This window comes from Natator depressus, chromosome 7, assembly GCF_965152275.1.
Source record: "Natator depressus isolate rNatDep1 chromosome 7, rNatDep2.hap1, whole genome shotgun sequence".
NCBI lineage: Eukaryota > Metazoa > Chordata > Testudines > Cheloniidae > Natator > Natator depressus.
In genome coordinates, this window is record NC_134240.1 from 23,830,440 (window position 1) to 24,109,895 (window position 279,456).

At 49.9% G+C, this 279,456-nt stretch overlaps 4 protein-coding genes and 1 long non-coding RNA gene across 13 annotated transcripts; 2 read left to right on the forward strand and 3 right to left on the reverse strand.

Annotated features, from left to right (window-relative positions):
* Positions 1–634: 634 nt before the first annotated feature.
* SLC26A6 (solute carrier family 26 member 6) lies at positions 635–28,255 on the reverse strand. 6 transcript variants are annotated; one of them, XM_074957678.1, is made up of 22 exons: positions 28,174–28,236; positions 24,937–25,026; positions 24,070–24,253; positions 23,137–23,276; positions 22,536–22,646; positions 21,624–21,784; positions 20,329–20,493; positions 18,834–18,986; positions 17,445–17,527; positions 17,117–17,264; positions 16,768–16,881; positions 16,109–16,186; positions 14,268–14,363; positions 13,348–13,454; positions 12,841–12,910; positions 11,547–11,639; positions 10,841–10,945; positions 4,781–4,867; positions 4,088–4,303; positions 3,420–3,474; positions 2,597–2,733; positions 635–1,983 (listed from the first exon to the last, which is right to left on the reverse strand). In XM_074957678.1, exons 3-22 carry the CDS (start codon positions 24,207–24,209, stop codon positions 1,960–1,962), a joined length of 2,283 nt encoding a protein of 760 aa, XP_074813779.1. In that variant the 5' UTR covers positions 24,210–24,253; positions 24,937–25,026; positions 28,174–28,236; the 3' UTR covers positions 635–1,959. The 6 variants fall into 6 exon arrangements, with proteins under 6 accessions (XP_074813779.1, XP_074813780.1, XP_074813776.1 ...); XM_074957679.1 differs by having other exon boundaries at positions 16,768–16,833; positions 21,609–21,784; XM_074957675.1 differs by having other exon boundaries at positions 21,609–21,784.
* Positions 28,256–41,583: 13,328 nt separating this feature from the next.
* On the reverse strand, positions 41,584–108,110 carry CELSR3 (cadherin EGF LAG seven-pass G-type receptor 3). Of its 3 annotated transcripts, XM_074957674.1 has the most exons (37): positions 104,264–108,110; positions 86,525–87,157; positions 78,036–78,258; positions 76,985–77,100; positions 74,636–74,724; positions 73,988–74,145; positions 73,357–73,520; positions 72,499–72,624; positions 71,832–72,001; positions 71,274–71,459; positions 70,864–70,974; positions 70,190–70,358; positions 69,586–69,727; positions 68,717–68,837; positions 67,831–68,014; positions 67,499–67,600; positions 66,453–66,467; positions 62,890–62,984; positions 60,792–61,001; positions 60,032–60,215; positions 58,718–58,867; positions 57,797–57,965; positions 57,163–57,330; positions 56,511–56,637; positions 55,932–56,138; positions 54,706–54,880; positions 53,437–53,549; positions 52,914–52,993; positions 51,871–51,997; positions 49,001–49,114; positions 46,933–47,069; positions 46,329–46,435; positions 45,681–45,854; positions 45,025–45,225; positions 43,576–43,932; positions 42,774–42,905; positions 41,584–42,055 (listed from the first exon to the last, which is right to left on the reverse strand). In XM_074957674.1, exons 1-37 carry the CDS (start codon positions 107,712–107,714, stop codon positions 42,051–42,053), a joined length of 9,192 nt encoding a protein of 3,063 aa, XP_074813775.1. In that variant the 5' UTR covers positions 107,715–108,110; the 3' UTR covers positions 41,584–42,050. The 3 variants fall into 3 exon arrangements, with proteins under 3 accessions (XP_074813775.1, XP_074813774.1, XP_074813773.1); XM_074957673.1 differs by having other exon boundaries at positions 42,774–43,932; positions 57,797–57,962; positions 104,264–108,099; XM_074957672.1 differs by having other exon boundaries at positions 42,774–43,932; positions 104,264–108,098.
* Positions 108,111–109,910: 1,800 nt separating this feature from the next.
* LOC141990475 (uncharacterized) lies at positions 109,911–139,053 on the forward strand. Of its 2 annotated transcripts, none has more exons than XR_012640181.1 (5): positions 109,911–110,043; positions 110,483–110,683; positions 110,819–110,951; positions 111,721–111,791; positions 138,857–139,053. It is a non-coding gene; the product is annotated as an uncharacterized LOC141990475 (long non-coding RNA). The 2 variants fall into 2 exon arrangements; XR_012640183.1 differs by having other exon boundaries at positions 111,724–111,791.
* NCKIPSD (NCK interacting protein with SH3 domain) lies at positions 129,161–230,213 on the reverse strand. Its single transcript, XM_074957681.1, has 13 exons — positions 229,963–230,213; positions 192,997–193,109; positions 190,726–190,927; positions 175,798–175,885; positions 172,686–173,314; positions 153,882–154,052; positions 152,032–152,118; positions 150,117–150,255; positions 137,738–137,818; positions 136,646–136,774; positions 134,320–134,412; positions 131,828–132,000; positions 129,161–130,885 (listed from the first exon to the last, which is right to left on the reverse strand). The coding sequence occupies exons 1-13, from the start codon at positions 230,131–230,133 to the stop codon at positions 130,682–130,684; spliced, it is 2,280 nt and encodes a 759-aa protein (XP_074813782.1). The 5' UTR covers positions 230,134–230,213; the 3' UTR covers positions 129,161–130,681.
* LOC141990474 (uncharacterized) lies at positions 177,282–179,056 on the forward strand. Its single transcript, XM_074957682.1, has 2 exons — positions 177,282–177,942; positions 178,522–179,056. The coding sequence occupies exons 1-2, from the start codon at positions 177,363–177,365 to the stop codon at positions 179,040–179,042; spliced, it is 1,101 nt and encodes a 366-aa protein (XP_074813783.1). The 5' UTR covers positions 177,282–177,362; the 3' UTR covers positions 179,043–179,056.
* Positions 230,214–279,456: the final 49,243 nt, after the last annotated feature.

Below are 279,456 nucleotides of genomic sequence, written 5' to 3' on the forward strand. Positions count from 1 at the left end.
CTTGTTTTTTCCTACCCCCCCCCCCCAACATTTTGGTTAAACTTGAATTTATGCTGGAAATGGCCCACCTTGATTGTCATGCACATTGTGGGGAGAGTGGTCAGTTTGGATGAGCTATTGCCAGCAGGAGAGTGAGTTTGTGTGTGTGTTGGGGGTGGGGGGGGGGTGAGAAAACCTGGATTTGTGCTGGAAATGGCCCACCTTGATTTTCATACACATTGTAGGGAGAGTGGTCACTTTGGATAAGCTATTACCAGCAGGAGAGTGAGTTTGTGTGTGTGTGTTTTGGGGGGGGGTGAGGGGGTGAGAGAACCTGGATTTGTGCTGGAAATGGCCCACCTTGATTATCATACACATTGTAAAGAGAGTGGTCACTTTGGATGGGCTATTACCAGCAGGAGAGCGAGTTTGTGTGGCGGGGGGGCGGAGGGTCAGAAAACCTGGATTTGTGCTGGAAATGGCCCAACTTGATTATCATACACATTGTAAGGAGAGTGATCACTTTAGATAAGCTATTACCAGCAGGAGAGTGGGGTGGGAGGAGGTATTGTTTCATGGTCTCTGTGTATATAATGTCTTCTGCAGTTTCCACAGTATGCATCCGATGAAGTGAGCTGTAGCTCACGAAAGCTCATGCTCAAATAAATTGGTTAGTCTCTAAGGTGCCACAAGTACTCCTTTTCTTTTTGCGAATACAGACTAACACGGCTGTTACTCTGAATCCAGTTAAAGTAGCAACTGTTGTACATTTACCTCGTACAGGGACAACAGACTAATATCTGGACTGTCCAGGAAACGGCTGTATGGTGCCGAACACACATTCTTTGGGGAAAATCCAGGACTGGGAGTGAGTTGGAATCACCCTGCAAGTGGTAACCAATTCTGGTGGAAGCCAGGGTGTGGCTAGAGCGTGCTGGCAGGCTGCAGCTATACACAGACACTCAGGCTGTGACCTGCGTGCTGTTTGTGAGGGGCCCAGATTGGGAGTTTCAGCAAAGCATTGTGAGGCACCCAAGGTTGCAGGGCAGGTGATGACAGCCCCTTACTGGTCTGGATTGCACGACAGAGAGTGATACTCTGATTTTACTGTTCTCTCTCTATAATAAAATCTGTGCATAGTCACAGCTTGCCCCATGTGGCAAGGTCGGATTTTGCTCTTGGTTATTTTACCCACAAAGTTGGAAATGGGATGCAGGGAGGGGACAAAATCTTAGATAGCCTCCAGATTGCGGGCTGGTTCAGTATTGCTCTTTGCAGGAAGTTTTGCACTGTCAATAGAACTGTTTGTCTGTTTCTATTGAAAAGCATCATCTAATTAAACAGTCAAGTGGAAAACTCTCAAGTGCAGCTTCTCTCCAGTGATATTTCATAAGAATGGCCACACTGGGTCAGACCAAAGGTCCATCTAGCCCAGTATCCTGTCTTCTGCGAGTGGCCAATGCCATGTGCCTCAGAGGGAATGAACAGAACAGGTAATCACCAAGTGATCCATCCCGTCAGTCATTCCCAGCTTCTGGCAAACAGAGACTAGGGACACCATCACTCAAGGGAAAGAGCCGCACACGCACACAGACACAATCAGAGGTGGTTCCTGGGTCTGAGGGGATTCACAGGGGCAGAAAATCTTGTGTGTGAAGTGGATTCATAAGCCCATGAGATCCCAGATCTCCTGTGTCTGGAGAAGATTCCCAGCAGAAGGAGATTTCATCTTTGAGATAGATTCCCAGTTTGTCCAGTAGCTAAGTGGGGTCCCAAGGGCAGATGATCTCAGGTCTCCAGTGCCTTAGCAGATCCTTAGCAGTAGGAGATCTTGTGTCTGCTAGATTCCCAGTGGCAGGGAATCCCATGTCACCTGCCCTTGTAAAAATCAGCCAGCTCAAAGAGTCCTCTGGAAAGGTGCCTTGGTAGCTCCCTCTCACCTGTTCAGCTCCTGGGGACAGTAGATGCTGTTTCTGGTGGCTACAGTTTAGTGCTGGAATAAGTCTAAAAAGTCAAATAATAAGAAGAGATTGGTTTGGTTTCCCCAACTCCCTGGAATAACTCCACATTCCCGTGGCTTCCCCACCACCACCCGAAGGCTCTGCATTGTGATGAAAGTGGGGTACAGCTCATTAACATTGTTCTGTTCATCAGCCAGCAGGAGGGGACCAAGACCAATATGATGTGCTCCCAGCTCTGACTGGCCTGAAGAATGGGTCTCTCTCTCCCGCAGGAGCTGGGTTTTTTCCCTCGGCAGGTCTCCTAGTCCCTGCTGACTCAAGGGTTTCGGGGCATGCACTTGGTTTCCTTACGTGGCTGCATGTGCAGTAGCCCAGAAGGCCACCTGAATGGGGTAGTGTTAATGAAGGAGTCTGCTCAGAGGTCTGCATAACTGAGAAGCAATTGAGAAAAAGGACAGCAGATATAGTGGTGGTGGTGGAGAGAGAGCACATTGGGTAGGCAAGGGTGGGTAGAGGAGGCACACACGCTGGCACGGCTGGTGGAGAGAAGCATGCCAGCCAGCAACTGGCAACAAATGCTGCTTTCACATCTGTAAACCTGGTGGACTACAAGGGAGACTGTTTTTCCCTAAGGGAAGCAGAAAGACTGTGCTTACTGTGACCGGCTGTGGCATGTTCTGTCCCTTCCCCCTGGTGACATAGGTAATAGCATCGTGCACGGAGGCAAAGAGGTGGTGCTTGGTGATGGTTTGGCTGAAGAAGTTGCCCTTTTCCAGCTGGTCAATGACAGAAGCTGAGGGGGAAAGAAGGTGGCACAATAACACCAGGACATCCTAGAGTGAAAGCATGAGGACTGGCTGACGTGCCAGCCTTGACCCCCACCCTCCACACACAGAACCACCTCTCTTTTTCTTCGCTCTTTACTGTTTGCCTTGGGGATTCTTCGCTTTGGGAAGTGCTGGCAAAATCAACCAAGCTGGAATTCAGGGAAACAGGAATGCTCCCCTGGATGTGGTCTCTGTTCTGGGGTATAAACAGACTCTGGCATTGCACCTTGGGAATTATGCCTACATGTAAGGGTTTGGGCTGATCTCCTAAATGGGGCTTCGGAAAGATTCCCCATGCACACACGCCGGCTCAAATTCAGCTATGGCAGAAGCTGATGTGACTCGTGTTGACCTCAGAGGGATTTACACCAGGGTTGAATTTGGTCCCTGACATGGGATCTGAACTATTAGTCACACTGGGTTTGAAACCAGTTCTGTGAGCAGTTTCCAGCTGGGTAACATCTGAGGCTGGTATGGTGTGGAGAGGAGAGGCGACAAGGGAAGGTGAAACCAGAAGCAAGAACCTGAATCTGCCCCAAGGGAGGGCAGATGGGGATTTCAGTGCAACAAGATACATCCTCCTGAAGGGAGGACTTGCTATCAAATGGAGGGTCTACGGCTTTGCTGCACCCGAGCTTTGAGGCCTCCTTACCATGGCAGCCAACAAGAAACACATCCACTTCTATCTCCCGGAAATCTCTGAATATCTGCAATGGACACAAGCACAAAGAGATGAGTCGAGTCCCTCCACAGACTCCTGTCCCTGGGGGCCGTGCCCCATGCCCAGCAGCAGCAGCACACGCAGAATGGAATGGGGTACGAGGTTACTAGCCAGCTGCCCCAAAGCAGCCCCAGATGTCCCCTTGGCCCCCTTTGTGCCTGCTGCTCGTTGATACCACTGACCTGGAGCCAATCTCCTGTGGGCTAGCGGGCTGCCTGGAAGACAAGTTAGGGATGTGAAACATACTCTACATCTTGTTGCCCAATTTACAGTTGACAGGCCTGGGCAAACAAGGTGACGCAGAAGATGTTAAAATGCCAACGTGAGGGAGTGGGTGTGTATGTTGGAGAGAACAGCTCCTCTGTCACACACAGCAATGGCTCAGAGGTAGGGGTGGTGGATGACGGGATCAGGGAGAGGATGGGGACAGGTTGGAGCCAGTGTCTGGTGAGATTTCACCTTAGCTGGTAGCAGAAGAACAGCGCTGAGGCACTCAAGTTCCCAGCACTGGGTGTCTGAATGCTCCCACTTTGCAGAGCTCTGTAGGAGAGTCCCCGGGGCAGCTGTGCCTGGGACATTTTCCCTGCCTTTCCCCTTACGTTCTTTAGGATCTTTATGCAGACAGTATCCACAAAGTTGACGGGGGTGAAGTCCAGTATGAGGGAGTGGAGGTCGGGCTTTTTGAGACCTAAAGACTCCAGGGTGGGTTCATTGAAGGCTTTTTGGGTGCTGCTGGCTTGGAGCTCCAACTCTATCTCGCTTCCATTGGAGTCAACCACTGCAGGACCAGATCCATTGCAGTGACTCCCCAGCTCCTGTGGGGAAGAAAACAGTCCCCCCCCCGCATCAAATGAGATGATGGCATTCCTCAGGGAGCACCTCAGCCAATAGCAGATGAGCGTCAGCTGACTGACTGCACCGTATCAGCGCAGGTGGCAGCGAGAAAGAGGTCTGGAAAATATCTATTTCCACTGTTGAAAAACAAGGCTTTGAAATGAGACATTAAACGGAGGCCCTGACCCCTACTGACACCAATCACCCCAGCACATGTCAGAGCAGAGTGGGAGATGGCCCAAGCCCTAGATTAGTGACATATCTTATTCCCCAGGTGTCTGGGGAGGAGGAAGGGCTGAGGGCTGGGAGGGTTTTGTTGCTTGCTAATGGAGGGTTTGTGTTAATTGTAGAGAAGACCATTGTGGTTGAGATTTTACCATGACATTCAACTATGTCAGGCACTGTGGGTATGGGTTGAGTGAGGACTTGGGTTTTTAAAGATCAACATAGATAAATACCTGCGTATTGGTCTCCATGTCAATATCTACAAAGCCAAAGTCATTGCTGCTGGGGTCAGATGCCTCTGAGAGCTTGAGGGTAGTTTTCTGTTACCAAAACCAGATGGGGACAGAGAACGTTAAAGAGGGGTTGGTGTAGCTGCACAGCCCACATCACCCCACAGGAGGCTTGTCAACCCCAGCGAGGAGGTTAGGAACAATATAGGTTACAACATAAAAGCAGAACCTGGTTTAGTCCAGTGAGCCACCTAGTCCAGTCTCTGACCATGGGCAGGTCAACAGAAGGTACAAAGCTGCCAGAGTGGACATTTCTGGAATAACTTGCCCATGGGGGAGGTTTCTTCCCTAGCCCAATGTGACGAAGTGGGACTGTTCTTAATGTTTCCTCTGAATAGTGTGGGGGTGCCTCAGTTTCCCCTGTGCAGTTCTTAAGTATCTAGGTGGTGGGGTAAGGGTGTATGATCATTGCAGAGTCCTAGAGGGCAGGTGTGTTCAAGGGTCTGGACACAGAGAATGGCCGACACCCTGTTTCCTGGCAACTGATGGCCTGGGCCCTTCCCCCCCTGCAAGGTGAGAGCTAAAGGGTTGGAGAACAAAGGAATCAGGTGACCTCCTGGCCCGGGAAAGGGACAAAGCCCAGAGGAGGAGGGGCTGGAGGGAGTTTCAGTTTGGGGCTGGCTGGGACATGGAGTGAAGTGCAGATGTGGTTGTCTGGCTCACTGCCCCCCCAAAATGGACCCAGCTGAGGGGTCCTGGTCTCTGCACCTACAAGCTCTGTTTTAGACCATGTTCCTGTCATCTAATAAACCTTCTGTTTTACTGGCTGGCTGAGAGTCACGTCTGACTGCGAAGTTGGGGTGCAGGACCCTCTGGCTTCCCCAGGAGCCCCGCCTGAGCGGACTCGCTGTGGGAAGCGCACGGAGGGGCAGAGGATGCTGAATGCTCCGAGGTCAGACCCAGGAAGGTGGAAGCTGTGTGAGCTTTGTGTCCTGAAGACAGGCTGCTCACAGGAAGGCGACTGCCCCAGAGTCCTGACTGGCTTGATGGGGAGCAGTTTCAGAGCATCGCCCAGGGACTCTGTGACAACTGGTGGCAGCGGCGGGATCTACTGCACCCCGTGGATGGCGCTTCCTGCAGTAAGTGACTGGGGAGCAGTAAAACGAAGGGGGATTGACGGGGACCAGGCGTGCTGAAGATTCAGAGAGAGACGGTTTCAGGGGGCGGTTAACCCCTGGGAGTGTGTGACCAGAGAAAAGGACTTTTGCAGTAACAGGGTTCCCCTGGGGATTGCAGCGAGTGGCCCCAGGGGCGGAGGAGTCTGCAGCTCGACCCTGGCAAAGAGGTGGTGACCTCGAGAAGGGCTGGCACACTAGGGGTTCTCCCTGGAAACCGTGGGGAGCTGAGAGCACACAGGCCTGTGAGTCCACAACAACTTGGGAAGAGCCGAGTGATGGCCTGTCACCGTCTCCTTAAGAAGGACATTGTAACCCTGTGCAGAAAGAGAGGGTTGAGCATTGGAAAGTTTACCAAAGCAGAGTTAATCGAGCAGCTGGAGTAGTAGCCAGGCATCCCCAAGACTCCTGTCCCCAACCAGACGAGGGTCTTCACGATCGGGTTCCCCATCGGGGGATCTGAGATGCATGGGATTTGAGCTAAGTCCAAGAGAGCAAGAGGACTGTGAGAGGCAGCGAGAGCCCGAGAAAGAGCTGCAGAAGCAGCAGCAGCATGAACTGGCGGTGGTGGAGCGGAGAGGCATAGGGGACCTCCCAGGGGTGACTGGGGATAGACCCGGGGGGGGCCAGTTCCGCAGGGAACCTTGAGACTAAATTGCTGCCCCTGGTTAAGGGGGGGTGGGGGGGGATGTGGATGCCCACCTCACTGCCTTTGAGCAGGCTGGAGATTTGAACCAGGGGGACCCTGCGGAAAAGCCCCGGTGTCTAGCTCCCTTGCTGGGTCCCAAGGCCATAGACTCCGTCAGCCAGATGGGTGGGGTGGTGGACAGGCTCCCACTCCTGATCCCAACCTGTATGTCTGTGTGGAGTTTCCTGGGGTCAGGCCCCTCGGACCCCCAGGGGGATCGGAAGGTGATGGTCAATGGGGAGACATTCCTGGGGTGGCGAGATCCTGGGACAGAGAGAACTGTTGTCAGGCCCTGGGTGTTGCAGCCTCAGATGCTGAGAGGCTGTGTGAGCTGCGTGAGGGTCCCGGGGCGAAGCCCCTCGCCCTGCCTATGGCCCAGATCCCTGTGCAGACACAGGAGGGGTCGGGTTGGCTGGTTGTTGGGGTTCTCCAGGACACCAGCTGCGAGACCCTGTTGTGGGATGACTGTGTCTCTTTGGGACAGGATCCAGGCCTTGCTCCTGTAATTCCCAAGGGTTTGAATTTGAATCCAGGGAACCAATTGGTGGAGAGGGGAATGGTCAGTGAAAATGCAGATGACCTGGCTGGCAGCAGGGAGCAGCCGCTAGGCTCAGGCTACCTGCCTGCCTGTAACCAGACCCCTGGGGCTCCCCGCCCCCTTGCACACCGGAGAGGGGGCTCACGCTGGCTCTGATGCAGTGAGGAAAGCAGTGAGCTCGCTGCCTACCCCCACTGGGACAGCAAGGGCAGCGCTGAGCACAGTGGGAGCTGAGACCCCAGTTGAGTGGGGGGAGACACAGGCAGGGCAGGGTATCTGTTGGGAGTGGCAAGGTGCTTGGTAAGGAAAGTTTGGATGAGCCTAGGCAGCCTTGTGAGCTGATGGCTTTGTCTAGTCAGCAGGGTGGGAAGGCAAGGAGAGTGGAAGATGAGTGTCCCTGGACCTTACCTGTTAGCTGGGTGGAGAATTGTGACAGTGAAGGAAACGTGCCTGTGTCTGTCAGGGGTATTGACTTGCCTATGGAGGGAGCTACCCTGATCTCCAAGCAGTTGTCTGTGACCAGCCTTGTGTGCTGGGACAAGGGGAATGAGATCCCAAGCTGTGTGTCTGGGAAAGGAGAAAGTGTGTCCAGCTCTTCTTTGTCTGTGGAGCAGACAGAAGGGGCCTTTCAGCCTGTGATGGTTGAGGGTAGTGCAGTTGTCTCAAGTTTGTACTGGATTCAACTAAAGCCCAGGAAGGGAATGGCCCTAAGTTTGTGTCTGCTCGGGAGAATGGCCCTGTAACTAGGTCGCATCCAGTTAGTGTCTATGTAAAATCCCAGAGACCAGACAATTCTGGTGCTTGTATTTTGCCTCTTGCTAGTGTGTGGCTGGGAAAGGGTGTAGCAACTCTGTCTGATCAGGGTGAGATCCTTGCCAGGGCACAAGGAGAGCATGAAGGTGATGAGATTGTGTTACCTACTGAGGGTCTGGAAACCTGTAGCAAGAAGGAAAAGATTCCTGAACTTGTGTGTGGCAAAGGGAAGGAGAATGCTTCTGACCTTTTATCTAGGACGTCTGTAAGTTTGCCTGAAAGGGGATTGTGTAGGAATCCGCTGGATGGGCCGGAGGTAATTCTGGATGTAAGGGAGACCCAGAAAGCATCTGCTGTTGCTCAGGAAAGTGTTCCTCTAGAGCAAGCCCTAGGTGAAGAGGGTAAGAGCAGAATTTCTGCGAGGGGTGAATTGTTGCATAGAAAAGCCCTAGGGAAAGGAATCCTCATGGAGTCTTTGCAAGCAGTTTACTGCAACTGAAGCGTGTGAAAGTGATTTAATCAAGAAAGTTTCAGTTCCTAACAGCCAGAAATTTTCTGTTGTGAATGGATCCACTGACTTTCCTGTTGAAAGATCCAGTGTGGATAGCTCTGAGAAGGTCTCAGATGAAGTGAAAGCTGTTAAGAAAGTTAAACAGTCCGAAAACCAAGTGGCTGTGTTTGGCCAGCTTGTTGGGGAGAAGACCCAATCCCAGTTTGACCCCCTGGGGTTTTGGGGTGGCCAAAGGGCACGGGCCGCATAAACCTTCCCACATGTGGCCTGCGAGTGCTATCGACCACCCCCGACCTAAGGTAGGGCATGAAACTGGAAGGGCCTGGTGTAACTGCTACCAAGGAATAGGAGAGATGCTGGGGCATCCATGGGAACGTTGGTGGCTTCGAACTTCCCCAGGTCACCGGCTAAAGTGACCCTGCTCAGTTCGATCTCGAAGTGGGGAGAGATGTGACGAAGTGGGACTGTTCTTAATGTTTCCTCTGAATAGTGTGGAGGTGCCTCAGTTTCCCCTGTGCAGTTCTTAAGTATCTAGGTGGTGGGGTAAGGGTGTATGATCATTGCAGAGCCCTAGAGGGCAGGTGTGTTCAGGGGTCTGGACACAGAGAATGGCTGACACCCTGTTTCCTGGCAACTGATGGCCTGGGCCCTTCCCCCCTGCAAGGTGAGAGCTAAAGGGTTGGAGAACAAAGGAATCAGGTGACCTCCTGGCCCGGGAAAGGGACAAAGCCCAGAGGAGGAGGGGCTGGAGGGAGTTTCAGTTTGGGGCTGGCTGGGACATGGAGTGAAGTGCAGATGTGGTTGTCTGGCTCACTGCCCCCCAAAATGGACCCAGCTGAGGGGTCCCGTTCTCTGCACCTGCAAGCTCTGTTTTAGACCATGTTCCTGTCATCTAATACACCTCTGTTTTACTGACTGGCTGAGAGTCACGTCTGACTGCGAAGTTGGGGTGCAGGACCCTCTGGCTTCCCCAGGAGCCCCGCCTGAGCGGACTCGCTGTGGGAAGCGCACGGAGGGGCAGAGGATGCTGAATGCTCCGAGGTCAGACCCAGGAAGGTGGAAGCTGTGTGAGCTTTGTGTCCTGAAGACAGGCTGCTCACAGGAAGGCGACTGCCCCAGAGTTCTGACTGGCTTGATGGGGAGCAGTTTCAGAGCATCGCCCGGGGACTCCGTGACACCCAGTATACAGTGGTTGGCTTTATCCATCCTAAGATTTCGTTTGCTGTTAGAACTGCCCTTGTGCAATGAGAGGAGGTTTTCGCTGAGCTGTCTGCAATGGCAGCTAGCTGCCTACACCCACCCCACATTCTCTCCCCTTACGAATATTACCATTAGTAAATATATTCTACACCAGGCCTAGAGTGGAAGCTTCTGGGGCACCCCACTGCTAACATTTGCAACATGGAAAATTGACCATTTATTCAGGAGAAGCGGTGGAGAGAGGACTGGACCTGGGTTCTATTCCTGGTTCTGCCACTTGCCTGCTGGGTGACCTGAGGCAAGTCACAGCTATGTGCCTCAGTTTCCCCATGCATAAAATGGGAGTAACGATCTGACCTCTTCTGTGAAGTGCTTTGAGATCTTCAGCTAGTTTTGATCAATGACAGAACTTTAGCTCACCCTATGACAGCTTAGGGTCCCTAATGGCCTCTTCTGAGAGAATTTGCCTTTTGAAAGTCCAAATAACTTTTGCCAACTGAGTCTCCTTTATTTGCTCTTTACTTGACACACTCAAAGGATTCTAGTAAATTAGAGAGGCATGGTTTTCTCTACAGATGGTGTGCTGGTCTGTTCCCATCATATCATGTCCATGTAGGGGGCGTATAAGTCCCTCTTTAATTATTTGTCCTGGCACTGAGTTAGGTTCATTAGTTTGGAATTCTCAAGATCACACCTTGCGCTTGTTTCTAATAGCCGACCACTCACCAAATGTGAGTGAATCAGTGAATCACTGGCTCCTTAATTATTAACACCAGCAGTCTCCTCCCCAACCTTGGTCACAACTCCAGTGTCAGGTGGTTCCCTAGGGTTTCTCTTCCATGCCTGATGGCTCCAATCAGAGTACAAATGCTTGTCAGGCTCAGGAACATTCCCCAGGGGCCAAGGCCTACCCTTGGGTTCCCCAGTAGGGAAAGATGAGCCATTTCCAGTGTGGGTCCATCTTTGATTCTGAAGAGTAGGGACAGCCAGTTATCGAGAGAGGGATTAGGGAAAGAGAGGGAGAAGTGGGGGCAGGGAGGAATGGAGACCTCGGAAGAGGGAGTGAGAAGAGAGAAAGAGGAAGGAGGAGACCAAGAGAGAGATGTACAGAGAGAGGAGGATGAGGATATGGTTGAAGGGAAGGAGAAAGAGACAGACTGGAGGGAACCCCAGAAGGAAGCATTTGGCAGAGATGAACCTTTTTCTTCTTTGCCTCTTCCTTCTTGTCCTTCTCCTGCTGCTTCTTCTGTTTCTTGAGGGCTTTCTTCTTCTTCCCAATGAGGTAATCGACATTAATGCCACTCTGCAAAAGATACAGCTCCCTGGGATATGGAAGCCACTGACCTGCTCTCTCCCAACCCACTTCACAGTGCATGGTGCAGGGAGTCCCTGCAGCTGTTCCTGCACAGAATGGAGCTCTCTCCTTCCACAGTCTTTTCTTGGCTTCTGGGAACAGGAGAGCTTGGAGCACTGATTAACTGCGGGAGCAGAGCCCAGGAGCAGGAGAGGAAGGGTTGGCTTGCAGTCTATGCAATGGACTGGGACTCAGGAGAGCGGGGTTCAATTCCTCCCTTGGGCCTGTGCCTCAGTTCCCCGCCTACCTCAGAGGGGTGCTGTGAGGAGAACATTGCTGGTGTGTGAGATGTTCCAACACTATGAGGATAGAGGCCATATTAGCCCCTCGCTAGATCCACTACATACTGGGGAAGGGAGAACCCGTGCACTGTAGCATGAGAGCAGAGAGAATCAGGACTGTGCAGCTGTGCTGCTCTCCCAGCTAGACTGGAGAATGGCACCCCAGGCCTGAGATGGCCTCCTGGCCAAGGTACTGGAGACCAGGCTGTAGAGAGGTCAGGCCTTGCCCCAGAGTGTGCTACGTGAGCCCATCTCTGCCCCTGCCTCACCTTCTCCTTCAGGGCCTCTGCATACAGCTCAGCATTGGCAAAATACACTGTGGCAGAAGAACGGAAAATCTTCACACCTGGAATTTCCTCAGTCTGGAAACAAAGGCATGGAGGAAGTTGTGGGAGGGACACTGCCTCAAAGAGGTGGGGGCTGTTCTGGGTCATGGGGGTTGGGGGGGGATCAGTAATAGGGAGAGCTTGAGACATCACAGAAAAGCAAAGCCATGCCCCACAGTATCTCTGTGCTCCCCTCCTCCTCAGCTCCCTCCTGAGGGCTCCCCGTTCTGCTGCTGCTCCGCCTCAGGTACTTGGAACTGCTTCCCTCACAGCAACCCTTAGAGCAGTGATTCTCAACCAGGGGTACGCATAGCACTGGGGGTATACAGAGGTCTTCCAAGGAGTATATCAACTCATCTAGATATTTGCCTCGTTTTACAACAGGCTACATAAAAAGCACTAGTGAAGTCAGTACTAACTAAAATTTCATACAATGACTTGTTTATACTGCTCTATATATTATACACTGAAAATGTAAGTACAATATTTATATTCCAATCACTTTATTTTATAATTATATGATAAAAATGAGAAAGTAAGCCATTTTTCAGTGATAGTGTGCTGTGACATTTTTGTATTTTTATGTTTGATTTTGTAAGTAGTTTTTAAGGGAGGTAAAACTTGGGGCAGGCAAGACAAATCAGATTTCCGAAAGGGGTACAGTAGTCTCGAAAGGTTGAGAACCACTGCTTTAGAGCCCCCAAAGTCCCTACAGGGTCCCACCACTAGCAATGCCTGCAGCTTACACAGCTGAACTGGAAGGGGACCTGGCTTTCTAGGGGTTTGTAAAGTGCCAGGCACACTGGCAGTGCTCTGGAAAGGAGGAGCTCCCCCTCCCCAGCGGGAAGGGAAAGTGGCATCCAGTCCCTGAAGGCCAGTACTCACAGGCACAGATAGACAGGGAATCCCCAGCTCCTTCTGGGAAGGACAATGCCTGACAAGGACTTTAACCCTTTTACTACTGGATGTGCCCCATCTCAGCTCCCCTGGCTGCTCATGGCAGATTTGGCCCCAGTATCCTGATTTGCCTAATACATTCAGCAGCAGCAGCAAAGGAGCTGGTTTGTCTTCCTTCATGGATCCCCTCTGGCCACTCCCTCAACTATCTCACCACCTGCTTGTACCTTTCAGAGTAACAGCCGTGTTAGAAGCGAGCTGTAGCTCACGAAAGCTTATGCTCAAATAAATTGGTTAGTCTCTAAGGTGCCACAAGTCCTCCTTTTCTTTTTGCTTGTACCTTGTTATATTCCACCATGTCTCTGTAGATGTCTGTGTGGGAAACCTGCCCCAGGATGGAGTAGCGGGGCCTGAGGGGAGACAGAGAAAGAGAGCAGGGTTAGCAAAGGTACTGTCTATCCCTCGGGGAGTGATGCTGTGCCTTACACTCAAAGTATCGCCCCAGGGACCTGGTGGTGATATAAGACTGACAGAGCCATGCTGTGAGAGGGCATAGTAGTGCTAAACCAGGCTAAAGCCTTGTGTGTGCCCATGAGCTGCAATTAGTTATGGCTTTGATTCATCCCTGGGTGGTGAAGGTGGGCAGGGGTACAGAATTAACAGCAACTTTTCAGCAAATGGGCTTCTCAGACTGTGCTGATGTCATCAGTGGTTCATATGTGCCCATTAGCAGCCCCCTGTGGTGTACACACGAGTATACAGACAGGGCTGGGTACTACCAGTCGCTCAGTAGCACTTACTGGAGCACAGAGGGAGGTGCATGGTATATGGGGACAGTGCTACTCACAGCTGGGTCCGAAAGATGACTGTGAGCAGGGCAAACGCCACAGAGACCCCCAGCCCCATGTCTAGGTTCAGCAGGAGGGTGGCCACGAAGGTCACGAGCCAGATGAGCTGTAGCAGACAAAGGCAGGGTAAGTGCTGGGGAAGAGGAACAGGTTTGTGGTAGACACTGGCTATTTCGGTGTGACGTTCACTAGTGCACTGGCCATCACTGCCAATGCTGATGCTGCCATGCAGTCCCAGGGAGAGCTGTACTGTGGGAGGGACCTTCCTTCCGAGGAGATGTTAAAACAAGGCCCTGCCGGCCTGTCTCTAGTGGGAATCCAGGGTGGAAGTTAGAGATCCCAGGACGCCCTATGAAAAGGGTTATGGAGGGGAACGCCAGAGTCCTGGCTGACGTCCCCGTCTTGTTTGATGTACAAAGAGGGATAAGCTCATGCTGAGTGCAGATTGGCAATTGCATTTGCCTGCAGAGTCTCTGTGCTGCTGGGATCCAGTTCCCTGCTCTGAATCCCGTGGGGATCCGAAGCCCCCAGGGATGCAGCAAGGCGAGAGCAGAGATGGGCTTGAGCCATGGAGGTTAGATTTGGATCCAGAGAGCATGAGTTCTAGTTCAGGCCCATTGCAGAAAGAGGCCTGCACTGTGAGGTCCAGAATCTGGTCCCTGTGGTTTGGGGTTCAGAGTCAGAGTCCTGGTTCTGACAAATTTCTATGGCCCAAATTCTATACTCAGTTAGTTCAAGCCTGGCAAGTTTCCTGGGGGAACTGCCACCTCCCTTAGTAAGGGGCTGCCAGGAGCCAGATCAGGGCAGCACTGAGGACTTGCCCTTTTTGTGCCCTCCAAAGGCAGAGCCCTATGGGGCTTGTGTCAGGGGAATCAGGCCCCATGGTCCAAGGCCCATGAAGGCCAGTTGTGTTCCTTACCAGATCTATGCGATTGGACCTCCATAGCATGCGGAGGTCTGTGAACTGCTTGAACATGCCCTTCAGGTTCACAATGACGATGGCAGCTAAGATGGCCTGGAAGAGAAATCCCCAAAGCTGTAAGGACTCAGTGGGCACCGCGGGGCCATCCCAGGACCCCACAGCCTGATGACTCCAGGGGCCTGCGTTTCCCACAAGCACCTGCCTGAACAGAAAAGGGTAGCCCTTCCCCACTATTACTCTGTCCCTCCACATGGGACCTGACCTGACGGGGGCAGAGCAAACACTGAGTGAGGAAGCTCAGGCTTTGACCCCCAGTTCAGTGATTCAGCTAAAGTGAGGGAGGGATGGAAGGGAAATGCTGCCAAGGAAACAATGACCTGCCAGCGGAAGGTGAGACCTAGGGCACTCCCTTTTGCAGAGACCATTGAGTCAAACAACACAGCTGGATTTTTAAAGGCAGAAATGGAGCGATGGTAATTAACAACCCCCCCTGTAATTAAGGGAGCTGTGGTAATGCAAAGGGGACTCTAGCCTCATGCAGCAGAGTACTTGTCAAAACCATAAGGGTAGCCTAAAATTCCTCCTTACCTGTAAGGGGTTAAGAAGCTCAAATAACCTAGTTGGCACCTGACCAAAGGAACCAATGGGGACAAAAGATACTTTCAAATCTGGGTGGGGGAGAGAGGGTTTGTTTTGGGTTCTTTATTTCTGTGGCCGTTCTCTCTTGGGACTGAGAGAGGCCAGACACAAATCCATCTTCTCCAACCCATCCTAATCCAAGTCTCCAATATTGCAACCAGTATAGGTAAGCCAGGCAGGGCAGATTAGTTTATCTTTTGTTTTGCTTGTGAATTTTCCCTGTGCTAAGAGGGAGGTTTATTCCTGTTTTCTGTACCTTGAATTTTCCCTGTGCTAAGAGGGAGGTTTATTCCTGTTTTCTGTAACTTTAAGGTTTTGCCCAGAGGGGAATCCTCTGTGTTTTGAATCTGAATACCCTGTAAAGTATTTTCCATCCTGATTTTACAGAGATGATTTTTACCTTTCTTTTTTTTCTTTTTAATAAAATCTTTCCTTTAAGAACCTGACTGATTTTTCCATTGTTCCAAGACCCAGGGGTTTGGGTCTTTGATCACTGTGTAACCAATTGGTTAAGATATTATTCTCAAGCCTCCCTAGGAAAGGGGGTGTAAAGGCTTGGGGGGATTGCTGGGGGAAGAGGAACTCCAAGTGGTCCTTTTCCCTGGTTCTTTGTTAAATCACTTGGTGGTGGCAGCATACCTCAGACGAAGGACAAATAGAGATTTGTGCCTTGGGGAAGTTTTTAACCTAAGCTGGTAGAAATAAGCTTAGGGGGTCTTTCATGTGGGTCCCCACGTCTGTACCCTAGAGTTCAGAGTGGGGAGGGAACCGTGACAGTGCTAGCTGGACTCCTGCATTTCTCTGTGTGTCACTGCATCACACAACTGGATAGAAGGGTTATGGATGATTTATCTGTCATCCTGTGATGCCTCAAATGCCGGATAGTGCTAGAGGAGGGACACTGTAATAGATGTACCAATGATCTGATCCAGTGCGGCGGAGGAGGATACTAGAGAGGATGCATGGACCAATGATCTGATCCAGTGTGGCAGAGGAGGATACTTGGGAGGATGGACCAACTATGGGAACTCACTTGTCCCTATATTTTTATAGGACTTGTGGCCCATTTTTGTCCTTCATGGGCTGATCTATGAATGGTGCCAGTAGCTGTAATGGGCCTGGAGACTCAGGGTAACTGTACAGACGGGCGAAGAGGCAGGAAGGCAGGCAGAGGCAGGCAGGGCTAGGACAATACATACTTTGGGTAAGTCTTGGAAGAGCTGCCCAATCTTCAAAATGGTCACCAAGATGAGAAGTGAGGCGATAACCCCGGCCACCTGGAGAAGAGAGAGGAGAGATCAGTGAGAGAAGGGACAGGTGTGCATGGACATTTCCAGCTCCCATGCAGAGACACCACCTGTATGTTGTGTCTGAGGTAATGGGCACCATGCTGGCCCCGGAGAGAGCATGCTGGGCGAAAAGGGGATGCAGGCAAGCTCATGTAGGAAGGTGTCTGGCCGGTGATCCAGCATGTCCCCCTTAGGCCCTCTCTCATGTTCCCATCTGCGAGTGCCAGAGCAAATGACAGGCAGCCCTTGCCCTGTGGATGGGAGTTATTTATGAGAATTGCCCCACTGGCCCCAGCTCTCTGCTCCCAGTGGAGCATCAAAAACAATTAACCCTTTAACTACTCATTTGGTCTGGCAGATGATCCAGCCCATGAATGGTGGGTAATTACCGCCCATCCACCGCCCACTGTCACCATTGGTTAACACCCTACCTGGTTTTCCACAGCACCTTCCTGGGGTTTTCCCAGTCAGGCCAGAGATGATAGGGGAAGCTTCCTTGCCTCATGCTGGAATCCTCCAGGACTCCTCAGGGCTGAAATTAACGGGAATACCAGCCTTATGGGACTTACCTGACTGTTTCCTCCAGTGGCCTCCTGCACCAGGGTCCGGGACATGGAGCAGCTGATGCTGAAGCACTGGAAAAAGCCGCCCACAAAATTACAAATCCCCAAGGCGAACAGCTCCTGCAAGGGGCAAAGCAGTGCGAGGGGTCAGGAACTGCAAGGAGGCTCCAGCCGTTGCTGGGCAAAGCGGAGCAGGCCCCCGCCTGGTGTCATGAGAGACCCCGAAGAGAGGGATGGGCACTGCTCAGACTCAGATTCCTGGGGAGTGCAGGTGTCGATGACAAAAACAAAGAATAAAAAAAAAAAAGGGAAGAGAGGCTGGAAGGGAGAGCCCAGAGCGTAGTGGGGTCCTCACCTGGTTACTGTTCACCTTGTAGCCGTGTTTCAGGGCAAAGATCTTGCCCATGGAGATGGAGATGGCATAGCCCACCACGGCGATGGCAAAGGCATTGCCCGCCACCTGCCCAAAGTAGCTGACATTGGGAGCCACTGGTGGTTTCATCCTGCAGCCAAGAAAAGGAAACCTGGCTGGAAAAGGGCATTCCCTCAGGGATGACAGCCTGCTCCCCCAGCACAGCCCCGCCGTGCCATCCCCATGTCACAGAGGCTGTAGCAGAAAAACGTGCCATTCTCTGCCCATAATGAAGTGCCTGCTAAAGAGCCCAGGCTGCACCCACACTCACCCACTGGGGATGTTGCCCACAACAGCAATCCCAAACTTGGTCTTCAGGCCGGCTCCATAGGAGATCCCCGTGGAGACGACGATCTGAAAAGAAGGCACTGTGTGAGGCAGTGTGTCCCTGCTTTGCAACCCCCATGAGCCTGATAGAGAACAGCAGATGTGTGCAGGGGTCTGTGCAGGGCCCTCCTTGGAGGGGGTCAATGAAAGGGGCCAGCCTAGCTGAAAACCCCAGACTGGTGGGTAGATCCCACCAGCAGCTAAGTGCATCCCCCCAACCAAGGGAAGAGCCCCAGGTCCAAGAATCAGACAAAAAAGAAACAAACCAGACCCGGAGCACTTTGAAATGAACCAGACCAGGTGAAGGGTTTCAGGAGGGGATGGGATGGGGACAGTGAGCAGAGAACCCCAGACAGTGCCCACGGCCCCATGGAGTAGCCAAGGGCAGCTGAGTCTCCATGACCCATTTCACCCAGAGACAAGCAGGGGCCACTCAGGCCTGGTTGTGGGTTTGGGCTGGGGAGGGGCTGGCTGTCCAATAGGAACTGAACTCATTATGCACTGCCAACAGGCACAGCTAGCCTGGGCCGGATTTAACCCGGGGACCTGCAGATGGAAGGCGATAGGGCTGCCCTTCTGGGCTATGAATGCAATTGTCACCCCTGGGGCCAGTGGATTTTCTGGCTGAGAGACCTGGCTCTGGGTGCTCCCAGCTGCGCCTCTCCTGGCAGCTGATGTAAGAGGAGCCCATCAGCAGCCCTGACCCTGGCACAGCCCCTGCTAGCGAAAACTGCTCTCCTTGGACCAGTGGTTTTCAAACTTTTTGTATTGTGACCCCTTTCACACAGCAAGCCTCTGAGTGTGACCCCCCCCTTATACGTTGAAAACAGAGGGGAGAGGGATTCATTTAATTTAATGGAGGCTCGGGGCTGTCAGCCCCATAGAGCTGACAGCTCGCAATCCCCACGTCACCACCTTGCAACCTCAAGGGCTCATGACCCCCAGTTTGAGAACCCATGCCTTAGACAATCCCAGGGAAATCTCAGCCAGAGACAGCCCACGCCCTGGCCGGCCCCAGCACACACCCGCTGGGGGAAGCATTCTAGGAAAACCGGGGCTTGCATCTGAAACACCAGCAGTGAAACTAAGCCAAAACCTAGCCATCTTCGGGCCACGCTGCCTAACCTACCCAAGTGCCAAAGCCTCCCGGCCTCACCAGAGGAGATGAAACACTAGCACGAGGGAGGAAGGGGCAGCCACTAAACAACAACCAGTACAGGCACCCAGCAGAGAGCCGAGACCCTGTTCTGTGGGGTGACAGCCTGCCCTGTGCGGAGCCCCATGGGGCTGGGGGCTCTGGATGCCATGCAGTTCGTGACACGCCCCTCCTTACCATGATGAATTCTATGGGGATGGGCATGGGGAGCTTGGAGGCGAACTTGGCACTGAGCATCTTGACAGGGAGGATGGTGACCATGGCGATCAGGTTAGTGACCAGGGCGCCCATGTTGGTCTGTGGCAGCTTGGTGCAGATCTCAATGAAGGCCTACAGGGAGAGGAGGAGGGGAGACCATGACACCGAATCCGTTCAGGAGACAGAGCCCCGGTGCAGAGGGGCCACCCACTGGCTACGTCCTGTGGAACCAGAGAACGTCAGTACGTGCCCATGTTCACATCTCAGCACTGGCTGTGCTATCCCCCGGGCAGGGGTCCTGTTATCCCCTGTGTACATTTGGCAGCTCGCACAGAGTGGGCCTGTGGCGGCTGGGGTCGCCAAGCACTAGTGCGATACAGTAAGTAATACAGACTGCATACCCATAGGGTGCTGCACTGGCCACATCCCAAGGAAAACCAGCCCGAGAAAGCCCAGTCACTGCCTGACCCCAGTGAACACCCAGGGAGCACTACTCGCCTGGGAGTTCTAGGGGAATCCCAGCTGCTGAAGAGACCCCCCATCCCATATAGCCCCAATGCAGACCCCATCAGCCCTGGTCTGGCCCCAGCACAGGTCCCTGTTATCAAACACTGCTCCCCTTGGAAATCCCAGCCCAGTCTGACCCCAGCAAACCCCATTAGCAAACGTTGCTCCTCTGGGAAAGTGGCAGGACTGGATTCTTCCATGGTTAAGAGATTTATCAGAAAACGTTAGTGGCAGCATCCAAAATCCTGGGGGCAGCAGATCCCCTGCTGGTGTATGTGGTCATAGCTCCACTGAAGCCAATGGACCCCACTGAAGTCCAGGCAGCTATGACCATTGACATCAGCTGAGGAACTGGTTATATAAAATATGAGGAGCTTGGTCCCTTTCCATGTGACTAAGATCTGGCACATGACACCTATTTACCAATCAGCTGCCAGCTTTCATAGAATCATAGAGTTGAAAGGGACCTCAGGAGATCATCTTGTCCAACCCCCTGCTCAAAGCAGGACCAATCCTCAATTTTTGCCCCAGATCCGTAAATGGCCCCCTCAAGGATTGAACTCACACCCCTGGGTTTAGCAGGCCAATGCTCAAACCACTGAGCTATCCCTCCAGTAAATACAAAATTTTGTCCCTATCAGATGTTCCTTCATTTTATGGATGGAACAAGTGGACCATATCCTGAGCTCCTGATTCAGGCAAATTCCCATGAAAGTCAACAAGAGTAAAACTGAGGGAGGGAGGGGATGAGGGTTTGGCCCTTAAGAATGTCTGCACTCATCAGTCTGTTTTGTCACTGGGGATCCCCAGGGGTTCTCCAAACTGTGTGCAGCCCCAGAGAATGTGTTTGTGCACCCACACCTCTTGTCTGAAAGTGTTCTGTAACAGGAGATGTAGGATCAGCGCTGGGGAACTGTTAAATCCCCCCATCCCCACCTGCCACCTGCCCTAGCTGGGCTCTACTTACAGCGAACATGGAAAATGGCCCTGACTGCTCAGCCACCTCCACCCCAAAGACGTACTTCAGCTGGGAGACCAGCACATGGACGGCAGCGGCTGTGGTGTAGCCCCGCACCAAGGGCTCGGACAAGTAGGTGACCACAAATCCGAACTGCAGCATCCCCAGGGCTATCTGGAAAGAGACCCAGCAATCGTCGGCAACCAACTTCCTCTCGTAGGGTTCCCACCCTGACGCCAGCCTCGTCTGGGAATGGTGGGGCATAGCTAAACATAAGGGTCGCCTTGGGCAGAGCTACAAGGCTTGGGGGACAGAACAACAACTACAAGGCTGCCACCTCTTTCAGTTTTCCTGAGGAACAAATAGAACACTTGTATTTTTGCCCCAACAGCCCTGGGCTGGGATGCCCAGCACCTCCTCTGCTTGCCCTGCAAGCTCAGTGGGACAGAACTTGGAAGGGTCTGTGCTGGGAGGGCCAGCCCAGGGGGCACCCAAGCTGCACAACCGTGGTTTGTGCTCAGGGCAGTCTATGCAGCAGAGTACACAGGGAGGCTCAATGACATCTCTAGCACTTGACCAGGTGGCTGTTTGGGGTAGCAACCTTTGGAAAGGATGGGGGACAACACAGAAGTCTGGTGTGCTGGGCAGAACCTGGGACCCCTGGTTCCCAGGCTGGTGGGACTGAGAGTGGGGATCTCACTTCACACACCATGCTGATTGGCCTAGCCACAAGCGAAGCAGGAATCAGCCTCAGGGAGGGACAGTGTCCCCAATCCTGCACTGGGAGGGGCTCACAAACATCACCAGGGGGCTGCAGTGAGCCCAGCCTCTGGACTGGTGCCAGGATGGACCCTTCAGGAATCAGCTGCGTGGCTTCTCCCCGAGGACCAGCTTGAGGTCTCCAAGGGTAAGTGCAGCTTGTGCCCTTCCAGTAGGGCCCAGCCACTGAGAGACGTGATGTGAGCAGCAGGGCTGGTCTTGGTGCTGGGGGGTGGAGGAGGAATGCCCCCTGCCCACGCTGTTCACCTGCCCTGGGGGGGAAATGGGAGCAGCTGAGGCCCAAAGGAGGAAAACAGAGCAGGGAGCATGAGCCCAGCAGCACAGAGAGGTCAGGCCTGGTCAGGGAGTTGGACAGCATGGCCCTCTCTGACTTGGATTTGTCAATGTCCCAGGGTGTACTGACCACCTCCACCCCTTGAACACTGGCTTTGCCCATCCACCAGCCTTCGGAAACAACCCAGCCGGGATCCTGGCCCAGTCTCCTGCCTCCCCCGGAGCACCCTGCTCACCTGGAAGATACCCACCAGCATGGTGAGTGTAGCCACTAGTTCCACCCTGGCGCTGTCTCTCCTTGCCTCGTTGAGGACTGTCTCATTCGTGCCATTGACCGGATCCATGAAGTTGCTGTTGGGCATTAGCGAGCCTGTCACGCTGCCGATCATGACGGAGATGACAGCGAAGGGACCTGCGTGGAGGCACATGGTGAGGTCATGGGAGTCGCCAACTCAGGCCTGTGCCCTGGCAGATGATGCATAGCCGAGACCTGCCCACCCTGCATCCTCTTGGGAGCGGGGTCACACCCAGGGTGTCTCTGCTTAACACCAGTGGAGGGGCTCCCTCGTGTAGCCAGCACAGCTACCCAGCTGCTCACTCATCTGGATCTGGCTCACGGCGTCACTCTGAGCGCTCAGCTAGGGATGTGCAAGAATCGCCCACAGGGGGGCGCATGGCTGCTGGCACAGCAACTGCTGAATGATTTTTGTGTGGGCAGAGAGAGGGCTGTGCGCACACTCCTCCAGTCCTGGGGGGGGAGGGGGGGACGCGAACCTGGCCAGTTCCCTGGCAGTGGTGAATGTGTGGGCCTGAGTCTGAGCTGTGAGCATAGGCCAGGGGAAGGTTCCTGCTTTTCATGCTCTACGCTCCTGGCTCTGGCCACTTTTGTTTCCTTGCCGATGCAGGAGTGCAAGGTTCCCACAGGCCCCTGCCCTGGGCACCCCCAGCTCACCCACAAGCCCCCCATCCTGGGCATCTCTAGTTCACCCACGAGCCCCGCCATCCTAGGCACCCCCGGCTCACCCACAGCCCCCTGCTCCCCCTCACCCACAGACCCCCATCCTGGGCACCCCCGGTTCATCCACAGCCCCCTGCCCCCCCTCACCCACAGACCCCCATCCTGGGCACCCTGGCTCACCCCAATTGCCCAACTGCCTGCTCACCCACTGAAATGTGCCTAGATGTCCCAAACAGGAAGTACAGGACGACAGGATATAAGGATGTATAGAGGCCGGTGACGGGAGGCACCCCTGCCAGGAGTGCATAGGCCAAACCTAGACACAGAAATGCAGGCAGGAGAGTTACTAGAGGCTCCCCACATCCCCTACACCCCCACCCCAGCTCCTCACCCTCCCCCATCCCATGCACAGCCCACTCCAGCTCCCCACCCTCCCCGTCCCATGCACACCCCACCCCAGCTCCCTGCCCTCCCCATCCTGCCCCACCCCTTACACACCCTGCCTTCCCCCATGCCATCCCACCCTTCCCCCGTCCCATACACACCCCACCCCAACTCCCTGCCCCTCTCCACACACACTAACACCAGACCCACCGCACTCTTCACCCACCCCTGCGCCCGCCCATACACATGAACCCCTAAAGATATACTCCTCCCCCATGCCTACAGCATGTACCGCAGGGCTACAGCCTTTGGCCCACAGGCGAAAGGGATGAGAGACGCCTGGCTGCGCCCCAGAGCGATCACCCCCAGAGGAATGTGTTTGCAGGCACTCCCATGGCAGGGGTGGGGGCTGTGGTACTTACCCTGGGGGAGGTGCATGATTCCCACACTGAACCCCGAGGCAATATCACCGAGGACCCAGTCCCTGACTGGGTACCGGGGCAGCCAGCTCAGGACCGGCAGGAACCGGAAGAGAAGGGACTTGGCAGCGCCACATGAGCACCTGGGGGAGGGTGGGGAAGCCACGACTGAGGAGAAAGCTCTAGGCTGCACTAGGGCCCTACAGAGTCAGGCAGGCTGGAGCAAGGGGATCCGTGCCCTGGCAGAGTCCTCCCCTGCCTGGGCTGGGGTCTAGCCCCGCAGTAAATGCATTGAGAGCACTCTGATATCCGCTAAAGTCCATCCCAAACACCCCCTGTGGGACTCCTGGACTCCCTCCCAATGCCTCCCTCTGAGGGGCCCCTTCAGCAGGGACTGGAGAACCAAACTGCAGCTTTAGAAACACCTTGCCAAGTCCGCGTGCAGTGGTGGCAAAGGCATGCAGAATACTGGCCCAGGGCCTCCCTGGCCTTCCTGCCCCTTCGGCCCTGGGACTGGCCAGGGGCCCAGCATGCGCTGGGGGGATGCCTGGCGCACAGCACTCTCCACCTGGCTGGCACTCGGCTGTGTGTGGAGTCAAGGAATAACAGCTCCCGCGCACCAGAGGGCATGGGCCAAAGGGCAAGCATGGCATAGGTGCATCCCAGGCCCAGGGGCTGGTGCCTTTACACCCCTTCCCCCTTCTCTGGCTCCAGCTTTGGGGCCTGGTGCTGGGCAGTCCCAAACACAGTGCTCTCTCCTGGGGACAAGAGCCATTTCGGCCCTGGGCCCCTGCATATGGATGGGGCAGGAGACAGTGGGAGCCTGGCTAGGCAAAGGCAAAGCACCCTGCCAGGGTCGTAAAACCCCTATCAGCGACCCACTTGTGCCACTTCCCCCTGTCCAGTGACTGGGAAGGCGTGTGAAGCGCCCCCTACCTTATGTCCCAGACCCTGCTGCAGAGAGAGGGCCGCGGAGCCTGGGTTCTCGGTGCCATCTCCTCGAGCTCAGCCTCGCTCAGAACCTCGCGGTCCGCCTGGGACGCCCAGGGGCGGCACCGCAGCTCGCTCTGCTCCATCGCCACAGCACCAACCCCAACTGCACTCCTGCGCGACCTTCAGGCTGAGACGAGAAGGGGAGATGGGCTGAGTGCTGGCAGTGCTACTGTCCCATGGGGGACGCCTGTCCCTGCCCATGCTCTGCTGCCACTGCTTGGAGGCCAGCTCAGCCCTGTGTGCGGGAGAGTCCCTCTGGCACAGCACCCAGGCCACTGGTGCCCCTCAGGGAGCTGTTTCCCCTCAGGCTGAGGAACTGTGCCGTCTCCACCGCCCCATCGCCAGCTAAAGCCAGAGTCTAAAGCTGCTGAGGGATCCAGTGGGTTGGTGTGACCTGGCACACACCCACAGTTAGACTCTGACCCCAGGAGCCAAGGAGAGGCCCAGCCTTTGGGAGCTCCCAGAAGCCATGGGGGGCCAGGAGAAAGCCAGGGTTCAGTGGGGGTGCAGGGAGCTCAGCAGTGCTGGGGGCAGCGCAGCATGGAGCCCGCTGTCTGGGGAGGACACCGGTAGGCACGCTCACTTTGGGGGCACTGGGGCAGGGCATTCAGGAGCAGAACTACTCCCTTGGAGCAGCCCTAGGCCACTAGCAGTGTAGATGGATCTAGGCCCTGCCCCTTCAGGCTGCTGGTGCTGTGACTCCCCTGCACCTTATGATTAGGGGGCACAAGGCACCAGGATTTGGCAGGGGGAGCTCCCTGCCTCTCTCCCACTCCTGTTCCTGCACCAGAATCTGGGCCCAAATCTCACCCCCTGGAACACTTCAGCCCAGGCGCCACGTCACTGCAGGGCTCCAGGATGGAGTCGGTGCCAAGCCCAGCCTGCTCCCTCAGTCTGATCCTGCAAGGAAGTTGCAGCCGGATGCTCATTACCTCACAGCTGGCTGCTTTGGAAATGATTCTGCTGTCCCAGGTCCTGGTGGCTGAGGAGGAGCAGCAGCTGGGCTGAGAGGAGTGCGAGGGGTGGTCCTTGGGCAAATCCAGAGTGATTCTGGGCTGCATCCTGGCTACAGTGTGGGCCCTACACTCACTGCCCTCTTTGCAGTCCCTGGCATATGGGCAGGCCCAGGGGCTGGAGGGTGCATGGTCAGTGTGCTATGTATTCCAGCTATTCTGGACTAGGGGATGGTCCGTTGGGGATCACTGCATCCCGAGTGCAAGTGCAAACACCCAAGTGGGTGGCTGCTCTGTCTAGCGTATGCCAGCAGTCACTGTTTGTCCTTAAGAGGCCAGGAACAGGCTCCCTGCAGCCAGTCCAGCTCCACAGGACAGTCCCGTGCTAAGCCTGCACCTTCAGACTTTGCACTTTTCACATGACGGGTTTTTGTTCTCAGCAAAAGTAACTGACTTTCTCAGCAGCCATTGGTGGGTTACCCATCCCCTCCCCTCAGACACACACGTACAGCTGTGTACCTATACCCTCCATCCCCTCCCCTCAGACACATACAGCTGTGTACCTATAGCCTCTACCCCCTATCCTCAGACACACATGTACAGCTGTGTTCCCATACCCTCCATCCCCATCCCCCAGACACACATGTATAGCTGTGTACCTATTCCCTCATCTGCCCCCCCATATACACACATGTACAGCTGTGTACCTACACCCTCTGCCACCACCAGCCATACACAGGTACAGCTGTTATACCTCCACACCTGCCTCTCAGACACATACATGTACAGCTGTGTATCCATATCCACTGCTTCCCTTCCCTCAGATGCATACAGATACAGCTGTGATCCTATACCCTCCACCCTTGGCTCTAAGTCTCACAGATGCACAGCTGCATACTTATACCCACCCTCAACATATACATACAGCTGTGTACCTATATCCACACCCCCCAGACACTCACATGTCCAGCTGTGTACCTATACCCTCCCCCCTGCCTCCCCCCGGGCATGTTCAGATATACAAGTGGACGCACATATGCATGCACACACCCCTCTCCAGTCAGAATTAGCAAGGATTTTAGTTGCCAGGTGAGTTCAGTGCTGGTGAAAGGGGCCAGAGCAGCAACCCTGGAGTCTCCATTTCTGCAGACAGAGCCTGGCTTCCCTGGAGGAGTCATGGGAGGAACAGGCACAGCCAGCCGTTGGCATCTGTTGCCATTGTTAAGCCCTGGCTGCAGGGTGGTGGGAGGTGCAGCAGGCCCTGCTCCCAAGAGCGACTGTTTGTCTCTTGGCCCTGGGCTCAGTCCGCTGCTCCATTTCACACAGGCCAGACCTCGGGTAGGTGGGAGCCGCCCAGCCAGAGGGCAGGGCTCAGGTACATAGTGCACAGTGGCAGGCCCCAGAGGAATGAGGCAGAGCCCATTTGGTTGTGGGAGTGGCAAGGCCTGGCCAATCTCCTCTCCTTGCTCTGAGCCCCTCATGAGACCCCCTGCCCACACACACACAGCAGCAAACGAGCTCAGCCCTTCGCCCAAGGCGTGATCCCTGCTCGAGGTTTAGAGCTACAGCCACCAAGGAGAGCTTGGCCTGCACAGCTCCCCAGGGGCCTCGCAGGGCTACAATAGCAGTGCAGCCATTCCTGCTCAGGCTGGTGCCTGGGCTCTGAAACCCAGCCAGCATGGGGAGGGGAGATGGAAGGGTTCTCAGAGCCTGAGTGGGAACAGCTATGCTATTTTTAGCACAATTGTGCGAGCCCAGGGTAACCACCCATCCTTTATGTAAGGGGCATCCCTGCACAGCAAGCACAGCGCAGGTTGGGGTTAGGGTCCACAGCTGCCTGTGGGGCACAGCACAGCCCCAAATAGCTGGGCATGATGTACTGTGTCTGCCCGCAGGCAGCCCCCCAGCGTGCCCTCCGCTGGGGACCTGGAGGAGGGCAGTGTCGCCAGCTTGGACGTTCCCCAGGGACCCCCTTCGTACAGCAGTCAGGCCCCTTGCTTTCACACCAGCATCCCAGTGAAGGCAGTCGCAGCAGGGCACGGTGGGGATACTTCCCTGTGGTGCCCCAGCTCCTCGCAGCAACAGGGCTGATCAAGGAAGTGGGCTATTTCCTTCCCAGCCAGCCTAGCTCAGGGAGAACCTAACCCATCCGTCCCGTGGGGCTGGGCAGAGCCAGCTCTCCGTGCTCAGGGTCTGATAGCACATCTACACTGCACACACACCCCCATCCTGGCGGCGAGACGCAGAGGCCAGGTCTATGGACTGGGACTCCTGGGGCTTTGTGTGTGTGTGTGTGTGTGGGGGGGGGGGATAGAAATAAAGGGAAACCACATGAGGGACAAGGGTTTATTTTATGGGCGGTTTTAGGGAAACACCATTTCCCTCAGCACATTGTGTATTTTTTCCTCGTGTACATTCCTACTGCCCTCCACTACACCATACAAGTGTCACAAGCTTCAATTTAATGTTAAAATGGTGCAGGAGGTCCCTTAAAATAAAGGATGGATGGTTACCCTAGGCTCGCACTACGGTGCTAAAAATAGCAGCGTAGCTGTCCCCACTCGGGCTCGGAGAGCCTTTCCTGGCCGGATTTCAGAGCCCAGGCACCAGCCCAAGGGGGAATGGCAGCACGGCTACTTTAGGCTGGGGTCTCCTGCCTAGGAGCCTTGCTCCAGTGGGCCGTGTGCCAAACGTCACTACTGCCTGATTGCTCTGGCAGAGGCCAGGGGCCAAAGTGGGACACGGCACAACAGCTGCATGACAACCCCCTGACAACCCCTCCGCACACAAATCCACCATCTGCATCTAGGGCTCTCATACCCCATGGAGACGGGAGCATAGCCCCCATGACTGCTAACGGGGTGTCCCACCTCCCATGATTTGGGGCACAGCCCTAGGGACAGGTAATGGAGGTGCTCTGTGCACCCTCAGCTCAGATACAGTGAAGCTGAGACCCGGATGAGCTGCTCCTGGTGCTATGCTGAGATGGCTGGAGCAATTCTCCTGCTGGGTGAGGTGCCCCTCTGCCCGGTGGCTAGTTGCAGCTCTCCCCCTCACTGGAAGAAGACTCTCTCCCACGATTGCTGGTGCTTACCTGATGTGGGGTGCGAGCTGCTGTGCCTGACAGCCCTCCAGTGAAGTGTACACTCTCCTTCCCACTATTAATACTTGACTGTGATCTTTGAGACACCACTCCCCCCACCACCCTCCTTTGCCTGCCAAGAGGGCACCATAGCCTCATGTGTCAATAGGTTTAAAGGGGCAAACCCTGAAAGTGCAGTTGCCAGGCTGGGGGCCCCTAGGTGGGCAATCAGGCCTCAAGGAGACTAGCACAGAGGTCTGTGGGTCATCTACAGGGGGATGCCTCCCTGAAATCCCTTCCCTCACTGCACACCCTCCCATGCCTCTGTCATGGCCTCACAGCACAGCTGCCTCAGGAGAGCTGGGTGGAGAACCTTGAAGCCTACCAATGTGGCACCTCAATCAGCCACCGGGTGGCGCTGCCGAGCACAGCCCTGTGCTTCCATGATAGGGTAACCAGACGTTTGGATATTAGGGGCTTTGTCTTATCTGTGTGTAAAGGGGACTGTTGCCCCTTACTAACATTCAGTGGGGGTGTTTTAGTTGCTAGCTCCCACTACTAAAAGGGGGAAGGGTCGATGGGGAATCAGGACCCTGAGACTGACAGTGCCTCCGAACAATGGGGAGAGGCCAATGCTCCAGGTTAGCCTGAATGACAGGACGGGCAGGCGAATCAGGAGGCCCCGTCCTCTGTGTGAGCTGGAACTGGAGAGGAGCCCAGGGAGCTGGAGCCCAGGGGGCTGGAGGCAGAGCAGCAGCTGGGGCTGAGGCAGTCCACAGCCAGGTGTCGTGAGCAGCTGGGGAGAGCCAGGGGGGACCCTGGGCAGCAGGCCCAACACAGGGAGACGCCTCAGCCAGGAGGCTCTGCAGGCCAGACTCGAAGGAGGATTGGTAACGCCGACAGGGCAGGGGCAACGCTGGGAAGAAGGGCCCTGCCACCTAGAGCCTGTGGCCACCACCAGAGCAAGTGTGCAACCCACAGTATCCCCGCAGCACAGCCAGGGCCTGAGAAGGCCTGGGACACACAAGGAACAGACTGTGAACTGCCCGGACATTCCAGAGACACTGTTTGTGATGTTCCCTGCCACAGAGCGGGTTGATGTGTTTCCTTAACCTTTCCCATTTTCCCTTATTCTTTTTAAAATAAATTGTTGATTAAATAACTTGCATTTGCTTCAAATTGTATGTAATGATCAGTAGGTCAGAGAAGTGCCCAGTGCAGAGAGAGTACCCCAGAGTGGGGACACCCTAGCCCCTGTCCTAGGTGACTACAGCAGGGTTGGGGGTCGAGCCCCCCAGGAATCCTGGGCTCAGCCTTGTTGGGGTTACGAGGACTCTGCCAGACAGGAGAGTGGAAGGGGAGTCCTCAAGGGCAGGGAGGCCACTGAGTAAAGGAAGTGGGAGCAAGGACTCAGATCCTTTCTCTAGCCCACTTCACCAGGGTAGTGCAGAAGCCAGGAAAGTTCCCCACAATAGCGGGACTATTCCCCCACTTACATATGTAACTGTATCCCCTCCCCCCGAAAAAAAGTGTTTTGATTTTTTCACAATTGCTAGCTGGTCACCCTACCCCAGGCTGGCTGGGCGAGACCTCAGGGTGAAATGTTCCTTCCAGCCTGTCCAACTCTTCAGTCCTTGCCAGTCGCTGACCCTGGGGATGGCCCTCTACCCCTTCCAGAGACCCTGGCTGAGAACCCTTCCCCCGGAGTGTGAGGTGGGCACTATTCATCCACACTGGGAGGACCAGAGGCTAGTAGCAGCTCCAGGAGCTGCCTGCAGAGGGCGCCCTCAGGGGCAACTTGTATGTTTTCTACCCAGGTGCAAGTAGCCTCAGTCTAGGGCTGTTCCCCACTCAGAGCCATGGGAAACTTGCTCCCAGTGGGTGGGAGCCTTGGGCATTGTCAGACCATGCTGGGGCATGTGTTGGAGTCTAGGGTCTCTCACAAAGAGAGCCCAGCACCAGGCCTTCCCATCCCTCAGGCTGCCAGATCCCAAACCATACAGGGCTTTGTAGGTCACAGCCAACACCCATAACCAGAGGGGGATGCTGCTCCACTCTGTACCAGCAACAGTTTGGCTTCAAACTGCCCCCTGACCTTGCAGGCCTTGGCCCTGCTGCCAGACAGCTCATCCTGCATGCCCCAAACTTCCCTCCTCTCACATTCCCCACTCTGCCAGCTCCACTCCCTATCACATCCCCAAGCAGCTGTGCACCTTTTCCCATGCTACCCCCAGGTGTAGATCCTTCCTGGAACCTCCAGCCATGCCCCTCCCTCTGCTCCTTCAAACCCTGCCCCAGATCTACTCCTCACAGGCAGCCCTGTCCCATTACCAAGGTGCCAATCCAGCCTTTTCCTGGGCACTGCCCCCGAACGCACCACCAAGAAACACCTCTCAGGCTCTTTCACTGCCAGACCCCTTGATCTCCCAGCACTCCCTCATGTCTCATCCAGAGTGCCAGATCCTCAGTGCCACAGACATCTCTGGCTCAGCAGGAGTAACCTTGGATGGTCCTATAATGCCCTTGCCTACAGCCTTGGTGCTCCCATAGGCCACTGAGTTCCTAGGGCAATGCCCACTGGCAAAGGTGGGTGCTTACCAGGGTGTTCTACAAGGACAGCTGTACCCAGTGGCCTATTCTATGTGCACTCACTGGGTACATGAGCTCATAGCAAGGAGTTCCCTTATCTCATTCCAAAGTTTCCTGTGAGGCTCCCTGAGTTCAACTCAGCCTTTCACATCTTCCAGCTCCCTGGGGTGGGAAGGGATTGGATAAGGTTTCAGTCTAGCATTGCCGAGTCATAGCTGGCCCTCCACCTGCGTTACTCACCCAGCATTACTAGAGTGCTTTTTGAGCTCCCATTAGGCGCTGGGCCACTCACAGACACAGGTCCCCAGACCGTCTCTGCCCCCAAGGGCATGCAGCCTACCCGTGACTGGACGCAGCAAGTGAATCGACATGCGACACTGACCGAAAGTACCCCAGTGCTCATGGATGGGGCTCAGAGCTGCCTGGTCTCAGCAGGAACCCATCATCAGGTGAAACGACCTGTGATTAGAAAACCAGTGCAACCAGTTCCCATGGTGCAGACACTTGCATGGTTATCCTGCTTTCTTCCTCTCACCATTTCTGCTAGAGGGCAGCATGACCACGTATCCACCCAAGCTAGGGTGGGTTCTAGATCCTGCAGCATCTCAGGCCAAAAAAAAACACCTCACCTCCAATCCAGAGCATGTGCACTCCTCATACCTTCTCTGGTGGCATAGCAGCTGCTGGAGACCATCTCCTTCTGCCAAGAGAGATGCTCATGGTCGCAAGACCCAATCTTTCTCCATGCACTATCAGAAGTGGCACACTGCACGGGGTAGCTCTGCCTCTGTTTGGCCTCTACACCTAGGTGCTGAATGGCAGCAAGGCTTTAGCTTTCGTCTTCGTGCTTCAGCCCATTTCTCTAAAGAACAGGCACCTCCTCACTCAGTGTCCACTGACTGTTTTCTCCAGCTGGCCCAAACCTCTCCTACCAGAATGTTTATTGTCTGACACCCAGGGCTACCTACAGCTTCTTCTCCAACCCGTTCCCTCTTAGAGCAGCATTTGGGATACTTGTCTTTCAAATATCAGCCACAGGATCAGGTTAGTGCATTTTCTGAGCTGGCTGTCAGCGATCAGCTGATGCATCCCTTAGCACCAGGAGCCTAGGAATACCACCCGCCTAGCAATGCTAGCGCCCACAGCATCTCTGACTGCACTGTGCCCATCAGCGTGGTGTTTGGGTAGAGCCGGGTCAACGTTTCTAACAGCTATCCAAGAGCATTTGATCAAATCAAGCCAGCAAGCTCCCTTGCTGGTATCTCAGCCCTTCCAGTCACTCTCAGGTGAACACTTGCCCCAGCAAGAGTTGATTTGCAAGGATGTTCACAGGAGGTAAGAGTGCCACAGATGCTTGTGCACTTCCTGGGTGTGTGCACAGAGGAAGTGTCAGGCACACACAGGGTGTGTTTTCTCTAGGGAGTTTTAATGCTTACTTGGCAGTGGGGGCTAAGAGACAGACCTTTGTACAGCACCCAGCACAATGGGGCCCATTCTCTCCATGGGCTTTGTGCAGCACCATCATAACAATGTTTACTGCTAACTCATACCAGCATGTTTGTGAGTACTCCCCATGCACGAGGTACCCAGTCCCATGGGCAGCCCAGGGCAGTCGCAGCAATGGGCAATGCTTTGCCAGGAAGATGAAGCTGAAACATTTGCACACAACACCCAGTAGGAATTCTGCTGGGGAAGCAAGGTGTAAAGCCCAGGTCCATCAGTGGCTGGTCTATGGGGTGGGGCTGACGGGGCAGTGTGTTCCAGCATCCTGCGCTCTGCGGAGTCCACCCCTCTCTGTCCGGGGCCCACGGGCCTCTCTCAAACATGCATGTCCCAAAGACCATGCAACTCCTTGTCTTCCAGAGGCCCCATCAGCTGGTGCAGACTGTCCCAACCAACCAGGTGCTCACTGCTATAGACTTGCCCTCCACCAGCCTCTATACCAGGTGGATGTGTCCCTGGGGCAGCTGGTCTCTGGAAGCACCTTCCCCAGAAGGGTTCCACCTGGCTGTCTGGACATGCTGGGATGGCCCCTATGCCCTATTGCTGAAGCTCCTCCCACTGAGCAGCACTGCACATTCCTTCCCTTATCAGGGACTGTGTGTACCTGAGCTGTTCCAGCCCCCATAAAGCTATAAGAGCACTGCTACAGGTAGCAGCTCAGGGCCCTTTACAGCCTTTTTATTGCCCTTTCCTGTCTCACTTTCCTCATTGTGTCTCATAGCCCCACTAGTACCCCCTCCTTCATCACTATCCCCATCTCTCCCCTGTCTCCGATCACTGAACTTCCAGCCAGCTGGGCTCCCACCTTCCTCCCCACAAGTGGCTTACAGTTACACTGGGCCTGGATCCACTGGTAAGAGGAGTTTCCCTCAACACTGTGCCCCCAACTCTTCCTCCCTGCAGTCCTTCCACACCCTCTTGTGGAGAGCTCTTCCTCCCTGCCCCCACTGCCACATGGACACTGGCGGGGCCTTTGCCTGCCAGCTTCCAGGATGGTCACTTGGTTTCTCATGCCTCCATCCTAGCTCCAGAGAAGGAAGAACATGCTCCTCACACTGCATCGGTCTTTGTCCCCTGCATCCCTGGGAGCCACACTCAGCATCCAGGAGCAAGCAACCTGGACCCCACACTCACAGCCCAGGATTGACCTACAGTAGAAAAGCCACCTGTTGATGCATCCCAGTGGGAGACAGTGCTGGAGGCAGCACAAGGCTCCCCTTGGGAGGAAGATGCTCAGAGGGAGAAGTTCCCTGATTCTTCACAGACCAGGTTTTCAGGAGAAGGGAAGCAAAGGACTGCAGTAGGGCAGGGCTGCAGGCCAAGATGGAGGCACACCAGCAGAGCTTTGAGGGCAGGGTAGGAGAGGGAGTTTAGGCCTGGCTTAGCAGGGGGCTGCAGGCCAGGATTGAGGGGCAATGGCAGAGCTGTGCGTAGGGGCCCAGGACTGAAGCAGCAGCGGCCGCAGCTCACGCTGCAGGTACACTAGTAAAGCTGGGTGTAGGTGTCTGAACAATTCCCTCCTGGCCCTTCTGGGCCCTCTTACAGCTGAGCACCCTCATGCAGCTGTTACCACCCCACTTCTTTGGGGCCCCTAAGGATGCCATGCCAGGCTCCCTTGCCTCACAAATCCCCCTCCTCAGGGTCAGTGTATTACTAACCCTAGTGCAAATCTCCCATTCAGGAGTAGGGTGGCCAACTTTTTACTCACACAAAACCAAACACCCTTGCCCTGCCTGTCCTCCAAGGCCCTGCCCCCATTCACACCATCCCCCCTCCCTCTGTTGCTCACTCTCCCCACCCTCACTCACTTTCCCTGGAGATGTGGGCTCTGGGGTGGGACCAGAAATGAAGAGTTCAGAGTGCAGGAGGGGGCTCCAGGCTGAGGCAGTGGGTTGGGATGCAAGAGGGGGTGAGGGATCTGGGGTGGGGCCAGGGATGAGGGATTTGGGGTACAGGAGGGGGCAATGGGCTGGGACCAAGGGGCTTGGAGCATGGGAGGGGGCTCTGGGCTGAGACTGCGGGGTTTGGACAGCGGGGGGGGGGGGAGATCAGGGCTGGGGGGGAGTGACAGCTCTGGCTGGGGGTGCAGGCTCTGGGGTAAGGAACCTTTTTTCTGTCACATGCCACTGACCCACAGAAAAACAAAAAAACAAACAAAAAAATCATTCATGGGCCACTCACCCACCCAGGGCAGGGAATGGAGGCTCACGGCTTCCCCCCGCAGCAGGACAAGCTGGCACTTGCAGCTCCAGCTCTGCAGGATTGGGGGGGGGGGGGGCAGAGACTCAGGACTTCCCCCTGCAATGGGGTGAGTTGGCACTTGTGGCTCCAGGGGGGCCACAAGACTCAGGGTTTCTGCTCCCTGCAACAGGGGCGCTCATGGCTCCAGCCCCATGGAGGGGCAGGGGGCACTACAGGCCAGATAAAATTAACCTGGGGGCCAGATCTGGTCCACAGGCCATAGATTCCCCACCCCATCCTAGCTGTAGGAGAGCAGGGGGGGGCAGGGGAAGGGGGGAAACAAACATACCGGCTGCTTCCCGGGATCCACGCAGAGCGGAGGCTAGCAAAGAGCCTGCCAGCCCCACTGCACGGCGCTGCCAGCCAGACTGTCGACTGCCTGTTCAGCAGTGCTGACCGGAGCCACTGGCATCCCTTTGTGGCCGGGTGTTCTGGACACCTGGTTACCCTGTCCAGGAGTTACAGGACATAGTCCAGGTCTCACCCCCAGGGTATACAGCCCTTAAGAGGCCCCTGTCAGCGAGCAAAACATGGACCACGTTCAGGCACTTCCACCACATCTGGGCTGCTCTTCTGTCCTCTCCTGCTTGGACAGGACAGCCACCCCAGCCCTTCCAGCTGGGAGTTCATCCTCACCAGGGGAGCATCCAGCACTGCCCATGTTCCATTAACCTCCCACCACAGGCAGGCTAGAAACTAGGCCTGGCCTGGCTCTGCCCTCAGCAGGCTGCTAGCTCACCACAGAAACCCCCTTCCTCCCCCTCTGCTACTCCCATCTTTAGCTCTGGCTCAGCAGACCCTGTACTGCCTTCAGCCCTCTCTCGTCCTGGCTCTCCAGCTTGGGGAGATCACAGCCAACCCCTCTACTCATCACCTGCCTTCAGCCTTCCCCCAGGAACTACCTCACTTGCTGAGCCTCCCTAACCCTTGATAGGCCCAGGTGCTGCTCTGCCATCTTTATTGGCCCAACTGGGAGCACCTGTTCTGACAGAGGAGAGCTGGGCCTGCCTCTTTTAAAGGGGACAGCCACCCTTGCCAGGGCCTAACCAGGGGGCTGCAGGGCTGGATTGAAATACATGAGGAGGCATTGGGGGAGGGGAGCTCAAAACCCGGGTAACTTAGTAAGGAATTTAGAGATCACAGCTCTTAGAAATTGTTTAAACTGACCCAGTGGGCCTAATTCTTCTCCCCACTACACAGATTGTACCTGGAGTAACTCTGCTGGCTTCACCGGGGTTACTCCGGACGCTGCAACGCAGCATGGAGAGGAGACTCAAACCCCAGCTAGCCAAACCTGGCAAAGGGTGCTCTGGGAAAGGCCCTTTTTTCGGTAATAAAGGAGAGGCAGGTGTCTAATCTAGTGGTGGTTTACAGTACCCTTTGCACTCGATTTCATGGCTTTTTCCTGGCCCCACTCTTACTCCTGTTCCTTGGAGAACAGGATCTTGTGTAGGAGTGCTGGCAGGAGAGGGAGGGGCTGTTGGTCAGACAGGGCTCAGGCATGATCTCTAGCTTGTAAACACTTATTGATCTCCTGCTGTCAGTGGACTGTGGCTTAGTAACGGTGCTGCTCCCCTGGCACAGAGCTGACCCCTTGGTTCTTGAGAAGCTGCCGCTTTGAACCATCTGATATTATTTGTACCCACTTGTCACTACAAATGTGTTCAACTCCTGAGGCTCCCTCGGGCTGATTGCTGCTGGAGTTGCTCACATCCGGGCCCCGTGAGTGCAAAATGCTGCCCGCTCAGAAAAGCATTTTACACCCCTTGGCTCTGGGGGATGCGGTGGCACAAAGAGCCAGGTGGGGGAATTGGCCCACAATCACACACTGAGCCTCCCTTACTGGTATGGGCCCCTCAGCCCAGAGCAGACCCTCGCAGTGCCAGGAGGCTCTGGGCTGCAGGTCAGACTAAAGGGGCCTGGGCAGGGCTGCGTGGAGGGCCCAGGACTGGAGTAGCAGAGGGCTGCAGGTGAGGCGCCTGGGGCAGTGGCTGAGCTGGATGGGGGTGGGGGAAGCACAGTAGGGCTGAGGTGCCGTGCAGAGCCTGCCCAGGCTGTCGTGGCCTGGCCAGTGCTCTCGGCCCTCACTTTCACATGCACTAGAACAGGGGTCCCCAACGCGGTGCCCACGGGCGCAATGGCGCCTGCCGGGGCAGTTGTGTGCGCCCGCAGGACAAATGCCGCCACTGAGCACGGCCGCCAAAGAGCCGCCCGCCGAAAAGCGTTGCTGCATTTCGGCGGCAGGGTGTCTGGTGCCCGCCACAGTCTTCTGGGACTAGGAATATGCTATTCCCACAGAAAGGTTGGGGACCACTGCCCTAGAACAACAAATGAGGAGACCTAGAAAAGAGAAACCTGAAGGGAGGCTCCTCTGGGTCTCTGTGGCCACCTGTCTTTGTGCAGGGAGAAGCTATTCTCCAACTACAGGCTGGCGGTGCAGGAATCACAGAGCTCCGACATGGCTGTGCGGGGCTGGTCGTTACAAGGAGCCTGCGCTTGCCGGAGGGATAAAAGCATATTGTCCCACATCTCATGCACCCACCCAGCTCGAATGCCCCTTGAAAAGGGGGAAATTGACCCTCAGCTTTCTGGGAACACGTCCTGCCTGCAGGATCCCTGCTCAGCCAAGGACAGTTCTGCTGACTTAAGGCTTCCAGGTCGTGATTCATGGGCTGTGCCCCTTGGCACAAGGGAGCTGAGTGGGGGAGTTTTGTGGAGTGCCTGCCCTGCTCCTGCAGTTGAATTCATCTCACAAGGGAGCTGGGCTGCCTACCAACTTTAGCTTGGGCATGGAGTCTGTCCTCTGCTGCGGTGCTGGGGTGTTTGGCTGTGGGGTCTGGATGGGCCCAGCTGGACTGTAGGTGTTTATATGGCCCTAGCACTGCAGGAGGCTGCAGTGTCAGCTTTCTAATTAACTGCTGGGCTCTTAGCTATTACTCCAAACATCTCCTACTCCCAGTGCCCCCCATTTTTCCCTTCTCACACCCCAGTGCCTGCACATCCCCCATCTGTGTCATCCCCTCCCACTCACAGGCAGACTCAGAAGCTCTCTCGCTTCCATCCACCCACCCTTCTTTTGCATAGTGCCCTTTTAAGTGGGGCAGCTGAAGTGGTGGGAGGGCCCAGACTCTGTGCCAGCTGATCAGAGTGGCAGCTCAGCCCTCCTGGCTAACCCAGGGAGATTAACTGATGTCCATGCACTGTATGGTACATGGGTCTTTTGGGTCAGACTTTCAACCCCATGTGCCCGTCTCCTCTGCACAGTTATTAAAGATCCTGGGGTATTTCTCCAGAATTGGGCTTTCCCACCTGCATCCTTGCTTAAATTTTCCCCTTCCCCCACTCCAGTGTGCAGCATGCTGTGTTCCTGCTGGTCTCTTCCCTCCATGCCCGATGTGGCTGGTCACAGCGGTGCTGTTTGCGGACAGGCTGTGGAGTGCGCTGGGCTCCTGTGCTGTAGATGGTTATAGCGACGGAACGAACTGAACTCCGGAGCAGAGAGAGACGCAGGAGGGAGCCCAGGACTGATTTATAGAATTTTATTTTCAAATCTGGGGCTTTCATGGTACAATTTTACACAGCCAGGGACAGAGCCCATGGGCCTCTCCGCTCCCTGCCAACAAACCGGGCAAAGGCGAGGAGACAAGCAACCCACCAGAGGATGCACTCCACAGCCGAACAATCTGCAGAGTCACTAGCTAAGCACAGCTTCCAAAGATGGGGGGGGGGTCTCCCCTCCCCAGAACATTCTGAGCTGCAAGGCAGCAGGTTGGAGTGGCACAGGAAAGGCCAGCAAGGCCTGGCACAAGGCTAACATCGTTGCTGCTCTCTCTTTTTTGGCACATGTCACTAGCTCACCATTAGGCAGTTGTGTGAATTCCTGTCATCTACAAAGAGTCAGAGGGAGGCACCTGCGGGCCTGAGCAGGATCCTGCCCTTCTCCCCAAAGTCGCAAGCTGGCTAGTGTTGGACAGGGCTGAAGAGGGGGGCTGTGTTCACTCAGCAGTGCAGCCAGCGTGGAAAGCTCTGAATGGATGTTTCCTGGGGAGCTTTCGGAGGTGCCGATATAGCCCTCCACCAGCGTTCACCTGGGTGGCAGGCTGGAAAGCAGCAGCGTTCTAAGGGTTAATGGCTATGGTCTCAGAATCAACCTGCCCTGCCCATGTCAGCTAGCTTCAGCCCAGAGCTATATTGGCACCTGCCTCTCCTGAACACAGGGTTGTGATCTCCCACAGCCATCCCTCACTGAACTAATGCCCCTGGAGTGTAAACAAATCATTCATCCAACCAACCCCTCCAGAAAAACAATTCCACAGAAAATCGGTTCCATTCAAAACCCAGTTCCAAGCCAACCCACCCAGCTTTTTGGTGATAACAAGTGGCACAGATCCCCATGGACTCACAACAGGATGGACGGTACAAACAGCATTTGAAGAAAGATGCAGTTGTAGAAATCAGTGTAACAAACAGAGCTCTAGGTCCTGGTTATATACAGCCTGAAGAAACAGTGTAAACAAGATCTTTCCTGAAAGGAACATGGCACTGAGAAGGCGCCAGAGGGTGACCAGCACAGATGGGGAGTCTGCATTCCCCAGTGTTGTCAGAACCTGCTATTTCAAGACAGAAGGCCAATATCGTGGCCTGAGCTTTCTGCTCCACTGCACGTTAGAGCTTCCTTTCTGTAAACAAGTAGGTGTGTGTAGCCCTCTTGCCCATCTGCCCATCTTGGGGGGCAGGGGTGCAGCATGCTGCCCTAGTCTCCACAGCCAGTCGAGGAGAGTGAATGTGTGAGCTGCAATGCTGCGGTGGGCAATGCAACCAGGGCAGGTGCAGGGAGTTTCCTCCACTCCTAAAGGGCCTTGCTCACGTCAGACGTGGGCCATGAGGCAGCTCTGACCAATCGCTTCCAAGGCAGAGGTTCTCCTCCTTCTGCGCACACTTTGCTCAGGCCGCAGGCTGGAAGGTCACCAGGCCCTTTGCACCAGCTGCCAACTGTGGAGTGTATTTGCGAATACAGTTTTCAATCACCATTAACATTTCCAAGGCTCCTGCTGGTGGTGGCATCGGCAGCACCAGGGTGGCCAGGTCTCAGAGGATGCAAACCACCTTCCATCCTGTTTGCTCAATCAATGGAAAAACTCTCCTTGTGTAAACATTACATAATTTGAGTCAACATTACGCTACAGTGTTCTATGGTAATAAGGCAGTAAATAGGGTGTCATTACTCTCTAAGTGGGTGATAACCAGAGCAAGACACTCGAGGCCACTGAGGGCTGCAGCCTGGAGAGAGACAGATAGCACCCCATGCTCACTTTAGTAAACACATTGCTTTTGACAATCAAAATGGACGGCATTGGTGGTTGAGAGAGTACAGCCAGGCACAGACTGTTGCCCACAGCAGGGGGAGGTAATGCCTGTGCCTCTGGGGAACCCAGCAGCAATACACCAGTCAAAGAGGGCTGGGGGGGCTGGGGGGGGCATTGGCAAGCTTTCTTTTACTTCCATTTTCATGTCGGGTTCAATTAGCACAAATCCAGCATATAAAATAGCAGGGAGCACGAGGGAGTCCTTGGGATAATCGAAGGCCTCATCCCCTTTGGTGTGGGGAGGAAGGATAAGCCGTCAGGGTAGCTTAAATGTCAAACTACAGTGTGTTGAAAACAGCTGCCCTCTCCCTCTCAACATTCAGGCCATTCTGAGCTGTGGGCCTTTGCAGCAGACGGGGCAGCTACCACTGCTGCCAGGGGAGCATTGGGACGGCGGGGAGGGGTGCACATGCGTGGACATGCACATGGAGCCGCCGGGGGATAGGCTTACTATGAGCCTATTACGGGAATCTGTGCCCGACAAAAGTGCAGCCTGCAGTACAGGCCAAGGGAGACGCTGGCTCCTGTGTGCTAGGGACTGGAGTATAAAATGGAGATAAGAGGCTGCTCCTCTATTGCAATAATGCTGCCCTGGCCAGCGCCCTCCAGCCATGCTCCCTGGCTGGCTGGGCCCATCTCCAATCTCCTCCCCTGTGGGCCACTTGGTGCTAACCTGGGGCTTGGGGAATTGCCCACTCTGGGAGACTGCACAGGGGAAATTTCCCCACTATTCTGCAGTAGCTCCCATGGAGAGTGGTGTCCATCCTCTCCCTGTGAGCCAGTCTGTAACGCAGAGGCTCCTGGGGATGTGAGGATGGAAGGGGTTTGCTCCAGTCAATATTAGGAAAAAAGAGGACACTGCACATGTGATGGTGGCTAACAGAAATCAGTGTTCTCCCCCATCCTCCCTGCTGAGAGGGGCCTGCTGGGGCCTTGGGCCTTTGGAGATGGACACTCGGGGAGAGGCGCAGAGTGGAGGCTCCTTTGGAAGGCTTCTCAGAGGCTTGTTTCATTCGGCAGGAGCTCTCACAGATCGACTTTGCCTTCCTGCATTCTAACCCTATGAACTCAGCAGGCGTTCCCACTCTGCCCCTGTTTCGAGCAATGGCTGTGTGACACAACACAGCTCTAACACAAACATGGGCTTCTACCCAGCACAAAACTCAGTCCAGCTGGACGCAACTGGTAGCCTCTCCTCAGCACTCAGACAGTAGGAGACTTCTCCTGAGAGCTGAAATGCATTGATGAGCTACAGTATATGCAGGACTAGAAAATCCAGGATGCTGGGAGAGAGTGGGACTGGCCCTGGGAGCAGCATGACAGGGGTGTTGGCAGGAAGAGCAGGGAGTACTGCAGGTCAGGATGTGTAGTGCTCACCCAGGGCTACCCCTTCTGTCCCATATGTCTGCTAGTGTGATCACTAGTGTGAGCCAGACATGGGATGGGAGGGGACAGGACACAACACAAAGGAAAGCCTGGAGAAAGCCGCTCACTGGGATCTGGGCTTCCACACGCACAGCCCCACTGTGGAAAGCCCAGCAGCAGCCCCTCTAGTCACAGCTGGGAGTCGCTGTCAAGACAAACACTGTCAGCATCACAGCAACAGGAACAGAACATTCCGTAAAAATAACCATAGAAATTCTCTTCTCTCTGATTACAAAGATACAAAATGTATAAAACCCTCCCCTGCCCCATCTTCTGTGGCCAACCCCACCCCGCCCTCTCTCTCTCTCTCTCTCCCTTTCTCTCTCTCTCTTTCTCTTACACACACACACACAGAGTGTAGAAATGGTTCAGAAAGGAAGATTTCTGTCTGTTTGCTTTTGATATGTAACCAGCGGCACCAGCCTGGGTTTGCTCATGGTGTTGTACTTCTCCCCGCCTCTGGGAGTGCCCTGTTGAGCAGGCGATAGGTCAGTGCAGCTCCATTCTGGTGCAGAGGTACCTGAGACCGCTTCCTCCCAGAGATGGTTTGCCTGACTCTCCCCCCACGAGTTCTCCAGAACCGATGGGTGGGAAGGGCGGGGTGAATTTGGGCCTCTGACCACCATCATCAGTTCTTTCCTTGTAGGTGCCTGGCACCCAGAGACTCCAAACCTCTGCTGAAAGTGTCTGGCCAGGCAATCATCCCTGCTTCTTCCTTCGCTCTCGCAGCAGCTCGGGCCCCTCAGGAATGACCTTCACTTCTTGTTATTCTTCTCGGGGAAAAGGAAACAAAATTAACAAATGTAGCCTCTGGTACCTTACTCCCCAGGCCCAAGTGACACTCCCTGTGCTCTCCCTGCTTGGCCAGGGGCTTGGGAAAGCATCATGCTCACCTCCTGGTGCAATAAATAGCGCTAAGGAGGAGGGCAGGGTCTGGCTGTGGCTCCCAGAACAATGACCAGGCCAGGCACATATAAGAAACAGAATACAGATCTTTTCCCTTGGCCATACCCATTCACCCAAGTGCCTGTGCCATGTACAGCTGAAGGCAACAGACAGATCTGTACCCTGCCATGCATTCTAAAACGCATAGCTCAGAGCCACTTCCCCTCTCTCAGTACCCAGAAGGTGTGCCAGGATGGATGCTAAGCCCCAGCATCTTCAGGTGCCAGAGGAGCATAGGGGCGCCCCATGGGACAGCTGCCCCTTTAGAGACGTTAGCACTTCCACCCATTGAAACGGTGCGACGGGTCCTACAGAGCATCACAACCAGTAGGTACTTTTAGGACCTAGTTTCATCCTACGGGGGTTGATCCCGTTTCACCAGGAAGCTTTGTGCTTTCAGATCAGGTGGTAATACTCAGTTACCACACAAACCAGGGGCGAAAGAGCAACCAAGTGGTTAGAAGATACAAACTATCCTCTGGCTAACTCACAGCATGGACTGGACTGACCCAAAAGCTGCCCTGGAGAAGTGGAAATACTTACTCTGAATCTGGCGACAGCTCAGAGATACTGTGGGATGTAGCAGAGAGAGGTGGTGACAGGCACAGCACAGAAGGCGTTGAGGAAGTCTGCACAGCAGAAGGAGTTGCTGTGGTCTGTGGGCCAGAGGGAGTACTGGAGGATTGCACAGAGGACAGGACAGAAGAATTAAAAGAAGCAAGGATGGAAGAAAGGATATCTAATTGCTCAGTGGAAGGATGTCGGCTAGGGATTGCTTCCAGATTTTCCCTAGAAGGCTGTCTCCTAGACAGAGGTTCTAGATTTTCTCTAGAAGGAAGCCTTCTAGAAAGTGGTTCTAGATTTTCTCTGGATGGCTGTCTTCTAGAAAAAAACGCCAGATTTTCCCGTGATGGATGCCTACTAGGCACTGTATCCAGATGCTCTCTGGAATTAGATCTTCTGGATAAAAAGTCCAACTGCTCTCTTGAAGTTTGTCTAGCTAACGCTAGCTGGTCCCTTGAAGGCTGTCTTCCTGAAAGCAGATCTAATTGTTCTCGAGAAATGTCTCGACTTAGTAAAGTGTCCATTCGATCTCTAGATACTTGCCTGTTAGGCAAAGTGTTGAGCCACTCTCTAGAGACCTCTCTTACTGGCCCACAGTCTAGTAGTTCTCTTGAGCCAAATTGACTGGCTAAAGTATCTAGATGGTCTCTAGAACCCTGCTTCCTAGGTAGTGTATTCCCATGATCTTTCTGATCAGGCCTGGAAGCTAATGTATCTAAGTCTTCTCTAGACCCATGCCTGCTGGGTATATTTTCCAGATGTTCTCTAGACCCATGCCTACTAGGGATAGTGTCCAGTTGCTCCCTTGATCCAGGCCTGTTGAGAATGATGTCTAGTTCCTCCCTGGACCCATGCCTGCTGCGTACAGCTTCCAAGTATTCCCCAGCGTCATTCCTGCTCAGCTGTTCTCTGGACATCTGCCTTCTCATCAGCAGGTCGAGTTGCTCCCGGGAAGAGTACCGGCTAGCTGGCTGAGAGAGGCTGCCTGCACCAGAGTAGATTCTGCCATAAGAGGCAGCAGGAACAGCCCTGTGACCCAGAGTGGATGTTTTGTACCATGAAAGCTCGTTGGTCATTCTGCCAACGGATGGTAAGCCTTGCAGAGCTGGAGGGTACTGGAGGCGATTCTTCAAAATCCCTGTACAGAAACAAAGCAGAAAGTGAAGAGAATCTCTGTGACAGTGCAAACAACCCTCCTCACTATCTGCAAGAAAGCAAGGACAAAGAACTCGGCTTGGCAGCCTCGGCGGCCCTGCTGCTCCCCGAGATCACCCCAGGATGGAGGAAACTGCCACCTGTGTTTGCATGTTGCAAAGCTTTCAAGATCACAACACCATGTGGCCCAGCACCACCTCACCTCCACAATGGACGCATGTCCCGGTCTACTAGACATGAGGAGAAGCCACTCCTGTGTGTGGCTTGCCTCTAAGAGTGCGGCACTCTTGGCTTAAAACAGCAGAGGAGACATTACCAAGACTACCTCCCATTCTGTCCCTTGGCAACACGTAGGGGAAGTTATAGCTCCAGTTCAGCCAAGGGAAATTTCCCCCTTGTCTCCATTCCTTACACGTTCGCTCTCTCTGAGCCTCTCAGGCCCTCTCCCCTCTTTCTGACTACGGGTGGATGGCCAGCCCAGCACTGGTCTGCACCTCTGCTGCCTGCAGCCTGTTGTTTCTCAGTGCAGTCACTTATGGCCTTGGCCCAAAGGGCAGCTATTCTTCAGCTGTCGATTGACTGCCAAGCCCACCGTTACATTCCCTCTTTGCTTTGGGAACTGTCCCAGCCACTGGGGCTAGAGCTTGTAGCTGAAGAAAAGATTTAGAAGAGAAGAACCAAGCGTCTCCATAATAGCTCCTGTGTTACCTCTGCTGAGAGCCGCAGGAGCCTGCTGTTCCCTGTGGGCAATGAACAGACTGTCCGGGACAAGGACAGGACAGTTCTAATGCGGCCTGCCAACCTGTCAGCAACAGTCACCTGGATGCCGTCTCCCATGACATCCGAGTGCTCGGGGGAGCGACGTGGCTCTAAAGCGTCAGGCAAAGGATTCACTGCCTGCTCTGCTCAACACCATGAGTCTGCCGAGCCCAGCACTGCCAGGCAGATGCTGGGCGTGCCAGGTAGGGGCCATGGGGAGACTCTGGGAGTGCAGCCAGTGGGACACTGGGCTGGCTGGCAGCTGGATATGTGCCCACCCAGGGAGCACTAGGCTGACTGCTCTGAGTCTAGTTACCTTTTCTCTGGCGCTGGGTCTGGGTGAGGGAGTTCTCATCCCCACTGGTCAGGGCCAGGTCTGGCTGGTTGTTGTTGGCAGCATCCTTGTTGATGTCAAAGCCCAGCTTCCGCTCAGACCCCCATTTCTGCAGAGAGCAGGGGTGAACCTCACATTCACCCAGCGCTGGCCAATAGGACATCAGGTCATTGCCATCCACATCTGGAGAAGAACAGTGCAACATACCGGGGGGGGGGGGGCATCAGAGTTATCCCGAGTTGTAAACAGAGCAGGGCCTGCTACGATACTCACTGGGATACAGTCCCAAGGGCTGCTTAACCACCAGTAACGTGCTGTGCGGCTTGCAGGAGCAGAACCAGCAGATGGGAGGGATGAGGCGATTTCCCTGCCTCTGCTGGAGTCACCGCATCTCCAGGTGGTACTAACCCCTCCCTGCCAATGGGGACTGCTCCCAGGACCCCACAAGCAGTGCTTTGCCTTTGGGAGACCTTGCATCGCATCAGACAGCAGCTACATTGGAAACACGCTCTGTGGGAGACCTTCAGCTTGGTCCCCCCATGCTCCCTCCCTCCCTCCCAAGCTGCTTAGACCCAGGTGGCCATGGTGGCTCCCAGGCGGGCCCCTAGTCCGTGGCAGGGCTCTTGCATGGTCCTTGCCTTTGGGAGTGGTGCTGGTGGGGTTGGTGAGGAGCCGCTCGCTGTGTGCTGCCCGTTTGAACTGGCGCTGGAACCGGCCCCGGAGGCGCACGTTCTCCTCGCTCTCCGACGATGGGATGGAAAGGCTGCGCTCCTCATCCAGGGAAAGGTCACTGTCTGAGTCGGAGTCTTGGTCTGCCGGGGCACATGCAGGATGGAAGCAGTGGGGATGGGGGCAATCGGATGGCTTTTGAGCAGGGCAGGGAAGGAAGGAAGCTTGGTTTTGGGGTTTTGCCTGCTGGTGTCCCGGGGTTATATCCCCCCAATCTAGCACTCCACTGGCACAAAACACAGACCCTGTGTTTGGACATTGCCTAGCTGAAGCCAGGGCCCCAGCATCCTGGGAGGCCTGTGCTGTTGTTTTCACCCTCGGAAACTAATTGGCCCAAGGGGGGCTCTGTTCAGTGACCCTGGACACTCCCTCCTCCCCACAGGCTGAGCGTACTCAGGAGTTGGAGTGAAGCTGCTGGGAGTGGCAGGTGCTCAGTGTGCAAAGGCTGCTCACTAATGTGGGAAATGCCACTTGCTAGGGCAGCTTCTGGGCAGCAGGGAGCCTTCTCACATGCACAGGCAGGTCCCAGGGGCGAGCCGGCTGGGTCTCAGCCTTACCTCCCCCTGCATCACGGTGAAACATGGCCACATCGAGGTCCGTGGGGCCGGTGTGACCAAGCAGGCTATGATCCAAGGCTGAGCCCTGACGCGCCATCACATTCTCTCTGAAACACACATGGCAAAAACGCTCAGACCCCAATTCCTCACCTGGCAGCACCTGTCCCTGTCCTGGGGTAAAGGAGTGCTCTCCTCTCATCTCCCATACTCATATCTGTGCCTGGCAGAGAGGTCAACAGCCCTGAAGGGGGGAGGGGGTTTGAGGGACTGGAACAGCAAGGAATGCTGCAGGGCAGGAGTGGGGGGCACTGGCAGAGCTGTGGAGAGCTCAGGACTGGAGTAACTGGGGTCTGTAGTGGGTCAGGAGTGATGTAAGTCAGCAGAGCTGTGTGGGGAGTCTCAGGATTGAAGGTCATAGCAGAGGAGGCATCGGTAGCAATGGTCCAGAAGGGCCAGGAGGTGACACCTGCATTTCCAGAAGACGGCAATGCCCTCTCCATTCCATGGTGGGCCCCACTCCCATCCCCCTCCATGTCTGTAGGTTCTCAGCTGTGGCTGTGAGCCAGTGGCCAGCCAGATGCCTCTTCCTCTGACTGCTTCCTACCTGAGGTAGCCCCTCTGGCTGGAATGGGTGCGGGCTGAGCGCACGCTGCTGACTGAGGAGATGGTGGAGGCCCCCAGGGTGATGCGAATGAGGCCGCTCTCCTCAAACAGGGCAGTGTTATTATAGGCATTGGGGCCCTGGCAAGGAAGAGACATGGAGAATTTGTTAGGAAGACTGCAGCAGCTGGGTCTCGAGATTCTCTCCCTGCCCAGCACTGCAAAGGGTGGGGGTGGCCTGTGTCCGTCCAGGAGTCTCCAGTCTCAGGCACCGTGAAGGGGTTCTCTTCCTTCATTGGCGAGGGTCCCACCAGCCTCTTCGGGAGGCACAGGGCTCCCAGGGACATGACAGTACATGAATTCAGACATGGACTGAGGGGCAGGACCTGGCTATGGGGTGGCTGTCTGGCTGAGGTCTTTCCCACTGACCTCCTGGAGCAGGCAATTACAGACCGGTAAGTCTAACGTCAGTACCGGGCAAATTAGCTGAAACAATAGTAAAGAATAAAATTGTCAGACACAGAGAACATCATAAATTGTTGGGCAAAAGACAACATGGTTTCTGTAAAGGGAAATCATATCTTACTAATCTATTAGAGTTCTCTGAAGGGGTCAACAAACATGTGGACAAGGGGATCCAGTAGACATAATGTACATAGATTTCCAGAAAGCCTTTGACAAGGTCCCTCACCAAAGGCTCCTATGTAAATTAAGTTGTCATGGGATAGGGAAGATCCTTTAATGGATTGACAACTGGTTAAAAGACAGGGAACAAAGGGTAGGAAAAATGGTAAATTTTCAGAATGGAGAGGGGTAACCAGTGATGTTCCGCAAGGGTCAGTCCTAGGACCAATCCTATTCAAGTTATTCATAAATGATCTGGAGAAAGGGGTAAACAGAGAGATGGCAAAGTTTGCAGACGATACTAAACTGCTCAAGATAGTTAAGACCAAAGCAGACTGTGAAGAACTTCAAAAAGATCTCACAAAACTAAGTGATTGGGCAACAAAATGGCAAATGAAATTTAATGTGGATAAATGTAAAGTAATGCACATTGGAAAAATTAACCCCAACTATACGTACAATATGATGGGGGCTAATTTAGCTACAACTAATCAGGAGAAAGATCTTGGAGTCATCGTGGATAGTTCTCTGAAGATGTCCATGCAGTGTGCAGTGGCAGTCAAAAAAGCAAACAGCGTGTTAGGAATCATTAAAAAAGAGATAGAGACTAAGACGGAGAATATCTTATTGCCCTTATATAAATCCATGGTACGCCCACATCTTGAATGCTGCACACAGATGTGGTCCCCTCATCTCAAAAAAGATGTATTGGCATAAGAAAAGGTTCAGAAAAGGGCAACTAAAATGATTAGGGGTTTGGAACGGGTCCCATATGAGGAGAGATTAAAGAGGCTAGGACTTTTCAGCTTGGAAAAGAGGAGACGAAGGGGGGATATGATAGAGGTATATAAAATCATGAGTGATGTGGAGAAAGTGAATAAGGAAAAGTTTATTTATTTGTTCCCATAATATAAGAACTAGGGGCCACCAAATGAAATTAATGGGCTGCAGGTTTAAAACAAATAAAAGGAAGTTCTTCTTCACACAGCGCACAGTCAACCTGTGGAACTCCTTGCCTGAGGAGGTTGTGAAGGCGAGGACTATAACAGGGTTTAAAAGAGAACTGGATAAATTCATGGAGGTAAAGTCCATTAATGGCTGTTAGCCATGATGGGTAAGGAAAGGTGTCCCTAGCCTCTGTTTGTCAGAGGGTGGAGATAGATGGCAGGAGAGAGATCACTTGATCATTACCTGTTAAGTTCACTCCCTCTGGGGCACCTGGCATTGGCCACTGTTGGTAGACAGGATACTGGGCTGGATGGACCTTTGGTCTGACCCAGTATGGCCATTCTTATGTTCTTAGGATAGAAAGGACTAGTTAACCTGCATGCTTGGTGGGGAGGGTTGCCACAGGGAGGGATTCCCTCTCAGGCAGAGTGCAGGCTCAGGTGCGGAGAAGGCCCTTGCCTTTGGGCTCGCTTGCTGAGGCAGTGCTCTTCTACACCCACCTGCACAGATCTAGCTGCCTCCTCGCCCTGACTCTTCTTGCCAAGGCAGGCCAGTTTCCAGGCCTCCTGCACCTCTTCATTCAGGACACAGAACAGAACCAACACGGCCAGGCCCTGTGAGGGAGGGGAAGAGAGGCTGTGAGCCTGAGTGAGGAAGGAAGGGAAGCACTCAGCACAGCCGGGAGCCCACACTTCCACTCTTCCTTGCAATGGGGCAGTGCTGAAGGCTGACTTTGGCCATTCGGGAGTGTGCTAACAGAGTCAGTCAGCTCTCCTCGATCGCACTGCCTGACACTGCATCCAGCTATTTGTGTTTCAGTCAGTCACGTCTACACTGCACCCAGGCCTCCAGCATAGTGCAGAGTGCTGCATCTAGACCCCTGATAGGGCAACAGGGCCACAGAGTGGAGGCATTTCTGTGCTGACCAGACTCATGACTCATTAGCCTGTAACAGAGGAAGGGACAAGCGGCTCCCCCTTGGAGAGTGCTTCCTGCTGGCCAAATTCACTGTGGGTCTCTGGGGGAGGGGAACAGGTGCCTGCCATGCTATCCCACCTGCTGCATGAGGCCCAGCAGTGGTTGAACCAGTTTCTTCCCCCAGGAACCAGCGTGTCTGCTCTGGGGTAGAATTGCTAGCGACTGACAGAGCTGTGGGCTACAGACATGAATACGCTCCAGCCAGCACAATGACTCAGTGCTAGGAGCTTGGTCTCACAAGGTTGACCTAGCTGCTTTCTGGGCCACCAGAGTCTTACAAGAAGGGCCTGCTTGCTGCAAGCTCCTGGGCCCAGTGGCATGGATGGGGAGAGAGGAGAGTGGCTGCCAAGGGTGATGGGGTAAGTGGAAGAGGAAAACTGAAACTGGGGTTGGCTAGGCAGCTCTGATTCTGTGCTGTGTGTGCAGTGACTAGGGAGCAGTCTGAGGGCACACAGCAGAGGTTCCAGGCCCACTGCTGCTAGCAGGGGGTCACAGTGCCAGCAAGGAGCCTTAGCAGGCCTTGGCTTTGGAGGTGATGGGGGATAATTGGCTATACAGAGAAAGCTCGGGATGGTAGCTCAAACAGTGGGTGCTGGTGGCTGTTAGCTCTCCCCTGCATGCAGTTCCCAGCAGCCCTTGTGCATCCACTTCAAATATAGGCCCAACTCTTTGCTGATCCATTTTATGAAAACTCCTCTGAAGATGGTCATTATTGTCCCATTATGTTGCAGAGCAGGGCTGGCTCGGAAGGGGCATCATTAAATCATAAGGACCAACTCATTTGGGCTTACAACTGAAGTCTCTTCTTGGTGCAGCAGGTCTCTGCTCCTCTACAGCAGCGGTTTTAGCCTATGTCTAAGGGGTCCACAAAAGGTTACCATAGAACATAGAAAGGTTACCATAGAACAGTGGTTTTCAACCTGTGGTCTGCAGACCCCTGGGGGTTCTGAGATTTCCAAAGGGGTCCTCACCTTCATTCAAAATTTTGTAGGGGTCCACAAATAAAAAAAGGTTGAAAACAGCTGAGCTAGGCTACAGAATGAGAAGGTGAACATGGACAATGACCACTAGAGGGGGCAGTCAGTTCATGAGTGAGCGGAGCAGCAGGAGGGTCCCTGAAATCAGGAGCTCCAGGGCAGCACAGGCCTTTAGCTAAAGGAAGCCAGAATGTCCCGTGGATTAGTGAGCAGAGAAGGAGAGTGATGACAGAACAGAGGGGCACAGTCACTGCTGGAGGGCAGCTGCTCTAAGGGAACCCCTCTGTCTGTGTAATGCTCCTAATGAAGGGGGATGGCTCTTGAGGGCCAAACCCACAGGGTGACTGGCCGGGGGAAGCTCGAGGCGCTGCGGGGTTAATGTCTGCAATGTGTCTGAAGTGTGCACCAACCTCAGCTTGTCTCTGTGACATGCATACCAGAGAGGCATGACCAGCCATTGGGTGTGCATGCACATGACAGAAAGCAAGCCCAACAGCAGGTATGTCAGTGTTTGCGTGCGTGCATGCACATGTGTGTGAATGGCAGAGTCTATCAGCAGGTGTAGTCAGTGTGTGCGTGTGCACATGCGTGTGAGTGACAGAGCCCATCAGCAGGTGGGGATTTGAGATGTTTGGAAGAATCTGTTTTGTGTTGCTTTCCTAAAATAAACCTTCTTGCTGAGTAAAAGCTCAGTGTACAGCAGTGCTTGAAGTAGAAAGAATAAAACATGGGAGCTGCTGTAATACTGCAAGGCAGGTCTGAGCTGGGGAGGAGCTGGAGAGCAGGGGAGCTCCAGGGAGGCTCCAGGGCCGGGCTGGGCCATGGAGCAGAGCACAGGGGAGCTGGAGAGCAGGGGAGCTCCAGGAAGGCTCCAGGGTCAGGCTGGGCCATAGAGCCGAGCAAAGGGGAGCTGGAGAGCAGGAGAGCTCCAGGAAGGCTCCAGGGCCGGACTGGGCCATAGAGCCGAGCACAGGGGAGCTGGAGAGCAGGGGAGCTCCAGGGCCAGGCTGGGCAATGGAGCAGAGCACAGGGGAGCTCCAGGAAGGTTCCAGGGCTGGTCTGGGCCATGGAGTTGAGCACAGGGGAGCTGGAGAGCAGGGGAGCTCCAGGACTGGGCTGGGCCATGGAGCCGAGCACAGGGGAGCTCCAGGAAGGCTGCAGGGCCAGGCTGGGGACGGTAGCATAGAAAAGCTGGAGGAAGCTCAGGTGAACTCTGCAGAGTGGGTGCCATCAGACTCCAGCTTACTGCTTTCCATCTTTCCTCTTGTCTGTTTGGTTTCCCTTTAACCTGCCTTTCCGTTGTTTAAATTTTCCCATCACTGTTCCTTGTCCAAAGGCACCAGTGAGAGATGCTCCCCTGAGGGGAGGGGCAGAGCTGCTGCTTGGCCTCCGGGGCAGGCTGGATGGAGAGTTACCTGGAGACTGCAGAGGACAGTGTGGAGGTAGTGGAAAGCCAGGACACTGTTGTTGACAGCCAAGAGGCCAAAGAGCCAGGTAGTGCTAATAACTAGAAGCAGAACAAAGGAGCTTCGCAGCGTCATGCTGGAGAGAGAGAGAGAGAGAGAGACAGGCAGACAGATACACACAGACAGACAGAGACAGGGACGCAAAGGTTAGAATCTCTTGTTAATCTACAGTCTATCACTCAGAGACAGAGACAAAGGGGAAGTACACTCCTGTCCTGAGCCACCAGCTCCCCACACCACGCGCCAGCACCACAGCGGGACAATACACTCCCTGCAGTACGTCTCCACCTTGTGGACCCACACCCAGTCGGGACAGATCACTACTAGCTGAGCACTGACAAAGCACGTAGGAAGACACGGCCCTGGCTCCAAGGAGCTTCTCTTCTGGATGAGACAGACAGGACAGTTCAGACCCCAGGGTGACCATTTGGGCTCAGGGGAGGCTTAAGGGGTGGCTTGGAAGAACGCAGTGAAGGCACGCATGGAGAAGATGCAGAAGGGGTATTTAGGAGGGCTGGGAAGAGTGTAGGCAGCAAGAGGGGGAGAACGAGAGACAAGCACTGAGATGGAGGCTGGATCGGAGCCCTGGATACAAGGACAGGAAGCGGAAATGGCAGGTGATGGGGAATCAGTGATAGGGTTTGAGCAGGGGACTTACATGGACAGAGCAGTGGGAGAGGAATCACCTTTCAGCAGAGGGCAGATAGACAGACTGGAGAGGAATAACGTGAGATGTGGGAGCCTGTCAGGAAGGGGCTGTGGGAGCAGGGATAAGAGGAAAGGACGGATGTTAGAGAAGCGACTGATATTGGCAACAGAAGCAGTAATGGAAGGCGACTTCTAGGCTGAATCCGGGTAACAGGGAGGCCAGGCAGATTTTGACAGTGATGAAGCAGGGGATGGCTTGTGGGGAAGGGAGAGAAGTTCAGATATTTGTGCGAGGGATCAGAGCAGCAGACCCTCCACTGAGATCCTGGCCAATCAATACTCACAGAACTGATTTCTTCTTGGTCTCCTTCTGGCCTGGGGAACATGACATCTTGGCCACTAGCAGGAACATCACCCCGTTCATCTGAAAGCACAGAGAGTGTTAGATGCTGCTCTGCTGCTCCTACACTGAGGCTTTCACTCTCTCCAGTCCTGGTGTTTCGATCATGAGCCTCCACAAGCTCCTGTACCTGGGAAGCTGAACTCTGTGCAGACCTGGGCTCATCCACCTCCTCCTCTGCCTGCTCTACACAAGCCCCACTTCTCTGGGCTACATACTGCTGCCTGGGCTTGGGGATGTGTGAAAAGAAAGGAAGCCCCGTGGGAAGAAGAGAGCACAGGAGAAAGGAACAAAGCTTCAGGGATAGAGGAAATATAAATAGAGGAGGGACAGCAATGAGAAGAGGAAGAGGCAGCAGAGACCAGGGGAAGGTAAGCGGAAGGCAAGGCAGCAGACACATGGAGTGCAAAGAAGGGGAGGACATGTGGGGTGGGCCGGGACACGGTATAAACACGGGAGGAGTTTACCACAATGACGACAGTAATGGGGCCTGCAAAGCTCCAGACCAGCTTATCGTGGATAGAAATCCAGCAGAAATCTGGGTTCCCATAGCCCTCTGGGTCCAAGCCAACGGCCAGTCCTGGGGGGGGAGAAAAGGGAAAGGTCAATTCCATGATACAGCCACCTAGGAGACATTGGGATCACTTTGCACTTCCACTATGGCCTCTTCCACCAGAGGATCTCAAAGCAGAGACCAAACATTGGTCAATGCAGCCTCAAAACGCTCCTTGGAGAGCAGTATCATTGTTCTCATTTACAGATGGGGAAGACTGCAGTACAGAGGAGAAATGACTTGCCCAAGGCCACAACAGAGAGCTGGGGCAGAACCAGGGACAGAACCCATGTCTCCTTACTCCCCGTCTAGTGCTCCTCCTTCCCCTCGGTTCCTGCCAGTGCCTCTGGCCAAGTTGCCATAGCAATAGAAATATCTAGCAATGGCTAAGCTGTCTCTCCTGCTTTGTGAGGTCTGTGGACTATGCCTCACTGTCTCAAGATGTCCACCTCAGCAGAGCCCCACAACAGGGCATTTACTGCCAGGAACACATGACCCCAGTGGTGATGAACCTTGGGAAATGGATCGAGATGATTAGCCAAAGAACATTTGCATCTCATGCTGTGAATCCTAGAAGGGCAGGAGCTTCATGGCCATCAGGCCAGAAAGGATGAGAAGCCTTGTAGGTTCTTCTGAAGGAGTGAGACCCCGGCTTCTAAACCCCATGGACATTTCACACCAGAAAACTACAGCGCACCCTCTGCTGTAGCACCTACCACGTCAAACACTAGGAGTGGTATAAATGCATAGTGTCTTCATCGCTGCCTTGACCCAGATAACTCCTGTACATATTGTAGCTCACTGACTGTATCTCCATGGTCTAGAATCTGTCTGCAGTGTTGCTCCTGGCTAGACCCATACAGCACAAACACACACACAGTGGCAAATATGGATGCCCACAGACATGCACATACATCCCCTCCACACACGTTCCCCCACCAGACACTCAGGCTGGCCAGTGCCCACGGAATCAGAAAGGAGACAAGTTCTTAGGCCCATGCCCATGCCTATGCCTGAGGCCCATGCCTCTTTGACCAAATGGGGTTTCTGAGGCCAATGCCTTTGGCATCGCCCAAGGCCAAGGAGTTTCCATGCTGTAGCAAGCTTTATCCATTTCCTCCCCCCATCCCTCAGAGAGGGAACCTGTCTTCCCAAGCATCTTTGCCCAGCGTGCGGTACCTACCGGTGATGATGGCAGGCACCCCCCAGCCAATGGCATAATAGAACCTCATGGCTCCGAAGTTGATGTTGCGGGCTTCGGTCTGCATGCGGTAGATGTGGAGGCCCTGCACGAAGAGCCAGGCGAAGGTGGAGAGGAAGAAGTAGTGCAGCAGGATGGCAATCACAGTGCAGAGGAACTGAAAGGAGCAAATCACCACTCAAAGAGTGGACAGCCCATCCAGCTGGGGAAGGGGAAAGGCCCTCCCTTGCCTGGCAATCTCCCTTACTGCAGCAGAGTCACCCCCAGAGCATTTCTGACATCCCCATTCTGCTCTACACCCAGCAGGGAGCTGGCTTGTGGGACTCCTGTATCTCTGTTGCATGCCCCTGACCTAAGCTGCTGATTCCCAACCTCCTAGAAAGGGGCTAGATCCACAGTCTGGATCCACAGTCAGTAACAAACCCTGGAACAACCCACCCCAAAGAGCCCACATCCAAACCAAGCAGCCTCATAACCCTGCTCGTGTCCCTCTCCGACACACATGTTGATATCCACTGGGTAGGTGGTTTGAGTGATGCCTTCTGTTCTTCAGGGATGTGGGGAACACTCTGTCACTTCTGGGGCTTGAACCAAAGACCTAGCTCAGATCCAGGAGCTCCTCCATTGGTGCTACAGGAGAATCTCCTGTAGTCACCTCACTTCTGAGCTGGGTGCACTACAGCCTCCAGGAGAGAGAGCTCATCATCCCGTCAGATATGGGCCTCTTTTGATTAGCAACAGCCTGTCCTAAGTTGCAACCAACTGCCCTGTGCCTGAGAGTTGGCACCACGACCCAACGCTATGGCTGGTGCCAGGGCCCTAAAAGGGGCTGGGATTCCATGGTGAGGAGTGTGGTATGAAACCTAGAAAGAAAAGATTGGATTACATCGAAAAGAGGATTTAGGGGGAAGACTCCTCCCTGGGGGAATCTCCCACTCTTCCCCCAGGCATCCCAATGAACCCAGGAGGGTGCATCCTGCAGGATGATTCCAGCGCTCAGGTTGATTTAGGCAAGACTCCCAGGGGCACCATTCAAACTAGGTCAAAATATGAAACACTGGAGACTGAACTAGCAAAGCATTTATACTCCTGCTGCATTCACCCAACAGTTCTGTTCTCCCAGGCCTCCTTCCTACCCTCTAGGTCTCCCCGGTCTGACGACGCCATCCCACCCAGCTGCACTCAGGACTGTTTCCTCCTCCCCTTACCTGATTTTGAGTGCGGTTGATACCCAAGAGGAAGAGCAGCTCGGAGAAAAAGAGGGTGACAGATATGTTGGAGTGGATGCCCCTGGTGTTGGACTTGAGGCCTTTCAGACATGTCAGGAAGGAAAAGGTCAGCAGCAAGGCCACAAGAGAAAGAGACACCAAGGAATAGGTGACAATGGCCAGGGTCTCCAGGTCACCCTCCAGCTGCTGCAGATGGAAGCCAAAAGACAGAGTCAGGCAAGAAAGCATGAGCATGTGTCGGCTTCAACGGTCTCTCCCTCCGGCTGGGAATTGGATGGGAGAAGCAGCCTGGGATTTTCTGCTACATTTCTGCAGTGGGCACTGTCTAACACTGTGTAACCCAGAGTTCTACCCTGAATGTTCTGGTGCGTTTAGATCGTGGTCCCCACCGCATTAGGGCCTGCTCCATTCTGCTCCTTGTCCATGGTGTGTCCAGCACAACCTCATGGAAATACATCCTCTTGTTCTGGTTTTCACCACTGCGTATTCCCCGCCACCCACCCCCAGCCTTCCCACTCCTTCCTCCCCTCCCTCCCGCCTCTGCAGAGGTCGCGTTACCTCCCGGTGGGAGCTATCCATCAGCACCCCAAAGGTGCCAAACTGGGAACACTGGCAGCGCACATGCGTGGTGTTTCTGAACACGAGATCACAGTCCCTTGCTGTCCAGAAGCCGGAAGGGTCAGTCCTGCAGCCGCAAGAGAACACAGAGAAATCTCAAAGGAACAGGTCTTCAAAATCACATCTCCTGTCAGGCCCTGGGGGGTCTGGGGGTGCATAGGTGAGGAGCAGCCTGCAGAGCATCAGCCTGCTCAGAGGTTCTTTGGCTGCCTGGACAGGTTCTCTACTCTTCCTAAGGTGGCAGGATGTAACAGGATGTTTCCATGTTTGGATGTTGAAGCATCTACTCAATGCTGCCTGAAGTTGGTGACCTCTGCCCTCAGCAGTAGGGACAGTGCAATGTGCCAGAAGGCAGCACCTTGGTGGGCCAGTTCCACCGCCCTGGTGATCCCCCACTTCTGTCCTAGCAAGGGGGCTATGTGACAGAGCTCTGCCCCAGCACACAGAAGCAAGGATGGTTCAGGAGAGTCAGGGAACTAGTTAACTTCTCCAGTTTCTTTTACTAAACCTCTCGAAAGCTGCAGCAGTGAATGGCCCCGGGGCTAGTGAGAATCTTGGCCTGAAGCATGACGCAAACAGGCTGGGCACTTACTGGCTGGAATGATTCCACTGGACACAGAGGGGCTTGCTCCGGTTGGCCGTCTCCAGCAGGCGGAACTCCAGCACCAGGGGCGTGTCCAAAGTGCCCTGGACGAAGGTGTGGTTGCTGAACACGGACACGCTCACTATGGGGGAGTTCATGACGGGGTTCTTGGGCAGTCTGCAAGAGACGACAAGGGCCTCGTCACTGAGCCCATCGGCCCATCAGCCGCCCAGACCTGCCTGGCATTTCAGAGAATGCCAGGGGGCTGACAAGGGCTGGACTGACAGCCTGAAACCCATCCGCCGCTACAGGACAGGCTGCATGCTGCCCACCCAGCCTCAGCCCTGCCTTAGGCTGTGGGGAGAGGGCAGTTCATCCTCTGTGGCCCATCCAGTCCTTGTCCTCTTTTAGAAGGCTGCCAACACGGGGGGCCAAGCAGGACCAGTTGTGCTAGTGGTTTCAGTGTTGCAGACACCAGCTCTGGACAGAGCCCCCAGCCTCCAGACAGGCCACTGCGCACAGTCAGATGAGCCAGGCTGGAACCCTGAAAAGTCCCGCACCCCAGACCTGCATAACTGGCAGTACCCAGTTGCTTGCTGCCTTCTCTGTAGAGAGTGCATGTCCTGGCAGGGTGACAAAGTACCTGAGACTGCGGCGATCCACCTGATAGCGGGCTGGCAGCAGCCCCCCCAAGGTGCGGTAGATAATGAGGATGATGATGGTGACGGCAGGCTCGGGCTCCGGGAGGGTCAGCTTTGGGGAAGAGCTCTCCACTGTGTCGTTCACTTCCCTGCTCATGGGCATGGCGGCTGCTGTGGGCAGAGCTTGGGTCAGAAAAGGCACCTGTAACAACGGTCTGAGGCAGAGTGTAGGGCCAAGGGGAAGGAAATGCCTGGTGCCACTGGCCATCTCCGTGGCCATGGCTCATGAGCCACGTACCAGGGCTGGGCACTACATAAGGGACGCAGCGGTGTCTCTTGGGAAGGAAGTTGTACAAAGCCCCATCCATCTTTGCCGGGGCTGCAGCGAGGAGTCCAGAGAAGTCCATGGCCATAGCAGTTCTCCCATTGTGGGAGGCATCTAAGACATGGATACCATCTGCAGGGTCCCTGCATCATGGCAACCTCCCCACCGAGGCCAGAGAGGGTCTCCCGAGGCCAGCACTCGGTGCTATTCCCAGAGATCGCCAGGAAGCAATTCTAGACACTCCCTGCAAGGGCGCAGCAGGCTCCCAGCTTCTGCGGGCCCGGAGGCCAGAGCACCAATGGGATGCTACCTCCCAGCCCAGGAAGTGAGGAGCTCTCTCCTCTAGGCCAGGAAAAGGTGCCAGCAGCCTTTGGGGTAAGTCATACAGGTGGTCTCTGACAGACCCAGGAGACAGCCCAGGCTGGGGATCTGGCAGTTGCATGTCCCCCCACCAGCTACCCTGCATGCAGTGCTTGTCCCTTGGGCAGACGGTACTGAATACAGTGTAGGGCATGAAGAGAGGCCCAACAGAGCCTGCTGGGGAGGCAGCCAGTACACCAGGGCCATTCCCTGGGGCTCAGGGCGGCCATTCACTTACCTTCCACTTTGGGGGGTGTAAGCACTGAGAGCGGGAGCACCACGTGGGTGTGTGGGTCCCACATGGCCTGCCCCCGGAAAAGGCTGCTGTGGTAGCGGGGGTAGCGTCGCCGGACGTGGGTGTGGTTCTCCATGCGGTCAATGCTGAGCACTGTGTGGGGAAGAGACAGAGGAATCAGGGGCCTGGGAGAGCTCAGGGAGCCAGGGTCGTTACTCTGGCTGGACAGCGTTGCAATGGGATGGGCTCAGCGTGCCAGGATTAACACGTTTGCGTCTATCTTTGGAGTAACCAATTCAAATGCGGCTGAGGTCACAAGTGCAGTGTGATGGGCTCAGACCAGTCACTTGTGGATCCCCAGTCATGTCTGTACTTGCAAAGCGGAGGGAGGGAGCAGTGCTGTGGGGAGCGAGAAGGATGTCCAGCTCCCATCTGCACTCGCTAGCTCTATCTGTGCTCGCTTTCAGGAGCAACGCACTCACTGAGTTTGCTGGGCCTGGACGTGGGGACTATAAAAGGCACATGTGCCCTCCCGTACATACAGTCCCTAATGGGACCACGTGAGAGACCCAGCTCCATGTGAGACAACCACCTATGGATGCACATCCCAAATCCACATGTGAGTTTGGGGAGAGTGGAACCAGTCAGCCTTCTAGTCATCAGAACCCCATGGCAAACCCTCAGCAAGCTAACAGCAGGTAGCCAAGGGTATGCTGGCCCCTTCTGCGGGGGTATGCACTTAGGAGGAGTTGTAGAAGGTTGTGGTCAGTGGATCCTTTCCTAAAGGATTTATGGAAGACTGGGAATAACACAGAGGCAGCAGCTTTACCATGGTAGAATCACCATCCCAAACCCAGCTCTGGCTTGCAGCTCTCTTGGGGAAGTGTTCAGGGCAGCAAGGAATAACTTCTTTAGCTGATACTGCTGGGGGAATAAACTGGAATGGAATTGCTACCACTGCGATTTGGCCAGGACAGAGGGGGTAACACCGCGACTCTCACAAAGAGCAACGGGAGCTTTCATGACCCAAGGGGTGGGGGCCATGAGTTTAGCTTTAGATCTCCTCCAGCAGCACAGCACCCCAAGTCTCTGCTGACTCAGAGGAAAGACCACCACTTTCTGCAGCACTTCAGGCTTTCCTGGGGGCCTCCCATTCAACAGCTGACCAGCTGCACCCTCCTCAGCTGACAGTCACAGCTGGAGCGTGGCCTCAGATTGGCATTTGTGCCCGTTTTAACTCTTTGAAGTGTGGTGTCAGAGCTGCATGCCTTGCACCACTGCCCTCCTGGCAATGCTTCCAGCCTGCTGCCTACTCACTGATGTTGGGGGTCACCACGCCAAGGGGGTTCAGGTAGGTGAGTTTCATGTTGCTGGCGAGTGTGCCCGTGTACTCTCTCAGCTGCTCCATCAGCCCCATGCTCCCATGGTCGCTCTGCAGCAGCACGTCCCAGTGCTCCTGGTTCTCCAGGGCCAGCACCGCACTGCCTGCCCTCAGCAGGTTCTGCAAACAGAGGGAGAGTCTTCAGCAGGCTTGAAGGGAAAAGACCTTTCTTTGAAATCTTCTACGCCTCCTCTCTCCGTCACCTCCCCTGCCTGCTGCAGGCGAGCCAGAAAAGAAGGGGGATGGGGTGTGCTCGGAGCTGAGCGTCGCACCACTGGGAGACGATCCCAGGCTCTCACCCTTTGCAGGAATGGGAAGGGTTTCCTCACTCAATTCACACTGGCCCTTGCTCGGTTGCACCCCCTTGGCTCTCCCCTGCCCCCCATGGGCTTCACACCCTTTAGCTACTCAGAGTAACGAAGGGACGGAGCAATGAGATGGGGCAGGCACCACCCCTGATGGCTCACAAGCTGGGACAAAGGCTGCAGCCATCCTACCTGGAGGTAAGGGTCCCTGCTCCGCAGGGCTCAGAGCCACAGTCCCAGGCTGGTGGGGCTGATGAGGCTGAGAAGGCAGCACCCTTAAGTCCCAGAGAAGCTGTGCTGTGGCTGACCAAGGGGCAGCGCCGATGAGCTCTGCCTTGCTCAGCAGGGAAGGGTAAGGAGGAGGGCTCCTCCCAACCGGAAGGGCGCTCACCTCGTTGAAGTGGGCATCCTGGGTGGCGGTCAGGCCGAAGCCATGCTGCCTGCTCTCAAACTCCATCAGGCGGGACAGCAGGCGGTAGGTGATGTGAACGTCGTTGCCGAAGTAGCGCTCCATCTGGTCCGTCACTGCGCGCAGCCGGTGCGCCAGCTTCTTCGCCTCAATGGTGTTCAGCTCCGTCTCGTTCCTCTCCAGGCCCTCCAGCTGCCAACAGAGAGAATGGAGACGGGATGAAACAGTGCGATGTGGAGCTAAAATCTGGTCCCTCCCTCCCCAGCTTTAAGCCAGGGGTAACAGGGAGAAATGCTGATGCACTACAGACCCAGTGGCTGGGTTTCGGGATCAGATTGCCCTTGGACTGTGCTGGCCATCTCTGCAAGCCTGTCAATGGAAGGATTATCTCTAGGGACAGTCACAAGGCCAACAGCAGGTGCTGGGACCAAACAGTCGCTCGAGTGGGCAGCAAACTGTGCCTCAGGAATCTGCTCCCCTGGGGGAGAAGAAACCCCTGAGGATAGGTGTGTGTCATTTAACTCCATGAAAACAGGTCTGATAGTTATAGAGACCCCCCTTCAGCCTGAAATCTAGTCAACTTCAAAAAGACATTTCAAAGTGGTTTCAGGTTCCACATCTGCACAGGTGCCCAGCCGACATTTGTTGTGGTGTTACCATCACATTTTCCTGTTTTAAAATAGACACTCTTTTCTTCTCCGCTGTTGTGTGAAAATCCACACAAACCACCGGGTGAAACTGACTATACTAGGGAAAGCGCTGTGCACAAAACGAACAAACTGCGGGAAAAGAGCAGCTAATACAATGTTTTCTCTCCCATCTCATTTAATTACAAGAATCTTCAGTGTTAGTCATAACTGAGGTGGACTAAACAATATTCAGAGAGAATTTTGATTCTGACAGTTGAGAGCTTCCCTTTAACTCTCCCCTGCTGCATCTACAGGCTGCTTAGACTTTGAGCAGCGGAGCTCGGTATTATTGAACCCCAGGCAAACAGCAGCTACTGATATGTTGTTATCCATTTGTGTGACAGAACAGTGAATTAAAACAAAAAAGTAACTTCAGAGGAAGGTCCCCAGCAGGACGAAGGAATTTCAAAGACAGGCTAAGAGTTGAAATTAGCAATCCAGCAGTAATGACTTGTCCCAATGCCTGGAAACTCAATTGTTAGAGGAACCTAAAGATTTATCATTTAATCTTACTGATCAGCCAATAACTAAGGCGATGTCTACACTAGACAGCTTACAGCAGTGCAGTTGTATTGATGCAGCTTTGCTGCTGGAAGCTCTCCCCTGTAGTCACCCTATGCGGACGGGAGAGAGCTCTCCCGTTGACATCATTAATTCACCTCCAACGAGTGAGCGATGGTAGCTCTGCTGGCAGGGGAAGCTCTCCCACCGACGTAGCACTGTCCACGTCGGCACTTCTGTCAGTGTAACTTATGTCGCTCAGGGGTGGCTTTTTCACACCCCGAGGGATGTAAGTAGTCGTGTAGATGTGGCTTAAAAATGAACACGCTAAGGGTGGTGAGAGAGCGGCTGCATGACCATTTATTGCTGTCGAAACGGAGGATGCTGAATCATCTGATCCTGTGGCCCTCTTGGGATTATTGATGCTTTCTCTTCGAATACTGGGCTGGGATTAATGCACTTATCCATCAGGGGCAGTTTGTGCTTGTGATAGTCTGACAAATTAGGCTAAAATTAAATCCCTATTTCAAGGAAGGGCAGGTCTGGAGGATCCAAGTATTGAGAGGGGCTCCTGATGGAAACAGGGTCATGTTCTGGTCCCCTCTAGGGCTGGATTTTCAAGAGCTCAGCACCCATAATTGGGACCAGATTTTCAAAAGAGCTCTGATGTTGGGTGCATGGTGGGTGCTGAGCATTGTGGAAAGCCCAGCCACGAGTCTCACCAGGGTAGCTGCTGAGCACTATGGAAAGTCCAGCCCTTATTTAGGGGCCTAAATGGGAACTGAGCTCTTTTGAAAATCTAACCATGAGCTCTTTTGAAAATGTAGCTTCCAAGAGCTACCTCCTCCCAGTGAGCTGCAGCCTGGGGAAGGAGTAAAGAGGGCAGTTACCAGTGTCGAGAGCTCCTTGAAGGCAGGCGATGTGCAGTTGAAGAGATCGGGTTCCAGCCAACCCCTCTCTCCATCGCAGTGGCGAACTGCTGCACCTGAAAGAAGAGGCGTTGCCGATTCAAAACTCAGAGATGCAGGACACAGTTTCCCAGCTGGTTAGGACAGTGCCATTCCCAAAGCTAACCCACCATGCTGTCAGTATCACTCAGAACAGCACCGGGAAGTAACATCAAAGCCCTGGATTGCTAAGGGGACCAGCTGAACTACCCATTCTGAATTCAACTCGCATTCATCCGGGAGCTGTCACTGGCAAGTCTCTCTGTGAACAGTTCCAGTTTCCATAACAATTCACCCAATAACTGGGAAAAATCATGATCAGACTTTGGGTTGTTTAGAAGCCGCTCCCTTCAGTTATTTCCTATTTGTGGCATGTGATTGGTTACCCCTGTTTCACAGTGTAGCTGACTGGATGAGACTTTTAGAGAGGGGAATAATGAATAGCAAACAACAAGCAATGTAATTCACGAGGTTATCGGGGCTCCATTCTATGCACCTTTGCACATTGACAGACAAGTATGTACCTCCCCCAGTGCTCACCGGACCCCCACAGCTGACGAAAGACATGACTGACAAATCCCAGTCCACCTGGCCTGGTGCTTGCATTCACTGAAATCCCTGCTGGGACGTTGCATCTCTCTCTCACAGCCTTTGTCTGCTTAGAACTTTGAGACACGAGGAAGTTTACTGGCATAACTACACTGGTGTAATTATACGGTTTTAGTTAGACCAGTATATCTCCCCGGGTGGCCACACACATTCTGGAATGAGTGTCCACACAGGGAGTTACACCTGTATAGCTAAAGCAGTATAATTATGCCAGTGTAGTTATGCTGGTAGCTTTCTCTGTGTAGAAAGTCCTTAAATGATAAGCTCTTTGGGCAGCCACCATCTCTCACTCTGTGTCTGGACAGTGCCTAGCACAGTAGGGCCCTGATCCTGGCTGAAGCCTCGGCGCTCCTAGAATATAAATAATAATATATGTGCTATCAACCAGTTCTGTTTAAAAACCACCCACACAATCAATATCCTCATTAACAGCCCCCCAGCAGGGTCCACGTTATCCATCCCAAAAGCAGCACAATGATCATCAGCAGCAGCAAGTGCATCATTAATGCCAGTGAGTAACACACCCCATTGACCTAGCTGTCATATGAAGCTCACCATGCACAATTGCCATGAGTGGCTCCAGTACTGCCCACGTCAATGTCTCGAACGGGGGCAGCGCCAGCAGAATAACAACTCAGCACTTAGGGGGCTAGACACACAGTGACTAATGCGCCTCCCACCCTCAGCAGGGTCAATGGCATTATCTCACTTTTACTGATGGGGAAACTGAGGCTCAGAGCGAGGAAGCAACTTGCCCAAGGTCAGATGAGTTGGTGGGGAAGCCAGGATGAGAGGTCAGGAGTTCCTGGCCCAATGGAGCTCCCATGTTCAGCCTTCCAGCCCTTTCATCATCATCATCATCCCTATCTTCCCCTACAGGCTTCTCCTCCTCCTCCTCTTCCATATTATCAACCCAGCCAACCAGGCCAGAGACAGAAGGGGCTCAGTGGTGGAAGCAACCAGCAAAGGGGGACCCATTCTCCCTGTTCTCTGCTTCTTGCCCTCCCTTCAGCAGAAGAATGAGCCTCAATCCCCGTAACAATCCCAGTGGCCTCACTGAGTTGCCATATTTTGGGTAGGATCCTGCAGAACATTCTTGGTCATTGGGCTCCTTTATCATGGCTCCCTCTACGATGGGCTAACTAGAGAATGGCCCTTCCCACCCAGAAGGGTGAACTGACGACATGGCATGTGAGATAGGTAGGGTTGCCAACTTTCTAATGGCACAAAACCAAACACCCCTGCCCCGGCTCTTCCCCAAGTCTCTGCCCCTGCCGTGCCCCTTCTCTGAGGCCCCTCCTCTTCTTGCTCCATCCCCCCTCCCTCCGTCGCTCACTCTCCCCCACCCTCTCTCACTTTCACCGGGCTGGGGCAGGGGGTTGGGGTATGGGAAAGTGAGGAATCTGGCTGGGAGTGTGGGCTCTGGGGTGGGGCGGGGGATGAGGGGTTTGGGGTGAAGGAGGGGGATCCAGGCTGGGGCAGAAGGTTGGGGTGTGTGTGTGGGGGTGAGGGCTCCAGCTGGGGTGGGTGTGGGCTCCAGCCTGGGGCAGGAGGGGGCAATGCAAGGTGCGGACTCCGGCAGAGAGTTTGGGTGTGGGAGGGGACTCCGGACTGGGGCAGGGGGTTGGGGCGCGGGAGAGGGTTCAGGGTCCTGGCGGCGCTTACCATGGCTCCCAGGAAGCGGCCGCCTGGTCCCTCCTGCCTCTGGGCGCATGGGTGGCCAGGGAGGCTCCGTGCGCTGCCCTCGTGCCCACAGGCGTCGCCCCACAGCTCCCATTGGTTGCGGTTCTCAGGCAATGGGAGCTACAGAGCCGGCACTTGGGGCAGGGGCAGCGCGTGGAGCCTCCCTGGTCACCCAGGTGTGAAGAGGCCACAAGGACCTGGCAGCCGCTTCCTGGGCCTGCGCGGAGCTAGGGCCAGTAGGGAGCCTGCCTTCGTCCCGCTGCGCCACCAACCAGACTTTTAACGGCCCCGTCAGCGGTGCCAACTGGAGCGGCCAGTGTCCCTTTTCAGCCAGGCATTCCGATCGAAAACCAGACAACTGGCAACCCTAGAGGTAGGGTTGGGGCCACTCTACTTCAAGAACATGGGCCATGAAGAAGCTAGGTCATGGGTTGCAGTGATTCCCAGTTGCTCTGGCCCCAGGCCCATAAGCCAGCCTGCTAGGCACAGAGAGCTCCTCTGTGACAGCTGTGCCTTTGTTTCTGCTCTTTATGTACCCCAAAAGATCCTCTGCCTCGGCCACATGTGGCCCCACCTTGATCAGGCCAAATGTCCTCCTACTGCCACTTCTTTCCATGGACTCTCTAATGGCCCTTCATCTGCCTTCCCCGATAGATGGCAGCTCCTTTCCTCTGGTCTGAAGGGAAGTGCCCATTAGCCTTTGATGCCCGTAGTACCCTGCGAACCAACCAGCAGCAGGTGCTAGCAGAGCAGACAGCACTTACTCTCCTCTTCCTCCAGTTACTAGCCCTTCCCCCTCAAAGCCTAAACAAGTGAGCTCCTCAGTAGCCCACGGCCGAGGCTGACTGCAAACTGGCACACATCTCACAGGGACAGGAGCACTGCGAGATCCCCGCACCGCAGCCTATTGGGCCACCCAGAGCAAACGATACACTGTAAAGGCAGCAAGACATAAAGGGGTGGGAGAGAGAGGGGAGCAGTGTCTGGCTGCAGTCGAATCTCTGCAAGTTAGTTTGCTCGGGGATAGGAAAGGCAATCGAGGGCGGACATGGGTATAAGGAAGCCAATGCGAGGTGCAGCGTTAGTAACACAGTCAGCAGCCCTGGAAGCATGGGGTCTGCGGGTGTCTCAGGCAGTGAGAGGGGAAGGGAAAGCCACGCAGAGCAGACCTTGCAACACATAGTGAGGGAAACGGGACAACACCGGCTCCTTACCTGAACCCCGCAAACCTGATCAGGAGGGAGTGAAAACGGGGAAGAGAAGCGACATGGTTAGGAGCTGAAACCCGGAGTAGGAGAAGAACGCACGTCCCTGGGGAAATGTCTGGAGGAGGGGAGGGGCTGAACTGCCCTGGATTCCCAGAAGCCAGTGATTCCCATCTCCCACCGGCCTGGAGGTCGCTGTCCTTCCTTTCTGATGTGGCACTCTCCAAAGTCAGCCATGGCTGAATCGCTACAACGCGCTCTAGCTGGGGCTGCCTTTGAAGCCCGCTCGGGGACAGGGCCACATCAGATCCCCACTCTGCACTGACTCATCTTTGCTTCAAGGTGCTGAATGTCATCTCAATGGCCTGGGCTGCTGCTCTCTTCCTCCGCCCCACGGTGGCAGTTACAACTGACTGGGACTCTGGCTCTCTGCACTAGGGTTGAACTCGAGGAGGAGGAGTGAGCAGCAGGGCATTGTGGGTGCAGAACCTTCCTCTGCGTCCCAGGGTGCCGTGCCAGCAGCATCTGCTCAGTCAGCAGTGGATGCCATGATAGGTGGGGCCGGAGGGAAGGGATGTTCCTGGGTTTTTTGTATGAGTGATGTTTCTGGGCCTACATCTAGGCTGCTCACAGAAGCGCCCCTACACTCCTGGCTGTGTTGAGAAGACCTACAGAGAAGCTCTGGTCGGGGAGCTTGGATCTCATTGTGAGGTTGCAGCCCCACCTCTCTGTCTGGACCAGGGTCTGTGAAGATCTCCTCTGCTCTCACAGCTCCTCCTGCTCTCTGTTTTCCAGTCCATTTCCCCTCAGACAACAATTCTCCGCCCCTCAAAGCCCTGAGACACAGGCCTCCACGGCTCCACTGACAATCACAGCAGCTCCTCCTGACTGCCCGGGGCAGGGCTAGCAGCAGGAGCTGGCCATCGGGGGTTTAGAACCTTGTTGTGGGCTGAGGGGGGTTCCATCTTTCTGAGGCTGAGGGACGTGGCAGGATGTTCCCTCTAGGGGTCCAGCCACATGTCCCTCTCTGCAGCCTTCTCATGAGGATCACTTACCCAAGGAGCCTTTGGGACAAGGCACTGCAGCTGGGAGCCCAAACTTGGTCTGAGGCCACCAGACACCAGCTCTCAGGGTTTTAGGGCAGCCGTCATAGAGCACTGCAAATGGAAATGAAGGAGCCGGAGTTAAGCGGGAGCAGAGGGGAGGGGTTCTGTCCCAGGAGAGTGTCCCGCAGGAGGGGATCAAGGGCAGTGCCCCAGGAGACTGTCCAGGGAGTTTTGGCTGGCACCGTCCCTAAGCTTCTAGTGCCTGAGCTCAGAGTCAGGCCATGCCGCTCTGGCCGCAGGTTGCTGTCCCATGCAGAACATACATGTCTCCCCAAACTCACCCTCACAGCCACTTGGCGTCACCTCTGCAAAAGGGCTGTCACAGCTGTTGCACTGTCGACCTATCACTCCGGGCCTGCAGAGGCACTGGCCCATTTCCTGGTCACATGAGCGCGAGGAGGAGCCAATGGGGTAGCAGTCGCAGGGCAGACAGGTGTCACTCCCTTTGGGACGGTAATGGAATTCCTGGCGGAGAGGGGCAGGGAAGGTGGTGAGACAGATGAATCATGGGAAGTGGAGCAGCAGGGTGGCCAGAGGAAGGGCTCGAGGGGAAGAGTGAGGGGCCTGGTAAGACAGGGGAAGGACACAGTGGGGAGGGGAGGGGGACCAGCCAGACAGCAAGAGAGACAGGCACCTAAATGTCAGCTTCTTAGCACTGCGCTGGCTGGCACAGTCCCAGCTTGGGGATCAGGGCCAGCCCCAGGTCGGTGTGACAGCATCCTATGCAAAGCAGCACATGCTGGGACTCTTCCAGCTTCCTCCCAACTTACAGACAGGTCCCCCAAGTTCTGTGCGCACGTACGCCCCACTTCCCACCTGCCTGCCGCTTCCCTCTCCCCTCCGCTCCTTGTGAGGCTCCCCAGCAGCAGGGGGACTGAAACACAGCTTTCCATGGGAGAGCAAGGACGGCCCTCCGGGAGTTCACACTCTGTCCCAGCTGGCCGGTCACGGAGTCGTGCAGGGCCAGGGCCAGCGGACTACGAATGGTGCTGGCAGGTTGGACGTGTGCAAGGGGTGCGGGCCATCGAAGAACAGGGGAGATAGTGGTTGCCTAGAGTACTACAGGACGGAGGAGGCCACTGACAAAGGCAGACGGGAAGAGGGCCACAGCTCAGGTGCTCGAGGGTGGGTGAGATGAGGGGTATGTCTGCACAGCTGCCCCCTCACCTTACAGTGGCACAGCCCGTTGGTTTTATTACAGTCTGGGTCAAAGCCCTTGTTCACGTCGCAGTTACAGGGCCCACAGGTCGGGTTCCCCCACCAGCCCTTCGGACATTGCTGATCCACCCTGAGGAAAGAAACCCACAGTCACCTGACAGCCTTCTCTCACACACCGTGCCCTGACACCCCTTCCAGGAGCATGGCCACCTTGTGAGTGCTCATGAGCTCCTGGGAGCAGAGTTTGGCTCCCAGGCTTGGCCCCCGGCCCTGGCAGGCAGCAGGCTTCCCCGCTGGGGTTGGAAGGAAGGACTTGCATTGGATTTGAGCAGCCCCACTTGGACAATATTCAGAGCAGCACTGATGGGTGCCAATGAGAGATGGATTCAAACTTCCCTCAGCCACAGAGAAAGAAAAAGCCACATGGGGTCTCTGAAGAGGAGCAGAGTGGGGTACAGGGAGGGGAGATCCCAGAGGAGCCCCCATCTCTCCTTTAAAGCCAGCCCGTCTGTCATTGCACTTGCACCAATGAGTGCACTCTCGTGACTGGCCAGAGGGGGAGCGCCGCCTCCCAGGAGAGCCGGGGAGGGAACACACAGAACAGGACCAATCGCCGAGTGCTAGAGCACATCTGCTGCAGCAGCCTATTCTTCACCCAGCGTCACCACCCTCCTTCACGGCTGCTTCCCCACTAGCCATCGGTAATGCTACAAAGGAAGGAGTCTGACCTCAGCAGGGCAGTAACAAGCAGTGGCCGATCCCAAACCCTGACTTAAACACCAACATCCTCCGAGCACCAGGATCCCTGCGAGGGGCCTGGAGACTGTTGCTGGGAAGAGAGCCATGTCCTGCCGAGGCAGAGCTGCCCTTGGGCTCACCTGTGCTCGCAGTACTGCCCAAAGTGGTTTCCTCCACACTCACACACGTAGCCAAGGGGAGAGCCTGGCTTCCGTCGACACACTGACTTATTCTTGCAGGGGTTCAGGTGGCACACGTCCACGCAGTCCCCACCGTAGTATCCTGAGGGGGCAGACACAGACCTTCAAAACAGGGAGCGAACCCCCATGGCTTCCTAAGAAAACACTGTGAAAATCCAGTCGTGCTGGGGTAGAGGCCAAAGGGGGATGGCGTTTATTCAGGTGGATCCCAGGGCATTTTGCTCTCTACTGAGCCAGACCAACCAAACTTCTGCCTGCCGCTTTCTAAAGGGATTTCCAGCCTCTGGCCAGGACTGGGTTTTAGCCTCACAAAGGTGAGCAAGCTACTGCGTGAGCCATTGCTCGTAGTGCTATGGCCCAAGGGAGCATTGCTGTGTGTAGAAATAGCCCTGAAGAGTGGTGGCAGAAGAAGAGAGAAGAGACAAGCCAGGCAAAGGGGAGAAGTAACGAATGGAAGAGAAACAGAATGGAGAGAGAACAGAAAAGGGGAACAGGGAGTGAAAGGAAGACAGAGCTGCCTGCCGCTCTGTTGGATGGGCCCTACCTGGCTGGCACACGCAGGAGTAGCTCTGCCACTCATCCCTGCAGATACCGTTGGCAGGGCAAGGGCTGGAGTCACAGGGGTTGGGCATGCTGCATCCTGCCTCCATGTTCAAAGCTCTGTTGGGCTTGGGTAATGCCATCCCAAAGGGCGTGTCACCTAGGCGCACCCCCTGAAAACCAAGTCAGAAATACATGGTAAAGCCAGGTTCATTCGGGAATGGGGCTCAGGGCTTCAGTGACAGGAGCCTGGCCAGGGTGACCCAGCTCGGCTCTAAGGGAGGGACCCTGCTCCACCCTTATGGCTGCAGGAGGCTGACTCCTGCAGATCTGAGAGGTGCTGCCTTAGAACCGAGCTCCCCAAGGGCTCTGAAGAGTCACCCAGCAAACATTGCCAGGCTATTCCCATCAATTCTCCTTCCCTCCTGCTCACATCCTGCTGCTCTGCCCAGTGGTCACCTTCTGTTCTTCCAGGGCCCCCCATGCAGAGTGCTCAAGTCTGAAGCATGTCCACAGGGCCTCTGGGTGCAGCCCCTGGGAGCAGAGGGCCCTGGACTGGATTTCTGTGCGCATCTGGAACGGGCTCTGGGAGTAGCCTCTGCAGCTAGGTCTGGGGACTCTAATTTCCCATCTCTGAACACTGCCCAGTGTGGGAGGCTGCTGGAGCTGAGCACTCACCTGTATGCAGCCCTTCAGACCACTCTGCACCTCGCCAGACCCTGGGATCCCCCCAATGTGAAGATGCTTCATCTTCAGCCCATGCAGTTCATTTCCAACAACCACTGTGTCCTGCAAAAGAGGCCAAGAAACAGGATCTTCACACGCCATTCCCAGACCCCAAACCTGGGTCTGCAGGTCACCAGACTCCCTTCCTGCTCCACACAACCCTACTGTGCAGAGATCTAGTCAGATACATGGAGATGTACATGCCCAGCTACCCCCGAGGCCAGTGAGAAGCATAGTAGCAGCACCTAGACAGATAGATGGAGTCAGAGATTACAGATCTCACAGCCAGGACACCAGCCCTCATACTCTGCTCCCCAGCCCCCCTGAGTGATCCCCATGGCTGGGGGTGTGAGGCTACAGACCTGGTAGAGCCCAAAGTCCAGGCTGACAGTGATGATATAGCGCACGTCGCGCCCACTGCGAACATCCCGCAGCTCCAGCTGGAGGTCGTGCCACTTCCCATCGCTCAGGTGCATCTGGTCCAGGAGGAGCTTGATGGTATGCCCAGAGCCTCTACTCACCGTGAAGGAGAGCATGCCAGAGTCCAGCTGAGGAGAAGGGGAGCCAGCAACAGAAGTGATGATCAAGGCCCAAGCCAGCTCAGGTTACTCCCCTTCCTCCCCATTACTCCTCACATGTGCTTTGTACATGGGGATGGGTCCCCAGCTCAGCCAGGAGCCCGCCTGAAAGACTTCCCAGCTCTGCACCAGCCAGGAATCTGCTGTGACACATAACGTGTCAGCCCTACTGCTGCAACCCTGACAAACCCAAGCTGCAGTAGCTGCTTCTGGCCCCATGCATGGAGCTACCAAGTGTCAGGCTCCCTCTGTATTCAGTGAGCAGGCTTTCCTTGCAGAGCCAGGAGGAGAGCATGGGAGGCCCTGCTGTCCATGCTGTGTTTGTGGCTGCAGTGGCAGTACCTGGCAGAGGATGGTGGTGTACTGGCCGGCATGAGCTTGAAGCAGTGCCCCGTCCAGCTGGCGTGTCCGGAACGCCAGCCCCACGTACCATGGTATGGAGATCTTCACCTCATTCCTGAAGTCCCAGGAAAGGATGCTGTTGCCATGGAAATAGTGAGCATGGTGCATGGCTGGAAGGGAAAGCAGGAGCATGAGGCCTGTGGAGGTTTGGAGCAATGTGAGGAGCACTGATTCCTGCCCAGGGCCTTCACTCACACTTCATTTGGCAAGGGAGACTAGATGGCTCAGTCTTTGCAGGGCCCGAGCAGGCCAGAGCCCAGCTGTGCCTCTTGCCAAAGAGGGGCAGGAAGCTCCATGTACTGCCGTTCCCGGGAGGCGCCAGCCTCTCAGTGGAGTTATGTATTTATTTCTCCAATCTCTACTGCACCTGTTGCCAGGGCAACTGGCCACTTCCCTTCTGGGAAATAAAGCACGAATGCTGGTGACACCACACACTGCAGGGCCCCGGTGGGGAACCCCTGTGGAAGGGAATCCCACTGATGCATGGACAAGTCCATGCAGGGCCTTCAGCCCCCCCGGCTCCTTCTCACCAGAATGTTCAGGGCCAGTTTCAGGCCAACATGTCGATGGTGTGCCCCCAGCCTGCCTCTCTGCAGGGCTCACTCACCATGCCTGCAGTCCTTGCCCCCGAAGCCCACGGGACACTCGCAGGAGAAGGTTCCCCAGCCCACTGAGCAGGTGCCACCGTTCTTGCAGGGGTTGGACTCGCAGAAGGTGTGCTTGGCGTGGCATCCTGGGGACATGGCAGACACGCGGCCAAGGCAGAGACAGAGGAGGGGACTGTTACTTGCAATGGCTCAGCCCTGACCTTCCCCTCCCAGCACCTTGAACACTGAGATGGGGGCGAAATCTCAGCAGCTCCTCAGAGCGACCAAAGGTGGACGCAGCGGCTGAGTTCTCTAAGCCCGTCAGTACACAGCCACCGTACTCTGCCCTCCTGTCCAGGAACAAGGGCCCCTTATTGTGTGAAAAGGCAGCTCAGAGCTAGAGTGACTTTTGCCAGGGAATCACCCAGGCCCCCGAGGGACAGGCTGACTTTGCAGTCCCCACATGTGCTACCAGATGTAAAGCTCCTGAATGGTGCAGCATGGCAAAGCACTATTTGGGGTGAGAACAGGAGCTATTCGTGAGATCAGGAGTCTTTCACCGCTAGGATCCTGGCTGGAATCTGGCCCAGGTCTGGACTATCCAATGAGGTGCGAAATAAGCTCCTGTCTGTTCAGGTCCTTGTGCAGAGCAGAGGCATCTACTTCACAAAGAACATCAGCACAACTGCATGGGGTCTGGAGACCCAGTTTCTCTCTTTTTCCTGGAAAGGGTCGGGGTCCTGTAGGGAAGCTGGTGCTATCTGCTACCTGTGCTGTTGTTATGAGAGCCTGGGCAGCCCTGTCTATGGACAGAGGATTCTGTGTCCTGGGCTGCCAGCCTTGGTACAGAGCAGAGGCACCACACACTCGTCTGTTACCTGCAGAGGTCCCATTGTTTGCAATGTAGGTAGCCAGGTCGATCCGTTTGTTGTCGATGTACAGGTCTCTCATGCACCCCACAAAGTCCCTGTGGGCCACTGGGAAGTTCTCAGGCAGATTGGGGACCCCTCCGAGGAGCAGGGGCCCTGTGAGGTCGAGGGACCTGTGAGAAGAGGCCTGTAAGAGGCATTTGTGCAGAGATCCAGGCCCCACACAGCACTACACTGGTCAGTTCCCCTCAGTGCAGCAGCAGGCTGTTATAACCTGCTGGGGATAGGAACAATAATTGAGGCCCCATCCTGGGTCCCATAGCCAGGGGAAAGAGGTGGAAGCTCCATGCTCAGGCTCTGTGGCAATGTCATCATGCATTAATGCCAGACCTTTGACACTGTCCTGCCAGCCAGGCATGCAGGATGTGGGACAAACCAGAGACAACCAGGGCTGTAGGGGACTTCTGGCTCCATGGCAGCCCAGCTTTCCCAGGTCAAGTGGAGTATACACTGAGTGGGAGCAGTGTAGGCTCTTTCCTGCCAGGACTTGGGGAGCACAGAGCTCCCTTTTAGTCTGGTTATCTCTGTTCCTGAGTCCCTCACCCCCCCGCCGTGAGCAGCAGGCCCTCAGGACACTCACTTCTTGGAGCTGGACTGCGTGCCCTCTGCTGCGCAGGAGTAGTTGCCAATCTCACTGCCGAACTGCAGCGCCACTGATGCATCGCATTCATCCACGATCAGGATGGCCACCTTGTCTTTGGAAGGCCCCTGCACCACCCCCAGGGAGCCAATCTTGGGCTGAAACCAAAAAACCAAGGAGTTAGTAGGGGGGTTCCCTCAGCGCCAGCTCCTTCAGCACAAGGGGACACACCATGTGCATGGCACAAACATGCCTCAGATCTGCAGGTCTCTCTGGGTGGCCCCCTTGCCTGCATTCCTTCTACTTTCACAAAGATAGAAAAATTAGACCCAACTCCCATCGGCGACGAGGCCTATCAGTAGGACAAAGAAGGCGAGAAGACAGGTCTCCTGGCTAGGAGAATCTCAGAACCGGAAAGCTGAATCAAGGCTTGGAAGGCAGGACAGCAGGGACCTCCCTAACGAACTGAGGGCCTCCTGTCCCGAACATCCAGCCTGGACATCCCCAGCCCCTCAGCACTGCTCAACTCCCCCACAATGTGCCTGCTGGGGAAGCCTGGTCAGTGTTTGCAGCTCACCAATTCCAGACTTGCAGCCAGTGGGACAAACAGGATAATCCCAGGGAGAGAAAACAAGAGGGGGCACGTACCTTGTTGTAGTAGCGGAGCTGCACTGTATGCCATTGCCCATCACTCACACCCCCCGGCAGGTACGGGGTCACCAGGGTGCTCGACTCACCTGCAAAGCACGACACTGTTACATACTGTAAAACAGACGCGGTCAGGCAGGAGGGAGCAGTGCAGCGACGAGGGTGTGAGTTATGCATCCACAGGGCCACATTCATTCCCTGCAAACAGTCCCCCATGCACCCAAACACCCCCCTCACACACCATGTCATTTTCACACACACGCACACACCCCAGTGTAAACACCCACCCGGACCTCTAGGAACAACAGAGAATCATAGATTTTCAGGCCAGAAGGGACCCATCTAATCTGATCTCCTGCATGCCATAGGCCACAGGACTTCCATGAATTAATTCCTGCTTCATGTCCAATAGCTGTGGTTGAACTAGAAAAGATCTTCCAGAAAAACATCCCATCTTGATTTAAACATTTCCAGTGATGGGGAATCCACCTCAACCCTTAGTAAGTTGTTCCAATGATTCATTCCCCTCACTGTTAAAAACTTTGCCTTATTTCTAGTCTGAACTTGTCTAGCTTCAGGTTCCAGCCATTGGAGTTTGTTATACCTTGTCTGCTCGATCAAAGAGCCCACTGTTATCACATTTCTGTTCGCCACATAGGTACTGTTAGACTGTGATCAAGTCACCCTTTAACCTTCTCTTTGTTTAGCGAAATAGATGAATCTCCTCGAGTCTATCACTATAAGGCAGGTTTTCAATCCTTTAATCATTCTCATGGCTCTTCCCTGAACCTTCGCCAATTGGTCAACAAAAGAGGTTACGTTCACTAACCCCAAGTTGTTGGCTAAATGTTTTCAACGTCTCCTCCTAGAAGATGGATTAGAGACACAAATGTCACCCTGCATGTATCAGTACATAACAGGCTGGGTCACTGCCTCCCTGGTCACAGTGTTGAGTGTTGCTCTTTGATTCACCTGAATTGCAAATGTGTTTGCTTTGGTATTTCTCTGGCAGGAGCCCGAGCAAAGAAACCAGCCTTCACATTAATGTTCTTCCCAACTTTCTCACTGTTGGCCTTCTTCCCACTAAGCGGCCGTCAGGAAAAGAGCTGATGCACAGACAGGTCACTCGGAGGCAGTGACATTACGATGAACTCTCTGTTATTTTTAAGAGAGGAAGGAAGCCCCTGCTACCTAACGGTGTGAGCTACAGTGAGAGGCTGGCTGGATACCGAAATGAGGAAGGAATGAGCTTGCTCTGCACTCTCAGGCAGCTAAGCCACAGAGCTAAGGACTCGGCCATTTCGGGAGAGCACTAGTGAGCAGATGAACAGCATCAGGGGAGCTGTGCCTGAGAGGATAGATAATGACACCGCAGGAAGGGGCTGGTGATGCCTGCCCAGACCCCCGCAGGATGCAAGCAGGTAGAAAAGATATGTCTGAACAGACCTGAAGCACAGTCACCCAGAGCAGAGGCAAAAGAGGAGCCTAGCAGCCCAGCTGACCTCCCATCCCCTGTTCGTACAGACCCGTCTGCACACGACTGACACTCGCAGCCCATCATACATCTAACCCCATCAAGCTTCTCTGGCATTTTTCTACCACTAAGACCTAAGCAGCACTAGAGCTGCTGCACTTGCATTTCCACTGGGAGAGCGGCCTGCCTGCAGCTGAGGTCACCATCCGGAGACTATTACAGCCACACAGGTGAGAGCTGTTTCCTTTGGTAATTGTACATTAGCTGACTTGCAGCTGATTGGCTTTGCTGAGCTTGAATTGCTTGTGAAGTGTTTTACTGCCCCTGCTGAAACCCATGAAAGGGAATGTGGTTGGGTATCTTGGCATGCAGGGTGCTGAGCTGGCTTTAAACCACTGCTCAGAAATTAGGGCTTCTGGGCCGTATGTTATTTTGTCTATGTTAGGCATCAATTTTAATGTAGAGCACGTTTTCCTTCTCATGGAGCTGAGCCCTTTATCCGGAGAGCACAGCAGCAAAAATGGGCTTTCACGGGCCTTCAGGTTTCATCTGATTGGAACGTAAGTGATCTTTAGCTCTCTAAACATTTATGTGTGCACACACGCACAAACACCCCCCTCCACTGTCTTCAATGGCGATAACACACACACACACCCACTCCTATGCAGGCATACACATTCACATCCCCAATGTATGCTCCTACACACACACAATCCTACGCAAACACACACACCTCTGCGCTCACACCTCTGATGGATGCCACACAGACACACAAACGGGTGTGTGCTCCCACTCTCATAGCCAGACCCCTGTGCACACACCCCCTCTCTTCCACGCTCACACACACACACTGAGAGGCTCTTGTGCACACGCACCTGTGGAGTATTTCAGCTGGACCTGCCCATCAATGATTTCCATGGCCAGGAAGTCGTGCTTCTCATTCAGGCGCCCATTGTAGAGCAAGAGGCCGCTGCGCTCCAGGGTGGCGAACCTGACATGGAGAGCAGAGCACAGATCCTGGGTGTTGGCTCACGGGAGTGCGGAGGGAACAGTGCCCCTTAGAGAGTCACAAGGAATTAACTGATCCAGCCGTTCCACCCCCTTTCAGCGGGAACCAGGGACAATACTTTCCAGAGTGTATTTACCCACAGCAATGTGCATTTACTCCGCAGCGGTCAGTGATTTGCAGGAAGACCTGGACACCAGTACAAAAGCACATTCTGGCCGGTGGTTCCAAGTGGTGAATGAACTCCCTGCTAGAAGAGCTCTATACTCACACCAGAACACACACCTGAGGAGGAGGTGTAAGCACAGCATCTTTTCCCTGGGGCACCCTCCAGAGGAAGAGCAGGCTGGGGACAACAGTAGACGGTATTCCAGGGGGAAATGCCCCCTCGAGCAGAATGGGAAATCACAGCAACAGCTGGCACATCTGTTACTCCAGTTAAACTCCTTGATGAAGAGCACTGAGAGGCCCTCTGGTGAGAGAGAGCCTGCCAGGGCCCCATGCAGCTCTACCAGCAGGGCTCCAAAGAGGAGCGGGCGTGTGTGTGTGGGGGGGTGCTGAGTGCAATATCTGGAGAGAACGTTTCCCTGCAAATCCCAGGAGTGAAGGGTTTACAGAGGGCAATGGAAGTATTTCATAGGCCCCGCGGCTGGGCAGGACCAAGGCATTTCAGTGGGGAGGGCTCTGGGCACTTCAGCAATTCACTGGACAGGTGGGCCCAGGGGCCAGCCCATAGTTGGTGGGCCCTAGGCACTTCACAGGGGCCTCTGGATAAATTGACACCCACCCCACCCCGGGGCCCGGTGCTTCGGCAGGGCCCTGCGCTGGAGGGGTCCCAGGTGCTTTGGCAGAGCCCTGGGCACCCATGCCAACCCTCTTGAGGGGAAGTACACTCACGTAGAAGGAAGAGCAGGACTTACGAGAGGGAGAGGGTGAGATGGAACCTCTGGCGCAACCCCCGGAACATGACGAAGGACTTGGGGGGGAAGGAGCGTGTGGAGACTTCACAGTAGGGCTTCTCAAAGCCCCCGGAGGGGCACTGGCATTGGAAGCCGCCATCCGCAGAGTTGGTGCAGGTGCCGCCGTTCCTGCACACGCCAGGGAGGCAGCGCCCCGAGCGGCTGTCCACCTCGCAGTTGTCACCTGTTGGGGAAGAGAATGGAACAAGGGGCTCAGGACACAACCTGGAGCAGAGCTGGGGGGGCTCCCAGCATTGCCCATCCAGACTGTGGCTCCCAGCAGTACGGGATGGAAGTCACTGCCCCCAAGTTGTCTGGACAGGAACCAGCCAGGCTGGAGGCCAGCTGAACAGGTCTCCCTTCCCCATAGCTGCACAAGCATGTGACAGCAGCCCATTGCCACCCCAGTTCCATTCCCCAAGCACCAGGCCCCAGGGTGGGCCTGGGCTGGGGCAGTTTGCCCTTCCCAGGTCCTGTAAAGAATCCCCCTAGCATGAGAGCTGGCCAAATATCCTCCCTGACTGTGAGTCACACGACATTGGGCCCAACAGCCTTGGTGCCAGTTCCCTGCTCCCCAGTGTTGGCCAGTCCTGCCCTGACGCACTGAGAGACCGTGTGTGTGAGACACGCTGCCTGTGGCTCCAGGACAGACATGGCCCAAGGACGGCCAGGGCACTCTGGGTGGGCAGGATTTACCTACCCCTTAGGGTTGTAACTCTGCCCCCTGCGGGAATATGACGGACTTGCAGCTCTGTCTGTTCTCGCTCCTTAGTGGAGGGGCATAATTCACATACCAGGGCGAAACCTAAAGGTCGCCACATGTCCAGGAGGCACCATCTCAGTGGTACCCAGCTCCATCACCTTGAGGCTAAGTGTTTCCCATTGCTAGGCCTGAGGCAGCTGGGCACAGCTGTGGGTGCAAGGTGCACAGACGGAGCTCTGCAGGAGGATTCCCGCCGAGCTAAGAGAGCTCCCTCCAGATCTCAGCAGAGGCACAAGGCAGGTCTTTGCTCCTCACCCTGGCCTCAGAGCTCAGCTGTCACCCAAAGCCTCGTCCCTAAGGAAGAGATGTTTCCCAGCCCTGCCTGCTGCCTCCAGTCCCCGGAGGGGCTTTCCTGCCCCAGATCCAGCAGGCAGCTGCTCCCCAGTTGCACAAGGCTGTCCCTCACCCTTCCTAATCGCCACAGGGGTGAGCCTCTCACTTCCCACAGCTCTGGAATTTGGAGCACTGGCTCTCCAGCCCAATGGGATCACGGAGGTTGCAGGGGGGCCGCTTTGGGGTTTCAGTCCTTCCACCCCTGAGCTGAAATACATCTGCCTTCTGGGCTGCCAATACTGCTGCCAGTGCTAGTTGTAACCCCATAGGCTAGGAGAGGGGAACAGCCTGGAGTGGGATGTGTACTGCTCACCAACAACCCACCTCCCAGCAGCCCTGACAGATGAATCTCCAGACAGTGCCTCCCAGCTCCTGCTTGCATCTGGCCCCCTCGCCCTCAACTGCAGAGGGCCTCTCATAAATCCTCCCTTCTTCCTCTTGTGGGACGGACCTGGTGCCTGGCTGAGACAGGTCAGAGGGTTCCTCCTATGATGAGCCCAGACCCAAGTCATAACCCCCTAACGCAGAGAGTCTCAGGGACTGACACAGCGAACTGGGCCCCATACGTGCCTCACTCCACAGAGTTCATTCAGTGCAAGCACTTCCCTTTGGAGCACGAGTGCAGGGAGTTGACCCGATCCCTGCAGGCACCTGACCCCACTGCACACCTGGCCAGGCTTCGCTGGTGGTTGGACCCAGCAGATCTGATCTTACCCCCTAGTTGGAAGCCACTAGAGATCCTCTCTGCTCCAGGTGAGATGGGCACTTACGGCCTGGAGATTCCCAAAGCTTTCCCCACATCAAAGCCCCTGCTACCACAGGGTCCTACATCCTGGCACTAAGCACTAACAGGTTAGTCTATTGCATAGCAAAGAGGTCCAAGCAGATGGAAATGCTTTGTAAAAGCCAGTAAAACACTGCAAAGGCCTTTCACTCTGCTGCAGCACTCCTCCAGAGCCCAGAGCTCACAGCTATAAGTGAAATGAGTGTGCTGTCCTCAGCCTAGTCCTTAAAGGAGGTTTGTCCACAACCCAGAAGCTACCAGGGGTCTCTGCTCGGAGAGGAGTGGGCCTGGATAAAAGGGAGGTTGCAGGTCAGAAGTGAGGGACATCGGCAGGGCTAGGTCGAGTCCCAAGAATGTAATGAGGGGGAGGCTGCAGGTCTGGGCTGCGATACATGAGTAGAGCTTTGCTGGGACCAGAATTAGAGTATCAGGGATGTCGCAGGTGTGGACTGAGCTTCACTGGCTGCACAGTGTGCGGGCCCACAACTGGAGCAGAAGGGGGTAGTTCAGGCCAGAACTGAGGCGTTGCGAGGAAAGACAGGAATAGCAGGGAAACAAATTGACACAGTCAGATTTTGCTGGCACTGACTGAAGCCATCCCATTTCCTTATTTCAATCTGTTGCTTTGACTGTGGTGTGAGGAGTAAAGGGCACACATTACTGCTCCCATGAAGGGACTAGCAAGGAGATGAAATGGGGTTAGGGCCCCGGAGTAACAGAACCTGGGTTATCCACAGGGAACCCAATCCACAGCCAGGAAACCAGGTAACAGGACCTGGCTTTAGTCCATTAGCCTAATGGACTGGGGTATTCATTATAAGCCACCAATGTAAATGCCATCAGACTAACTTTTTGACAGCAGGCCCAGTAGAAAGGCCAGGGACTGCATACACTCTGGAGAGTGAACTCCTCTCTGTCTTTAGAGGGAACCTCCTTTGGCTTGGAACACTGGATTGGGGCAGCAATCCTGCACTGGTTGGGGAGAAAGGTTGCATGACCTAAAGGGTCTTTTCCCCTGCTTCCTGTGCTGTATGTCGAGGTCTGTCATGCATACGCTGTTAGAGAAGCAAGGTGGGTAAGGTAATGTATTTTATTGGACCAACTTGTGTTGCTGAGAGAGACAAGCTTTTGCACTTACACAAAGCTCGAGAGCTTGTCTCTCTCACCAACAGAAGTCAGACCAATAAAAGATATTACCTCACCTACCTTATCTCCAATATCCACAGGTACAACAGCGAATGCACTGTCGTCATTTGCCTGCATGGCCACAGGGTGGCGCTGCCTGCCACTCAAGGCCATGGCTGGCACTTTAGCAGGGCCCTAAGGTCATACTTGCACCATCATTCAGCAAGCTGAACTCTTTGCCAGGGTCACTGAGGCAGGAAATGTCAGTTCCACTAGGGTTTCTCTCTGTTACCCGTGGCTGCGGAGAGGGAATGGAGAACCATAGGATTCCAGGGTTAGAAGGGACGAGTCCCTCTCTATTTCAATACTCATTAGCTACCGGAGCATACGGGCTTTATGGCATGGCTGAGAACACCTTCAAACTCGTAATTACTGAGGCTCTTACTGCACATGTAGCCCTGTAGACCGGAGTTCACAAGCTTGCTCAGGTCACCAATGCAAAGAGTCCTGCTCTCTCAGCCTCACTGCATACGAAAACCAGCTCACAATTCTGACAGAACTGGAAGTCTCTGCCCAAGGGAGGCTGGAAGGGGCCCCTGCTGCATGAGGGGGCTGGATCTGTGGGTCAGTACTGTGAGGCATCAGCAGAGCCATATGGGGAGAGCCAAGGGCTGGACTAGTAGGGGATGAGGTGCATCAGCCGAGCAGTAGTGGGATGCTTCAGTAGCTCCTGCCCACCCTTTCCTGACAGTACTCAGCGCTCCAGTCCCTCGGTTTCACATGCATTCATTTCATCAGTTCCACTAAGAAGAAACCCTCATGGCTGTGCCCTGCAGCATTGCTAGTGGAGCATCTCACCGGCACGCACGCAGTATAACATAGCTAATGGAGGAAGCTGGGTCTCCTTTCTTCAACAGGAAACTTCTTTCATAGAATATCAGGATTGGAAGGGACCTCAGGAGGTCATCTAGTCCAACCCCCTGCTCAAAGCAGGACCAATCCCCAATTTTTGCCCCAAATGGCCCCCTCAAGGATTGAACTCACAACCCTGGGTTTAGCAGGCCAATGCTCAAACCACTGAGCTATCGCTCCGGACCCTGGGATGGTGAAGGTTGACAGGCTCCCTTTGTCCATAGGGAAAACACCCTGTAATCCCCAGAGTGCTGCCCTAGGACAGCTCCAGCGAAGGTCTCTGAATACGTTGGCCCACACCTCCAAAGATATTTAGGCTCTTCACTTCCACTGACGTCAGTGGGAGTTCGGACCCTAACCGCGTGGGAGGAGCTGTGCCTGTGACCCTACTGGTGCAGGGTGCCAGGTTGGAGAGCACCAGCTTTATCTACCCACCGAGTGGGCATAGGCCAGGCAGTGGTAGGGCAGGCTTCCCTCCCATGCTGCCCTGCCTGTGTGCCTCAGCCCTGCCCTGGAGGGACTCTGTCCCCAAGAGGTGAGGAGTTTACTCTCCATGGCCTCTCTGGTATGAGCTTCCCCACAGGGGGTGATTAGCACTGACCTGTGTGATCCTGTAGGAACCAGACTGGCACCGCACACTCAATTCACATAGGCCGTGGCCACAATTACAGCTACGGCTGGCCTGGAACCTGATGGAGCTGGTAGCCTGCAGGTGAAGGGCCCTGTCTCTTTCCTCCAGCCCCTGGAACAGCCAGGCCCAAAGACCTGAGCCCCCCCTTGGAAGGGGAGCACTGGACGCGGAAGGTGCTATGTCTAGTTCCCCGCCCCCAAGCCAGCCACCGCCCCTTTCAGCCGGGTTATATTTGTAATGACGCCACACCACACGGTATCTGGAAACGTCTGTCCCTGCACTGTGCCTCTGCTCAGGACGAACCTCCCAGCCTTTCCAGAGGGGTGGAGCCAGACACCACATGCCCCTTGGGAATCCCCACATCCTGGTATCTGCAGTCTAAGCCCCCACAGCTGCAAACTGCAAACCGGGTCGGAGCCCTCTTCGCCACCCTGCTGCGAGGACGGGGGATTCCCACACACACCTGCCCTGCCTGCTATAGGTTTGCAGCATCAGCCCCCTGTTCTCTCTTCCCCCGCCCTGTGTTTCCCTTTTACCACAGATCAAGGCTGATCCATGCAGCTATCAAAGGGGGAGTTCCTGTCACTTTAAATCTGGGAACAGGCAGCCATGCACCCAAGGGAACCAGAGACATTTTTCATTGTCTCTGAAATGAAAGCACCCTCCCTCCCTTTGATGGGATCAGTAATGTATTCCTCTGAGCCGGCACTGTGGGAGGAGGGGGGTTGGAAGGAAGGAAGCAGCAGCAGCCATGTTTTATTCATCCCAACTGGAGGGCTGGGAACTCCTCACCCTCCTCCCCTCTTCCTCAAGTGGTCACAGGCTCCAGAGCTCCTCAGAGCCCAGGGCTTGCAGTCCTGGACTCTCTACTCTCCCCTCTTGGTCTGTCTCTCCTCTGTGGTATCTACTACACTGGCCCTTCCCCCACACAACAGCAAGTGTCCCCCACACCCACCCAGGGCTGCCTCTGGAGTACCGCCCCATACCTGTCTCATCTCCAGGGAACTCAGGTGCAACAGCGATTCACTTCCCTCCCAACACTAGCCCACCCTCTTTGTGCTGAAGGAGCACAACCAGGGCCATCCCCAGAATGCGTTTCTGGGTGCTGACGTTCAGCCTAGGATTAGCCTGGGCCCATCGCACAGGCCTCCCCTGGTGACACATATTGGCACAAATCAAACAGCCCTCGAATGGGATAGGGCTACATCATATTGGCGACATGCTGTGGGGCAAGCAGCCTGATTCTAGTGAGCACAGAAACCCAGGGCCACCCCAGCATCCTTCCCAGTGCACAGCGATCCAGGAGAGTCCCCAACTCATTACTCCGAGGGAATCAGCATGCAGGGAGCCCTCAGCCCGCCAGGCCCCAGTGTCTCCACACAGCCCAGCTCTAGGTAAGGCCTGGCCTGGACTCTGTGCTGTTACCCCACGACGCGTTAGAGGCTGCTGTTGCTAGGTCATTGGGGCCATTAAAGCTCACAGGGTCAGGACAAAAGCAAACCAATGTGGGGAGCACAGAACCCAGTGGAAGGCCGAGGTCCTGGAAAGACCTGGAGGGACTCCTATCCAGATGGGTGTGTAACCAGGCTGGAGACACGCTCCTGGGAAGGAAAGGGAGAGAGCAATGGGCCACGGACAGCCCATGAGAACCCTGTGCATGAGGGAGAAGGAACAGAGCTAGGAGTAGGAGAGGGCGAGTCCTGGGCACTGGCCTGGCCCTGCTCACATCCAAAGGCCCAATCTGCAACAGTTTCTGGCTGCTGCACACACCCTGGCAGGGCAATGCACCCTGTGTGCACACAGGTGCTGGCTGGCCCAGGCTACCGGCCAGGCCCTCCCAGCAGGCTGACACTCCCTCTCCCTACTCGCCGGCTGAGCTATGCTTGCCCATGGCGATCAGCCCTGACAAGGCTTTGACCAGCCCAGGGGATGATGCTCAGAGCTGGGCTCAGGAGACAGAGCAGGCGATAGGGGTTGGGAAATGAGGTGATGAGGGCCATGGAAGCACTTAGACAAGCAGACGGACAGAGAGAACCTGGGACGGGGGTGAGGGGGAAGCTGCCTCTTCCCATTTTGTCTCCTTGGGGCTTCCGGAGCCAAGCAGGGAACCACCCGGCACTAGGTCCTGTTACCTGCCCGGCTGCTTGTGGGGGATGGGGAGATGGCGGGAAGTGACAGAGAAACGAGCTCATTAACCCCTCTGCTAATGTCTGTTCACACTTTAAATGCTGGGGGTTAATTACTATTGACTTTGCTTATCTCACCAGTAACCACAATGCAGGAGCTGCTCACAACCCTGCCATCTGCTACCCCCCATCCCCCACAGCAATTCTTCCCAGCTGAGGGGAGCCACAGGCCTGGGAGCCAGCCAATGAGATCCTCACTCCACCAGCAGCCACAGGCTCCCTTTCCACTTCTCCATGCAGCAAGCACAGGGCTAGTTTAGGAGGCCAACACCTCTGCTAGTCCAGTCCTTGCACCTCTTCCCATGTCCCTCAGTCCTGACCAAGAGCACCCCTGTCTACTGCAGTCCTAGTATCCCCATACAGCTCTGCAAGGCCCCTCACTCCTGACCTGCAGCACCTCGACTCTTCCAGACCTGGCCCAGCTCACCACAGCTCTGCCAGTGCTCCCCAGTCCCGGTCACACTCCTGCAGTGCGAACTGTTCCTCATGCTCCTGGGGGCTGGCACTGGGGTACAGATTCACATTTCAGCCCAGCAGCCTCTACACCCTTATTAGAATCTCCTTCCCTGATGGACAGCACGACTCAACCTCTCCATTCCTTCCCAAGCAGCTGGGGTGCTGGCAATTCTGGAGTGATGCTCGGTCTCCACATTTCCCCCTGTGGAATATGCCATGAACCAGCCAGCCTTACTTCCCCTCCTAAGAATGACTCCCTCCCTGCCCTCCCACCTGCTGGGGGAAGGGACCTAAATGCACTGAGTGGCTCTGCCAGATGCCGATAAACTGACTGGCTGGGGGGGATGCGCCGGAAGCTGAGCGATAGATCTGGGCATCTCTGCCAGCAGCACTGTGTGACCATCACAGGCTGGAGCCCCCATCACAAGTGTCCCGACTGCTGTCTCAGTGCACCCTGCAGCAATGGCTCAGAGGAGCAGGCTCCTTATCAGTTTGATTTCCGCAAGTGAAATGAAACTTTCTGACTTGTCAGGGACAAGAGGCTGCTGAGGAAGGAAAGCTCCAGCCACTGCAGAGCTGAGGGTGGATTCCACGTGTGGGAGGCACCTGAGTGTCATGTCTGCCAGCCTGGAACATCTGTGGCATTGCAGCCATGAGCAACTGGGAGGATGAGCAGAAACAGCTGCCTCTTTCCTCCCTATCCCATGGACATTCCCCAGCCCCTGGGAAAGCGATTGAGAGAAGAGGAGAGAGTCCCCTCTCCGTGGGGTAACCCTGAAATCCCCACTTCCCGACATACCAGGCTAGGACAAGGCATTTTGCTTTAGTCAAAGGGTTTCAGCCTTGTTACAAACAGCTCCATAGAGCTGGGAGCTCCCTTGGCATTGATTCCCTTGTCAGGGCTGGTGCCTGGCATAGGGCCACGGCATTTTGTACCTGGTGCCTCCCGTCCTGGTTAAACCAGCAAAACACAAGCCAGGAGACATTTACAGACTCAAAGCAGCAGAATCCACTAAGTCTGCAGCACTAGCCGCTGATTGCTCAGGAGCGAGGGGGATGGGAAGGACCCAGGAGACTGCTTTACAGAGCGAAGAACCAGGATTACTGCTGCTGGAAAGGTGTGTGGCAAAGACAGGTAAGAAAGCAGGTCTCTTTATCCTGGGATAGCAGAGACCCTCTTCCCCACTGATGGCCAGGCCTGGCAGAGCCGTGCCCACAACACAGCGTGCCCCTCCCCCTCAGCAGGGATCAGGCACTTACCTGTGAAGTGCTGGTGGCAGATGCAGGTGTAGCCACCCTCCCTGCGGGTGCAGATGCCCCCATTATGGCAGGGGTTGGAGTAGCACAGGTTGATCTCGGTTTCACAGTAGTCCCCAGTGAAGCCCTGGGGGCAGCGGCAGCGCAAGCCTGTGATGGGGTGGATGGGCCGGAAGAGGGTGGATGGGGAGGCGATGAAGGGGGCCGAGCTGTCGAACTTGAGCACGGAGATGCACTTCATGTAGTTCTGGCATGGCTCCCGCAGGCAGACGTTGTCATCGAAGGGCAGCACCTCCAGCATGGAGACAGAGGTCAGAGTCATGCGCTTCATGTACAACTGCTCCTGAAGCTCCTCTGAGCTGAAGAAGTGGCCGCCCCGGGGAGCCAGCGCTGAGAAGCTGACGTTCAGCACCGAGCCACCCACATCCGTGTCGTTCTGGATGTTGAAGATGAAGACATCCTCCTTGGGTGTGGCCAACACAGTGGCCACGCCCTCCAGGAAGCTGGTGAGCAGCGGCGAGAGGAAGCGTTCCTGCCACATGTTCTCCAGCCGCACTGTGATGCTGTTGGCCAGCATGTCCTCTGTGATGACGATGACACGCAGGACGCACTGGGCTGTCACGCTGTGGATCCCATCTGCAGAAGAGACGAGGGAAACATTAGAGCACGGCAGCAGTTTGACTGGGAGATGAGGGCATGAGTGGGATAGAGCTCTGAGTAGGGTCCTACCAAATTCATAGTCATGAAAAACATGTCATGGACTGTGAAATCTGGACTCCCCCATGAAATCTGGTCTTTTGTGTGCTTTTACCCTATACTATACAGATTTCATAGGGGGAGACCAGTGTTTCTCAAATTGGGGGTCCTGACCTAAAAGGGAGTCGCAGGGGGATCACAAAGTTATTTTAGGGGGGTTGCAGTATTGCTACCCTTACTTCTGCACTGCCCTCAGAGCTGGGCAGCCAGAGGGCGGCAACTGTTGGCCGGGTGCACAGCTCTGAAGGCAGCAGCGCAGAAGTAAGGGTGGCAATACCATACCACAAAAGTGGCAAAGAGTCTTGTGGCACCTTATAGACTAACAGATGTTTTGGTGCATAAGCTTTCGTGAGTGAATGCCCACTTCATCGGATGACATGCATCCGACAAAGTGGGCATTCACCCATGAAAGCTTATGCTCCAATACATCTGTTAGTCTATAAGGTGCCACAGGACTCTTTGCCGCTTTTACAGATCCAGACTAACACAGCTACCCCTCTGACACTAAATACCATACCATGTCACCCTTACTTCTGCACTGCTGCTGGTGGTGGCTCTGTCTTCAGAGCTGGGCTCCCGGCCAGCAGCTGCCGTTCTCCAGCTGCCCAGCTCTCAAGGCAGAGCCACCAGCAGCAGCAGCAGCAGCGCAGAAGTAAGGATAGCAGGACTGCAACCCCCCTCCCACCCCCAGCTCCTTTTTGGGTCAGGACCCCTACAATTATAACACCGTGAAATTTCAGATTTAAGTAGCTGAAATCATGAAATTTGTGATTTTTAAAATCCTATGACCGTGACATTGACCGAAATGGACCAAGAATTTGGTAGGGCCCTATCCATGAGTACCCGGAGCTCCACAGATCCCACTCCAAGCTTGGCCTAAACCCCATGGCCAGGCCTAATTTCTGTGGCTACTCCAGCACCCAGAGAGAAGTCTCTGCAACAACTTTTGATACATTGAATAGTGGAGGGTGTCACTGTGTTCAGTGTGAACAACCCACTTAGCACAGCCCTTCCCACACTGGTATTTAACTGGATATTGATTATCCTGTTTGTTACACTACCTCTGCATGTACAATTCTCAGTGTGCCACCGACCGGTGTATTAACAACACACCACAACCACCACAGAAGCTGTCAGAGGGAAGCTGAGTCTCTGGCAGTTGAGTAGGGCAGCGTGGGTTGCGGCCTCAGGATGTTACTTTTGAAATGATTGACAGTAAAATAGTCAGCAATGGTGCCATTTAAACTGTCATCATTAAGTTTGAGAATTAACTCTCCACTGAGAGTCAGAGGGCACTTCCACTACAGAGTTACTGTTTCAGGCACTCTGCAGACTCAGGCAGACATTCCTGCACTGATTACGTTCAGGTCACATTTGGAAAGCTTCCCTTGCTACCATGAGGCTAGATTTTTTTCTTTTTTAAATGATAGCTGAGATTCTGGAGCATGATTCTGTGCCACCACTTAATACATGGAATCAAAGAATACATGAGGCCCATATATATATGTCACAGAGTCCCTGGGCGATGCTGTGGAACTGCTCCCCATGAAGCCAGTCAGGACTCTGGGGCAGTCTCCTTTCTGTGAGCAGCCTATCTTCAGGACACACAGCTCACACAGCTTCCACCTTCCTGGGTCTGACTTCGGAGCATTCAGCATCCTCTGCCCCTCCGTGTGCTTCCCACAGCGAGTGCACCCAGGCGGGCTCCTGGGGAAGCCAGAGGGTCCTGCACCCCAACTTCGCAGTCAGACGTGACTCTCAGCCAGCAGTAAAACAGAAGTTTATTAGACGACAGGAACATGGTCTAAAACAGAGCTTGCAGGTGCAGAGAACAGGACCCCTCAGCTGGGTCCATTTTGGGGAGCAGTGAGCCAGACAACCACATCTGCACTTCACTCCATGTCCCAGCCAGCCTCAAACTGAAAACTCCCTCCAGCCCCTCCTCCCCTGGGCTTTGTTCCTTTCCCGGGCCAGGAGGTCACCTGATTCCTTTGTTCTCCAGCCCTTTAGCTCTCACCTTGCAGGGGGGAAGGGCCCAGGCCATCAGTTGCCAGGAAGCAGGGTGTCGGCCATTCTCTGTGTCCAGACTCCTGCACACACCTTCCCTCTAGGGCTCTGCAGTGATCATACACCCTTACCCCACCACCTAGATACTTAAGAACTGCCTAGGGGAAACTGAGGCACCCCCACACTATTCAGAGGAAACATTAAGAACAGTCCCGCTTCGTCACAATATAAACAACGTATGCACCAGAGGCAACCTGAATGCATGCCTGCTGTGCTCAGCACACACTGGACCTGGGCAGAGTCTGCCACTAAGCTTCTGTTTGATTTGGATGTTTGCACACTTGGGAGCAAATTGGGTGCTCAGAAAAGTGAGCAAGCAATAGTGCTGGCTAGCCATGGGCACAGCTGGGGGAGGGTCTGAGGAGTAAGCAAGCACTGGGGTGGCAGGAGCTAAGAGCAGATAACAGGGTTTCAATGTGTTTTGGCTACTAGTATTCTGACAATTAATTCTGTCTGCTTTTCCCTCCCCCCTTCCCTCCCCATCCCCTTCCTCTCTTCTGGGTCTCAAAGGCTCTATGCCTGTCTCACTGCTTCCTTCCTCCTCCTCCTCTGCTCCCCATCTCACTCTGCTCTTCCTTCCTTCCCCAACTTGAATTGTTTTATTCTCTTTTATCTTTATCTTTCTTGCAAACAAACTCCAGCCCCTGGGATCCTGTTCCATGCACAGTTCTGTGCACATCCATGGAGCATGCTGAGCTGGCTGCCCCTTCCCCCTGGGGTCCAGGCTACTAGCAGCTAACACTCAGCATCCCCATGACTTCAGATTCAGAGCCATCAGCTCACCAAATGCTCAGGGGCTAGCCTGCCTCCTCTGGAATGACAGTAGAGAGGGACCCTTCCTCTAAGCCGCAGATCTCAGTGAGCTACATGCAATCAAGGCAATGGGCTGCGTGGGACTCCCTTCAAAGGCCAGCAGGGATGGCGCGGAGTCTCCCTGGCAGTGAGAGACTGTCCCCCTCTACCCCCAGGGCCTACCTGCATGGCAATGCAGACAGGAGAACATAAGGCCACAAGGCAGGCTCTTACTGTTACTACTAATACTGTTCCTACTCCATTGTTATTAACTGGTTTCTACAGGGCATTTCAAAGCTTCAACTATTTCACAGAATTCAATTCATGTGGGGATCACTTTCCACACAGTGTGCATTCTGAGCTGGCTGCCTCTTCCCCCTGGTGCCCAGGCTGCTGCTGGCAGCCGACACAGAGCTTCCCTCGACTTTAGACTCGGCATCACTCCACTTTCCCTACCACTAAAACGCATCTAGCTTTGGGTGGAATGCAGCAGCACTTCCCAGCAACACCACACAAGAGTTTAGCACAGGAAGGGCTTAGAACTTAGGTACTATGGTGATGAGCAGGAAGGTAGGTAGATAGGGCCAAGTTAGGGTTTAGCCATAGAATGGAAGAATATAATTACCCAGTTGGGGTTTTGTCAGGACAATGAGACTAACACCCTGAATCTTGCAAAAATGCCATGGGTTCTTTATTCATCAGGAGCGCCCTGGGCTATAGTTTTCCATCCTGCTAACTACCCTACCCTGTATTAAGCCTGCTGGTCCCTGGTATGGCTGTTTTTAACCTTTCCTGATCTAACTAGGGAAAAGTAGGTTTCTGTTATGTCTACACTAGCACTTTTGTCAGTACAATTGCTATTGCTCAGGGGTGTGAAAAAACACCCCTCTGAGTGACATAAGTGCCACCAACAGAAATGCTCTCCCCTCCGACATAGCTACCGCCGCTCGTTGGGGGTGGTTTAATGATGTCGATTAGTGGCTTTGTCAGGAAATATTCCAATGCCCCATTTGATCACAAGTCCAGCCCACTCACACCCCACACCCACCGAGGGGCCCATCCCTTTCCTCCTTCAAATCTTTTCCTGGAAGATGCTTCTTCCCACAACCCCTGCTCCCTTCAGGCCCCGCTCATTAGTGATGTCAGCTGAGTTACACTGTGGATGAATCTGACCCTTCTTCTCTTCATGAGTAACCCCCACATCTTCCTGCCCCTTGTGCATTTTTCTCTTCTTGAGCCCAGAAGCTCTTCAGGCAGGGCATGTGCTCTGCTGATGCTCAGCGAGGCAGTGAGGAAATTTACAATGCTATAGGAATGTTTTATAATAATCATAGGAAAACTTGCAATTCACCATCTCATGGAACAATCCGTCTTCAGACTTACTAGACAGCGGCGCTGGTGCCATTTGGCACTTACGCTACACACGTACAAGGTGCTATTCCTCACTTGCCTCCTCCCTGGGCGGCTGTGGTTTGACCTTCTCCTCTGGGCAGCGACAAGCTGCATGCGGGTATCAGATTCAGCACCATATGCAACACAGATTCTGGGAAACTCCGGATTTAAAAACAAACCTTCTTCAGCAACAAGACTGGCCCATGTGAGCCAATATTCACACCAGCGTCAGTGTTTAGAACGGCTGCAGCAACTCATGCCAAAGCAGCACCTCGCTGGACCAGGGGAGGTGACTTGCACCTGAAACCAAGCTCAGCCACCCTGCCTCCGACCCCAATATCCCTTAAAAGTGCTAACACATGAAGGGGGCTGGGAAACGGATGGAGCTGGTCCCCTGTAGCCACACAAAAGGCCTGAAGGCTTCAGAACCAGTGTCCTTCCCTCTGATCTCCTCCCTTTCCGCTTCCTGAGCCAGTGTGATCATCTCTGCAAAGCACCACTTGAAAGAGCCTTGATCAGTTTCCTGAAAGGGGCATTACTCTTCCCCTGTCTGCTGCAGAAAGATTGGGCCTGGCGTCTGACAGGAAAATGGATCCCCCAGGAATGGCCTCGCACATTCCCTTTCACAGGAACACAGGGCATCTTTAATCCACACTATTGTTAACATTTTTGTGCCAAGTTCAAGGAATATCTTGAGGCTCGGGACTCAGCACACACAAGGGAGGGGAGCTCTGATTTATGACATAGCTTAGGGTTCAAAGGGAACATTTATCTCAGCAGGAAAAGGGAAGACATGCGAGTGGATTTATGGGGGCTGTGCCACTGTGACTAGGACAACTTACATGGTCTGGGAGGGAACCCCACCTTCTGCAACTGCTTCCCCTCCTCCCACTCACCCTTCTGTGGACCACCAGGAAGCTCTTGCAGCACTGGGGAGCCCCACGCACTGTCAGACCCTTTTCTTAACCTTCCTTCCATGCCCTGGAGAGCCCCTACAGCAACTGGGGGAGCACGTTCTGATAGTGCCTTTGGACCTTTCAGAGGAGCTAAATCAGCAATGGGCACCTGCAGGCCAATATCCTAAACTCGAGAAGCTGCAGGTCCCTCAGGACACTCCTCTGAAGGTCCCTCTTCCAAGAGTTACCATTTGTGGAGGGTGTTAGTATATCAGTGCCTAGCAAATGCTAGAGCCCAGATAGAGGGGGACACAGAACCATCCCAGAACTGATGCAAACGGACTCAGGGCTCTGGGAGGTCTCTGGGTGGTCCTGCTGGAATGCACCCCCCCCCAAGCAATGACATCCTTATCAATCCCCCAGCTGTGCTAAGAAGTCATGGACTATGCATCAGTGACTGACCTCTCCTTGGAGGTTTCAGTGTTGCTGGCACGATGATCTGTCTGAGCTCACACAAACAGCAGCCTCCTAGACCTGCCCATCAACCCAATTCTGCCAGGCCTCACGGCCCTGTCTTCTACAGTGCACTGATGCATTCAAGCTGAACTCACAGCAGCCTGTTCCCCAGACTGGTGCAGCCACCCGCCCTGCTTTTTCCCAGATACTCCCGATTCCCAGGGGATGCTACTGTTTGCAGCATCATTAGTTTGTGCCCCCAAAGGATTGTGGCCCAGCCCAACAACCTCAGCTCCCCTCACCACACACAATCACACAGCTGAGATGCAGGGACTTTCTCCTGCATAGCCAACCTGCTAGAGACACAGGACTCAGTTTCTCTGCACACAGCTTCCTGCTGTGTCACTACCCCTAGAGCTGTGGCAGGGCCTGGAGGAGAGGGGAGCTCTACCTTTTCCCTGAGGGCTCCTTCCTAGCCTTTCCCTCTTCTGTGTCCCATGCACAATAGTAGGGCCTGTGATAGCAGCAGTCCCAGGACAACGTGATTGTGATGGAATGGTTCTCTCCAGCAAAAGAGCTTCCGGAGAATAAGAAGTCAAGTCATTACGCTCTGGCCCATACATCTCCGCCCTCTTTGTGCTTTTATTTATACACCTTTCATATTTTATCCTGCAGCTGAAAACTGAAAGATGAGTTCGCAGCTACTCTGCCTATCTATAACCCATGCTGCCTGCTCCTCTCGGCTATAACAGAGCACCTCTGGATCCTCAGCCAGTGTAACTGCTCCATTTGCAGGACACCACACCAAAGGCGAGATGTGGCCCGCATGCAACAGTCAGAATGGCTCCTACCATTTCCAAGGGGGGAACTGCCTTAATTACTAGTGTAAGTGCACAGAGCTTTTTAACTCACATTAATAATCTCTTTTCCACCCTCCAAATGCTCCTGCTCAGCGAAGCATCATTGTGTTCTCAGTGGAAGGTTTGGGGGGGACCCAAAAGGCCTTCTGGTCTCCCCCACATTGTTCATGTCATGGCCTTGTGAAAGGGAGAGCCAGGGTCACGGGCAGTTCTTGGTGCAGACAGAGCCATTGTATCCTAGGGACAGCACAGCAGGAAGATATTATCAGCACCTCGCTCCGTGTCTGTGCTGCCAGCCCTGGCGAATGGGAGATAATTGCATTTGCTATCTCCTGCAGCACTGACATAACCTGGGCTTCCATGCATTACATACAACCAATGGGCATTGTTGCTGGGATGCGCAAGAGGGCTGACACTCCATTAGACAGCTGCAGTCAGATCTTACTGCACTCACAAGTGAAATGAGTTTGGGGGACTCAGTCCAATCCCTGTTAAAGGCTCCAAATCACAGAGCCCAGCACAATCTGTCACAAACGGCCACATCGGAGGTTGTGATTGTAGGTTTGTCGGCAGCACTGGGAGCTGCAAACCCTCCTGAGCTCTAACTGGAAGCTCAGTCTCAGGAGATGAAGGGCCAACGTATCTAAGTACCAAGCTCCCCATTTCACTGCAACACTCCTCCAGCCCCCTCCAGGCCCACTCTGCCTCTGAGCTGCCTGTGCAACTTGTCTGTATTGTTTCGCTCTCTCCAGGGCTGCTGCGCCGAGACGCCAGCTCTTTGATTTCCTCAGCCCCGTTTGAAGTTCAGCGCTTGGGAGGATTTAAAGATTGAAATTTCTCCCTTTTCTCTCTCTCACTCTCAAAGGTGACTGCTTTTCTGCAACCCTGAAAATTCCGGTGGAAGCCTCCCTCACAGACTGGAGCTCTGGAGATAAGATTCAAACAGGGCTGAGAAAGACGGGGGGTAATGGGGTGGTGGTGGGGGGAGAAGCACCATAGCAATCACCTAGGAGCTAATCTCCTGGTGCATGGCTTGGGGGCTTGCTTTTCATTTTAAATCCAACTCGTTACATTTCATGTGGAATTGAGGCAGAAAATCTCCCCTGAGTTCTCCTTGTGAAGCCCCCACTGCTGACTCCATCTGACACAGAGGAGGTGGCGGTGGGGATAATGGAGGGAACCATCGCCATCTGCCCAGTATGAATAGAGGTTAACACAGGCTGGCATAGGCCAGAAAACAACTCGGGCTCCAACCACTACCAATAGGATGCTTTTTACCTGCTTAGGTCTCAGGGAGAGAGGCAACGTGATCTAACCAAGAGCCCTCCATTTGGGTGTCCTGAATGTGTGCTCTCCTCCTGCTTGTTGGGTGGACTTGGAATCCCAGACAAGAATGCGCTGACAAGAAGTTGTCAGAATTGGATGACTGTTTGGTGGCCCCTGGGTGAAATGGATTTGGGGACTGGTGGACAGGTATCTGAGTCACAAAGGCCACATCTGTCAGAGAAATCAAAGACTGGCTAGGCCTTGGAGCATAAACTCTGCTTTGATCATTACAGGGCGTCTTTCTGTTGGCAGAAGGTGGTGGGTGGGAAGCCTCCCCCACCGCTGCTTTGCTCTGTAGGAGAGAGGCCTTCAGTCCACAGGACCATCAGTCTAGCTTGGAAATCTAGACCTCAGAAGTTAGAGGAATGGTCAAGGGCTGTGAAACACCCAAATGCCAGCTCTTCCTCTCCTTTGGGGTAAACTGAGCACCACCCACTCTACAGTGAGTGAGTCTTTTCATACCAGACCCTAAAAGCTGAGCTCCCCTTTGTCCTGTACGGACAAGACAGATCCCTGGGAACTTTTAGAAGAACTGAAATTTGCCCCATATCTCTTCCCTGCAGGTGCTGGATGTTGACTGCTTCCTCCCCACCCCAAACGTGGTGGTTGTGCCATTTCAGGGGTACTTAGGGTAGTGAGGTGGTGAGGCACTCTAGCAGGCTGCCTTCTCTACCCTTTGGACCACCACAAACAGGCTGCATGCTTTTGAGTTTATAGACACCAGTGCTTTTCATTAGGTCCCCTCCACCAGTACAGCCCTGTGCAACAACATACAATTAGAAGTACACGTCCTCTCAGTCCACCCTGGGGAGAGGGAGGGCAAGATCATACCCTGCTGTATTTCCTTACCCATCCTTCCTGTGCTTTAACTGTTCCCAGCTGACAGGCTGATTGCTCTCATTAGCTCATCAGCCTGCTGCCTAATTAAGTCATTGAGCACCCAGCCTCCCCAATTAAATCCATTCCCTGAGGGAAGTAGCTAGTATGTTGGCTTAGGGGACATCTACGCTGAAAAAAAATACCGTGCAGCCGTGAGTCTCAGAGCCCGGGGCAACTAACTCAGGCTCCTAGGGCTCATGGTCTAGCAGGGTAGGCATTCATGCTCATGCTGGAGCCTGGGCTCTGGAACCTGGCGAGGGGGAGGGTCTCAGAGCCTGGGTTCCAGCCTGAGTGGGAATGTCTACGCTGCTGCTTTTAGCCCTGTAGCACGAGCCCAAGTCAGTTGACCTGGGCTCCGAGACTTGCTGCTGCAGGGTTATTTTGCAGTGTAGCCATACCCTGGGTTCTAGGCTCCTAGCACTCTGTCACAGGCACGTGGGGATGCATGGTGCCAGGCAGAGGGGAAATGTTAAATGGGATTTTTTACAAGCCCTAGATATGAAGGTCTCCAAATAAACAGCAGCCCTTTGGCCCTTTCTGCTCAGCTTCGTCAATGAGCTTTTCAGGGAGGTTGCTGCTCTAGCACTGATTTTGAAATCCCCTATAGTACCCTTATCAGAATCAGGAGGGGCTGGGGTCCCAGCATGGCAGCCTCTTTGTCCACGTGAGAGGGAGGTTGTTAGGACCTTGCATTGCAGCCCACTGTCTGGAGGAAGGGAGGGGATTTGAGACTGTGCACTGCAGGCCCGTTGCCTCCTCTTTCCTTGTCCATTTTCTTTTCCAGTAATTGCAAGTACAATGTGTGTGTTTGGTTGGTTCCGTCCCAGTTGGCTCCCACCCATAGACAGAGGAGCACCCTTCACTATGCTCACACGGTGTTCGGTGCCAATCAATAGGCAGGGGGCGTGTACCTGATTTATAGCTGTTAGAGCTTAGCTGACGTGGGTCTGAGTTCTGGGTCAGACAGGAGAATGACTGGCAGCAGAACCTCTGAGCAGTGAGAAGGTGACATGCTGGACTGGAGGCAGGGGGCTGGGTGTCTTGGCTTTGGCCTTGGCCTTGTCTGCCCTGAGGCTGGGAAGCACAATTAGCACCTGTCTAGAGAAGCCTTTGGATGAAGGAAACAAGCTCTCCATCCCCATTCAGATGCTGCTGGCTAGACTTGGGATATGCCCCTCATCCCCACTGCCCTGTATTTGAGCCCTGAACTGCTGCCTTCAGGCTATGGTGAGTAGGAGGCAGAGAGACATGGGAAGGGAGAGGCAACAAAAGTCACTGTAGCTGCATCAGCACTCCCAGGCAGAAAGAGCCTAAGGAGGGAGAAACAAGGGGCTTCTGCCCACCCCCCAAGTATGCTGCTTGGGCCCCCTTCCATCACTCTACACCTGATGCCCACAGATCTCTGCACCCCCCTCAAGCCTTCACTGCCTCTTAAATAATGCTCATGTGCTCAGGGAGCAGTGAGCTCTCTCCCAGTGGCTCTCCCAGTGGCTGATGTGTGCCTGGGGAGAAAGGGATGACGCGTCTATCCAGCATTAGACAGCAGGACTGTCAACACCTCAGATTGATCGACCCAGTGGGTCCCAGAAGCTGTGATGAAACAGGGAATTCCCCACGTGGTGCAGCGGCTGCCCAGCAGCTGCTCCTATGTTTCTGCTTAGCATATCTGACCTGGTGTGAAGTGCCCTGCATGTGTCCCGTGCTACAGAAATGATAACTGAGCTAGTGGGGCAGCCAGCGTTGGACTCATCTCAGGACTTCCCTCGTCTCTGGAGACCTGGGAGATGAAAAAGCAGCCCTGATGTCTCCTGAGGGGAACTCAGACGCAATGAAAGGGGATCCCGGTAATGTGACAGTTTGGACTGTGTAGAATCAGCCCTTCTCACCCAAGTGCTGAGATGGTCATTCCGAGGGGCACTTCCCCACAAATGGAATGTGCCTGAGACCAGATTTCTGGAGGATCCCCTATTTCCCCCTGTCCTCACAGAATGGCCTTGTGCCATATTAGTGCAGCAGACTAGGGATGACACTGAGACTGGCAAACTCATTTCACGTCTGACGACAAGCGATACCAGAATCCAGACCATAGATGGTGCTTCTGAAGCACAAAGCTGTGATAGAGACTCCACCAGGCCTTGACAATGCATTCCCGGCTTGCGCCAGCCTGAAGATCTGTTCATTGTAACATACCACCCAGCCCCTGCTTTACACAAGGGGGCGGGGGGGCTAGTCCAAGTGACCCCATGTGGGCTGTTCAGTATTCACTGTCTGCAAAACACAACGCATCCCACTGACAGTGCTGCCTGTGGTGGAGCTCAGGCCTTTGCCTGGCCTCCCTGTCCCTGCCACATTAAGGGGACGCAGATGGCTCAGGGAATGACCCTCCAAAAAAACAAAGAAACCCCAAAGCTGACTGGAGGCACTAACACCCCTGGGAACCATTTAATCACAGACTCCTCAGCCATTCTGATTAACTCCGGCCCTGGTGAATGGATGGAGAGCCAGATATTGGCGGCTATTCATGTCCTACAAAGAGGTGTGTCCTGGAAACTTGCCCACAGGGAAGGTAGCAAGGAGAGGCGGGAAAGAGAGTTTCCAGCCTCAGGGCACACCCAGGTTCAGCAGCAGGGAGGAGGGATTGCTACTTTTGCATTGAATTGAGGTTTACAATAACCACGTACAAAGCTGGAGAGGTATAGAGCTATAGAGACTGAGGGAGCAGATCAAAGTGCTCCACCCCCTCAGGATAAGCCCAACTATCCTGAGAGAACAGGGGCCCTGGATAGGCCTGCATGCCTGAATGTCCCAGGTGTTTGCAGTTTTGTTGTAGATGGGTTGGTCCCAGGATATTAGAGAGACGAGGCGGGGTGAGGTAATATTTTTCATTGGAACAACTTCTGTTGGTGAAAGAGACAAGCTTTCCAAGAGGAGCTCCGTGTAGCTTGAACACGTGTCTCTCTCACCAACAGAAGTTGGTCCAATAAAAGATATTACCTCACCCTCCTTGTCTCTCTCACTTACCCAAGGGAGAGCCAGCTATACAGCTGGAAAGCTGCTCAGCCACCCACTCCACCCACCTACTCCCAGAGGAGATATCTATCTATATGGCCTGAGAGGAATCAGTTGTCAGCTCCTCACTTCCCATTCTTCTTCCAAGCTGCACCACCTCCTATCCCTGTCCCACACCTACACCGCTCTTTCTCCTTTCAGACAGGTTGAGATGATTAGATCTCATTTGATGGGGGTCAGGGAGGGTTCTTCTCCATTCATTTACCAGCCTGGCCTTGTTTCAGTCCATGAGGTACTCAGTGCTGCATTATGATGGACCATCCCAGGCTAACTTTGCAAGTGAAGAGAGGCTGTGAGGTCTCAGAGGCTGCTCTTGAGTTAATGGCCTGAGAACGGAAGATAAAATTGCAGTCACATTCTGTAAAACACCCTCTGAAGAGGAGAGGGAAGAAAGGAGCAGAGCAGCATGGCCAGACTTGCTAAAGCAGCCTAGCATCTTTATCTCCTCTTCAGTCACACTGGGGCCTCTTCATTTCTCAAAGCCTTGGGGCTCCCTCGGTTTCTCCCCCCCCCCACATATACACACTTTGCTGTGTCATTCAGCACCCTGGAGCAGAGAGCATTAGTGTGTGAGAGCTGTGCAGAGGCTTTGTGTCCCTCTCCGCCAGAGAACACCTCCATAACAGTAGGTTTGGGTCCATCCATGGTGGAAGCTGTAGGCACTATACTGTTAAAGATACTGGGTAAGTGAAAGCCAGCGGACCTAGCAGAAAGCCAACCACCAATCACATTCAAACCTCTGACCCCAGAGTGAACATCAGTAGATGCTACATTATGACACAATTACATCTGCTCATGACAAATGCTGCCTGACGAAGCAGCCATCAGAGACTAGTGCTGCACACTTGAAGCCCATCTCCAAAGTACAGGGAACAAGTTCAATTCAGGATATCCCAGTTTATGGTTAATACTCAAGCCTGAATGTCTCAGTAGTCCCTTTCCCCCAATGATAGCTTAATGTCTCTTTTTCTGGTGCCCAATGCCACGCCAAGCAGAAACAGCGAGGGATGCAGAATATACAATCTTACTGTTGTTTTTCCTAACACTTCAATCACCAGGCCCCATAAACCAAAGATACAGAGGAATCAATGCCTCATAGAAAACATTTTATTCAGAAACAATTCTCCCTGAACACCAGCTTTTCTGTATGTCCTCTGGGACCTTTGTCTTTTAGGAGCTCAGCAGCCTCTGATGTTTCTTTCCCCATCTCATGTCATAATCCTGTTTGTAGCCTCACAATCAGTTGCCTAAGAGATGATGATGCCATCACAAATAAAGATTCACAACATTCACATTTGGGAATAAGGAGCAAGAGAGATGCCTGTGTTGGAAAGATCTTGGTGTTTTTTATGAAAATGTCTTTAGGAGTAAGGCATGAAAGGAAAGATAAACTAAGAGAGAATTTTTTCTGAGGTAAATGTTCCTCTCTGTTTTCCAGGAGGCATCAGCAGCTCTTTCAAGTTCATGATATATATAATTTGGGGGAATTGTGAGATCTTGTGAATCTGGTCAAATTTAACTTGCAGAGTGTATTATCACTAAATTAATTACAGGGCCTCTTGCCTTGGCAGCTTTAAATATGGAGATTAAAACATAACATCCAAGGACACCGCCAAACTGTTACTTAACACCTAACCTAAATAAGTGTGTGTTGCGCCATGCCCTAAAGGTTACTAATAATGGACCTGCAAGGGGAGCAAGTTCCAAAAGTAGGGCCTCTCCAGAGAAAAACTTGGCAACAAACAATGGAGGGCAAATTCAGCCCTATGGTAACTTCATTGACTTCAATAGAGGGATTTGACTCAGTGTTTAAACTAAGGATCTGACAACAAATGCACCCCATTTGATCTTAAATGCCATGGTGAAGTATAAGGTAAGAGGCACCTTAGATAATTGGTTCCCAGACCTTTCCGAGCTTTAAAGAGCATCACCACCACCTTGAATGGCACCGAGAAGCAAACAGGAGTCTAATTCAGAGATGTGAACGAACAATGTTATGTACTCATTGTGAGCCACCCAGGCCCTGCATACTGAACCAGCTAGCATTTCAGGGTGGACTTCAGAGGTAGCCCTAAATAGAGCATATTACAATTGTGCAGTCTGGAGTAACAGAGGCACGGATGACAGCTGCAAGTTCTCAGGCTCCTGGCCACTTGGTAAAGACTAGTCACCAGAGCTGTCTGGGAGGGGCAACAACTGCTACAGTCGGACTCCAAAGTGCAACCCATTTTGGTTTGAGTTGGGCATGCACTCTCACCACCTGCCAGGATGTGGAAGGTTTTGTGCATTGATACCCACTGTGAAAGATTTCAAGCACTGATGAGACAAAGTTTCATGCAAAAAGCTAGCTGCCATGAACTAGTTAGCTATTGTGCATGGTGGGTTTGATCTTGTCACTTCTGAGGAAAAGGCTCACGCAGTGATGCCTGCCATAGGACTTGCCATACCAGGTCAGACCAATGGCTCATCTAATCCAGTATCCTGGCTCAACAGTGGCAGATGCTTAAAATGAAGATGCAATAACCCCAAAGTGGGTTTTATGCACAGAGGACACTAATGATGATTGGCTCCATTGGGAGCTGCATCCAGCCTTCTTTGGACAGAGTGTAGGTCTGACATTGGTTCTTTCAGAGGGATTATAGGGGGATCCATCCAATCACCCTCAGGAAACTCCTGTACGTTTCCCTTTGAGACCTGCCACTCCAACTCAAACACTTTATGCCTCTGAGCCAAAGAAGTCTATTGTTTTTGCTGCCTATCAGTGGTTTTGTTATTTCAGTCCCTGTGGAATAATATTGTTTTAGTACTATCACAGTCTTCCCTTCCTCCTCACGCCATATTAACCCTACCAATGACATGATCCTAGTAGATAACAAATACAGCTGGCAGCCAAACAGAGATGGAGACTGAACAGGCACTTGGTATATTCTGTTTCATATATTCATATATTCAGTGTAGTGGTAATCTATTCTTTAGTGTAGTGCTACATTCGAGCCTTCCTTCCAGGCTGTAGCCCTCTAGCATTTTACGAAAGAGACCAAAAACCCACGCAGAGCAATGAAAGCTTCTCCCACACTGGGAATGTTCTTGGTCTGTTATATGATAATAGCTCTGGGTATCTTACCAATGTGCTTTTATTGCTGTGGATCTTCAGAAATGAATGCACTTGGGTTACAGAAGGAAGTTCATTTTGATACAGTAGCTTTAAGACTGCACTGTATAGAAATGAACAGTGTAATCAAATCTTAATTTAAGTTCATTTTAATCTGCAAAATGCCCCTAGCCCTTTCTTTAGATGTCACTATAATTTTGTGTTGATTCTGACTGTGAGCTTTGGGCCTTCCATCACTATATGTTTATAAAGTGTATGGATGGTGCTCAGTAAATAACAAAATAATAAAAAATGCCAGGGCTACAGGAAGGTGATATTCTTACAAGCAGGGTCCAAACCTAAACACCCCTAGTGCCCACCGAAACCAACAAAAGGCACATTTTCCATTCTGCTCCCCTCCTGCATGACTGGGCTTCCTTTCTTATCCTTCTCGCCACTGTGAGCTTAGCTTTTTCTAGCCTCACTTCCACTGGAAAATAATTACATGGTAATTTCAAAAGCCTTGTTGTTCTAAGGTAGTTTAGTGCAAGGCCTTGAAATGTGATTTCCCCCTGCCTTTGTGCAGGGTTAAGTGTGTTAGGAGGCAGAGCCTGCATAAACATACTCTGGCAGAAGCAAGAAAGGTCAGCATGGCTCCCCCCATCTCTAGTAATCAGCCTGTGCATGTGTGTGTCTGAATATGATATTACCCTGCCCTGCAGTTACAATTAACCCCTAAAGAACCTCAATCTAGTGAGGCGCTGGAGCTGAGTACGCTGGGCTGGACTGAACATATCACCATTTAAAGCCCATACTCCATCTTTTGAAAGGAACAAGGGCCTTATTTTCCAAGCTCACTCACTAAATGAGCTGGTAGGGTGGGGGAAGGAGGAGGAAGGGTTAGATGGAAGGTGAGGATCTGTGGAAAGTCATGAATAATGTAAGCCTCCCTAGACACAGCTACATAACTTAGCCTGTGTCACTGATACCCTCCAAATGGACACCTCCCCCACCTCCTTCTACAAGTCACACGTAGGTTATTTGGTATTTCAAGAAACAGCCTCTACAAGGCAGGAAGGATGGTCTTGTGGTAAAGGCAAAGGACTGGGACTCACAAGATCTACATTCAAATTTGGTTCTGCCATCAGTTTCCTGTGTGACCTCGGGCAAGTCACTTAATCCATCTGTGCCTCTGATCCACATCTGTAAAGTGGGGATAACAGTAACTCTCTATGTCACAGGGGAGGTGAGTATGGATACACACATTAATATAGGGGATACACATCACACAAGGGCCTACACTGACAATTTAGGGGATACATTTTAAACCTCTCTTCTAAAACTGTGTGTGCGATCTTTTACACCCAATTTCTGTGCAAGCAATAACTTGGACTCCAAAAAATGAATTCAAAATTGTAGAAGCTGCTTTTGAAACGTAGCCCTAAATATTTGTAGTATTAATATTCCCAAACCAGAATTTTGAAACATGAACTATTTTTGGAAGGGTGGGGAGAACAAAAAGGGAGTTGAAGACAAAAAGGGGAATGGTAACAGCAAACATTTGAAAAAGATTTTTTAAGGGGCTGAGTTTGAGACCCAAGCTTGGTCCCTCACTCCCTGAATCAGCAAAGGCTGAGAGCACAGTGGCAAGAGCATGCTCAGGCCCTGAAGGATGGGAATGGCTCACTCTCTGAGTTAGGAGGGGCTCAAAGCAAAACAGAGATGGCACATTCAGCCCCTGGGTCAGCAGCCTCTAGGAACCAGCAGGAGCAGTCTGTTCAGGCACCAGGAAAAGCAGTGTGCTTCCCAAGCCAGCATCCTATGCAGTGTATCACAAATACCAGCATTTACTAGAGAGAGCACCTCATGCTTAAAGCTATAACGAACTGATCTTCTAGCTAAATAACAACACTTTGCTGTTATACAGCATTGTCATCCTAACATTTCAAACGCTTTTCAGGATGCTCCAGTAGTATGGATACTATCATACCCACATTGATTTTATTTGATTTTTTCAGATTTTAAGTAAAATAATGGCCCAAATGCTGAAAACTCAGCACCACAAGATACATGTTGGAGTCTCCAGCCTGGAACCACCTGAACATCTCTAGGAAATGTTTACACTATCACAGTCATCCAAAGAGTTTAAATATCTTACCTGTGACCGTCACCAGCATGGAGGCCACCAGGGGACGATTGTTGTCCAGCTTACGGCTCAGCCTCAGCTCACCACTTGACTGATTTACAATCAACAAGTGCAGCTCATTGCCCCGTTCAAAAGTGTAGAAGAGCCTGTCGGACACATCTGGGTCATAAGCCGGGATCTTCCCTATGACCCCCGAAGGGAAGGTGTTGGACCTGTTGGAAATGTAGTTGTTGAAGAGGATCTGGAAGTTCCTGAGGACAGGGCTATTGTCATTCTGGTCAATGAGTTTGATGTGGACTGTGGCTCTGCTGACCAGGGGGGCAGACGTTGCCTGGACCACAATTACATACTCAGGCTTTGTCTCATAATCCAGGTCAATCAAGGCAGTGAGCTCCCCAGAAAATATGTCCATCTGGAAGATCTCAGGGATGTTGCCTTCCACAATCTGATACATGATCTGGGCATTAGGTCCCTCATCTGGGTCAATGGCTGTGATCTGGGCCACCACAGAGCCCACAATGCTGTTCTCCTTCACCAAAACCTCAAACTCTTCAGCTGGGAAAACAGGGGCATTGTCATTCACATCTTGAACAGTGACTTGAATGTTGACTGGGGTTCTTTGCGCGGGGACCCCCCTGTCCACAGCATAGGCAGTCAGCTCATAGACTGGGACACTCTCTCGGTCCAGCCTGCGGACAGTACGGATAATCCCAGAGGTGGGCTCTATGGTGAAATCCCCATCCCCATCCTCCCCATTCTGGAAGGTGTATTGTACCCGCCCATTGGTGTGGGCATCGCGGTCGGTGGCAGAGATCTGGAGCACACTGGTGAATGGAGGGGCATCCTCCGATATAATGCCTTGATAGTGAGCACTGACAAACTGAGGGGCGTTGTCATTTACATCATTCACCATGATTTCTACATAGGTGGTGTCGGCTTTCTGAGGGATCCCATTATCTTTGGCAGTGATGGCCAAGGTGTAGGTGACCTGGTCTTCATAGTCCAGCTCCGCCTGCAATGTGATGGCACCAGAGTCCGCATCAATACGAAACTGAGGAATATTGTCCTCTAGGTAATAAGTGATCCTGGCATTTTCCCCCACATCATCATCGGTGGCACTGATGACCACCACAGTGCTGCCCACAGGACGGTCCTCATTGACACTCACTGAATAGTGGGCACTCTGGAACACAGGCCGATGGGTGTTGGCATCAGTGATGTTGATATGAATGTGACAGTTGTCATGCAGTGTCCGGTCAGAGGCAGTCACTGTTAGCACATAACGCCTCTCTTGCTTGTAGTCCAAGGGTAGAGAGAGAGTGATCAGCCCCACTCCTCCCTGAGTACTGATAGAGAAGCGGTTCCGGGTGTTCCCCCCAGTTATCTGGTAGCTTATGGCACTGTTCACATCCCTGTCGATTGCCGTGACACTGAGAACACTGGTCCCCACAGCAGCATCCTCATTTAGCCGGATGAAATACTCCTTTTGGGTGAATTCAGGTCGATTGTCATTCACATCCATGACAGTGATGGTGACACTAGCGGAGGCAGATAAGGATGGAGAGCCATGGTCCCGAGCCTCTACCCCAAAGAAATAGTGCTCCACTGACTCACGGTCCAAGGGGCCACTCACTGTGATCCACCCAGTGGCGCTGTTCACCACAAAAGGGGTGTCAGCTGAGACCCCAGTTAGTTTATATTCCAGACGAGAGTTCTCTCCGTAATCTGCATCCACTGCCTGGATGTGGATCACTGAATGGCCAAGGGGGGCGTTTTCCAGGACAGAGATTTGAAAGGGGGTGCTGACAAAGATTGGGGCATGATCATTAATGTCCACTACTTGGATGCTGGCCATGCCAGTGTTGTTAGACAAAGGAGGGCGCCCTGCATCCTGAGCACGTATCCTCAGGGCATATTCACGTTCAACTTCAAAATCCAAAGGTGCCACCACCTGTATTTCCCCAGTCACACTGTCAATGGAGAACTGGCCTCTGCTGTTCCCACTGATGATGTTATAATGGACTAAAGCATTATTGTCTTTGTCCACGTCAGTGGCAGTAACTCGCAAGATTTCTGTATGGGGTCTTATATCCTCTCTCACCTGGACGATGTAGCGTTTTTCACTGAACTGAGGGGAATTGTCATTCTCATCCAGAACTGTGATATAGACTTTAACTGTGGCAGATCTGGGCCCAGGCTCCTTAGCCTGGTCGTTTGCCTCCACCACCAAAGAATATTTCTCCATTTTCTCTCTGTCCACTTGCCCGCTGGTGGTGATCAGACCTGACCTGGGATCTATCTCAAAGACAGAGTGGGCTGCTTGCTCATTCACAAATCGATACCTGATGTTTGCATTGTGTGGGGAGTCCACATCCGTGGCCCTCAGCTGTAAGATAGGGTAGCCTTCTTCTACATTTTCCCTAATAGTCTCTCTGTACTCACTCTGCTCAAAAACTGGATCATGATCATTTCGGTCAGCAACAGTTACAGCAATCATGGTGGTAGCAGAAAGACGGGGGACCCCATGATCCACAGCAGTAACCCGGAAATAGTGCAGGTCCATAGTCTCTCTATCCAAAGCTTTGGTGGTGGTGATGAGACCATTCTTGGGGTCAATGCTAAACAGCTCCATGGACCTGCTGTTCATCAGGGCATCCATGGAGTAGACTAGCTTCCCAGCCTCCCCTGAATCGGGGTCTTGTGCTGCCATAGTTATCACAGGAGTCCCTGGAGGCTGGTTTTCAGCCACCTGAACCTGGTAATTATACTGAGGGAAGTGGGGGTGGCGGTTGGCTGCCCTGCTAGTCCTTAATAATGGTAGGAATGCACTCTCTCGCCTCCTCCTTTGCTTGACAGGCGGATAATGTGGTAGATCAAGCTGCATAGCTGGACTAGGCTTTACTGGCAGGCGAGCAAAGAGCTCCAGGGCTGACTGGCTCCCAAAGTCCACGACAAAGCAAAGAGTTTGTAAACAGCCTTTGGTGGAATCAAACAGGTGAAAAAACAGACAGGGATCCTGCTTTCTGTGCAGCGTGGGCGGAGCGCGGGCTGGATCGAGTCCTCGGGTCGCTCTGGGAGCTGTCCCGGGTGCAGGTGGTGCTGAAACGGCCTCTTCCAACTCACCGGCCTGCGCCTGCCCTTCCGTATCCTTCTCCAACCGTACAGTATGGTCCGGGCTGGCTCCCCAGCGCTCGCCTGCGCGCCGGCCGGGCGGCTGTCTCCCTGCACACCGCTGAAGACACGTCACTAGGGTCAGCCACTCACTGAGGTGCGAGCGGCCGCGGCGGCAGGGTGGCGGCCTCAGCTGCATCTTTGCACACCAGGAGCGGCTCTCCGAGGCCGGCGGGTACCTCTCCGGGTGCCGGGGCCTCGCCCCCGGGGCCAGGGACTCCCAGATTTCCAGCTGCCAGGGATCCGTGCAGTTGTACGCGCCGGGACTGGGCTGGTGCCTGGACACTTGCATTACGCACAGCCGCTCGCCGTGCAGGGAGTGCCCTGCGCCCGCCGCGCTCAGCCAGCCCCCGGGGGAGCTCGGGGCCCCTGGGGTAGGGCGCAGGGGGCTCTGGCTCGCACAGCCGCAGCAGGCTATGTCCCTCTGGCCGCCCGCACTGTCCAGGGAGCCAGCCGCATTGTCCCGGCCCCGCTGCTGTCCGCTCGCCTCCTCCCCGGGGCTCCGGGTCCCGCTGCAGTCGGTCCCGAGGGAGACGAAGGTGCCTGGGCTCTCCGGACCCGCCCCGCTCCCTGGCTGCTCGGCCGGCTCCCTGCCTTGGTGCCACGGCGGCTCGGTGCAGCCTTTCCCGCTAGTCCTGCGGCCGTGGCTCGGCGCTGCTGCCCAGCAGCCGGGGCTCTGGGTGCGGGGCTGCCCAGCGCCCTCCCGGGCCAGGCCCGGCGGCTCCGGGGCCAGCGCCGGGGCGTTTATAATCCACAAGCAGGGGGAGCCGCCGGCCCGCTCCCCCTGGGCAGCTGCCGGGCGCGGAGTCCTCTTCGTGCCCCACAGCAGGGGCCCCGAGCCAGCTCGGGGGTCCCCCCTGCCCCGCCGCGGCTTCCCGGGCAGGGCTCCCCTCCGACCCCCCGCCCGCGGGAGGGGGCAGCCGCAGCGAAACCCCCTGCCCACGGCCGAGGCCCCGGCGGCCGAGCCGGCTCCGCGCAGCCCACCCAGGAGGACTAAGCCCCGCCAGCGGCCCCCCGCGCACGCCAGCCCCCTGCTCGGCCCCTCCTGCTCCCGGCTCTCCCCGGGTCCCCGCTCCCCGCGCCGGGCGCAGCCCCCGGGCCCCTCGGCTCCCCGCTCCCCCCGGCCGAGGGGGAACAAAGGGAGCAGGAGAAGCAGCAGCAGCAGCAGCCGCCCCCGGCGGCTCGGTCCCGGCAGCGGCGACAGCGGCTCAGCCATGTTCCCCCCGGCCCCCTCCCCGCCCGCGGGCGCCCGGCCCTAGCGCTCCCTCGGCTCCGCTCCGCCTCTGGCTCTGCCCCCCGCCGCCCCGCCACCATCTACAGGCGGCGGCTGCCTCCTGCGCGGGCCGGGCTGCTCCGCGGCGGCGGCATCGCCTCCTCCCGCAGCCCCAACATGGCTCCCGGCTGCCCCGATGGTCCGCTCCGCCCTCCCGCTCCCCTCCCGCCGCCCCGCAGTGGTAGCGCCCGCCCGGCGCAGGCGGCAGCCGCCGCCATCTTCACTGTGGGCTGGTGGGGGGGGGGGGGAGGGGGCGGGAGAGACGCGGGCGGAGCTGGCCAGGGTGCTGCATGGCGCGTTTCACTGGGGAGGGGGCTGCGCGCAGCTGGCAGGGCGGAAGGGGAGGGCTGTGGGGAACGGGGGGGGGGTGTTGTGGGTGTGGGGGAAGGGCTGTGGGGAATGGGTCGGGGTGCCAGGGGGGAGGGGCTGTGGGGAAGGGGTCGGGGTGCCGGGGGGGAAGGCTGTGGGGAAGAGGTCGGGGTGCCGGGGGGGGAGGGGCTGTGGGGAAGGGGTTGGGATGCCGGTGGGGGAGGGGAAAGGGCTGTGAGGAACGGGGGAGTGTTGTAAGTGTGGGGGGAAGGGATAGGGGGAAGGGGTCGGGGTGCCGGTGGGGAGAAGGGCTGTGGGGAAGGGGTCGAGGTGCCGGGGGGGAAGGGATGGGGGAAGGGGTCGGGGTGCCGGTGGGGAGAAGGGCTGTGGGGAAGGGGTCGAGGTGCCGGGGGGGAAGGGATAGGGGGAAGGGGTCGGGGTGCCGGTGGGGAGAAGGGCTGTGGGGAAGGGGTCGGGGTGCCAGGGGGGGAAGGGATGGGGGAAGGGGTCGGGGTGCCGGTGGGGAGAAGGGCTGTGGGGAAGGGGTCGGGGTGCCTGAGGGGAAGGGCTGTGGGGAAGGGGTTGGGGTGCCGGTGGGGGAGGGGCTGTGGGGAATGGGTCGGGGTGCTGGTGGGTGTGGGGGAAGGGCTGTGAGGAACGGGGGAGTGTTGTAAGTGTGGGGGGAGGGGCTGCGGGGAAGGGGCTGGGGTGCCGGTAGGTGAGGGGAGCTGATATGGGAGGCGGGGGCTGGAAGGAGCTGGTCAGAGGAGTGGGGGGCGTATTTGGGTGCTGGGAGCAGGGCAGTGTGCTATGGCTGTGGTAGGGGAATGGTGCATGAATGACTATAAGGGGTTAAGCCCCCGGCCCGTTTCTGCTTCTTGCCTACTCTCCCTTTGTCTCACGTGTGTCTCCCTTCTCTCCCCCTTGCTCCCTTCCCTTCCTCCTCCCCCTTCCCTGCCTCTCCAGCAGTAGCTGATATAAGACAAGGGCCAAGTAGTCCACAGGGTGCTGCCTCCCCTCCCACAACAGACCGGAGCAGGTAGGATGGCCAGGCAACTGGACATACTAATCCACGTAAAGCCTCTGCCTCTGCTCCTATGCAGTATAGCACATCTTCCCCAACTTGCACGTTTCATGTATCAGACAAATTAACTCCCACTCCAGCATCTCCCTTTTTGAACTAAAATGCACAAACAGGAAATAGCTGTTGCAGGACATGTTCACACCGTCTCGCGGTTGCATTTCTCATCACCCCTTATTTTCTCCTTGCTTCGTGCCTGTTCTGTCTGTCCAGCTCTTTTGCCCCTTCCCCGGAAGCAGCAGCAGAGGTAGGCTGGCCATAGTGTGTACTTCACAGAGCGTTGATACTGCCATAAAATTTGCTCGGTGAATTTCACAGCCAGGGGGTAGATGGAAATGAGAAGAGGTGGTGTACACAAGCTCTGACCGGCATCTTTGCCTTTTTTGATTAAATTTAGCATTCTAAATCCTGGAGAAAACATGAGAAAATTGATAATTGGAACGCTGCTTCCTTGGCCCTTGGGAGAGGAACTGGATGATGTAACAGGGCTGACCAGTTCTGGCTTTTATGAGTCTGAGATTACTCCATCAATTGCAGCCTAAAGACTCGGACCCAACAGTACACAGAAGATGAGTGATCAGAGAGCGCATCTCTACAGGCAAGTTGCATTCAGTGCTGGTGCTAATAAACTAGTTTTTAAATCTGGATTCAATTCTATACTCTCAGTTAACAAACATGGTTCCTCCCATGCCCATATGGTTGTCTTGAAATTCTTCCTTCCTTTGATCATTAGATGGCAATGTGCTTCCTGCAGGAATGAGAGGAAAACCAGAAACTAGGGGACATGTGGCTGAGAGAAGAGGGACCAAGAACATTGGGAAGAAAGCAAATGACCAGAATTCCATTTAAATTAATGGATGATGCAGGTCAGGCTAGCATTACATTATCTTTCACCCACTTCCTCACCCCTGCCCATGAGTCACTCTCAGTTAATCACCAGATCCAATAACGCTTTTATGAGAAGGCTAATTTATGTATTACAGCAAGCTCTGGGATCAGTTTCACCAGATACTTCCTGAAAACAGCCTGTCAGACAAATTACAGAGCACAGCCTTCTTTCACTTTCAATTCTAATATAGAATTTCATTGCTCTTTTGTAGCGTGTTCTTTCTGCTAACATTATATTTATAGTTGTACCACACAAGAAACATTAAGAACAAATTGTATAAAAGGAGGTTATCCCTCATGGCAAGCCCCCACCCTAGCTCTGTGCCCATGTAAATAGAGGAATCACCTTGGAAATTAGACATCAGAAGTTACATGGAGAGAAAGTTAGATTAGACCTCCTGTGGGCCATTTCCCTCAGTTTTCTCTCACACCCTTCCTGTGATTTCAGAGCTCCTAGACATATTGATTGCCACGCCATATGAGATATCTGGCTCTAACAATAGCCAATCGAAGATTCTTCACTGTAAGGTGCAAGAAGCCTCACAATGGACAATTTTGTAAATTTCCCCTGTGGGCACCTGCTTATTTCCAATCCCAAGCAGTTAGTGGATGGTTTATGCTTTGAAGCATGAGGGTCTCTAACTCTTACATTGTTTAAAAAAAATTCTAGCAACAGTAACTGGGGATGTTCCTATTATTTATCTAAAGACCCTTTTTAGACTCTAACATGTGAATTTAAATTCCAAGCAGAGGACTGAGAGCCAGAAGCTCCAAAGCTCCTATCCAGACAGTGACAGCAATCTCCTCCTTGGAACTGAGTAAGTAACAATTTACTTGCTTAAGTTTCCCCAGCTGCAAAATGGGGATAACAGCATTGATTTAACTCGCACACGGGGCAATGTGGGGTATCCTTAGGATGACCAGATGTCCCAGTATTAGGGGCTTTGTCTTAGATATGCAACTATACCCACTGCCCGCCTCCCCCAAAAAGTGCCTTGATTTTTCACACTTGCTATCTGGTCACCCTAGGCATAACCCTAGTGAGTATTTGTAAAGAGCTGAGCACTGCTATTACAGAGACTTGTTTTTTAACTCAAACCTTCCTAAGAGTTTTAAAACTTTTCAAATGTTCTCCTCCCCGGCACATCTGTGCCACTGGAGCAGAGGAGATGTCCACTATTATCCTTTTAAAGATCTGACCATGGGCTAGGGCATCCCAAGGGTTAATACTCCATTGCCAGTTCCAATGGTACAGCCCTGACCACCCCTAGCCCTGGCATGTGGATGGCACAGGCCAATGCTCCACTGGCTAATGGGAGGCTGCTGCAGAGATTTAACAGAAGCTGGGCTAGGAAGAGAATTCAAATCAGAGCCTCATTGTCCCTATTATCACAAAGGAGAGAAACCACCCCCTTCACTCACACCAATGCCTAGGACTGGCCATTGAGTCAGCTGGCTTTTGTTTTGAGGTTCAGATTTGGAGCTTACGCTTCCCCTCTCATTGTGTAGAGTCAGAAAAAGCAGATACTCTAGGGCCTTGCATTTCAAATCAGGCTTCCCCGCTCTCTGTGCTATAGTCACTGCCCACTTGCAAAAGAAGAGACAGGATTAATGTTTAAATATCTGACAGGTTACAACAATAACTATTGATACAAGGCCCAGAGGCCCAGAATATAGAAGAGGATCTAACCAATAATTATTTACTCAAGTTAGATAACATTTAATGGGTTCAGGCCTATTTAATCTAAAGTGTAGCCATAACTCTTTATTTAAGTTTCTGTATTTAAATAAGGGAGTCATTTTGCCTACTTGCAAAATCCAATTATACGACACAGATAGAGATCACCTTGCACAGCCCAGCCAATTACTGCTGTGAAAACTTTAGCATCTGCTTAAACAGAGGAGCACAGAGGAGAAGCAAGGGGCTGGTGCAGCTCACCTCATTTGAAAGGGTACTTCAGCTCTCCCAGCTGAAAAGGAATTTTATGCAGTAGGAATAGTTCTTCTTTAGCATGTGAATAGAATTCACTTTGAAATCCCAGTAACATGTACAGAACATACTTTTTAAAGTAACGTTATTGCTGTCCCCTTATAGTCATTATAACATCAGCAACCAATGAGAATATAGATGAGCTGGACTTTACTCACTGGACACCCTCCACAGCAGATTGAATTTTGTTTACTTTCTGCAAGTAAAAGAAATGAACAAGCAGGAGGACAAGAAGAGCTCTGATCTGGCCTTACAAGTTGTTGGAGCTGGTTAAATATAGAGCTTGCACAAGTTTTTCTAGAGTACTATATACATTTTTTTCTGAGATGGGATTTTGAAGATGACTAGCTCCTAATAATATTTAGTATCAGTAAAGCACTGCACAAGCTACATACATACAGCAGTAGCTGCAGGTAGCAGGGTGTTTGATCTCTCTTATTAAAATCTTTAATGTCTCATCATAAACCTAAGGCACCGATAGCACAGTGATGGGCAGCAAATACTGGATCAACACATGAGCGAGAGACCAGCTGACAGCACAATAATAGGGAGTGAGTAGGGAACATTTTGGAGAAGGGCCACTGGAGCAAACCAACACAACGGTAGTGAAAAAGGTAATGTGATTGGGTGGCAAGAGCAGGGAATGTAGATTCTACTCCAGCCCATTCCACTGACCTGCTGGAGAAATCATTTAGCTACTTTCAGCTTCAGTGTCCCCATCTGTACTATGGAGATGGGCACTTTGTGAGGCACTTTGAAATGCTTTGTGTTATGTTTGTACAATGCCTAGTGCAACAGGGCCCTGATTAGAGCCGCTCGGTGCTACTAAACTCGAAACACCAGCCAATAATGTCATCCATTATACAGTCTGATGTCATCCAGTCTGTCTCCTCTGGTGGCCAGTTCAGATTGCCCCTTCAGTACACTTGTGAGTGCCACATTCAAGGCCTCCATGACCTATCCCCACCCTACCTATCATCTCTCATTCATTATTGAAAGGTCAGCTCCTGCCTCCAATCAGCCCATGATGCCAGATGCTATCGCCAACTCTTTACATTTTCAAACAAGCACCTTTGTTTTCTGCCCTGTTGCCCCTCACACCTGAGAAAAGCTTCCCCTAAACATCTGCAGAACTAACTCATTATCCTCCCTCTAAAATCTCTTTAAGCCTTCACTCTGGCATGAAGTCTATAAAAAACATGAAAATCTTTAGGCTGCTGGTGTGCTGAGACCACTGCCTATTATGCTGACCAACACTGACTCATTGTTTCCCTGTACTCCCCTGTTGACCTGTCTGTATCCATCTATTGTTTGGTGACTCTGTGACAGGGCCAGCTGCCTCCTGAGCACCCTTGCATAGCCAGAGGTCATTCTGAAGTGCTCTGCTACCAATTTCTCCCCTTCTCAGGGCCTCATTTATTGACTCCTTATGTACTGGCCCTCCAGGCCCCAACCCCAGTTCAGTCACTCTGTCCCTTTAGGTAGAGAGTCCCCAGCCTTTCTCCCCAGGACTAGATCCCAATACAAAGTTTCTCAGGCTTTACCTGGCTGGAGTTCAGCCTTCTTCACCCCTCTGGCTGTCAGGCTCCCAAGCACTTCTCTCAGTCAGGGTCTGTAGTGGGAGCTGGATCCAATACTCCCAGGTTTTACCTGGCCGGAGCTCAGCCTCTCTCAGCTCTCTGGTTCTGGCTTCCAGTCTAAAACCCTTCTCTAAGTCAGGGTCCCTAGCAGGAGCCTCCTACTCACTCCTGTCACAGCTCTCTTAGTCAGAGTCTTCCCTGCCGAAGCCTTTCACAGTCTGTCTACCATTCCCTGAACTCCCCCATTCCCCTTCCTTGCAGCCTCCTGCTGCTCTTTGCAGGGCAGTCATCCTGATCTTTTCCAGATGTGACTCATTCTGTGAGCAGGGTTGGCTAACCACAGCCCTTTGATGGGTGAGCCACCCGGTTACAGTCTCTGTAAGCTCTTTGGGGGCAGGGACAGTCCTTTTACTGTGTTTGTATAGTGCCTAGCACAATGGGGTCCTGGCCCATGACTGGGGCTCCTAGGCACTATGATAAATATGATTTAAATAAGAAATAATCATTTGTCCATTTCCAGGGTTGAGTGTTCCAAGTCTTCTCAGGACTAGGTGTGCTAGAGTTCTTGACTTACCAATTCCAATGTCCACCTCCCTGTTCTCTGACATTATCCAAAGAAAAAGTTGGAAGATGAACATACCCAATCCAGCCAGCGTCCTTGCTCACAAAGAACGGCATGCAGCAGCGAGTTCTTTGTGCACTTCCAAATGAGCTACATGGACCAGCTAGGGGAAGGGGAGAAATCTCACCGTATGGGTGACTTGGCTGGTTTGAAGCAATAACAATAAAATCCTCCACATTCATCAGGCCCAAGAGTTTAATTTTTAAAGTACCAAAGTACCCACTGGGAAATGGTCCAGGCATCTAGTGAAAGCACGGACTGTGCCATGCAGAGAGCAGGCTTCAGATCTGTCTTTAACCCAGCTGGCAAAGAAGGGGAGTGATGCAGAAATGGAGGCGGGGAGGCTCATGTAATAGGGGAGGGAAGCCCTCCTGATAGCCCAGCAGTGCTGTGATGAGAGCTGAACTCAGAAGGGGGAAATGGGGAATATCTTGCAAGACAACTCCGACCTGAACAGTTCAGGAGGCTTCACAAACAGTGGCGTAATGCTGAAGCCGCAGGCTCTCTATAATAATACTTTGTGAATGTTTAAAGCCCTTTACAAACAGTAACCAAGTGATTGGTAGCTGAAATGCAGGCAGAGGTGGCGGGGAAAACACGTTAGTGCCGAGTCACTGTTGCCTCGCTCCAGGGCTTCCTTCTGGTGCTATTTAAAGAGCTTCCAGCCAATATGGCACACACACAAAATGGTAGGCACAAGTGAACCTGTTGGGAACGGTCTCTTCTGCTGGCTCCTGTGCCTGCCCCCAGCTGCGTGACACGGCTGTTTTTCGGGGCAGGCTAAGGGTCTCCCTCTGAAGTGTTAGCACCCAGGATGTGCAAGCTAGTGGGATTGAAGAGCCATTCTTGTAATTAGTGCAGCTCTACTCTGGGGAGCCATTTGGGTCTTAGAAAAACAAAGCAATACTAGAAAGACCCACTCACTCGGTGCCATCTGCAACAGTAGGCAGGAATGGATGGTCTGGCAGGCTGCTAGTGGTTAGAGCCCTATCACAGCAGCAGTATTCCGCATTGCTATAGGGCTTAGGAAGGCCATTAGGAGTCAGGTAAAAACATTACACCAGTAACAAATCATTGTGCCAAAAGACGCATCTGCTTCAGAATTTCATGGCTTCCAGAATGTCTGTGATCTAATCTGGATCTTAGTGGCAAGGCATCGCCAGTGACTCTGAATGTAGATTTTGCAGCAGAGCTGATTTTATCGCATTCACAAAGAATGGGCTTTTGTTTCTCAGGCAGACAGCTTCCCTTTTTTCCATGCAAAAAGGAGTTGAGCAGAGGTGGATATTAGCTGGGCAGAGATTCTCCAGGACCCTGCTAATAGGATGCCAGGTTATCTGGAATATAACAGCTGCAGCCATTTGGCTTCTTCTCTGTGAACAAGTCTGCATGTGCGTATAGCACTGATTTAGCTAATCTGCTCTTGCTCCCTGAAAGGACAATCTAACCTTTCACATTTGAGAAGAACAAGACTAGAGGGAAAGTTGCATTGCCAATTGAGAAAAAGACGCCCCAACTTTTACGTTTGGGGCTGCTCTCTTGTCAGTTTTGGTTTATTACTTTGTCAGTCTCATGACTTAGTTGTTAGTTTTATCTCACTCAACTAATATCGCAGCCTAATCCACCGAAGCCTGTAATAGGCTTAGGAATAACAGGGGTTTACATCCTCATTAGTGTTCAGCACGAGATGTCAGAAGAAAGTAACATCAGCAGAGTCCCTCCTAAGAAAGCAGAATCCAAAGAGAGCTGGCTAGGTAGTGGGGGAGGGGGGATGTTGGGGAATGGAAAAAAATCTAAAATTCACCTTGAGGAGTGGAAAGGGGGGACAAACACGGGTGAGGGGTAACTAAAAGGGAGCAGGGATGAGCAGGAGAAGTACAAGGAAGGGGAAAGTTATGAAGAGCCTGAGCCTGCGAACAGTTACTATGAACTTAGTCCCACTGAAGTCAATAGTAGCAAGTATTTGCTCGGTGACTTTAATGCAGGGACTGCCTCCACCTCTGTGCTGTTTACAGCATGGAGCTCACTGAGAGCACTCCACGAATGTCTACACTATGCAGTATATTGATGTCCTTGTAATGCACATACAGTGAAGGTAGAATTGCACATTGGTGTTGTGAGTACAGTATTCAGGCTCTGTGCATGGAGCCTGCTTGCTGGCGATTCAGCCACCTTACACAGAGTGTGACAAATTCACACGCCTGAGCTCTGTAGCTCTGCTGATCGAACCCCCAGCGTAGACACAGCTAGATGGATGGAAGCATTCTTCCATTGCTTGAAGAGGTGGAGTTTCTACAGGGACGGAAGAACCCCTTGTCGCTGTAGGAAGCATCTACTTCTATGGCGGTACAATGGTATAGTTATGGTGCTGTAATTGTGCCACTGTAGGGCGCATCGTGTAAACATGGCCTTAGGGACCTGATTTTCAGAAATGAGGAGGACCCAGCACTTCCCATTGAAAGTGGGAGCTAGTGGGTCCTCAACACTTCTGAAGATTACACCACTTATTTAGGAGCTTATCTGTTAGCGCCCACTTCTGAATATCTTAGCCAAGACTCCTGCATTCTTTCCCAGCTATGCCAGTGCCACACTCTAATTAAGGAGAAGAAGTGCTTTAACCTCCCCATATTGTAGCTTGTCTCTGTGTTTGATAGATCATGAATTCAATCATAAATTCTTGAGGTCAGAAGGGATCACTCTGATCATCTAGGTTATATCTACACTAGCGACTGTATAGTGGCACAGCTGTACCGCTGTAAGATCGCTTGTGTAGCCGCTCTGTGCCGATGGGAGAGAACTCTCCCGTTGACATAATTAAACCACCCCCAATAAGTGGTGGTAGCTATGTTGGCAGGAGACGCTCTCCCACCGACATAGCGCTGTGCACACTACCATTTATGCTGGCAAAAGTTGTGTCACTCGGGTGTGTTTTTTCACATCCCTGAGCGACACATTTTGCCAATGTAAGTGGCAGTGTAGACATGGCCCTCGTCTGACCAATGTGCCAGATTATTTTGGGGTCTTGTGCACTATGGAAATTGGGAGTCCCCCACCTTAACTCAATTTTGCCTGGTTGCTCCCCTCATGTCAGAGGTCTGGCCGAGTCAAATGTGAGCAGCACTATAGCCCTGTGTGCCAGGTCACAACGCTACTCATTCAGATTTGTCTAGCTGCTCCTTCGGCATGAAGAGGGACACTCAGGCCAAACCGGAGTGACATTGAGCCAGGTTGCAACGCCACCCACCCAGATCTGGTGCTTGGGGGGTCCTCCTGATCTGGGGGCCCAATAGAAGTGCACTGAATGCACACTGGGTAATTTGGGCTATCAGAAATCTTCTCATAGAGCTATTCAAACTGTGATCAAGATACCTCACAACTTTCTCTTTGATAAATTAAATAGATCAAGCCTTTTCAGTCTCTCACTCAGCAAAGCTGGTTTTCTAAATTTTGAGTCGAATAGCTGGTGGACCTGTCCCTCTTATTTTTACTGAGAGTAGAGCTCAAATATTTATATCATTTTATCAAAAACAAAACAAAACATGTATTGGAATTAAAAAGTACAAAGAAGAGCAACAAAAAAAGATTAGGGGTTTGGAACTGCTTCCATATAAGGAGAGATTATAAAGTCTGGGATTGTTTAGGTTGGAAAAGAGACAACTGAGAGGTCTATAAAATCATGAATGGTATGGAGAAAGTGACTAAGGAAATATTATTTACCCCTTCACATAACATGAAGCAGGGGTCACCTAATGAAATTGATAGGCAGTTGGTTTAAAACAAACAGAAGGAAGTATTTCTTCACACAACACACAGTCAATCTCTGGATCTCGTTGCCAGGGGATTTTGTGAAGGCCAAAAGTATAAGTTCAAAGAAGAATTAGGTAAATTCATGGAGGATAAGTCCATTGATGGCTATTAGTCAAGATGGTCAGGGATGCAACCCCATTACAGGGGAGTCCCTAAGCCTCTGACTGCTAGCTTCTGGGTCTGGAGGAGAGGGGATGCATCATTAAATAAATTGCCCTCTTCTGTTCACTCCCTCTGAAGAATCTGGCACTGGCCCCTGTTGGAATACAAGATACTGGACAAGATGGACCATTGGTCTGACCCATTATGGCCATTCTTATGTCTTAGGTTAGATCTGTTCTTGCTTGTGGGGCATTTTATTGTATTTTGTATGACACCCTTAGAAGCCCAAATATACTTGCAATGCATTTGGCAAATACCAATTCACAACCACCCCATTTCCACCTTTGTCCAACCAGCCATGGCCCCAGATTCCTTACTTCTTTGTACTCATACCAAGGATGGCTGCAGAAATATGCATGGCTGCATTGATGCATTATATTCGTTCTGGTGGGAGGATGTGGACTGGGGAGCTGAAGATCACACCACTGCAGTTTAGGCTAGAGCTGATGAAGCATCTGTGTTTCATTTTACTGTAGTACTGTATTTCATTTAATATCTTGAGACCAAAGCTGTAAATTCCAGACCATTTGAAAACCAGGGGCCAGTCCCTTCCCTACTCAGAAACATCGAACAGTAGGTCCCTTATGCATTCCCACAAGTTTCCCCTGGCCTGTGCAATGTGCCCCTGACTAACTTACCAAGCTACTACTCTCCTCATTCACGTCTCTGCCCCAGACTCCTTTGGTGCTGCCCACTGAGTATTTTTAAGCATTTTAATGTATTTTATTTTCATATTTTAAACCCCTGGTTTACACAGAATAACCACATGCTCTTTAGTCTGTTCCCCCCATCCCTCCCCCAAGGTTACACCCTCAGTTCACTGTATTTTGTGTACACCGCACATGTAAACATCTTATGTCCTCTGAGAAGGGCCTCGCTTGCCATCTTGGGTGCTATAAAAATAAATCACCAAGAGCCTTTATTGCTTTTGATTTGGGAGATTTTTCATTTCTGAAATGCAAATGTGGAACAACAGGCACAGAGCTGATGCGACCATGGGGAGAGGAGACGTTACGGTGCCATGGACTTTTCCAGATAACATCCTAGTTCACACATATAGAATCATTTTACCTGCATTCACTAAGAGACTTTAATAGGGCATTTCAGACAACACATTTATTTGTAGAAGGGTTCAGTTTCTGCTTTTCAGCAAAACAATATACATGCATAGCTCTGTCTGGTCACGAACACCGACACCCCATGGCAATAGAGGGAGTGGGAAACAAGGGGGAAATTTCAGCTTACTTCACCAGCAACTAAAATCTAAGCAAGAACACTCACAGCACAGGGTAACTCCTAGGGATTAAAGATGGGCTGGGAAAAGGTGATGGCCCATGGAACCCCAGGGGTGATTAAGCCCAAGAAGAGAGTGTTGTCACTGCTGAAATAAGGTGCAAATAAAACTAATAAGGCCTGTGGTTTTTTTTTTTTATGGTAAAAAAAATGGCTGTTTCAAGTGGTCTTGCTAGCAAAGCTACAAGTGGCACAACTGGCACTGCAGGTTCTTGAATGCTCTCCCCGTTCTAGCCTCCTTACAATCCCCAGCACGGCCACTCTCTCAGCTAGCTATTCCTAAACTTGGGCCTGTGGAACTGACGGAAACAGGCCTCTCTTAGCACAGCTTTGCCTCTTTTGTAAACCGTATTCTCCTTATGGTTATTCCACCCCAAGGCCTTTGACTCTCCCTCTCAGCAAGGCCCAGATCACAACATGCAGTTTGTACAGGCACAAAGCCATCTTCTGTATTAGGAGAACAAAAACAACCTTTAAGGAGAGAGGGCAGCTTGCCCTGGGGAAGGAAAGTGACCTCCCTCATGGCAATACAAAAGGCAGGGAACCTGCACAGAGTTGTCAAGCTTTGCTTTAGCCTAAGATCACATTTAACCCCTGTCCATCCAGAAGCCCCCAGCATGTTTAAATACGCGTCAGTCTCATCTTGCTCTCCTTAATTGGACAGCAGGCTGCTGGTATCACATTGCAGAGCGCCTTGTGGGACAGCAGGGATTAGGCAGATGCGCAGCCAAGACAGACACACACGAGTCAAAACTGACAGCTCACTGGGAACCGCTTAAACACACACAGTATTTCATTTTCTGTGCAGAGGTCAGTCTGTGCAGCTGCAGTCTGGCGTTATTAGATGCTGGGATTGAGCAAGGCAATTAGTGAGCATGCATATTACAAGGCAGGGATAGTCTCCCAGGGCAAAGGCACCAAAGGGGTCATAGAGCGCTTCATACCGTCTCTCAGGGGCAAGCGGGAGTAGCTTGCTGCCAGGAGAGGGAATGGGGGGTGGGGGGGGGAGCACTGAAGCAAATGATCTCACTTTGGAGAGCTCAGCAAGAGAAGAAATAACATTCTAGGGAAACAGCTGGACATGGGAAAGGACAATGGGCCCTGGAACTGGGCAGCTCACTTCACCCCGGAAGACTGGTCACATTTATACCCTGCTAATCTGGGATGGGTTAGCTCACTTCTGCCAGAGCCATCGCAAGAACGTAATGAGTGTTAGGAAAGAGGAACAGAACCACTCACAGAAGCTGCCTCTGCTAGTTTTGGCATCTTTTTGTTGTTGGTCACATGGCACCAGAAAGAACTTCTCTCCCTTTTGTTTTAATAGCAGGTGAGAAGCATGTTCCCCTCCAGTATATTACAATGAGCTTGGCAGTGGTTACTAGGGAGCCATTTTGAAGATGCTTCCTGTGAGCAAGTGGTTTCCCCACCCTTCTCCAAACACCATCTCCTCAAGCTCGAGTAAGTCAGAGCTTACCCACTTCCTGGGGTGGGGCTTTAGTCACAAAAGGAACTCAAAACAAAGTAAAGTCCAACTCAGGCCTTCTCAGCCCACACCCAAAGTCTTCTCTATTTAGAGAGCCACTCCCATCTCCCTTCTGTCTAGCTAGGGTAGCTGCAGGCCATTGGACTGGAGATGAGGGAGGTGTATATTGAACCCATGTCTTCACAGTGTTGTGTTACGGCTCCTGGCTGAGCTCTGTGTCGACTTTTCACAGTAGCACTTGCCCTGTGTTCATGCAAGCCTTTTAGCATGTGAAAGTAGAAGGCTTGAAGCTTTGTCTTACTTTCTGAGTTAAGATTATAGATTTTTTTTTTTAAAGGAGTAAAATGCAAATGGTTGCCAGAGATGATATGTCATATTCCCTCTGGGTTTGTTCCAACCCCATAGACTCAGACTTTACGGCCAGAAGGGAACAGCGGGATCACCTAGTCTGACCTCCTGCACATTGCAGGCTACAGAACCTACCCACCCACTCCTGTAATAGACCCCTAACCTCTACATGAGTTACTGAAGTCCTCAAATCATGATTTAAAGACTGCAAGTTACAGAGACTCCACCATTTACCCTAGTTCAAGCCAGCAAGTGATCCATGCCCCATGCTGCAGAAGGCAGAGAAACACCTCTCTCCCCCCCAAGCCCTTGGGTCTCTGCCCATCTGACCTGGGGGAAAATTCCTTCGCAACCCAAAATATGGTGATCAGATAGACCCTGAGCATGTGGCCAAAACTCACCAACCAGACACCTGGGAAAGAATTCTCTGGAGTAACTCAGAGTCCTCCCCATCTAGTGTCCCATCTCTGGCTGCTGGGGATATTTGCTACTAGCAGTTGCAGATCGACTGCATGTGATTGTAGACAGTTTCATCAGACCATCCCCTCCATAAACTTATCAAGCTCAGTCTTGAAACCAGTTAGGTTTTTCCTCCCCCTGCTCCCCGTGGAAGGCTGTTCCAGTAGTGGTGCAGGGACTGAAATGGGTTTCCCTGCTGCGACTCACCCATGCTACTCAGGGGTGCTGTGGCACCAACAGTACGTAGAGAAGAGAGTCTTCAAGCTCTCAGTGCTCCAGCTGCTGATGCCAAGCCAGGGTGGAGGTCAGAGGCCTGGCTAGGAGCCCCACTCTCCTCTGCGCTCTCTCAGTTTCCTTGAGGGAGACGGGAACTCACTGGTCATTTTCAGGTTAGGTCCAGTCACTCTTTCCATAACTGGACAAGCTCTATGCACAGAAACAAGCTCCTCCCTCTCATGAAGACACATCAAAGGAAAGCTACAATAGTTTTATGTACGCCCATATTTTATTAGAACCTAAGTATTGTCTCCAGCACATGGCAAAGTTTCCGTTAACTGGAGTATTTGACTTTGCAGCCTGAGTAATGTTCTTTTAACAAGAAATGTCATTGTCAAAAGAGCCTACGGTATTCCGGCATCCACATGCCATTGAAATTCAATGGGAGTTGGGTACTTAACTCTTAGGCTCCTTGGACAATGACAACTGTAGTTTTTTGTAAGTAATATTAGCCATGGGGGTTGGGAGGAGCTACGTTGCCCTATAGCTTTTTAAAAAAAATGTCTTAATTAGTAACCTTTGGATTCCCTCGTTTATGAAAACACAAACACTGGAAGACTTATCTTAATGTTGTCTTTGTATCCTCAGCAGCCCGTGTGCTCTCCATGCAAGGCAGACATAAATCTTTCCCCCCTATCACAGATACATTAAAAGTTAAATCCTCAGTACCTTGCCTGCTCAGTCAAGGACTCACATGTGGTAGAAACTGGGAGAGACTTCAGGAGTTCCTAGCTCCTAGCCCTGTACTGATTTCTTCTCAAGTGGCACCTTCATCCCTTCCTCCTTTGGGGAGCATAGGAAATTCTCTATGGGCTGGATACAAGTCTCTCAAACTTACAGAAGTACCATGCACGCCTTAGGAGTTGCGTATGGCTCTTCTTTTCCCATCTGATGGGCGTGGATTTCCAAGCTCCTAAAGCAGCTGAGATGTGAATTTATAAGCCCTGTAGAGTGCCCAAATATAAACAAACAATCTGCTTTTAATAACTCCATAATCACCCCTGAAACTTCCCCAACCTTCCCAAAGGCACCAGTCCTCACCAGGATCACATTAAAACAGACTGTGGAATATCTGGACCTAGCATTTTGGAGTTGTGATGAGCCATAAAATATTCAGAAAGTTTTCCCTGCAGTTGAACTACTTCATTTTTTGAACCCTCCTCTTTACAGTGTCCTGCCCAAATAATCTCAAACGTTGCATAAAACCCCTATGCTGGCCTGTGAAATTCTAGGTCAATGGGTTTTTTTATTTTTTGGTGGTGTCAAAAATCAAACTTACCAGGTATGACTACAATGCACACTAAGCCCATGTTTCATTTGGGGTGCCCTTAGCATGGCAGGTCATGTGTGGAGAGGTTCTCACTGATGGCTTTGTGAGAATCAGAGGGCCTGCCCCATAAATCCGAACAGTGGAAGACTCCCTGCTTAGTCTATAGGCAAACCCATCACTTTGATTAAAAGATGGAGCACAGCTCAAGCCAGCATTTAAGCAAGTTCCACAGTATTATCTACAGCTATTGTGCAGAGCACCATTTACAATTCTGTCCCCAGAGATCGGATGAAATCACTAACAGTGATGATGCTGGTCCATCAACGCGACAGCCATGCTGGAGTCTAAGAACACCCAGGGAAATGGCGAATACCAGACTGTCACAATGGAAACAAAACATCTGTGAAGAAGGTTCACTTTGAAGCGTCTAACAAGGCAAGGAACCAAGAGAACGTAAACCTTTCAAGATGGCTTAAAGGGGGGCTCAGAGCTCCCTCAGCATCCTGCTGGTCAGCAAAAGCCCATTTTGAATGAGGAAGGAGATAATTGATGCAAGCACATGGAAAGATATAGAGCTCCTCTCTCAATGGCTTCTTCGGTTACAGACATCACTATAAGGCTGCATCTGATGGACAATAGCTAATGCACTATAGTCTAACTCCATTCCAGTGTCTCTGGTTAACTACATCACAACATACAGGCGACTCTACAAAACTGTGCTTACTGAAATACAAGCAAGGCTATACAAAAGCTGTCCACCTTTTTCATACAGTACCCTGAAAACCACTTATCAAACCCCGCTCTGTACGATTAGTGGTTTCTCTATAGACACTGCCGTATTTCACTGTTAGGAGGAGCAGAGTGACACAGATTAGCAGACAAGCAGCTTTGCTGAAATGTATAAGGGCAGATTATCAACAGCCAGCACCAGAAGCTGCTTTGTTGAAATTTAAGTCCCAGGTTTCAGGCTGGTGTTTGACCCTGGCCTGGCAAACAAATAAATGGAGTTTTCCTAACCAGTCACTAATAAGTTAAACCCCACTTCATAATCCCCCCCAAGTAGACTACAGTCATGGGGCTCATCTCCCCCAAAAGTGTCACACATGTCCTGGCAGCCAGTGCACCAGTGCCTGCCACACAGGTGGACAGGGTAAAAAATAAAGTAACAATCCTGACTGAGAAAGGAGGGAAGAGAAACTGGAGCTACACAAGTCAGAAATGGATGGACATGCTTGAGAAATCTCCAGAGGTCTTACTAAAGGAGGGGGAAGTGTAAATGTAAGCACATAACAGACACATGCCCAACTAATGAGAGCCTCAGCCATCAAACTGATTGCACATCACATCACCTTAAACACAGGATTTGTGTCAAGAAATCCAATTGGAGGAGAAGTGATGCTTTAAAAAAAATGGAGGGTTTCCAAGTTTATTTGTTCTAATTACCCAGCTCATGTCACTTGGGGGGGGGGGGGGGGAGAGACTTGGAATTCATCAGGGCAGTGGCATGGCACAACTGTTGTAATTGAATCATTCCAGACAGTAAGACAAACGCAAAGGGTCATAGACCACAGATAGCTTCCCCTATGCTAGCCCCCAGTGCCATTCACCGGTGAGACACAATGAAAACACACTAATCTGAAGAGATACTGGTCTAATAATGGCCCATTAAATATAATGAAAACTCAAGTGTGTTATCTGTGCCTGTCGCCTGCATTCAGCCTTGGCACGGCTAAACAGGCTCCAGGATAATGAGTTTACAGAGGAAAAGCTAGTTTGATTCTCTCTGATTTGCAAAGACCTTTCCTCTCACTGCAGTTACACGGATTACCTGACAGGATTCCCATTCACACAGAAACTCACTAGCTCAGGGAAACCGCACAGCCACTCACCCTCCTGGCTGAGGGCAGAGAGCCTCTCACTATGGCATCAGAGCTGAAATGAACCCCCCCCCCCCCGCAATATGTTCTGCTCCTTCACTTCAGTGATCTCCTGTTGTATAGAAGGGTCAGACTTTCCCATCCCATCACTGTTCCCTTCCATTTCCTCCCATGTGTGCAAGTGGATCCTGTTTCATGATGTTTATTATCAGCTGGTCATATTGCCCAATCCCTCCCCATCTGCCATCCCGCCCGCTCCACCCCGCCCGCTGAGATCCAAGGAATGCCCAGCAGAAAAGTTTTGGGCATCAAAAGAATCCTTCAGCTCACATCAATCCAAACAGCAGCCTCCATCACCCTGATCCTCAGGCTGTCCCCAAGCAGGTGGCTGGAGTTCCCTCCGCAACGTGGGGACCTGGTGCACTCTAATGCTCCAGGAAGCACCAACGCTGTCTTGGCTGGAGTCCTTGGCACAAGGGGGGGGGGCAGTGTTGAGAAGAGCTTCCTGCACCAGAAGCATCAACTCTCTGTGCAGGAGTGTCTGCCTCAGCTCAAGTGCTCCAGCTGGGCAGAGGTCAACAGCTCCTAACACAGGGTGAGAGGAGAGCCTTGAAGCCAGTACTGTGGGTGTCACAGCAGCCTGGCAGGGGACCAGGAGCCAATGGGTGAAGTGGCAACACAATGTACTAATACCTAGACATTCTCCCCTGTGCTTAGAGCAGGCGGGTAGGGAGGAAATACAGTGGCCTTGATAGAGAACATGGGGCCAGGGGCTTTGACAGGAGGTTCGTTAGGGAGCTGCTGGCCCCCTTACTGTCTTCTGTATCAGCTTCTATCTTATATAATGAAGCCAGAGCTCAGTAGCACGCAGCCCACAAGTGCATTGGGAAACCGACACTTGGGGGAACCCTCTATTGTGCTGGCAACAACGCAGGGTATTTCACTGGTGACGCTGCCCCACTGGGCTGAGCAGAGTCTGTTCCAGTGTGGGCAACATTAGCACCAAGTCCGGCACTCAGCCAGCTTGGCTGACTCAGGCTGTAGCTTTGAGGGTTTACCTGTCAGAGCACCCCAGGCTAGCCTTGAGGCAGACTGACAGTGGTCTCTCTGGGGTTCCTCAAGAATGGCTTGAGGGTAACTGCTCACATTTGATCAGTGCTGAGGGAGGCACCTGCAGATTTGTCCAACATCCCCCCCGACCCCATCTCTGGCTTCAGTTTGGTAGCTCCAGCCCTGAGAGAGTTCAAACAGTGAAGAGAGGGAGCATTTTCCTGTGACTTTGTTTTATTTCCTTCATTCAGCTCCCAAGTCCACAGGACGAGCTTCCTTGCATGTAGCATTTCCAAGGTGCAATAGGGCCATTAATCAATCTTTTATATTGCCATGTTCCTTGATGGCCCATCTAATTTTGATAGCGTCTGGATGGGCAGGGGGACTATTCCCATGCCTGGGTTCACAAGTTCAGAGCAAACACTCTCAGTTATAAGGCAAAACTTGTGTATTTTCTTTAGTATTTTCTTTCAACATTACAAGTGAGATTAATGCATGCAGCAATTTACAAGCATTTCAGAGTCTAAACACCAAAGACATTCTAAGACTAATACCTATTTTGATCAAAACAAACATACAGGTGAGCTGGTCTGGTCTCCAGCTAGGAGTTTGTCCGTTCTTAGCTAATGCCTGCAGCCTGGGCACGAGCTGGCATCTGGCCTCCCAGCATCCCGGAGACTCGCAGGCACCAGCGGCCAGAACGCTGGCTCCGCTCCAGGGACTGCACCTGTCCTATTGCAGCGTTGCCTCCTCGCTCCTCACAGCTCCATATTTTCTGCCCCTCTTGCTGACTTTCTCCAGACACAGGAGCCACTGCCCACCTCCTGTGGAGCAGGGCCCCGATCTAGCAGCCACCGCTGCCTCCAGCTGCGGAGGGGGAGCGGGTCTCTTCATGACTCGCTCTGATGCCCAGACCTGCCAGCCCAAGCACGTGGAATGAATCACAGGAGGGCAACCGTCCCCCTACTGACATAGCTCCCCTGGAGGGTACCGTTCGAGAAGGGGGGCTTGCAGGTGAGCCCCAGGATCTGGTAAGTTTTGCCCCAACTCAGAGGGGCTGAAACTGAAAGGAATTACCATGATGCAAGCCTAGAACAGCCTTCAGGACCCCAATGTTCAGAGTACCAGCCAAACGAGGCCTACCTCCAAGGCAACTGTGGAAGACTTCACCATAGCAGAGTCAACACATACGCTTTCTATCAGACAGTATTCTAATGAGCACCTCATAATGAGGCTAGAGCAACCCCTCCTCCCCACCTCATTCTTACCTACCCCCTGGGAAGAGTTGAGGGTTTGGTAACAGGTATACAGCTAGCTTCAACAGCAGAAGCTTGATTCCTTAGTGCTTAATAAAGACAGTTCAAAATCCTGTGACGCATGATGCCAAGTGAAACGGAAGCTCTGCTGGAAGAAGACTGAAGTTGTGTGTGTTGTAGGATGTGAATTCCAACTCTAAGCAAATCCTTAATCTATCGGAGAGATATTTTGCAGGCTATTGATTGCAATGTGGCTTGCACCAAAGGTGACAGAGACAGGATGGCTTGTTGCTGCTCTCCATTCCATGGCTTTATCTGGTCCAGGCTGGGCAGAGTCCTTTCATTGGAACCTCCTCCCCAACACTGTCCCTCAGATGTTTACTCCTTCTGACTCCCATCAGAAACGCCCAGAGGCCAGAACAGTTAGCTCTCCCCATTTCTGCCTATCATTTCATTGAGATGGGGTAGGGGAGTTGGGTTTATGTATTTCCCTGCCTGAGACTCTGGTGTCTGAAAATCAACTCTTGAATTACAGTAACTCCCATTTAAAAAGATTAGCAACCGTATACTTTGCACTAACATTTAGTTAATACAAAACCAAGGACGGGGTTCACACCATTTTGTACTGGCCTTTCCTCAGTCCCCACAATAAGGATATAACACAGTCTCAGACAGTAACCAAATGCAGTAGGCAACAGAAGTGTTCTCAGGAGCCCAGCGTTTAAGACGTTTTTATTCCGTTGTGTGTTACATTTACGTTAGTTATTACCAAAATACAGCTCCCTTTTGACATTCAGACATTTTGATAGGGAAAATAGATTTCTAACAGGGCTGTTTGTTAGCCTTGAATGCTCCAATGCTGATTTCATGATCCACTCATCCTCTTTAGGCTGCAGGGCCTTCCTGGGCTTCACACACACATCGCACTTAGGGCCCAAGCCCTCACCACACAGACTTCAAGTTTCGCTCATTCATCTGCTAATTACCAGTTGCCTAAGTATTCCCAGTTTCATTTCTAATGGCTTCTACACAAAACACTGCAAAGCTCCAGCAAAGGAGAGCAATCACTTATGCAGTGCTTGTGCATAGCAACAGATATTACAGACCCATGTTAGCTTGTGACCACATCCGTAAGATATAAATAAGAAACAGATTAATCCATTGTTAGAGACCTAGAGAAAATATAGCGGGTTCTCCACACCTGTGCATACTCACAAGCAGAACTACTGGACACCAGGCTCAAGCAACCTTCAGGCCACAGGCACACGGAGAGGAGGTACAGCTAGGCAGAACCAATCGCTACTAAGCTCAAGGCAAGAAATCCGCAGGTTTTAAGAACAGAGCACCATGCTCCTAGCTACGAATACACACCTCTGTGTGGCACACCAGAGGCTGGGAAGACACTAGGAGACAAGCTGCAGGTTTCAGTTAGCATGACACACCTTAGCACTGTGTCTAGGCCAGAGGCCTCTGAAAAGAATAACGATGCCTGGACAACTGTCACTGTTCTGCTGGCACAGTGTGAGAGAATCTCTGATTTAATCATCACTATGTAAAGACGACTGGAAAAAGCAGCTGCTTGACTCGGCCGTTAGGACCCCAGTTGGTGGGCTGTAACCCAGAGAGCAAGCCAGGGGTCAGGAGGAAGCAAAAGGCTCACCAGACACAGTAGTGGAGATGCAGTTAGCTATCCCCTTTGCCAGGACTGCAGCATATTTGCACTAGGAGCAGAAAACAAAACAGATGTTACGAAAGCTTCTTCCAAACACTGGCCTACTCCACTTGGTAACTGCAGGGAGAGATGTGTATAGGGACAAGGGATACTCTATGGCAAAGGCTTTTTAATTCGGGACCTCAGACCCCAGAACAGCTAAACATCCAAAGCTATCCAGCATCCAGGTTGGTAAGTCCCTCACAAGCTCTGTGTCCCCTCCCGTTAACAATACCCACACAGCTGACGAATGCCTTCCTGTCCCAGTCAGAGCATGACCCTTGTGCAAACTGTCCTCTTCCATTCAAGGTAACAACTCTCATAAAGGGCCAGACCTCAGGAGTGCCCTTAAAATGCATTCTGCTGGGGTGTTCTACTGCTGACACTTCGACAGGGCCTGTCTGAACCCTAGGCCTCACCCGGAGGAATAATAAGTATAAGCAGCACTGGAAGGGGATGTGGAGAAGTGTCAACATGAGACATTTTTGTTCCAAGTGGCTCTCTCAGTCCAATCCGATGGTCAGTTAGCTGGTTCCTGGAGACATTTCTGGGAACTCCTTATACATTTCCCAGATGATCATTTTGTCCATCTGGCACTGCTGCCCCTCTTCTTCCTCAGCCAAAATGCGCTGCAAGGTACCTTGCAGGTCAGAAAGACGATGCTGATGCTGCAGGTAGGATGTGGAACGCATGATCGCATGCATTAGAGACAGATACTCCATCCTCAGCTGCAGTGGGGGGAGACAGAGCACAATGCAGTATTTAAATGAGATAAACAAGTGTTCCAGATTCCAAAAAGCATTAACACTGGAACAGCTGCTGCTGTGTTACCATCAGGAGTGAGATTCCATCGTAAGCACCGGCTTTTCTGTGGGACTCATTAATATCTATGGAATCTTGATGCTCTTCCCAGAGCAACAGTTACATCAACAGACCCCACTCATCTACTTTTAGTGAGGGGGATAAAGCAAGAAACTCCTTTTCCCTTGGAAGTCCCCAGAGGGAAGGGACAGCAGCCAGTTACCCAGGCTGGGGAGTGAACCCACCAACTGAAACTTTGAGAAACGTTTCTCATAGGTAAGCTCTTCCTACATCTTTCTGTGAGTGGATGGAGGATGGATGGGGCAAATTTTCATGCCTTTCCCTATTCACAGCTGATCCTAGCACCCTGATCACTGTAGTGGTCCCAAGGGCTGGAACACCTGATCTGACAGCAATGTGGGGGCTCTGTGAGGTACAGAGAATTGGCAACAACTCCCTAAAAGGAGCCTTCAGTCAAGTACCTGGACTGTGTCATTCCTCCAGCTGCTACAAGGGCAGACTGGGCTTGCCCCACTCTCTGGTCCTGTTGCTGAGGAGTGCAAGCTGGCCTATAGTTGCTGAGTTAACAATGGGCCGTGGGACTCCAAGGAGTCCCTGTGTGTTGCTTGGTCTAAGGCCAGCTCTGCCAAGCAGGCTGAGGACAGGAAAGAAAAGGGATCCAGAAATCACTGATTACTCTATTCCAGAGCACCCATTACTCACCTGGGCCATTTTGCTTCACTGCTAGAACCTGCCTCCTCCCCTCCCCACCACGGCTTGGGTAGCAAGAAGCCTTCTCTTCCATTGCACTGGAAAGCTCCCTTCCTCCCCAGGTCCCAGTCCCAGTCCCAGCCCCTCTGGCTCAGCACCTTGTCTCCAGGGGAGAGATCTGCAATCTGCCGCACCGTTATGTCGATCATCACCATCATGTCCGTGTGGTAGAAGATGTTTGCGGTATCTTTGCTGGCAAAGATGTCCTGAAGGAACTTCAGCACCGAATGTGGCGGCTGAGGCTGGTGTTTGAAGATACAAACCGGATCATCTGGGGGCCAAGCCAGGGAAGGGATGAAGGCAGGTTGTCACAGAAAAAAGGTCTGTGTTAAAATCTACAGTCAACATTTGTTCAAGTTCTCTATCCACCTTCTTTGGGGTGAATCTCTGCACCAGGACTTGAGCTCCACGTGCCTTACTGAGGATGTTTTCCCTGACCTAAGACAGCTACTCCAAAGCACTAGTTCAGAGCACTACACCATGCCTGGTAGCTGTGAATACTGGGAGAGCACTGGTGAGCACACAGTGCCTAATTCGGGGCAGCATAATTGGGATGACAACTCTGCAGGGCACTGAGCTGAGACCAAACTCATATTAGTCTAAGTATTAATCATTATTTGTGTTTCACTAATACATCACAGGGAAAGCTCATTACTTCAGCACCACCCAGCGCCCCTCAGAACTTGCTGGCCTCCCTGAGCAGCTACACTCATTTTCTTCTCCCTGGTTTATTATTTTGGTGCAAAACCCCCTCAACAGCCCCCAGTCCAGCCGAGCTTGTATCTGAAATGAGCTTTCACCATGGAGACCAGCCTAATAACCTACGTGGAAGCAAGAAAATAATAAACGCCTCCAGGTGTAAATAGGCCAACAGCATCTCCGCTCTCTTCAGAGCAAAATATTCATACACATCCCAGAGAGGCTTCTGAAGTGCACTGGCCCCACTCCTCTGCCTTAGGGGAAGGGGAAGGAGGAAGCTGGAGTCTCCCCCAAAAGATTATTGCTACCAAAGGGTCTCAACTCCTGCTGTTTTTCTGCAGCCACTCAGGGTGAGGTGGTAGCATTAGGTAATCAGGCAGTGAAAGAGTTAAGTAAAGGCTTTGGAAGGAAGTCAGGTGGACAGCATGGAGGCTATATGCAAGTCTGACTGATGTTGTACAAAGACCATGATTTACAACCTTGAAAAGAACTGAAGCCAGAGAAAAGAACCAAGTATCACAGACACAGGAGAGGTTATTTAACAGCACGTCAACAAAACGAAGCGAAGGCAGCAGGGCCCCAGTGCTCCAGAAGGTATTAAAAAGCACAATGCCGTGGCAGATAAACAGGTAGAAATACTTGACATTGTGCTGACTGAGAGCTGAGCTTTATGGGTTTCCAATGATCTGCTTTACAAATACAGTGGATTTAACGCTATACTGGATCTGGCAAATCAGGTGGGTGATTTGAAAAGGGAAAGAGTACCTGTAAGCAATGTTCTTTGAGAACAGTGCTCCCTCCAGACCCACCATCTGGGGCACCTGCTCCCCAGCATGGGCCATCAGAGGAGTGGTTCAGAGCTCGACAGACGAGAAAGGCAGGCAGATCCTGGCACATGGGGTACAGAATACCATTTCAGGAGGCCACGAAGACAAGGGGAAAGCTGGATTCCATTCTCAGGAGGAGAGAACACTGCTGTGCCATAAGTAGGCTCAGCAGAGTTCAATTGTTAGAGTTTTCTAATCGTGAAGAATTTTTATTGATTCTTATTTAAGATTTTTTCCTTTTTTAAACTATATTTATTTCCATGGTAGTTGGGGGTAGGGCTGGGGTTAGGACAGTGTTGACAGCTGGGCTCCAGGGGGCTCCCTGTGTGGCTGGGAGGCTCAGGACACCAGGGTACAAGGTGCAGGGGAGGCTGTGGTCATCCTGACTCAGCAGAGGGCTCCCTGCTTGGCCACTGGGCTGGTGACACCCAGTCCCTGCAGCCACAAGGTGTGGGGAAGGCTGGGGTTCTGGGCCAGTGGAGCCGGGGCTCCTAGCCAGGACTGCAAGGAGAAGGATGAGCCCTTGGCTTCCGGGGAGGCAATCCCACTGCTGAACGGCTCCTGCCGGCAGATGGTCCTGCAGTCCTGGCTGGTGAGTGAGTGGGGATGGGCACCCTGATCTCTGCAGCACGCCCACATGTAAGCAACTGATTCTTTTAGTCAATTTCAGCATTGGCTGAAATGGACTTTTACCTACAGTTCTCAGTTAAAACCGAATCCTGCCAAGCCTAGCCTAGCCATTCCCACAAAAGGCTGCACTAATCTCAGCTCATGGGGATCGGCTTGCAAGAGAACATCAGTCCACCTGCCGTTATTAGTTACTTAGCAGATGTCATCAGCAGGGCTTTATTTCAGACAGTTTCTTCCTCAGGAATGCAGCCCTGTCCACCTCACACTGAGAGTTGTATGAGCACAGCAAATCTTAGCGAAGCCATGAGCTCATCTGCCAGCCACCCCCTCTAACTCTCTGACCTCTGAATGATATCAGCCTCAGCTCTCCAGCTCTGTGCTGCCATTAACCTTTCCCACCTGCTGGGATGTAATAAAGTTGCAGAAACACTCACCTCCCCTGTTCAGTAGCAACAGCACCTTCTCTGTGAAGGTCTTGACATTGGAGTGCTTGCTCACTGTAGTCATGATCACATTGTGTTCTGGCACTAAGAGATGAAACAGGCTCATTTGCAATGACAGATCTCTTTGCAACACATTTCAGGTTGGCTTAAGTGAGCAGCAAAGGAAAAGAAACAAAATGCTAAGCCTGTCTTCACACCACTTACGTGGGAATCTTTGGGGTGTCACAACCATTGCTGTGCTCAGAATGAGAATGTCAGAGGGTTGGACAGAAAATCGCCTCCAAATTTAATACATAAACACTGGAATTTACACTTTCTATTTGCACCTGGTGAGCTGGCTTGCTGCTGGCTCCCATCCAGGGGATCAGAGCAGCCTTTGGAATACTCTGCAAGGCTTTACACTCAAACATTACCTCCATTCTGTTTTAGATCCAACACTTGAAGCCAGAGGCCCCACCCACCCCACTATAGGATCTCCTTCACGTTGTCAGGTCAGCAATACCTTGGTGGGCTGTCACCTTTTCAGACCTCAAAAGTAAATAAGGGCTGGGCATGTAGTTGTATAACACTGCCCAATAGAAAACCCAGGTGCTGATGAAGTGCACTGCACTACATGACCCCAAAGCCTAAGCACAGTGCAAAAGGGGTTCTGTGAGGCAGAAAGTGTCATATTTTGTATGAGATGGCAAACCGATTAGAGGAAGATCTAAATTTTTGCAAGAATAGATGGGTTAATCCTAGCGTCCTAGCCAAATTCTTACTTGAGTTATATTGCCTCCCTAAGGTTTTGTTCAAATACAGATTTATTCATCTCTTCCTGCTCTGAACTGTTGGGTGGAACATTGCCAAAGCGTTTCTGTGGTGGGGATAGGAATCCCGGTCTATACTGTTTAGTTTGTAAAGTACTTCAGGATCCTTCAGGTTGAAAGGAGTTAATCTATTAAGAGATCCTAAGAAAGCTTTAACTACCTCTGCACCAGTGAAGTGCTAATATTCTGATAGACTCTGAAGGCTTGGGAATAAAAATTCAACCTACTAATAAGAAGCCTGAACATCATTTAGCAAGTTCTCAGAATACGAGAACACGTCGCTCTGCTCTCAGCTTCTCGCTGCACTCCAGGTGGGGAATAATCCCCCAGAAATGCACTGCCCATCAAGTGTTATTGCCTAATTACAGAAGCCAGCAAATGCACCGGGTAACAGTAAGAAAGGATAATGAATGAAAGCAACCGAGACAGCATACTTAATCAATCCCTGTGCGATAAACTCCTATGAAATTAGAAACAAAATCACTACCACCTGAATGTTAACGAAACGGAACATAAAACAACGGGTAAGCTATTGGACATGTCCTTGCTGCTTTAGCCTTCCCTCTCCATGAAGCCGAGGATAAAGGCATTGAACAGAACAGCAGCAAGGAAACAAGACGACAATTACAACATAGCAACAGGAGATCTTGCATATTCAAGATTAACAAGCAGAATCCAAGACTAGGCCCTAATATTACACTTCCATCTTCTAATGCTTACGGACTCCAAAACTCTTGGAAACAGCAGCAGCTGGGAGAGGTTAAGCTTCTTTCCACAAGACTAGATCTTTTGCCTATTAGTAAGGAGCTCACCACGGTAGGCATGATGAGGGATCAAGAAATCCAGGAGAAAGTGATGCCTAGCAGAATATGTTTATGAGACTGACCCTAATGTATCTACGTTTAATGGGATTCAGGAGGCACAGCCAGGGATAAGTAGCAGCTCTGCCAATCACCTGAAGAAGAGAGAAGATTAGTAGCTTTGCAATTATACTGATACGTGCCCATTACAGTAGTTAGATGTTCCTGTGAAGTTAACCCACACAAGTGCACAGCACCATATAAAACCCCACCAAAATAACTAACTGAAAGAGTGGAGGGAATCATGTGGGCCCAGATGGCTTGGCCTGCCCCAAGGGGTTAATTGGTTTTGACAAGCTTTCACTCACTTAAAATGGTATTTTCACTTGGAATCCCAGGTGGGGTTGTATTCGCCAACTCAGTCCTGGCCAGAGAATGGAGGAGTCAGGGACTGTGTTTGCTCACTCACTCTCACACACCTGGAGACATTTTCCTTAGTGGGCAATTAAAATCATCCCCTACCCCCAAAAGGCATTCTTTCTCTAGGTCCTTGCTCAGTGCCTACAATGGAAGGCTTGGAGAACTAGAAGAGGGAATAAATAAGAGAAGGGAGCTTGGCAAGTTAGCACAGTGCAGCCTGGAAGTCAAGAAACCCCTCCCGTAGACCACCAGAATCCTGTGAAAGTGAGGAAAAGTAGTGTCACTGACCTGGAATGTGGAGATTAAAGGCCAGAAGGACATTAACAAACAGGTCAGGCAGTTGCTCTGTGGTATCTGAGGGCAGCCCATCTTCGATCACATCCAACAGGAACTGGACAAACTGTGAGTTGAGGTGCTCTGTACATGAGGAGAAAAGGGCTTTCGGTATCCGGTGCTGATCAAACACACTGCCCTCGCTGATGCAAGACATTGCCTGCTTCTTTTACACTTACGAGCATAAATCAGCTGCAATTTCAGCCACCCAGGAGGTAATGCCCTGGTCACTAGATGGCCATCTGTGGGGTCTTTGTGGTAGGAGATGTGAATGGCTCCAAAAAAGAACTATACACATTTCACAGCAGTGCTGGGAGCAGGGCACCCGATGAGCAGTTTTGCCGAGTAAATGCATTCCCAAATTTCTACTCTAGCTACTGTCCCAGCAGCAAACCAACCAAGGAACATAAGCATTATGGGCAAGAAGAGATTTATATTCTTGCCCAGTAGTTTAGTCTATTTAAAATTAATGCAAATCATTAGTAGTAACTCATTTTAACCTAGCTATTAGGAAAGTGCTGCAGCCCATGCAAACAAGGCCACCTGCAGGAAATAACCACCAGGTTATACTAGGAGAGGAATACATCTTTCTGAAAGCTTGGAAAGATTCATTCTGTGCTCCCCATTTCACTGGTTTCAGAGATTGTGCATCTTTATCATGGAGTCTAGTGAACTGGCTAAGGAGACTCCTACACAAACCTCTCCAACAGCAGCTATGTCTCTCAGGGATGTGGAGAATCCCTCCCTTTACTATAGCATATGTCGACACCGAAGCGCTGCCGCAGCTGTACCACTGTAGTGTTTCAAGGGCAGACAAGCCCTTAGGCTTCTTGGCAATGTTGGGCCAATGACTCTCCTATGTTGTGCTGGTGCAAAATTGGGAGAGGGAATAGAGAAGGTGTAGGAGGCTTCTTTCCCTCTCCTCCCATGCATGCGGCAGGGAGAATCCCCCTCTAGCACTCTGGAGTGGTCTTGGCCACCAGGAACCGCTCCCCGCAAGATGTCTAGGTAGAAGCTTTCCCTCTCTGCAATGCATTCAGTTCTTACCATAGTGGTGATATGGCAGCGGCTCTCCCATAGAGAATATCATAGCCAGAACCAGTGCAGAGTAGCACATCTTTTGATGGTCTGCAAGATAAAACCATAGATCCAGCCATTAATACTCTCAAGTGTCTGCTCCCTGGTTTGAAGTGATAAGGGATTTAATACATATAGGAAGGTAGGCGACTACGCTCTCCCTTTTTAAGGGGAATCTCAGCTGTGATGCCTAGAAAAGACATCCAGCCAATTAATGATGGCAAAGCAGAGGAGCATTTCAGGACAGCTGGCGTGCTGCAATACAAAAACACACGTATCTAACTTTATATGTATTTGACTGTATCCCTCTCTACACTGTTCACATCATTTGTAATATTCCAGTGTACACTCTTTGGGACCAGGACCATGTTTTCCTATGTGTTTGAGAGCACCCAGCACAACAAGCCTTGATCCTCATGGGGGCCTGTGAGCACTACAATGATAAATACATTAACAGCATAGTGAGGTAGCACAGGATAGACTCAGGAAATCTAGATTTAGTTCCCAGTTCAGTTGCCATATTTAATTTCCCAACATGCAGTCTTAAAAAAATAAAAATAAAATAAAATAAAAGCAAGCAGCATTTGAGAGGATTTTTGGTTCCCTGCAGCTCTGCCAATGCACCTCAAACCTGATTTACACCACCCCCTATTAGTCTAATCCTGTACTTTTACTCACAAGCACACGCCTAGCTCTGCCAAGGCACCTCTCTTCTGACATATACTGTGCCTGCTAGTCTAATCTTGGACTTCTTGTGAATGTGAGGTCCAGTACCAATCACGTGTTAACCACTAACACAGATGGCATCTCGACATCTGAACCTGCAAGAAAGAGCAGTTACAGACAAAAAGTTCATGAAAGGTGGTAAGAGTTAAAAAGAGGAAACCCATTTTCATCTATGACCCAAGGCAGGGTTTGAATTCACATCTGTAGAGAAGACAGGCCACTACCGTAACTCATGTCAGACTCTAGTCCCTCATGTATTTTACACAGAATTTGGAAAATACAGTGAGAGAGACATATGGGGGGGAGACGCGGCAGGGGAGTCTGATGGGCTGAAGTTTCCTTTGATACATATTATTTCTACAGAAACTGCATAATTTATCCAGCTTTGGAGGCTACACTCCTGAACTACACCAACACATCAGCTAAGTGCTCCAGTGGAAAGGGAAGAGGCAAAAGAAGTACGGTGGGAATGAACATGGCAGACATATGTTTTCAATCAATTTGGGGATCATAATGAATGTTCTTGGTTTTTCCGTCTTTCTTCAGAGGCTCCTAATAAACATGACAGGTGAATAATTAAAATCTCCCTGTGCCGTCCCTGGACACCTCCAACAATTTATATAATAACTGGAACCAGAAAAGCACCCATCCTTCTAGTCATCTTTAAATACTTCCTGCTTCAATTGTTAATATGTCATAGCTACGTTTCTTTGCTACTGTGTCTGCATTCTTCCATTTTCAATGGATCAGCTCTGGCTAAGTTTGTTTAACGTCACCTGAGACTCCGGCACACAATGCTCAAGACTCCAGGTGTGCATTCTGCTGGCTTTTCAGGATACACTTGTCTCATGCATCAATCTGTCCCACAACCTGCTAGTCTAGCACAATTTGCACTGGCAGTAGCTATACATGAATGCTCCACAGAATCACAACCACGGTCTTTCCTGAATCTTAATTAGCTGGTGTGTTTCAGTAGGGGTTTATAGTAGACCCACACAACAGTGCATATGTCACAATGAAATACAGTATATAGCCCCTCAATTCCAGCTGGAAGATTTCAGGAAGAGGAGCATTAATGTTTGTGCGGTGCTTTGGAAGTGCAGAGTGCTAGATAAAGGCTAAATATTATGTTCAGTTACAGCTACCTGATAGGATTGGGTCACTTATACAACTGATATAAATAAAACCTGTCATATTTTGTTTTGTTTTTTTAAGTTGAACAGAAAGGTACTTTTTACACCTTGAAAATGTAGATTTGATAAAAGTTTTTTTGATAAAAGTTTTTCCATCCAATATATATTTCCATAATGATGCCATTTACCACAAGAGGCACTCTGTCCCTAATTAATTTCCAAAGCACCTCACCTGATTCCCCCATCCTGCCAGATCTAAACATACCATCTGCGAAGGGTCTTGTGCCATACAGAATTTGTTCTTGCATGTACAGACTATAATGCTATCACTGGGGTATCTTACTGCCACTGGAATTGACTGAAACCTGGTGATCATTATTGAGTGCAGTAGCTGTATCAGAGAAGAAGGTGCCAAAGAACCTTATACAGTCTAATGCTCCTGAAAAGCAATCTATACTAATGGTCTTTTACACACAGACTAAGGGAATCCAGCTGAAGCGTGGGGTCAAAAAAAACCAAACACCATCACACACAAGCTGCTTGTCCAGAACTTTTCAGATTGTAAACTCCCTGGGCAGAGAGACTGTGTCTAGGTCAATGATGCTTAACCAAAAATATTACAGCATTATTAAGATTAAGAGATTACCTGACAGAGGTCAACAGATTGAATGACTGAGAAGGTAAACTGGGCACTCCTAGTTCGACTCATAATACAAAAATGAGGAACACTCAATGACATTTTGAAAAAAACAATTCAGAGTGAATCTGTGAAACTGTCTGCTACAAGGTATAACTGAGGCCACAGCTTAGCTTAATTTTAAAAAAGGACTGGACATTTGTATGGATAATGGGAACGTGCAATTAGAGGCAATGCATAGGGAGAATAAGGAGTGGTGGGGGGTCAAGTGACTTCCCCAGATTGACCAGCGGGGAGTGGAGAGGGAGAAGCTCTCTGTCCTCTCCCCGTGCCTCTCCCCCTGCACATTCGGCTGCTCTCCCTGTCCCTAGCAGCTGGGTGTGGAGTAGGTCAGAGCTGCTTCTACCTGAAAGAGCCTGGCTGGGAGGTTCGCTCGCTCGCTCGCTCGCACACACCCCCACACACCTCCCAGCCAGGCTCTTTCAGGCAGAAGCAGCTCCATCCCACTCCCCGCCCAGCTGCCAGGGACAGCAGCTGAACCGGGGGGGGGGGTGAGGGGGAGAAGAGGAGATACAGGGAGAGAAGGACAGAGATTCCCCCCCTGGGGGAACGTAGGATGAGGAGAGCGCTGCGGCCCTGGGCTGGGCACAGGGCGGGACGGATCACTGTTCAGGGGCTGTCGTGGGGTGGTCACATGTCCTTCCCTTTAGCTGGTACCCACCCAGTATGGGAAGGCACCAGTCGCCTATCCTCACTACCTGGAGTTGGGAAGAAATTTCCTGTCATAACTGTCCAGGTGTAATGGTCTTACATCCGCCTCTGCAGTATGTGGTGGGGGCCACTGTCAGAGGCAGTATGCTGGACTCTTCCTATGTTCCTATTAAGGCTCTGGTTTGTGCTTGAGCTTTAAAGGCAATGCTAGAACATGAATAAACGCTGACTTGAGAGCAGTGTAATCACTCAATACGGATACAAGCACATGGGTTATTATCAGTATGTTGAATGACAGGCTGATGTTTTGGGGCATTCTAACCTTGCCTAGTCCCCTTCAAGATACTGGACACTCACTGTACCCTCTACAATGCCAGCCATGTGTCAAAGAACTGAGGCAATAATCAATCATGACTATTTTTTTAGGATCGTACCAATGGCCAGATGGGAAAAAATAGCATTAATACAAATTTTTTTGAAAGAATACAAGGCTGTAATTCAGCTGAGGGGCTCTACTGACATCAGACAGCACGCACACAACTCAAGTGGTTACAAGGGGCAGTAAGGCATGCTAGTGAATTCCTGCCACAGATTTCTCAAACTCGCTGTGGGATTTTGAGAGAGAGTCCTTTGCTGAAACATTTTCTGAAGCTTCTTGAAGGTCTTCATAAACCCTACTCTACCCCACCTCAAAATGCAGCAACGGAAAAGTTGGGCAGGGTAGGTGAGGATCAGTGCTTACTTTGTAATGAAAGAGGTGCCACGGCTCAAGCAATTTTTTTAAACTTTCATAACTGACACAGAAGTGCCAGGGCTCAGCCCTGGCACAAATTAAGCACTGGTGAGGATTGTCTCCAACGCTCAAGTTAAAAGATTTGACAGTAGAGTTGTATGTATATTGAACTGCAACAAGGGATGGTCATGATTACAGAGGAGATTATCCATCTGTTTTCCTTAGAATTGTTCTGGTTAATTCTGCCTCAATGTGTCTTATTATAAGCCCTTCTAACAACACGTTGATAGATCTGCAAGCCAGCAGCATCACAGAAAAATGACTGTCCAGGAGCAATAAAACCAAAGCATCTGTCAGAAGACCTGGACAGCAGCCAACGTGCTTGCATCAACCCCAAGGTAAAGTGCTTCCTCATCAAACGCATCCTGGATCCATGCAGAGGGCTTGAGTGTTCCTCTGTAACTAGTCAGGCAGGATCCTGTGGAACTCCTGCAGCTGGTGTTACAGTCCCCAGTTGCTTGAGGGTTGGCATGGATTGCTCTGGCCCCTATCATCCACAAAAGGGATTAGATACTCTACAATATATCAGACAGTGGAGGAGCTGCTATTCTCAAATTCCTAGGGCCAAAATAAGCTTAAGTCACTTCACGATTCAAGGTCATTTAATTCAAGGTACTGTTTGCAGTTAGTTCTCTGTGACAGGAACTTTAGTGTTTAGCTCCAAAATGGTATGTGGATATATAAAGCCCACCCCTGCTCCCTGGGCTTCAGAGCATGAGCTCCAGCTTGAGCCACAACATCTACACTGTACTGATGTTTTCAGCACGAGCCCGAGTCTGCAGACCCCGACTCGGAGACTCAGTGACACAGGGTTTTAAAACACAGCGTAGCCATATCTTGGGAAGCTGCAGGGCAGAAGTCCAACAGGAGAAAATGAAAATGTTTCAGTCCCTGCTCCACCTGTCTCCACCACTGTGGTGCTTTGTAGTTGCCCAATAGTGAAGACAGATTATGCTGTAGGGAAGCCAGATTCTACCAGAAGAGCTATAGGACGACCCCATTCTACAAAGAAAGCTGAGTACTTGTCAAACAGGATTATGATGCTCCACTCACATGGAGCTCAGCAAGGATATGCACAAGTCAGCTGCTGTTGGAGCTGGACACTTCCATTCTAAGTGAACCAGACTGGATTCCTAGGTTAGCAGCACTGGGAGCCACAAAGCCCCTGGGAACAGTGACCCCTCTGGCCAGTTAATGAGCAATGCCAAGGGACTCCAAAGGAAGGGATGGCCAGTCTACCTTAACTGCACAGATGAAGGGTGGGGAGAGGCTAAATGCTGCAGCCTGTTTGAGCATGCTGCAGCACTGCCCTAGTACTGAGTATAGCACGAAAACATCCGCCTGGAGACAAACTTTATGAATTAGTGATGGATGCAAGAGAAAGTTTATTTTTAGATGGCAGCAAACCAGGAGTAACCTTGAACTGGAGGCAAGCATCCTGCTATAGCAAACAATCAGAGCTCCACCTCCAAGCATTTCCAGTTCAGGCAGAAAGAAATGCAATGTGTCCTACTCATTGTTAAGGCTATGTTTTAGTCACGGGTATTTTTAGTAAAAGTCACGGACAGTAAACAAAAATTCACAGGCCTGTGACCTGTCCGTGACTTACTAAAAATACATACCGTGACTAAAACGTGGGTGAGGGGGGAGCGCTTGGAGGGGGGCAGTCTGGCGGCAGTCCGGGTGCTGGGGGAGGGGGATCAAGGTGACCCAGGACCCCTTCTGGTGCTGGAGGAGAGGGGGGCTATGCTATGGTGCGCGGCCCGGGACCCCCGCTGGTACTGAGGGAGGGAGGGCCGGCCCAGGACCCCCGCTGGTACTGGGGACAGAGTTGGCATGGCTCCCTACCCGGCTCCGTGTCCCTGCAGCTCCTGGGCCAGCACCAGCCGCTGCAGAAGTCACGAAAAGTCAAGGATGGAATCTGTGATTTCCGTGAGAGACTCTCAGCCTTACTCATTGTGTATGACTGATAAGCCAATGTAATTTAAAGAGAAAGTTTATATTGTTCAAGCATAATGAACTGAGTCCTTGCTGTATTAATCCAATATGTATTGTGCTGCTCCAAGCTTAAAGCATTTTTCAAAACTCCCCTTTTGAAATGCATAACGTCAGAGTCTAAGCACAGAGGAGGGCAGAGGGCACCGCATTAGGCTCAACCCTCATTCCCCAAGGCCAGAAGGAAACATTGTGATCATCTTAGTCTGACCTCCGCTATAACACAGGCCAGAGAACTTCGCCAAAATAATTCCTAGACCAGATCTTTTAGAAAAACACCCAGTCTGAATTTGTCTAGCTTCAACTTCCTGCCATTGGACCATTTGGCCACCAAATTAGCCACATCTGTCCTTTCCATTACACAGACTGCTTGGCTGGTATGGGCAGCCTGTGAGTTAGAGACAGTAAACTCCATGACCCCATCTCTCAGAGGCAGCTTGCGTGGAATTTACTTAGCTCCAGGGAAATGGATGTGATGGTCTTTGTTCCAAACTGAAGGATAACAGCCCTATTAGTCCCTTTGGAAATCTTGGTCCTAACTCAGAACATAACAGGTGACGCTTCTGCAGGTTTCATAATCAGCTGGAACTTGTCCAAGAATTTAAATTTTGCCCAAACATCTCCTGGAAAGACTCCAAACCAAGGTACCTGTGTAACAAGGGGAGACTGACTCCTCATTCACTGAGTAGAAAACTACCAGGTTATCACTGCATATTAACACCACAGGAGCCTGGATGGGGCACAGGTTGGGCTCAAGGTATTAATAATGAGAGAGACTGTCACTTAAATTACTGATTCTAATCTAGTGCAAGTGGTCAATGACTAAAAGCTACCACCACATGATGGACTGTTCAGTGGGCCCCCATTTAAAGTGAGGCAATGGGTTCTCAGTCCAGTTTCTAATAGGCAAAGTATCAACGTTAAAACACAAAACACACCACTGCAATTGACAGCTGGCCATCTGACTGTTTCAGTAGAGAGACTAGGAATGAACTGACCACAGAGACTGCCTTCCCTTCTTATGCCAGAGGTGGTTCCTCCAGGGCAAGATTTAGGCACATTAGCAGTGAAGTGTGGAAGAAGCCCACACTGCTGTTGCTTGCATCGTACCTGTAAGCATAGGGCATCAGTCTCCAAGTTTGAGAGTCAAACACTTTTTACAAGCAGTAGTTCCACTAAAACCCACCCTCCAATGCCTGCTACCAGTCTTTGTGATGAAGGACTGTATAGTGTGTTTGACAGAAAATGGAACGACGAAGAGCAGCAGGAATATGCAAATTAACCCGCAACATCAGCTCTGTTATGATGAAGAGACCACAAGAAAATGTCAAGAGGACCCACTTTGGAATAGATGGGGGAGCAGGAAAGGCTCCAGGACTCTGAATCAAAAGCTTTGGAGTGCCAGGAAATGGTTAATTTTAGATCATTTGGATTTAGCAGCAGCAGCAAGAACAAGCATTTTATAAACAGCTTCCAAATAAAAAAAGCATTTTGGGTATGAGAAGAGAGGGATGGAAAGGGATATGTTTAATGCGCTCCAGTCACATGGCTTTACATCTCAAGCTGCTCTAAAGGCACAGGCCTCCAATCTTCCACACAAACATCCCAGCTACTAAACTAATTTTACATTTAAAATGTCAGGCCCTTAATTTCCTGAATGGGAGCAGCTCAACCCCAGCAGAACAAGCTAGTTGTAAATACACAGTCGCCATCTCAGAGAAAGCCCCAAATTTAGGGGATGAACTGAACAAGTTTTGATAACAAGCAGCCCCCTGCCAAGAATCCATAGGGCATGCTATGTCTCTGACCATTCCACAGTCTCTCATCAGTGCACTCCTCTTAGGCTTAGTCTACTCTTAAGAATTAGACTCACCAAGCTATGTTGCACAAAGCTGTGTAAAATGTCCTGTCCTGTGTGATGTATCTAGATCGACATCACTCATGGTGTAGATGTAGCTAGGTTGATGGAAGAAACTAACACCTCTTTGAGAGGTGCATTATGTACATTGATGCAAACACTCTGTCAATGCAGGAAGCATCTACACTTGAGTGGCACAGATGCAGAGACTGCAGTGTAAACATACTCCAAGATAGGCTCTGGGCCTCCATTTCGCTCAAGGGGAGCCCTGTGGCCCTCCTACTCTGAGACTGGATCCCCGGCTTCAGGATGCATTTCTCTCAATGGCTCCTTAGCTCGGTGCTCAGAGAAATGGATTAAAATAAGAGTCCATACACAGGAATCTTACCTGTCTCGCTTTCCCTTGCTTAGGTGGGTAGGCCTCATTTAATACTGGATTGGGAGACTGCCGGCATGCTGGCAGCTTTGCTTCTGTCAGACAGCATCTTCCTTACTGCCTGTCCATACTGCCTGCCCCACAGTGGAGCTCAGAAAACCCAGATTAGAGAAGGCTCCCGCGCTGTGGAGGGCACATTACTAACAGAAGCCCCTCAACAACTGTGTCTTTGCCTCAAGTCCCAGTCACCTGGCCTGTTTTCATGGGTACTGCTCCTTCTTCAAGCTTAGGCAGGGGAGGGACTATGGTCAGATAAGTCATCTCCCATCCACATCCCAAAAAGTTAGTGGTTTGGTTGAGACAAGGTGAGCGAGGACCAACTCCTACGGTCTGGTTGTCAGGCTCCATTGTATCTTCACGGCAGCTCCATTCACTTGCTGACAGTTCCCGATAGCCCAGTTACCAATCCCAGACATGGCTACATGACACACACACAAACCCTCTAACTGCCTATTCCCTGCTTCCAGAGAATCTCTCTAGACAGACTTTAACCCTTTGAGACCAGGTAACAAGCAGCACAAGATTAAACTGAGTCACAAAAATTAACATTTCCTAAGAATAATGCATAAGCCTTCCATGTTCTCCACACCCTTCACTGAAGACAGGCTGATCCAATAGTGGTCTCAGAAAATAAAAGGAAGATCAGAGATAGCTTTCTGGCTTGCTAAGGTGAAGTATAGTGGAATAGCAACCTGAGACCTGAGTGCTGGAAAGCATAAAAGGCTGTTTACAATTAAGGTACTGACCGGCATTGTTACTGCTTCTCATTACAAAATGTCACAGCTTTTCAGAGTTAATTGCTCTTCCTCCTTAGTCCCAGAGAATCCGGAGATAGCAGAATTACCGAAGTCTACAGTAAGAAAATTAAACACTTCACTGATATGCCAGGTGCTGGTAACTGGCTCTCTGGTCTCCTACTCCTGTCATTAGTGTTGAAGCTCTGTGGTTGGCCCCAGGCAACTACCCTTTACATCTCGACTACCCTTTACGTTCCCACTCATTTGCGTGCACCCTAGCCTACACTTAAATTCCATAAGGTCTGGCAAGAGCGGCCTTACATCCAAGGGATGGGAAGTAGTAGTATAGCTGAGATCTTAACCTGGGTGTACTACCATGTCTATAGTGTCCATCAGCAGAGTATACAGCTGCTGATCAGGTCAATTAGATCTGCTTAAACGGGCAGTTGCTTGACGAGTCTGGGAACCACATGGATGGAACTTTTAAAAACATTTTAAAGTAAACCAATCATCAAGCCCCCACCGCCCTCAGAACCCCGGTTAAAAAAGAGAAAAGAAAAAAGTGAAGGAAAAATGGCATAACAGTAAAGGCCACACAACCTATTACAGATGGGACCTGTTTAGCACAGACTATTCTGTTTAAGCAGTATTAGCAGCTGGTTAAGTGCTGAGTTGCCCTTAATTCATTATTTAAATCCTAGGGAGGGAGAGGTTTGAAAATCTGTCATTTGGGTCAGACCAGAGTCGATTTTTGACCTGTATTTACTACAACCTCTTAATGCTCCCTCTTGCATTATAGAAGCCTAGCTAAATGGAGCTTTTCCACCGCAACCAACAGGAAGAGACAGGGCAGGTTTCCGAAGAGAATATGTCCATCAAATAGAAAGGAGTCAGGAGAGAATCACCCTGACAGCTGGAAAGGCAGAATCCTTGGCAGCGGCATAGTTCTAGTGCATGTAGAGTGAGACTATGCTGTGTAGTGCCTTCAGGAGTGAGGGTGAGAAATAAGTCACCTTCTGTCCTTGGTTTTAACTGCACCACGCCCTAGTTCAGCTGTCAGCCCACCGCTCCACACCACAGAGCTAGACAAGTCTAAGCTGCAGACAGACAGACTTTGGAAGCTGCCTGATCCTCTTCCTTTCAGGGCTCCTTTTCATTTGCATAAGGATAAGGACTGACATTCCCGTTATTCCCTCCCAGCTCGGTAGGGTTTTTAGAGTTACATCTGATAACAAAGGAGGACACAGTCCATTGCTCCATTTCCACACAGCTTCAATTAATGCTTTCCTTCTCTGGGTTGCATCTGACAGTTCACACAGGGGAGAGGCAGGCAGACTGTGACAGTGTCCTCACGTCCTGCACTGAGGGTTGCACTGAGCACGGGCATCGTGTAACACGAGGCAAAAGAGAACCACGCTCAGCTTGGGAAAGTGAACAAGCTCTCAGGGGAGTTTCCAGCTGTAAGGTTTATTCTTTGGTTTTTCTAAGAGGCAGCAGCAGCCTAGAGGGGCTTGTTAAACAGTTTTATTTGTGTTTCACATAGAAGCACCACCCATTCCCTTAATTAAGCTGTACATATTGACACATTAGCTTCACCTCTCCCACCCCCTCTCGCCCTGCCAGCCCCTGGTAAGGAGGGGTTGTTTTCAGCTGTCTAGTTTCAGGTAGTAGATGAGAAAGTCAGCAGAATAAACCAGCTTTAATAGATTAGGAGCACACCTGGAAGAATACTGAATCCAGTGCATTTGAAACAACCTATAGTGAGAGCCCTACACACCAGAGCCAGCCCATTCCTGTCATTGCAGGATGCTTTCATTTGCAACCAGTTCTCAGCTATGCTCAGGCTATACGAGGAATCTGAATCCAGCTGACTTCAGAGGGAGGGAGAGTATGTGTGTTCCCAGGGCAATGGTGCTGATGACCCCAGTGAAGCAGGTTTTCTGTTAATCTTAATGAAGCGTCAGCTTCTATATCGGTCCTTTACCGGGGAGCCAGGCGCACAGCATGCATCCAGAATGTGCTCTGCATGGCACTCACTCATACACCACCTTCTGCACGCATTCCTCTGAGGGACAGGTTCAAGGTTTCCACATCCTCATTCCTACTTTCACCAGTGCATCTGAAAGGGGGAGAACACCACCTTCAATTCCAGATTGGCAGGTAAGAGCGTTGCTATTATCCCCTTAGCAGCAGGCCCAGACCACTCACTGGGGAGGGAAATCTCATCTTAAAAGGCCAAGAAAGTGGAAGAAATCCTCACAGTTGCAGGCCTACAAAAAAAGAGGGCATCTGCACTGCACAGCTATCAGGCACTTTTCTCTTAAGAACGCAAAAGAGAGCAACTGCAGAAGAATGGTTTACAGTAGTGCACACGCTTATTTACAGAGTAATGGGATAAACTAAAGAAAGGAAGAGTTACACTTAGTAAAGTGAACTGTCACACTGACGAGATGTGTCGGAAGGGGTAGGAGCTCCGCTGCTTGCATTGAAAACTTGACTGGACAAGCGGCCAGGAAGTATAGTGTCAGGGACAATCCTGCCTTGACACCTAGCGTTGGTGGAATGGTAGATGGGATTTATCCCATCTTTAGCTTCTCGGAATCTCACGTGTTTAAACCCCTGGCAGAGTAACTCCTGACCCTAATGAAGGACTAACAGAAGGAGAGAAGATCAGTGAAAGGAGCTACGTCTGCACACTCTGCACTAACTGGAAGCCTCAATATCACCATCCATTAGTCATTGGTGACACTAATGAGCCACAAGACTAATCGCAAGGAGGGTTATTCATTTTAACCAGTACACATCTCTCCAGTCGTCAGCAACGGATGTACACTTAGCAATGGGGTGAAAAGGGTGGTGTACAGAGACAAAGCCTGCATGAAAGAGGCCAGATTTCTTCCTCAAGGATCTGTATGCATCCTCCATTAACAGCACGAAACAAACAAAGCTGAAAGACTCTTAAAGCAACACTTGACAGAAATAAATAACAAGCTGAAATGGTATTAATTTATGCCACTTCCTGCGTAACTGTATATTCAACAGCAAGAACGTGGGGTGCTATAATATAGAAGGTATTTATTATTTATTTAGCCCTAAATCAAAGGATTAAAACCAAAGCTAGTTTTTATAAGGTTTCATCAATTTGATACTTATTTTAAAATACGTGTATGTCTCCCTTAGAATGCTTAGGGCACACTGAACTAGAAGCTCAGGATGGGCTAGAACTCCAAAATTTAAAATTCCCCAACAGCATGTAACCTTTCTAATGGAAACCCGTGCCCCTAGGGAGTCACATCTAGGAGCAGTCCATAACCACGGCTCACCTTGTGTATGAGTCTGCATGTCACGAGCCAGCTCCATTGGAAGGACAGAGTTAACGAGAGTGGAGATAATAGCAGCGTCCAAGTTGCACATTGCTCCAAAGCACTTCAGCAGCAGCAGCCGCAATGGCACTCGGTGTTCCTAGAAAGACAGGAATCCTTCCAATAAGACAAAACCACAATTGAGTACTCAGTTCAAGACTGAAGCCAAGCAGGAAGCTTGCAAGTCCACACGTGCTGTGACCAGTGCAGGTGAGTGAGCAGAAGCGCTAGGCAGCCCAAAGTTTCAACCCAGTATCAGATATGGCACAGATCTTTCCAGTGTACAAGTTGATCTAGCCCCAATACCAGCTTTTAAAAACTGTACAGATTTTTTAAAAAACTCATCTTTGTGATGGGATCAGCTTCTAATTACTGTACTATTGATGCTAACAAAGGGTACAGGGCAGCAATAGCTCATATCTGAAATACTGTGCATCTCATCCGCAGTTTGACTGTTGTGACAAGACAAATGGAGAGCCTAGGGTGTAAGATCCTATTTTGGCCCCACCAAAACCAGGCCTGATTCACTCTGAACGCCTGTGCTTCTTACAGGGATGCAGAGCTTTCATGACCTCGGGGGCAGATACAGTGCTCCTAGGAGACCTATAGCTTGCAACACCCCTGTTTACTTAGGGAGTAATCATAGTGAAGTGCCCAGTGCAGAACTGAAAAGGAGTTTCAGCTCCTCAAGATCTATCAGGATCTATTAAAATCTAAACCAATTTTGCAGCATCTCTGACAATTAATGAAAAGGACCTTGAAGGGTTGCTATAAATTGTCAGGTTTCACGCCGAGAGAATGGATTTTTAATCAGAAGGCTTTGAGTGCACAAAGCAGAAATTGCACCGTCAAGACTCTTTTCAAGACAGTGGTTCTGCTTGATCCTGAAGCCCACCCTCAACCTGACAGGAGCCCTGAGGCTAAGCTTCACCTGATATCACTCCAAATACCAGCCAACAAACTGGTCAGAGAGATCAAAAGAAACCTAAAAGAGCGGAGAGAGGAATCCTAGCACCAAGTGTCATAGGTACTAAAGTCCAATGGGTAACTGTTCCGCTCTCCATATAGTCATTCATCCTGTAAAATCACGTTCACAGAGCATACCATGGAGAGCAACAATGCACTGGGAAAGCCAGCAGACTCCTGTACTCCTGACTGGGCTTCCCAGTTCTCTCAAATATGTTGCGGCCTCTTCCATAGCCAAGCTCTGGGTTTATACAGAGCAATGTTTTATTAAAAGCTGATTGCACGGTTTGCTGTGCTGTGGCTGGGGACTAAGGAAGAATCTCCTATCCATGCCTAAGTGCTACCACAATGAGCCTTAGAAAGGGAATGGGGTAGAGAAATATTTCTATAGGCACAGAAGGCAAACTCCACACTTCTTCCTCTGAACATCAATTTCCTTCCTCAGTCCCTGGGCTCCTCCTCACAACCCACTTTCCTAATCAGAGCTGTTTACTAATGTAGAGCCATGCATCAATTAAGAGAGGAGAAGCCACAGCCTGTCAGCTTTCCCAAGGCATTCTCGGAAATCCTTCCTCTAGACTATAGTAGGGCTGCTGCTTCTGTGGAGCTAAAAAGAAAGCTGCAATCTTTACCGTTCCGACTGCTTACAGGTACAGTACTAAATACTGCTCCTGAAACTAGACCCAAGTCCTACCTCCTCATTGTCCAAGTAAGCTCTGCACAACCCATAAGTATAATGCACAGTTACTTAAGTGTGCAAGAAGGATTTTCTGAAACTCAGTCTAGTTCAGACAGTAAAAACTGTCCAAACAGGGAAAAGTTTTACATACATTCATGCTTGTTAACCCTTCTCCTTTGGGTTTACAGGGAAACCTTCAATAGAAGATAGGAAGAATCCAACACCTCTTACCATCTGATAATATGCCACAAGGGACAGGACTGATTCAAACTCATTCTTTTTGCACATTTTCTTGCAAACATCAGGATCTGCATCTGTCTGGAAACACAATCGAACAAGTGAGATTGCTGGCATATTGGAGAAGCCAAAGGGTCTCTATCAGGAACACAGAGAGGCCCCAAGTCAGGCTGGCCTTTCAGCAGGATAAAGAACTGTTCCCATCTCACCAGTTCCTCCATCCCCAGGACTTCAGTCCCCACAGCCCAACCACCCTACAAAGAAATTAGGAGGGAAGCACTAAGACAGTGCAAGGGGAAACAGCTACCCTAGAGATTCCATATCAAAGTGAACTCCTGTAACTGCCTCAGTGCCAAGCAGAGTCTCTCCCTCCGTGTCTTACATGCTGAAAGCATCTGAAGAAGGTGAACCATGACGGGTTTTGAAAATACTGTTTGTGCTGCAGTCGCACCCAGAAGCCCCAGTCAGGGCTGGGCTTGTCATGTTGAGTGCTGTGCATGTACACATGCACACGATGCCTGCTATAATCTATAACCATTTTGGTTATGCCTGTATTGTCTGCCTCAAACTTGGCAGATCTCACCCTGCAGAATTAGTGGGGGGAGGGAGGAAACATGGAGGAAGCTGGATTAAACCCATCTGACGAGCTGTATGTTTTAGGGCTGGTCTTCACTTAAAAATTAGATCAACCTAGCTACGTCACTCAGGGCTGTGAAAATCTTCATGCCTTAAGTGCTGACGTAGCCCCTACTGTGGATGTAGCTAGGTGGACAGAAAAATTATTCTGTCAACCTAGCTACTGTCTCTTGGAGAGATGGATTGAGGACATCAAACAGAAAACCCCCTCCTGTTGACACGGCAAGCATCTACACTAAAGCACAGCTGTAGCTCCGTAGATGTGCTGCTTTATCGTCCGCAGTATAGACGTGCCCTTGGAGAAGCAGGTGAAACTCATGCGCTTCAGAAGGAATTAAGAGTTAGGACCTTCTACATTGGCCTTCACACAGTGCTTGCTGGAAGCCATGTTTTTAAACAGCCCCAGTAACACTTTTCATGCAGTTTAAAGGCCAGCATGGGCAGGGCAAGGCAGGGTTAGCACGTTGGTAGGGCTTAGGCTAGAACACTGATATTGTTTGGCCTGTGCACGCTGGCCAGCCAAACCATGAAACAAGTTTCCAATGGAACAGTGTTCAACTGAGCTTGCAGTGCATCTGGAGAGGAGGTTTTTGGTGGCTATTTATTTATTTACTTTTTAAAGATGGGTGAATAAAGAACTTAGCACTGTAAAACATGGGTGGATGATAATTTTGCAAGGTGGATTTAAACATGGTTCCTAAGCATGACAGACCCCAGGCAAAGCCTTATTCAGAATCTTGCAACGTAAGTCCCAGGCTGCATTACAGTAGATATACATACATATGGTAGGGCTTGTTTAACACCCGTTATTAATAAATGGAAACATAATCCCTTGAACATCTGTCCGACGATTTCACTAAGGGCTTGTCTACAGGGTGAGTTAGAGCGGCACAAGCCAGGGTATGACTCTACAATGCCCCAGCTTGCTCCACTGTAACTCACTGTGTGGGACACTGCTATAGAGCAGCAAAAGTCCCACAGTGCGCCTTAGCGTACTGTGCTTTCAAGTCATACTCCAGGACCCTTACTGCACTGTAGCAGTGACCAAACAGCGAGTTACTTTGTGGCAAGCTGGTGCACTGTCGAATCTCGCCTGGCTTGCCAAACACTAACGCCCCACACAGACAAGCCCTAAGGAAAGAATATTGAGAGGGGAAATCTACAAGGGGATCTCAGCTTCACTAAACCTACTTAAGAAAGCAACCCACCAGAATACGGAGCAGCTCTTCCAAATAGCAGCAGATGACATTTTCATCCTCATAGAGTGCCCAGCTGCGCTGCTGGGCATCTTCTTTGTGCCTGGCCAGATCTGCAAAGATCACCTCAAGCCGCTGCTCATCATGGCAGATCTGCCCCGAAGGCAGCCCAGAACTCAGATTCTGCAAGAAGACAAAAGAAATACCAGTAATAGGGTTCCTGATACACAGCAGTTTTTGGGGAGTAACTGTTTCCACAGGTATCCTTTGCCTCAGTCCTGACAGGTTACTTCATTCAAACAACAACTGGCAGCAGGTAGACAGCGAGTTTAACACCCCCACGCCCACTCGCTGCTTCAGCTTCCAAACACTGTTTTCTGGTTCTCTCCCCCTCCCATTCTTGCAAAGATAATGCAATTACTGAATCAGTGAAAGGAGGCTCCAGGAATGGTGCAGAGTCAGAACTCATCTTTACATCTCCAAAACCTTGACCACAATGCTGGGGAGAGGCAGTATTGCTTTCAGAGGGTATGAAAATCATGCGTAGTTCTCCTTAGAGGCTCCATTGCAGAAATGTAAGGCTGGACACCAGAGCAGCTGGTTGTCCCAGTTGGATCAATGAGAAGCCTAACATCTGATCAGCTCCAGAATACATTCTTACAGCCATGGAAATTTATACCTGGGGGTTGCATAGATCAGATAATTATAGCTTAGTACATAAAAATCCTTCCCTCTCTGTTAACAGGAAATGGGAATGCCACGTGTCTGCAAAAGAGCACCTTTTGTCAGTGCTTTGGAAAGAGACTGCTAAGTGGAGAGGTTTATGCATTTTCCATCAGAGGAAAAATAATCTACAAACTAGCTTCTACTTGTTTTGACCACCACAATGTCAATTTCAAAATATTTAAGGGGAAAAAACCAACAAGCCACCACACTGGTGGCACCACCTAAAGTGTCAGCTTACTTTCCATTTTCACTTTCCTAACATACAGCAGAGTAAGAATACTATTTTCCTTCCCATCTGAGCAGCTCAACACATTTTACAAATATTAGTTTAACTTCACACCACCCACTTGGTTGTATTATTCTCAGTGTACAAATTCAACGCCATAAGAAAAGACCACCTTCCTCCTAGATGCAGGTACTAAGCACGTGAGATGTCTAAGCACATGGGTGGGCACCTCTGAACTGAACAGGATAAATGCAGACTGCCAGGCCAAGAGCAGTAAGAGAAACTGCTCTGGCACTGGACGCATACCATACGACAACCTGGATTACTGGAGCCAGGTCAATCAGCAGCGTGCATAGTTCTACAAGTCACAGTTTTGTCCCACAAAATTGAAAGTTCAACCAGCAGTTTTTTGGATGTGATCCCACCAATACAGTCGTCATTTTTCCTGGACTCTGAACTGGCAGATTTTCATTTCACCTGCTAGTTTTGTCAATCATTAACAGATGAGTTCATATGAGTACAGCACTTTGAAGATGCTAAAGCAAAGTAAGTGTTAAGTATTAGGATTGCTGCCTTCTGGATTAACCTATGCAGGAATCAATTCCTCTCAATTTGCTTAGGCTCAATTTGCCTCAAGGTAGGGGACAGATTAACAACTAAAGAGAAAGGTGACCAGGTGACAGCCAGCCACATCCTGATAGAATTTTATATACCACTTTTTTTCTGTAAATGAAAGTTTACCCTACATCTTGGCTATAAGCTAACTCGTTTGCTGTGGCTATCATGGTAGAGGAGTGCCGTAGAGAGGGGTCTGAATGAGGAGAGGGTATTGTCTTTGACGATTAATTCAGGGAGAAGATTCTATGATAAAGGGGGAGCACTGAAGGTATTGAGATGTCCGAGAAGAAGTGCAGAATGGGTCAGGTTGGAAGGGCACAACACCAGAAGAGGTAAGAATAGACTATCAGAAGGGGAAAAATTATTCAGGGCCTTGAAGGCAAGAACAAGAAGCTTGAACTTGATGAAATGGAGGGAGGAAGCCAGAAGAGGTTCAAAGATGGAAATGACCTGGTCAGATTGATGGGCCACATTGATGAAACAAAGGAACAAAAGGGAGTGGTTTACGAGGGAGCAACAAATATTGCCCTTCTCTGTGCAATGAGAAAAGAGATCCCCCCCCATGTCGTCACTATTTAAATTTGGGAACAATTTATTTTTCATTACACATATGATACAATGCGCACCGGGCCTCCGACTCCAGAGAGACAAGTGAGGCGAAGAACTGAATCTAGTCATAACTTCATTTTTGCCACTTATGCAGCACCTCAGACAGTAAAACCTTTGAGAAGTAACTCTCATTAGAAACCAGAGCAGCACAAATTCATATTAGAGAAGAGAGCAGAAATCTTTTTAAAATAAAGCACAAATGCAGCCCCGTTCATCTCAAAGCATGCACTGGTAGCTGCCATAAACACTTCAAAATGTCAAAGAACAAGCTATTGCCAATGCAGCTGAAACCCAACAACCCTGAACTGAAAACTTAAGTGCAATGTTTAAGCTGTTTTAGAGAGACACTTGTTCATAATTTGCTTAGTGGAATTTGAGGTGTGAACTAATTAGGACCTTTTTTTTACTACATAATTGAAGCACTGAATCAACATGTTCTTGTCGCTGTTTAATTACACAATCTTTGTCAGGCTGAGATAATGAAGGAGGGAACATGTTGGTTTAACTTTATCACAATCCACCGCATGCTCTTGAGAAAGGCATCTTGGGACACTGTGGAGGGAGGAGTGGCCAGCTAGATTACCAGCAGGCTGGTGTGAGACAGAGGGTGACTGTCAGAAACACAAAGCACGATCTGATTACAGCAACCATGCTAAACAGTGATTTAAATCACAGAATCAGAAGGTAGATGGAAGACACCTACTTGGTCACATCCTTCCCTTTGCAGGTTGGTTTCTTTCAGCACAAGCTCAGATGCTTTGGCTAGCCTATTTTCAAGTGTCCCAAGTGAGGGAACTTCATTGGGAGACTACTCTACATCCAAGGGCCAGCCCCTGTGAGGGGGTTAACTGTGGCCAGTATCTTAGTAGGTGTCCAGAAATATGCAGGTCTGCTCTTACTAGAGTTCACAGTCAGGATGCCTTTTTAAATCGTCTGCTTGTTCTGATGATTAACAGAAGCTCTTCTTGGGCTCTCAACACTCAAATCTATGCCTTTACAATCCCCCCGCCATAGGCTTTCCAATTCCAATGAACATAAATTTGCTAATGGACATGAATGAGATCAATCTCCTAACAAAGTGCTCCAATCTGACAGTAGAACCATACAGTGTGCTGTCTTAATGGAATCTCAGCACCATTCTCATCTCCCCCAGCCCCAGCAACGAGGTCAGGTCTCTGCTTATTAAGCAGCTTGGCAGCTATTACAGCCCTGCGGACACTCCATGAGGTCATTTCCAGGAATCAGACTGTTACTTGGGAAGGCAGCGGACACCTTCAGTGAGTGGATGTAACTGTTTTCATAATGAAATTTACTTTTGATTTGTTTGTTGTTCTTAACAAAACAGCTGGTCCCCTCCAAATGGAAGGAGAACCATACACTACTGCAGGGCTTTCATTTCTGCTACACAGAACAGGATTATTTTCAGAAACTTGTCTCTTGCCACCTCACTCCCACTGCTAACAAACAGACTGTCGATTCTGGTCTGCAAAGCTGTTCTTCCTGCTTCTTCTTCCTCCTATTTTTGTTCCTTTTCGACTTCCCCCTTCTCCCCAAGCCACCAGTTCTGGAAAATCACTGGTGCTTTGAGTACAAACATCTTCCCAGAGACTCCCCTCCAGATCAGCATACAGCAGCTCTTCAGGAGACACACAAAAGGGACTCTTCTGTATTTCACTCTTTGCTATTGTAACAAAGGCTGCCCTCCAGCCTTCATTTACAAGAGAGGGGTAAACCCCCTCAATAAGTAGCAGCTAATGCAGAGAAGAGCTAGTCTCCTCAACAGCTCTCCCCAGGAGACTAGTCCAGATTAACAGAGAACCTTAATTTAATTTATTGAGCCAAACTCTCCAGGGTAACCTCTCTGAAAAAAACACTTTCATTTAGGAGCAAGTTTTTCTCCCTGGCTGGGCATGTAATAATTAAAGAAATCTTCACTGGAAATATAATCCTGTTAGAGAGCAAGATTGTACTGCAGAGAGGCAGAGTCTGGTGCGTACAGATGTGCAAGTGTGTCACAGGGAGAGAAGAGAGGAGTTACTTGGCTTTCGACCACCACATTAGCTACGCTTCAGTAACGTCTTCCAGACTTCGCCTTTCAGGTGTTCCAGCCATCTGTAGGCCAATAAACATTCACTCCACAGATTTATTCAGCAGCAGATTTCTCTGGCTGATGGCAACCCTTGATCAAGAATGGCAAATGAGAAGATGTTCTTAAGGGGTCTGGCAATGACTTCGCCAAAACGGGCTACTTCTGTAGCAATTTATAAGCAAAAGGCCTCCTAAGCCCTGACAACTTTCAAAAAAATATTCATGCCCTCTCTCTTAGTGAGATATTGCAAAAACCTTATTTGGCCTGTGCCAAGAACAAAGCTGCTGTACAAGTGCCTCTCAAGTGTTCACACTCCTGAGCTCCCCATGCTTCCGAACAAGCAAGGGGAACTAGCCTCCCTTACAAGGCTGCGAAAAGCTAAGGGCATGGCTACACTTACAAACTTAGAGCGCTTTGAGTTAAACCAGCCTTTGTAGAGCGCAGTAGGGAAAGCGCTGCAGTCTGTCCACACTGACAGCTGCAAGCACACTGGCGTGTGCACATTTACGGCACTTGCAGCAGCATTGGGAGCAGTGCATTGTGGGCAGCTATCCCACAGAGCACCTCTTCCCATTCTGGCACTGTAGCTTGTGGGAAGGGGATGGGGGGGCATTCTGGGTCCTGTCCCAATGCCCCGTGATGCATCAGTTCACATCCCAGAAATCCCTCTGCTTCCATCCACAATTGGTGCCATCTTTCAACTTTTTTGTACTGCACGCTCTATCTTTCCTTTTGGTCTGCGGGAATGGAGCCCGAACTGCTGAGGAATATGCTGACGAGTCTCGCCAGCACATCACGTTTGGCAGTCAAGTTACTCCTTAAGATCCAAAGTGACAGTGAGGACTCGGACGATATCATCGACTCGAATAACGCGTACGACACAAGATTGCTTGTGACATTCATGGACATGCTCACCACCGTGGAACGCTGCTTTCGGGCTCGGGAAACAAGCACTGAGTGGTGGGATCACATCGTCATGCAAGTCTGGGATGATGAGCAGTGGCCGCAGAACTTTCGGATGAGAAAAGCCACTTTCATGGGACTGTGTGAGGCGCTCGCCCCCACCCTGAAGCGCAAAGACACGAGATTGAGAGCTGCCCTGACGGTGGAGAAGCGGGTGGCTATTGCAATCTGGAAGCTGGCAACTCCAGACAGCTACCGATCGGTCGCTAGCCAGTTTGGAGTGGGGAAGTCGACCGTTGGAATCATGTTGATGCAAGTTTGCAGGGCCATTAATCACATCCTGCTCAGCAGAACCGTGACTCTGGGTAACATGCATGACATTGTGGCTGGCTTTGCACAAATGGGTTTCCCTAACTGTGGAGGGGCGACAGATGGGATGCATATTCCAATTTTGGCACCAGCCCACCTAGCCTCCAAGTACATTAATCAGAAGGACTATTTCTCTATGGTTCTCCAGGCGCTTGTGGATCACTGTGGGCGTTTCATTGACATTAACGCAGGCTGGCCTGGAAAGGTGCATGATGCATGTATCTTTCGGAACACTGGCCTGTTCAGGAAGCTGCAATTCGGGACTTTTTTCCCAGACCAGAAGATCACCATAGGGGAAGTTGAAATGCCCATTGTGATCCTTGGAGACCCCGCTTACCCTTTAATGCCGTGGCTCATGAAACCCTACATAGGGAGCCTTGACAGTAGCAAGGAGCAGTTCAACAACAGGCTGAGCCAGTGCAGAATGACTGTGGAGTGTGCTTTTGGCCATTTAAAGGGCCGATGGCGTTCTCTATATGGGAAGCTGGACCTGGCCGATAACAGCATCCCCGCGGTTATATCCGTCTTTTATACCCTCCATAACATTTGTGAAGGGAAGGGTGAAAGATTCACTCAGACATGGAACTCAGACGTTCAACACCTGAAGGCTGAATCTGAACAGCCAGAGAGCAGGGCTATTAGAGGGGCGCAGTGTGGGGCTGCAAGGATTAGGGATGCCTTGAGGGAGCAATTTGAGGCTGAAAGCCACCAGTAATGTCTAGTGCCCTGCACGGGAGTAAAGTGCAGCGGTTCCAATGTTAGTAGAAATTGGTGTTTGCTACGTATGATACACTGACTTGCAGTGCCTGTTGCTTTCCTGGGCTAGGGTATCTTTTACGTTATGCAATAATAAAGAAAGTTTTCAAAACAAAAAAATCCATTTAATGAAAAGAAAATGCATTTATTGAAAACAACTGCTTGGGAAACACAAAGGGCAAGGGGGTGGGGTGGGGAACGGTACAATCACAGGTTTGTGTATGTCCTGTTGTCATACTCAGCCTTCCTGTCTGGAGTGCTGTGCAATGAGTGCTGCACTTCAGGATGGCTATACTGCATGGTGATGGGGATTGAGTGCAGTGGGTAAGGGTCGTAGTTTTCAGGGCTGGGTGGTGAAGCTACAGGTGTTGGAGGCAGCTGGCGGCGATAAAAACCCAGATGTTGGGGAAAGTGGGTTGGAGGTGACACGAGGGCACAAGAGTTTTGGGACAAGGGCTGCAGTAGTGCTCCGCCTGCATGGCTACGAGTGCCTGGATCGAGTCCACTTGGCGCTCCATGATGCTTATCAGCCGCTCTGTGCTTTGATGCCGGCAATCCGCATTCTGCTGGTGGACGCTCCTTTCACTCTCCCACCACTACTGCACTTTTTGATTTTCATTAAGGGAGTGCTGCATGACTTCATGCAGCATGTCCTCTTCGCTTCTACGTGGCCTCTTCCTGATTCTTTGCAGCCTCTCAGCTGGTGATAACACGGACGGCTGAGATCTGAAGGTTGCATCTGTAAAGGCAAAATGCAACACTTAACAGAGGCAGCATTGTTCACACCAGACAGAGCAATGATTCCCCTGTACTTAAGGAGGGCAAGCACAGTCTACACAATAGCATAATTTGCCAGTCCTAAAGCAAGCACACAACCCCCAGGAGCCCCAAAATGGTGAGTAAGCACAGGGTCAAGGGGGACTGATTCTTTCATGGCTGTACTGTCCTTTGGGTTTCTGTGCCTTGGGGAGAGCCAACAACTGCAAGGGACCCCTATACTCACTGTCCCCACATTTTCCACAGGACTTCGTCCTGGAATCTCTCTCGCTGTTGAGGGTGACCTAGGAAGCAAAGGAGGGTCTTCTACTACAATGTGGCTTCTGCCCTGGCCCATATGCAGCTTGCCTGTGTGCAGCAATGGTCCCCCCCGGCCCCTCATGGCACAGACATGTTAGCCTGACTGGGACAAGGACCACAGTGGCTCTCCCACGAAACCTGCGCAAGCGCATTGCCCAAGTTCTGGATGAGACCTTTGAAGAGATCACTGAGGCCGATTACTGCCATGTGAGAGGGCACATCAACGCCCTATTCCGCATCTAGGCATGCATGCGGCCCTAACCCTCCTCGCCCCAAGAGCCCATACCGAATAACTTCCTTCCCACAATAGAAGCCACTTACCGGGAGCCTCCTCTGGTGTTTGTCCTTCCCCAAGCACCGGCCACCGCGACTGGCTGGGGTGTCTTCCTCCTCCTCAGCACCCTCACTCCCGCTTTCCTCCTCCTGCCTTGTTGGACTGTGCTCTGAAGTGTCCATGGTGGTACTTGGAGTGGAGGTGGGGTCGCCCCCAAGTATCACATCCAGCTTTTTGTAAAAACGGCAGGTCACAGGGGCAGCACCAGAGTGGCTGTTTGCCTCACGGGCTTTGTGGTAGGCATTCCGCAGCTCCTTCACTTTAACCCTGCACTGCAGTGCGCCCCAGTCATGGCCCCTTTCAATCATGCCCCTTGATATCTGCCCGAAGGTACTGTAATTCCTATGGCTGAAGCACAGCTGGGACTGGACAGCTTCCTCCCCCCAAACACTGAAGAGGTCCAGCACCTCGCCATTGCTTCATACCGGGGATCGCCTGGCACATGGAGACATGGTCACCTGGAAAGATTCGCTGAGAGCACTGCACACCTGGCTGAGCAAACGGGAAGGGGATTTTCAAAATTCCCAGAGAATTTAAAGGGCGGGTATGATGGTTGGTCACCTGAACGCAGGGCAGTAGAGTTCAAAGTGATGACCAGAGTGGCTAGAGCAGGCATTGTGGGACACTTCTGGAGGCCGATCAGAGGGCACTAACAGACCAGGGCGTCCACACTGGCGCCACAGCACTCCAGTGGGGGTGCATCAAACTTTATTCCACTCACCGAGGTGGAGTACCAGGAGCACTCTAGCCGCAGAGTGCGAGGGCTCTACGTGCCTTGCTAGTGTGGATGTGTTGAGAGTTAGAGCGCACTGGACTGCTTTAATGCTCTCTAACTCACAAGTGTAGCCATGCCCTAAATGTGTGCAGAGTGGAAAAAATTTTTCAACAAGACAGAAATGTCATTCGTTTTAAGCAACACGGAATTACAGAAGGAAACTGTGTTCAGTGTAAAGGGCAGATTGCTTCCAGAAGCAGCAGTACTGGGCAGAGGTGGAGCAACAGTTTGACAGTGTCAGCAATGAGATTTGCCACAGCTAGTTACAGAATGAAAGGTGGCAAAGTTCACATACATGCACTAAATGCATCATAATCCAGTGCCTGCAAGAATCCATCGGGTGTTAATGGATTTACACACTGGTCCTTGTGACCCAGGCACCTCTTGGTGCCAACTGGCAGGGTGCACAGTGTTACAGGGATCCCCTCATTCTGGTCTCTAAATAAGTTGGTGAATGGGTGACATGCGAGGTCTCCACTGAAAGCCTGCTTCACACTGTTCATCATAATCATTGCTAGAGGTATGTGTGGATAATATGTAAGGAGTTATGCATACACCCTGATAATTATGCTCTTAAGGTATGCCAGCTGGGGCTGGCCACCAGAAGGTGATAGGTTTCTTTAAGGCAGGAGATGCTTACCTAGCTACATGTAAACTACGTACTATATACTTTACAATACATGCCTGTTTATAGACAGAGCAAAATGCTAATCAAGAGATTGCAAAGTCTTCAGGAGAGATGCTCTGAAGGAAATAAATAAGCAGCATAGGGTACCCAATTTTACGAGTGAAGACAATGGAGGTTAGAACTACAATAAAATCTGCCAAGAGCGACCTCTAATGGGAGTTAGAAAAGTGATTGCTTGTAACAGAGGTGGTCTCTCTGCAAAGGTTTGCACACCACAGCATAGTGATGTTCTGTGGCCTCTGCAAGTAGTCACTTGTGACAAGTGGTCTCTCTTCAGAGGTGATCTTTAAGACAGGTTTTACTGTATATCTGGGGGTGCAGAAGTACACACAGGTATCCTTCACCTAGAGACAAGCAGCCTATTGGCTTGTCTTATGAACAGCGCATCACAGCCAGTCTTGCTGTTTAATGCTGGGAGAGAAACTTTGGGTGAGCTAACTTATGAGACAGGCAAATGAATATCTTGTTAGTTAACACTTTAGCTGGAGCCTAAACTTATGTACTCATTTGTTTCCAATTTCCATTAATTCTACTTGCTTCTTCTCAAATCTCTATTTATACTTCTTTTCACTATAAACAAATTTAAGTGCTGTAAGCTGAACTGAGAGGTGATCCTGAAGTGCAACTGGTAAACTGAGGTGTTCCATTCATTTAGGAACAGCAGATTGGTGAATTCTGAGAGTGTCCAGTGGAACAGGGTCTGACACTCCAGGGGGTTGCTTGGAACATGCCTGTTGCTGACGTGTGCAGGCTGTGTCCAAACAGGGTTCTAATGTAGTCTGGCCTTCCAGAAAGCATAGGGTCAAACCAAAATATCAGCTAGCTGTAAGCATGACTGGTCTAACATGGCTTGTGCCAATCCATGCTGGCCATCCCACTTAGGTTAGAACTCCTTTGACCAAAGTAGAGCTTACAGTACAGTCAACAGATTTAAAGCTTGATTTTAATGGAAGTGCAGATTGATTCCGACTCCCATGTCGTAAGTGGAACATTGTGACACTGCAATTTTACAGGAGGCATAGATTAAACTTCTTCCAGAAGAAAAATGTAATGCACATTAGAAGGAAAAAATTAAACTACTCCTACATCTTATAGGGTTTTAAGGTAACTAATCCCACAGATAGGGCATCACTGCAGACAGCTCAGTGAAGACTGTTCAAAAAAGCAAACAAGATACTAGGATGGGTAAGGAATGGCATGGAGAAAAATATTATAATGCCATTATGTAATTTAATGATGCAGGCTCAACTGGAATACTGCGTGCAGTACTGGTCACGCCATCTAAAGAAGATGTTGCAGAATTAGAGGTGGCTTAGAGAAGGGCAACGAGAATGATTAGGGACTTGGAAAAACTCTCACAGGAAGAGATAGAAGATTGCAGTTGTTTGCCTGAGAAAGGAGATGAATAATAGAGGACATGATAAAAGTATATAAAATAATGAATTGTCAAGAGACGGTACATCAGGAGCTTCTGTTCTTGTAGTGACAGGGAGAACAAGTAGATATTAAATGAAATTAAAAAGATGTCAAATTCAAAACTGATAAAAGGAAACATTTTTTCACACAATGTGTAGGCAGACTGTGTAACTAGCTGTCACGTAACATGATAAATCGCAGAAGTGTAGGGCTGTAAGGGACCTCTGAGGAGTTATCAAGTTCAACCCTCTGTGCTGAGGCAGGATCAAGTAACCTTGACCATCCCTGACAGATGTCTGTCCAACCTGTTCTTAAAACACCTCCAATGCTAGGGATTACACAATTTCCCTCAGAAGCCTATTCCAGTGCTTAACTACCCTTAGAGTTAGAAAGTTTTTCCTAATATCTAGCCTAAAACTCCCTTGCTGCAGATAAGCAGTCCTACCTTCAGTGGACATGGAAAACAATTGATCACAATCCTCTTTATAACAGCCCTTAATGTATTTGAAGACTATTTAGTACCCTGCTTCCCAGTCTTCTTTGTTCAAGACTAAACATACCCAGTTTTAAAAAAATTTCTTAACAGGTCAGGTTTTTGAAATCTTATTTTTGTTGTACTCCTCTGGACTCTCTCCAATTTATCCATATCTTTCCTAAAATGTGGTGCTGAGAACTGGACACAGTACTCAGCTGAGGCCTCACCAGTGCTGAATGGAGCAGGCTAACAACCTCTTGTGTGTTTCATATGATACTCCTGTTAATACATCCCAGAATGTCATTAGCTTTTTTTTTTTTTTGCAACTTGCACCACACTGTTAGCTCACATTCAATTTGTGATCCATTATAACCCCCAGATACTTTTTAGCAGTACTACCACCTAGCCAGTTATGCCCTCTTTTGTATTTGTGCATTTGATTTTTCCTTGCTAAGTGCAGTACTTTGCATTTTGTCTTTATCAAATTTCATCATGTTGATTTCAGACCCATTTTTCAATTCCAATCCTGTCCTCCCCAAGTGCCTGAACACCTCCCAGAATGGTGTAATCTACAAATTTTATAAGCATATTCTCTACTCCATTATCCAAGTCATTAATGAAAATATTGCATAATATTCAGACTCAGGACTAGCCCCTGCAGTAGTCCACTAGACATACTCTCCCACTTTGACAATGAACTACTGATAACTACTCTGAGTACAGAGTTGCAACAAGTTACGCACCCACCTTATAGTAATTTCATCTAGACCACATTTCCCCGGTTTGCTTATGAGAATGTCATGTGGGACTGTGTCAAAAGCCATACTAAAAGGTCAAGAACTTTGCCAGATTTAAAAAGGGACTAGTGGACATTTATATGGATAACAAGAATAACCAGAACTGTTCTAGTTAGTGCTAACACAACCTTTGGAAGGGTATTAAAACTCAGGGTTTAAGCCAATTCTGACTACTGGAAACCAGGATAAGCCCTAACATGGGGAGCGGATTATCCCCCTCTACCCACTGGGATTCTCACACCTTCCTCTCAAGTATCTGGTTCTGGCTACCATCAGACACAGGACACTGGATGAGATGGACTTCTGGTCTGATAAAGTGTGGCAATTCCTATGCTTCTGAAGACTTCATGCAGAAAACAAAGAGTTAGGTCTTTACCCCTATTAGGTGTTATCTTGTTCACCCCCACAATCCACCCGCTAAATGCAGAATTGTCCTTACAAACCATTTGAGGGCTTCATCTAGTCTATTTTTAGATTATTCAAGCAGTGCAGCACCTGGAGTTACACCATTTAAAAATATATGGAATAGACAATTTTTCTTGTCTGATATTCAGCTCAATAAATCCTCAGACCAACTCCTCCAATTCCTGAGACATTTGTGTTCCTATGCATGCCAATTCCAATATATCTTTCCAATAGACATTGCAGCAAATACTTTTGTAAAAGCAAGATTTTTCATTTTCCTTCATTCTCATCACCTATTAACTGTATAATTCATTAATAAAGGAGGCAGGGACAAGAGGAGAGTGACCATAGCCTAGACAACATCAATGATTGCTTGGAGAAGCCACTTTGGGAAACCTGAGTCACAGCAGCAAATCTCCCTAAGAAAAACATTCTGTCTTGACGTCATTTTATAATGGGAGGGCCTCTAGGTATCCTGAGCACACAGTGGTTGGTTAGTTCTGCTTCCCCTTTTTAAGGGTTTGATGGGGAACTATGACTCATTAGCAATCTGAGCTCACACTTTTAGAAGTTACTCCCATTACGAAGTGAGCATCAGACACCCACAAGACTAACTTAGGGGAAATGAAATGTCAGAGGCACAAGAGGTCATTTCCTCCTCCTAGATCAGTGCATTGCACCGGGTTCTACAGAAGAGGAGCACTATAAATTAATGGAAAATACCACAAGCAATTCAATCTTCAGAAGAGCATGCTGGGAATAAGCTGCAGATAACAGTCTAAAATTGATTTAGTAAACCAGTGATTTGACTTCAAATTAAAACTAGAAGAATAGAAGAAAGGGCACAACTAATTAACGAATGTAATACAAAGCTTGAAATGAGCATAAGATTTACTATGGAGTATACTGATGCTTTAATCAATGATGTCTCACTTCACTTACAAAAAAAATAATACAGAATACCCCCATGGATAAGTGTTTGTACTGTATGAAATGAAAGGAGAGGATCCAAGAGTTTTATGAAGTGTTTTTAAAAATATGCCCTTGACTTAAAGCTGAAAACAGCCACAACCCTGTACATTGTGTCAGTTTGTAAATAAAATCCCCTTGGGAACATGGAATGATTTGGTATGATCAAGGACATAAGCTTATAATGATAATTATTTTTGGGCTCATCCACATGCAAAAGTTGTATTGTGTTAACTATATTGGTATAATGCAAGCAGTACAACCCCCCCCCCCCCCCAGTGTGGCTGGGGTTATACCAGTACAAAGTTGCCAGTCCTACACGGTAACGTCAATAAGCTCTACCAATATAAGGGGCCTCTACCAGTATAATTACATCACACTAGGAGATGTACGGGCATAACTATTTTGGTTAAACATCCTCCTCCTAACCAAAATAGTTATACTAGTACAAAAACCGTGTGTGTAGACCAGGCCTTGGTGTCTACCCTCAGACAAATACTGCTGAAGATGTACTGATAGACTACATTTCTCTGGACAGGGGCAGTCTCTTTTGTTCCTTGTACAGTCCAAGTACAAAATGCAAATACATTGCCGCCCCCCCCCGCCAATGATTTATAAAATGTAATCCCATGTTCTCTCTGATATGGCGACAGCTATAAGACAGAAGAGGGATCCTACTTTCAGGAACTTGGTACACAGTTTTCACTCTCACAACCCACAAAGTTGGAGATTCTTTGCAGAAATTGGAAAAAATAAATCTGTTTTCTCAGAGCATGATAAAGCTCAAGCTATTTTTAGAGGGTTGTTCAGGGTCCGAGGGAAAGAAAATTGAGCAAGAATTCATACAGTTTGGGCCAAATCCAGAACATCTGCATGATACATCAGTTACAAATTATTTCTGAATCTTGATCAGACAGTAACTATATTATTACTGAGTTTGAAAGCAATTACCTGATTGGTTATGGCCACAAAAATGTGAGCTGTTATGATTACTTACGGGTGATCTTTTCAATGCAGATAATTAACTGGATTATTATTTGATCTAAATTTTGAATACCAGTAGTTTTGCAAATCTGAACATCTCTGAACAATTCACTGTAATTTTGCCATCACCACTGGAACTCTGATCTTAGATGTTTATAGGGAATGTACTCCTTGCATTTAACAAGCGGGAGTTGAAACTTACTATCCCTCCATTCAAAGGTAATGGCTGCCTAGACATTTGTCTGTTTCAATGACTACTGCAAGATGCAGTCTTCTTTTATTTTTATCTGTGCACGTATGTAATCGAGTGAGGTGGTGAAGGCTTGGTATTAGTTTATTAGGCATGAGTTCACGATGGTGGTATTACTCAAAAGGGTTGGGAACTATTCCCTAAATGGGTTAAAAAGAGGGCTGAAGAATGTATTGTGGAACAGCCCAGTATAGAGAGCAATAGAGAAACTTTGTCTTGGGGAAACTATTTGAACCTTTATGGTCCTGATGGGAAGACCAACCAAAGAGTCTAAAAAGGTGCAAAGTAAGTTTAGTGTATTCTGTAGTCAAAAAAAGGTGCTTAATTGTTACATCCACATATGTTGCGTAACTATGCACACACTTACCCCTACACAGTAATTCTAACACGGTTGGAGAAAAAAGTGAGTTTATGCACAGAAATTCTTTATAAACATCTGTTCATTACTCATGGTTCTATTTTCCTCCATTTACAGATGTTGCATTAATATTTGTTCCACTACTTGCAGAAAATAATTGCCACTTTTCAAAAAGGATCTGTACCACAATAACTTCTTCTCCAGTCCTGTGCTACCTCCATGTTTTGAAAAATTCTCAGAGAATCAACTGTTAATGGCTCAAGTTCCTTGGCTAATTCTCTTATGATATTGGGATGCACAGTACCCAGGTCATATGACTAATATATTTACTTCTTCACCCCATCGCTAAGTTATCCCCCAGCTGCTACCCAGAACTAACGCACCAACTCCTGAATCTCCCCTACATAGGTACAGTATAGCAATGTTAATATTCCACTTATGCCCACCAAATCAGTCTCCATTATTTAGTACAAATCCCATCCCATTTTGCTTATTTTTCATTATTTCTCTAATATTTCTCAGTTATTCATCACCTGCTTAATGTTCACCAGTCGAGCTAAGCAAAAGTTCTGCCTCTGCCCTTTCCTATCTAGGTTTAAAACACCTGCTAACCAGCCCCACAAATTCTGATCTTAGGGTATCCTCTCTGCTTTAGTTGACAGGTTTCAGAGTAACAGCCGTGTTAGTCTGTATTCGCAAAAAGAAAAGGAGTACTTGTGGCACCTTAGAGACTAACCAATTTATTTGAGCATAAGCTTTCGTGAGCTACAGCTCACTTCATTGGATGCATACTGTGGAAAGTGTAGAAGATCTTTTTATATACACAGAAAGCATGAAAAAATACCTCCTCCCACCCCACTCTCCTGCTGGTAATAGCTTATCTAAAGTGATCACTCTCCTTACAATGTGTATGATAATCAAGTTGGGCCATTTCCAGCACAAATCCAGGGTTTAACAAGAACGTCTTCCTGATAACACCATCCTGGCCACTATGGATGTAGAAGCCCTCTACACCAACATTCCACACAAAGATGGACTACAAGCCGTCAAGAACACTATCCCCGATAATGTCACGGCTAACCTGGTGGCTGAACTTTGTGACTTTGTCCTTACTCATAACTATTTCACATTTGGGGACAATGTATACCTTCAGATCAGCGGCACTGCTATGGGTACCTGCATGGCCCCACAGTATGCCAACATTTTTATGGCTGACTTAGAACAACGCTTCCTCAGCTCTCGTCCCCTAACGCCCCTACTCTACTTGTGCTATATTGATGACATCTTCATCATCTGGACCCATGGAAAAGAAGCCCTTGAGGAATTCCACCATGATTTCAACAATTTCCATCCCACCATCAACCTCAGCCTGGTCCAGTCCACACAAGAGATCCACTTCCTGGACACTACAGTGCTAATACACGATGGTCACATAAACACCACCCTATACCGGAAACCTACTGACTGCTATTCCTACCTACATGCCTCCAGCTTTCACCCTGACCACACCACACGATCCATCGTCTACAGCCAAGCTCTGCGATACAACCGCATTTGCTCCAACCCCTCAGACAGAGGCAAACACCTACAAGATCGCTATCAAGCATTCTTACAACTACAATACCCACCTGCGGAAGTGAAGAAACAGATTGATAGAGCCAGAAGAGTTCCCAGAAGTCACTTACTACAGGACAGGCCTAACAAAGAAAATAACAGAACGCCACTAGCCGTCACCTTCAGCCCCCAACTAAAACCCCTCCAACGCATTATCAAGGATCTACAACCTATCCTGAAGGATGACCCAACACTCTCACAAATCTTGGGAGACAGGCCAGTCCTTGCCTACAAACAGCCCTCCAACCTGAAGCGAATACTCACCAGCAACCACATACCACACAACAGAACCACTAACCCAGGAACCTATCCTTGCAACAAAGCCCGTTGCCAACTGTGCCCACATATCTATTCAGGGGACACCATCACAGGGCCTAATAACATCAGCCACACTATCAGAGGCTCGTTCACCTGCACATCCACCAATGCCCCTCTGCCATGTACATTGGTCAAACTGGACAGTCTCTACGTAAAAGAATAAATGGACACAAATCAGACGTCAAGAATTATAACATTCATAAACCAGTCGGAGAACACTTCAATCTCTCTGGTCATGCGATTAGACATGAAAGTTGCTATATTACAACAAAAAAAACTTCAAATCCAGACTCCAGCGAGAAACTGTTGAATTGGAATTCATTTGCAAATTGGATACAATTAACTTGGGCTTGAATAGAGACTGGGAATGGCTAAGTCATTATGCAAGGTAACCTATTTCCCCTTGTTTTTTCCTACCCCCCACCCCCCCCAGACGTTCTTGTTAAACCCTGGATTTGTGCTGGAAATGGCCCAACTTGATTATCATACACATTGTAAGGAGAGTGATCACTTTAGATAAGCTATTACCAGCAGGAGAGTGGGGTGGGAGGAGGTATTTTTTCATGCTTTCTGTGTATATAAAAAGATCTTCTACACTTTCCACAGTATGCATCTGATGAAGTGAGCTGTAGCTCACGAAAGCTTATGCTCAAATAAATCGGTTAGTCTCTAAGGTGCCACAAGTACTCCTTTTCTTTTTGCTTTAGTTGAGACAGTCTAATCCCAAAGTCAGACCTCATCAGAAAAAGCCTCAGTGCATCTCAAGCCTTCCTGAATCTCACACATTGGTTTCTAACGCATTTCCTTCAGTTTTTCACTCATATTGGGCACCATAAAACTCTTGGATCTTCTCAGTTGACCAAACCGATTTTCAGTTCTCTTCCTGGATACTGAAAGTCATTCTTGAGCCTATCAGATCCCAACTCCCTCATGTTTTAGGCTCCTACATAAAGGATTTGGGCAATTCTACGTAAGGAGATCCACCACCCGGGAGGCAGCATGCTCTCCAGTGGCCTGTGTCTGGTCACACATGGCCCAAACATTGAATGACTACTCAGCAATGCTTGCTGAACCTTCTGTGTTGGCAGTTCCCTTTGCTTGCTTTGTCCTCACTAGTCGGGATACCTGTCCTCAGACTTGCCTCAATCTTATCCTCCCATTCATGGTTGGAAGAATGCTGAATTTAGCACTTCTGCTGAAAGTTTCCATGCATTTGAAAAATCCAGCGAAAGCCTGCAGACTTTAGGAAGAAGTGATCCAGTGGTGGGCAATGGGGAGGCTAATACAACACACTGGCAGCCACTAGTTCTCTCTCCTTCCTCCCTGTGGCAGTCACAGCGTGGGAATAAACTCCACGGAGAAATGCTCCGCCACCACCTCCTTCTCCTCTAGGATAGTAGCCAGCTATACTTTGTCCATATGTAGCCATCCCCGACTTCATAAAGAAACGGGACCAAAGTACAATCCCCCAGAGTGCATTGGATCCTGCTGTATTTGTGCCCATTGAAGTCTTACTACTAGCATTACCCTCTGGATCTAGAAATTCTACTATCCCCCACAGCTCCTACCAACTAACCTGTTCGCTGTTAGTTTTACAGGACCCAAGCTGTTAATCCTGGCTCTCCTCCACCCCCTCATATGTAGTCTCCTGTAATGCCCAGCTCCCCTCCAGTCCACACACAGTGCTTCTAAAACCCAAGCTGATCACCAAACAGCTCTTGACACCAGCTTCTTTTCATTCACTTATTCCCGCAAAGAGTCAGTTCTTACTTTCATACTGGAATAATATCCTGCACAATGTACCAGACTGCCATTTCTCTGCTTGTCGCTAGCTAAGCCTACTTGGATTCTTTTCCCCCCCTAACTCACTCACTCCTCCATGATAGCCCATCACCTCCGGTCTCTCACTCATCTTATTTTAATTTGGACTCTTCTTTCCTCACTTGGGTTGGCCTCTGAGCTCCAGGAGCAAAATGCAGATTACTACTTCAATCACATTTTAATATTTTTGCCCAGTCCCTGTATGGTGCCCTCTTGCCAGAGCTCAGCATTTCCTTTACCTTATTTTCCACCAATGAGATGAGGATCTGCTCCATGACGTTATTGGTTGCTGGAATGCAGCTCTGAATGTGACCAATCACTACACCGATAGCAACCCGTGACAGCTCATAGCTGAGGTGGGTGTTCCTGCGCACCAGCTCGATCAGTTCCGCACCTATTGTCTTTGGCACAGACACTGCCTGGCTGCTGGATTCTGGTGCCAACTCCTCCAAAGCAACTGCCTTCTTATCATCAAGGCAAAGAGAGTTGAAGGCTTCTAAACCCCCGGATGGAGCTAGAGCAGTCTTCTTGACTTGCAGATTCTTCTCCCCATCCATAGGGAGAGACCTCTGACCCGCTGTTTCAACAGGAGGTCCTGGGGCAGCCCTCTTGGGCTGTGGAGATTTGGTTGCACCACCCTTTGTTGAAGACCCATGCTTCAGGTGGGCTGAAGGACTAATATCCAAGCTGCGTGATATTGTGGTGTGGGCACTCCTGCTGGGGACAGGGGGAGGAGTGTTGGTGGGGCTGGAAGTGGCTGTTGGGAGACCTGTTTCGGATGCAGTGGAACCAGTGTACAAGGTATCCAGGGAAGTTGTGCTTATAGAGGAGGTACTGGAAACCGACCCAGAGGTGATTTCAACAGCATCTGAAAAGGAACAATTAAAAGGCCTTAGCAACAGCATCAAAGAAAAAGGGAAAAACAAACTGCTGCAGCAGAGTCTATTAAGAGGCTGTGCATGCCACCAAAGCTCCTCTTCCTGGCTCGCTTATCTCAAAGCAAAATTGTATTAGGTCTCTCTTGAGCACTCCAGTAAAATGAACTCTTAAGGAAGGGAAAGAAAGCTGTTCTGTAGAGATTCTCTTCAAAAGGCTCACTGTTTTACAGGAAAAACATAACTAGGAGAGAGGAGTTTAGACAATAACTTTTTTCCCCCAAACATACTGCATGTAGCCAGTACTTTTTTGATTGACGTATCTGAAAATTTCAAGGTACATAAGATTACTCATTGCAGCAAGCTTCTCCCTTCTTCTGTAAAGATCCTTCCCTGCAGCACTAACTTGTATGCTCTGCTTGGCGTCAACAGCAAGAAAAAAAAGCATTTGGCTGACAGGTATGCGTAGTCCACTTTCTGCACTCTAGGTAATCTGATTATAAACCCGTTAGCTCATACCGCCCTTTCCCAGCCAGTACAGGAGTACTTGCTAGAGTATATTTCTGAGTGCTTTGTCCTGTCTAGTTTCGGCTAACTCTAGCAATGGTACTTACACCACTTCTCTAGGGAAACTAGTCCACAATTTAATCAACCTTACTGCTAGAATGTTTTTCCTAACATCTAGCCTAAATTTTTCATTACTCAATTACTCATATACTTTGCCCCATAACTTGTAAAAATGGGGCTGTGGAAACTTTTATCCCACACCCAACCTCCCACAGCTTGGCCAGGAAGATAGTTACTTGGGCAAAAAGTGGCCTCAATCAGCTACTTTTTGTGAATCCCAAATGAAGATATTTGAGATCTGTAGGAGAGTAAAAGTACTGCTTTAGGAACAACTTGATTCCCAAGGTGAATTTATTCTGATTTTGCATGCTACATGAATGTTCACCCAGCCATTCACTGCTCCTTATTGACTCCGGCTTATCCACAGAAAATAATAATCTCCTTAGGCAACAATACCTTAGGCAACAGAGCGCTTCTTGGGCCAAAGGGCCAGTCACCTCTGGAAGAGCCTTTTGTTTTTTCTGCTGGTCCCGGGTGATCTTTTGGTAATCTCACAATCTTACCCCCAAGTCAAAAGCCAGAACACTAATTGCATATCCGTGGCTAAGAAGCCTGTCAATAGGCCTTCCACCCCTATGAATAAGGGAATAGTGGGATTGTCTACTTCAACTGTTTAGGCCAACGACATGTGAGGCTGAATAAGAGCACACATCTCCCATGGAGATCTCTACCATTCTTCATCTTCCTCCTGAAGATGATCATCCACATACTTCCAGTAGATTCAATGGAATAGATAATGGATTCAAGAAAATCATTCCCAAGGGTAGAAATTCTCACTACTGTAGTGTGGAATGGCTCAGTACCATGAAGCAGGTTGCTGCCTGTTCCAAATTTCAATGAACTGCCCAGAATGTGACAGATCTGTCCTGCACCCTGCAAGCTCATTTTACCCGACATTAACAAATCCTGGACTGAATCTGGGGAGAGCTAACATCATGACAATGTAACTGTATGAGCACAATGTAGCACTGGGGCAATACACAACCACCACAACATGAATTGTATCACAACAAAATAACATTCACTCCCCTCTCCTCTACCCCATAGGTCTAACCCCTAAAGGTTGCAAATTAATTTTTTTGCTTAGTACTGGTCCAGTAGCACTCCATTGATCAATATTGCAAGTTCTCACTACCACCACAGCTACTGTACTTGCACTACATGCACCTCTGATCTTCTCGTGAAGACACCCTACTCCTGTCTTTTGCACAGGCAAGCCACCAACTATGCAAGAGTCTGACTGGTGTGGCCATTATATGAACAAAGAGCTAGATGGACAGCTGGCAAAAAGCTTTTACTTAACGGAGCAGTCATTGCATTAATAGTGAGTGCCCTCTGGTGATCTAATGGCATTATCACATCCAGATGGAAAAAAAAAAATTCTCATGCTGCCTTGTTGAAAGATCCCTACGATACTCCTGAGAGAATAAGTTATACAAGAACCCCAAAACACTGGTTATATCCTTATCACAACCAAGCAGAATATTCTAACGCTTCTTCTGCAAATGTTGTCTTCCCCCAAAATCCATCAGTTTAGGAAGTCCAGAGAACACCACGCCCAGCATCCAATGCGCTGAGTTGGTGGGAGAAGAAGCCACAGGTGCCAATCAGCCACAAATCATGCTTGAGGACCAGGGAAGGACATAGGGAAACACTAGTCCCCAACACTGGAGTTTTAGGATTAAAATTGTGATGGAAATTTCAGCCCAACATCACCTGAGCAGAAATCCAAGAGATGCTTTTCTGAGCCAGAATTGCTGCTACCATTACACATCTTCCTATATTTTAGTTCAGTGTTGTCTGCCTCTTGCCCAACATGTGTATAAAAACCCCAAAAGCTTTTCCTTACTTCTAATGGGTGCTTCCATCTGCGCATTCTTGCGTTTCTCTGGTGGTGGGGGTGTTACAGGAGCAGCACGTCGCGGCTGTGGCGGGATCTAAAAGGGAACATTTTAGAGCAATCAAAAGAGGCTGACAACCAAGATACACTCCCCATTATAAACCTTTGTGTGTATGTGTGCACGCACGCGTGTGTGTGTTAATTTGTCCTTACATCTCTCTCTCATCATTCCATAAAGATATTAATAGGCGACTTCCTGCAAGAACAAAGCAGAAACTCCGAAACCTTGCTTTATTTCCTCCCCTTGACAGGAAAAGCAGCCCTTGTTTAATTGCTATGTTCAGCAGCTCACAGTATGTGTGTCAGAGACATGTCAAGCGTTTACTCTTTTCTTATTCCAGATGCAATCCCACACTTTCACCATGACTTTACAGTGACCTCAACAGCCCCACAGAGGCAGCAAACAGTGTGCATATCTAAACACACTTTTGGAGAGATCCATTACATCAGCCACAAATATCCTTGCAGAAAGACAAAGCCAAGGACTGGAACTATGTAAATTCCTTCCTAATTCATACTTCCATAGCAAATCTTATACAGAGAGTGAGAAACTACGGCTAAAGTAGCTGTGTGTTGCCATAACCCCTGTGTTGTTCCCTGCTGTGAGAAGCTTCAACTAGAGAGCTTCACAAAACGCCCTACAGCTAGTACTTCCCACATAATTCTCTCCTCCTGGCAGTGGTTGTGGGTGGAATAACGGTGAGTTCCCCAAGACTCCTGAGTTATCACCTTTTCTTATGGATACAGGGACCTCACCACGATTAATCATCTTTATCGCTTAGTATTTGTATGACTGCAGTTTGCTCCACATAGGACTATGATCCCAGACCACTGGGAAACTGCAGCCAGCGTTGAAAATAGCAGCCAACTTAAGTGGTGTTTCCCTCCAGGAAGGGCACTGCACCAGAACCCATTGAACTGCACAGGCTGATATCCATGTGGAAGCTAAAGGTGTGGTTCTGGACCTACCAAGATATATTGTTTGGGTCCTGACTGCCTGAAAGATGCCTCTATCCTCATGTGATATTGCAATGGCTGCACTCAGGAGGTGCTCACATTGGGACTTCTCGGATCAGATGGGAGGGACTAGCGCCAGTGGTCTCAATGAGGTGCACTAGACTCCAGCTTGGTCCCACAGAGCCCTGATGTGACAACACTGAGCCCTGGTCTACACTAGGACTTTAGGTCGAATTTAGCAGCATTAAATCGATGTAAACCTGCACCCGTCCACACGATGAAGCCCTTTATTTCGACTTAAAGGGCTCTTAAAATCGATTTCCTTACTCCACCCCTGACAAGTGGATTAGCGCTTAAATCGGCCTTGCCGGGTCGAATTTGGGGTACTGTGGACACAATTCGACGGTATTGGCCTCCGGGAGCTATCCCAGAGTGCTCCATTTTGACCGCTCTGGACAGCACTCAACTCAGATGCACTGGCCAGGTAGACAGGAAAAGAACCGCGAACTTTTGAATCTCATTTCCTGTTTGGCCAGCGTGGCAAGCTGCAGGTGACCATGCAGAGCTCATCAGCAGAGGTGACCATGATGGAGTCTCAGAATCGCAAAAGAGCTCCAGCATGGACCAAACGGGAGGTACGGGATCTGATCGCTGTATGGGGAGAGGAATCCGTGCTATCAGAACTCCGTTCCAGTTTTCGAAATGCCAAAACCTTTGTCAAGATCTCCCAGGGCATGAAGGACAGAGGCCATAACAGGGACCCGAAGCAGTGCCGCGTGAAACTGAAGGAGCTGAGGCAAGCCTACCAGAAAACCAGAGAGGCGAACGGCCGCTCCGGGTCAGAGCCCCAAACATGCCGCTTCTATGATGAGCTGCATGCCATTTTAGGGGGTTCAGCCACCACTACCCCAGCCGTGTTGTTTGACTCCTTCAATGGAGATGGAGGCAACACGGAAGCAGGTTTTGGGGACGAAGAAGATGATGATGACGAGGTTGTAGATAGCTCACAGCAAGCAAGCGGAGAAACCGGTTTTCCCGACAGCCAGGAACTGTTTCTCACCCTGGACCTGGAGCCAGTACCCCCTGAACCCACCCAAGGCTGCCTCCTGGACCCAGAAGGCGGAGAAGGGACCTCCGGTGAGTGTACCTTTTAAAATACTATACATGGTTTAAAAGCAAGCATATGAAAGGATTAGTTTGCCCTGGCATTCGCGGCTCTCCTGGATATACTCTCAAAGCCTTTGCAAAAGGTTTCTGGGGAGGGCAGACTTATTGCGTCCTTCATGGTAGGACACTTTACCACTCCAGGCCAGTAACACGTACTCGGGAATCATTGTACAACAAAGCATTGCAGTGTATGTTTGCTGGCGTTCAAGCAACATCCGTTCGTGTGTTATCCTCAGGAGAGTGAGATATAATCCATGGTCACCTGGTTGAAATAGGGTGCTTTTCTTCAGGGGACACTCAGAGGAGCCCATTCCTGCTGGGCTGTTTGCCTGCGGCTGAACAGAAATGTTCCCCGCTGTTAGCCACAGGGAGTGGGGAGGGTTGAGGGGGTAGCCACGCGGTGGGGGGAGGCAAAATGCGACCTTGTAACGAAAGCACATGGGCTATGTATGTAATGTTAACAGCAAGGTTTACCCTGAAAGAGTGTAGCCAGTGTTTTATAAAATGTGTCTTTTTAAATACCGCTGTCCCTTTTCTTTTCTCCACCAGCTGCATGTGTTTCAATGATCACAGGATCTTCTCCTTCCCAGAGGCTAGTGAAGATTAGAAAGAAAAAAAAACGCACTCGAGATGAAATGTTCTCCGAGCTCATGCTGTCCTCCCACACTGACAGAGCACAGACGAATGCGTGGAGGCAAATAATGTCAGACTGCAGGAAAGCACAAAATGACCAGGAGGAGAGGTGGCGGGCTGAAGAGAGTAAGTGGCGGGCTGAAGAGAGGGCTGAAGCTCAAATGTGGCGGCAGCGTGATGAGAGGAGGCAGGATTCAATGCTGAGGCTGCTGGAGGACCAAACCAGTATGCTCCAGTGTATGGTTGAGCTGCAGCAAAGGCAGCTGGAGCACAGACTGCCACTACAGCCCCCGTGTAACCAACCGCCCTCCTCCCCAAGTTCCATAGCCTCCACACCCAGACGCCCAAGAACGCGGTGGGGGGGCCACCGGCCAACCAGCCACTCCACCACAGAGGATTGCCCAAAAAAAAGAAGGCTGTCATTCAATAAATTTTAAAGTTGTAAACTTTTAAAGTGCTGTGTGGCATTTTCCTTCCCTCCTCCACCACCCCTCCTGGGCTACCTTGGTAGTCATCCCCCTATTTGTGTGATGAATGAATAAAGAATGCATGAATGTGAAGCAACAATGACTTTATTGCCTCTGCAAGAGGTGATCAAAGGGAGGAGGGGAGGGTGGTTAGCTTACAAGGAAGTAGAGTGAACCAAGGGGCGGGAGGTTTCATCAAGGAGAAACAAACAGAACTTTCACACCGTAGCCTGGCCAGTCATGAAACTGGTTTTCAAAGCCTCTCTGATGCGTACCGCACCCTCCTGTGCTCTTCTAACTGCCCTGGTGTCTGGCTGCATGTAACCAGCAGCCAGGCGATTTGCCTCAACCTCCCACCCCGCCATAAACGTCTCCCCCTTACTCTCACAGATATTGTGGAGCACACAGCAAGCAGTAATAACAGTGGGAATATTGGTTTCGCTGAGGTCTAAGCGAGTCAGTAAACTGCGCCAGCGCGCCTTTAAACGTCCAAATGCACATTCTACCACCATTCTGCACTTGCTCAGCCTGTAGTTGAACAGCTCCTGACTGCTGTCCAGGCTGCCTGTGTACGGCTTCATGAGCCATGGCATTAAGGGGTAGGCTGGGTCCCCAAGGATACATATAGGCATTTCAACATCACCAACAGTTATTTTCTGGTCTGGGAATAAAGTCCCTTCTTGAAGCTTTTGAAACAGACCAGAGTTCCTGAAGATGCGAGCATCATGTACCTTTCCCGGCCATCCCACGTTGATGTTGGCGAAACGTCCCTTGTGATCCACCAGAGCTTGCAGCACTATTGAAAAGTACCCCTTGCGGTTTATGTACTCGCCGGCTTGGTGCTCTGGTGCCAAGATAGGGATATGGGTTCCGTCTATGGCCCCACCACAGTTAGGGAATCCCATTGCAGCAAAGCCATCCACTATGACCTGCACATTTCCCAGGGTCACTACCCTTGATATCAGCAGATCTTTGATTGCGTGGGCTACTTGCATCACAGCAGCCTCCACAGTAGATTTGCCCACTCCAAATTGATTCCCAACTGACTGGTAGCTGTCTGGCGTTGCAAGCTTCCACAGGGCTATCGCCACTCGCTTCTCAACTGTGAGGGCTGCTCTCATCTTGGTATTCATGCGCTTCAGGGCAGGGGAAAGCAAGTCACAAAGTTCCATGAAAGTGCCCTCTCGCATGCGAAAGTTTCGCAGCCACTGGGAATCGTCCCAGACCTGCAACACTATGCGGTCCCACCAGTCTGTACTTGTTTCCCGAGCCCAGAATCGGCGTTCCACAGCATGAACCTGCCCCATTAGCTCCATTATGCATGCATTGGCAGGGCCCATGCTTTCAGAGAAATCTGTGTCCATGTCCTGATCACTCACATGACCGCGCTGACGTCGCCTCCTCCCCCGGTAGCGCTTTGCCAGGTTCTGGTGCTGCATATACTGCTGGATAATGCGTGTGGTGTTTAATGTGCTCCTAATTGCCAAAGTGAGCTGAGCGGACTCCATGCTTGCCTTGGTATGGCGTCCGCACAGAAAAAAGGCGCGGAATGATTGTCTGCCGTTGCTCTGACGGAGGGAGGGGCGACTGAGGACACGGCTTACAGGGTTGACTTCACGGAGGGTTCCAATAAGAAATGGTGCACCTAAGTTATTGTTCTTATTGGAACAAGGAGGTTAGCCTGGCCTCTGATTGATACATGGCTAGATCTACCTCGCTGCACCTTCTCTGTGCGTGACTGCAGTGTGACCTAGAGGAATGAGTCCCCTAGACAGGGGAGAAGGCAAATGAGTACAAAACAAATCTGGTCTATTTCTTGTTTTGATCCACTCCATCTATCTTTTACATCTTTGGCTGGCAGCAGACGGTGCAGAAGGACTGCATGCCATCCACATCTCATGGCTGCTCGGCAGAAGACGGTGCAATAGGACTGCTAGCAATCCATATTGCCTGCCTGCTCACCATAAGACGGTTCAATAGGACTGACTGCCGGACTTAAGAGAATGACCTGGTCAAGTCACTAAAAATTTAGTCCCTGCGCCCATGTCTGCCCAGGCGCTCCTGATCGACCTCACACAGGCGACCAGGAACACCTCGGACATGACGAGGACGGCTACCAGTCGTACTGTACCATCTGCTGCCAGAAGGCAATGGGTTGCTGCTACTGTGTAGCAATACCGTACCGCGTCTGCCAGCACCCAGGAGACATACGGTGACGGTTACCTGAGCGGGCTCCATGCTTGCGGTGGTATGGCGTCCGCACAGCTAACTCAGGAAAAAAGGCGCGAAACAATTGTCTGCCCTTGCTTTCACGGAGGGAGGGAGGGAAGGAAGGGGGGACTGACGATATGTACCCAGAACCACCCGCGACAATGTTTCAGCCCCATCAGGCATTGGGATCTCAACCCAGAATTCCAATGGGCAGCGGAGACTGCAGGAACTGTGGGATAGCTACCCACAGTGCAACGCTCCGGAAGTCGACTCTAGCCTCGGTACTGTGGAAGCACTCCGCCGAGTTAATGCACTTAATGCACTTCTGTGGGGACACACACACTCGAATATATAAAACCGATTTCTAAAAAACCGACTTCTATAAATTCGACCTTATTCCGTAGTGTAGACATACCCTGAGGCCATGCTACATTTCTTCCAGGCTTCCTCTTTAATGGTATTTGGGAGGGGAGGAGTTTATATTGATGGGCTGGGAAGAAGGTGGTCTTTTTTGACATACAGAAATTCAGTATGTTTTATAATGCCTGTAAAGCAAACAGGGTGGCCAAGAGTTCAAAATCACGAACCAGGCTCTCCAAAATAAGGAGATTTTAAGAGATAAGTTTTGGTTTCTTTTTTCTTAGCTTGTTTATGAGCCAACTGAGGACACATATTCAAGTTTTTCTCTGTAACCATGAGGGCCAGAAACGTTTGCTCTAAATGAAACCTGAGATGCTCCCATAACAAGACTCCAGCAGATACAGCTTTATGAAAATGTCGCAAGACTTGCAATGTAATTGTGAAAGTTGGCAACACTGCCCTGAATAAGGCTTGTTAGAAATCTGAATGAATAAGAGCCCCAAATAGTATACAAAGCTCTAATGGGACTACAGTGGCAAAGGGCTAACCACAACTGGCCCCACCATGCTCCACCTGAATTGCAGCACTAGGAGCACATCCCCAGCAATATTAGCAGCTTCAAGAACACAAAGATAGACTTTCCAAGAAGAGCAATCTCCGAAGCCTAATAGTGACACCATTCTTAAAGAGACTGCTCCCCCCAGACAGATCACTGCAATGCACTCCACACAGGCTGCTCTACTTGGAAGTCCCAGCTGCCTGCTCAGTGATGTTTCATTTCCCCTGTGCTCTGAAATCTGTGCTGGCTTCTTTTTTCTTTCTGGGTTCAATTAAGGTGTCAGCCTTACCCACTGAACAGTAAACTAATTAGGTTCTGGTTACTTCAGACACAACCTCTCTCCTCATACAACACAGTGAAAGTGGAGATCAAATGGAAGCACTCAAGCTTCTGCTTAAGTGGAAAGGGGGTTTTGATTTGGAAGCAGATTCTTCTCAGTGAAAGATTCTTGATTGTGGAATCTGCTTCCCCCCCCTTCAGTTCAGGGCCTGGATTTATTAAGATCCGGGCCATGCTCCTGCAGGTTGAAGGCTTGTTTCTCAAGGCAGAACTGGCCAGAATCCAGCACCAACCTACTTGCCTTTAAGAAATTATTAGTCTTTGGCCCTAAGAGACTGCACAGCTGTGAGAGGCACAATTAGAACAGAGGAGGCCCCTGTAAAATGCTGGCAGAAGCCCCTCCCAGGCTCTTGTAAGTGCAGCTGGGCTAAGGTCAGCCCCATCTTTACAGCCATGAAGCCGCTTAGCTTAGCGCAATCACACATACATAAAAGTGGCAAGTTTTAGCAGCCTGCTTTAGTTAGTTTATAAGATCAGCATGCCACTATTTGGGGGCAGCCAGGGAAAGGGCTCATTCTAGGACACTTCACTGGCTCCACTACCCTACCAAATTTGTCAAATATTTGACCTCTATTCTTATAGAATTGTGTTTGTACAGCAGTCAAAGTGTCATAGAACATAATCTATACATGGAGCTCTGGAAATCCTTCCTGCCAAGAGGAGGCAAGATAAAAAAAACTTATTTCTGCAGAATCTAATCTTCATTTTAAGGATATCTTTAAAAATAAGCCTTGAGTCCTCACAGTTGTGAAGGGAATGTGAGCAAGGCAGGGCCATCTTCCTGAATGTGCACAGAGAACACCCCGCATCTCTGCTGTTTGGCAAAGTTGTGAGCAGCAGCAGCGGTGCTGGGTGTTCTCTCTGCACACTGAGGAAGATGACCTGGCTGTGACGGATTCCTCCACCTTGATCACATTTGAAAGGCTTCCCTTCACAACTGTGAGTACTGGTAAATGGGCAGCAGTGAGAGTTTCCTGGATACCCCTTTAATTCTGAATAACTCAGTGAAACTGACCAAAATGCAATGCAGTGGAGGTGTCTATAATCCGGTGGATTCATATTGTCAATGGGTGGCAAAGCTGTGAACAGCAGCACAGGCAGGAGTCCAAATGAGAGGAGTTTGGAAGAGGGATAGAACAACAGACGCTTCCCTTCTCACTCCTGTGCCCACTGGGCACCAAGAAGCTGAGTGGGTTAGGGCAGGCAGACCCACTCCAACAGTCAAGGTGACAGCCCCTTCCCTTCCAGCAGCCACTGAGAAGAGGCTGAGCAAGAGGCTTCAAATTGATCTGACACCTGCTATATGGAGACTTATACAAAAAAAATGCCTCTAGGCAGGGCCCAGGCAGACCCCTGTAAGAATCTCAGCTGGCTCCCTCTTCCCAGCAGCTGGGGGTGGTGGCTGGACTTCTCTGCAAGGGCAAGGGACTCCCAAAACCATTCATTCCTCACCCTTTCTGTGTCCATCACTTCCTTCCTTCCAGACACATGCAGGATTTTGCTCTGGCCAACGAAGGCAGGTGTGCTGCAGGAATTAATCAATGCTTCTTCAAGCACCACCTGGAGAAGGGAAGGGGGCACTGAATAGTGATACTCCTATCCCACAAGGCTGGGCAGTAAGAGATCAAGATTGGTCCCCAAACTCCAAAGCTTAGAGTTGTGCGGTCTCATTATTTTTAAACAAGTACAATATACTCCTTGAGAAAAAACTTTGCTGGGATGGACACTACTGTATATAGCAAAGCCCTGAAAAGCAGGAGCACAATTAGTTTATACCCAGGAAAGTAGCTTGCTGAGCATAAACAAACAGTGAGTTTTATAGCTCTTCCAGTTTCTAAGGCTTCGAGACTTCCCTATTGTGTCAGGTAGTCAAAATTAAATGGCAAAAAAACTTCATGAAGGGAGAGTTAAGGTTGCTTGGTGGTAGCTCGTGCCCTTCTGGAATGTTGAATTCAGCCACACTCAGACTTCTGAAAACCATGAAATACTGAGTTAAAATAAACACCTACATAACCTTAATGCTGCCCCCTGGAGCTAGCAACAGCCACTGGGAATTATCTGTCTGAACTGCAGCTGCCTTGACTGTGTTGGGTGTTGCTGTATTGAATGGCGGAGGAATAGGCTGGAGTAGATTGGAAGAGCGGTGACTGCGATATGAGAAGATCTGGGTCTAAGTCCCTCCTATGTGTGTTATCAAGAGAAGTGCATGTGTACCTTGAGGTTCCTGTCTGCACTATTTCAATACAGAATTGTGTAGGCTGTTGGTAGCAGGACACTGGGGCCTTCTTGCCATGGGTACTGGCAGTAGTGAGGTGGGATATGAGACCAGACTGTGGAGTTAATGCTGGTTAGGTTTAGGTGGTACCCTGTGCGCAAGTGTGAAAGGATTATAAAAGGGTAGGAAGTGGTTCTTAAATGTTAAAAGTGTGGTATTCTGTCCAGAGAGTAGACTCAGTGTTTGAGGGTAGGGAGAGTGCAGGCAGCACCTGTCCGCTACAGTGAAAAGGCAGTGGGACTGTATGTGTTAGGGTATATCAGGGCATAACTCAAAGAGGGCAGAATTAAAGTTATGTGGGCAATTACCTTAACTCTATTTCCTAAATTTTCAGAAGTTTGAGTTTTGTTCAACTTGACGTTCTGAAAGGGCACAAGCTATTGCCAGGCAAACTTAACTCCATGTTAAAAGTGTTTTGCCATTTAATTGCTTAATTTTTTAAATAGAGAATCGTCTGTTAGGAGTTAATAGTCATTTAGACAGTTGTAGTTCTCAACTATGTTCGGCGCTGATATGCTACTGTGGCTAGGTAATAATTGAAAGATCTAGCTTTTCATTGTCAGATCTCAAAAAAACTTTACATCATTATCCATATTTTACAGCTGGGAAACTGAGGCACGGAGCAGTGAAGTGACTTCCTCAGGGTCACCCAGCAGGCCAGCGGAAGAGCTAGGAAGAGTCCAGTCCAGTGGTCTTCCTAGTAGGCCACACAACTGCTATGTGATTCTTCAGTGCTCCTCCCATCTCTTGCACATTTTGTTACAGTGGACTGGGGATAACTGCCGTGCTTGGAAATGTTTGCAATGTGTAGTTACCAACAGGGCCAGTGAGAGAGATCTCATCCTGTCTTTTGTCCCAAAACCTTGCCAAGTTTATTACTTGATGGTTACAGTAACTTTAAGCAAGTCGGGGGGGGGGAGGAGAAAAAAAAAGAAAAAGACTGGAGTGTGTGTGTCTCGTTCCCTGCCCCATCAATCCCCGCAACATGTAGTCCCAGCCCACTTTTCAGCTCCCCTGACCTCTCCTAGCCCATAAAGCCATTAGCTGGAATCACAGAAGCCACTGACGTGTAAGAAGTTGCTCCTTGCAGTTTCCTGCCTTACCCTACTGCTGCTTACACACATTGCAGGCAGCAGCTTACTGGAGGGTCACACACTATCTTGGCTATGTAGCCCAAAACCGCACAATGAGCTGGGTCCCTTGCTCCCACTACCAGCTGGGATTCTTGCCCCCACTTCAGCCAGGCTTCCCCAGCCCTGCCCGAGGTGCACCGAGTCTGCCTCTCCTCCAAATCATGTCCCTACTGCACACTGTACAGCCTCCCCACCCCACACAGGGGTGGTGTGTAGTTTATTTATTTTCTGAGTTTCAGCTGTGTAAATCTGTGTTACCTTCATTACCCCCCCACCCCAGATCTCAGCTCACATGGAGGGTTAGGAAAAGGAGCTCAGACACCCCCAAAGAAGAGCATGATCCCCATATCCCAGAACACACAGTGGGCAGAGGGAGGGGACTCCCCCACATCACAGCATTCACAGGAAAAGGGAGAATTCAGGGTTGGCAGCCCCTTGCTACTAAACCCCCAACTTCCTGTAACCCCTCCAATCTTCTCACCCACACCACCAATGCCTACCCCCTATTTAAGCCCTCCCCAATCCCTTTTCCCTCTCCTACTACCCATTCCTATTTATCCCCCCATAATATCTGGATCACTCGCTGCAGACCCAAAACCCTCTCCCTCATTACCATACCACACTATCTTGCTCCCTGAATCACCCCTTCCCGCCCCGTAAGGTCACAAACATAGTCTTTTCTTTTCAAAAATAGTTTAATTGTCTTCTGAATATTCTGTTGTACTCAGATTACACTTCTCAAAAAATTTGGTAGAGGCAGATTTTTACCAAATGTTTACAGTTCATTCTCAGACTTCTAACCAGGGTTGATTTCAAAGTTGCTAGACCCTGTGAATTTAATGAAATGCTGTTTTTTCCTTGGGGCTGTATCTCAGGAACCCCTTGCTCAAATGACCCAACATTTGGATTACAAACTCCACCCTACATTCCCATGAGACACAACAAATTTCAAGACAATCCATGTAAGCACACCGATTCTAGAGCACTAAGAAGAGTCATCCTTTTAACAGGAAGGGCTTCCCAACCTTATCTAGAGCAGAGCTGGTGCTCAATTTTATAATACTGTATAAAACTGAAGGGAGAATGAAGGGGAGGGCCTCTACATATCTATGAGCAGCACAGCAGGCTCAGAGAGGTGGTAAGTGGCCTATTCATCTCAGTGAGATGTTCTCAGCTGAAACAATACCTGATGGAGATGAATATAGCCTGAAACAATACCTCTGAGATGTCTGAACTGATGTGATCATTCACATCAGTGGGAGGTGCTGGCACTTAAAACAGACCAAAGAAAGAACCTAAGGCTTGCTTGGCAGCAAGAGTCCCATGATGCTCTGCAGTTAACTTTCAGGAGTGGAATTTTACTAAGGGCTTGTCTACACTGGCACTTTACAGCACTGCAACTTTCTCGCTCAGGGGTGTGAAAAAACACCCCTGAACACAGCAAGTTTTGGCGCTGTAAATCGCCAGTGTAGACAGTGCGCCAGCGCTGGTAGCTATGCCCCTTGTGGTGGTGGGTTTTTTTTTGCAAGCTGGAAGAGCTCTCTCCCAGTGCTCTGCCACAACCACACAAGCCACGCTAAAGCGCTGCCATGGCAGCCCTTTAACATTGCCAGTGTAGACTAGCCCTAAGCAATAACCTTTAGAAATTGTTGCCAGAGATATTTTAGGAATATTAACCACAAAATGTGCACAAGAGATATAACATTATCCCAAAACAGAAATAAGCAATGACTAACCATAAGGTATTGAGGCAATTGTAAAGTTATAAGGGAACAGAAATCTTAGAAAATGACCTAAGATAAGAAGTAGGTACCAAAAAGGAGGAAATAGACAAGGATTGGAATGATAAACACAAAAGGGTAATATGGGTATAACTGTCCTGAGAAATCAAGAGGAAGTAGAAACCATCTGCTGTCTGGACTGACAGCAAGTACAAACGGGGAAGGGCTTCCACAGCTGTTGGTACCTCATGCCTCTCTGAGCATGTGCTGTCTTCATTAACTGTTAAACCAACAACTACAGACAAAGCTGATTTATCTGAGGTTTGTTATTAATAAACTAACCTGGACTCAAGAGAACCCCTCTCACTAATCACAGTTACAATTTTTACAAGTATTAGTTATCAACTGGTTATTCATTATCGATTAATTATTAATCGGTCATTAACAGTGTTCCCTCCCCCCACAGAGAGTTTATAATATGTGTCAAACACAAATGTTCTCAGCTCCTCACTCTAGTCTCAGAAGTATATTCTTGGTGCATATCAGTTTGAGCTCCCCATCCAAAGGGGAAGGACTTCCCCAGATCCTGACTCACATGGGGGAGCGGGGGTAGGGAGAGGGGCTCAGACACCCCTAGAAAGACAAGCTGCCTCAAATCTGACTCAAGATGGGGACAGGGTTGGATGGTCACATCCCCATAGATGGGCAGAGGCCTCTCACATTCTGGCACATACACACAAGTGCAAGGCTCACACATCACTGGGGGTCAGGGACCCCCAGATTCCAGCTCACATAGGGGATAGGGAGATGAGGGGAGGGTATAACCTAAGGTATGTGAGCCATGTTCTGGAGGAGGCTTGCCTAAGTGAGGAGTCACATCCCTGTGGATGGGCCAGGGCCCCCCAGATCATGATACACACATGGGAAGGGAATGTGGTGCGGACAGATGCCTCTGGCCCTATTCTTCCCCTCTCCCCCATCACGGACAGCCATGTCCCCTTTCCCAATGTCCCATGCCTCTCCTTGCACTCTCCTTAGTCCACAACCCCTCTTCTCTATTCCCATCTAGGTCTTCCACCCCCTAATTACTCTCCCTGCAGTGAGCATTTGCTTGAGTAGGTTTTCCCCCACAAAAAACGGTTTCAGCACCTTCTGACTATTCTGCTGTCCTCAGATTACATTTCTGGTTTGATCTCTGTCGGTCTGCAAAAAATGTGTCAACTTTAAGAAAAGTTGTCTTTTCCCCCAGCTGTATCTCACAAACCCCTTGGTTAAATGGCCCCAAATTTAGATCTCTGACAGTACCCTTATGTCTCCACGAGGTGTATCAAATTTCAACAAAATTTGATTAATAATATCGATTTCAGAGCACTTAAAACAGTCCAGCTTTAAACAGAAAGCTGGCCTTAACCTTAACTCTAGCAGAGATGTTGTTCTGCTATAATGCTCTAGATTTTTTTTTCCTCCATAGGAACTGGTCCTCACATAACTACCTTAGGCTGGTGAATTGAAGCGTCCAGCTACACTCTCCGTTCAGTTCAGCCTTCGAGAAGCAAGGAGGCAGCATCACTGCTGAACCACTGTAAAACCACCCACCAAAATCTTGCCAAAAGTTATGTGCAAAAATAGGACTTGACTAGAAACCCGTAGCAGTTAAAAGGTGTCTCCCTGTAAGCCTCTGTTCTTCTCAAACACCACAGGAAAGGGTTTAAAATGCATTTTTTCCCCCAAAGCAGCTTTACAAGCAGAAAGGAAGAAATTACCTTACAGATAAGGTAGTGTGGCTTTTGCTTTTTTGCATAAGGTGGGGGAGGGATATTTCTGCTCCATTTTGTATTTTCGCAGCATATCAAAAATATCCCCATCCAGGGGTTATAATTATAATCTAATTAGTTCTTTCAACATGGGCAGCACATTCTAATGAGAACACACCCAAAGTTGTCAGTCTCTCATCCATCACAGATGGGAACGGTGCCCTCTCGTTAAGTCAAAGAACTTATGTTCTTTGGACCTTCCCTGCAGCCAGGTGAGTGCAGACTTACAAAAGAAGCTGGGAATTACTTGGAGGTTTGTCAAGCCATTTGGCTAGCCTAAAAAAGCATAGCTGGTTTTCTCCTTTATCAGAGGGCTTTAGAATTGGGTTGGTTTGGTTGCCTACAGGGGCAGAGTACTGGGATAGAAAAATAAAGGATTTGTTAGGAAGCCTGTACACCAGCCCCTTTTTATTATCTCCACAGACTTATGTTTCCTGATTAAGCCAGTAACTAGCCCCTCCTATCAGCAGTGATGGGGTAATGGTGCCACTATAAACACTCATCTTGGACAGATGCAGCAACCCTACACCAACACGTCCCATCTGTCTGAGGGGAACTTGCATCTCTTTGCTATCTCCCACCATGTAATCAGTTACAGAATCTATCCCAAACAATTGCTGCTAAGTCTGTCCTGGCCGGTCTCTTTGAAAATTCGTTGACGGCTCACAGTAATTTTGTTCCATTTAGGTAGAATTCTGCTTTTAAGTCACATTTCCTGTGTCTTCCTCCTCAAATTTGTTACTATTAGGGATGTTCACAAGAAAACAGGATGTTCACAACCTGAGCAGAGGAATAAGCAGACATACAGATGAATTCCTAAGGAACAAAGATCCTGTTTTTGTGCAGATTTAACAAGGAGAAAATTAAAGCACAGAAAAAATATGACCTCAGCAGAACCCCTCTAAAAACAATGTATTTCAAAGTATTCTCTGAGGACTTGGCAGCTCTTTAAAAAGGTGTCAAGAAAGAGACAGTAGCACAAACTAGAAAAGATCTTGCACGTTTACATATAGTCTTGTATCCTCAGTGATCTCAAAGTGCTTTATAAATGTAAAGAATACACAGGGATCATACCAGCCACGCCTGGGATGGGACACAGTAGCTGTATAGTAGCAAACAGTGAAGCTACACTATAGTTCAAGGCAACAAGTGCAACTGAAACTGCACAGGGAATATTATGTATGATACAAGAGGGAGGGAACCTTTAAGTAAGAATCTAGGAGAGGCCAAGATGCCGTTACCTGGTAAAGGCCTTCATCATCCTCTTGGATCTCCGTGTTTGGCAGGCTGTGGTGTCGCTCATAACCTGTCCGGCACATGCCATTGGGCTGTCGTGCTAAATCCAAATGGTGATCACTGGAGGATGGGGTCATAATCATTCCCTGACTGGCTGGTGAGTGACCTTTGCGTGACACAGTCTCCTTCCGATGATGGATCAGTTTCCTGGCAGATGGAACGGGAACAAGGGCATTAGGGACATGGGTGAAGCGCTGAAGTCAGTACCCAATGCCAAGAAGCTTAAGTCTGAAACTGGACTGTGGCTACAATAGACGTCTCCATAGTGAGGATCTTTACTGAAGATAGAATAAGTCCAACTCCATGGAACTACTGACTAAGCACCTCTCAGAGAGGAAGGAAAAGTCTTTGTAAAAAGCACATTATTTGTGAATCAGGGCTCATAGGCGACATATCTCCACTTCATGGTATAGAGGCCTAGTTGTTATGCCACGAGCTTTAGACTTGCCTGCACCTTAGCTCTATGGCTCCCTTACAATGTCCATGATTGTTTGATTTGAGGTGAAGCAGAGATGCCTTAATCCATAACTCAAGGTATCAAAAGTCTCATAGCAAGCAATTGTTAATGGTGTATTACAAAGACACCCTGCTCTGACATCCCTGTCTCAAGCACTAAGTTTTCTATATCCCAATAGATTTACATTTTTAAGCAATGAAGGAAAGAAACAAATACACCAAATCCTCAACATGCCCCTCCCAGCGAAACTCAACTTCAGCAAGCTCTGGACACCAATTCAGCCTCTCTCCACCTTTAAATGACACCTTCTTTGTCCTCCAGGAGTGGGCTATTAAAGGATCACCCTGCAATTGCTGCCTGCTGAAGGTAACATATCTATTCTTCGTATTCTATACAGGTTGTTATACTGTCCTCAGTACTGTAGTGTCTCAGAGCCTTATGGAAGTGCATTAAGCAATGTGGCTCACCTTTGTCATGTGCGGATCTATTCTCCCTCAGACCCTCTCCCATGGAGAAAAGTGTGTGTGTGTACAATGCAGTGATCTGTCTGGACTTTTTTTGAGGGATGCAGGGGGTTGAGGTCCATTGTTCGCAGTGGAGAAAGTTTCTAGAGATGCCCTTCTCCAAGCCAACCACCACAAATTGTGCATTTGTGGGTGGGTGAACACACATACAAAAATCATCAGTGCCTATGGAATCAATCCCGTTTCATCTGGAGCATTAAGCACAACTCAGACCACCCAGTGAGGGGAGGTGCAAGCCATGCATGATGCAGTGACCACCACTGTTCAGGTGGGTTTTTATTTCAGGGCAGGGGAATTATATGTGACTACTAGCTGCACAGTTTCCTTTACATGATGCATTTGGCAAATTCAGCCTTGAAACCACTTTGTAGCAATGTCAAGATGCTGCAGTATCACTTCTCTGAGCTATCTTCTAAAAAGTGCCTAGGTGTTTCAGTGCCACTGGCTGGACAGCAGCTGCAGAAGGTACAATTACTGTGCTATCATCAGGGAAGGTAGAGTCCTCACCCTGGAGGAGCAAGGGCCAACAGACAGAGAGAAACAAGGAGTCTCTAGACCTTAACACTGCATCACTGACTTTAGGGGAGAGATGTCCTCTTGTTCATGTTTTAACCAAGAGCAGATTTAAAGATAAGGGTCTAGAGGCCAAGTGACCTAAGAGCCTGGGGGCAGGGAGAAAGGAACCAGTGGGGCAGCTGCATCTGAGAGGGCAAACTGGAATGGCCAAAGAAGATGTAAAATCTCTCCCCCAAACCCGGATTGCAATTGAACCAGAGTATTCTCCCCCTCCTCCATCTCCCTCGCACTTGTAGAGAGAACTGCCAAGCAAGCCTTTAGCTGATGTGACACTCCAAGCCACATGCAGTGGGTTAGATTAGCAGACAGGTGCCCAGTGAGTTGGAGAAGCTGCTTTGCTTGGAGGAAAATGGAATTGTGGACAGAGATTGAGAGGAGACGCTGCAGTGGTGATTGAAGACTCAGCTCTTCATCACCTGGCTCTCACATCAGTGAGTTGGAGGGCTCCCCAAGTACTTCAGTCCTTTGTTTACTTAGCAGCAGTGGTGTTCCAATTACCAACTGCCAACCCGGCCATCCCTTATTAACCACACCCAGGACTGGAACAGTGAACAACCTCCCACCGTGGCTGTACCACTACGTTCACTCTTTCCCTGCCTCTTTGGGACTCGACAGCTCAAGCTCTTTTCTCATCTGTCCCAGCTATTGGCTGTACTTACTGGAGGACATCCCTCTGCTCCAAGTTGTATTTGCCTCCATTCTTCATAGCTGCATTGTGGATAGCCTCAATAGCTCGGTCAATGGACTGCAAAACCACATCTTGTTCCAGCACCTAAGGAACACAACACGCTACACATTACCAGGTCTTCATTTTCAGATTCCTTTCCATCACACTTCACAGTAAGTGAAGCTGACAGCATAAGAAATCCCCAGGAGCAGGCAGTGCAGAGAACTCAGATGACTAATGGAAATAAGAGAAAGGCTTTAGTTGTCCAGAACCACAGCATGTGATGATAGCCAGTGTCAACTGTCCTGGTCTGTTCCCTACCTCTTTGAAGAATCAACTTTAAAAAAAATTTTTTTTTTTAAAATGTGCAGGTGTACACAAAATGGACTGTCTATTCAAGATTTATTGTTAGAGATGAAAAACACACCACAGCTCCATGCATTTACCTTCTGGGCCCTGAATTCCTACAATTCGTTATATGAACATCAATTGCAAAGAGCATGGAACAGCTCTTCAAACCAATTTCATATTCAGATTGCCACAGAAAGCTTTTGAGTTTCCACTGCAACACAATTTGTTCCATGCTTATTCCTTCTGCTACACTTACCCACCTCTAGAGTAACATGTACACCAAGTATCTGGAGACCTTCTCATGCCAGTTCAAACAGTACCGTTTGCCCTCTTATTCACATTTCTTGCTAGTTTTCTAGTTGCTGCTGAAATGGCTTTTCCAGATTCCTACTCAAGTCATCATTGTATCATTTGCTCTTCTAGTTACACGCCTGCCAGCCAGTTTATCACTTTTTTTGTTGACAGTACCAGCTTTTCAAGAAGAAAAACAGAAAACATCTAATTCAGTCAGTCAGACCATGTTCAAAAGCCTTGGAACAGGTTTAACTTTGTCATTCTCAAAACCAATACTGCACCTCACCGGCAGGATTTAAAACTGAAGCAGTTTCCCCAACCGCGTTGAATTACAGTTCATTCTTCCTTTAACATGACTTGGGACCTTCTATTCCCCAGTGCTTTTGCACCATGGCTTTGTCTGTTTAGACTTCAAATCCTAGATCCATTTCTCCCAACCCACTTAGCGGAGATGGAGGCAGACACTATGCTACAAAAACCAGACTAGGTGCATATCCACAAAAGACAGGTTGGACCAGAGCCAAATGGCTTGCACTACAAGGAATGACTGGAATGAAAGAACAGGAAAGATTCAAGTTGGCCTCTACGCTTGAAATATTCCTAAAAGGTTTTGTATATTAAGACGTTACAGATATTCAGCACTTCCACCTGAAGTTCTTTACAACCATTACGCAAGGCTCACTTTTAGGCACAGGGCAACTGAAGTCCAGGGTAGACTGTGTATTGGTGAGTCATTTGTGCAAGGTCACAAGTCAATAGTAGAACCCTGAATATAGATAGCCCAGGAGTATTAACTCCCAACTGAGTGTGCTGACCATTAAATAACCCTGCCTGCGTTCTTAGCTCAGTGCGTGTGGGTTTTTTGGTTTTAATCAGGCATTCACTCCATCTGTCTGAATGCTGAAGATCTCCTTCATTTTCCTTGCTTTACCCCCGCCCACATCACAGCAACCATTTATCTGGCCAAAGAGCATTTGGAAGCTCATCAAGGATGCACCTTAATTGGCCATGGGGGGTTGCTACAGAGCAGCACACGGCAATCCCTCTCCACCGCGGGTGAATGCGCTGCCTCCACCGCACTGGTGTGCATGCTCTGATAACACACCGTGTATTATTTATGCATTGATTAATTACTAAGCCAAATGTGTATTCACAGCAACCTGCAGACAACACTGAAAAATGCCGGACAAGGCAGGGAATGAAAGTGCCTCCCTGAAACACTTCATTTTTTCAAAGGGACCATTTTTAGTTTTCTTGTAAAACAAGCGATAAGGAGAAAACAGCAGGGGAATCTGTTTTATAGGAGACAAATGCAAAGTATGTTAAAATAAAAATATCTGCTCATTAAACACTACAGATGTGGGCTAAGCTACCTCAAACAGCCCAGCATGCACCCTGGGAGAAAGCCCCCCAACCGTTCCCCCTCCTAGGCAGGCTTTTCCACCTCTAATGAAAGATCTAATTTAAAAGCCAAAGCAGGGCTTACTTGAATATATTTAGAGCAGTGTTTGGGAAGGAAGGAAAGGCAAAGCATTTCAGAGAAGGCATTTCACATTCTGAAAAGATAGGAGAAAACTTAGGTGAGCTGTGTTTCCCCTCTGGGATTGGGAAAGTATAACAGTAACGAAACCTTCAGTGCTTCCCTCCTCAGGGGAGAGAGGGCTACTTCTCTGAAAGCTGCCAACATCTCCTCTTATAAAAATGTTTTAGTCCCTCCACCTGCAAAGCCCCTGCACTGCTTCCAAATGTCCTGGCTGAAAAGTGTGATGCAGCACTTGCCACAGCCCCTCAATACCACCACTGAACTGGTCTCGTATCAAATGACGCACTCAACTCCCTGTATAGCCATTCACTGAGTCAAACCGCACAATTAAAACAATTCTCAGGGTTTACACAAAGTGTGCACCACTGCCAAATCTTGCCACTGCATGGTTTTATGGCGATTCATCTCACCCTCCACAAGGCCCAGTGCTTTTAGATAATCACTGCTCAGTTACATCTTCACTTAGACTGGAAGCTCTTCAGGGCAAGGACTACACCTTTGGTCATTTGAGCACCATGCCTGCAGTGCTGTATAACTATGTTGCATACCTTGTGCTGATTGGTTGCTTGCTGCAGCCTCTCCTGCCCCCTACATTCCTTTGCCCTACCATCCAGCTAATCCCCATGGAAAGGAATGAAACAACAAAATCAAGGTACAGAACTAACATGAAATTTGCAATCCACCACACTGTTAACTCTATTTATGTGTTATATATCCCATTCTCTTACCTAGGGTTGCCAACTTTCTAATCGCACAAAACTGAACACCCCTGTCTCACCACTTCCCCGAGGCCCCCCCCTGCTCGCTCCATCCCCCCTCCGTCTGTCACTCGCTCTCCCCCACCCTCACTTGCTTTTACCGGGCTGGGGTGTGGGAGGTGGGTGAGGGCTCTGACTGGGGGTGCAGGCTCTGGGGTGATGAGCGGCTTCGGGTGCGGGGGTGGGTATGGACTCTGGGATGGGGGTGCAGGCTCCAGGTGGGGCCAGAACTGAGGGGTTCAGGGTGTGGGAGGGCTCTGGGCTGGGGGTTGGAGTGTGGGGTGTGAGGGCTCCAGCTGGGGGTGCAGGCTCTGGGGTGGGGCCAAGGATGAGGGATTTGGGGTGCAGGAGTGGGCTCTGGGCTGTGGGGCAGGGTATGTGTGAGGGGTCCGGCTGGGGGTGCGGGCTCTGGGGTGGGGCCGAGGGGTGCAGGAGGGGGAGTGCGGGCTGCTACGTCCCAGTGGCCCCTAGGTGCATGGGCGGCCAGGGAGGCTCCATGTGTTGCCCTCATACCTGCAGTCGCTGCCCCCACAGCTCTCACTGGTCACGGTTCCCACGCAATGGGAGCTGTGGAGCCGGCGCTCGGGGTGGGGATAGCATGCAGAACCTCCCTGGCCGCCCAGGCACCTAGGGGGCTGCGGGGACCTGGCAGCCACTTCTGGGAGCCTCATGGAGCCAGGGCAGGCAGCCTGCCTTAGCCCTGGGCCCCCGCTACACCACCAACTGGACTTTTAATAGTGGAGCTGCCAGGGTCCTTTTTTGAATAGGTGTTCTGGTTGAAAACCAGACACCTGGCAACCCTACTCTTAGGGTGACTTGGCTGTTTAGACTGCAATATCTGCAGGGCAGGGGACTTTGTCTTACTCAGTGTTTGTACAGTGCCTAGGACAATGGAGTCCCATCCTCAGTTGGCCCCAAGGCACTACCAGAATAATGATATGCTTGCCATTCCTGGCTAGTCACAAGTCACCCCTACATTTCTTAATCAATCAAAACGGCATTGGCAAGGCTCCACTGGGAGAAGAGAGAAAAATTCTGTGCAGTCAGAAAGGACCATGGATTCTGTAAAGGCAAAATTCATAGTTAGGATTGCAAATGTCTTAGCTACAAATTCTTTCCCCCCTGTAACTTAACCAGCAGCCATCTCAGAAACTCAGAGCAATATTTGCACTTAAAGGTCTATTCTACTTCCATTTTCTCTCTCCTTTTTCCACTGTACTTTAAAAAGAGCATTACTTAGCATAGTATCTGTGGTTCTTTGAGATGACTGCCCTGCATGCAGGTGATTTATGGGGCTTGGGAGCATGAGGGCAGAATTTCTGAGCAGTAGTATCAGCTGGGGTTTATGCACACTCTGCTAATGCACATGTAACCCACAATAGCATAGCATGGCTCTGTAACACTCTGCTGGCTGGACTATATAGAGATTTATGAATCTGCTACAGATTTTGTTCTAGCAGGTCTCAGTTCAGGCAGTAGAAACTCATGCATTTAGAACCAGAGGTGTGGAGTCTGACCTCCACTGCTGACATCTCCCTCAGAGGCATTCCATTATACAATCATTCCCTCCATCCTGAGGATAAGGCGGCGTAGTCCCAACCATCACTTATCATATGCCTACACTTAAACCACTGCAGCTGCACCACTGTAGCACTTCAGTATAGACACTTACTACAGCGACAGGATGGTTCTCCCCTCCCTGTAGTAAATCCACCTCCCTGAGAGGAGGTAGCTAGGTTGACGGAAGAATTTTTGTACCAAACTAGCGCTGGCTACGTGGGGACTTAGGGTGGCTTAACTATATTGCTCAGGGGTGCGGATTTTTCACACCCCTGAGCAACATAGCTGGGTCAATCTAACTGTCTAGGGTAGACCAGCCTTTATCTTCGATCAAGCATCTACAGTAAGACTGAAGTAGTGGGAAAGTAAGGCAGGTAGCATGTATCCCTGGATGGATGTATTGCAGAAGGACACAGTGTGATGCCCATGCATTTGACTTAGACCAAATCAGCAGGCCCACAACAGCATGGATCCTGGATCCCTAAATATAACTAAATGGTCAGTGGAACTATAAAATTCTTGTTAGCTATTGACTATACGGGCTATGAAAACAACTGTGTAGACAAGGAAAGGGAATGAGGGCTGACAGGGAGTAAATGGACACACTGACTATGGTGACCAGAAGAAAGTGAGTGGGCGGTTGAAGCTGCAATCTTATATATCCCCAGGTGGGGAACTGAATGCACAAGGATGCAGCAAGGCATATTCACATGTCTATTCAGATGTTCCTTGCTTTTCTAACCACCTACACTGAAATGTTTTGTTGTTGTTCTGCGTTTGTACAATGCAGTGGTGGACCATGACTGGGCCTTCGAGCCACAATTATAAACAATAGTGCAAGCAGTGCTCTAAGAAGAAGAATCAATAGGATACTCTTAGCTAACATGGATGGAGTCAGACTGATATTTTAGAGATGTATTTGTGATGAACTGGGAAAATATTTTGATTAATACTGTGTGTCGCTCAGTTTCCCTGTTCCATTTTGTCCTGCTGCCTGCTCAACACATACAGATAAACCAAAGGGGGCTGTAGAGGTGCCAAGCAAGGAATATAAAACAATGACAGAAAAGTCGGCTTCAATTGCACAGTTGTAAAGGAGTTAAGATAGCAATTGATGGCTCCATCCAGACTAGAATGGGGTACCTTCCCCAAGGCTGGGATCAAAGGAGGCAAAAAATTTAAGAGACCATAGAAAAGGGAGAGGGGATTTGGGTCAGAAAGGAAAAGCTGACAGCTAGGAAGACTCACAGAGAGAGGGAGAGACATATGATGTGAGCAGGCTGCTAAACCCAGCTAGAGACAGAGTTAACTGGGATATGAGGGACTTATGAAGGTGTAACTAATATCAGTGTAGGCCTTTTACCGTTACACTTTGCTCTAAGGGTATGTCTACACTGCTATTAGACACCTACAGCCGACTTGGGCTTGCAGGGCTCTTTAATTCCAGTGTAGACTTCTGGGCTCAGGCAGTTCAAACTCTGGCATCCTATCACCAAGCCCAGAAGTCTACATTGCAATTAAAGAAACCCACGAGCCCAAGTCAGCGGACGTGGGCCAGCTACAGATTTTTAACTGCATTATAGACATACCCTAAATAGCTTCTTCAAAAGATACAAAGTATTTCTATATCACTGCAAACATACAGTGTCACAGACACCCAGAGAAAAAGAGCTTTGGGTGCCAAACCCAGTTGAACCTGCTGAAGTAGTCACAGCTGGTGCCCAAGGGCCGTAATCCAGGTCCCAGTCAGAGCAGGTGAACTGCAGAATTCCATCCAAGGAGTTAGGGTACACTTACACTGCAGTTAAAAACCCACAGCTGGCCCATGCCAGCTGACTCAGGCTTCCAGGGCAAGGCTGTTTAATTACAGTGTAGACTTTCAGGCTTGGACTGGAGCCCGGGCTCTAGGACCATGAGAAGTGGGAGAGTCCCAGAGCTTGGACTGCAGCTAGAGCCAGATCTGCACCACAAATAAACACCCTGCAGACAGAGCCCCATGAGCCTGAGGCAGCTGGTATGGGCCAGCCATGGGTGTCTAACTGCAATGTAGACATACCTTTAAAGGCTCGAGACCTGACACTAGGTGGTGATGCACTTGATAAGATCCATAGATGGGACAGTGGTGCAGCTAGCCTGGTAACCATGACAGTAGTGACTGAGATTTTATCTGAAAAAGCATTTATACTGATTGTCATTCCAGAAGAAGGTTGCAAGAGAAGAGAGATTAATTGCAAGTTTCTTGTTAAAGAAATTAAAAGAAATTTCATCAGAGAGACTGTGCTCTATATCTGGCCTGGCACGTAGGCTGGACACCAAAGGCAAGCCAGAGGGAAGAGCAGTTAACTTTGACAGTCACTGCCCCCACTAGTAATAAGAGGTTGAACTAGTTATACCTCAGTCTATAGCCTATAAAATGGGGCTCCTCAAAAACACAAGAATCTCCTCTTATGCACGTGAAATTCATTTAACAAACAGGTTACATTTAAATCATGCACTTTAATAGTGTATAAGAATGGAGGTTTCCTTCTTTACAGCGTAGCAGATGGAATTATAGAACCTTCCATAAATCAGTATTTCTCTCTCTCTCTACTAATAGCATGAGCAAACAGGAAGCATGTCGCTAGAGCTGGTCTGCAGGCTTCCTCTTCCACCCCATAGCATGGATAGCAAACATTATGATGGGGAGAGGAGAGGCAAATACAGATCTACACTTTGTACCACCATGCACAGCCGATCACTAACACATTTCAAGCGCACCCTTCCCAGATCCCAAAGGGACAGGGATGGACACCAGTATGCATTTCTCATATCTGACATCCTCATTCTGCTGAGGGCACTTTTGTCTTAAGGAAATATTTAAACCCCCTTGAAATCTGATCTCCCCCCCCCACACTGAAAAATAAAATCCAGAAGGTCAGTATTCTTGCTATCCCTCTCCCAGTACTGGGAAGAGAAATTTAAATCGATTCAGGGTTTTAGCATTTCTCAGAAAACCCCAGTGCGTGTACTGTCTACAATGGCACTCTAACCTTTCCCCTCAACAGTCCTCACTCCCTACTTCCCCAATACCAGCAAAATAAACTTTCCTCCTTCCTCATTTTGCGTTCATCTGCAAGTGTCATTCTGCAAAATGCCTGGGCTCTTTAAATGCAATCAGAGCGAAGAACTTGTTCCGCAGTCCAGAATAATCATACCTTTCAGACAAGCATTCCTCTAGACAAATGGGCTGACAGTGAACATGGACTACAGCCATGCTCTGTGCACACACACGTGTGTAAAATTTACATATTTACTGCACTGGCCCATTACAGATATGACAGGCCCTGCAAACTCTCCCTTCTAAAACAAGCTTTTCCTTGCCTTTGGGAAGGTTAGACAGAAGGAAACAATATTCCATCTCTTCCAGTTCTTCATGATCATGGGGACATCTGATCATGTGCTTTAGCAAAGTCAGTTCGCACATTTCAATATAGCTACTTCAGTGCTACCAATGCTGGAAGAGATAGCATAGAGTCACAGAACTGGAAGGAACCTTGAGAGGTTATCTAGTCCAGTCCCCTGCACTCATGGCAGGATTAAATATCATCTAGACCATCCCTGACAGGTGTTTATCTAACCTGCTCTTAAACTATGGAGATTCCACAATCTCCCTAGGCAAGGACAGGGGTTCAGATGATTTTACCGTCAGGTCATTGCTCAGGGTCTCCTGACAGTAGTATGAACACCAAGCCCTCCATTAGCAGCTTAGTTCTGGTGCAGTAGCACTGGTGAAATCAGAATATTTATTTTTCCAGTGCAGACGCACCCAAGGACTGACAACACAAAACTAATTCTTTGTTATCCAAAGATTAGAGATGGACATTACCTAGGAAAGATAACAGCTTGAGAAAGTCTTATTCTTTAAGATTTGTGCTAACAAAGCAGCAACAAACTCATCCAATAACCCAGCAGGATAATGACTATGTCAGACACAGTATTTATAAATTATTACAGATCAGACCTGCACCCTTTACACTAACATAATCTTCAATGAAATATAAGATGAAGAGTTTAAAGAAATGATTGAAGCACTTCACCCTGAATATGCTCTTCAAAACCGATTTAAATTCACATATCCACTACTAGATGGCAGAAGTGAAACAAGAGAACAAATTAAAGAACAAAAAGAATCCACATCGACACGAGTACAAAAAGTAAGTAAATCCTGAGAAGTGACCTGTGATGGTTACAAACACCTACACAGGGAAAAACAGGCACCTTCCTTCAGCTATTGTTTCTACAGCTGAAAAGGAAACTGGAGACCACTGTGTTTGCTGAAGATGCCATTCATGAATGAAGAGAAAAGTATGAGATGGTCTTTAATGAAGCTATGAAAAAGGACAGAATTCCTCAAGGACAATTATTCTAAACTTCTGACATATGGGTGTTTGGCATTCTATTTAAACTTCACTGAAAAAAACCCAACAGTAGTAGTAGTAGTTACAGAAATCCAAAAACTCTTCCACCACCACCATTAGCCTCCAATTTAATGGCTGAAAAAGGAGGATTGATGCCCCAGCTCCTCAGTGATATTTGGGCTCTATCTGCATCCAGTTACCACAAGTATGTTGAAATGTCTACAAATCACAAGGAAACTCTGGTCAAAACATAGTTGTCATATAAAGTGTGTGCTAATTTACAAAAGCAGTTGAAGGTGGTTTTAGAGGTACTTGCCATATTACAGGCTGATGTAGTCTCAGTTGAAATCTGTCTTGAATTGATTAGGAAAGAACTGGATCTACACAAGGAGAAAACTAAAAGACTATTCACAGAAGCTATGGAACCTTTCCATTACCTGGCAAACATGACTCATCCTAAAGACAGAGGTCACAGGATGGAGTCCACAAGAGGAATCAACAGCTGAAACATGGCTGATGGAACCTAAAGCGGAGTTCCTTTCTTCTCTTTATCATTTAAGACCCATATTTCTACCCAAATCTATGTTTAGGAAGGAGGCTGCAGCAAAACGGTGGAAAACGGAAGGTAAAATCATGGTAGACAGAACAGCTGAGTTTAGAATGCTGTCATTTTTCAAAAGACCTCTTCTGCATACCCAGCTCAGCAGCTATCGACTGTGTTTGCAGCACAGTAGGATTGGTATGGTCGAATCTTTGTAGCAAGCTAGGGCTGAAAAAAAAAAAAACTGGTAAAATTATATCAGTTTTCAAGGTCAGGCACAAAAAACTGGGGCAGATACAAAGCTTTATTGTTTACTTACAGAATTTCAAGCTTTTCATTTTAGACAATTTTATGTTTGAAGGATACGTTTACAAGATCAATCACATGCTGTGGATTGTGCTTTATTTAATATCATTTTGCATAGAGTTTTTTTTTATTTGTGTCCCTTCCCCCACCAGTCATTTCTCTTGCCCCCCGGGGTGGGGGATTAAAAAAAAATTACAACCTTGTGCTGCTGTCAATGCTCATATTGCCGATAACCACAGGCAGATATTAGCAGCAAGTTCTACAGCTTGGTTCAACCATTTCAAGAGAGGGTCTGACTTGACAGGAGAGAGAAGGGAGAAAAATAAAGCTGACCTCACCCCCCGAGCCATTGCTTGCTGCTAGATCGATAGCAACCATCAGCAAGCAGTTATTATAGGGAAGCTGCCAGCAGTCTCACAGCACCTCTATCACCTGCAGGGCTGGCCAGGTGCAGAAAAAAAAGCTAGGAATTTGAGAGACAGGAATCAATGAGGGTGGCAGATAAGCTGTGGATTTAGACCAGACAAAACCTAAGTCTGCCACATGGAGCACAAATGTAGATTTCAGGTATATGCTCCATAAACACAACCATATGTACTTTATTAAAGCCACCAATGAGGAAAAGGCACTTCTTACCGTCAAGGGGCAGATGGAGCGGAAAGTCATCAGTTCATTTTTTTTCTGGACAGATGTGAGAATTGCACAAAAAGAACAGTAAACTAGACAGAAAATCCCAAGGACCTTTTTAGCAGCTGTTGTCACAGAACCCTAGAGCCTGAGAGAAGACTGCTCCTTTCTACCCACCTTTCATTATCAGCACAAACTTTAAAGAGGCCATAAGAAGTTCCTTAAACAAGGATTATTCTGGACTTGAGGATCAAAGACGCCCTGCCAGCTAAAGGACCAGTTAACAGTCAGGCTGGAAAAGGAGCCTCCAGTGGACTGGACACAGATTATATTCAGCATGCAATCTGAGGGTAAATCTGCACTACAAGTGCTACAGTGGCACTGCTGCAGCTATGCCGCTGTAGTGTAAACACTTACTATAGTATCGAAAGGGTTTTTCCCCCCACTGCTGTAGTAAATCCACTCCCTCAAGAGGCAGTAGCTAGGTTGATGGAAGAATTCTGCTGTTGATGTTGCTTCATTTACAGTGGGGGTTAGGTTGACGTACCTACATTGCACAGGGGTTGAAATTTGTCACAGCCCTGAGTGACAGCTAGATTGACCTACGTTTTAGGTGTACACCAGGCCCGAGAGTTTACCTACAGAGAGGTCTAATCACAACCCTCCCACCAGTAATTTGCAGGATTCTTTCCACCAAGTCAGAGAGGCCCCCATCTTGATGGGGAGATGGTCACTAAGTGTTCATATTGTGTTTGCTCTGTATATATACACTATTCAAAGCCAAACCAGCAGGCAGCAGAGACATCTGGCAGACACCATCTGATCCAGGAGAGTAAGGCAAATCTGAACCAAAGTACAAAGGTTGTGCATAAATGGATCTATAAATCTGCCCATAGCAGATGCGAAGAAATGGTGCAGCGACAAGGTTTATGCTATGATTTTTGGACGTGTCCTGCCTTAAGATGCCAGTTGTCCACATATGGGAAGATGGTGTGATGGGGTTCAGTCACAGAGATCCCCTTGGGACTGTCACCTGATGTGCTGAAATTACCTCTGAGCCCATTTTCCCTGCCAGCTTGGGACTCCAGCACCCTGCCTTGTTGACCAGACATTCTAGCCTGCTGCAACACAGACCCAGGGTCTGGGCCACACCCCCAAAGCTGCAGACTAACTAAAAACAGCTCAGCAGGTTACTTGTCTCCAGCACCCAGCTCCCAATGGGATCCAAACCCCAAAGAAATCCATTTTACTCTGTGTAAAGCTTATACAGGGTAAGTTCGTAAATTGTTCACCCTCTATATCACTGATAGAGAGATATGCACAGGTGTTTGCTCCGCCGGGTATTAATCACTTACTCTGGGTTTATTAATAAACAAAAGAGATTTTATTATGTATAAAAAGTAGGATTTAAGTGGTTTCAAATAACAGACAGAACAAAGTCAGTCACCAAACAAAAAGCAAAAACATGCAAGTCTAAGCCTCATACATTAAGAAATTGATCATACATAATCTCTCACCCTCAGAGATGTTCCAGTAAGCTTCTTTCACAGACTAGACTCCTTCCTAGCCTGGGCTCAATCCTTTCCCCGATAGCCCTTGTTAGTTCCATCAGACATCTCAGGTGGTAAGCAGGGGTTCTCATGACTGTCCACTTCTTTTGTCCTGCTCCATCCCCTTTTATAGCTTTGGCACAATGCGAGAATCTTGTCTGTGCTTGTCCCCACCCCCACCTCATCAATGGAAAAGTACAAGGATTAAGATGGATTCCAGTATCATGTCACGAAGATCCCTCGTCTCCATTCTTCCTGGGTTAGCCCACAAGGTAAATAAAACATTACAACCAAGTGTCCTAGTCAATGGGAGCCATCAAGATTTTAAGCCACCATTAATGGCCCACATTTCGCTTAATTAAAAGAGGACCTCAATTATACTTCATATCTCTAGCTTCAGATACAAAAATGATGCATGCATGCAAATAGGAGGAATATATTCAGTAGTTTATAAACTTTGTTATGATACCTTACAAGAGGTCTTTTGCATAAAGCATATTCCAGTTACATCATATCCACACTCATAAGCATATTTCCATAAAACATTATGGAGTGCAATGTCACAGATGAGTAGTCCTGCTACTACAGGAAACATAGCTGCAAACTAAAGTATCTTTTGGTTGGAGGGGAATATTTTTTCCACTGGTATGCCCCGACTCTCCCAATGATGAGAATGTCAGGTCCAGTTCCATCAGCAGTGCTACCAGTTCCGATGTCAGGAAGCTGTAGCTAGCAGATGGAATGGGAAATGGGCTCCTCCCTGGTGAGGGTTGGGCCCGACAACAGGGGGGACCGTGGGTCCAGGAAGATAAAAATATCCTCTGGAGTGGTTTAGGATATTGAAGCTTTAGAAGGCTGCGTCTCATCGCTCTGCACCACCGGTGTCCATGTACAGGGATTCTTAATAACTGGTGGTTTCTGCTGGGGCTATTACAGTACTGCCTCTGACCGAGCAATCATCAGTACAAATGGTTCACAGTCCTTAGCTCCCAACACTTTGTCTTAGTCAGTATTGTGTTCGGTGTTGACGATGTGGACAGTGGTACTGAAGGGGCCTTGTTTCTATATGCCTTCTGATCATGACCACAAGGTTTAGGACAGGGGTCTCAAACACGGGGTCTGCGGGTTATTTCCTGCAGCCCGCCAAGCCCTCCGTGTCCTCCCAGAGTTATTTCTTGCATGCTGCCAAGCTCCCCTCCCACCCTGCTGTTTAGCAGCGCTTAGTACTCTCCAGGAGGGAGGGGGGGAGGAGGTGGAGAAGAGGCGGGGCCGGGGCGGGGATTTGGGGAAGGGGTTGGAATAGGGGCAGGGAGGGGGCAGAGTTGGGGTGGGGACTTTGGGGAAGGGCCTAATGGAAGGGGTGGAGTGGGGGCGGGGCAGCAGGGTGTCATTGATGCAGCCCTCACGTCAATGTACTAGTCCTCATGTGGCCCTCATGGTGATTCGAGTTTGAGATCCCTGGTTTAAGAGGACTTAAGTCCCTGTGTCCTGGGCATGAGGACTCACCTGACCTGGACAGGGTTGGGGAGGGATACCTTCCCTTAGTAGGTCTAGAGGGGGATCTGTTTTTAAGCTTATGAGAGTGCTTGTGTCTTACTGTCATGAAAAGGCCCAGACGAAAGGTCCTTTGCTCCAGTTATTTCTGCTCCTGAGTCAGACACTGAACGAGGAGGTGAACTCTGATGGCTCAGACCAATGTACAGAGGGGTCTCCGCTCGATTTGGCCGGGGCCTGATGGCATGTTCCAAAGGTGTTTCCAAAGCTGGAGTTCTATTGCCTGCCGCATCTGGCTAGGAAAGGAGTGGCAGGTACTGTACTTAGTGGAGATATGAACTTCGAGGAAAGAGAGGCAGTGCTAGTGGTCACTACTGACTAAAAAATAATCAGAGGCAGGAAACACAATTCTTAAAGCCCAGAACACTGTACATACTCTAAATCCTGCATCAGGAGAGCGGAGAATTCCCCTGGGGCAGAGATTTTAACTACTAACAATAGCAACTAACTGTACAAGAACTTTGAAATATTTAAAAAAAATTGTCAAAGTTTCAGTTCTGGAAATTCCGACTCAGGCCATGTGGCAGTAAGAAGGAACTTGAGGGCATAGGGGGCAGTGCAGAAACCTCTCAGCATGGAGCACAAGGAGAGCAAGGAATCAGGCAAAGACCCATGGACACTAGTTGCTAAAATTCTCCGGTCTCAGGTGCATGGAATACACAGAGGGACCAGCACTCAGAACAACTGTGACAATGGGCTCTTCAATCTAGCAGAGAAAGGTGTAACATGACCCAATGGCTGGAACTTGAAGCTAGACAAATTCAGAATGGAAATCAGGAGTAAATTTTTTAACAGTGAGGGTATATAACCATTGGAACAATTTACCAAGGTCAAGGTGGATTCTCAATTACTAGCAATTTTTAAATCAAAATTGGATATTTTTCTAAAAGATCTGCTCTAAAATATTTTGGGGGAGTTCTCTGGCCTGTGTTTTACAGAAGGTCAGACTAGAAGATCACAATGGTCCCTTCTGGCCTTAGCATCTAGGAATCTATGAGTCAATTATGAGCTCTAGGATTCCAGCCAATTAATGATAACGTTGTGGGGAAGGGGGTCTGGTAGGTAGTTGCTGCACATTAAACGTTTCTGTCAATTGGAGTCTCATTAATCAACAGTGAGACCCTCTGAAACAAGAGCACAACCTGGGCTGACTGTTGTCCTGACTTTTAGGATCAGGATAATATCACTGCACAAGTCAATAAGCCCTTAACAAGCACATGTGTGCCCAAGTGCAGGAGCAAGTTTTCAGAGTAAAGATTAAAAGGTGGCAGCGCATCTGGGATTAGAATCTGACAGTCAGATGCCACTAAAAAAAAAGTTCATCTTTAGGCCTGGCATGCCACTGTTTCAATTCCCTGCCATGCATTCTTCGGGAAGCCACTACACCGGAGTTAGGCAAACAGCAATCCCCAGTCTTGGAAAGAAGTGAAACGTCTGAGCCAGAGCTTCAGAATTTAGACAGCAAGATCAAAATGTGGTCCATTCATACAGTAGTCCCTGAAGCCAGCCCAAGTCACTCTGGGGAGCTCTTACAAGAAAAGCTTAACCACAAACAAGTTTAGACTTCCCAAATCTCACAGCTGGAGGCGATTTCCTTCCACCCCCCCACCTACTGGAGCACACAAGATCATCCTTTGGAATAACAGCCACACAATTATTTCTAATACTGCTTTTATCTCATGCCATCAAGATAATGGAAGAAATAAGCCTGAAATCAATTCCAACAATTAATTTAAAGGGCTGTAGGGTTGGGGGGTTTTGTTAGTCAATAAAGATGATGCTAGTGCAGACACAAACTTCATTATTTAAAACTGAAAAGCTTCAAGGAACTCTGCTTTCTTCTGGCCACCTGGAAAAGAGCTCTCAGCTCCAATACCTTTGATTCTGAAAAGCTCAGGAAAGTCTGACTCTGAAAATATTTCAGGAACATATTTCCAGCACGCACACAACTCTGTACACACCATCCGTACATGAATCACGCAATATTATTGACTGGTGTGTCACGAGCTTTCGTTTGACACTTTTTACAGATAAATACTATGACAGAAATGTGTTAGGAGCTCACAGAACACTGGTCCCTCAGCCAGTTGGTACTGAGGGGCTCTTAGGGTCACAATCCGGTATTTTGTTCTTTCACAAGAAAAAGCAAGCTACCCAGTTAGATTAACCATATATGGCAGGAAGTGAATACAAACTTAAAATGGAGCAAACCCTCATCACTACTGCAAGTTAATAAGCCTTGGGTCCAGGGCAACTATCTTTCTTTTAGTGGTAATGGATCTTTTCTCAGAATCCTGTTCCAGACTACGATGGGGAGGAGAGTGCGGGAATACAGAGAAACAGATGCAGTAGCTGATGAATCATGTTTTCAGTCTCATTTCCATTCCTCCCACATGACAAGTCTCACACATTTTGTATCACAAAGGTTTTGCTGTGTGAAATAAATCAGGGGGAATTTGGTTTGGCTGGTCTCTTCCATAAAAGTCAAAGTTCTTATTTATTCAAGAGCCACCAACAGCAGAAGTGAAGTTGTGCTACTCTGGAATGTGATGCTCTTGCAGTTATTATGCGATTGGACACAATCAGGGTACGGGGTGGTCAAAGTCAAAACGGTCCAAAGATTGAGCTCTAGAATAAAAAAAGTTGAGAAAAAGTTGCATTCATCTTCAACAATCTCTGAGGAACCCAGTCACACCAGATCTAAACTGGGACTGTCACTTAGAAAACACAATTTCTTAAAACACATCTGGCATTTCAGAGCACCCCTTCTCCTGAACTTGCTGAAAAGAAACATGGTTTTGATTCCTCCCAGGGGGCTAGTTTCATATAAGAAGTTATTTCCATCCAGTGAGAAGGTGGGTTTGACAACTAGTCAAACGGTTCTGTACTGAAAAACTGCAGGTTTGACGACTTTCTACCACAGGAACAATTGTCTGTTGCACCAGTTGCTCAGGCTGGCAATCCACTAGCACACCAATTAAGCAACAGGATGTAGGACTAGGACTTGCTTCACAACCCCACAGACTTCCTTACATCCCTCAAGAAGCTTTATGGGAGCCAAAACATGACAGGATCCAGTCTCCTCACTGGATTTTAGCATTTTAATAATGGAAACATTGTGAGCAGACCACATTTCATGTTATTTTGATCCTATATCTGAGGTCTCTGAGACAACTGGAGGTCTAAAAGTAAATTTCAAGACATTCAGGTTTATATGAGTTCCTGCAAAGTCCTATTCATCAAGACCCCACTGGCTGGGCTTTGTGGTCTCATGAAGCCTTTTCCCCAGAGCTACTCTGCTGGAGACCACAAGGATAGGTAAGGAAGCTGTTCACACCCATATTTGCAAATCCTTGGCCAATCTATACAGAAGAGGGGGCACTTCATTTCAGAAGAGTCCAGGCAAGCCTCAAGACAGATGCAAGACATTTCACAACCTTGATCTAGGATTCTCACTTCCTCTCAATAATGGAGATTACATAGGCTGCAGATTTAGAAGGTTAGGTATTCCTACGTCATCCCATTTACGGAGCAACAATGACGTAGAAAGCCCTGCTCCCAGCCAAAAGAAAGATGCAGCAACTGGACAGATGAATTCATTCCCAGTCCTATATGGAAAGAGAATAGCCAGAAAAGGGGACTGAGCACTTACACCAAGTTTCTATAACACGCAGCCTGTGTGGGCTAAAGATGAACACAGGGCTGGGAGTCAGGAACCCAAGTTCTAATCTCTGCTCCAACACTAACTCTCTGGGTGGTCTTTGACAAATCACCTACCTGTCACCTGCCTCAGTTTCCCCATCCGTAAAATGAAAATAAAATTTACCAAACCTTATAGGTGTAGTTGTGAGGCTTAACATATTAGTGTTTGTAAAATGGTTTGGGGTCCTTCAGATATACAAGGGCAAAGATATGCAAACTATTACAATTAAGTAATTCAAAGTGAAACTCGACAACACCTTGGCAAAGGGTTCAAATGGAGATTTCTGTATTGACTGTCAAGTTTAGGGGAGGGAGTGGGAAACATGCTGAGCCCATCTCTCTACTGTAGCACTGCTGCTCCTTGAACCCCATTAATACACGCACTTGGGGAGGACGCATCTAGTTTCAAAATTCTTCCTACCTTGCCTGATGGCATAACTGTAATCTCTGTCCACTTGCCAAGACTTGAGAATGGCTACTCCTTCCCCTTCAGAAGTTAATTCTCATTGACTCCTGAAGGGGATGACAAAGCAATCCATGTGCACACATTTAATGAATAACCACAAGTCCAACATGCAGTGAGAAGAATTACAGTCTGTCACCCACCCTTGTCAGATCAGTTTCCTTCCTCCATGCAGCGCAGCATATTTACTGCATTTGTTCAAAGCGGAGTCATTGCATGCAGAGACCACAGCAAAACATTTAACACACTGTCAGTGAGAAGGCTGCTCTTCCCCCAGCAATTAAATATACTCGACTGGAAAAGGCACTCCTACCCCATCTGAATCAACAAGGCACTTTGCAACAAACACTACTATAAACAACAGATCAGATGAAAAACAATGAAATCCACTGATCTGGGGTAGATCTATTATAGCTTGAGTACCAGTTGATCACCAAGCTGGCAGTGGACACACTTGGCTCTTGCAACAGTAAGAATTCTGTATTCAAAATGCATCTTGTAGTGAAATAAAGTACAAAACTGGAATTCCTACTGCCAAGAAAAAAGGTTTCAATTTAGCCCCCCGCCCTGTCCTTTGGAACAGCTATAGATCACATGCATTTAATTTAAAATCTTTGCACATGTAGCTCCACTAGAACCTATGACTCATAAAATTTGGGTTATGACGTTGGCTATATAGGATCTTGTCTCTGACGTCCCATTTTCTTGCAGACTGTACAGTGCTATGGTTCTGTATTAAAGTTATTTGTATTTCTTTTTCTAATACTACCCCTTGTGGAATTGATTCTTTTACTAGTACCCAGACCCACAGCTTAGTTACTGAATAGATAATCTTGGCTTGGAAGGACATGAAGTTTAAATCCTTCACCGGGGAACAAGCCAAGATGTTATTAAAAATTCTGTTTATTTTTATTTACATCTGAACTGTACAGGGAGGAGAAGAGAAAGGCAAGGCTGTTCCTTGGAACAGAAGCAGAGCTCTAGTAACAATGATGTTAACAGACAGATTCATCTGTTTTCCAAATTTCACTGTCAGACAAAGAGCTTATTTTATATTCTGGGATTTGATTTTTCCCATGGCCACATAATATGCCTGGATCATGCAAGGAATGTCCTCAGATTAGCAAGGGACTAGGATATGGTATTTGGGACTGGAGCCTTGGTTATCTTACGTTTTATGAGTCAGTTGCAAACAGAATTTTAAAAAGTGTGTATCTGCCTCCCTTCCCAACAAAGTCCTTTGTAACTGTAAGCTGTTGCACCACCACCTTACTGCAGAGGCCCCTGTAGAGACCCACTGACAGCCCCACACAACCACCTCTGACTCAGACTAAGCATAATCCCAATATTTACATGACATGAATGATTAAAGGATGGGGAAACATGCCTTATAGTAAAAGGCTCAAGAAACTAACTATTTATCTTACAAAGAAGGTTAAGGAGTGACTTGATCACAGATTGTAAGTACCTACAAGGAGAAGAAAATTTTGATACTGGAGTCTTTAGTCTAGCAGACAAAGGTATATCAAGACCCAAAGACTGGAAGTTGAAACTAGACAAATTCTGACTAGAAAAAAAAAAGGTGTAAATTTTTAGCAGTGAGGGTGATTAACTATTGGAACAATTTATCTAGTATTATGTGGATTCTCCAAGTCATTAATGAGAATACTGAACACTACCAGATCCAGGGCTGACCCCTGTGGTACCTCACTAGATACGCCTTCCCACTTTGACAGCAAACCATTGATTACTACGCTTTGAGTATGGTCTTTCAACCAGTTGTACATACACCTTATAGTAATTTCATTTAGACCACATTTCCCTAGTTTGCTTACAAGAATGTCATGTGAGACTGTCTAAAACCTTACTAAAAATCAAGATCTATCATGTCTACTCTTCCCCCTCCCCCCCCAAAACAAAAAAACAAACAAACAAACTAGGCCAGTAATCCTGTCAATAAAGGAAATTAAGTTGGTTTGACATGATTTGCTCTTGACAAATCCATGCTGCCAATTCCTTATAACCCTATTATCCTCAACATTGTTTAATAATTTGTTCCGGTATCTTTTCAGGTACCGAAGACAGGCTGGGTGGTCTATAATCCCCTGAGTCCTCATTGACCCTTTTTAAAGACAGGTACTATGTTTGCCCTTCTCTAGTCCTCTGGGACCTCACTCATCTTCCATGAGCTCTCAAAGAGATTTGCCAAAGGTTCCCAGATTGTTTTAGCTAGTTCCTTAAGTAGCCTACGATTAATTTTGTCAGGCCCTGCCAACTTGAATACCTCTAACGCATCTAAATATTTTTTAACCTGTTCCTTCCCCCTTGTTAATATTGGTAGTGTTGAGTATTTGGTCACCATTAACCTTTTTAGTGAAGACTAAAGCAGAACAGGCATTAAACGCCTCAGCCTTCTTCATCAGTTATTAGCTCTCTTCCCCCGCTAAGTAGAAGGAAAGTGTAGGTATTCATTTTCTCTTGCTCCTAATGTAATTAAGAAACCTCTTCTTCTTGACTTGCATGTCCTTTGCTAGGTGTAACCAAGATACAGAAAAATTAAGAGACCTGCACAGTCATGCACCAAGTCTGTGAAGACAAGCCTAACTCCAAGTCCTGGACCTTAACCACAAGAGCATGCTTGCTCACAAACACCACGTGCAATGTAACCTCAGACCAGAAGTAAAGACCTTGCCTGCATACAGGTAATGTTCAAAACAAGGACATCTGTGTTTGCTCCCCACCACGGACAACCCATTCCAGGGACACATCACCTAGTAAGAGCAATGTACAGATGTGTCTGAAACAGCAACTCTTCCCTTGTAATTAAGCAATGGTCTCTCATTTGTTCAGATATAAACAGTAGGAAAGATTCTTAAATACTGCATGCATTTTGTAACTTTAATTGATCTCTTGATTAAACAGATCCGAAGTCTCAATATCACAGATCAAGAAGTAGTAATACAAACTTAGCAGCAGAAACTGAAAAACCAAAAACAATGCATGGACAATTAGATGAGAACTAGTTATAAATGGCTCAAGGCTGAGGCTAGGCATTATTGGGGATGTGCTCCAAAACCAATACTAAAACTCTGACTGCTGCAAGACACTGAATGTGATGGGGAGGCAGCAAAATTGACTGAGTCACCCCAGAGACACTTTCCATCCTCAATATCAACCAATCTACTCCAGTGCTTCCTGAAGCCCTTGAGGACAGCACACACCAAACCTTCATTTTGTATCTTCCCTTCATACTCCTTTCTCTTCCCTTACCATGAACAGCCTCAAACACAATAACCAAACCCATGCTATTTAGGATGAAGCTGTGCTCTCAAGACGCATGCTTATACCATTAATTGATTTCAAGTAAATGGAAGTGCCGTGTCTACCTGAAAGCTGCATTTGACCCTTCAACGCAGTGGTTCCCAGACAGGGGTACACATACCCATGAATTATGCAGGGGTCTTCCAGGTGGTACATCAGCTCATCTAGGTATTTGCCTAGTTTTACAATAGGCTACATATAAAGCACTAGCGAAGTCAGTACAAACTAAAATTTCATACAGAGAATGACTGCTCTATATACACTATACACTGAAATGTAAGTACAATATTTATATTCCAATAGATTTCATAATTATATGATATGAGAAAGTAATAGTGTGCTGTGACACTTTTGTATTTTTAAGTCTCATTTTGTAAGCAAGTAGTTTTTAAGTGAGACGAAACTTGGGGGTACACAAGACAAATCAGACTCCTGAAAGGGGTACAGTAGTCTGGAAAGGTTGAGAGCCACTGCTTTAACTGGTTTAAATGCAAAATCTCCACTTTTGGGAAATCACTTTGAGACCACTGATGGTCCCTCCTGCCACCCATTTATGACCACTGTACACATTTATTAAGCATATTCATGAATGCCTCCTATTAAGGAGTAACGGGTATGTCCTCTGGGCCACCAACATAGCTCTCACGCAGCAATCCAGGGCATGGAGACAAGTTTTATTGGATTCAAAAAAGCCTAATTATTTTTAATCAATATGCCACAGGTGATGAGAGCCTATCTTAGCAGTCAAACAAAAAAAGGCTAAAGATCACTAGTGTATTTCTACTTTAATCATTCAAAACATTCTAGAATTTCAGGTTAAAACATTAAGTCTTTAGTTACCATAATTAGAAAGGGCTATAATTCCCTTGACTGAGTAATTTAGTGTCAAATAAAATTTCATCTCAAGGCATTAGCGGGCCCTGACATATCATCTCAGCTATTCTGACAGCCTGAAGAAAAAGGCTGTTTTATTTCAGTTTCTTGAGTGTGCTTAGAAGTGCAGGCTCAGCTGTAAATCACTACCCGCTGCTTAGGCTAAGAATAAAGTTTTATTTTAGAGACTAAGTGCTTATTTGGGACTATGTGAATGCCCTGATTAGGCTCTCTCGCCTGTTAGAAGCTCTGCCACAACAGAAGCAGACAGAAAAAGATATCAAGTTCCACAGAAATTTAAGCGATTTACATAACAGATTGCACTTGTATATACATTTATCTGCCCTGTTCAAGAACAAGTTCTGCTTCTTACAAGGTAACACTATTTCTACATGATGAAGCCCTGAACTCACTGAAGTCAATGTCAAAATTCACATAGACTTAAAGAGGACCAGAATTTCACCTATTAGCTATTGTGGAGAGCTTTTATTAGGCAGATCTTACCCACGAATGCTTCTACTTCCATGACCCCAGGAAATGACCAGTACTTGCTCCCTCATAAAGAGTTAAAGCCTAATAGAGCTGTTGCTCAATTGTGCAACATTGCACTTTATGATATATGCAACTTTGAGTTCATATTGCTGTCACTCTTGTCTTTCTCCTCCATCTCAATTATCTTGCCACCTGACATGACTTCACTATTTAGATCAGTGGTTTTCAACCTGTGGTCCGCACACTGTGTGAAGGGCCCGCGAGAGGTGACTATGAAAATAAAGTTTCAGATCCCAGAAAAGGCATTCCGTTTTTCTGATCAATCAAAAGTATGTGAATACCCCACCCAATGTCAAAACCCAGAAGTGTTGTCATTACCTTAGAAACCCACGGTTTAGCACCCTTTCTCATGCTGCATCAAATGCTGTGCCGAGCACGTGCAACATTTATCGTTGAATTCTGTTCAGTCAGTTTTCAGTCTAAGATTTCTATGGTAGGGGTTCATGGACCACAGATTGAATTTGCATAGGGGTCCGGACCTCCATTTGAAAATTTTTAGGGATTTGCACATCAAAAAGAGGTTGAAAACAACTGATTGAGATAAGAAGTTCTTTGGGACAGGACCTGCCTTATTTTGCATTGTTACCTCACCCAGTACAACAGGGTTCCAATCCTGCAATACAAATTAATAAAAGGGCAATGACGAGTTTCAAGGAATTACCTCAAGTTCACACCCTAAAGCAACCTGGGTAAAATAATTAACACTGTTACTCCTACGCATATAAATAGCCAGTCCTTTTCTGAGTATCACTAAAATACTGGCTCAACACTCTGCTCCAAGAGTGAATTTCACAGATTGCTTACACACAGACTGCATGAAGTAGAACTTTAATTTAATCATGTGCCTGTTTATTCTGGTATAAAGGGACAGGGTAAATAGCAGCCTGAGACACTCCTTAAATATTTTAGCTCTCTTGGCTGTATCACCTTTCCAGATTAGGCAGTCCATACTTTTTCACCCCCTCACAAACAGAAACATTGTTCCACCCAGTATCCTACTTTTGTTGTCCTTCTCTAGACCTTCTATATTTCCTGCTTTTCAGAGAAGGGGAGACCCAAACCAAATGCAGTATCCAAGTTAGGGAGGGCTCAAATGATTTTGACAATGCTAGTGTAATATTTTCCATGCTATTTTTTATTCCCTTAATATAGCTGAGCAGCAAGTTGTTACAGGACATCTCCCACTTTAGACAGAAATGTCTCCACATCAACCTGCCACTTATTCTTGATAAATTCCGATGCAGCAACAGGAGGCCAGAGTTTTATAAGACTGACATTATCTCTTCACTATACATAATGCAGTATTATCATCAGTTATTTTTAATAGTGGATTAGGGACTGGGACAGTGTAGAGACTGAGCCACAGAGGCAAGGCTAAATTGTAGTTTAAGCACCCGGTTGAAGATCAGAAAAAGGAAGCCATTTCTAAACAAGCAGCTCTGGGAGTAGAGAGAAGCTTCTCAATTCTTAGCCCTGAGTAAAAGACTTCATAAATGATGTGAAAGCCAAGCTGGGCCTCAGAGGCTCTGATAAAGGCAGAGATCAAAGTGAGGCATAGCAGCTGCAAACAGGAAGTGCTGCTCCAAGCTTGACTTGTCTTCTCTAATAATTACCGTAACAGAAAGTTAAACTAGTGAAGTAGAGTGACTTTTTCCTTCTCACAGGAGGAAGCCATGCAACAGTGGAACCTTCTCTCACTGCTAGGAACTTATGTCCTGTGCAGGGGGAAGGTCAATTATTCCCAACGTAGCCATAACATCACAACGGTAATTTTCCCCACTCAGAGTCAACTCCTTTTTACAAGGAAAAACAAAGTCCCAGAGCAACAAAAAGGCATATCCTTAAGTTGAAGAGAGCATGAAAGAAAGTCATCTCTCTGGCCAAGAGGGCCTCCAAAAGCCAAAGGAAAAACTAAGTCTACCCTTGTGCTGTTGGTGTTTTATATCCATTTAGGCCTGTCAATTTCATTTATTACCACCTCTTTACTGAAGTGCCTAGGAGCCCAAAATATGGACAACGACCCCATTGGGCTAAGCACTATACAAAAACAGAACAAGACAGTCCCTGCCCCAAAGAGTGTACATTAGTATAAAACTAGAGGGTTGTACACTTGGTTGCTTCAGTAGGCTGCACACACTAAGGGCTCCTTGCATTCCTCCCCACTACCCCACTGTGTGTCACCCTCCCACCCCCCTCTATTTCCTGGGTTCCCTGAAACACCTCCCAACTCCTCCTTCATGCCAGGAGCTCTGTGCTCCCCCACTCCAAACTCTTTTCCACCATGTTGGGAAGATGTTTATAGGGAGGCGCCTCCCACGCATGAGGGGAAGCATGGGAGATGCTTGTTTGAAAACGTAACAAGAGGCAAGTGGAGGCTGGCATCCTGGGCCGATCAGCAGCAGGAATCAACATCTCACTAGCGACAGAGATGACAAGTAGGGTGGGGAATAGGCCATGAAGAGCCTTGAAAATGCAGACAAGGAGCTTAAGTTGGATGCAATTGAAAAGGGGAGAGCCAATGGAGGGATGCTGTCATAAATATGGAGAGAAGAGTAGCATAAAATCCCTCCTTGGCAGATGTACTGAATTGCCCTACCTGTCAGGGTTAAGTAGGTCAAATAACCTAGTTGGCACCTGACCAGAAGGACCAACGAGGAAAGAAGATACTTTCAAATCTGGGGGGGAAAGGTTTTGCTTGTGGCTCTCTTTGTTGCTCCTCTCCGGACAGAGAGAGAAGCCAAGCATGTACAACATCTCCTGAAAATATACCTGGAATATTGCATCTAAAAAAATCACAGAAATTGTAAGTAAGGCAAGGAAATGCATTAGGTTATCTTTTGTTTTAGCTTGTGACTTTTCCTAAGCTACAAAGGTAGTTTTATTCCTGTTTTTGTAACTAAAGCTGAACCAGAGGGGAATCTTCTGTGTTTTAAAACTTTTTATTTACCCTGTAAAGTTACCTTCCATCCTGATTTTGCAGGTGTAATTTTTACTTTCTTTATAAATAAAGTTCTTCTTTTAAAAACCTGATTGATTTTCAGTGTCCTGAAGACAAAGGGTCTGGTCTGTGCTCACATTGCTAACCAGTTTGTTCGTATATTATTGTCAAGCTTCTCCAAGAAAGGGGTGAAGGGGCTTGGGGGGATAGGGATTCCAAGTGTCCCTTCCCTGAAATTTTATGTAAATCACTTGGTGGTGGTGGCGGCAATACCGTCCAAGGACAAGGAAAGGAATTTGTGCCTTGGGGAAGTTTTTAACCTAAGCTGGTAGAACATAAGCTATGGGCGTCTTTCATGCGGGTCCCCACATCTGTATCCCAGAATTCAGAGTATGTGTGTGGGGGGGAACCCTGACAGATGCAAAGAGAGGGGTGACATGCTCAAAGTGACGGGCTAGGGAAATGATCTTTGCAGCAGCATTCTGAATGGGTATAAGCTGGGCCAGTCTGTATTTATCAAGGTTAGATACATGGATGTTGCAGTAATCAAGACACAAAATGACAACAGCCTGGATGAGAGTTTTAGCTGTGTGCATGAACAGGAAAGGCCAAATCTTAGAGATATTATGCAGAAAGAAATGGCAATATTTAGACATAGCTTGGACGTGAAAACCTAGAGAGAGGTCCAGATGACGCACAAGTTATGGGCCTGCCTGACAGGCAGGATGGTGGTGTTATCCACAGTGATTGAGAAAGGAGAAAGAGAAAGTGGCTTGGGAGAAGATTAAGAGTTGAATTTTAGCCTTTGAGCTTCAACCGGTGGCTACCCATCCACAAGGAGATGTCAGAAAGATTTTAATTTGGACAGCAGGAGATAGGTCTGGAGTACAGAGGTAGACAATAGAGCAGGGGTGGGCAAACTATGGCCCGCAGGCTGGATCCGGCCCCTCAGGGCGCTGGATCTGGCCCGCAGGATTGCTCCCCATGGTGCCGCAGGCCCCGTGCCACTCTCAGAAGCGACCAGCACCACGGCCCTGGGGCCCCAAGGGGGGAGGGGCAGAGGGCTCCGTGCATTGCCCTTGCTTCCAGGCCCGACCCCCTGCAGCTCCCATTGGCCAGGAATGGGGAACCGTGGCCAATGCGGAGCTTCGGGGGAGGTACCTGGAGGCGTGGCAAGGGCAGCACGCAGAGCCCTTTGGGGCCGCCCCCCCCCCGGGGCCCACGCAGGGTCGTGGTGCCAGCCGCTTCCTAGAGCGGCGCCATCTGGGGCCAGGGCAGGCATGCAGGGAGCCTGGCCTGGCCCAGCCCCGGTGCACACCACTGCCACCCCAGAGTCACTTTAGGTAAGCAGCGCTGGGCCGGAGCCCAAACCCCTCCTGCACCCCACCCCCAACTCTCTGCCCTGAGCCCCCTGCTGCACCCCGCACCCCTCCTGCCCTGAGCCCCGCCGCACCCCTCTTGTGCCCAACCCCCTGCCCTGAGCCCCCTCATACAGCCCGCACCTCTCCTCTACCCCAATCCCTTGCCCTGAGCCCTTTCCTGCACTCCGCACCCCCTCCCACATCCCGCACCCCCACCCCGGCCCTGCATACAATTTCCTCACCCAGACGTGGCTCTCAGCCCAAAAAGTTTGCCCACCCCGTCCTAGAGTCAGCAGCATGGAGACTGCAGTTGAATTTGTGTTTGCAGAGGAGATTAGCCAGAGCTGGAGGAAGAAGGGGACCAAAGGCAGATCCCTGTGGAACTCCCATGAGGAGGCTCCTCCACTGAAGGATCAATTCAAGAGACAAGAGAACCAGGAGAAGACAGTTGCAGAATGCCAGCGCGAAGAGCAGGTCATCTGTGTCAAAGGCAGTTGACAGGTCAGGAAGGATGAGGATGGGGTAGTGATTCTGAGAGCCAGCTCTGAAAGAGTCATTAGAGACTTTGGCAAGAGCAGTTTCAGTGGTGTGCCAGAGGCAGAAGCCATACTGGAGAGAGTTCAGGATAGAATTTGGGGGAGACAGACTCCACAGAGCAATCGTAAACAGTGTGTGCACCAAGCTTTGAGATGAAAGAGAAGGGAGATGGGGTAGTAGATGGAGAGGCAAATGGGGACAGGTTGGTTTTTTAGGATGGGAAAGACTAATGCTTGTTTGTACTGAGGGGAAAGAACCAGAGGAGAGTGAGAGGTCAAGGCAAAGAGTAAGGGAGGTGATGATAGTGGGTGTGAAGGTGATCAAGAGATGGAATGGGATCACTGGGGCAACAGCAAGGTTATAGAATATGAGAAACTTCTGCATCTGTCACAGGGGAGAAAGAGGCAACAGTTGTAGGAGAGGAAAGGAAGGCAAACCGAGACACTTATAAAATTGACAAAACAGGATGTCTTAAAAAAAAACCATCAGAAATCCTATGTGGAGAGAGAACTGGAGTCAAGAGGACAGGAAGGTTTGAGAAAGTAGGTCAAAGGTGGCAGTTGTGAGCATGAGATTCAATTAAGCTGAAAAGTAAAGCTACTTAGCAAGGAAGGTGGCATAACTGAAGCTGCAGAAAACTAATTTGTAAGGGAGGAAGTCAATCTGGTGATCACTTCTGGCAGAAATTGTCTCAGCAGCCCGAAAGCAGAAGTGGATGCTGGGGGTGACCAGGGCTGGAGGTTGGCAGGACAAACCTTGTAATGAGGGAGAGGGACAACAGAGTCAAGGATGGTGGCAAGTAAAGCATGGAGAGAATCAACAACAATATCAACGGAAGCAAGGAAGAGACGGCAGGAAAGAGAGGGATGAAAGCATATGAGAAGTCATCAGTGCTGATGGAATGGAAGTCACAGAGAGGGCATGCGGGAGATGCTGATGGGCGATGCTGAAAGAGACCAGGAGCGAGCTGGACAGGGGGAATGGGGTAGCAGAGAGATAGAAAGCAGTGCTTAGCAAAGATCAGAGCCGTCCCTAGCAATTCTGGGGCCCTACACAGCTCCCCTCCCCCTCCCCCCCGGGGGGGGGGCAGACCTCTGTGGGGGGGGGGGAGGGGAGAAGCAGGAGGGTGGGCCCCAGGCCTCCACAGGGGAGGGAGTGGGTCTGGCTTGGGGAGTAAGGGGGAACCTCCCCAGCACTCACCGGCAGCGTGGCTGAGGCCGGGTTGCTGCACTTCCCGCCCCCAGTGAGCGCAGCCCAAGCCCTGCTGCAGAACTCAGGGGAGCGGGGGCAGGGGCCCTGGGGAAGAGCTGGACTGGTAGGGGCTGGAGCAGCATGCAGCTGCGCAGGGCACCAAGAAATTTGGTGCCCCAAATTTCCTCATGCCCTACGCAGCTGCGTACTTTGCGTATGGGTAAGGATGGCCCTGGCAAAGACCAATCCAGTGAGCGGCCGTTCTGGTGAGTGGGACAGTTGATCTAGGGAAGCAGGTTGAATGAAGAGGTGAGGATGTGGAAACGTGAAGCTAGGGCGTTGGATGGGTCAGCAACAAGGAAATTAAAATCCCCAAGGATGTATGTGGGAGATTGTGAGGAAGAGTGAGAGCCAGGAATTGAAATCAGAGAGGAAGGTCATGGGAAGGAATTGGGTAAACAGGGGATGACAGTGACATGGAGTGGGAGAGGAGAGACAAAGTCAGGTGCAGTGCTGTTCCTGCTCTCTCTCATTAGAAGGGGGGAAGAGAGAGGGAGAGGAGAAACCTAACATCCCCACCACGGTCTGACACAAGGGAGGGAGCATTAGAGGAAGAGAGGCCTCTGTAAGAGAGGACAGCTGAAGAAGCAGTGTCAGACAAAGGGATCTAGATATCAGAGCCAGGAACTAGAGGTAGCGAGATACGAATCAGTCATGGATGGCTATGGTTTCAAGAGAGGGAGTGGGCATTCCAGAAAGAGTAAGGGAGAAGGATTGGCATGAGGTCAGGAACAGCAACATAGGAGGGGTGGGGCTGGGTGTGGAAGGTACAGAAGAGGAGATGGAGAAAGGGCCAGGTTGGACATGTGACGCAGTAGGGAGGGGGGAGTGTTGACCTGGGAATGTGCCCTGGGGATGGGAGACCTGAGAGCCTGTAACCTGAGCCAGGAGGGGGAGGTAACACCTCTGCCCAGGAATGTGAAGACAGGCTGCAGAAGGGAGCCTGCTGGGGGGGGTTTAGTTTCAGTTTGGGACTGGGTGGAGGAACACAGGGAACCCCAGGGCTGGGGTCTAAGCTCCCTGCTCCCCCAGAAGGACTTGACTGAGGGGTCCTGGGTGTACCCACAAGCTCTGTTCTGGACTGTGTTCCTGTTGTCCAATAAACCTTCTGCTTTACTGGCTGGCTGAGAGTCTCAGTGAATCCCAGGAAGAGGGGTGCAGGGCCTGGACTCCCCCACACTCCGTGACAGGGCAAATGTCACCAATGGTGAGGAGGAGGAAGGTGTGATGTGGGATAAGAATTTGTGTTGGTGGGAGGAGAGAGGGAGATTGGGATGGGGACAGAAAGAGGAATTGGTTGACCTTGTGGGAACTGTAAAGGGGAGAGGGCAACAAGGAAGGGGAAATGGAGCCATTGGGGGGAAATAGGGAAGATGGGGAAGAACAAAAGTTGTGATGGGGCATGGTGAGAGCAATGCACGAGTGGCAGATGGGTAAGATTACATTAGAAAAGCAGAGTGTGAAAGTTCTCATTCCATGCCTTCCACTAATGCGATCACTGCAAATCTGCAGCAACAAATCTAATATTTCAAAGGCATTGGGAGGAGGGAGAGCTCAGTGGTTTGAGCACCGGCCTGCTAAACCCAGGGTTATGAGTTCAATCCTTGAGGGGGCCATTTAGGGATCTGGGGCAAAAATTGAGGATTGGTCCGGCTTTGAGTAGGGGGTTGGACTGGATGACCTCCTGAGGTCCCTTCCAACCCTGATATTCTACGATTCATGAGATAACTCCTCCTTGGATAGGATTTGCCACTCCAGGTGAGACTAGAGGTCAATCAAATCCCAGTGTCTTGACACTAGCAGGGCCCAATACCAGATGCCTCTAGAGCAGTGTTTCTCAACCTTTTTGATATTAGGGACCGGCTTGCTGCCTTCCTAAACTATGTCACAGAGATCTCAGGGACTGGCGCCAGTCCATGGACCGGTCAATGAGAAACACTGCTCTAGAAAAAAGTAGTAGCCTCTCCCTGTAACAGGCTTGTCATTTCAGAGTCATATACTTAGCCAGCAACATCCTAGGAGAACCCTGTGATAGACTGACTGCCACAATACATCAATCCAGGGCTCAGGGATTGCAACACTTGCCTCCTTAACCAAGTGTCACTAGTAGTTCATATCTTACTGGAATTTTCTGTTCTTCACAGCTTATAAATACCTTCAGGGTAACCTTAAGAGGAAGGATAGAAATTATTCAGTTTCAGAGACAACAGGACAAAAAGGAATGACCAGAAACTAAAGGAGAAAGAGTTCAGGTGACATATTAGGGAAACATTTTTAGAGTCAGTAGTTGGGTAGTGGAGGCCCCCTGATTGCAGTGATATTAGAAGAGATTAGATAAAATGCTTCGCGGTCTACACGAATACAGCACTGTTGACATGAAGCCAACTCTGGGGTGGCAGGCAGCAATCAACTAGCACACAGCAACAAGCACAACAGTGGAATATGGGAGGGAAACTGTTAAGAACATAAGGGCAAACCCTAACTCTTATGAAAATCAGCATTATTAAAGTAGACACAAAGGAGACAGAATCCTACTTTTTAAAGTCTCCTCTTTAAGTCTCCCCCATACTCTGTAAGCTGCATGGAACCCATATTTTTCTGTGCTAGGAAGGATAAAGGGCTGAGGTGACCCTGCCAGAAAGCTAGGTGTTGGAAACCTGAGGCTTGGATCTCTGGCCACTAGGGCTAGGTAACTATTCGCTACTTTATTCTCCAAGAAAGGAGAAGTTAGCCTTGCAAACTGCAGTGGGTCAGATTCCATGTACCAAATGGCCTTTTCTGGCCTTGCAGTCTAGATGCTGCTAGTGTCGACTCCATCGTCCTCTCGGCTGGAGAGTAAGCGGTCTTCTAGTGCTGTGGTGGTTCAATCCAAACCTTCATAGGCTGGAAGCTGGAATTTGGAACAGTTCCAGATTCCCATTAAGTAATTACACATCTCACCATTATGATGATAACATATGGGCTCTTTAACCCAGTGAAAGGACCCTTGTTATTCATCACACTTAGCCTTCTCCCCTATTCAGCAGCCACTCTCTTCCCTGATACAGAGAATAAAACCTCTGCTCCAAAGGAAGCTTTTTAAATTGAACTTTTTACTACTTCATATAAAACTTCAAAAGTCTGATCTTCTGTAAAGAATGACTGTCTCCGACTGAAAAACCAGCTCCAATTTAATCTCCATATTCTTCTGCTGCTCAGAAACCACTTAAGTGTCACCCATACAGTTTGTGACGAAAACTAAACCTCCTGCTAACTGGCTCCTTCCCATTTAATCAGAAGATACGAAGCTTTTGTGTTGATGATTTCAGTAAGACAGCATCTGCCTGGCATTAGCTATTAGCAGCATTTGTCTCTGCTATGTCAATAACTCAAGGCAATTATCTTATGTGCCATTACTGGACAGCTCAGGGTCAAGTACAGATCCTCACTTGTTTGATCAGCAGCACCTGTTAGCAATGTTAGCAAGCAAAACTGTAACAAACTACAAAGCTACTTCAGAGTCTGCCAGCACCATTGTGAAATCTCTATTTGCAATTTAGAGCTCAGCCGAGGCTTCACATATGAGGTCTAAATTCAAGCAAGCAACCACTTCTGCTTCAAATTCTGTGCTTGTTCTTATGCAAAAGTAGGAGACGACCCATTATCTTTCCCTCAGGCCTGATCTACACTTAAAAATTTATACAGGAAAAGCTATGTTGATTAGGGGAATGCTTTTTTTTTTAAAAAAAAACAAAAACAAAAAACAGAATAGCTATGCCAGTATAAACCCTAGCAAAGAGGCAGTTTATATGGGCAAAAACGTGCCTTTGTCAGTATAGCTTATGTCTCTTGGAGAACTGGTGTAAACTGTGCCAACAGAAACACGTTTATGCCAGTATAAGCTACCTCTATGCTAGAATGGTTTGCCAGTATAGTTCTATATACATAGGTACGCCAGTAAAACTTTTCAAGTGTAGAAAAGACCTTGTTTATTTTTTGGGAACCTATCACTAGTATTTACCCCCCGAACAATTGAAATACTCTTTACTAATCCATAATATAGCCAACATAGAACTACAACAGTGAAAAACTTATAGAAATATCAACAGCAATTAAATGTTTTTTAACCAATCTGCCATTAACCGCAGTTGGTTGTAACCCTCAAATCACACCAGGCACCATGCATTCTTCCCTTTGCTTAGCCCACAACCTATTTTCTGAAGGCATCAGATGTCTCTAAAAAGAAGTCTGCTACTACATTTGAGTCTCCCTATTTCATGGCAATACCGTTTAAATTATTGGGATTAAAGTAGAAAATGTCAGCAATTTTGTAATTAGAGGACACCAACAAACTAGAAACTTCACTTCTGTACTCTCTGGCAGCTTACGAAGAATATGTTAAGAAGAGTTGTTTTTAATATGGACTGCATGTTCTTCCCAAAGAAGTTAAGGTATGAATTTTCCACCTGTGTTATAAATGAGGGAGGAGCCTGAAAATAAGAAATGACTTAAAAAGAAAGGTAATTCTCCTGGTACGGACAGTGCCAAGGAAAACTCACCTGCTCTCTGCAAAGGTTCCCCTTTGACATTATTTTAATTTCCTTGTTGTGAGTAAGATTCTTCTGGGAAGCATTAGCAGTATGAGATGTCTACTTCTTTTGACTGTGATTGTCGTGACATGTACTGCTTACCAACAACCTGACTGCACTATTAGTGAATCTGCTGACTTATGTTTGCAATGGTGACTCCTTCCGTTGGCGACATGCTCTCTTTCCCTGCTCAGTACACACTGTCACTAATCATTAGCTTCATTATTCTTGTAGTGATCATGGTGACATTAATTACCTCTCGGCATCTTGTCATTAATTAGCATCAAACTTATTAAAGAGAGATGTGGTGTGACTTGTTTGCATTCTTGTCTCAGACAGTCCAGTGAACTGTTTAAAGCCAAGCTTCGGTCAGAGAAAGTTTTTTCCATGTCAGTTCTACTTGGTTTACTGATTAGAGTCAAAATTTGCTTTTGACAGCTCTGAAAAGCTGACCTGAAAGCACTCTGAAATCACGGAATGAGAGGCAGTCAACACAACTAAGCATTGTTGTAACTACAGAGCAGCCATTTGAATTTTATTCTGCCTTATGCATCATCAGCGTGATCACCAGTCAAGGTCTGGCTCCAGAACCTTTATTGACAAATACAGAGGTGGCAGAAAAAGCCCCATACTATTTCCTGGTAACAGGCTGAAATAGCAGTTAGGAAGTCGGGTTTGAACTAAAGGAGAACAAATATGAAGTACCAGAAGCCATTTTCATGGCTTGTCATAACCTTGCTTTCATATTCATTTTAATATTAAGTTATTATACTATCAATACAACCATTCTGAAGCATCCTTCATACCTGCAGCCTGAAAATACTTTACAGAGTTAAAAGCAAAATAGAAAGGCAGAAAGGACAAAAAGGAGCTACGTGAGCAGATGAAGCAAGAGACTGCAGAAAGAAATGGCATAAGAGGTAGGTTGGAGCAGGTCCATAGAGGATTTTAAAACATATATTGTTTTAAGTAGATTTTCTGCTTTGTAACTGCGGTGAAATATCTTAGCACCCGATTCTTACACACAAGTAATCTCATTGAAGTCTGACCATTGTCATGAATAAGGGTTGCAGGATAGGATCCTTATTCAAGGGCAAAGGTCTAATCTTAGTGTGACACTGGCAGACCAGGTGCCAGCTCTTGCCAAGGCTGTAGGCATCGGCTGAGCACTGACAAATTCATAGCTGGAAACCAGACCAGCTCACCTGTATGTTAGTATAGTTCAAGATAGGTGTTAGACTTATAAGAATGTGTTTAGACTCTATGGAATGCTTGTAAGTTGCTGCATGCATTAATTTCACTCATAATGTCTCTATCCCATGCTATAAGGTGATATGCAAGTTTTGCTTTACAATTGTAAAAATGCTTGCTCTGAACCTGTGAAGCCAGTCATGGGGAATGGCCCACTGCACATCAAGAAGGACCATCAAAACTAAATGGGCCACTGTGGAACACCAGGATATAAAGACTTGGTTAATGTCCCTCTGAAACCCATGAAGGTGCTACATGCAGGAGCCCGTCCCATCAGCTTGAATGCTGGAAGAAGGGGATAAAAACAGGGTCATAAGAAGATGTTCTCTTTCTCATTTGCTGTTCGACTCTTACAGGGCTGGAGCTATGAAACAGAGGCAGAGAGGTCCTAGGTCAACCTGGGTTAGCCCTAAGACATTCAGTGTTGACAAGTGACAACAACTCTGTCATCTTTTAAAACCATAGACCATAACTAATTTGTGTATATAGGTTTTCCTGCTTTAACCTGTAAATAACTAATTTCTTTTCCCTGGTTAATAAATCCTTCGTTTACTATAGGATTGACTACAAGCGTTGTCTTTGGTGTGAGATCTGAGGTACAAACTGACCGAGGGTAAGTGACTGATCTCTTGGGACTGGAAACAACCTGAATCTTGTGTGACTTTGGTGTATGGAAACCATCTATCACTAAGTCCAGCTTGCCTGAGTGGCAAGACAGACTGGAGTGCCCAATGGGAATGTCTGTGACTCCATGATAAGACGGTTCTAGTGCTTCAGGAGTTCACATCTGTTATTGGATTGGTGAAATCTAATTATAGAACGTATCTCCAAGTCACTGAAATTATTTAGAAACAAATTTACTATTTTAATCACAAGACTAGAGATATCTGAAAATCACCAGCATATTAGAATAAATTGGTTTCTATTGACATTCTGGGCTGTATTTTCTCAGGGACACCAAAAATGTACCTGCAACACGTGCGTACTTCTATACAGACTTATTTGGTGTATGCAATTTAGATATATTGTAGGCATCATTGCAAACCCCTGGGATTAGAAGGATAAAACACTTGACCCAAACTATACATATAACAAGGGTATTGCAAGATCCATGTTTTGCCCAGGAACCCTCCATTAAAACATGCTGTCACACCGTAAAAGAGGGCATACAGTTTTATCTTCTACAACACCAACAAAAATGTATGGGTTATCCTTGCTGTTGCGATTACTGCATGAGCCCTCATTACTCTGACTCCTATTAGGGTTGGAGGAGTCTGTCCTCTCATTTTCTATAATTATGAATGTCACTGACTTGACTATAATTACTGCCACTATCATAACAACTGGTTGTTCTGGCTTCTCTCCCAGCCCCCTCATCAGTGCTGGGACAGGCCTGTTATTAGCCCCTGTATCATTCTCTATGTTAGTGGAATGGTGTGATTGATGATCTCCTGCTAAACAGTCTCACTTATAAACAGTAGTAGCTGTGAATAGTCATTCTCAAAACAATTATCTGCATATCTATTCTAACATACAGATTGTGATAACTGCATAATTTAAAAGCAACCCACACTGGTACTCCAAATGTTATAAGCAGCACACAGCCTACCATCCACTCACTCATAGCTTCTGGAAGTAGACCAAGTACATATCTAGTCTCGCCAGTGTACTTTTTCTCCTCCTCCTCATACTCCCTGATGAGTGCAGGTGATATGGAACCAGCACGTAACTTCTTCTCCCATACTGATGTCCCCTGACTCCCTTGTCTTCTGACCAGTAACCATTATATGTAGGGGCCAACACATAACCTGTGTCCTTAGAGTGAAGCCCCATATCTCTTCTCTTTGTTCCTGACCTACAGAAGTTCAGTGCACAGCTCACATAATCAGGTCAGTGCTTCCTGGCCCTTGAGCACCAAAATGTCCAAAGTGTCACCTCTGCAAGACATAAGAAGCCCAACTCTCCAGGGTGGTGGTCCTCATACCTGCTCTTAGCCTCATGATCCTATATTGATGCAGATAGGAGGAGTCACATCTCCCCTAGGCAGTACAAGCTGATCAAAGAACTTCATGACTATCATTTAACAAATCCTCTCTGGGGGACAGGAGGCCTGTGCATGGACTGCCTTGCTAGTACAGCACCCCAGGACTTGTAACTTTTGAGGGAAGAGGCTAGCACATAGCCCTTCCCTAGAAGACATACCGGCTAAAGCCTGCACTCCAGAAGGTCAGATCAGTCAGTCTCTAAAGTACAGTCTCCCTGTTCTTCATGCTAAGCCTTGTCCTACAGAGATAAGAGCCACGCTTCATCCTCAGATGGAGGACAGCCAGGATAGCGCCCAGCCCTGTACCTCCAACTGCTGGTCTGCAGCCACTGCAGGAGAGGGTCCCCCCAACACAGCCCGTCCCCCCCCCCACACACAGCCCATAGCGTGCCCCCCTCAGCCCCCCCCACAGCCCATCCCCACACACAGCCCGTCGCCCCACACACAGCCCGTAGCGTGTGTCCCCCTCTCAGCCCGCCCCCCCCACAGCGTGCCCCCCCCACACACAGACCGTCGCGTCCCTCTCCCCCGGGGAAAGGGCGCACCTGCCCCCCAGCCCCCGCCACGAGGCACCGAGCCCCATCGCCCCGGGTCCCCGCTCGCCCACTGCCCTGACCTGCAGCCGCTGCAGGTAGGAGGCCGGCGCGTAGCCCGTCTCCCCGGAGCCTGCGCGGGTCACCAGCCACCAGTGCTGGTTGCTCCGCTCCAGCAGCAGGAAGGTCTCCCCGGCGGCGAGGGGCAGCGAGTTGGGCTCGGCGGAGCGGAAGCTGTACAGGGCCCGGTACATGGCGGCGGGCGGGAGGCCGGCGGCGCAACGCGGCCCCCAGGTGCCGGCTCTCGATGTCAACACACACCCACCCACCCACGCGCTGCGTCATCCATACCTGTGACGTCACCACGTAGCCCCGCCTCCTGGTCTGCCCTTCTGTTAGACTTGCGCGCCCCCTGCTGGACCGGTTTAGCGAGTCTGCTGCTCCCCGCGTGACTCTTGCCTGGGCATCCCTTCCCTCCCCCCCCCCCCCCGCATGGGGTATCCCCGCCACCCTGCATGGCTCCTGCCTGGGGCATCCCCTCCCCCCCTGCATGGCTCCTGCCCCCCCGCCATGGGTCAGCGGCAACCTCCACCCCATGGAGCAGCCCCTCACCCCCCACCCCACATGGCTCCTGTGCCCCGAATGGCATCCCCTCACCCCTCCACATAGCTTCTCCACCAGGTCATGCGTCCGATGAAGTGGGTATCACCCATGAAAGCTTTTGCTCCAATACGTCTGTTAGTCTATAAGGTGCCACAGGACTCTTTGCCGCTTTTACAGATCCAGACTAACACGGCTTCCCCTCTGATACAGCCAGGTCATTACTGTTTTCTGCCCCCACGCCAGGCATGTGCCATTCTTCCCATACCACATCACTCCCATCTCCTCCCCCAAGTCACATAATACCTCTGCCACCCCATCACCCCCTCGCAGTATATAAACCCTTTGCTGTGTGGCCACTGGGTACCATTGCCTTTCATCTGACGATATCCCCACACTGAATCACTCTCACTGATTGCCCCCCCTCCCTGCCTCCAGTGTCAAGCCACCATTCCCCTGGTGCCCTCCTCACCCCAGCTCCATGGACCCCAGTCACTACAGGGTGTTGTAGAGCCATGATTCTGGAATGTGGACATGAGTTTTATAAAATACATTGGAATGGATTCCACCTCCTTTATGCTGCTCCGGCAGTGTAAACAGGCCATGAGAGCCCCTGGGGGAACTACATGGTGCAGGAGTAGCATAGGTCTGACATATGTTGCCCTATGCTCCCCCAGCACCTTGCCACCCTTAGGGTAGGGGCAAAGGTGGGAGGGGTAGGAAGAGTGAGGTCACAGCACTTTGTACTCTGGCTATTTTGGAATGCAGAACACCCCATTGGATGCCCACTAAGTTACTATAAGTTAGATCATCCTCCACGGTTGGGGACAAATATTAGGATGTATACGGCATGAGATAGGGAATAATACAGAAAAAAATACAATACCATTATATAAATCAAAGGTTCACTCTTGTCTGGTATGCCCTGTGCAGTATTGATCACCCCATCTCAAAAATACTACTGCAGAATATTGCAGGTTCAGAGCAAACAAGGAGAGTGATCAAGGAGCTAGAAAAACTCTCACAGGAAGAGAGCTTGAGAAGATTGGGATATTTACCTTAGAAAGGAGATGAAAAAGAGGGGACATGATATAAGTATATACCATTACAGACATAACAGTGATGTTAAAAGAACATTAATAAAGTTAATTCAGCCCCCTTGTGCATCTGCATTGCAATACAGTCTGTAATTGCATAATCACGCAGTATTTTGTCCACCAGAACCCTGTCTCATTTAGTGCATAGGCTGGATGCATAGTGCTCACTGAATGAGCAGCTATTCGGTATTTGTCTTTTCCTTGTTCAATTGTGGCCCTAGGCTTTATTTACTGCATGTTATTCAAACGTTGCTCTGAAGACAGATTTATTGGTTTCCTCATGGTTTTTTCTACAGTACTCATCACTATAGCATCTGAGTGCTGCACAAACATTAATTTATTTTCACAACTGCCTTGTCAGATGATGAGGCACAGAGAGATTAAGGTCAAAAGTAGAGCTGAGCAGATGGATACAGGATTTTCAAAAGTCCAAGATTTTGAAAAAAAAATTAATTCCTTAGCAGAATAGGAGAAAAAACATCTCAGAAGTTTTCATAGAATGGCTGTATGGCTGGCAGCGTGCCTGCCACCTTGGAGGGCAGCCCAGGAAGCTGGCCGGGGGGAGACTGGCCACTCACCTCCCCGAGACGGTGGGGGGTCCCTGGATTCCACTTTTTTGCGCAATGCACAATTAATTTGTGCAACACACTGCCAAAGATTGTCACTGAAACCAAGAACTTGGCCTAATTCAAAGAGGGACTGGACATTTATATGGATAGGAAGAATATCCAGTTATTGTAGTTAAAATAAAATAAAATGAAGCAGGGATATAAAACTTCTTGCTTTAACGTTGAAGTCAACCTCTACCCATTACAAGTAGGGAACTGGCCTAGCTGGAATTAGGGTCTGATTCAGTGTGGCAATTACTATGTTCTGAAATCAGTCTCTCACCCATTCTACCCAGGCAGGGGGCTGCTGTCAGGTACATTTCGGAAGTAATATTGTGTAATATGGCAGGAGTCTTATCATTCAATGACACAAAATCACTCAAAATGAGACAAAGTTCAAAGAACAGTGAGTAGCAAACAATGCAAAAAATACAATGGAAATGAAGCAGTCTTTGGTTTGATGAATACCCAGCAGAGGGCAGTAAAGATTCATGAAACAATCAGGTCTCCGAGTAGCAGCCGCCTGTGTCTGTATCCACAAAAAGAACAGGAGTGTTTGTGGCACCTTAGAGATGAACAAATTTATTTGAGCATAAGCTTTTGTGAGCTACAGCTCACTTCATCGGATGCATTCAGTTCATTTGCAGTTTTCTGTACTAGTACTTAGAACACAATGGGCCCAACTATGCCCTGAGATTCATGGAGTTAACCAGATGTGTGCAAGCAGATCAAAGGGTGGGACTGGGCCCAGTGCATCAAAGCACACCTGTGCTCCTTGGTTTATTCCCAGTGTTGAGACTCCTATTTAATTTCCCACTTTATATGTTCATCCCAATTCTTTTGCCTGACTCTTATCTTCATCTCCTTTGCATGCTCCCTTGCTTTGAGCCTTCTACAGTGCTGGCCCCTCTAACAAACAGTCTCCCCAACAGATATCTCCTTTCTCCTTCAAATCCTTCCTTAGAAGCCACCTCTTTAAACAGCCCCTTCTCATCATTAATAATCCCAACATACTCCCCCTCCTATCTGCTGCATTGTCTTATTGGTCTCAATGTTGTCGTAGCTGTGTTTGTCCCAGTATATGAGAGAGACAAGGTGGGTGAGGTAATATCTTGTATTGGACCATCTTCTCTTGGTGAAAAAGACACCAAAGTTGATCCACTTCACCTGCCCTGTCACTGTCTGTATTGTCTTATTCACACAGTAAGGACTTGGTTTGCACAGCTTCTTACTGGCCTCCATGGGATTTTTGCATGCTCAGCATCTTTCATGGTAGGGAGCATGTAAATTAACTTCTCCATAGGACTAAGGTGATAATCACTACATGGGCTCTAGAGATGCGCCAGGTCACTACTGAACCATGTAAAGGAGAATTGCTTTTAGCCGCTATCTTTTGAAAGACACCAGATAATCAATTAAAGGCTAAGAACCTCATTCAGGCTTTTGCTACCTCTGATACTTTACAGTTTGAGACCCTGGAAATTGCCCCAGTTTGACTAAGTAGATTCCAAATGGATTGAGTGAAATGAATGCCCTGCACTCACCCCTCTCGTGTGAAATCTTCACTTGGTTTCTGTGTGCCTTCTATCGACTTTCTTAAACCAGCTTAAGAGTGTCCACATGAAAGGGCTGCACTGATTTAATTACATCCATTTTAAGGTGATCAGATGTCCCAATTTTATAGGGACAGTCCCAATTTTTGGATCTTTTTCTTATTTAAGCTCCTATTACCCCCCCACCCCCATCCTGATTTTTCACATTTGCTGTCTGGTCACCCCAATCCATTGGGAAACTGATTTAGTGCAAGTTGTCTGTGTAGATCAGCCCTGAGTCAGTACGGCTCATTCAGCTCTCACACAGGGCAAAGACAGAATCGTTTCATGGCAGTCAGAGGACCCCACCCTACGGCACAGATAGCAGGCTCTGGTCCCATTTGTTTTATTGTGACCCTTGAGCCAATTCTCTCTTGGGTATAAATGTGGGTGACCGATGAACCAAAAAGTTCCCCCTCTAGGTGGGTTGTGAAAGGGAAAGTGTGTAAGAAGGCACTCGTCTGCCACTTAGCCCTTTATATGATCTCACTAGTATTTAAAAAAAAAAAACAGCCAAGATTAAAATAGCCGAATGCACAAGGCCAGCCAGCTCCTCAGCTAGGTTTTCCTCAAGAGAGGGGCTGAGCTAATGACAGAATGAAAGCCTGGGAGAAGGCCAGAGGTTAGCTTTGTCTCTTGGGAACATTAGACTCTGTCCAGTGCAGACCTACATATTGCTGTGGAATCTGCTAAGAGCTGGGTTTGGATTATCATTTTAATGTTTTTTACTCCACTAGTGTGTAAAAGAGGCAATGGGAGAGGAAAGGAGGAATCTGGTTGTCAGCTGAAGGCTCCCCTGCATGTAGTGATCCAGTAGGTCAGGCATGGAAGCAGCAAAAATGAAGCAAGTATTTCGTCAAAGCAGCAAAGCCCTTTGAGCACGCAGTTCTTCACTGGATCCCTCCCTGTACCTCTCAAGGTATGTCTACACTTTGAGCTAGGGGTGTGAATCTCACACTAGTTGAGACTGAGCCAGTTAAAGGGTAGCTGTGGCTGCACAGCCGGAGGGAGGGCACATACCCACCAGGGACCCTAGGCACATAGTCAAGGCAGCTAGCCCTTCCTGTTGCTTGTACTGTTGTGGCTACACTCTATTTTAGCATGCTAGCTCGCTGAGAGTTAGCGCCTGTGTCCCTGAGCTAGGAATCACACCCCCAGCTCCAAATGTAGACACATCCTCAGAGGGTAGGTCTACCCTGCAGTCAAGGGTGACTGCAGCAAGTGTAGACGCACGCAAGCTAACTTTATTCTGGCTAGATCCAAGCTAGCTCTAGTAACAACAGCAGTGAAGCAGCAGCAGCAGCATTGATCGCTCGAGTGTGCATCCAGGGTCCTGGGCAGGCAGGGCTAGCCCATGCAGCTGCCTGTGCTGCCCTACCTTCCCTGCTGTTGTTACTTGAGCTAGCTTTGAGCTAGCTAGAATAAAGTTAGCTCGGTTACATCTACGCTTGCTGCAGTAGCCCCTCCTGAGTGCAGGGTAGACATACCCAGATCGCTCGGACCGCTGCATTGTTCAGAGCCTGCCAAGGGGTCACAGATGAAGCAGAACCAACCTTAAGACTTGTACAGTACAGTGGTTCTCAACGTTTCCATACCACAACCTCACGTTACAAAAGAATAAACCTTTGGGACCCCTGTCCCAGCTAGCCCTCAAGGAAAAGTGGGTGGCCATGACTCCCTGGGCGAGACCCCGTGTGGTAATGCTTTACAACTGCTATCAGTGAACAAGGAATGTCTCCTTGCCCTGCTCTGAGGCTGGGGTGGGGGGGAGCATTGCATCTGTCCTGGCAGTAAGCTTGCAGCCCTCTGGAGAAGGGCAGAGATCTGCTATAACTGCACTCTTTGCTGCTTGTTATTATTGCTCTCTGACTTCTTTCTAAAATGCCACTTCCTCTCATCTGCACTTGCACACACCGAGCCCAGGAGCTTCACAAAGGACCTGTAGGACACAAATAGGAGTTTCCACGTGGTGAACCCCAACTCTCACCTGACAGCACAACAGCAAGGGGCTTGGATCACAGCTAATTCCCACAACCCAGGGGCTGTGTGCATGCAAAGGGACAAAAACCTTACCTCCCACAGCTAGCATAACAAACCCAATCCCCCTCAGCACTGGGGCATGGAGAAGGGGGTGACAGCAAGACCAGCAAAACGAGGGCAATTTCCCCCACTGATGGGGGGAGTTCAGTTCCCTTTAAAAAACACAAAGAATGAAATGATAAAGTCTGCACTGGTCTCTGCCCAAACACCCAGCCCTCTTCCGATAAAGCTGGATTTCACCCAGACCTCTGGAGGTTTGCCTGCCTTTTCCCAGCACTGCAGATCAGCCAAGGGTTTGTGTGTAAATGAAGCTCTGTCAGTGCCAGCTCTGGTGCCGGAGAGGCCACAGTGCAGCCTGGTGGAAGTGCACCACAGGTAAAGGGCACAAAGCACTCTATGAGCGGTCATTAGTGACACCTGACAAGATGATTCCCGTAACTGGAATGTTACCCTCACTGATTACAGCCTGTTTAGGAAGGATTGAATGGGTAAAAGAGGTGTGTGTGTGGAGGCACCAGTCCTGATATTAGTTATTGACAATACAGACCCTCAGGATCTTGAATAAATATGGATCCACGTGCTGGCTAACAAAAGCCAAGGTGGGAGTGCTTATTATAATGGATAAAGATGAACTGATCACTGGACTGGAAATTGGGGATTGCCTCGGCCTCTTTAATCTAGTGGAGAAAGACACAACAAGAAAGAAAGGCTGGAAGTTAAAGCCAGACAAATTCAGATTAGTAATAAGGCATCATTTTTTATTTCTTTTTTTAAGAGAGGGTGATTAACCATTGGACCAAACCGCTAAGGGAAGGGGTGGGTCCTTCCATCTCAAGACTTCAGATCAAGGCTGGTTGCCTTTCTGGAAGATATACTTTAGTCAAACACGAGTTACTGGGCTCTGTGTGGGGGTATCCGGTGAAATCCTAGGGCTGTGATATACAGGAGGTCAGACTAGATGGCCTAGTGGTCCCTTTTGGCCTTAAAGCCTATGACTCTGAGGCAGCAGTGCAGGATCAGAGCAATGCAAGTTCCTGGTGTGTTGGGGAGATGGCCACTGTGCTGCTATTTCCTGTCTCTGAAGATTTAAACCCTGGTTTGGGGGAGGATTTTTGCCGGCTGTAGTAGCAATGAGTGACCTGGGACCTCTGCTGTGTTGGTTGGGTCTGATCCCCACACTGTGTCGCACAAATCCTTCGTGAGCTGCATTGCCCCTTGAGCCTGCTCACCCCTCCCGGGAGCCCGTGCCCCTTCGCCTCAGGGGCGAGAATTCACCCCACTTGGGGAGGGCACCAGAGAGGAAAAGCGGGTTTGTTTGGTATTTAAAGTGTCAGGAGCAACCTCCTCCCACTGCGCACTGAGCTGCACTGACCTGTTGTGCGGAGGGGTTTCCTTTCTCCCAGAGCCCTTTGGCTTCTCCTTTTGCTCTGTCCCTTTCCTGCACCCGCTCCCCACAAGCTCCCTCCCAGGGCTTCCTGCTGCTGACCATTCACTTCCCGGCAGCCTGCCCCTTCCAGAACCTTCTGGTTCCAACACTGTCCCCTCTCCTTTCCTGCTAAGAGGACATCCTGCCCCCCCGCTCCACACACCCGGCTCAGTGGTGCCACCTGTCCCCTACAATAAGACACAAGCCCCCCCGAGCCAGGCCATCCCCTGGGGTCCCCTGCCCAGATTCCCTTGGCCCTGCAGCTGGCCCAGGGCTTTGCTGAAGACGAGCTCGCTGTCAGCGCAGTCTCCATTCTGCACCCAGCAAGCACCTCTGGGGCCAGGTGCAGGCAGCGCCTTCCCTGGAATGTGCCCAGCTGCTGTTTGCACAGAGGATAATAGAGCCTTATTTCCATGAAGTCAGCAGCACAGCATGTGCCACAAAGCGAATGCAGCAAACCCCCACCTCCCACACAGCCTCTGACAGTGCCAGGGCCTCACCCTGTGCTTGGCACAATGTACTGAGCGGGGGTTGAAGGCACAGCGCCCTAAGGGGGCCCTGGGTTTCCTCTCTCCTCTTGGTCTAATCAGTGCTGTTTCCTGTGTCCGAGGGCCATCTCTGCAGGTGAGGGTGGCATTTGCATGACCCAGCTTCTGCGGCACACAATTAGCGTCCTGCTGTTGCTTGGATTATCCTAGACAAACCAGCCCAGTCTGTAGTTTACAACACATCCCCCTGGCTTTATTTGGGGCGGGGGGAATTCCTGGACCCCAGGCTGCGGGGCCTGAGCTATCTCCCGATAAAAACCCAAACCAGCTTCCCCCTCCTCCTGCTGCTCAAGGCTCTCCACAACTGCACCGATCATCTCTCCCTTGCTGCCTCCACCCAATGACCAACTGGATCCTTCTTCCACTTGACTCCATGCTTGCCCCTGGAACGCCCTCCTAACCCCAGTGCAACAAGCATCTTCCCTCTGCTTTCAAATCCCTCCCTAGCGTTATTGGGCAGGCTTCAGAAATCCTGTGATTATGGTTCAGTGGTCGCCACTCCATAGTTAAGGTGAGAGCTAGCAAAAATACAAACGTGCGAGCTCTACCTACACTGACATAATCCTGCAATGCCTCAACAACACAGTTCATGACAGCACACAGATAAACCATTCCACATCGAGTCATAAAAATTCTACTTATTATTATACTATACTATACTTATTCTACTATAATTATTCTACTCCACAACCATGTCCTCTGATAGCACTTAATGGATCCCGGGAATAGATTCCATTTGAAATCTGTGTCACATACTTCATAGACAATAGCTATCACCAACAGCCTATTTCCATAACAGAACCACATCAGGGGACCAAGTTGTGGATGGTGTAAAGCAGTGGGGCAACAGTGTGTGTCTGGGGATGATATGGCAGTGGGGAACTAGATAGAACCCTGACCTCTTCACTTCCAGATTTTCTGACCTTGGGGTATTTTTACAAGGTAGATTTTGGGAAAGAAACTCTAATTTTGGGGGGCCAAAGGGGGTAGCTAACAGGACTTCACTGAAATTCACTTTTAGCCTTTTTAATTAAGTGTCCTGCTTGTGAGTTCATTCTCAGGCTGTTGCCAAGCTGCAGGGACTCCATTGCTTGGCCACTTGGAGTTAGCTGCATCTGAATGGTTGCCTTTTGTGTGTCTTAGACTAGAAGCACTTTGGGGCAGGGGTTGGGCCTTACACTGCATTCCGAATCCTCACCAAGCAAACACATTGCTGGCTCCCAGCAAATAGCAGCAGCAGCCAGGGTCAGAGGGGAGCGCTGAGTCGTCAAACCGGAAACACTACAGTCAAGATGAGGCCTCGCTGTCCCCTGGGCTCTCACCCTGCAGGACGAGCTAGGTCTGCAACCCTCGAGCAAGAGGAAACTATCAACTGTTCATTGAAGTTCAACCAGGAGCTTGGGGGCCTTTAAGTGCTATGTGGTTCCAGGCTGGGAGCACTGCTTTGAACTCACTTCCATAGGACCATCATGTTCCTTAGGACGGTCAGTGTTTAACCCCTGCAGATTTAACTCTTAAAATCTCATTCATGCAGCTTCCCCTCCCCAGATCCACTGACGACAAGCACCAAAATGAAGGTCTCCTGCTAGCATCGGGGAAAGGTGCTCACCGCACAGGGAGAATAAATCATCTCAACAGCCTCCAGTGGAGGACATGGGGGTCCACCAGCAGCATAGTGTAAACAAGGCCAGCAGGCTGTCAGGAAGGGGTGAGGGAAAGGGAGCATCTGAGGAGCCCTAATTGAAAACACCACTGAGAGACTGCCCAGCCAGCCTTGCTTCCAATCCTGACTCTCAGTGATAGAGCAAGAAGTAAACAGAAACCTAAGTCAGAGTGCTGGCCGTCTCTGGTTGACTGGCTGGAATTTCTCCTCTTTGAAGAGAGAGGGCTGTTTTGTTTTGTTTCGTTTCCTCCTTCTCCTCTTTCAGGAGTTCTCTTGCATAATCTGTTGTGCTCAGAATCTATAGACTCCCAAGCCTTGGGCCCCTCCCTCCAGACTGCAAAGAAGGAACATTCAGCTGCTGTCAACAGCTGGAATTCTTAGAAACGAAGACAACAAAAGGTTGTGTGGGTCCAGGGAGCACAGCAGGGGAAAGGAGCCAGTTCTCCAGGAGTGGCGTGTGGGAGAGTGCTGTCAAAGGGATCTTCTATGCAGACTCACACACTGCACGTCCCAAGACAAACTACCACAGCCTTTTGCCTGGCTTGCCCCAGCTAGTTCTGTTCAGCAAAAACAAGCTCTTTGCCTTCACCCAGCTGCTCTCTGTTGCAGATTACACATTCCATTTGCATCTTGACATTTATTCCTTCCCAAGCCCCGAGGATCCTCTATGTCACCCCCACCAGCATGTTTAAAGTGGAGGTGTAATTACAGAACTGGAGTGACCTATCATGTAGTTTGTTGCGTGGGACTTTGATCACAGAGTTTAAGGAAAGGGAGATATGCCCCATCTATAGAGGTAATGCGGCATGCCATGGGGTCAGCTCTCTGCTGGATTTCCTTAGCCCATGTCCAGTGGCTGGCCTGGATTAGGTCTCTCTGCCTTCTGTAGCTATAGGTATAAAACCCCAGAGAGAATCGAATGCCTTTGCCCAGGGGGAGGCAGAAAAGAAGACAGGCGCAGAGCTGGAATTTGCCCCTTTCCTCCTCCAGCTACCCCAACACACTTAACAAAATGCAGAGAAATGCAGAAAGATGTAGAAGCAAATTCAGAGCAGCTTTCCTGTGCTCTGCTTCAGCCCTCTCACACCACGGTGATGTCAATGACATCTTGCCAGCACTGAGCCATGCGGGGCCACGGGCTAGAGAGAAATGAGCCCCTGGAGCTCTGATTCTGTTAGTGATTATACCTTAATAATGACCATCCGCTGCCATTCTCTGGCTCCTTCCGCTGGGGGAGCGCAGGGCACTTCGCAAATGTATCCTCCCAGAAACTGAGGCACCAAGGGGTGTCATAAGTTGCCCACTGGCAAGGGGCAAGTATGTGGCAGTTTTTGGGACTAGAACCCAGAAGTCCTAACTCCCAGTCCTGTGCTTCCGCTGCAAAGCCATTCATCCTTTGTGCGTGTGCCGGGCCCATGAAATAATAAAAGGTGGTCCATCCCAGAGCAGTTTTCAAAAGTGAGGGGAGTCTTGTGAACGGGCTGCAGGGCCTTTCATCTCTGTGGCACTGCACCCAGTAAGACCCTGGGTCAAAGGGGGCTGGCTGGCTTAGGGGCCAGGGGAATGGGATACAGAGCCTTCCACTGCAGGACACTGGTTCTAGTCTAGAGCAGGTCTGGAGTGGCAGGAAGTTATCACCATCTGAATCCGTCTGTGACAGGAATGGGGGCGCTCACTCCAGTCACAGGGGGCATCACAAAAATGGCCCCTGCGTGGCCCCTTTTTGGAGCTCCCCTGGCTGTCGCCCAGGCTGAATCTGTGCGGAGGATAGACAAATGGAGGATTCAGCCCCCAGTGCTGCCAAGCTGGCATCCCACTCACAGCAGAAATGTACTTCTGAGCCCCCATGAGAGCTCCATGCAGCGGGGCGGGTCCAGCTGGCTCCTGGGGCGCTTTACCGAATTGCAGCAGACACCTGAAATCCAAACCCACAGTGCGGGTAGAGAGCTCAAAGATGGCGAGTTACCTAGGGGGGAGTGAAAATAAAACTGAATGGAAATTACACCCTGCGCATCCATGGCTCCAACTGGGTCCTGGCTTCTTCTGCCGCCTCCCAGAGCAACATTGTGTCCTGGGCTGAAGGATCATCCCCCAGCTCACCCTCCCTGGCCACAGGTCCCTCAGGGGGATGGGGTGGGGGGCTGGCTGCGTGGCTTAGCAGGTAGGATGGCTCTGTCAAACGTGGGGCTCCTGGACCAAAATGCGAACAAGCAGACAACAGCTCACAGCCTATTCTGAGGCAGCCATAATGACACCCAATGGAGTACCAGGGGTAATTTTAAGGTACCGTGGTCACCACTCACAAGATCTTACCTCCCACATCACAACAGCTTCGCCTCAGGAAAATAAACTATACAGCGGCATGAGGGAGATAATTGGAGGTTGCAGCAGCAGAGCTGTATAAACACTGGGCTGCCGAGATTATATTTTTACCCTTTAAAATAGATGGATTTTATTTTTAAAATGTCAGAGACTAAAGGAGTTTAAAACAGTTCTGGTGCCTTCTATTCCCCTCCCCACGCAGCCTTTAACTGCTCCCCCAACTGCAACACTCCCTACCATTTCCCCACAACTTCGCCGTGGTACCTTCTGCAGCCCACAGCCTCTCCTTGTGGCCCTTACAGCCAGCCTCTGTCACCCCTGCAGCTGCAGCATCCTATGCAGGCCTCCCCATAGCAAGTCACCAGCTCTCTGGCCTACAGCCTCCCTGAACCATCTCCATATCTTCCCTCTCAGGCCTTTGGAGGGTGGCACCACTTCTGAAGTATTCTTCACTTTATTGGCCTTGGCTTCAAAGACAGGCTCAACGCTGGGCTTTCTCCCCCTTGCCACAGGCTTTTCCCCAGCCCCCATTCTGTGCCAATCGCCAGCTGGCATACGTATCACACCACGTGCCTCTCAGCTTCTCCAATATTCTCCAGCAATTTTAATTTGGGAGTAAACAACTCTTCAGTCAACATTTCAGCAACAACTGCCTTCCTTGGGATTGAAGCGAGCAAACCTCTGCCCTCCCCCAGGCACCTCTTGTGTTCCATTCACAAAAACAGATGAGATCCATGCTCCTGCCACCTTCTGACTTGTCCATCATCATGTTATATAGCCAAAGTGTGGCAATAATCTAGTAAAATGAGTGATCTAAGCCCCATTCCGAGGGATAATGGGTTCAGTTCTGGGTCCCTCAGTACCAGAAAGAGATGGAGAAGACTAAGAGAATTCAGGGAAGAACAATGCATGCAATGAAGGGCCGGATTTCCCGGGAAAGTTTAAAAGACCTAAATATGTCTAACTTGTCCAAATAATCATAGAATCATAGGACTGGAAGGGACCTCAAGTCCAGTCCCCTGCACTCATGGCAGGACAAAGTATTATCTAGACCAGTGGTCCCCAACCTTTCTGTGGAAATAACATATTCCTATTCCCAGAAGATGGTGGCGGGCGCCAGACACCCTGCCGCCGAAATGCCGCCGAGAAGCGGCAAGAAGCACCGCCGCTGAAATGCCACCAAGAAACAGCATCGCTTCTCCGTGGCATTTCGGCGGGTGGTTCTCCGGTGGCTGCGCTTGGTGGCGGCATTTCAGCGGCGCAGGGTTCTGTCGGTGCACACAACTTCCCCGGCGGGCACCATTGCACCCACGGGCACCGCATTGGGGACCCCTGATCTAGACCATTCCTGACAGGTGTTTGTCTAACCTGCTCTTAAACAGCTCCAGTGACAGTGATTCCACAACCTCTCTAGGCAATTTATTTCAGTGCCTAAGCACCCTGACAGGAAGTTTTTCCTAATGTTCAACCTAAACTGGCCTTGCTGTAATTTAGGCCCATTGCTTCTTGTCCTATCCTCAGAGATTAAAGAGAACAACTTTTCTCCCTCCTCCTTGTAACAACCTTTTATGTACTTGAAAACTGTTACCATGTCCACTCTCAGTCTTCTCTTCGCCATACTAAACAAATCCAATTTTTTCAATCTTTCCTCATAGGTCATGTTTTCTAGACCTTTAATCATTTTTGTTGCTCTTCGCTGGACTTTCTCCCATTTGTCCACATCTTTCCTGAAATGTGGTGCCCAGAACTGGACACAATACTCTAGTTGAGGCCTAAATCAGCATGGAGTAGAGCAGAAGAATTGCTTCCCATGTCTTGCTTACAACACTCCTGCTAATACATCCCAGAATGATGTTCATTCTTTTTGCAACAGTGTTACACAGTTGACTCATATTTAGCTTGCAATCCACTGTGACCCCCAGATCCCTTCCTGCAGTACTCCTTCCTAAGCAGTCATTTCTCATTTTGTATGCATGCAACTGATTATTCCTTCCTAAGTGGAGTACTTTGCATTTGTCCTTATTGAATTTCATCCTATTTACTTCAGACCATTTCTCCATTTTGTCCAGATCACTTTGAATTTTAATCCTATCCTCCAAAACACTTGCAACCCCTCCCAACTTGGTATTGTCTGCACACTTTATAAGTATACTCTCTTATGCCATTATCTCAATCATTGATGAAGATATTGAAATGAACCAGAACCAATCCCTGAGGGACCCCACTTGATATGCCCTTCCAGCTTGACTGTGAACCACTGACAGCTACTCTCTGGGAACAGTTTTCCAACCAGTTATGCACCCACCTTATAGTATCTCCATCTAGGTTGCATTTCTATAGTTTGTTTATGAGAAGGTCAGGTGAGGCAGTAACAAAAGCCTTACTAAAGTCAAGATATACCACATCTACTGCTTCCCCCCATCTGCAAAGCTTGTTACCCTGTCAAAGACAGCTATTAGGTTGGTTTGACATGATTTGTTTTTGACAATTCCATCCTGACTGTTACTCATCACCTTATTATCTTCTAGGTGTCTGCAAATTGATGGCTTATTTATTTATGCCATTATCTTTCCAGGTACTGAAGTTAAGATGACTGGTCTGTAATTCCCCAGGTTGTCCTTATTCCCCTTTTTATAGATTAGTATTATATTTGCCCTTTTCCGGTCCTCTGGATTCTCTCCCATCTTCCATGACTTTTCAAAGATAATCGCTAATGGATCAGATATCTCCTCAGTCAGCTCCTTGAGCATCCTAAGATGTATTTCATGAGGTCCTGGTGACTTGAAAACATAATTTTTAACTTGTTCTTTCCCTATTTTAGTCTCTGATCCTACCTCATTTTCACTGGCATTCACTTTGTTAAACGTCCAATTGCTACTAACCTTTTTGGTGAAAACAAACAAAAAAGTAATTTAGCACTTCTGCCATTTCCACATTTTCTGTTATTGTTTTCCCCCCTTCATTGAGTAACGGACCTACCCTGTCATTGGTCTTCCTCTTCCTTCTAACATATTTATAGAATGTTTTCTTGTTACCGTTTATGTCTCTAGATAGTTTAATCTAATTTTGTCCCTACATGCTTGTGTTATTTGTTTATATTCATCCTTTGTAATTTGACCTTGTTTCCACTTTTTGTAGGACTCTTTTTTGAGTTTCAGATAATTGAAGACCTCCTGGTTAAGCCAGGGTGGTCTCTTGCCATACTTCCCATCTTTCCTACACAGTGGGATAGTTTGCTCTTGTGCCTTTAATGTCTCTTTGAAAAACTTCCAACTCTCTTAACTGTTTTTCCCCTTAGACTTGCTTCCCAAGGGATCTTACCTACCAACTCCCTGAGTTTGCTAAAGTCTGCCTTCTTGAAATCCATTATCTTTATTGTGCTGTTTTCCCTCCTACCATTCCATAGAATTATAAACTGTACCATTTCATGATCACTGTCACCCAAGCTGCCTTCCACTTTCAAATTCTCAATCAGTTCTTCCCTATTTATCAAAATAAAATCTAGAACAGCCTCTCCTCTAGTGGCTTTCTCCACCTTCTGAAATAAAAAATTGTTTCCAATACATTTCAAGAACTTGTTGTATAACCTGTGCCCTGCTGTGTTATTTTCCCTACAGATGTCTGGGCAGTTGAAGTCCCCCACCACCACCACCAAGTCCTGTCCTTTGGATGATTTGGTTAGTTATTTATAAAAGGCCTCATCCACCTCCTCTTACTGGTTAGGTGGTCTATATTAGACCCCTACCATAATATCACCTTTATTTTTCACTCCTTTTATCCTTACCCAGAGACTTTCAACAAGTCTGTCTCCTATTCCATCTCAACCTCAGTCCAAGTGTATATATTTTTGATATATAAGGTAACATCACCTCCCTTTCCCCCTTGCCTGTTCTTCCTGAGCAAGCTGTACCTTTCTATGCCAATATTCCAGTCATGTGTATTATCCCACCATATCTCTGTGATTCCAACTATGTCATAGTTGTGTTTATTAACTAGCATTTCTAGTTCTTCCTGCTTATTCCCCATACTTCTCACATTAGTATACAGATATCTAAGATACTGATTTGATTTCCCCCCCTGTTCTTTCATCTCTCCCTTATCCACACCATAATGGCCCATGCTACCCCCATATTCTGACACTTCTTGCAGGTCTCCATGTTTTTGACTTACCTATGGGCTTTGTCTCCTGCCCCCATCGAATCTAGGTTAGCTAGTCTGTATCCAAATATGCTCTTCCCCTTCCTCGATAGGTGGACCCAATCTCTGCTTCCCAGAACAGCATCCCGTGGTCAAGAAAGCTGAAGCCCTCTTGGCAACACCATCCTCCCAGCCAGGCATTCACTTCCAGGATGCATCTGTCTCTGCCTGGGTCTCTACCCTCGACAGAAAAGATCAAAGAGAACACCACCTGAGCCCCAAGCTCCTTCACCCTTACTCCTAGAGCCCTGTAGTCACTTCTGATCTGCTCAGGGTGATACCTCACAGTATCATTAGTGCCCACATGGATGAGGAGCATGGGGTAGTAGTCAGAGGGCCGGATGATCCTCAAAAATCCCTCTGTAATGTCTCAGATATGGGCCCCTGGCAGGCAACATATCTCCTGGGATGCCATGTCAGGGTGACAGATGGACACTTCTGTCACCCTCAGAAGAGAGTCACCAACCAGGATTACCCTACATCTCCTCCTGGGAGTGGTGGCTGCAATCCTCACAGCCTTGAGGATACATGGCTTCTCCTCCTCCACTTTTGGGGGTGATTCCTCATCGCTCATTGCCAGGGCAGCATATTGGTTTTCCATCACCATGCTGAGTGGGTTGGGAGTAGGGGTGGAGCACTGCCTGCTGCCAGAAGTAACCAGCAGCTAATGTCCTCCCTGTGACAGAGACATCTCCTCCTCCCCAGACTGTGAAGGGATAGAACCGTCCACAAACATTGGGAAACACCAAGGAAGGAGAGGACTGGTTGAAGGCAGGACAAATGGGCACAAGTAGAATAACGGGATGAAACTCAGTCAAGGACAATTTAGGATGTCAATATCAGAACCATATCCTAAGAGTGGCTGCAATCATCTCCCACAGAGCATGGTGCTGGGAGCCCCAATGCTTGGGGCATTTAAAACTAGACTGGAGCAATTCCTGGAGAATAGGATGGAAGAAATAATTCTGGCCCTTGGGTTGGAGGTGGGGTGGGTGGGTGGGTGAGGATGGACTATAGGACCTACCATGATAGACCTTATCTATGTATTCACATCACACATCTCCTATAGAAAACTTGAGGCACCTTTGGTACAAGTGACACAGAGACGCTCCTATGGAAATCATTGAGTGAGAGGAAAGACTGGATAGGGGGCTCAGCATTCAACCCCTTCGTTCTGCTGGTGTCCCTTAACTGCAGCAGATAGTGCGTGAGTGCAGCCAACAGACCTGAAGAAGAGCTCCATGGAGCTCGAAAGCTTGTCTCTTTCACCAGCAGAAGTTGGGCCAGTAAAAGATATTCCCTCATCCACCTTGTCTCAGCAAAACAAAGGCATGTACAGTGTCCAAAGGCACCATAATGAAGCCAAAAGGGCCCAATGAGCCCCAGATGCTGTTGGAACAAATGACCCAGCCAAGATCCAGTCAATGATTTTTTTTTTTTAGAAAGAGCCACAAGCAGGGACTGAGGTTGGAAGCTTGCCCCCCTTTCCCCCTCCTGGGACAGAGATTTTGGAGCTGGTCTAGACCTGCAGGCAGTACAGAGCATGCCCATGTGAATTAGCAGGCAGGAGAAACTGCGAGATCAGAGTGAAGGAGCCAAATTCTACTCTCATTTTACACCCATGCAACCCCGCGGAAGTCCGTGCACTGGTGTGGCAGAGAACAGAATTACCTAGCATCCAAGTGCAACTACGTGGGAGTACGGGAATTCCCCTCCAGCCAGGCATACGAATAGGACAATTAGTGCCGGTTCTGGAGTATGAGTGACAGGAACATCGAGGAGGGGAGAAGAAGAAATTAGTCCAAGAGAAAGCTTTTGGCAGAGTTGGGCTGGGAAGCAGGGGGAGTGGGAGAGTGTGGAAGGGAATAAAAGGGTCTGGAAACAGAGTGGAAGCCAGTGTCTTTGCCCTGGCTGGGGGGCCATAGGGCAGATTATACCATTGTTTTTATGTTTGAAACACACATTTTTGGCCTGATTGGCTTGTGAGTTGTGGTGCTGCAAGTGGCTGGACAGGCAGAGACACTGAGATCCCACAATGCAGCCAAGCAAAACAGGCAAGTCAGAGAGCAAATGTGGCCTGTTACACTGCCCTGCACAGTGCCCAGCATGGAGTGGTGCTGGGCGTGTATAAGTTAATGCAGCCCCAGGGAGCATAGTGCTGCTTGGCATCATGGTGCAGCTGCTGTGCTAGCCCCCATTCAGCCCCATGCACTGCCAGTTCCTGCTCTGTGGTCCATTGTGCCAGCACTGCTACCTAAGCAGCTGAATGGGCCAGTCCCTCTCCTCTGTCTGGCTAGGGCTGGGCCATTGCCTTGGGCCCCAGCTGGTGTCCTGTTGAGTTACTCATGGCATGTATTGTTTTCTCCTGATTTACTGATGAGTGGAAACAGGGAAAATGTGCATGCAGCATTATATATGTAAATATACATTTAACATGTATTCATTTAAAACAAAGACTCTAATACCTTTCCTAAACAGCAAGGGGCGGGTGGGTGCAAGCACATATGTAGACATACGTATTGTTTTCTCCATGCCGATCACCAGCACAAACCAGACACATCTGGATCCTTTACTTGCTGGTGCTGTGGAGCTTCCTGTTCCTGATTCAGTGACTGGGTTCCCTCCTCCTTTTCTGGGAAGAATCACACATGCAGGGCCCTTGGACCCACGCTGGGGAGCCGTCCCCTTCCCTGCCATGCTCTGGTGACTCCCTAGGTTAAGACTCTCGGCTGCCTAGACTGAAATGCAAAGCGAGCTGTATTGTCACGACTGCGTCCTGTTTACCCTGGGATGTGCGCACTTCCGCTGGGTCACACCTCCCTCCCTGTCATATATGCCAGGGAGCGAGCACTCAGGGTTTCCTTGAGCTGCTCAGCCAAGGAATGACTCCTGCACAGGTAAAGAGCCCCAGGTCCCGGGGACACCAGGGGGCTATTAACTGTAACACATTAATGCAGTAAATATTTAACACTTAGCACGCACCAGGGCTAGGGCTTGGGCTGAGCCAAGGCAGGGGACCCAAGAGCCAGGCTGCCCTCTCTGCTGCTCAGGACTGCAGTGAGTATGGGCCAGCATGGGACACACTGGGCCACAGCTGGCAGACCCAACATTACCAACCTTGGTTTGTGCCAGTGGAGGGAGGTCTCTCTGTCCCAGGCATTCGAGTCAGGCAGCCCAGGGTCTCATATGATGCACAAGGTTCCTCGGCCAGAACTCTGAAACTGAGCCATCCCCTTGCCCACCCCATGACAGACAGACCCCAATATTGCGATCCTGGGCCGCTGTGCTCTGGGGTGATCCACCATCACCCTCCCACCTCCTGCATTAGAGCAGCTTTGGTTGGTGGCTGGAGCTCCACAGAAGCTCAAGGAATAAACTGTATCCGTAGACATGACCACTCCTCAGCCTACATGGACCACGTTTCATGCTGCACAGCCTCCATGGTGCAGGGGAGGTTGCTCTGCAGGAGACTTCCTAATGCTGCCAGCCCTGCATCCCTGCAACCAGTGGTGACTCTAGCTTCCTGCACCCCACTCTGCACAGCAAAGCCTAGGGCTCCTGCAAAGTCTGTGATACAGGGACAAGACATGCTGCACCACAAAATCGAGTTCAAAGCATGCAGCCCCCCATTTCACACGTGTCATCTGAAAGGTTCCCACAGCCCCTTCCAAACAAGGATTTCAAAACACTTAACAATATTACAGAACATCCCCGCATTGTCACACTGCATCACGGGGAACTGTGAGGACTGATGGATGTATGATTGTAATCACACCTATGAGTTCCTCAGTTTCCCTCTGTATTTTACATGGCTACCCAGGGGGAGGTGGGGAAGGGTTAAGGCTGCTCTTGGGGCAGTGCAGGAGACATGAGGTGTGTGTGTCACCTAGCTGTCTGGGTGGAATGAATGGCTGAAACCGACCCAAATCAACAGAGGACCCAGAGAGACAACAGGGACTGTACAATACACACTTAACAGAGGGAAGCTGCGGCAGGCAGGGGATGTGAGGTGACAGTAAGGGGATAAGAGCTGCCTTCTGGGAAGGCTCATCTGCTCTCAGCTGGGTCTAATAAGGAGACAGAGCCCGGAATGGAGTGCATAGCAGCTTGGTCGGCTAATTGCACTGGCTTGGCCAGATACACTATGTCTTAACCTTTATTTCTCTGTGCTTTATTTTCTCCTCTGCTAAGTTCCAGTTGACTACCAAACCCTACTCTGTTTTGAAAACACTGCCTGGTGCCACTCAAATACTTGCTGAGGCGCACGGCTCCCTGAAGAGTGGACAAGTCTCCACCAGGAGTCTGGCCCAGCTGCACTTGCTGGACAGAGCTCCTCGTGTGAAACGGGAGTGCTAGAGCCCTGGCGCTCAGTCTTGGAGGTGGTGAGGCAGCAGCGCCTACCCTGAAGGAAGAGTGGGACCCTTTGGGGGTTCTGCCACACTGAAGGGGGTCCTCTAAGGGGCTGTGTAAAAGCTGGGGGCGTAGGATCTGTGACAGCAGGTCAGCTTTACCCTCATTTCACAGACAGAGGAGCTCGAGCACAGAGCATGAAATTCACCATTGCCCTGCACCTTCTGTAGTTAGCAGCACCAGTGACACCTGCTGCTAAAGTTACTTGTACCCCGTCAGTAGCAGAGCTGAGACCAGAATCAGAAATCCTGACTACCAGCCCTGGGCCTCAGCTGCAAGCCTGTCTGAGCCACAGCACAGAGAGCGCCCCAGAGCGGGAGCCGTTCCACCCCGCAAGTGCCATCAAGTAGTTGATTCTGTGACAGGTCAGTCAGGTCAGCACTGGCTCCTGCTGGCCCTGACACAACCTGTCACATCCCCCCAGCCACCAGCAAGGGAAAAAGAAACCCAGAGGAATTCTTCCAGCTGGACCTTTTACCCAAAAGCCTCACTGACCAGGGTGTACAAGGCCACGCCCCATGTGCCAAAAGAAACAGGCTGCTGATGGGCCAGTCTGGAGGCACAAAGCTGAATAACCAGACAGGTACGTGGGCACCAGCGACACTGCACTCTACTGTACATGCAGTTACTGGACCGGCGAGCAGGCCAGCCATGCAGGGCCGAGGAAAGCGCTAGGGAAGCACAAGGCTTGCCATGAGCGGCAGACTGATGAGCCAGCCAGGCTGCCTCTGGCCCGAGAAATTCCTTCTCTGCATCCCTCCCTGGATCCATGTGCTCCAATCTCTGCAATACATCTGCACAGGGCTGGGCTCGCTGCTTGAACAGAACAACCTGGAAGGAACCTCTCCCACAGTCACGTTGCAAAATGAAAACAACCAGTCTTGGTCCCAGCTGTTCTGAGACATGTGACATTGGGGCTCCCTAGCCATTGACATCCAATAAAGGGTCTGGTACCTCGGCACAGCTACTGGCTTGAGGAGAGAGCTCAGCTAAGGGTGCCTGGGAGATTCAGGGGCACGAACAGCCTTCAAATGGCCAGAGTTTACACGCTGATTCCAATTCCCGCACAGATGGTCCAGTGGGGTGAATGAAAAGGAGATTCCCCTTCCTCAGCCCACACACAGAAATGGGCCAAATTTATCCCAGGAGCAGCCCCACTAACTGCAGGGGAATTACACCAGCAGAGAATCTGCCCCGGTATCTTGCACACAGCCTGGCTTTGTGTGGGGCAGGAGTGCAGGTTGTTTGTGTAGCCGGGGGATGCAGAGTGCGGGGTGTGTGTGTGTGTGCGTGCCTTTTGTTCTTTTTAATAACAACCTAGGGATCAGATTCCTGCAGCTCCAGTCAGTGTCTCCCACCCCAGTCAGAGTGAATGGAGTGGAAACAAGCAGCCAGGTTCTCCCACCCTTGTGTCCCCCAGGAGAAAGGGGCCTTTGAATTTCTGCTGAGCTGCTCTGGGCAGATTCTTCTGCTCCTGAGACAGTCACTTGGTAACAAGGCAGCAGCTGCAGACAATGTCTGTGTCCTCAGCTGCTGGAGCTGCTCTCACCTCATGCACCCAGGACCCGAGTTAATACAGCTCAGCACTTTGGCTTTATCTTTTTGCTGCTGTCAGCTCTGGGAGGAAACTCCAATCCCCTCTCCAGGTCTGCCCAGATCTGAGACTCTCTGCAACTGCTGGCTCCTGTTCCCACTATGCTGCCCCATCTCCAGACCCCCTCCCCAACCCAGCTGTCCCCACCGCCCCGCAAGCCATGCCCCTGCTCTGCTTCCTACACAAATACCCCCAGTTCTGCTTCAATCCCAAATAATCCCTTTGCACCTCCCCCGCCCCCCAGCCACAACAAGCACCCCCTGCTTCAGTTGAGGGGATGGTAATGATAATACTTAACATAATATTTTCTCTCCCGAGGTCTCAAAGCACTTTACAAAAGTGGGGTAGCATTAGCCCCATTTTACCAATAGGAAAACTGAGACAGAAAGGGAAAATTCTTTGCCCAAAGATTCCAGAGAATGTGCAGCATGCCCTCTTCTCTGCACCCTCAGAACAGCAGGCAGACAGGGGGTTCAGACTGCTCCCTTCAGGCCCAGGGTGTGCCCACACCCAGTTCCCACCCACTCAGACAGGCTCCAACCCTTTAGTACTCCTGGGTTGGAGCTAACAGGTCTTAGCTCCTGACACCCTGTCAGCCACATGATGGGTCAGTGGAAGAACCAAGACCAAAATCTCAGTGTCCTGACTTCAACACCATGGGCTATGCCACCTTCCAGTGTGGTTATTGTTCGGAGAGGTGACTAGGTTGGGAAAATGGCTCCTTACTCAGCTTGTGTGGCTCTTGTGAGCCACCCCCCAGCCCTACCCCATTAGATCCACTGACCCTACTAATACATACAAACTCTCAGCCCCCTTAGTCCTGCAGCAGTTGATCCCATGAGGGGACAGCAAACTGGAATCCTCTCTGCCTTGCACATCAGCACCCCAGTTAGCAGCTCATCCCACAAAGAAGCAGAAAGAACCGAGCTGGAGTTTTCAGTCCATGGGAAATTCGTGGCTTTGGCAGACAGAAAAATCCTCTTGTGATTTGTAAGCTGGGTTCCTGTGCAACATTGGCAGACATGTCAAGTTTCAGGCTATGTTGCATTCCTACCAGACGCAAACTGCTTCACCTCTCGGACAGCACCAATCACCACAGCCACCTCCCCTCAGACAGAATCACCTCCTCAGTGGCAGGAGGGATGGTGCCCTGAAGGGTCTGGGCCTGGGGCTCAGGAGGCCTGCATGGAAATTCCCTGTCACTCTGGGCAAGTCACATGATCTCTGAGTTGAAGTCATCCCTGCTCAGCACAGGATGTGGAGGAGGAGAGTAAAGGTGGCTTTTATCCCACTTTTGTGCCTTCCCAAGTCCGGGGCTGCTGAAGGTCCCTTTGCCCGCAGGGCAAGTTAGCACAGCCTGAGGGCTTGTCCTAACCTGCACCCAGCTGCTCACAGAGCCCCTATGGGCTGTTGCAGCAGCTGGGAAAAGCAGGGTCTTAGGAAGGGCCTACCACACCGCCCTACTCTGAACAATGTCCTCAGCCCGCCCACTCTGCTGGGGGCTCATGCAAGGGGGGCGGGGGGGGACGGGGACAGAGCCGACTATGCTGGCTCTGCACCTATTGGGGGCTCTCTCTATGCCCTTATAGAAAATTGATAGCCTACAGAGCTAGTATAAAAAAACAGCAGGGCACCAACAATATGAGCTGTCTGTGCCTTGCTTTCCCCATCTGTAAAACAAAGATAACAGCACTTCCCTGCTGCACAGGGTGCTGTGAGGAGAGAGGCATTACTGTCTGTGAGGTGCACAGCTACTACAGTGCTGGGGCCATGTGAGTACTGGGCTAGACAAACACTTACAGTGAGCCCCAGAGCACCCTGCCCCCTGTGCATCCCCTGCAGCGTTGTGATCAGGCCAGCCAAAGGAAAATTAAAATCATATTGACGAGCTGACATGTATAAGGCCGCCCATCAAGCCAACTTCCCAAAGCACGCTACAACCTTCCCAGAGGGCCAGTGCCTGAGCCCCGCTTCACCGCAAACTTCAGTAGTGTTGCTCTAGTTTTACACTGCAGGAAATTAAATCAGACTCTGGCCCTAGCTCTACCGCTTTACCCACCATTGAAATGCAACCACCTCTGGGGTGAAGTACTGCAGCTGTTTAATGTCACAACATACTCAGTAGTTCTGGACAAGAGATGAAGTAGTAGCCAACCCATAACCAAGTGAAACTGCAGGTGGCATTTATGTTGTCATAATGTAATGTGGGACTGTAAAAATCCCAACAGCTGGGACAGCCAGCAGCAGAGCTCCCCTCTCAGTCTATGCGGAGCCAACATCAGCTAACAACTGACTCCTCATTGTGCTTCCCTAGGATCTCTCTGCCAAACGCTGCCCACACTTGACCTTGACTAGTCCATAGGAGTTGATGCAGTTACAGTCTAATGTGTTTAGGTAAGAAAGACACATGCTGGTAAATAAAACCCATTTACCACCCCGGGGCAGGACCCGTGTATTTAGCCCTGAGCTGGCCAGTCACCCGGCTAGGCCATGCTAGGAATACAATACGATCATAAGACACCTATAGATCTCAGCTGCTGCTCCCTGCATGTCATTGCCTGTGCTGGGAATCCCGCTCAGACCTGACAAAAGACGCAGCTTAGGGCAGAAGGGTTACATAACGCTCATACCATACAATCCGAGGAAGGTGGCTTCACCCAGCTGCCTATTCTTAGCCCAGATCCCAGAACTGCAAGATGTTTACTTGTCCTCTCTGTCCTAATCTATAAGCTCTCCACAGCAGCCTCACTGTGTCCATATGCCCAGAAGGATGCTAGAAGTAGAAGGGTCACCATGCCCATCTCCTGGGTGCCTCTGAGCACTGCGGGGATGCCAGCCTCAGGGGAACATGCTTACCTAGCTCTTAGCCTGGGCATTTGCCTGGGACTAGCAAACACCCCAAGAGCACCTCCCTAAACAAAACACCTCTAGGGCAGGGCCAGGAAATACCCACTTTTCATGTGGAGGAGTCGCGGTCTGTGGGGTCCCCAGATGCAGGGTCTGAGAGGATCAGGTCCCATGGGGGGAATAAGGTGGGAGCCTGTGGGTTCTCTGGGGAGCACTGAAGCATAGGCAGGGGCCCCAAGGTACCCTGAAGCAGGGGCATGTGGGGCAGCAGGTGTCTCCAGGCTAGTTGAGCTCTAGAGGTTTAACCTTTTGTGTCTCTCTGCAGTGTGAAGTTTATGGCTGCCTTCTCTCAGGGTATCCAGATGGAGCCGGCTTAGCAGATAAGCAGGGTAGCCCCGGCAGCCACAGTCCTTTCCTGGGTGCAGCTTGTCACCAGGCAGCCACTCTCAGGCCTGTCCATACTACACCTGCAGAGCATGGCCAAACAGGGATTGTGGCTGGGAGCTGCCTACGCCAGACAAGGCACTCTGTGGGTCGGGGGAGCCCGGTGGAAAGGGTCTGTCAGGAACAAGGAGCTGCATTCAGTGGGTGGAGGGGGGTTGGAGACAGGGCATTCATGTCCTCAGTGCGCTGAGGTGGGGGTTATCCACATGTATAGGCAGGGGGCTGCTGCATGGGGTGGGGGAGGTTGATACTGCACTGAATGGTGGGAGAGGGAAGGGCAGCATATGAAAGGCCAAAATGTTCTCGGTAGCATCAATCTGGGCTCCTCCCCCTCAGTCCTAGTCTGTCCTGCTCAGCAAGTCCCTTGGCACTGTCCCTCCCCATTGTGTGCCATACAAACCCCTGCATTGTGGCTCTGCTCGGCCTGCGTCACCGCTGTGGGCACAGGGTGGGGGTGTGGAGGCCCTGTACCATCTGGGCCAGGAGATCTTTGCCCTCCCCTGAAAGGATGCTTTGAGCTGCCAGCTCTCAGGCCTGCAGGGAGAGCGGCCTATTGGGCTGCTCTGCTGAGCCAGTGAGGGGCATTGCTCCCTCCACTGAGACAGAGAGGTTGGCATCTGTCCAGGGGGAGGCAAGGAGACATAGCACAGACATGGGCTCTCAGCTGAACCTACATCAGAGGAGACCGAACTGAACAGAGAATGGAGCCAACCAACCCAGTAAATCCTGCCTCGGGACTAATGCAGGGGAGCCAGACACCCCAGGACTAATGGGGGAGCAGGAGGAAACATACCACTGCAACTACCTGTGCAGAAAGCACTCTGGCAAGGTCCATAAACCCTTGGTGTGCCAGAGATGGATAAATGCCTCCACAGAGGGATGCAGCCAACCCCTCCTGGTACCTCCCTAGCTGCAGGGACAGGCCCCATTCTCTTCCCAGTGCACCAGCCCTGCATTCCCAAGCAAGTGGCCAGACTTCTCACTCGTAGCTGCTGGTTCCTCTGTATCCCAAGTCTGGGAAAGAGCCCTCGCCAGCCCCCTGCAGCAAGCCCCCCTGCAGACTCTGCTCCCATGTCCCGGAAATTGGGTAACATTTGAAGTGTTAAATCCATTTAACAACACCTCCTGCTGGCTGTCTGCCTGCCTCCATCATACCCAGCTTCACACCTTCTTTGGTGCTGCCCCCATTCTGCAAAGAACCGCCTGCTCACCAGGTCCTTTTCCCCTGCAAACTCCTGCTGAAAATGCACCTGCTCCCAGCACCATTCCAGCTCCAGGGATGCCACCTTCCCCATCAGCTACTTCTTGTAGGGCACATCTCTGCAGTGGATGCACTTCTGCCTTCAACCCATGTGGGCTTGTCCCCAGGTACCAAAGGAGCAGCAGGGAGTCCAGCTCACGGGGACCCAGCCACTGGAGCTCTAGTGTTTTGAGAAGACAGAAGTTAGGCCCCACTTTTTGGAACTGGGTGTGCACATTAGTGCAACCAAAAAATCCACTCTAACATACCATGGCTGCACATGGCCACGTGATCACTGCACGTGCAAATTCCACGGTCTGGTCTAAAAGTTGAGGCCCTAATGGCTGTAAAGTATCCCATAAATCATAGGTAATAATAATTAATAGGCGAGTCTTCCCAACCTGGCTGTATTGAGGAGCCTGCTCTCCCGGCGGAGCAGAGGCAGGTGCCAGAGGAAGCCACGTGATCTGGTGGCTCCAGCTTGCCGATTACCAAAGCACAGAGCACCGCCATCTCCTCACACAAACTCTCCCAGCCCTGCCTGAAACCCACGTCCTGTAGCGAGTGGCAGGAGGAGCTCGTGTCAGGATGACAAAGAGTGAAACCTGCCTCTCAGAGACTAACACGCAAGCAGCTGCTGTGCCTGCTATTCAATAGCTGTGGCGGGCATGTTGCTGTGCATCGCAAACACACCACACCCTGGCCTGTGGGACAGAGACCATGGCAGCAGGCCAAGGCTCTCACCTCAGGAGCTGGTGGGAAGTGCGGGGGCAGGGGAAGGAGGTGGCTCTCCGGAGTGGGAGAGTGAGGAGCTGTGGATGGCAGCCCCCGCCGTCCCCACCCCAGCTGGCCTACTCTGGGGCTTCACCTAGGCTGACTCAGCAGATTCCTGTACATGTTCTCATGGAGCGCAGAGACACACAGAGCTCCTGGTGGACTGAGGACCTCATGGCTACTCCCTGCTGAGATGCTGCCGCTCAGCGCAGGAGGAAATACTTTGCTCTCATTGTATGAGACCTAATTGTCTGGTTTTCCTCTCCAGTTCTGACGTTAGCTGTTCAAAATAACCCCAGTGGACGTTTGAATAACATCACAGAGCCAAGGCTCATCTAAGGCCAGCTGGCAAAGCATTCCTGCTCTACCCTCTCCTTTCCTTCCCTTGGGGGCGCAGTGCAGCAGGGTCCAGCGAGAGCCACCCCAAGGAGCACAGGTAGTGCAGCTGCCTCTTCACTCCCATCTTTCACAGCACATCAGCCCATTCCTGCCTGCTGCAGCCACCCCACCTTGTGTTGCTAACCCACTGCTAAGCAGGACAAGGCCTGGTCAGCCCTTGGAATGAAGACCCCCAGGGAGCAGCCAATCACGTCAGGGAATGATGTCAGTGATTCAGATTTACCAGTGATTGCGTGCTCTTCCCATTCAGTCATTACTGACCCCAGTGTGGAGGCAGGAGGTGCTGTACTTCTGCGCCCTGACCCCTTGTGGGCATTAAAGATCCCCTTGCACTGTTTGTGACAATCGGGTGCTAGCTCCAGTGTCCTGGCCAAATCAGACCACCTCAGGAAATAACAATCAGCCAACCTAGAATGCCCCTGCAGGTTCCTTTACTTCCTGTCCCACATGGCTGTACTGTGGTCCTGTTCCCTATGGACCAGGTGTCTTATTCCATCCCAAACCCAGCTGTGTTTCAGTGATGGGCAAAGGGAACTCTGTTCCTCCACCAGATTCTGCCAGAGACACCTGCTGCTGTCACCAGGCCCAGGGATGAGGATGATCAGTCATTTCCCATGGATCAAATACACATCACAGGACTATAGGTAATTTCCTCTGTCCACGTTGGGGAGACGGGAGCTGGGTATAGGTCAACAGCAAAGTTAAGCTCCTATAGAGCACTGTACAGCCATTAATGAATGTGTTCTCCACACAGGGAGGCAGGGAAGTATCCTTGTCCCCACTTTATAGCTGGGGACACTGAGAAGCTGAGTGACTTGCCCCAGGTCAACTGGTTTATGTATAGGGTTTTCTAAAACATTCAACACTGTATTGTTCAGCACAGATTGGGCTAGAACCAACAAGTTCCTGGCTCCCACTCACCTGCCCTAACCACTAGACCACGCCGCAGCTCAGCAAGTCAGCTTGGTTAGCCTCCCATACTCTTCTGGCTGATGACATCATCATTAATGAGGAGGTAGCCAAGCTGTGGCTGCCAAATCTGAGCAGAGAATAAATCTAGGGAAGCCAGGCTGGGTTGTGAGAACACGTCAGACACAGACATCCCCACTAATGGGTCACTCTCCCGGGGCTACAGCCCCCTGGAAGAGGAAGGCGAGACAGAGGCTGAGGCTGCTGCCTTATGCTTCATTCAGCAGCTGAAACTGCAGGCAGGAATGAACAGCCTCCTGCAGCCACCAGACTTTTCCATGGCAGCCGACAGGCATGATGCTCAGGTGGGAGGCAGGAAGAGGACAAAGACTTGAACGGCCTGAGTCTCTCATTTCATGCCTTTGTCTCGGTTTAGTCTCACCTTAGCTCCATCCCAGAGAGCAGGAGGGGCTTCAAGTCACCTTTCCCACCCATCTTGTCCCCCTGGTTCCTGTATTCAGTAAGCAAGAATCAGGGCTGTCATCTTTACAGCTCATGCAAATGCTACACGATGGATGAAATAACAGGATCCAATCCCAGAAGCCCCACGCCCCTACAAATGAGAACAGCAGCTCCAGAGCACGTCCCGGGCAAGCACCTTCACACTGTGCATGCACCGCCTTGCAATCAGCCTGTGACTCATGATCAAAATAGAACCAAATTTCTGGGAAAAGTCAATGACTGTTTCCTGTCTGTCCGGACAGCCTGTGGCGATTCACAGAAGCCTCCTCCTGCCCCAGTTTTGGCTTCAGGCTGACCCACTTACGTACTAAGATCTCTAAACGAGAGAGGGACAGAGTGTTGCATGTGCAGCCAGGAAGCAGCAGGGGACAATCGAAAGAGGCAGCCAGCAGGCAGGCCAGGAGCCTGGTCCCTCTCCATGAGAGCCACCAGGAAGAGAAAGGGCAGGAGGAGAAAGCAACCAGCAAGCAAAGAGATCCAGGCCTGAGCTGTTCTGAATCTCTTTAACCTTGGCTAGGCTGCTGAGTTACACAGGCTCTCTGGGTTCTGCTGTGCTGAATGTGTCCCATGGCATCACCCATTGCATGCTGGACCCATCCAGGTTAGAGCAGCACAAATGATTTCTCATAGCAAAGCAGAGGTGGATGGTTTATTCAACCAGCTCAGATCATGATACTGAGAAATGACAGAGGGTTTCACACACCTGAGTCCCCTCTGGCCCTGTGCACACCTTGTTGAAGAGCTGAGGGAAGTGTTAATACTTCCTGATGTGACACTTCTGAGCAAGCCACCACCACAAATAGCAACTCTGAGTGGGTTCCAGTTCCTACGGGCCATAGTGTCACCAGCACAGACCACTGTAGAGAGCACAGCAAAGAGGAACTCAGTAAAATACCCTAAATATCCAGACATGAAGCCAGGGAAGCTGCTGGGAAAGTACTTACTGTACCACAGTCCAGGAGGCCAAGGCTGCTGGGAGAGTTAGCAATGTTCCCACCTGACACAGCAACTCCAGCCAGCAAACAGACCCTCAGGGGACATGCAACAAACCCACAACAGAGACAGGGAGGAAAATGGTCCTGGAGCAATCAGCTAACACATAACCTGTGACATTTCCAAGGACTGGACATGCTTCATTGGGTTAGTCATGGCACAGGAAGGGTAATTGGGACAATGGTACATGTAACATACCCCTACTATGGACCTTCCTGGATCACACACAGTGTCAGTTCTGTGCCTGATAGAGTCTCTAGAGGGGGAACCATGTCCTGAACTTGCAGAGGGTTGATATAGGGGACAAACTGACCAGGCATCTTTTCTATATACCTTCTATGATGCTGTGCAATGCAAAAGGAGGAGGATGGGGAAAGGTCAGAACGTTGAGGGAGGATGTGGTGTAGGAACAGGAATGAGGTGCAGAACAGGAGGCAAATGAGAAGGGAGGTTGATATGTGGGGAGCAATGGGAAAGAGGATAGAGAGGAGGAGAGGGGGCTTGATGGAGAGGAGGATGGAGGATACTTGATTGTGATGCCAAGAAGAGGAATGAAGTGGATGGCTGGCTCACATGGCTCTAGGAAGGTGGATCTGGATGATGACAATGAATTAGGGTACATCTGGTGAAGGCAGCTGGGGTGCTTGCGTGGATGGAGCTGCATATCAATGGAGCTGCATTCAGTGAGGTGCCATAAAAGAGGGTTTCAGAACCACAGGTGACTCCTACCCTGCCAGCATCAGTCTCCTCCTTCTCTGCCTCTTGCTTGGCCAGGCCTTGAGCTATCCCAGAGACATTCTTATTCCCATCACTGCTATTGCTTACCACTGAAACTGGAAAGAGGAGCCAAGATCTCTCTCTGCAGCCAAGTGCTGTGACACACAGTCCCAGTGTTCCAGCATCTCTTGTCTCTGTTCACAGGGGAAGGCAGCCAGCTGCCAGTGTTTGTTTCGATGGCACTCACCTGTCAACCCAGGCTTTGCTTTAGTTTATATAACTGGGGTGGCTTTGACAGCTAAATTGGCCCTTAGGCCCTTTACACACCCAGTGCGTTACAGCAGCCAAATGCAGTCCCTGACATGGTGCCTAGTGGTTCAAATCCCAAACAATAAAGCATGGCTTCTGGACTCTCACCTCCTAGCCTGAGGGAGGGCCCAGAAACCTGTCCAACACCCGTTGACTGGAACAACAAGCTAGGATCTTAGCTGCTGGCTCAAAAGCCCAACATGGCAGCCCAGGCCAGCACTGCACTGCCCTTGACCCAGTGGATGCAGAGCTTAGTACCCTGCACTGGTCAAGGCATGGAACAGACTAGATGAACTTCAAGGAATTTTCCAATTCTAGCTCATCAGATTTCTGCTGCAAGACCCGCAGCAGGCTGGTGCTTTCATGTAGCCATCATTTCACCAGAGCAGGTTAATTAAGTCCCTTTGGCTGGAAAGTCTTGATCCTTTTTTTATTAATTAAAATGTCCTTATGCACTTGAACAGACTAGAGCTGGATGGCTTGTAGCCCAGCAGTATCTAAAGCTGATTGTGGGCTGCTCTCAGCATAAGAACAGGCAACTCCAGGGCAGTATGGTCTCCCCCAGTCCACAGCCATGCCCACTAATCTCCAGGGATCAGGAGGAGCTTGGATCTTGCCACATTCACATCAAAGTATAAGCCCCGTCTCTCTGCAATGGCTTTGTCTAAGGATCAACCTGGAAGAGGCAAAGGAGGAGAGGAAAGGAAGGGAAAGGGATTGATTTATCAATCCCAAAGTGCCTCCTGTGTTCTAGATGAGAGGACAGTCCGCAGGGGACCGGTCTGCTTCTCTGGCTGTCATTAGCATTCTGATTCCACAGCAATGGGCATGTGACTAGATAGAGTGATCCCAGGGCATACCCCTAAATGCAGTCCTTGGGGCAAGACTTGCCTTTTAATTACTCCAAACTAGTGCTTGACTTTATTCCAACTGGGCCACACACAAATCCCTTCCACCTGTGTTACTGAGGGGTTCATCTTGGGGTTGATTCTCCCAATGGTAACTCCTGCTCAGGCGCCGTCCTAGGGCCCCAAGCCTTGCAGAGCATCATGGGATTAAACCTGACTCACCCACCACTAGAGTTGGGTGAAAAGGCCCAGTGTTCACTCGTTTGACCCAGGACTTGATGCACCTTTTCCGCCAGTGAACTCAGAACTGTGCCTCAGTGTCCCCCACGGGGTAATACAGGCTCACCCACTGCACAAAGGGCCATGAAGTTTCAGTCACTAATGCCCCTTGAGATCATGCAGAGAGCTGTTGTCAATGGCAACTTGCTGCTCTTCCCCTCTCTGATAGTCTTGGTGGTGCTTTACCTGGTGCAGGGTGGGTGGGTAGGTAGGTATGATGAGGTCTCAGAGCTGTGCCATCTGCTTTGCTTGGCTGGCCGGTCTTCCTCTGAGATTGTTGCTATTCCCAGGCCTAACTGACTGCGTGTTATGGACCAAGATGGAGGCAAACCTGGCCTAGTAGTCAGAGCAGGAGTCAGATCTAGTGGGCAAAGCAGGCATCCAGGTTGGGGAATGAAGCCAAGGGTCAGCACCAGAGTCAGCTGCCAATTACCAGAGCCAGGGTTAAGTCAGGGCCAGGACTCAAAGCTGACGGTCACAGCCCAAATGCCAGAACCAAGTGTTAAGCCAAAGTCAGAAGTTGGAGGCTGGGGTCAAAGCCATGACTGGTAACTGGTGGCTGGAAGTGAGACGTAAAGGCAGCAGCTGGAGAAGTCACAAAGATCAAGCATGGACCAGAAGACTGGTGGGAGCAGGGGTTAGGCAGGACTCAGGAACAAGGAACAGAGTTGGGTGCAGAAGGCAGGAACAAGCAGGGTCCAGTGTAGCCACAACAGGAAATCACCTGTTGCTCAGACAACTTCCTGTGCCTCCTTCTGGCTTAAATAGTGTGGTTGGACCAATCGATGGAGCCGGGCGATCCTCCAATCCTGCGAGCTTCTCAGCCCAGCAGGTTTCAGCAGGGGTTTGAACAGTAATCCAATGAGGACTTTCCTAGAGCTAAGACAGGGAGAGCTGGAGGAGGGAAGGAATTCTCAGTCCAACTCTTTAAACTCTTGGGGAGGAGGGGGCGCAGGTTAAATGTTTTGGAGAAGGCAAATCTCCTTTAAAGATTCAAAGCCCTTGCCCTTGAATTAAGGTGTTGGAACCTGCTCTGCAGGCACCTGCTCTGGGACCTCCAAGGAATTCTCCAGCCAAATCAGCAAAGCCAGACCAGCTGGACCCAGTTCCATGATGGGGAGCAGCCAGGGAGCAATTTGAGGTGGTACAGAGAACATGTGGTATCCTGAGGCCAAAGATGGGGGTAAAGACAGCATCATTAAACCTCCACACAGTGCATCCCCCACCCTGGCTCTCAGCTCAGAACCAGAAGAATTTAGGAAAGCAGAGAAGTAAAATCCAATGACTTCCTCTTGCCTCTGCCAGGCTTCTCACAGTGGGGAGACAGCCACAAGTGCTCTTGGAACTGCAAAGTTCATTCTTGCTGCCCCGTAAGGGTTTATGGTAAGAAGTCCACAGAGAGGATCCTGCCAAGGAGGTGACATTGAATTGCATTGCATTTCTTCTCAACTGTGAGAAGTCCCATGTCCCAGCAGTGCTTGGATGTCACTGTGCAGGCCTGGAGGTGCCTGATCAAGGCTCAGGAGCAGCCAGTGAGGAGAGGATCCCTGGCAGGCTTTATCTTGAGCCCAGAGCCAGTTGGGCCAGGACGCAAGAGTAGAGAGTGCAGTCCATAAAACTGCCTGTTTAAGCCTCCCTCTAGCTGCTCATTGCATTGACAGTAACCCAGCCATGCTGGGCAGTGACCCATGCCAAAGCCATGCTCGTGGGGAATCTTGCCCCAGAGTACTGGGATCTACAGCCCATGTACAAGGTGGGATTTCTCTCTGCAGGTGTGTGTGTTGTGGGGTGACCATCACCTGTCGGCATGGCATTGACCCACTTGGCAACTGGGGCAGCCATCTATTGGTAGCAAAAGGGTGATACCAGGAGACAGTACTGGAGGAGGCTGGCATGGGGAAGTGGATGAGCTGGGTGGGACCTGAGGAAATGGGGCAGGAGACAGTGGGGAAAATCTCAAGGGTTTTCTCTGTAGCGTAACTAGTTTCATAGGTTCATAGATACTAAGGTCAGAAGGGACCATTATGATCATCTAGTCCGACCTTCTGCACAACGCAGGCCACAGAATCTCACCCACCCACTCCTGCGAAAAACCTCTCACCTATGTCTGAGCTATTGAAGTCCTCAAATCGTGGTTTAAAGACTTCAAGGTGCAGAGAATCCTCCAGCAAGTGACCCGTGCCCCATGCTACAGAGGAAGGCGAAAAATCCCCAGGGCCTCTTCCAATCTGCCCTGGAGGAAAATTCCTTCCCGACCCCAAATATGGCAATCAGCTAAACCCTGAGCATATGAGCAAGATTCACCAGCCAGATACCCAGGAAAGAATTCTCTGTTGTAACTCAGATCCCACCCCATCTAACATCCCATCATAGGCCATTAGACCTATTTACCATGAATATTTAAAGATCAATTAATTACCAAAATCATGTTATCCCATCATACCATCTCCTCCATAAACTTATCGAGTTTAATCTTGAAGCCAGATAGGTCTTTTGCCCCCACTGCTTCCCTTGGAAGGCTATTCCAGAACTTCACTACTCTGATGGTTAGAAACCTTCGTCTAATTTCAAGTCTAAACTTCCTGGTGGCCAGTTTATATCCATTTGTTCTTGTGTCCACATTGGTACTGAGCTTAAATAATTCCTCTCCCTCTCCGGTATTTATCCCTCTGATATATTTATAGAGAGCAATCATATCTCCCCTCAACCTTCTTTTTGTTAGGCTAAACAAGCCAAACTCCTTGAGTCTCCTTTCATAAGACAAGTTTTCCATTCCTCGGATCATCCTAGTAGCCCTTCTCTGTACCTCTTCCAGTTTGAATTCATCCTTCTTAAACGTGGGAGACCAGAACTGCACACAGTATTCCAGGTGAGGTCTCACCAGTGCCTTGTATAACGGTACTAAAACCTCCTTATCTCTACTGGAAATACCTCGCCTGATGCATCCCAAGATCGCATTAGCTTTTTTCACAGCCATATCACATTGGCGGCTCAAAGTCATCCTATGATCAACCAATACTCCAAGGTCCTTCTCCGTTACTTCTAATTGGTTTCTTCCTGAGCTTATAACTACAATTCTTGTTATTAATCCCTAAATGCATGACCTTACACTTCTCACTACTAAATTTCATCCTTTTACTATTACTCCAGTTTACAAGGTCATCCAGATCCTCCTGTGTGATATCCCGGTCCTTCTCTAAATTGGCAATACCTCCCAGCTTTGTATCATCCGCAAACTATTAGCACACTCCCACTTTTTGTGCCGAGGTCAGTAATAAAAAGTTTAAATAAGATTGGTCCCAAAACCGATCCCTGAGGAACTCCACTGGTAACCTCCCTCCAGCCTGACAGTTCACCTTTCAGTAGGACCCGCTGTAGTCTCCCTGTTAACCAATTCCTTATCCACCTCTCAATTTTCATATTGATCCCCATCTTTTCCAATTTAACTAATAATTCCCCATGTGGCACAGTATCAAACGCCTTACTGAAATCTAGGTAAATTAGATCCACTGCGTTTCCTTTGTATAAAAAAATCTGTTACTTTCTCAAAGAAGGAGATCAGGTTGGTTTGGCACGATCTACCTTTTGTAAAACCATGTTGTATTTTGTCCCATTCACCATTGACTTCAATGTCCTTAACTACCTTCTCCTTCAAAATTTTTTCCAAGACCTTGCATACTACAGATGTCAAACTAACAGGCCTGTAGTTACCCGGATCACTTTTTTTCCCTCTCTTAAAAATAGGAACTATGTTAGCAATTCTCCAATCATACGGTTCAACCCCTGAGTTTACAGATTCATTAAAAATTCTTGCTAATGGGCTTGCAATTTCGTGTGCCAATTCCTTTAATATTCTTGGATGAAGATTATCTGGGCCCCCCGATTTAGTCCCATTAAGCTGTTCGAGTTTCACTTCTACCTCAGGTATGGTAATATCTACCTCCATAGCCTCATTCCCATTTGTCATGCTACGATTATCCCTAAGATTCTCTTTAGCCTTATTAAAGACTGAGGCAAAGTATTTGTTTAGATATTGGGCCATGCCTAGATTATCCTTGACTTCCACTCCATCCTTAGTGTTTAGCGGTCCCACTTCTTCTTTCTTTGTTTTCTTCTTATTTATATGGCCATAGAACCTTTTACTATTAGTTTTAATTCCCTTTGCAAGGCCCAACTCTACTTGACTTTTAGCCTGTCTCACTTTATCCCTCCATGTTCTGACCTCAATAAGGTAGTTTTCCTTGCTGATCCCTCCCATCTTCCACTCCCTGTATGCTTTCTGCTTTCTCTCTGAGATGCTTGCTCATCCAGCTTGGTCTACAACTCCTGCCTATGAATTTTTTCCTTTTTCTCGGGATGCAGGCTTCTGACAGCTTCTGCAGCTTTGATTTAAAATAATCCCAGGCTTCCTCTGCCTTTAGATTCATAAATTCTTCAGTCCAATCCACTTCCCTAACTAATTTCCTTAATTTTTGAAAGTCAGCCCTTTTGAAATCAAAAACCCTAGTTGCAGATTTATTTTTGTTTATCCTTCCGTTCAGTTTGAACTGAATTAGCTCATGATCACTTGAACCAAGGTTGTCCCCTACAACCATTTCTTCTATGAGGTCCTCACTACTCACCAAAACCAAATCTAAAATGGCATCCCCTCTAGTCGGTTCAGCAACTACTTGATGAAGGAATCCATCAGCTATCGCATCTAGGAAAATCTGAGCCCTATTATTATTACTAGCACTCGTCCTCCAGTCTATATCTGGGAAGTTAAAGTCTCCCATGATCACGCAGTTTCCATTAGTATTTACTTCATTAAAAACATTAAAAAGGGCTCTATCCATATCCAAATTAGATCCCGGCGGTCTATAGCACACCCCAAGTACTATCCCAGGGGAGGCTCTAATAGTTTTCTTCCCCAATGTAATTTTTGCCCAGACGGGCTCTGTCTTATCCATTCCATCGCTTCTTATTTCTTTACATTCTACCTCATCATTGATATACAATGCTACTCCACCACCTTTACCTTTATTTCTGTCTTTCCTAAACAGCACATACCCTTCAATACCTGTAGTCCAGTCATGACTACTATTCCACCATGTTTCTGTTATCCCTATAATATCTGGTTTCACTTCCTGCACCAGTAGCTCTAGTTCCTCCATTTTGTTACCTAGGCTCCTCGCATTGGTGAACAAACATCTTAATTTTTGCTGTTTGGCCTCGCTCACATTCTGTACCCAATTAGGCACGGTCATTCTACAGCCAGTATAACCTATTAGACTGGTATCCACCCTGCCCTTCCTCCTTATGTCCATTCTCCTACCCACGGCTGTATCCTTTCTTACTTTGTTTTCTTCCCTCTCAATGCTAAAATCCGGCGTGGAGATTACCTGGACATCTCCTCCAAGTTCCTAGTTTAAAACTCTCTCAATCAGTTGTGCCAGCCTCCATCCTAGAAATCTATTTCCTTCCCTACTCAGATGAAGTCCATCCTGAGAGAACTGTCCTCTGTCCATGAATGCCTCCCAGTGGCCATACATCCCAAAGCCCTCCTTATAGCACCACTGCCTAAGCCATCTGTTGATAGTCATAATCTTGTCACACCTTCTCTAGGAACAGGCAGAATCCCACTAAAGATCACCTGAGCCTCGATTTCCTTAAGCGTCTTCCCCAGCCTAGCATAGTCTCCCTTAATACTTTCCAGCGAGAATCTAGCCATACCATTTGTTCCCACATGAAGAATAATTAGGGGATTATTTCCCACTCCCTTTAGGATCCTTTTCAACCTCAGGTCTACATCCCATATCTTAGCACCTGGAAGACAGCATACCCTTCTATTCTCTGGATCAGCTCTAGTTACAGACCTGTCTATTCTTCTCAGTAAACAGTCCCTGATCACAAAGACCTCCCTTGTAATCCTCTTCAACCCACCGTGTATCCTCCTGGGGCTCATATTTGGTGTAGTCTCCATTGACTCTTCCCCTTTTCCTATAGGACTAGCCGCTCTTCTCTTCTTCCTTGCCCTTCCACCTTCAGTGACTACCTGCTGAGCCCCTTCTTCATTTTCCAACTCCGCAAACCTGTTCTTGAGCTCTATTTCTCCTTCACTAGCCCGTCTTTTCCTCTGCCTGGTTCTTTTAGTCACATGCTTCCACTGACCACTTTCCTCACCCAGTCTCCCCTCAGAATTCCTCAGTCCTGCTTCCATCTGCAAGTCTGAGCTTTTCCCTTCAGTTGGGGCTCTGTGTTCACTGACTCTCAGTGACTCTAGATCAGTTTCCAAAGAAAGGGAAAGGTATTCTCTAATTGCCAGCGTGCAGTTCACCTGGGGATCAGAGAGTCGTCCGGGTTCATTCCTACCTGAGCACCAGTGCAGCAGTAAAGATCCTGCAGGCCCAGTTACCGGGTTCAGAGCTGCTTTCACCTTCAGCTTCCCCTGTGCAGGACATTTCAGCCAGTGGGTTTGCAGCACTGTAAGAGACTGCCTTTGGGATTCTGCTGATGATGCACAAGGAGGAATTGATTCCAGCTCCCTTCCCTGGAGCTGAGTTGGCTCTGCAGAGCTAGAGGGACTGAAAACTCACATTAGTCTCTACAGTCACAAACGAGACTCCATAGTGCCCAGGGGCAGTGCCTCTGAGTCAGCTAGTGCCTGGGGTTCAGGGGGCAGGGGCTCTGAAGCAGCACCCCAGGCACCAGCTCTGAGTCCAGCAGTGGAAGTGGGGGGGCAGCGGCTCTGAGGTCGGTAGTTGCCAGGGCGGAGGGAATGGCTCTGACCCTGATAGCACTGGGAAGGAGGCGGGGAGGAGAAAGAAAGGCTCTGAGCCCAACAGCACCAGCAGCACGGTGCCTGAGTAAGAAGGGCCAGTCAGAGGAGAACTGCACTTTAACATCTTTCCTCAGCCACTGGATACTCAGCCCTGGGTGTTCAGACACCCTCCCCGGGCTGTCCCATGCGACCTGCACCCCTTCAGTACAGCCTAACCTGGACAAGGGGCATGACCCCGCCCCGCCCCTTGCACTCCCCCATCCCTACTGCCTGCACTGCCTCCATTCCCCTCCCGCACCCCACGGAAAGCCAAGCCCTCGCTATGGCCTGACATGCTGGGGCCTCCAGCTAGAGCAGGCTTCCAAGCTCTGGCAGGGGGAGATGTGGCTGCGAGCGCTTCTCCCTCTGTCCCCCCTGCCAGAGCAGGACTTGCCCAGCGCAGGAGAGTGGCTATGCTCACAGCCAGCCCTGGCTTCACTTACCTTAGTGAGCCATTTTCTGCCTGTTTTTTCTGCTCCTGGACTCGAGCTGCCTGCATTCCCTGCTGGGAAGAAGGGTCCTCACTGCCCGGGCCTGCATTGCTCAGATTAAATGATGTCTGGCTGACATGTCCCCTGACTGAAAAGTGCAGTGCAGTCTTTAGGGCACACACACTGTCTGCCCCGTTGCCCCAGGGAGGCAGAGCACAGCGCTCCCCTTGGGACTGGGGGGCAGGCATGTGGAAAGCCTCAGGGCCCCATTTGCCTGCCCTTGCCTCAGTCTCCTAACATAGGACACAGGTGCTGCGGCAGGGGACACCACTTGCCCAGCAGCAGTGAGGGCTCCACGTGTCTGAGGCACAGCAGGCCTCAGCTGGGCTTCACATCCAAGTCCCAGCTAATTAGCTGATGACACCTTGCCCTGCGCCTGCGTGGCTGCTGTCAGGAGCCTGCGCTCTCTCTGGGAATTCAATCCAGCCCCAGAAACTGCAGCAGCCGGCTGGGGGTTCTGGCTTCAGCTCCTGCCTCCAGCAAGCTGTGTGCTGGGGGGTGAGGAGGAAGTTATGTGAGGAGGGGGATTTCCCACTCTTCCTGCCTCTGCAAAAGGTTAAATACCAGTCAGGCAGGGAGCTCAGGGCTCCAAGCCAGGCTCAGCTATGTGCCCAAGGGCTTAGCACCACCACCAGTTGCCAAGCAGGGTCTAAGTTTAGCTCACAGAAGTGAGCACAGATATTACAGCCCTTCCACGCCTGCCCAGACACACACTCCCCAGACAAGAAAAAGTCTATCCGAGGGGAGAATCTACCAGGCTCCCTAAGGAAAGTTCCATTGCTGGGGTCAGATAAAAGAGAGCCCTGGAGAACAGAGTGTACTGGCTCCTGGGAGGTGTCACCAGGGGAAAGAATATGACAAGTAGGGCTTTCCCAGCTCTGATTTCATGGCTGACATTATAGCCACAAAACTTAGAAGCATGAGAAAAAACAACTTGGAAAGGTGGAGAGCACATGACTCAGCTGCAGTCCCATGGAGAGGAATGGAAGCCCTTTCTGTGCTGATTGGCTCAGTCCCCTGGGGTGTCAGAACTCCACCATTCAGCAAGGTGTTCAGAACTGTCCTGAATTCAGTGGCAGGACCCGGGGGGTCTCCTCTAGCCTATCGCCAGCCAAACCACATCCACTGTGCTGAGGGAGAAACATCCCAAACGACCATGCTCCGAGAGCCAAATCCAACAACTGAGCCTGTGGGAGGCTCCAAACCAAGAGCTGAGCCCACGGGGGGGAGTGGGGAGCGCTGGTCCGAGGGCTGAGCCTGGCAGGAGGATGGGGGGAGTCACCAGTCTGAGGGCTGAGCCTGTGTGGGGCACTGTTCTCAGGGCTGAGCCCGTGGGAAACTCAGACCCAAGAGCTGATCCCACGGCAAACTCTGACCCAAGAGCTGATCCCACGGGAAGCTTCTAAATCAGGGCGAGGTTTTCAAACTCGTTGAGTACCTGCCACTCTCAAATAAATATGCTCAAATAAATTGGTTAGTCGCTAAGGTGCCACAAGTACTCCTTTTCTTTTTGCCGCTCTCACTGTGACACAAGCAGCACCGTTTGGAAAGCCTGGCTGTGACTGTGGGTGCTGGTTCTTTTGAAAAGCTGGACCCCCGAGGACTCCAGCCAGTGTCATCAGAAAGCTCCACCCTTTGCTCTAGGCCAGGGTAGGGGTAGAAACACTTGGCTTAGTCATTCAGGCAGTTTTCTTGCTGTTCTCTCCACACTCACACATGGTTTGTAGAATACTCGTAAGTGGAGCCTCTGACTCAGAGGGTAAGCACAGGTCCTTGTAGGGGGTCTATTACTGAGGGGCTTTCCCTCTCCAGGGGGTGAATTTGCACAGCTCCCCTTAGGACCAGTTGCAGTTTTGATTTTAGCGGTTTCTGCCTCAGTCTTGGTTTGCTCTGGGCAGGCAATGGCCCTCCCAGCTTTTATTTAATAACCCAGTCTGGGTGGGGGCTTCAAAGGGGTCTAAGGGAAAGTCTATGGGTATGTCTACGCTATGAAATTAGGTCAATTTTATAGAAGTCGATTTTTAGAAATCGATTTTATACAGTCGATTGTGTATGTCCCCAATAAGCGCATTAAGTCGGCGGAGTGTGTCCTCAATACCGTGGCTAGCATTGACTTACGGAGAGGTACACTGTGGGTAGCTATCCCACAGTTCCTGCAGTCTCCGCTGCCCATTGAAATTCTGGGTTAAGCTCCCAATGTCTGATGGGGTAAAAACATTGTCGCGGGTGGTTTTGGGTACATGTCGTCAGTGGCTCATCCCGCCTTCCTTCCCTCCATGAAAGCAATGGCAATCGTTTTGCACCTTTTTTCCTGGGTTACCCATGCAGATGCCATAGCACGGCAAGCATGCAGCCAACTCAGCTCACCGCTGCTGTTGCAAGCATTGTAAACACCTCATGCATTATCCTGGAGTATGTGCAGAACTGGGCTAAGAGACACCAAGGACGATTGTGATAAGGACATGGACACAGGCGTTCCTGAAAGCACGGGCTGTGGCAATTGGGACATCATGGTGGCAGTGGGGCTGGTTGATACAGTGGAATGCCGATTCTGGGCCCGGCGAACAAGCACAGACTGGTGGGACCGCATAGTGTTGCAAGTATGGGATGATTCACAGTGGCTGCAAAACTTTCATGTGCGTAAGGCCGCTTTCCTTGAACTTTGTGAGTCGCTTTCCCCCATCCTGAAGCACAGGAATACCAAGATGAGGGCTGCCCTGATAGTTGAGAAGCAAGTGGCGATAGCCCTGTGGAAGCTTGCAATGCCTGACTGCTACCGGTCAGTCGGGAATCAATTTGGAGTGGGCAAGTCTACTGTGGGGGCTGCTGTGATCCAAGTAGCCAATACAATCACTGATGTTCTGCTATCAAGGGTAGTGACTCTGAGAAATGTGCAGGTCATATGGATGGCTTTGCTGCAGTGGGGTTCCCTAACTGTGGTGGGGTGATAGACGGAACGCATATTCCTATCTTGGCACTGGACCACCTTGCCAACCAGTACGTAAACTGCAAGGGGTACTTCTCAGTGGTGCTGCAAGCACTGGTGGATCACAAGGGACGTTTCACCGACATCAGTGTGGGTAGGCTGGGAAAGGTGCATGACACTCTCATCTTTAGGAACTCCGGGTTGTTTGAGCAGTTGCAAGAAGGGACTTACTTCCCAGACCAGAAAATTACCGTTGGGGATGTTGAAATGCCAATAGTTATCCTTGGGGACCCAGCCTACCCCTTAATGCCATGGCTCATGAAGCCGTACACAGGCAGCCTGGACAGTAGTAAGGAGCCATTCAACTATAGGCTGAGCAAGTGCAGAATGGTGGTAAAATATGCCTTTGGACGTTTAAAAGCTCGCTGGTGCTGTTTGCTGACTAGGTTAGACCTCAGCGCAACCAACATTCTCATTGTTATTTCTCCTTGCTGTGTGCTCCATAATATCTGTGAGAGTAAGGGGGAGATGTTTATGGCAGGGTGGGAGGTTGAGGCAAATTGCCTGGTGGCCAATTTTGAGCAGCCAGACACCAGGGCGATTAGAAGAGCACAGTTAGGCGTGCTGCGCATCAGAGAGGCTTTGAAAACCAGTTTCATGACTGGCCAGGCTACGGTGTGACAGTTGTATGTGTTTCTCCTTGCTGCAAACCCGCCCCCTTTGTTGATTTTAATTCCCTGTAAGCCAAACCACCCTCCCCCCTTCAATCACAGCTGGCAAAGGAAATAAAGTAACTATTGTTTTGAAACCACGCATTCTTTCTTTATTAATTAAAAAAAAAAGTGAGATAACTGACAAGGTAGCCCAGGTGGGGTGGGGTGCGAGAGGAGGGAAGGACAAGGCCACATTGCTTATTGTAGCCACACTATAAATCAAAACTGTTTGAGTGACAGCCTTCTGTTGCTTGGACCATCCTCTGGAGTGGAGTGGCTGGGTGCCTGGAGCCTCCCCCTCTCCCCCGTGTTCTTGGGCGTCTGGGTGAGGAGGATATGGAACTTGGGAAGGAGGGCAGGCGGTTATACAATGGATGCAGCAGGGGTCTGTGCTTTTGTTGGCTTTCCTGCAGCTCAAACAGACGCTTCATCATGTCCGTTTGCTCCCCCATTAGCCTCAGCATTGCCTCCTGCCTCTGCTCTTCGCGCTCAAGTAATGCTTTCCTGGCCTCTGCCACTGAATGCCTCCATGCATTAAGCTGTGGCCTATCACTGCAGGAGGACTGCATGAGCTCGGAAAACACGTCATCGCGAGTGTGTTTTTTCTTGCCTTCTAATCTGCGATAACCTCAGGGACAGAGATGATAGGGGGAGTATAGAAACATTTGCATCTGGGGGGAGAGAAAAAGGGAGAGTAAAATTTATGATGATACATTTCTGAGAACAAAAGGGAGACTGTTTTCACAGTGAATCAAGCAATTCACAGCAGGCAGCACATGTGCTTTAGGTACAACGTCACATTTTGCCTGTTATATTGAGCGCCTGCCGTTATGGTGACATCACAAACGGCTGGGCAACAGAATTCGGTTTCCAGGCAGCCATGGTAAGCCTTTTGGTACATGAGGTTGGCTTCTTATGCCTTCATAACATATGGGAATGGTTTCAAACTGCAGCGCCATCCTTTCCCATAGCAAGCAATGCCGGTTGGGTTTCACATTTAAAAGGAGGGGCTGCAGTTTTCGGGTGGATGTGCAGCACACACCTCCCCTGACCCCACCACATGGCTAGTCTCTGGGATGATCCCTTCACCTCTCCCCCCGCCGCATGGCTATTCTCTGGGATGATCCCTTTTAGCCAAGTGCAAACAACCCAGCATGAACGGGGTCCTTTTACTGTTCCCTTACAAAAATTCCCCTATTTCAACCAGGTGACCATGAACGATATCACTCTCCTGAGGCTAACACAGAAAGATAAAGACCGAATGTTGCTTGAATGCGACCAAAACCCAGGACCATTCGCTGCCATGCTTTGTGCTGCAATGATGCCAGACTACTTGCTCCTGGCTTGGCATGGTAAAGTGTCCTACCGTGGAGGACCAAATAAGGCAGCCCTCCCCAGAAACCTTCTGCAAAGGCTTTCAGAGTACCTCCAGAAGAGCTTCATGGAGATGTCCCTAGAGGATTCCTGCTCCATCCCCAGACACATTAACAGACTTTTCCAGTAGCTGTACTGGCTGCGGCTGCATCCCAAGTCTTCAGGGAAAATCAAACATTAAACACTATTGCTTTTAAACCCTGTACTGTAGTTACAAATGTGCACTCACCAGAGGTGCTGTCCCCGGCTTCAGGGTCAGGGATCCCGCCTTGGGAAGGTATTGGCTCCAGGTTGATGAAAAGGTCCTGGCTGCCGGGGAGAACGGATTCACTGCTTGCCTACTGCGCATTCTCCTCCTCCTCCACAAAATCCTCCTCCCTGTCACATGAGACTCCCCTCTTGCAAGTGTCCACAGACAGTGGTGGGGTAGCGGTAGAGTCCCCACCTAGAATGTCATGTAGCTGATCATAAAAGCGGCATGTATGGGGCTCTGACCCAGAGCAACCGTTTGCCTCCTTTGTCTTCTAGTAGGCTTGCCTGAGCTCATTAACTTTCACTTGGCACTGCTGTGTGTCCCTGTTGTAGCCTCTCTCCACCATGCCCTGTGCGATTTTGGCATGTATATTAGCATTTCTTCTCTTTGATCAGAGTTCAGCCTGCACAGATTCTTCTCCCCATACAGCAATAAGATCCAGTGTCTCCCTTTCAGTCCATGCTGGAGCTCGTTTGCGATTCTGGGGGGACTGCATGGTCACCTGTGCTGCTGAGCTCACCAGGCTGACCAAACAGGAAATGAAATTTCCTAGGGCTTTTCCTGTGTACCTGTCTAGTGCATCGGACTTCAAAATGCTGTCCAGAACAGTCACATTGGAGCACTCTGGGATAGCTCCCGGAGGCCAATACCGTCAAATTGCATCTGCACTACCCCAAATTTGATGCAGCAAGGTCAATTTTAGCGCTACTCCCCTTGCCAGGGAAGAGTATGGAAGTTGATTTTAAGAGCCCTTTAGGTCGATGGAATGGGGTTAGTTGTGCAGACACATTCATTTTAAAATCGACCTAACACAGCTAAATTCAACCTAACCCTGTAGTGTAGACCAGGGCTCAGCAACATAAGGCCAGCATTAGTAGAACTCGAGTTGGCAGACCCTGGGTTTGTGGACCTGGGGATTGAGTGTGTCTACACTTTTATTTGTATCCCCACATTAGGAATTGCTGAACGCTGTGTTATGCGGGCCCGCGTCCAACTGTCTGTAACCCAGACTCCTACCGACCTCCCAAAATGAGGCTGCTTTAGCCCTTTGTTTGTGGTGCAGTGTGGGAAAACACAATTGTCCATCAAACTTGACTCTCCAGAGGACTAAGAAGATTGGCCTGTGGGATTATGGGATATTTTTAACAGACTTCCAGAGCACAAGTCCAGTGGGGTTGAGTCTACACTGCAAAGCAATAGGGCTTGAACACTGGGTCCTGGCTTGAGTCAGGCTTGGGACTTCCTGTGGGACCCTGGGTGCAAGCCCTGGGTTAGTGCGATTTATATGTAGACAGAAGTGGAGCGGGGGGGGGGGCTTGAACCTGAGTTGGAACCCTGGGCTTACATTGCAGTGCGGACATACCGTAAGTGACTTAGGGTAACATGTCCTCAGGACCTCCACTCGGGACTTGTGCTTCTAAGTCACCTACGTGCTTTGAAAAATCCTACCCTGCGTCACCAAATGTAAAACAAACCCAAGCAGTTATCAGCTTAAATGGGAGCGAGAGAAGCGGCTGCCTGGTCTAACTCAGGGCCGGAAGTCAAATGCTGCTGAACTCCTTCCATCAATTCCCACTATAGCCTTGGTCAAGTCATCGAAGCTCTCTGCCACGGTCTCGCTATCTTTACCCACCTCTGGGTGTGTGAGAGGACTTACTTGTATCAGTGACTATCCGTGAGTCTCTCATCAGCGCCATCACTGGTGGCCCTGCTGCTCAGGCAGATTTCTGGAGACATGTATCGGCTTTTCTGTGGCCACGTCACCTCCCTTGGCTGGATCCTGAACGTGCAGGGCCAGGTATTTGCTGACTCTTCCCTTTTACGCAACTTGGTCAAGAAACAGCCCAGGGAAATACAGAAGTGAAGCGTACAAAGTACCATAATCAGCAGCCAAACAGCTGCTTTATCTGCTATGGAGAGAGGGAGAGCGCTCTAAGTGAGCAAACGTGTTTACTCACTGGCAGGCTCTCTCAGTGCAGCACAGAAATGGAAAATGCCTCGTACAAATGCATCCAATGCTAGCACATGTTCCAAGGAGGCCATGCAGCAAACTGGCCTAACTGCCAGGGTTGCAGCTGGTGGCATGGAGCAGCTGCTGTCTCCAGAGCAGAAGTCCCTCATGCTAGCTCAGGTGTTTGAGATCTGTTCCAACAAAGAGAGAGAGGCTTACACTATAAAAATTACTGAACAGGATTTCCTGCATCAGCGACCAATACTCATCATCCCCTTGTGCCCTACTGCTCAGGGAGATTGTACAGAACCTCCCAACTCCTCAGTGGACTACAAATTTCTGAGTGTGAGGTGAGAGGCACCCCTAGCCAGGCACAACAGCTGCTGGAGCAGAGTCAGAGACCATCACAATTGTCATATCTCAAAATCCTCGTGCCACCTTCCCAGACACACAGGTCATATGAGAAGCCTCATCAGGGCATGCAGTTCTCTCTGTTGTGGAACAGGCAATCTCCTGCTCTGCACTTCTGGACCAGCTACTGTCTTAACACACTCCCTTTTTCAGCTAGTCCATGCCTGTGCAGCTTTGCATGTCCCCCCCCCTCCCCAAGTCCCACAGAGGAAGTCTGTGGCTACTAAGGGGGCAACCCTTAGGCCTATGGGTCTGTGCATCCAGACCTGCAGTGTAGAACACCCAATTAGCCAGGACAGCGAGTACCTCCCCTCATCTAGACCCCCTCCCCTCACCATGCAGTTGGAGCCTCTCCTTAGGCCTTTCTGGTGTCTTTGGCAGCCGTGTTGATGAGAATTTTTCATTCAAATGACCTTTTCAAAAGTCTTCCCTGAGTTACATGCCTCCCAGCTAATGCTTGCAGTGACTCATGCATTAGTGAAAGGATTAGAGCAATTTTAACCTGCCTTTTGTGGTGCCCTTGGAAACTGCTCGTCGAGTGTCTAGGGAGCAGTTATCAATGGAGGAGATAGCAGCCTGCTGCAACGGAACAGGAAACACAGATGTCTATGGTGAGCATGTCCCACCATTTGTTCGTTGCACATGCTCCCCAGCATTTGCTGCTGCTGGCACCTTGGCACAAACTACGGGCTACAAAAATCCTGATGTTCAGCGCATGAGTCATCACCCCCAGCTGCTGCCAAAAAACTGACAGGAATATCACTAGAGTGTCTGCAAAAGAGTCCCTGTGACTTCAGCCTGTCTGATGGGATTAAGGTGATGGGATTAACTGCTGGGATTAAGGTGATACCAGCCCCGCACATTCCCTTGTATAACCATGGGGAGAGAAAAAAGGGGAAAAAAAGCCAGGGCCTATTTGTCAGCTCATGTTGGTGGCATTTCCTACCTTCATTCACATCTTCCTAGCAAAAATATGCCTATTGCACTGGGGTGTCCTGTGCTGACAGCCTGGAGGATGAAGTGCTCTGTATTCACAGAACAGGCACAACAGGGCAGCTCCCCACACACTGCCCCAGCCCTCATCCAGAGGGGTTCTCTCTGAGTGGAAGTGGGTACCCAGTTTTCATGACTTGTACCAAGCTTAGTCTCTCTTCTGGGACTCCCAACAATGGGGTCAGTTAGTGACAATTTCTGGCCTGTGGACACAGTATTTGAAATCACACTCTGTGCTCCCACCTACAGACAGTGCTTTACATGAGGAAGCTCCGAGGAGGCAGTTATGTAACTGGCACTCTTCAACATAAGAGGCTGCGAGGTGGAATTTCTGAACAAGATGGCAGGGGTGAAAAAGCAGGCTTTCTTGCGCTAGGCTAGATAATACTGTCATTCAGCTCTCTTCCCCCTTTTATCTAGGTTACGTCTTTTAACCCTTGAGCAACATGATTTAGGATTTTAAAAAGTGAGTAACACAGTCTTCCCCTTCCAGCCATCCCCAGAGGAGATGCCCAGCTTAATATACTGGCTATATATTTTTTAACCAAACCTGTAGATTACATTTTTCCCCTCGGGACACTCTGGTTTTGCCTTTTAAAATGACACAGGTGTTAGTCATTCCATTCTCCACGCCCACCCACAATTCCTTCATGTCCAGGAAGTTCCTTTGATCTGCATTTCCTCCTCCAATTGTGTTTTGTCTGCATTGCAATCCTGGTATGTTATCTATATAACCATAAGACAGGTGACACTGATAAAAGTGATGGATTAATAGCACTATTACCTTATAGGCAGGTGCTACATGAGATCCTTTCCACTTCCCCACCACCAAAGTACTCCAGTTCTGACCAGCACCGTTCCTGTTACATTAGGTCCAAAGCCTCCCTTCATCGGAGACTGTTGGCCATGTGGTGGTCAAATGAGACCATTGCAATCCAAGTAAAGCTGAACCCAAATTGCCAACTAGTGCACTACCATTTTTGTCTCCAGCCAGTGCCTGGGATCCTCAATTGGCTTGAAGTGAAGCACGGGAGAATTCACTTGAAGTGAAGTGAAGTGAAGCTCATTCTGGAGTCACTAAATGCTTGAGTTATATTAGATCCAACTCCTTTGAGAGGGAACCTATTACATTTGTTCACAGTAAGCTCCATGTATAATAAAGCAGACTGAAATGTCACTCATTACCAATACCTTTTCACCTTGCATACTTTAGAAAGAGCATAGACAAGGTTAACTTGGGCTGTGGAGTATGACACCTGCAGAAGGTGCATGATTATACGCAAGGACA

Excerpts from the sequence above, each read along its gene's own strand:
- SLC26A6 (XM_074957677.1), bottom strand. The coding sequence starts at position 24,209 with ATGGAGCAGAGCGAGCTGCGGTGCCGCCCCTGGGCGTCCCAGGCGGAC. Across the intron at positions 16,187-16,767 it reads CCACTGGAGGAAACAGTCAG|GTGGCCGGGGTTATCGCCTC; the intron begins GTAAGTCCCATA and ends TCTCTTCTCCAG. Across the intron at positions 12,911-13,347 it reads GTCATCTTTCGGACCCAGCT|GCCCCGCTACTCCATCCTGG; the intron begins GTGAGTAGCACT and ends GTCTCCCCTCAG.
- CELSR3 (XM_074957672.1), bottom strand. The coding sequence starts at position 107,714 with ATGCAAGTGTCCAGGCACCAGCCCAGTCCCGGCGCGTACAACTGCACG. Across the intron at positions 69,728-70,189 it reads CTCCTGCGTGTGCCAGCCAG|GATACTACGGTGGGGACTGC; the intron begins GTAGGGCCCATC and ends CTGCCCCCTCAG. Across the intron at positions 57,966-58,717 it reads TACACCCCCCAAAGTGGAAG|CAGCCGCCATGCCCATGAGC; the intron begins GTAAGTGAATGG and ends CTCTGCCCACAG.
- LOC141990474 (XM_074957682.1), top strand. The coding sequence starts at position 177,363 with ATGCAGAGCTCATCAGCAGAGGTGACCATGATGGAGTCTCAGAATCGC. Across the intron at positions 177,943-178,521 it reads AGGCGGAGAAGGGACCTCCG|CTGCATGTGTTTCAATGATC; the intron begins GTGAGTGTACCT and ends TTTCTCCACCAG.
- NCKIPSD (XM_074957681.1), bottom strand. The coding sequence starts at position 230,133 with ATGTACCGGGCCCTGTACAGCTTCCGCTCCGCCGAGCCCAACTCGCTG. Across the intron at positions 193,110-229,962 it reads CCTACCTGCAGCGGCTGCAG|GTGCTGGAACAAGATGTGGT; the intron begins GTCAGGGCAGTG and ends TGTGTTCCTTAG. Across the intron at positions 132,001-134,319 it reads GTTGCTACTGAACAGGGGAG|ATGATCCGGTTTGTATCTTC; the intron begins GTGAGTGTTTCT and ends CTTGGCCCCCAG.